The sequence below is a fragment of the Coenobita brevimanus genome, chromosome 17 (assembly GCF_032717465.1).
Source record: "Coenobita brevimanus isolate Jiangsu-jjx chromosome 17, ASM3271746v2, whole genome shotgun sequence".
NCBI classification, from domain to species: domain Eukaryota; kingdom Metazoa; phylum Arthropoda; class Malacostraca; order Decapoda; family Coenobitidae; genus Coenobita; species Coenobita brevimanus.
In genome coordinates, this window is record NC_136970.1 from 26,924,103 (window position 1) to 27,212,460 (window position 288,358).

Consider the following 288,358-nt stretch of genomic DNA (forward strand, 5'->3'; position numbering starts at 1 on the left):
CGAGATAAATGGCTTCCTATAACCATGGAAACGATTTACTGCGTTGTGTAGTAGCCATTAACAAAAAATTGCACCCCTAATGATCTAATGGGTTAGAGCACTCCAGCTGTATGTACCTTGTGTTTAAATACGAATTATGCGTGATATTTATTGCTATTTTGATACCACTGGTCACTTGCTTTAATTGCCTAGAGTAAAAGCCTAGCGCCGTGCCTGGACGGTCTTGATGGAGCATTAAAGGACTGGATGATGGATGGATGGACGTGAATGAGTGTGAGCGACGTGGTCTGGAAGCAGTGGTAAATTATGTAGTGGGTATTCAGAGAGAAAGTGCTTTAGTGTGATGCACTGGTGAATGGAGACACATTTAGCGATGGAGGAGTGAAGTACCTCAGTGCAGTGACATAAAAGATGTAAATGGGTATAAGAAGTGAGGAGTGGAGTGGTCAATGGACGGTAAGTGGCTGGTGCTATGAAGACCTTGATACAGAATAGAGGTCTGAGTACAGAGGCTACAAGAGAACTGCATGAAGTTGTGAGTGGTTCCTGGATATATCAATTCCGACATATACGTATGGATATGAAACTTTGGAACAGCATATATATAGTTTTTAGAAAAGGAAGAGTGAGAGCAGTTGAAATGGAACTGTTCAGTAATTTTTGTGGGGATGGATAGGTTGAAATGCAGAGATAGTAGTAAGATGTGGAGTATGTAAGTTTGTTGATGAGAGGGTAGAAGAGTTTGTGCTAAGTTTTCTGTGTATATATATGTATACAAAGAGAGAGAGAGTGAGAGAGAGAGAGAGAGAGAGAGAGAGAGAAATGATATTATTGGGACATTACTGGGAGGTATATTAACGTCCACCAACGAAGTTGGACGGAGGTTGTGTATTCACCGTGTTTGTTTTTGTACAAGGTGTCAAAAAGTTATTCTCAGAGTTCAGTGAAATCAGGTGGATTGGTGGGTGATGGGTCAAGGAAGAGGTGAGTTGGTGTTGAGGTGTATTCGAATCTGGATGCAGGAATAAATCATAGACACCGTCGGCGTTGGCGGATGTATGTGCTCTCTGATACTGTGAAACAGGGACGATTAAGACCGTAAAATTATCTATATGTGTTAGGCCGTAAAACTATTCGTCTGGTAGGACAGAGGAATTACATCCGTAAATCATAAACTTCATTGGGACTAATTAAGGTATATGCTTTCCCAGTGCTCTCTAGTTATTCAGTGCTATGATTATAAAACTTTCACATTAACTCCAAATTCACAATAATAATCTACATACAGTACTGAAAACATTTTGTGATATCTGATACATAAATTAATTGTGATTATACAATACGAGGCATCCACAAGCTTTCCACTAACAACTGATGGTACTTCAATTGATGATACATGTACGTAATAATTAGTCTCCATTTATTACATAGGTGGAGACTGTTGTTTTTGCTGGTAGTAATATTATTACAGCCTCAGAGTCTCGCGATAATTCCAGGAGAATCGGAGACTGCGCGAGCAATCTGAAGGGCCCAGGTTATGTGTCCTGGCATGGGACAATGCTGATAGGAAAAAAATCCAAATCCTTTATGAGCAATGGAAGAGCATGTCAGAAAGTGTTATATCAGTATTATGTTGTGAACGAAATGTTGGTCGTGTACTGGAGATTTCAATGAGGCCTGCGCAAGAAATCCGAATTGCCCAGGTTATGTGTCCTGGTATGGGTTATTGCTGGTAGAAAAAATCCAAATCTCGCCAATGGGGTCAAGGTCATTGTACGAAACAGTAGGTGGAGACTAAACAGAGTTCTTGTCATTATCATAAGAAGAGATAATTATATGACAAAAAAATATAACCACAGACACTGTTATACATTTGGTGAGAGAGAGAGAGAGAGAGACTACAATAGACAGCGACATATTACGGTACAGAGAGGGGGGGATGACAAGGGAAGAGGAATGGTGTGTGTGTGTGTGTGTGTGTGTGTCAGAGAAAGGGGTCGCTAAGGAAGTGACACCTGAAAGGGACTGTTGAATTTGTATGAAGAGACCTTATAAGCTTTCCACATTTTTTTTTTTTTCATCATTACTGAACGACAAGGTACAAACAATATTTCTTTATTTATTTAATGATAGATTGTTAAGTGTGAGGTGCTGCCCAGAATGTCGTGTGTGTGTGTGTGTGTGTGTGTGTGTGTGAATGGATTTTGTAGGCCTGTTTCAGTGGACGTTTTGTCACCCCTTCAACGCGATGACGTAAATTTTTGCTTGTTCTTGCTACCTCCAGACAATATGATTCAGCTTAGAAGGCTTTTTAAATTGGAAGGATTAGATGAAGCTTTAATTAACCACGACACTACTACCGACCCATCTAAAGGTGAATAACATTGTCTGCAGGTAGGGATAGTGGGAGAATACATCCTCCAATTTTATATATTCCTGCCCCTGTTTCTCGATGTCCCCTACCCCGTGTTTCAGTGGAGGATTGGATTAGGATGAGTTATTTATTTATTCATTATTAGTAGTAGCTGTATTTTTTTGTTTTAATTGTTGTTATTATTGTTACCGTTATTACTATTATTATCATTATTATTATTATTATTATTATTAGTAGTAGTAGTAGTAGTAGTAGTAAGCTTCGCCACATAAAATTACGAAGCTTCTTGTTTTCATTATTATTATTAATATTATTATTATTATTATTATTATTATTATTAGTATTATTATTTGCCCGTTATTATTGCTTTTCTTTGCACTTTTTTGTCTTCGATCTTGATATTATACATGAAGGTTCCATAGGGTAACCCAAGCCTTTGTGCCAAAAATAAATGACTTTGACTTATTTTTTAAAGTCATATACTCATTCAAAAAATTGCGTATTTGAAATTGATATATCTCAGAAAATGATTGAGATACAGGTATTTGTTGAAAATGTTCTGATAAAAATGTTTATTGAATAATTTAGACTGAATATTTTGCCGTTTAGTCTAGTGGAAAGTACCGACTCAAATCTACTCAGTTTTTTCTTTGTCGCACGTCTTGGAGAAAACCACAAAAGCTGTAAAGCTGTAACTTTACAGAAATATAGCTGTGGTGCCTATTATGATCTGGAAGGAATATAGTTACAGTGAAACCTACAGTTGGGCAGTTATTGAGGCAAATGCTAAATGTAACCATGCGTTCTTCCACTCCAGCTTAGTAATAATTGTTGGGGACCTTAATCTGCCAAGGATAGATTGGAGAAATCAGACAGGAGACGCAGAGTCAGAGGAATTTCTAGAGGTAGTACAGGATAATTTCCTTTATCAGTATATCAGGGAGCCCACCAGAGGTAATAATATACTAGATTTGGTTTTAGCTAATAAAGAAAATATCATTAGCGATATAGAGGTTGGTGGACGACTTGGTAATAGCGATCGTGAAGAAATTAAGTTCAAATTTATTTGGGATGTCTGTTCCACTGAAAATACCTCCACCGTTCCTAATTTTCGTCTAGGAGATTTCGATGGCTTAAGAGCTTATTTTCGAACGGTATTCCACAGGGAGATTAGCTATTTGAGGGAATGTCAGGTCAGTGGGGATCCCCAGGTCATAGGTCAGGCGCAGGAAGCACGTGGGGATGTCCGTCAGGTGTCTGTGAGGGGGGAGGTGGTAGATAGGAATGTAGTCCAGGTGACGGAAATTAACTCAGCTCCAGTACCAAACAGACGTTCGACCAGTGAGAAGTATAACGAGTTAATAAATATAATACACGGAGGCCAAGATAGAGATATTCCTTCAAAACCGTTTAGAACTAACAATTCAGAACCAAGATGGTTAAACAACAGATTAAAATCTCTCATAGGCCAAAGGAAAGGAATATATAGAAAAATAAAACGTGGAGAGGAACACTTACGTAACCGGTACACAATTTTAAATAGAGAAGTAAAGAGGGAGATAAGAAAAGCAAAGAGAAGTTATGAAATTAAGGTTGCAAGTGAATCAAAAGTAAACCCTAAGGGTTTTTATCAAATGTACCGAACGAAAAATAAAGATAGGATAGGACCACTCAGAACAGAATCAGGTGACATTACCAGTGAAGATAAAGAAATGTGCTCCATCCTAAATAATTATTTCATATCAGTATTCACCAAGGAAAATCTAAGCCTGGTCCCTCAAGCAGCAAATATTTACCATGAGAATACGGAAAATATTCTTAGTAAAATAACCATTAGTAAGGAGGACGTATTGAAAGAAATTAATAAGTTAAAACCTCAAAAATCGCCAGGTCCGGACGATATATATGCAAAAATTATAAAAGAAACCAAAGAAGAATTATGTCAGCCACTTTTAACGTTATTTAATGACTCTTTAAGTTCAGGAGAAGTTCCAGAGGCGTGGAAAACCGCAAACGTAGTGCCCATCTTTAAAAAGGGTGATAAATCAGCTGCGTCGAATTATCGTCCGATAAGTCTAACGTCAATAGTAGGAAAAATGTTAGTCAATTTTGGCAAATAGGATTAGAGAACACTTAAAAAGATTTAATCTTATAAACGAAAGTCAGCACGGATTCAGGCAAGGACGATCCTGCCTCACAAACTTGTTGTCATTCTACTCGGAGGTCTATGAGGCAGTAGATAGCGATAAAGCTTACGATGTTATTTATCTGGACTTTAGTAAAGCTTTTGATAGAGTCCCACACGAAAGGTTAGTTAGAAAGGTTCGAGCACACGGTATAGACGGCGATATCTTAAAATGGATAGAATCCTGGCTGAAAGGACGAAAGCAGAGAGTATTAATAAATGGAACTAAGTCGGACTGGGGATTGGTAATTAGCGGTGTACCACAGGGTTCAGTACTCGGTCCCTTATTATTTATCATATATATAAATGATCTAGACTTAGGAGTCAATAGCAGAATCAGCAAATTTGCCGACGATACAAAAATAGGGCGTATCATTAACTCGACTGACGATTGCCATTACTTACAAAAAGACCTCGATACATTGTCCAAATGGTCTAAAACTTGGCAAATGGAATTTAACGTTGAAAAATGTAAAGTACTTAACGTAGGCAAGACCATTGGAGATACTAAATACAGCTTAGATAACAAAGAAATTAGCAAATCGGAATGCGAGAGAGATCTAGGAGTTATGATTAGTAACGACCTTAAACCTAGACAACAGTGCATTAATGCGAGAAATAAAGCAAATAGGGTCCTAGGATTTATTTCGAGAAGCGTGAGCAATAGATCATCTAAAGTAATACTGAAACTTTATCTAGCATTAGTAAGGCCACATTTAGACTACGCAGTACAATTTTGGTGTCCTTACTATAGAATGGATATTAATTCGTTAGAAAATGTACAGAGAAGAATGACTAAAATGATACATGACGTCCGGAACCTGTCATATGAAGACAGACTGAAAAGACTAACTCTGCATTCGCTAGAGAGGCGTAGAGTAAGGGGAGACTTAATTGAGGTGTTTAAGTGGATGAATGGTATAAAAAGGGAGATATTAGCAAGGTACTTAAAGTGAGCATACAGGATAGAACTAGAAATAATGGTTTCAAACTAGAAAAATTCCGTTTCAGGAAGGAAATCGGTAGAAATTGGTTTGGTAATAGAGTAGTAGACGAATGGAATAAGCTACCTAGTAAAGTAGTTGCTGCCTCTTCCATTGAGAGTTTCAAGCATAGGCTAGATAAGCATATGACAAATAAGGGGTGGATATAGAAAAAAAGAAAATCTTATAACCAATACTAATTCAAAAAAAAAATTTCTTTTCAGGTTACACTATGATAGTCTCTATTCTCCTTTCACACTTTCCTGTAAAATGTCCACGCCAGTTTTTCTATACGGCGTGGTGTTCTTTCTGACTTTTTCCTGCCGGCTTCGGCTGGAGGGTTTGGAGGGCGGGGGAGAGCCTTCTTCTTTGCTATCCTTATCTCATTCTAGTAGTTCAGTTACTCCTCTAGGAGCTGCCTAGCATGGGCCAACCGGCCTACTGCAGTTATCCTCTCTATAATCTTATGTTCTTATGTTCTTTGTCTTCAGATCTTCTTGATAATACACAAGAAGCTACCTCAGGTAGGGGGAGGCGGTGGCTCTACTGGTAGAGAGGTGGCCTGCAGCCCTACCGGACCCAGTTTCAAATCCCTGTTGGGGCAGGGAACAGTTTAAGGATTTGAATTTCACTAAATCAGACTTTACTGATCTACCAGAGGGCCCGCCGACATGTCGTAAAAATATCCCCGTTAATACCACTACACCAGTCCTGTATGAGACAGCCCTAGCGTGTATTCAATATGGACGGCGGGTGTTAACACCGAAGTGGTGACATGAAGAGGTGAATGGCATGTAGGAGGACTACTGGGCCTTGATAGCAGGCTGTGAAGCCAATGCCCAGAGTCGGAAACATTAAAAAAAAGAAAAATCTAAAGACATGCTCCACATATGAATGACCTTAAACTACTTTTAAAGGTCACAGACGTGTTTATGATGCCAAAATTACATACCTTATATACCATAAGAAGTTATGGCGAATCTTCTTTATTATGACTACACAATAAGAATAAGTAACTAGTACTTATTATTTCTGTTGTATTCACGTTATTAATTATTTTATTTCTTTACTGCTACTATCTTATTCATAGTGCTAATATAGTTGTTGTTGCTATTATTCCTACTTCTGGTATTGTATTGACGGTAGCATTGTATTTGTTGCTCATACTGCCACTATTATTATTTTTCTTATTATTATTGCCAGTATTAGTTTTATTGTTATTGCTGGTATTATATCCACACTAACACTAGATTATTATATGCAGGTGATTACAAAACTAAGCACTAAAAAAAATTAAATGTGTGAACAACGTGTGTAGGACGGTTGGCTTCCGGGTTGGGGTCTGAAGGTGGTGAATTATGTGAGATGATCCGGCACACTGATGGGTGGGAGCTTGTTGCCAGAGAGAGAGACAGAGAGATTTAAATTACAGTGGACAGTGACATATTAGGGTACAGAAAAGTGGGAAGTGTGTGTGTGTGTGTGTGTGTGTGTGTGTGTGTGTGTGTGTGTGTGTGTGTGTGTGTGTGTGTGTACAGTGTATAAAAATACGGTTGATTTTTATACAAAGTACATCCAGCATTGAACTCAGCTATGAATTTCGTTCCTGAGTTCTGGTATTGGAGAGGACGCCTTCATGCAGTGGCACTGATATAGCTAGACAGTTGTGTTGCCCAGTTATACAAACGTCCCTCATTTCCCTCCCTATCCTCTGAAAGGTGGATGGTGGATTGGTAGAAATTAGCACCCTCAGCCTGCGGTCCCCCGATTCGCATTTTTATTGAACCTGAGGCTACAGCTTTGAAAATTCCTAAAGTTAACAGAGCCCTTACATGTCACCGTTTTGGTACTGCTTCCTTCATCTCTGCTCTGATGAAAGTATAATTTGGAACTTGTTATGGTATGCCAGTTTTTTTTATGACTTTCTTGTGGGGTGAGGGTGGGGGCTTTGGACTTTTGAAGAGCAGTAACTTAATTCCAGTAGCTCAGATTGTTCCCTACATCTGCTGAATTCTAACCAGTGTCTATTTCTTCACTGGCCGTAGAGGTCACGAAAGCCCATTACTTGTTGTGATGGAGACGGGAGTTCCTCTGGTGGGGTAACATTATTTTTTCCCTGAGTGATGATAGTACTCGTTGGATAGTTGTGAGGGAAGGTCACTAGCAGCTGCTACTAGAAGTATGTTGTTAGTGTTAGCCCCTGGAATCCAATGATGTATTGAGAAATGGGATGGAGAGCTGTATGAAACTTGGTGTTAGCTGAAGGGAGGGCAGTCTGATGACAAAAGACAGGGTGACATGAAGGTGATTCGTCTGCAACTTCCTCGTATGGGATTAAGGCGTCAGAACAAAAAATATATTTTTTATTTTATTCTTGCTGTCTCCAGGTAGTTATATTCTAATAATAAGAGACTTTTGGAACAGGAGAGTTTAGATAAAGCCCTCATCATCCCCTTTTACTATTGTGGGACTTATCTTAAGCTAAGATTATGGTTTTGTAGCAGTAAGAATGATATATATCTGACGTTCTCTGGTTTGAGGGATCAGCTCCTTCACTTCAACAGTGAATGGTCAGTGAAGGAGATTAATTAGTAGTCGTAGTAGTGGTAATGGCGGTGTTAGTAGTTGCAGTAGTAGTAGTAGCAGTAGCAATCTCATCTGAAATGTGATCCTGGTAAACTATAGGCTGATGTTACCCTCCTGTAGTTCTGACGTAGCACATTGCAGTAATCGTATTTTTCTTAAAGGTGTGGTTATTTCACCTGCAAACACGATTCCCTGATGGCTGCAGCTGGCCTTCCAAGAGTGATAAACAAAATTTGTTTAAGCCTCCTCTTCAGACTTCGGCCGAAAATAAGTGTGTGCTCCGCTTGTTATGAATGAAGCTACTGAAGGGTTCTACTGTTTTACCGCAGGACCTGGCAACTATCACTCGACCGCTGCCTACTTACAAATTGGAGCCAAGCACTGTCAGCCACATCCTTGACCTGTGCTTTTCACCATTACCCATCACTGCGGGACTTTCAGGTGATGATGAGATGACATGTTGATGTGGGGTAATGGCCTGTATAATGCGTGGCTTAAGGTGGAAGTCATGGTGCAGTCATAACGTCCACCATCTTATCGCTAATCACCACTTGCTGCTGGCATGAAGAACTTGCGACGCCCATCTGTTCAGCGGTGTCACTGGTGTCTGCCAGGTCAGTCTGTTGAGCTCTGCCTTATATGGGACCACTCAAAAATTAGTTTTCGGGGTTTATTCCTGTAGCCGTGACCCAGCTAAGGGTAACCTACAAAGCGATGGAGCAGATACTTGTAGGCCCCATGCATACCGTACCTCTGGGGCCTTTTCCTGCTCCAAAATGTCATGCTGCATAGCCTGGGTCCATATTCTCGTCGGTTAAGGAAGCAGCCCAGCATCTCTTCCTTAGTGATTTATTTTTGGATATGACTGGTTAATATCCAATTATATGTTATTTACGCTGAAAACTGTGGTATTCAAATGATTCAAATGACACAGAAGAGCACAGTTAGGAGTAATGAGCAAAATAAATTGCTTAGGGGGAGGTGTTAGGGAGCTTCCTTAACGGACGAGTATATGGGCCCTGGTGCCACAAAGCATACAGTTATCAGGGTTGCCACGGAAGGATAAGCACGGGTACTGATAGTGGAGAGGCTGTGTACTGGCAATGGAGACTGATGTTAAGCTGCTCATTTCACACAAGGCTAGCCAGCTGTAATAGCAAAAAGCGAGAAGCATACAAAGCACAACTGCATCTTAAAGTTAACTTACTGCTGCACACAGTGGTAGATGCTGCACACCATCCTGAGGGAACAGTTGGATCGTCTAACCTTCATACTACATTTACCCTTTACCCTACTAACACTTACTGCTCAGGCGTCCTCTCAGTATGCGCACATTATCTTTCATTTTGCTGTTAGTCTCACTTCACTTTTACTCAGATTTTTTTTTTCACTTGCCAGTTCTGGACCACATGTTCAGATCTTAACAATATATATAATTACAGGATATTGGTGTAGGACATCGAAATGAAGAAGAGCAGTGCTGAGAAAAATGAATGTAGGGCAGAATATGCAAACAGACTTCATTCTCGCTTCTTGTGTATTATGGGATTTTTCATGAGGATACGCAGTCAAGAACACAGTAGGCCCTATCTCCCCACTTCCAAATTATAAGATTCCGGTAATGCGTTCCACTTATTCTGTTTTCAGTTTTATTCATTTTTCTCTTTTTAATGGCCCTAGGTAAGCATGATATAAGGATAATCTAATTTTAGTCCCTGTGAATATCCTGTATCCCCTGGACCTATATTGCCCCACAATGCCTCATGGCCCTATTTTCCTCATACGAGGTGCACTTACCAAAACTCACATAAGTCTGTTTTCTCCGCATGGTGGGACTTACATAGGCTATCTTCTTGTACCTGTTTTCCTCGTATGAGGCATTTTCCTCATGGATCTATTTCCCCTTGTGAGGACTTGAACTGAGCACGCTGTGGAAACTCGCGGGCAAGCATGGTAAGCCTCGTGGTGTTGCCTTTTAGCAGGGAAAATGTAAGTAGCGTCCTGTCATGTGTGGCTGATTGTGGTGTAGCGGGGCGACTCTGCCTAATCAAAGTAGGTATGTGCCTCTGTTGGTGGTGTTATATAAAGGGGAGGATGTAGGGGGTGCTATGGAATTGGGTGTTGATATGTGGTGGTAGAACTGTCATGAGGCTGTCAGCATGAGTTGTGATAGTGGCGAAGCAGACATGGGACCGGTAGATGTGTGACTGCGAATTAAGGCGTCTCCTTGGCTATGGGGATTTTTACCACTGAAGGTTTGGAACAGGCTTCCAGGCATCTTGTGCCTCCAGGAGTGCTTGGGGTGGAGGCGAGTCCAGTGAGCCAGCGCAGACAGGCTCCCCGCTGGTGTAGTGGACAACAGGGATGCTGACGCTTAACCGGAGAGAGCAAGACGCCGCGTAACCATATCCCTCTGACATAAGTGGGTGGAGTCCTGACGACGGGGCCATGTTTGATGCTACAGTGTGTTCATAGTGGGGGGCTGTGAAAGTCGCTACGCGGAGGAGCAACCTGCAGGTATGGGAGACGGGTGTGACACTTGCAGTGCACGGAGGCCGACACTGCGGGCTGACTGGGTAGGGAACGGAAGCGTTTCTGTGTTTATATGTTTATGTTCAACTGAGTGTATGGATCAACATTAAATGGAGAATTATTGCTTGGCAGAATTTATGTTAACCTAAGCAGGAGGTTCAGTAAAAGTAAGGGAAATGTTCTTTGTTTTTCTTGTGTGTTTTCTCTGAGTGGGCTGTAAGGCGAGCCCTAAGCCGAGGTCAGCTGGGACCGGTTCATTACACCCTGAGGGATTTACCTATACCCACCATGGACTTATTTTCCCCATTGGGAGGACCTTCAGACCTTTTAATTAGCGATTTATTATGTGTATGACTCCATGATATTCTCTGTGTTATTTACAGGTTTCTGGTATCAGTATAGTTTGTGTCAGTAATGTTTCGTACACGGGTAGTAGTAGTTGTAGCCCTAAGTTCAGCTGAAACGTGAACCTGGTTGATTGCAGCCTGAAATTGCCCTCCTCCAGCAATCCGCCATCCTCCTTCCAGGAGATAAGGAATGGGTTGAGGGATGTTTGCATAGCTATGGAGTGGAGCAGCTCAGTTATATCGGTGTCAGTGTAAGAAGGAGTCCTTTACCAGCATCTACAAAAGGGTATAGAAGTATAATATGCAAAACACTTGCCTGGTGTTATCTTCTGTGTTGCGGGGCGGCTTAGTGTGCTAATGTACTGTAGTGTGAGTGTGGTAGTGGACGTGAAAAATAAATGATACAGGATAGACATACTAACAATGACTGAGCTGTCCCACACATGAAATCGCCCGGCACAGTATGAAAGAAGCATTATACAGTATATGGCCCATCCGATATATCACAGAGGAAGAGGTGCAGTGAAGCCTTCTATCCTTCATACTGTACAGTAGAATACCGCAGTACGGTTTGAGTCTAAGGGAAAACCAGTCAATCATCAGGTATGAAATTTCATGCAGCAGAACGTTACTCCCCACATCTATTCTTTGTGACTAAGGCCAAGGCCAAATATGCTACAGTAAATCCATGTTGTATGTTAGGGATGTACAGTACTGTTTGTTCCAAATGTTAACTTTTTCTTTTTCTAAAAACTGGTACTGTAAACTTGGGAAAACTGGCGAATCAGCTTCATAGGCACCAATGATTATATATATATATATATATATATATATATATATATATATATATATATATATATATATATATATACTGTATATACAGTATATATATATATATATATATATATATATATATATATATATATATATATATATATATATATATATATATATATATATATATATATATATATATATATATATATATATATATATATATATATATATATATATATATATATATATATATATATATATATATATACTGTATATATATATATATATATATATATATATATATATATATATATATATATTTATAGATATATATATATATTGTGGTAGGTGTGGGCGCTCACCATCCACTCACTCGATGTAGTGCTGCTCTCGGATGTCTGCCCTTTCCTCTCCATCCTTCTTTCATTCCATTCTCTTCTGTCTTTCATTCCTTCATCCTTTCCATGTCCTTCTGCCTACGGGTGACTTTACACTCCCTCTTCTGTCTTTCTTTCCTTCATTCTTTCCACTTCCTTCAGCCTGTGGGTGACTCTACACTGAGTGACAAGCCAAATGGTTTCCTATCCACCAGGAAACCATTTACTACGCTGGGTGGTAACCATATAACCAAATTTTGGCGCCTGGTGGTTTAGTGGGTAATTATTGCGCTCCAATCAGGTTGAGCCGGTGAAGGTTTATATCCAAGGGGTCGTTGGGGTTGATTGCTCATGTAACGCCACTCAGGGATGAGTGAAGCTGGTCACTCTCATCTTAAATGTCGGGACCAACTGCCTAGCCCCGGGCTCCTATGCTCCTCTTGGGGCAATGTAGGATTGGATGATGGATGGATGAGATATATATATATATATATATATATATATATATATATATATATATATATATATATATATATATATATATATATATATATATATATTGAGGAGGCTTAAGAGTATAGTTGAATTAAACAATGAATTCCTAGTGCCAGGTATCAAAGACCATATGGCACTAATTCAAAGCAAAGATATATGGCTAACAATGTAATGGGAACGGGAAAGGAGAAGTAAAAACAGCCTTGGTCTTGGCATAGAAGTGGCCTACGCACTGAAATGGTCTTGGTGTTGAAGTGACCTTGGCACTGAAATGGTCTTGGCGTTGAAATGGTCTTCCGATAGAAGTGACCCTGGCATTGATATTATCTTGGCACTGAAGTGGTATTTATGTTGAAATATTCTTTTGCATGGAAGTGGCCTTGGCACTGAAATGGTCTTAGCATAGACAAGGTCTTGGTGTTGAAATGGTCTTGACATAGAAGCGACCTTGACAGGGAAGTGGTCTTGGAGCATAAGTGGCCTTGACGTTGAAAAGGTCTTAATGTAGAAGTGACCTTGGTGTTGAAATGGTCTTGGCACTGAAGCAAAGTGACCATGACGCTGCAGCGGGCCAGCGGCCTGGCAGTGAAAGGCCTTCGCGATGAAGCGACTTGGCAATGAAGCGGCTTGGCAATGACGAGTTGGTTGAAACGTTTGACTCAGGAAGGGGAGGAAGGGTCAACTTCAGTGGGAGATTCTTAAACTATCCATGTAGGGAAATCAAATGTCTAGCCTGATAGGCTATCTATCTATCTATCTATTGCCAGACGCCTCAATCCCGTTTGGGGTGGCCACAAACAGATCGCCTCCAAGTCGCCCTGTCCCCCGCCATTTCACTGCCCTGCTCCCAACTCACACCCCCCTCTCTCATATACCTCTCCACCACATCCCTCCATCTCATCCTCGGCCTCCCCCTCCCTCTTCCCCCCTCCACCTCACTCACATACACTCTCTTCGTCAGTCTTTCACCCTCCATCCTCTCCACATGGCCAAACCACCTCAGTGTGTTCCTCATAACGCTTCCTATCACATCCACATCCACACCACAACGCTCCTTTATATCCTCATTCGTCACCCTGTCTCTCCACGTGACTCCACAGGCTCCTCTTAAATAACTCATTTCCACTACTCTCACTCTTGACTTGTGTCCTTCCAACAATGTCCAAGCTTCACTTCCGTACGTTAGAGTTGGTATCACACTACTGTCAGGTAGTAACTTTTTCACTTCCATGCTCACTTCCCTGTTTCTTATCACTGCTTTAAAGGAACCAGCAACCTTTCTTCCCTGCTGTATCCTTTCAAGCACTTCACTCTCCAAACCTCCATCCTTACTCATCACACTACCCAAATACTTAAACGTACTCACATTTTCCAATTCATCACCACCCAACCTCGCTGTACATTCATTAACTTCACCTCTCTCAAAGACCATCACTTTACTCTTCCCTACATTCACCTTTAGGTTCCGTTTCTTACACACTCTCCCAAACTCATCCACCAAACCTTGCAGCTCCCCTTCGTCTTCACTCAACAACACAGTATCATCTGCAAACAACAGTACAGGGAGTTTCCAAACACTATCCTCTCTCACCAGGGCCACTCCAACATCCACTACCCTACCTTGTACCTCTTTTATTACCCCATCCATGTACAGATTGAACAACCGTGGAGACATGACACATCCCTGTTTCAAACCAACTTTCAAAGAGAAAAATTCACTTAGTTCACCATCCACACGCACTGCAGCCTTCGCACCATCGTACATACTCTTCACAGCATTCAACAACTTCCCATCTACTCCATATATTCTTAACACTTTCCACAATCCTTGTCTATCCACCCTGTCATATGCTTTCTCCAAATCCATGAAAGCTGCATACAACTTCTTTCCCCTCTCTAGAAACTTTTCCACTAAAGATCTAAGAATGAATATCTGATCTACACAACCTCTTCCCTTCCTAAAACCTCCCTGTTCTTCTCCAACCAATTTCTCTGTTCTTTCTCTAACTCTGTCTATAAGTATCCTACCATACACTTTTCCTATTATACTAAGAAGACAAATGCCCCTATGATTACCACACACTTCTTTTTCCCCTTTTCCTTTGTACAAGGGAATAATTATACCTGACTTCTAATCCTCCGGGACTCTACCTTCCTCCCAGGCCAATCTGCACATCTTCCACATCCATTCTACTACTATCTCTCCCTCATGCTTCAGCATTTCACCACACACTCCATCAATTCCTGGGGCTTTCCCCGATTTAGCTTTCTTCATTGCTTCCACAACTTCTATCCTACTGATTTCTTCCTGTCTTCTCACCTCCCTCCTTCTCCCAGCCATTCCCCAGCCAGTTATACTCGCATTACTTCCATCCTCTACGTTCAACAATTCCTTAAGGTGTTCTCTCCATCTGCTCACTTTTTCTCCCTTCTCCACTAGTAATCTACCATTTTTATCTTTCACTCCCCTGCTAACTTCACTTCCACCCTGTCTTACTCTTTTCACTTCTCTCCAGAACATTTTCTTACAGTCCCTCCAGTCTACACTCAAATTCCTTCCAAATTCCTCATCCACTCTCTTCTTACTCTCTCTTACTAATCTTTTCACCTCTTTCTTTCTTTCCACATATAACTCTCTCTTCCGCCTCTCAACTTCTTCCACGCCCCTATTTCTCATCCATTCATTGTATGCTTTCTTCTTTTGTGCCACAGCCTGTTTCACCTCTTCAGTCCACCACGCTGTTCCTTGCACCCCCCTCCGTCTTCTCTTCCTTCCACACACCACATCACATGCTACACATATTTCTTCTGTAAATTTAACTTTGTCAGGAAAAAAAAAAAAAAAAAAAAAAAAGCCTAGAACAGATGAGAAGAGGTAGACAGTAGGCGAAAGATTGGAAACCAAAAGCCCCTTTTAGCCACCTCTTACAACAGGCAGGGATAATGGGGTAGTATTCTTTCCCCCCTCTCCCCACGGGGGGCCTTGATAGTATAAACTATAAACGAACATCAGTTAAGACAACTTAAAATGAGTGCTTACTGTAAATCTAATTATTACATATTCTTGTGCACTGACTAAATTTCCAAACCTTCTAATACCAATCCACGAGATTTATGAAAAATGCAGAATACTGTATCAACAATCAATCCTTTTTTTGCCCTGTAATGAGTGTGGGGCCCCCGTGGCCAGGTTACTGAGCCCTGACATTTCAGGCAAATGAGGCAAGGGTGGCCAACCTCACTCGTCCTCCACAAAACATTACCGTATGTGAGCAGCAAGCCCCAGCCCACTGGACTACCAACCATCATCTGGTTGTATCGTTACCATCCAACATAGTGAATAGTTTCCCCAGTTACAAGACACCATCTGACTTGTCACTCAGTGTAGTCACCAGATGGCAGCACTGCACTGAGTGGATGATGGGTGGCCCCACTAACAATATGCCCTAGAACAATAACCACAAAAATCGCTAAACACAGTTTTTCTTTATTTCTGTTCTGATTCCCTGGGTCTCAAGTTATACTGTACAAACTTTTAAAATTGTTCTGTTATTTCTTTCAGCAGTTACTGTGAAGCCTTACCACAGTCATCATTTCAGATACCTTCCTCCCTCCTTGAAACCTCTTGGGAGCAGACAGCCAAGACAGGACTGACTCCAGGATACTTTGTCCTCATTCACCTCTCTCACTGTCAGACACTTCTCTTCCTCTTCCATCACTCTCACAGGTACAGTACTGTATACTGTTCCATGCTCATCTTCCATGCCACACAATTATGGTCTGCCTCCTTAAACAATACCCTTATTCATAGTTTCAGCTAGAAAAATAAACAGCAGTCATGGGTTTTCTGTTTTATTCTGCAATGTACAAAGTTAAATACTGTGTACATACAACACTTCCTTACACTTCTTATCTACATAATGCATCTGAGTAATGTCAAACACCTTACAGCCATGTTCTTCACAAAAAATAACTATCAATCCTTTTTTTTTTTTTTTTTTAACTAAATAATGTCACTATTACACTATGGCTAAACAATTATTTACAGAGAAAATACTTATGAACATTCCATGCATGACTTTTTATGAATGAGAAAAAGGAGAGAATTAATCACAATATTGGTAAAACCTGGATAGAGGTGCATCTTTATCTCTACATTCCAATGGCTCCTTTTAATTATTTTTTATATTACTCAAACTACCACCAAACCATTTTTATTCAAGTTAGGACCTTCAACAATGAAGTTTGACAAGTCCCTCCAGAGCTAAATAATACCTGGAAGTAGCAAGAATAAAATAGTTATTAAACATGTCACAGGACTGAAGAGCCTAACCCTTCACATCAATGTATTATTTTATTCTTGTTATTTTCAGATGATTTTATTCCCCTTAGGAGAGACATTTTAAGATGGATGGGTTAGACAGAGCCTTCATAACCTTTCAGGGTCTCACCCATCCTAAACATAAGCATCTAGAGATAGCAAAAATAAACTTAAAACCATGTCAGTACTGACGAAGGTACTCTCTGGTATTCAATATTGCCAGCTCATGAGGAGGCACTTTCCCTAACGTGAGAATATTTATGAATTAAGCTAACAGTAGTGACAATAAGTGACATGGTGACATGATTCTGGTAACATTAACAATATGCTACATAGTGTGATTTACGTCTATCACCACCATCATCCTAAACCTAAATCCACTTCATTTTGTAATTTATTTAGAAGTACGATAAGACTGATAAAGATGATGATGATAAACACCTAGCTCATATAATTAACCTACACAGTATATAATTCCCCTAACCCAGCTGAGAATGTTGTTTTTATTTTATTCTGTCTAATACCACATGATTTTAACATAATCACTCTAAGAACATTTCTTTTTCTTACTACTGTATATCCAAAAAATTTTATTTTGTTTACTGGAGACTTTCTGAACTGGGGGGGTTAGATATAAGATTTTACAAGCCCTTCTCAACTACTATATCCTATTTGATAGACCTGTGCAGCTATGTATGGAGTGAGTAGGGTGTGTTTGAATCGCGGCTGCTGACTGGCCGCTAATGATTCAAATCAACACCTCTTTTTATTTTAACACATATACATTTACATTTTTAAATTGCCTTCAATACAAGAAGCCAGATTATCCATCCATCCATCCATCATCCAATCCTACAATGCCCCATAAGTAGCATAGGAGCCCGGGGCTAAGCAGTTGGTCCCGACATTTAAGATGAGAGTGACCAGCTTCACTCATCCCTGAGTGGCATTACATGAGCAATTAACCCCAACCACCCCTTGGATATAAACTTTCATGGGCTCAATCCGACTGGAGTGCAATAATTACCCACTAAACCACCAGGCACCAAAATTTGGTTATATGGTTACAACCCAGCGTAGTAAGTGGTTTCCTGGTGTTCAGGAAACCATTTGGCTTGTCACTCAGTGTAGAGTCACTCACAGGCAAAGGAAGAGGGAAGAATGAAGGAAAGAAAGACAGAAGAGGGAGTGTAAAGTCACCCATAGGCAGAAGGACAAGGAAAGAATGAAGGGAAGAAAGACAGAAGAGGATGGAAGGAAAGAAGGATGGAGAAGAGGAAAGGGCAGACACCCAACAGCAGCACTACATCGAGTGAGTGGATGGTGAGCGCCCCCACCAGATTAAATATGGAATAATATCCGAGGCTGAAGAGGTCAAAATTAGCTTTAAAAGTTTACTGTTATAAAAGAAAATTAATCTTGATTATAAAGTTTTATAAAACGATGAATGATGTTTGAAGCAAATTATCCACCCATGGCGTACATCCATGTCCACATGTTGCACTGTATCCACCCACGGTGTACAAGTACACCTATGTCCGCATGTTGCACTACAATACATGAATGCATTTACTTCAATTACATCATCGGCGGCCAATCAGCAGCCGCAAAAGAAACACACCCTACTTGCCCCAAACATCTCAGGTGCACAGGTCAATCAAACAGACTACAGCCCTATCAGTTCAAGGATATCCACTGATGGTAGACTGCTTATTAAAAATGTCACTGGAATGATCAGCTTGAGGAAGACCTCTCAAGCTGAAGGGGTTATGAATAAATTATATACACTAAGCTGCACTGCAAACTTCTCCTGAATGACACTTTATGAAAGCCATATATGAAGAAGCTTCATTATGGATGCTGTTACCTGTAGATGCCTGAATCTTCTAATTTTTAAATCATACTCATCTTAACATAAAAATAGTCAATGAGGTAATCATCACCACCACCACCACTGCTGGCAATGATTACCATTATATTTAATCATGTCCCCAAGCTCTGGCAGCATGGGCATCCTAATACTTACATTTTATCATGGGAATGGCCAATTTGCTAGTAATACTAAGATTAACATCATTCATAATGTATTCCGGGTTATGGGGATTAACCACCAAATGTTCCCAGTTTCACCCTCCTGTCATTTTCCATTTTTTCACTCCATCAAGCTTATAAAGTACAACTAAAACAAAAAAAGAAAAAAATATGAATACAAATGGTTTTTGCTTTTAAGGAAGAGCCATGATTTCTATGTCTGACTGATGTAAAGATTGTGTTGCCCATTTCACTGGGATCTCTGTTAATAGTTCTCTTATCTTTGTGCTTTCTCTTGCCTATGACTGAATCCTGCCCACCTTCATACATGCTTTTAGTGAAAATTATGAGGCTCATGATTAATGAACAATTAGATAAAACATAAAAAGTATTTTTTAATCATACAATAGTAGTTCAATTACCTTACAGTATACCATATTGTTTACTGTGCATATCTTTCAAAAAAATTATGAAGTTCCATATAACCCTCTGAGACGTGTAGTGTCCAAGGCTAGGCTGCTCATAATACAAAATGTTAATGGGAAAGCAATCAGCTCAGAATATGACAGGCATCAGAGAATGGTTATATGAGGTGCTACCCAAAAGTTCCAGAAATTTGAAAGCAGGGCGGAAACCACTTGTCATACAGTATGTGGATGCTAGGTGGCAGTGGATGTACCCTTTGTTTGTTAGTGTGTCAAGTGGTGTTGTGCAGGGTGGATGCATTCGCTGCATGTGTTTTTTTCTCATTGTGTTTGAGTTAATTTGCGAATTCTGTGTTCTCAAAAATGGAGGATGTGAAAGAGCAATGAGTGTGCATCAAGTTTTGTGTGAAACTCGGGAAGAACGTGGCAAAAACTCATGTTAAAACAAGCATTTGGCAACAATGCTTTGGGGGTTACACAAACCTATGACTGGTTTGAGTGTTTCAAAAACGGATGAACATCAACAGATGATGACGCATGTTCTTGTTGCCCTTCCACCAGTTCAGCTCCTGACAATGTGGCCAATGTTCGTGCAACCATCCTCGAAGATCACAGGAGGACACTTCATGATGTTTGTGACACTGTTAGCCTATCATATGGAACTTCCCAACGCATTTTGTCTAGTGACATGAGGCGAAAACATCAAGACAAGTGTCGCACAAACAATGGGTGCTTCACCATTACAGTGCACCTATGCACACAGCCCTTGTTGTTCAACAGTTATTGGCATCAAAAGACATGCCAGTTGTCCCCCACCTCCCATATTTACCAGATCTGGCCCCCTGTGATTTTTTCCTCTTTCCAAAAATGAAAAACCACCAGAAAGGGATAAGATCTGACACCACTGGGCAGATCCAGGAGGAATCACAGGTCCTGAACAAGCTGATGTTCAAGGACTTCCAGAACGCATTCAGATCGTGGGAGAAGCGCTGGGATCGATGTCTGCATGCCCAAGGAGACTACTTGAAGGGGATGGTGGTGGTTAGGATGCGTAAGTTTTTCATCATCATCATCATCATCCAATCCTACGTTGCCCCATGAGAAGCGTAGGAGCCCGGGGCCAAGTAAGTTGGTCCTGACATTTAAGATGAGAGTGACCAGCCTCACTCATCCCTGAGTGGCATTACATGAGCAATAACTCCAACTAACCCTTGGATATAAACCTTCACCAGCTCAATCCGATTGGAGTGCCACAATTACCCACTAAACCACCAGGCGCCATTTTTTGGTTATATGGTTAACATCCAGCATAGTAAATGGTTTCCCGGTGTACAGGGAACCTAAGTTTTTTCATTCTTTAATCAAATTTCTGGAAATTTTGGGTTGCACCTCATATATATCACTAGCAACACTTTAACAGGACTAACAAGTTACACAGTGTAACTAGCATTCAAATTCAAATCTTCTGCCACATTAATCAGAACACAAAGGTAGTTGATAAATCACTTATACAACAGTACATTCCCACACTTACTTCTGGATCCTAACCAGCCCATTTACTAGTAAGAAATATGGTTATGATGATGGCGATGACTGAAGGAGATAGATATGGATCACAGTACTGACTGACAATCATTAAACACCAATAGATCTTAAACTAAATTCATGAGTCACTGCTATCATGATACAAAGTACAGTATATCATTTCACTGACACAAACACTGCATCTCCCTCCCTCAACTGAAACTACTAAATCACATACCATGAAAAAGCAAGCTTAATCTTAATAAAGTGAGATGCAATGTACAATGACCATAAAGTGACCCACTGCTCATTACCACATCATCACCCTAATCCAACATCCTATCCAAAAACACAGAGGGTAGGATCATGAAAATGATATGGCAAAGCACAAAAATCAGGAGGAAACTGTCAACAAAGTTCCCAGTGAAAAGGGCAACACAAAATTTCACAAGGCTGCATCCACCTCATAGGCATCTGTCAGGCAAAAATCATCTGTTTTTATTTTTATAACATTTTTTCCATAAAATCTGAGACTGAGTTACTTAATCAACTGCCAGGTTCATCAACATACTGTGTTTAATATGAGTGTCTATTACCTTACCAATTTCATAACACAAAAATTACATATTACTGGATGAAACAACACTCCAGTAGTGCTTCTTACATACAATCCAATAAAAAAAAAAAAAAAAAAGTACAGAAACAGAAAGAATTAGGAGAGCAATGAGGTGGAGATGAAAGTGCTTCATGGAAGATGGCCTGAAACAGTCGAAGAATGTAAAGTGAAGACCAAGAACGATGGAAAATAAGAGTGGAGTAATGAGAAAGGCAGGCATGAACTGGTGTGCAAAAATTATCACGTGGCGGCGGCCTGGTTTGGAGTGGCTGTAGGGAGTTATGAATGGTGATGATATGATGGCAAAGCTACAGAGAAGGGGTTGCTGATGAAAAGGATGTAAAACTGATTCTAGTCTAGGGAATGGAGCCATCTGAGAATTTGTAATATATACAGTACCGGTAACTGATTTCATAAGACCCACTGACATGTCAAAAGAACACCCCTGCAAATAACATTGCACCTGTCCTAAACAAGACCACTTTCACATGTATTCAATATAACTGTGGGTATTAGCACCCAAATACCCTGTAGTGTTATGAGATGTGCTATGATAAGATTGACTGCTGCACCTCAGGAAATAGCCAATGTAGCATATGCCCTGTCAGAAGAAAACTGAAAAATAGAATTGAGTAACCAAGCCATGGGGCCAATGCTCCTTACCAGGTGACAAAGGATTAGATTATGTATATATGCATGTATTTTATGTATTTCTTTAAAAATGATAAGCAGGAAAAAAAAAAAAAAAATCAGTATGAAGTGCTTATCATTATTTGATAACTTTTTTTTTTTTTTGGTCAGAAAAAATATGGACAATCCAGTAGCATGTATGGCCACCCTGCAAATATATATATATATATATATATATATATATATATATGTAAATATACAGTACAGTAAACTCTCAATTACCCATCGTCGCAATAACCAGCCCAATGCAATACCTGGCGGTGAGGCATATCATCTGGTCCAGATGCGGGTCCCAACTGGCACCCAGGAAAACCTCGCAATGCCGCAATGCACCAGCAAATCAGAATGCACTGTGGAAGGCAGCCCACCCAGAGCACCAACCCTTCCATCACTCTCTTATTCTCTCCCCTGGATCACATACAGCGAAGACGTATCTATGCACTCTGCTCTTGTGACCATGCAGTGACAAAACCCCTGTGCTTTGACTTACTCTGTGGCCTCCCATGCCACACTCGTCACTGTGGTGCAGCTGCAAAGCTTGTTGCCTCTCAGTGCTTTGTGTCCTAGTGCTCTACTGTATTTTGATTTTGATATTACTGTGCTATGGTGGGGCTGGAGTAATCTTTGTGGGAGCCATTTGCAACTAGACCACACAGGATTCAGTGCACTGTACTGTCCTATATGATGTACAACTCTGCCCTCCATCGATGCCAACATTAGGTGAGTACATAGTACACTATGTACTGTATTACTGTACTGTATCTTATGCTTAATTTTCATCTTTTACCCATAGGCACCCTAGGGGGCCCTGAGCATGCCGAAAAAAACAAAATTCCATTAGATTAGGGATTACAACTATCGATACCCCAGGAACTGATGCTAACACATTTTAACACATTTTTAAGCATATAAACATGTGCAGACATATAAAATAAAATAAAAAATTTATATTTAGAACAAAAGAAAGCAGGTAGGTGTGGTGTTGTACTGTAGTAAAGTACTGTACAATAATCCAGGTAAGTTAAGGGGGTATCACACGGTACCTCATATCAGGAACGGCTGAGGAAGATTTAAGTGGAACAAAACTTGGATGCTATCACACACGTTCCTCAGTACTCAGCAAAGGACATGCTTCTCACACTGTTGCCAGAGCCCTGTCTCACGACTGTGGAAAGTGATCGCTGTCACTGACTCGGCAGAGAATAAGGAGAAACAACTTTGTTTACAAACAGATACACACACCGATGAGAAGTATACATCACATCACATTAACCAGGAGTTGTTGCTGTGATGTTTTCAGGTGGCGACTTGCAGCAGTACGTCTAGCTCCAGTGAAGTCCTCAATTGTACACACGTGATTATTTTATCGACATGACAGTTTCCTAGGTATAGGAAATATTAACTCTTTATAAGGGTTTCAAAATGATTGATATTTATTCTAAAATATTAATAAGTATTGTGTTAGGCTTAATGTTCAGTGCTGTAGTACAATATATTCTCTGTCGAGTCGCCTGGGTTTTGGTCACACTGTCTTGCCCATCGTATCCTCGGCAGGAATCCATTCAGATAAATTCCAAATGCCCGTGGTATCATCGGCAATTTTACCACGTTACCGTTCTGATTTACCATCGTATCCTCGGCAAACCTCGTATGAAGTGCTGTGTGATTTTTCACTTTGGGGTCAGGCTAGGCCGGAGGAAGACTGGGTGAATATAAACATACCCAGCTGGCGGGAAACTGCAAACAGACAATCGAGATGCACGCAGTGCCCGCCACATTTGAATTTCTTTCTAATTTTTACCCATTTGGGGGGAATTTTTTTAATTTTTTTACATAAATATTCCTCAGGAGATCTGTGCTGTTAGTTTGGGGATGCCAATAGAATGAATGCCGTTAAATCGAGGTTTTACTGTAGAAGGTAGAGATGGATAGTAACACATTATCTGGCTCGATGCCAAATGATGAGCCAATGGAAGGGTTCTAAGCAATATCGTGTGTGGGGGTTGGCTGAATTTCGTCAGATAACTATGAGTTTGCTGAATAGGCTAAATATTATTTTCATTAGATGGCCAAGACCGACACATACAAGCATTATGGAGCCTTTATAAACAATGTGACAAAATATGGAAGTCTAAGCAGTGAATATTTATCATTATCATGTTGACCATTTTCTTTTCTTCCACCAAGGGAAGGAGCGAGGTGTGGTCGAGAAAACAAGAAATATTACATAAGTTAAAAAAAGACAGTGTTAGTTTAATTAATATACGGCATATACCGCACCCTGAATAAATTGTGAGATTACACACAGCTAATAAGTAAATAAACTGATACAAGCATTATTATAGGAATATAAAAAAACCTTTTTGCACCATACATAAAAGACCTTAAACATTAAGTTATGATATAGTGTACACAGAAAGATATGATGTTTATTGGTTTCCCTGGTGGTAGCAAGATCATCCTTACTATATTCTGGCATCAGTCTGGAAAGTCACTCCTTACAGATTGCTGCATCAGGCATTAGACAGATATATGCATGGATAGTTAATCACAATAATCCCAAGGTTTTATCATTCCAATCTCAAAATAGTCCAGACTTCTATTCTTCTGGCATCCCAGTATTCTACTCTTCAATATGCCATTCACTACTCCAGCCTCTCAATATTCTAAATTTACAAAGGTTCACCATTATCCTTAACCTCATCATCACCATTATCCTTGCCTTTTACTTTCCCACCTATGGATGAGGTAAGTAGGATTCAGTTAAGAGAAAGAGAGAGAACTCTTGAAAGGCACAGCTATCAGCAATACACCTTGCAAAATGGATCAAACATTCACACAACATTGAAGCCCTACATTATTCCACTTTCATAATGCAAACCTCATTGCATTCCATTTTCTTACTTTAACCCCCCAATATTAGATTTACATTATTCTAGCCTTCTAATAACCCATTATTCCAGCCTTCACATACTCCAGAATTACATTATTCCAGATTTCAAGTTTAGGTGTCCCCAAATCCCAGATTTGCATTATTGGTCACCTGATATTACACTTCCCAAAATCTAACAACCTGATATTTCATCAACATCTTGGTACTCACTTACACAGGGTTTGAAGGATCCAAACAATGAAAAACACAGAAACAGAAGAACTATTTACAAAATGTCCAGTATTTATGTCCAATATTTAGATATTCATTATAGTCTCCAAATATTGTAGTATCCATTAACACAGCTTGAACCCTCCTAGATCAAATGTTAAATAGTCTATCTATCTATCTATCTATTGCCAGACGCCTCAATCCCGTTTGGGGTGGCCACAAACAAATCACCTCCAAGTCGCCCTGTCCCCCGCCATTTCACTCCCCTGCTCCCAACTCACACCCCCCTCTCTCATATACCTCTCCACCCCATCCTCGGCCTCCATCTCCATCTCATCAGAATATATAAATCTAAGTTATAATACAAGTGAGTTTATAATAACAATAATATAAGCTCAAACAGGGTCAGTCTTACCACTAGGCGAACTAAGTGACTGGCTAGGGTGACATCACCTAAGAGGTGCCAAATTCCACCAAATATAAAAACATTCAAGTATAATCATCATCATCATCACCCAGACCTCCTTTCCCACCCAAGGGCAGAGTGAGGAGTAGCAACATCCAGACAGGCAAAGTTTGCCCAATCCAATGAGCCTTGCTTCCATTCGCTTATCATTCAAGCCCTTGGAATCCTGGCTCTATCTGATACGCCAAAAACTTTCACATCTTGTAGCTTCACATAAACATATCCAATGGGATAAGAAATAATGTGATTTGTGAAAGATGCAGAGCGAGGAAGACTTTGGACACCAGAATCGAAGAGACTGTACTGAGATGGTATGGTCATATAGAAAGAATGGATAACAACTGAGTGGTGAAAAAGGTACATCTAAGTGAATTTGAAGAAGGAAGGAGGCGAGGTAGGCCAAGGAAAAGGTGGGGGGATATGGTGGATGTGCGTGAGGAAGAGAGGTCTGGAAGTCGGAGAGGCTAGGGGTTTGACAAGAGATCAAGCTAGCTAGATGACTGTTGTGAGAAGAAGTTCATAATCAGGGATTTGCCAACCCCTTTTAATATTCAAGTAAATTCCTGTAAATCAAATATCCATTACCTGGAACATGAACAGAAGTAACTTCCACAAAAGGTCTGCATATCCTCCATGCCTAAACTACATTAAAATTCAAGGGGAGGGGGAGACAACATCACCACATTTGCCTCTGGCAACAGATGTCTTAGGACCACCATTGAGCTTAAAGTTAAACATATTCCACTCGTGTAGATTGAAAAGGCCACAATGACTATGATCAACAATAACTCTCCTGTTATTTAATATGGAGAATGAGGCTTTAAAAAGATGATAATTTAAATGTAAACATGAAGGAAGAATGAGGAGAACACCAAGCATAATTCTGGGGCATGCAAGCCTGAATTAATGGGGTGCTCATACTGGAAAGCTGGAAAACGGAAGGTCCTACTGTATGCTATGATGTAAATATGCTCAAAAATGATACAGTAAAATGAAAATTTTTACGATCACTGAATTGAAACAAAACTGTGACATCTAATTCCCTAATTACTGAGCGATAACAGTAACAGTAAATAGCAACAGCCCACTGTGATGTGTGGGGATCAATGGCTGGTAAAAAATGAATGGTAGGTAAACCTCCCACGATCATGGCTACTCTAACGTTTTGGTTGGTCCAGTTAATGCAAAAGTAATTCATTCAACTAAGTAAGACATTGCAGCCCAAGAACTAATAGAGTCACCAGTAACTTTTCATAGTCAGGACAGTTCCAGTACTCTACTCCAGCTAATACCAAATGATTTTATTCAATGGAGAGCAAACTAAAGGAGCCTGAGAGTTAACCCTATTCTCAATGGCACAGATTTCATAGCACCTCTTCCTTGGCAAATTTTCATATTTCACCATAACATCCTTTGTATGTTAATTATTCCAATACTAATGCCTTTTTGCTGCAATGGGTAATATACAGCTACTGCAAACTGACTTAGGACCTCCCCCACAAGGTATTAAAAACACTGAAATCATAGTATATCACAACGTTTGTTCATGAAATGCCATTCATTAATAAGAAATCATGTTTCCCTTGTTTTTCAGGACCAGTTGGATGCATTCTGGCATGGAATCACTTAAATCTCTAAAGTAATCTAAGGACATTTCTTTGCACCAAACATTTGTCAGTTCAGTCTTGAGGTTGTCCAGATTGGGTGTCTTCTTCTCTGCTATGATTTTCCCCATCTTTGCCCAGCAGTTTTCTATCGGATTTAGATCCGGGCTGTTGCCAGGCCAGTCAAGGACCTCAATCCGATTATCCTGAAGCGTATTTTGTCACCTTTCTTGACTTGTGACATGAAGCTGAATTGTGCATGAAAAAGTTGCACCCATGAATAGCAAAAAAGTTTAACAAATGATCTTTCAGAACTTGAATGTACCAGCCACCATTCATCATCAAGTTCTTGGGAAGAAAATTAGAGGCTTCCCCTTCCCATTTCATGAGAAACACCCCCATACCATTACTGACTGTGGGTGCTAAACAGTCGGCACTGTGTAAGCAGGGTCATATCGACTACGGTAGGCAGGGCGACGAACCTTGGCAGAACGCACCTGAAACACTTGAAATGTGATTTCATCGGAAAACATAACTTCTCTCCACTCATCCGATGTCCAGTGTGCATACTTTTTGGCAAACTGAATGCACTGCTTCTTTGTGCGGTCAGTGAGAAGTGGTTTCTAAGCTGTGGTGCGGCTTGGCAAACCCAGCTCCTTCTGCAAATGGTGTTGGATAGTTCGAATTGAGACGTCTTGTAACAGGTGGGGACGCATTCTCTTCAATTCTGCTGCTGTCAGTCAAGGATTCTTGATTACTTCCCTCTTCATAAGTGTATCTGTACCTCTGGAAGTCATCCTATTCTTTCCACCGCCATGCTTGTGCATCAGGGGGCAGGCCGCGAGCTGCAGCAAGAATCTTCATGCCCGTCAACTTCGCGCGTCCAATACATTCACAAATCGTGTTGCTAGGGACATTATCCTGCCTCATGCAATGATACGGACCCTCTCATCCCTTGAGCAGTACTTTCCAGGCATAACAACTCAACTCTAGGAAAATGACAGGGCAGACAGTAATGTATACGAAAAAAGAGGGAGGTGCAAGCTCGGAGCAACAGGAACATATACTCCCACTCTCGCTTCTGGGCAAGCACTGACGTGCTGAGTGTTTCACCACCTCCCGCCAACACCAGAGGAGTTGCCAGTTACTTTTTGCCCCAAAATTCACTTGGTAGAGGTGGAAATACAAAGCAAAGACAGACAACTCTCCCATATTAGGAATACCAGTAAGTCAATCTTCTATTATCATTTCCATGGTGTAAAGGCCAAAGGCTAGGTTATCAGAGTCCACTACAGTTAAACTTTTTTTTTTTTTTTTTGTTTAACGATGAATCTTGCTATCACAAGTTGATTTCAGTCAGTTTAGGTGAACCCTCATATAGTGAAAGGGAAAATTGAAGCAAGAATCTAACCATTCCAGTTCAAAAAGTCTCTCCTAATTGCATAAAATAATCTAGTAGTCACATGAATATAAATAGTCAGTCATTACTCTGACAGGGTTAGACAGATGACCAGCCTACTGCGTCCTAGCCTCGAGCCCCAACATCACAAATGGGATAATACAGGACTGTTACCATTCTTCCCATTAATGTACATCCACTGTTTTTACTAGAACTCACACCAATCACTAACTGTCCTGGAGAATGCAAGCACTATATAGTATAAAACCTGTGGCTGTAAACATGGAAGTTTTCAGAAAGGACACTATTAACCCTATTCCGTAAAGGAGTGAGCGTAAATTCTGGCTGTGGCCCGTAACTCTTGCTCGAGAGCTTTCAGAACAGTCGCGTAGAGATATTTTACTTCTAACGCTCATAGGAAAGTTACTATTCATCATAGAAAGGCCACTTTGGTCTCACTTTGAAGATGAAGACTTTTGCTCTGTCGTACATTGTTCAAAAAGACAATATATACAAAATAAAATGCAAAAAAAGTGAGTAGAAGTTAGCTGACATGCTAAAGAGTTACTATCTATCTATCTATTGCCAGACGCCTCAATCCCGTTTGGGGTGGCCACAAACAAATCACCTCCAAGTTGCCCTGTCCCCTGCCATTTCACTGCCCTGCTCCCAACTCACACCCCCCTCTCTCATATACCTCTACACCCCATCCCTCCATCTCATCCTCGGCCTCCCCCTCCCTCTTCCCCCCTCCACCTCACTCACATACACTCTCTTCGTCAGTCTTTCACCCTCCATCCTCTCCACATGGCCAAACCACCTCAGTGTGTTCCTCATAACGCTGTCCTTTAAAAATATATTCACCCCAAAAAAACTATTCAAGAAGTAATAATATTTTTTGCTTCAATACGTAGCAGAATAAATTCCCTTTCCAATAATGCATCATTTGTTGTATTTTCTTAAATAATAACGCCACATATATACGTGAGAGAAAGGAGCATAAGTGTTTGGCGGGAAGTCAAGAGGTGTACATCCTACCTGTGAGGAACCTCACACCACACTGAGCCAAGCAAACCAAGTGAGCACGCACACACCAGCTGTGGCAGGCTTAGCTCCACCCACTTTTGCCCGTCATCCAACAAAAATGACGACTCCCTAAATATTTCTTTAGAGCTTACATCGGATGACAGGCAAAGTCGTCATACTGACGTCAGAGGTTGACAAATGCACGACGACCCAGGTCGTCATTGGTAAGTTTAAGGGTTAATTGCATTCATCTGTGTGCCTAGCAATGTACTCAGGAAGATAAACTTGGTAATGTTTATGTCATGGTCTCTATATATGTTCAGGTAATGGTAAGAGAGGTATCAATGGTTGTAGCAGTAGTCAGTATATGCAAGTAGTTTGCAGAATGAACATACCATAATCTATGCATAAACACAGGGTATCAATATATGTAGCAATGGTAATCCCTCAAAAGCTGCAATACTTTCAGTTCTTCCTGATAATGTCAAATAACTTACAAGTAACTGAAGGAAACTCCCCACTCTTGAAGGGGAGAGTATCAATATGTATAAATATATGTTGGTGGTAGGTGGGGGTGCTCACCATCCGCTCACTCGATGTAGTGCTGCTCTCAGGTGACTGCGCTTTCTTCTCTTCCTTCCTTCCTCTTCTGTCTTTCTTTCCTTCATTCTTTCCTCTTCCTTCTGTCTACGGGTGACTCTACATTAAGTGACAAACCTGTACACCAGGAAATCACTGACTACACTAGGTGGTAACCATATAACCAACTTATGGCACCTACTGGTTTAGTAAGTAATTAGGGTGCTCCAATCTGACTGAGCCTTTGTTGGATTATATGCAAGTGGTGATTGGGGTTTATTGCTCATGTAATGCCATTCAGGGATGAGTGAGGCTGGTCACTCTCAACTTAAATATCAGGACCGACCTGCCTAGCCCCGGGCTCCTACGCTCCACAGGGGGCAACACAGGATTAGATGAAGTACATACCCGTATTTTTAGGCATAAAAGGAGCGCTTTTGTTCCAAAAAACTGTCCCAGAAAATCACCCTGCGCTTTATATGCTCAAGGTCAGGCTTTGGGTAGGGTTACCGGTACCGTAAACGAACTTCAAACACCTTCCTTACAAGTGTTTCCCAAATTTCTTTAGAATGATTAGCATCAAAATATTATAAATTATAAATATAATTAGACACATGTAATTATAGTATTAAATTACAAATATAGTTACTAAGTACATAACAGGCAAACCTGTGTCCACAACAGGTGTACTGTTGTTTGTTTACATCAGAGGACAGTATTGCCAATTTAGCATTTCTCTTGCTAGATCTAGAGATTCACTTCTATTTAGTGGCAATATTCCACATCTAGCTACTAAAAATCTACCAGTATTCTTGAGATTTTATGCAGTTTTGGCAATATTATAGAAATTTTAGTACTTTTTCTAGCAATTTTCTGGAGTTTTTATGTACTAAGTGACTTTTAGTGGTTTTTGAATACCAATCTAGCAATGTTTGCTAAGACAGATTTGGCAACTCTGCACAACTTGCAAGGCAATGTTTGTTTACAAATGATCACAGTGATGCAGTGTGGAGATTGAAGAGAGAAACCTGTACTGTACACAGGAAAAATCATCTGATAAATTACCAATATGCTGGGAATCGAACCAGGGACTCTCAGGTGAGAGCCAGGCAGCATACCACTACACCACGACCAGGTAAAAGTTAACTCACGTTGTCACAATCTTGTAACCAACGTCCCTCCGCCCCCACTGTGGGCATCAAGAGGATGAGTTAACCCCCTGGCACTTGGGCAAGTAGATGCTTTTAATCTATCCCAAGCACTTACGGCAAGTCTCATCCTCTTGATGCCCACAGTGGGGGTGGAGGGACGTTGGTTACAAGATTGTGACAACATGAGTTAACTTTTACCTGGTCGTGGTGTAGTGGTATGCTGCCAGGCTCTCACCTGAGAGTCCCTGGTTCAATTCCCAGCATATTGGTAATTTATCAGAAGAAGTGTGGAGATTGATAATATTAATGGTGATAAGTGATAATTTTAGTGTTGTTGGTTGATAATGGTTAGAGTTATTAATGATGGCCAATACTGGTGATGGTGGAGGTCAGTGGTGATATTTGGTAGTGTTAAGTCCTGTAACTTAGCCTACGTGGTAGCTTACCAAAGGGTGTTGGTCTAAATTTTCATGATTCCTGTACATGAAAAGTTTAATAATCAGCACATGAATGGTTATGTAGTGATATGTAAATGGGCCAAGTGCCGAAAGTTTGAGACATTCAGCCAGGGGGTCTGGGGTTAGGTGTATTTTTTTTATTTTTCCCAGATTAGGCCTGCCAAAATTAGGGTGCGCCTTATATGCTCGTGCACCTAATATGCCCGAAAATACGGTATGTATTAATATACAGTAGGGCCTTGCAACTTAACGTTTTTTTGACTAGCAATTTCAAGTCAAGCGATAGGAGAGAAACTGTCTTCAGCTTCAAAACTAGCGACAAATACCTCGAAACTAGCAACTCCATGGCAAAATAGCGAGTGAGCCGCACCTAGCGGGCAAGTCATATTATGTGTTTTGATTCACTTTTGTTCTACCCATCGCTACGCTAGTGCGAACTTGCCCTATTTTTATACCTAGCTACCCCCATTTTTCACTGTTTTCGCTAGCCTCATGGCTTCTGTGGCTGGTTTTCACTATTTTCGCAGAGAAAATGAGGAACATGAAGCTGTGAGACAAGTTATCAACACAATCAATGAAGATGAAGGACCAGATGATGTTGCTCCACTCAGCCCCATTGAACCTAACAACTAAGAAGGGTTTGAAAGTGATGAGATACTACAGGAGGTACGGAGAAAGGCTGGTGCTCGAGAGGGTGGCAATGGTGGAGAGGAAGGTGGTGATGGTGGTGGTGGCGCTTACTCCCAGCTCCCAACTTTTTCTTTCAATAAACTACATTCTGAGCATTTAATGGTGACTTTTTGTTGCTTTGTCCTATTAATTATAGTAAGTATATAATAATGTGACTATTTAGTGGATAAAGGTAGACAAAAATGGAAAAATAGTGAAACTTTCTAAATGTTCCAGTCTGTTTTTATTTTTCGCTATATAAAGTTTGCCTCCAAACTAGTGGTTTCATGACTAACGAAGTTTCATCAGTCTCTTAAGATCGCTTGTTGCAAGGCCCTACTGTACGTAAAAATGATTATGCGAGGCCTCCTAATTACTATGTGTATGTACAGTATTGTGATGGCCAGCCAACACACATCTGACATGGGGAGAAAGCTCTTCAATATAAGCTCTGTGTTCTACTGATCCATGCATAACTACAGCATATAAATACCCTGTCCTCAGTAAAATAATGTCCATGGTACAGTACTCTATTCTGTAACATGCACTCTGGTATGATGGATCCACAATAGATAAAATGCAGAAAATACATGGCTGTTATGTCTAAATCACTTCACAATGATACAGTATATCCTTTTTCTGCTACCGCCAGATGACAGTATTCAGTTTAGGAGAAACTTTTCAAAACTGTCATTAACCCCTCAGATCTCCTGAAGCTGCATCAAACTGTCTGTTCAGTAGCCAGTTTATTAATAAAACATTTGTGCAAACAAAATTTTAAGTAACACCTGCACAATAATCTCAAGACTCTGAATGGGTGAATTGCTGAGCTCACTTCATCCACTAATGAAAAAAAAATAATGATAACAACCCTACATACATTTAGTATTATTATGTATATACTGTGCATTTTTAAAACCTCTCTCAAAATCACAGACTACCTAGAGCAACATAATTATGATACAGACCTTTTTTTTTTAAATTACTGAAAATGCTGTTATAATATACTATACTTGCAGACTAAATCAAATGAGTGTGGGTGTGTTTTTATCCCATATAATAAACTCCCATCTACGGTTAATGAAATGAAAATAATGACAGAGGAAAATAGGGGCCTATAAAACTCCATGCAAATATTATAAGTATTCATTTACAAGGTTATAATATAGGAGTGAAATTGCCATCCTCTCCACCTCACTACCAGGCTGAACTCTATCTGTATGAAGATATCTTTCTTTTCAGCTACTTTTGCTGTTTAATGATAATTCAGACTAAAATAGCCTATTGCTCTAAAAGGGCTAGAAACAGCTCCATTAACCTTCCCAGTATCTTTTTTCAGTATGTTCTTGCTACCAAAAATTACATTATTCAGCTTAGGGGAGACTTCTTGCAGTGAGTGGCCTATCTAACTTAAGAGGTGTTCTATACAATATAATATAAATGTGAGAGACAGACCTGGCAGGTACCAACATTAAAGTGCCATGTTTCTGCCCTCAATACTAATAGGAACAGCCCGCCGAGCCTTGGACAGCCGCTTCTTCTCCTGGAAAGCTCGCATCTGCTTCTCTAACCTTGACATTTCTTTCTTGGTAGACTGTAGGGTGGGTGGGTGGGGGGGGGGGGAAGAGAAAAAAAAGGCAATATTAAAAAATTATGAGCTGGTTTCAGTCAATTGCACAGCCAAACACAAAAGTCTGTCAGCTTCTGCCTTACTCCACTGGAGTGATATATGCTTAAATGAGATGTAGAGGACAAAGATGAACATTATCATCCTCATATCGATGAAAATATACACCTCTGGCCCCATGTTACATTCATACTTTATGACTCTAGCAATAATAAAGACAGGAGAAGTGGACAGACTTTTGTATTTTAATGTACAGTTAACCACACCTGAACACTGGATATCATCAGTGTGAAGCACAGATACAACTACAATTTCCAACACAATTTCATATATTAGTTACTTGGCCACTTCAGCTGATAACTGGTAATCCTGTTCATTTATGCAACTTCCACCAACAACACTGTACCGTGTACCCACTGCACAATGATGCATACCAATTGGGTAAATTTCAAATCAGTCAGCTTCCCAGTATAGTTCCAATACTAAAACAACTACCACCATCAGCTGTTAAGAAAATTAACATAAAAGTCAAACTTTAGACAAGAGTAGGCATTAGTACCCAATGGAGAAATCAGCAGAAACTATGAAATCAGCCCTAACTCTCTTTTACAATCATTGCCATCATTATGGTGCTCCTCTCATCTATGACATTGTGCTTATTCCCAGGAACCATCTGAAGAGAATGAAAATGATAGAATTGCTTCCAGGCTACACTGTCTTCACAGGATTGCTCACTCTATCACTTTTCTTCAGCATCACACAAAGTTTCTGATTTCACTACCAAATTACCCAAAATTCATAAACTCCAACTGTTCCCCACTTACAGATCCTACTTCTTCCATTACTTATTAGTTAACTTCAAATTCATCTGCCAATGGTCTGATTCTATGCCTTTCCACTTTATTCTTTTAATCTAATTAATCCTTTCACCCACATTCTTCCATTTCCCTCCATATTTCACCTTGCATACAAGAAGAAACTTCTGCACCAACCCCACTCAACTGTCATGTCATCAACACTCCAAGCATCCTCTCCACATGTTCAAACTCAATTATAATGCTTCTTTCAACATTTTGTCCTGTCTCTATACACCAAACATATCCTTACACTACTCATCCATGACTCTTTTCACACATACAATATGTCCTTTAATAGTCTCTGTCCATCACCATTTTCCTTAGTTCATCAAAACACATAACACCTTTCACAATACCTGTGCCAGCTATTCAATCATTTAAAAATAAATACTCCCTGACATTTGTTCTTTATCTTTACCTTGCTGAATCCAAGCAATACCTTCCTCTTCCATTCCTCTATCATTACAAAATGCATATGCAATAGTCATCAGTCAGACAAACCTGACAAAACTTTCAACACTACAAATTTAAACTTGACATACATGCATCTTGAAATGATAAATTCATATTCAATACTTCCCTGCTTCACATGAATAAATATCTACTTATCTAAATTACCAAAACGTCAATATTACATGAATATACAGTAATTAGACAGACGGATTTAATGGGGTACAATAAATTCATACCTACGTGTAGACACTTAAAATTATGACACTGAACACCCATGCAAATATATATGAGAGAACTGCTATCTGTACTCACTCTACTAAGGTCAACTTCTGACTTCCACTTTGGCCTGTTGACATAATCCTTGACAGATGGTCTGGGAACTCTCGCACGGTAGCACCAGCCAGGGTCACCAGGACGCAGTGGTTTACTGCAAGCATGTGTAGTAGTATAAGCCACAATCACAATAAAACCAGGGAAGGGGTAAAGGATCAAGTATATTGGAGAGCTATCACAGGAGTCAGTGTATATAAGGGGAAAGATGATGGGCATGAATACCTCCCTCCTCCAAAATAGGATGCAATAACAATTATAATTACTAATCAAGAACCCTCCTCCAACCCCTTAACCGCGAGGCATCACTTTCGTGACGCTTGGGAGCATGGGATCATACGCAGGGCATCACTTTTGTGATTCTGTGTTATTTTGAATTTGCCTGGGCTTTCAAGTGGTGGCTTGTATCATCTATCAGTACTGCCAATGTTCAACACTAGTCAGCACTCCTAATCTCATCTGTACTCCCATCCACTGTTGACAATTTAGCCATTTCTCCCCGTTCTTGACTCCCCTCCCTACCTCCCCTCCATTACCCTCTCCTCTTGCCTGCCCGGCCGTGCTATGCTAAGTAAATCATCCCTGGAATTTTCCACTGATTTCATCCATTGAAATAAGCCCTATGCCCTATTCTTATACCAAATAATATATACAAGAAAGAAATAAGGTAAGTGATAGTGCCATACACCTGGAATTGGCTAATTATCACCTGACAACACCTCACGTGCACTCGTTCGCTAATTTTCGCTGTTTATTTCCCCTTGAAATATGCCGTATAAACTATTCTCGTAATAAAAATATATATAAGAAAGGAAGGGAGAAGCCTAAGTGATATTTACATTCACCTCGAACTACCTAATTTATTATGTATTGTCTAGATTTCCTGCCAATCATTTCATAGCATATATATTAGAAGCTTTCACCCTGCTGACATTGGCAGCATTGCACTTCCTCGTAGGCAGGCCACCACACTGTATTCAGTTTACTGTCGTCTTTCAAGGTGAGAGAACGTCGGATTTGCGCCTGCCCAATTCCGCAGCTTTTTAGCCCCATGCAAAGGGCCCTGTGACCTCTACCCCCTACTAAACCTCGTGTGGAAAGAGGTAAAGAGCTAAGTGACTGCTGTAGAACGTGAACTGGCTAATTTGTCAATGAAAATGATAGACAGTGACTACAATCAATCTGGTGAGTAAAACAGTGCAAGTGGAAATGTAAATAATGTGTAAATAATGTGTAAACAGCAAGTGACAGCAATGAATGTAAATATAAGTGAACAATGGAAAATAGTTTTATAAGTTACTGCAAGTGACTGCATAACACAGTGTAAATAAAATAGAAATGTAAATAATGTAAATACAATAAAGAATGTAAATGTAAATGGAAATGAGTAGTAATATAAGAATACGAGTATATATACTAGGAGTAATGAAAGTGAAAGTTTCACTCTAGCATGTATGAATACTATGAGTTATGAAAGTGACAGATTCACTCTCAACGCTAGTATACAGGATGAGAAAGTGAACGCTACATCTATCTATCTATCTATCTATTGCCAGACGCCTCAATCCCGTTTGGGGTGGCCACAAACAAATCACCTCCAAGTAGCCCTCTCCCCCGCCATTTCACTGCCCTGCTCCCAACTCACACCCCCCTCTCTCATATACCTCTCCACCCCATCCCTCCATCTCATCCTCGGCCTCCCCCTCCCTCTTCCCCCTTCCACCTCACTAACATACACTCTCTTCGTCAGTCTTTCATCCTCCATCCTCTCCACATGGCCAAACCACCTCAGTGTGTTCCTCATAACGCTTCCTATCGCATCCACATCCACACCACAACGCTCCTTTATATCCTCATTCGTCAGCCTGCCTCTCCATGTGACTCCACAGGCTCCTCTAAAATAACTCATATCCACTGCTCTCACTCTTGACTTGTGTCCTTCCAACAACGTCCAAGCTTCACTTCCATACGTTAGAGTTGGTATCACAATACTGTCATGTAGCAACTTTTTCACTTCCATGCTCACTTCCCTGTTTCTTATCACTGCTTTCAAAGAACCAGCAACCTTTCTTCCCTGCTGTACCCTTTCAAGCACTTCACCCTCCAAACCTCCATCCTTACTCATCACACTACCCAAGTACTTAAACGTACGCACATTTCCCAATTCCTCACCATCCAACCTCGCTGTACATTCACTGACTTCACCTCTCTCAAAGACCATCACTTTACTCTTCCCTACATTCACCTTTAGATTCCGTTTCTTACATACTCTCCCAAACTCATCCACCAAGCCTTGCAGCTCCCCTTCGTCTTCACTCAACAACACAGTATCATCTGCAAACAACAGTACAGGGACTTTCCAAACACTATCCTCTCTCACCAGGGCCACTCCAACATCCACTACCCTACCTTGTACCTCTTTTATTTCCCCATCCATGTACAGATTGAGCAACCATGGAGACATGACACATCCCTGTTTCAACCCAACTTTCAAAGAGAAAAATTCACTTAGTTCACCATCCACACGCACTGCAGCCTTCGCACCATCGTACATTCTCTTCACAGCATTCAACAACTTCCCATCTACTCCATACATTCTTAACGCTTTCCACAATCCTTGTCTATCCACCCTGTCATATGCTTTCTCCAAATCCATAAAAGCCACATACAACTTCTTTCCCTTCTCTAGAAACTTTTCCACTAAAGATCTATGAATGAATATCTGATCTACACAACCTCTTCCCTTCCTAAAGCCACCCTGTTCTTCTCCAACTAATTTCTCTGTTCTTTCTCTAACTCTGTCAATAAGTATCCTACCATGCACTTTTCCTATTATACTAAGAAGACATATGCCCCTATGTTTACCACACACTTCTTTTACCCCTTTTCCTTTGTACAAGGGAATAATTATACCTGACTTCCAATCCTCCGGGACTCTACCTTCCTCCCAGGCCAATCTGCACATCTTCCACATCCATTCTACTACTATCTCTCCCCCATGCTTCAGCATTTCACCACACACTCCATCAATTCCTGGGGCTTTCCCCGATTTAACTTTCTTCATTGCTTCCACAACTTCTATCCTACTGATTTCTTCCTGTCTTCTCACCTCCCTCCTTCTTCCAGCCATTCCCCAGCCACTTATACTCGCATTACTTCCATCCTCTATGTTCAACAATTCCTTAAAGTGTTCTCTCCATCTGCTCACTTCTTCTCCCTTCTCCACTAGTAATTAACCATTTTTATCTTTCACTCCCCTACTAACTTCACTTCCACCCTGTCTTACTCTTTTCACCTCTTTCCAGAACATTTTCTTACAGTCCCTCCACTTTACACTCAAATTCCTTCCAAATTCCTCATCCACTCTCTTCTTACTCTCTCTTACTAATCTTTTCACCTCTCTCTTTCTTTCTACATATAACTCTCTCTTCCGCCTCTCAACTTCTTCCACGCCTCTATTTCTCATCCATTCATTGTATGCTTTCTTCTTTTGTGCCACAGCCTGTTTCACCTCTTCAGTCCACCACGCTGTTCCTTGCACCTCCCTCCGTCTTCTCTTCCTTCCACACACCACATCACATGCTGCACATATTTCTTCTGTAAATATCCTACACACACCTTCCACGTCTCCCATCTGCTCCAATTCATTTTTGCCCAATCGTTCCTCCACTTCACTCTTATACTCTGCCTTTTTCTCATCCTCTTGTAACCTTTCCACTCTCCTTGCAACTACTCCTTCCTCTCGTCTTTCCCTTCTTCTATTCCTCCATCTTACTTGAATTCTAATTCTGGCCACCACCAAGTAGTTGTCAGAAAGTCCACTCCCCCAACCTCTATAAACTCTTGCATCCATTACACATCTTCGCATCCTTTCATCCACACACACATAATCAATCATTGCCTTCCTTTCATTCAGTTCACCACCCACCCTTCTCATCACTCGCCATGTATACCTGTGGATCAATTTATGCCTGAAGAGGGTATTGGCTATCACCAACCACCTCCCAGCACAAATGTCCACTAACGCACTCCCATTCTCTTCTATCTCAGCAGGCACACCCCACTCACCAACTATTCCACCCACCTTCACATTCCCAACTTTACCATTCATATCACCAATCAAAAACACTCTCTCATTCCTTCCAAACTATTCCATGCACACTTCTACATTTGTCCAGAACTCTTCTCTCACTCTTCTAGCACAATCTTGCGTTGGCGCATACACACACACAAAATCGCCCACATTTGTATTCCAACTTTCAACTTTACCCACATAATCCTTGACCCAACTGATCCATACTGTCTTATGCTCCTCTTCCATCTTTTACTCACAACTATACATACTCCTTCCTTTGCCCTCTCATTCTCACCTACTCCTGCACATATACCCCATCCATACTCCCATTCTCTCACACTTTCTCCTCTCCATTTTGTTTCAGTTATTCCACATACATCCACTTTCGCACCCTCAAGCACCTGGACAATCTCTCTCTCTTTCACCTCATCATTCGCTCCCCTTACATTCCACGTTCCGATAACCATGTCCTTTGTCCGGTCCTTGGTCGTCAACGTTTGGTCAGTCCTTGTCCGAGGCTTATTGTTTACTTTTTTAGTTAGCTGTTTTCCGGGGAGGGGCACTAACCCTCCGCCAACCCTTTTAGTTGTCTTTTATGATAAGCAGGGATACTGGGGGAGTATTCTTGACAATAAAGTACTATTACTGAAGGAAACTTTGGATAAAGACTGTAGATATATATGTTATATAGTAATAGAAATATAAACTGTGAGTGTTTTTATGAATAATAAATGACAGAACACCAGCGGCAAATGATCACAAGTGGGAAGGTCATACGCGCTCGTAATTTTCGTTGATTTCACAGTGTCTTTTTTTTGGAGTATGGATTCCAAACTATTTGAGAATCATAGAATATTGTTTCTAGTGATAATATCGGGCTGTGGTAATCATATTACGGGTTGTTGGGAAGTGTAAAGTGGAAACTTTGTTACCCAACTTCAGAGGTTTCCACAAGTCCTGTGGTACTCGACGAAGGCTCAACAAACATCCCACGAGAAAGCTGAAGGTATGTGCCATATGCATATGTAATTATAATATTCTAGGACTAATAACTGATTTTTGACAAATATGCCCGCGAGACACGCAAGTCAGGCAAAAACAACCCCGGGGTTTAGGGGTTAAATGATTTTATAAAGCAAACCTAATTTTCTTGAGAAAGATTTAGTACCATATCAACCTTCACCCTCCCAATATCCTCCCTTGAACACAGATCCAAGATACAGCCTTGATCATAATGCCTCAGTGAAAAGAGTCAAACATCCACATGCTCATCACTCAGGTCTTACACACTACACAAACAAACTTATCTACAATAATATGCTTCAAATTATGACCTTGTTCCTGCAGCAGCTGGGGAACAGAACCAATCTATCAACAAAGTTAACCAATTCACTCAGATGTACTATATACTTCATTATTGCTTCCTTCAGACAATTAATTTATCATCAGAGAAACGTACTGAACTGGAAGGGTTTCTCATGACCTTCATTAGCCCTTTCACTGCAAGATTTCTCTTGTGATGAACAAAATCATCTAATGACAGCAAGAATAACAGGAAAAAGATGTCATATGAGTGAAGAGGTTGTCATGTACTTCATTGATCTGGTTTTGTTGTCAGTCAAATCTTTTGCTGCCACACAAATATAAGTTCTACATTCCACAACGTAGGTCAAACAATTTTTAAATACCATACCATTATGTTTATTTCAATCCGTAATGGCATATCACTGTATTTCCTATTTTTGCTCTCACTGGATACTTTTAATAAACAACACCTAATAATGAAGTGGTTTATGAAAGCTTAAATCTAACCCAAGTTTAAAAAGTACCTCCTAAACAGTAAAATTATTTGGCTGTAGCAGAATAAACAATATGTCCTCTGAATGAAAGGATTATGTAACTTTTTACAATGACCTCATGTGGCACGAATCTAAATTTACTCATCATCATCTAATCTCGTGTTGCCCCATGAGAAGTGTAGGAGCCTGGGGCTAGGTAAGTTGGTCCTGACATTTAAGATGAGAGTGACCAGTATCACTCATCCCTGAGTGGCATTACGTGAGCAATAAGCCCCAGCCACCCCTTGGATGTACATCTGTACCGGCCCAATGTGAGTGGAATGCCTTAATCCACTGAGAGCGACAGGCCTCATTTGGGACTTACCAGAGTCAAACGCGATAGGCCTCAAATGAGAGCGATCTTCAAAGGCATACCAAAACCGCGCCACTAGGAGTAGGTGGCTGAAATTTGTATGGGAAATAGGGGCAGGTGGCAACTCTCGATACCACCCATGCACTGCCCTATATACGCTCAGAATACAAGCGCGCACGGACACCTTGAAGCACGCACTAATTTTCCACCTGTGACGCCACCAACCCTGCACCAGGCGCTAGGGGATCTATACACACACACACACACACACACACACACACACACACACACACACACACGCAAGAGAGAAAGAGAGAGAGAGAAATGGGATCTGCACACACACACACATCCTGTAAAGATACAAGTAGGTAAGAACGAGAGAGAGAGAGAGAGGGAGAGAGAGAATAAATACGGGAATGGCAAAGGAGCGTCCCCTTGGGTCAGGAGATAAGGCATAAACTTCGTCACTCTTCTCTCTCTTATTTTCCATTCCCTCCCTCCTCTCTTATTCTTTATTCCCTCCCTCCTCTCTCTTATTCTCCATTCTCTCCCCCTTCTCTCTCTTATTCTCCATTCCCTCCCTCCTCTCTCTCTTATTCTCCATTCCCTCCCTCCTCTGTCTCTTATTCTCCATTCCCTCCCTTCTCTTTCTTATTCTCCATTCCCTCCCTCTTCTCTCTCCTATTCTCCATTCCCTCCCTCTTCTCTCTCCTATTCTCCATTCCCTCCTTCCTCTCTCTCTTATTCTCTATTCCCTCCCCCCTCTCTCTTATTCTCCATTCCCTCCCTCCTCTCTCTCTTATTCTCCATTCTCTCCCTCCTCTCTCTCTTATTCTCCATTCCCTCCCTCCGGAGAGAGAGAGAGAGAGAGAGAGAGAGAGAGAGAGAGAGTTTGTGATACAGTAATCACGTGATCTTTGCCAAGGCCATGGTAAATATAGGCTGTTTTTCCAGGACAATAACCTACCTCAATCACCGTAGGTGGTGGGTGGGTTGCTCGTGCCACCAGCTGTTCATCTTCTGGCCATTTTATCTCATCACCACGTGACTTTATGTGGTCATTAATATATATATATATATATATTGCTGGATGTGCACGAACATGTCCAAGACGATGATGTGTGTTTCATTCAATTCTGTAATACTCGAAATTTCAGCCAAATCGTCGCTTGGCGCCCGGTACCTACGGAAGCATGGTCGTTCTCCATGGGCTAATTACCCACTAAACCACCAGGTGCCATAATTTGGTTATATGGTTACCACCCACCACAGTAAATGGTTTCCTGATGTACAGGAAACCATTTGGCTTGTTACTCAGTGTAGGTCACCCAAAGAGAGAAGGAAGAGGAAATAATGAAGGAAAGACAGAAAAGGAAGGAAGGAATGACAGAAGAGGAAGGAAGGAAAGATGGAAGAGAGAGAAGGACAGTCACATGAGAGCAGCTCTACATCGAGTGAGTGGATGGTGAGCGCCCCACCTACCACTGCCTGAAACTCAAAATTACCAGAATGAACTAGTCATTTTTTTTTCTTATTCTTCATGCTATAACTCCACAGTACATTGCAGAAAAACTGCTAAAGTATCCCTGATACCAGTGAAACTTATTTGTCAGTTCTCCCCAGTTTACTAAAAAAAAATTAAATGCAAAAACTTACAGTGGTTTGGAACACATCCATGGAATATATTAAAGACCACCTGCTAAAGCTGAGTGATTCAGTATTACCAAATACATGTACTCTCAAACATATGGCAAATCATCACTTGAGGCTGTACAGTATTATTAAAACAGAGAATAAAGGTGTGAAGAACTCCTTAATTTTCAATTACTACTGTATTTCTGAATGGCTGCTTACAGTGGTTATGGCTATTTATGTGGGTGTTCACACCCAGGTGAGAGTGAATGGAGATTTGAGTAATGAGCTTTCCATGGATGCTGTTTGTCATGATGCTTGCAGGTGTCTCACATGACTTCAGAAATGGACTCCCGTGGGAGATACTATGCCGATGACTTCGTGTTGGCAGCAGGGAATGAAAGGGTGGTGATTGAAAGCTTTGGAAAGTGGAGAGATGGAATGGGCACATGCATCTGAGAGTATCATCAACGTCATCTGGACCTCCTTTCCCACCATAGGATAGGGTGAGAAGTAGCATTGTCCTGACAGCCAAAGTTTGCCCAATTCAACAGGCTACCCTTCCATTCACTCACCATTCAAGCCCTCGAAATCCTGGCTCCAACAGAGAGGGGGGGGGGGGAATCACCCCATTCAGTAGCTTTACATATACCAATCTGACAGAGCCAGTCCGAAAGCTGTCATGTTAAAAGGGGATGCCAAATCCCCGGTTATGCGCTTCTCCATACAAAATTCATCCACCCAGCTTGGACTCTTGTCAGTCCCTCAGACTCACCAACTTCCATACCTCTCTTCCTCACACATTCATCCACCATATCCCTCCACCTTCTTCTTGGCCTACCTCGCCTCCTCCTTCCTTCAAATTTGCTCCGATATACCTTTTTCGCACTCTATTGTCATCCATTCTCTCGACATGACCAAACCATCTCAGTACACTCTCTTCGATTCTGGTGTCCACATACTTCCTTACTCCTCATGTTTCATGAATTACATTATTCCGTATCCTATCCACTCTCTGTACCCCAAACACATTCCTCAGCAGTCTCATCTCCACTGCTCTTACTTCTGACTTTCTATTTTCGTGCCACACCATCGTCTCACATCCATATGTTAAAGTTGACACTAACACTCCTTCATGTAAGCCTCGCTCAGCTGCAACACTCATGCCTCTTTTTCTCATCAAGGCCCTCACAGCACCAGCACTTTCCTTCCGTGTATCACTCTACTCTCCACTTCTTTTGCACATTTTCCTCTCTTTTCTATCACTGTACCCAGGTATTTGAACTATCTCACCAATTCCAGTCTCTCTCCACTCACTGTAACATCACACTGAAAGTGACCTTCTTATTCAATAATCATCACATTATTCTTTTCTACATTTACTCTCGAGGCACAATGCTCACAGACATCAGTAAAACTCTGCACTAGTCTACCAAGCTTTTGTCTGGTATTTGCAGTAACACTGTATCATCAGTATTCAACAAATTTGAGATATTCCATCCATCACCATTCATTACCAATGCCACCCCACTCTCCATTACTTCTGCAACTGAATATATAAGGTATTCACCTTCTCATGGTTAAGATAACTAATATTTTGTTCCAGTAAACACCAGGTGATTTTATTCAGCCAGGTGAACTACAGGACCCTAAGTGTTAATACTGTCACCAATAGCCTTCTCACAGTCACAACTCTAGTACTTTTATTTCAGTTAATGCCAGTCATTGTTATTCAGGTGAGAGCAACTTATAAGGGCCTGATGGTGTTAATACTACTGATATTGACTACAGAACAAGTAACAAGGCACATACTCTGATTCATCAAACTGTTGTTCGTCTTTCTTCAAAACGCCAGAATTTTGATGCATCTCCAAGTCTCTCTCCAAGCGCTCCTCACGAGACAAGGCTGAAAAAAAAAAAAAAATATATATATATATATATATATAAACAAATCTATGTATCTAAGTCAGACACTTTAATTCCATATGGGGTGGACACAAGGAATCACCTCTATGTCACCCTGTCCTCTGCCATTAGGTTGCTCTTCCTCTTGTATATCTCTTTACTCCATCCTTCCATCTCACTGTCAGTCTGCCCCTCCCCAACTCCACCTCGCTCACACACAGTCTTCTAGTCAGCCTCTCAATCTCCGTCCCCTTCAGTCAACTGCACTTTAAGGAATTCATATTCATTATGGTACTTCTGTTCAGTCCCTCAAGGATCAGTTCTATTTACAATCTACGCAAGTAGTTTCTTGTCTTTACTTGATCCTCACGATGTATCCTGTCATTCTTATGCTGATGACACTCAGCCCTATGTTAAGATGTCAGATATTAATGATACCAAGACTGTGCTTGAATCTCTAATGGCTAGTATAAGATTTGGATGGCAAGGAGAAAACTTAAGCTGAATGACGGTAAAACTGAGATCATCACCATCTGAGGAACCAGAAGGGGTGACCATGCTGATAATGCCCTGACTTTGAACACTGGTGTGTCACAGCTTCATCCAGTCAGTCCTGTTCAAAATCTGCGTGTTTATTTTAATTCAAAGATAAATTACAAAGTACATATTAATCAAGCTGTCAGAGGGTGTAACTTGCATTTAAGAAATCTGTACTCTGTAAGAAAATTTCTGAACAGACGTTGCCTCTTAACACTGGTCCATGCAGTGGTCTTGTCTCATGTTGATTATTGTAACTCACTGTGGACTGGTCTTCCAAATAATATACTAACAAAAGTTCAGTCTGCGTTGAACAGGGCAGCAAGGCTTATTTATGGTCTCCCCCAAGAACCTCAACTACCCCGTTCCTAACTGAACTGCAATGGTTACCAGTAAAGGCTAGAACTGAGTTAAAACTGTGTCTTATTCCACTCAAGGCCTTTAAGTTTGATGAATTGAAGTATCTTGCTGAAGTTAAAATTCCCACTGACACACCCAAGTGTGACATTATGTACTGAAGATGATTCCTTGCATCTTGACGAGGCTGGAGCCATTCACCAGTCATCTTTCTCTGATCGTTCTTTTGTGTATACAGCCCCTACATTATATAGTAGATTGCTATTATCCATGAGACAACTCTCTTCTGCTGAATCCTTTAAGAGACAGCTAAAAGCCTTTCTCTTTTCAAAATGCTATGGCTTGGAGAGAGGTACTGTGATGGATGATTAAAGGGTTTAATTACTGCCACTTTCACTTTTTTTTTTTTTTTTTTTTTTTAACTGATGAAGACTGTCAGTATTCAGACTGCAGGACTGACCTAACTGGTTGATTTAACAGGCAAAAACACAGGAACTACAATCACGTGGGTAGGATTCAGAAACAACAGAAAGAGAGCACAGAGCAGGAAAACCATCAACATGGTGCATCTAAAGTGGGCAAATAATCTTTTCACAGAGATCAAGTCTTCTTTTATTCTTCCTAACCCTTAACAATTTTAGTCAACTGAAGAAAGGGTCAGAACCCTAATGGCAGGGGAAATGAAGAAATGGAAGCAGTTGGTCTGTAGCCATTCCCTCCTGGATCAAGGCATCTGGCTGTAGAATGATTGATGAAAGACAATTCATACTTGAGAAGCTGGTAAAGTCTATACCTATCACCACCCCCCCCTCCCAAATTAAAAAAAAATTCATTCTCTCCCAAGCTGATTGCAATCACCTGTGAATGGCAAGAATAAAGCATAAATGACACCCATGAGCTTTAATGATTAAGACAGCACCCAGCTAAAATAAGATAAAGCAAATCCTTACACTTGAAATCATCTGAGACATTGAATATTGGACGTGACCACATGGAGATGAGACGACCACACCGCTCCTTGTTAACCTTGAGTTCCTTAGGGTGTTTATAGAGGTACATGATTGCCTTCCCAATGCCTGATGTCTTCAGCATGTCTTGTGATAGTGGAGGCAGCTGTGGGGGTGGAAAGATATAAATGAGGGATGGGATAGTAATGTGATGAGCAGATTTTGATGGGATACGAGATGTTAAGGAGTGAGACTGATGAAGTGATGACCTCAAACAAAAACCCTTATGGGTCACATCTGATTACACCATCTTAGCTCACTAAACCACACAGCATTCATTTAGTTATATAGGTGATCCCTGGGTACCAGCAAACCATTTGGCCTGTCACACTGATTCTGTCAAATCTTAATAAAGTCCTCCTCTTGTTTATCACCATCATCCTATTTGCCATTAATCAATATTATCAGCAGGATTTAAAAAAAAAAACTCAAATGCAAAGAAATAGAATAACTACCAACTGATATAAAGACATAAATGTTAGATATACAGATTGAGACAGCTGGATGGATGAATTAACATATATAGTTGAGAGACAGACAGATAGATACCTGGCTGGACAAACAGACTGATGGATGCAAACAAAATTCAAAGGACAAAATTACCATCCCAGTTATTAATTGTCCTCATAATCATCATCATCATCATCCTATACCTCACTCTCAGTCATAAATAAGTTACAACCATCCTACCTGCAGTAACCACTTAATAACAGCCTCCCTAATCTTGGCAGCGGGGAGTGATCGGTCAGCCATGGGTGCGAGCCAGTCGGTGAGGGCAGAGAGAACATTGGCATCCAGGAAGCCCTCGATTAGATTGTGTTTGTTTATCTGGCTCATGGCCAGTTCCAGCATGGCAATCTTCTTGGTGGCTGGGAGTCGTCTAGCATTCAGCTGCCGGTCCTCCTCTGCTGCTTCACGCATCTGTGGCACAGGTGTGATTTAGCCATCATCACTGCACAGCTTCATTAGAAGTGTAAAGACTTGAGATTAGACTACTTACTCTAAACATTAGGATGACCAGTCACTTGTCCCTCAGCAGCATGAAATAAACAATAAACTCAAATACCCTTGGATGTGAACCCTTTTGGGCCATTTCCACTTGGGACACCCTAACTCACAGGCACTTAGTTGATTTTACATTACTGTATGCAATGCCATGAATGAAGTACACTTTTCACCAATCCTATACCATTTCGCTGCAAACTGTCTACTTTGTGTTATATTTCAGCTAACAACCGTTTTACTGTGCTGAAGAGAAACCCAGCACTCCCAAAGTAATAGCAGACAACTGGACTATGCTTGAGAGAAACCTTGCACCTCCAAAATGAAGTCTATTACATTAAACACTTTGGCTGTGACAAAAAATTCATACGTTATTTCAGCTTAGGGCTGATGCTTTTTCTCAGTTCAGAGATACTCACCACAGCCAAACGGTTATAGCTGTCAACTGTAACCCAGCCTTATGCTCCATCATTACACAAAGGTAATGAAGGACTGAATGTTAAAATAAGTAGTGATTGCAGACACCAATCATCACAATCCTCAAAAAATATATATATATATATATATATATTGTCATCATCACTGTCATCAGCCATTTGAGCGTCCACTGCAGGACCGGCCTATCCCTACCAAAGTAGGGACAATACAGCCAATGTAACTCTACCAAGTGGCTTAGGTTGTCTAGTTGAGATTGTATGTAGGGTGAGAAGTGCTTGTGAGTGTAATTGTTGTGCTGGAGTGGCTTTGGATGTGTGTGTAGTCTGTGAACCAAGTGTAATCGGCCTCACAAGCCAACTGGGTGCAAGCATACTTTATAGTATGCGACACTGGTTCAACCATAGCATCCCTGATGTCCGCCAAGCAGCACGTGGCCAGAAGAACGCTCCCAAAGTTTATTACCCTGGTGGGGCGCAAACCCTCGTTCTTCAGTGTACGAAAATGCACACTTTACCACTGTAACACAGAGGCTCCATATATATATATATATATATAAACAACATTGCTAAACTGTGTACATCTCTGTCCTACATCATACACCACTATCATAAAGAGAGTTTTCAATCTCTCATTTTAACTTTTTGCATCACCATTGATGACAATACAAAAAAAACACATGGTTATGACAAAAACCACCAACATTTTGTTTTACTTTTGTAAAACCTGTTTCACCACCCTATCTCCAGTCACTCCATATAATCTTACTAATGTAGCCAATTCTCATCAGCCCTATTATTAACAACCTTCCTTACTCCAAATCTTTCGTATATTATTTCTTTTCTTATGCACCTTACACAATCCAAATCCGACTGCCACTGTTCTCACTCCTGACTTTTCACTCTTCCGCCACACCAAAGTCTCACACCATTCATTAATGTATGCTCTAATTACCTTTACGAGGTCTCTCACAGGCTCCATAATCAAACCTTTACTTTGTATAAAAGGCCTTCATAGCACCAGCGACCTTCCTTCTCTGTGCTATCCTACTCTGCACTTCCTTTGCATATTTACCTCTCTTTTTCTTTGACAGTACGCCCTTAAAATTCATGGTTTTGACTACTTCTGACTTTACAATTGTTATTTTCATTTGCAAATTAATTTAAATGAATGGCAATTCATGCTGCAAGTTTCTGCTGCTGCTATACTGTGCTGCAGGTAGTAATGACGTTTACAATGGTGAGTACAACATTACTATTCACTCTGATATTACTGCATACAAGCAAGCCTGAGGACACTAAATCAGCCAGGGGGATCAGAGTGACGTGGTGGAATGTGGGAAGATTGAGAGGTAATGCAGACGAAGTGGCTGAGACCTGAGCAGGAGGTGGGTGGATGTGGGATGTATGCAGGAAGTCCAGTATTGGGGAGGATCTGCCAGAATGATTGCTGGGAGGGATTGTTATTATAAGTTGTTTTGGCAGGGTAGGAAAAATGGATATGGTGATGTGGGTGTGTTGGCTGGGGAGAAATGGATGGAATATGTCATGAATGTTATGAGAGTAAGAAACAGGATAATAGCATTGAGATTTTTGTTTGGTAGGATTATGTTTGCATTTATATCAGTGTATGCCCCACAAACAGGCTTGGATGAGGTTGAGAAGGACAGATTTGGGGATGATTTAAAATGTGTACAGTAGTATGCAGTATGGGGGATGATAAGATTGTAGTTTTGGGAGGGGATTTAAATGGTCATGTAGATGAAGCACTTCAAGGATATGAAGGAGTGCATGGGGGATGTGCATTTGGTACAAGAAATGAGGAAAGGGAAAGGATACTCGAGTTTGGGGAGGCAATGAAAATGATTGTGTGCAATACACATTTTAGGAAAAGTGAAAATAGGTTGATTACATATGAGTCTGGGGGAAACAGCAGCCAGATAGACTATTTCCTGGTCAGGAGGGCTGATAGGTTAGTGAAGGATGTTAAAGTTATAGGGAGTGAGGAGTGTGTGCAGCAACACCAGTTATTGATATGTGACATGGTGCTTAAGGAGCAGGTGATGAAAAAAAAGAGGATCTATGCACCTAGGCAGAAAATACGGAAGCTGAAAACCAAGCAGTAAAAGGGATGCCTTCTACAGCAAAATGAGGAGAGTGGTGACTGAACTAGGAGACCTCCTTTCCCACCTCAGGGCAGGGTGAGGAGTAGCAATGTCCAGACAGCCCAAATCTGCCCAATCCAATGGGCCACACTTCCATTCAAGCCCCCGCAGACCTGGCTATATCTGCTATGCCAAAAACATTCACCACATTCTGTAGCTTCACATAAACGTATCCAATAGAGTCAATCCAGATGCTGTCATGTTAAAAAAGGGTGCCAAATCCCTGATCAAGCACTTCTCCTCATTATATTCATCCAGCCAGCTTGATCTCTTGCCAGTCCCCTAGCCTCACAGACTTCCAAACCTCTCTTCCTCACAAACTCATCCACCATATCTCTCCACCTTCTCCTTGGCTTACCTCGCCTCCTTCCTCCTTCAAATTCGCAAAGATATACCTTTTTCACTACTCTATTGTTTTCCATTTTCTCCACATGACCATACCATCTCAGTACACTCTCTTCGATTCTGGTGTCCACCAACTTCCTCACTTCAAATCTTTGACAACTCACACTTTTTTGTATCCTATCCACTCTCTGTACTCCACATACATGCCTCAGCGTCCCATCTCCACTGCTCTTACTCTTGACTTTTCATATTCATGCCACACCATAGTCTCATCCATATGTTAAAGTTGGCACTAACACTCCTTCATGCAAGCCTCGTGCAGCTGCAACACTCAAGCCTCTGTTTCTTATCAAGGCCTTCACTGCACCAGCTACTTTTCTTCCTTGTGTCACTTCTTTTGCACATTTTCCTCTCTTTTCTATCACTGTACCCAGGTATTTGAACTCTCTCACCAATTCCAATCTCTCTCCATTCACTGTAACATCACACTGGGAGTCACCTTCTCTCTCAAAAATCATCAAGTTACTCTTTTCTACATTTACCCTCAAGGCACGACGCTCACAGACATCAGCAAAATTCTGCGCTGGCCTACCAAGTTTTTGTCAGGTATTTGCAAGTACAGGTAGTACTGCATCATCAGCATACACTCAACCCTTGGCTATCACTCCCAATTGGTCCCACTATGGCTGCGCTATAGCTGAAACCGTGATAGCCGAATTGAAGAACTTATGGTAATAATTCTAATTGGTGCCATGACAGTAATTCTAATTGGTGCCATGACCTCAATATTTACCCCTAAGATACCCTTTTTGTACCACATATTAATATATAATAGTCTAAAAATGAGCATGTTTTATGATGTGATCACAATTCTTATAAATACCCCTCACAGTTGATTCATTGATGTTATGTTTCTTCCCCACACTTCACTTGGTCTCACCATTCTCTATTAAGTTTCACATTTCCAGTTTATCTGCATAACTTAGGTTCTTCCTCTTCTTTATTTCCCTGCCAGGTGCCGCAGCATTATGTTGGGTGATGGTAGGGGGACGGGGAGGGGGTACGTTGGCCATGGTCCTATCATAAAAAAAGTTATTGTTCTCGCTATCACTGTTCACGGTCTGAGGGCACACACTTGAATGGTTTGGCGAGCAGGAGACTCGGTCGGACGGCCAATCAGCACTCGGCTGGCGCTGACATCACACGACCAATCACAGAGTGAAGCTTCTGTTGGCTGGGCGGAGCACTGGAGCCTGGCTTTTTTTAAATCTTAGAAAATTTGCGATGCATGATAGCGGGCATTTAGTGCATGATAAAGGTATTTGGGTAGTTTTTTATATAGGCGTGATAGCGAGATACGCTATAGCGGAACCCGTGATAGCCGAGGGTTGAGTGTACAACAAATTTAAGATATTCCATCCATCATCATTCATTACCAACGTCATCTCCCTCGCCGTTACTCATGTTATTACTTCTCGCATCACCCCATCAATATATATACTGAATTACCATTGGGACATCACACAACTTTGTCGCACGCCCACACTGATTGTGAACCATTCAATTGGATGCCCATTAACCCTTACACAAGCTTCACTACCATCACAAAAACTCTTGATGACACCTAGCAGCTTACCATCTACACCGTACGTGTGCAAAACTTTCCACAATCCTTCTCTGTCTACTTTGTCCTATGCTTTTTCCAGATCCATGAATGCCATAAACACCTTACTGTCCTTCTCACAAGCCTTCTCCACTATCTGTCTCACTGCAAATATTTGATTCACACATCCTCTGCCACTCCTAAAGACACCCTGTTCAACACTCACTTGGACTTCTGCTATCTCTCTTACTTTATAGTAAATCTTCAATATACCTTCCCTACCACACTCAATAAACTTATGCCACGATAATTCTTACACTCACTTCACTCACCTTTATTCTTGTACACGGGTACAATCACAGCCTTTTTCCACCCCCCTGGCAATGTTTCACTCATCCATGCCTTCTTAAATGTCTCCAACAAGCACTTCATTCTGCTCTCTCCACTACACTTAAGCATCTCTGCATACACCTCATCAACCCCAGCGGCTTTCCCATTTTTCAGCTGCTTCACAGTGCTCTTCACCTGCATGAGGGTAAATGTTTCCTGGCACTGCATTCCTTCTCTGTACACCCCCAAAACCAATCATGTTTACAGTGACTCTGGTCTCTCTATTCCCATTCATCAGGCTTTCAAAATATTCTTTCCATTCGGTCCTTACTTCATCACCATGGGTTAATAATCTACCATCTACAACCTTCACATCTTCACATTTCTTTCCACTTTCACTTCTACATTTCTGCACCACTTTCCAGAATAACTTCCTATTCAAAGTAGTTTGCATTCATTTTTCTTCCTAAATCATCATTTACCTCCTTCTTCCTCTTCACATGTCTCTTTACATGCTTCTTGCTCTCAGTATATTCAGTTCTTATTTCAACTGAATCCCTGTTTTGTAACTGCTCTAGGCACTTCTTCCTCTTTCCCTCCACCGTTCTCTTAACCTCTTCATCCCACCATGCCGTACCTTTCTTCTTTGTTGTTACTCTTGCCACACCATGCACCACTTTAGCATTTCTAAGCAATCCCTATATGCATTCCACAGGCTGTCCAGATCCATTTCATTCCGTTCACTGATTCTAACTCCTCCCCTACTTTGGTCCTGTATTCATCTGCCATTTCTTTGATACTCAGCTTCTCAACTTTCGTTCTTTCTTCCTGACTGCTTCTCTCACTCCTGATCCACCTCACTCCTCTCAGCTTGATCTTGCATACCACAATCATATGATCTGACAGACCTCCACATCGTTCTCTCACGGCCCTCGTATCAGCAACCATTCCCAGCATTGACCTCTCTATGAGCACGTAATCAATCAGGCTCCTTTCAACAAGATCCCCGTTCTCTCCATACCATGTATATTTATGTGCATCTTTGTGTTTGAAATACGAGTTACAAATGCACAACCTCCTATCCTGACACACATCCTTCAGTTGCTTCCCATTATCATTTTCTCCTGGTATTCCATTGCAACCCATGATGTTATGCTCAGGACCAGTGCCTACTACTTCATTCATATCACCCATTACGATCATTTCATAGCTCCTGGGTATTTCTCCCACTGGCTTCACCCAACTCATCCCAAAACCTGTCTTTCTCTCACTCCTGTCCTCACATGGTGCATACACTACGATCACCGCCACTTTCACCTTCTCAAACTTGAACTTGACATGCATACACCTCGATGACCTGACACATTTGTAATCTCTCATTCCATTCTGCCACACCTCATTCATCAACAAAGGAACTCCTTCCTTGCATCTTCCTCGTCCATTCATGCCCGATCTTACAGTGATGAAAATCTGCACCACTGCCATTACAGCACATTTTTCAGCTCAAAAACATTGTTATTGCGTGCCTGAGTTGGTTTCTGCTGACAATGATGGTGCAGTGTCAGTGGTTTCTGATGGCTTTGAGAGATTCAAAGATGAGGCCCTACTTGATGAGTTAATTCCAGATGGTGGAATTAACCCTCAGAACCCCTTACCTCAAGCTGATCTCAAATCTCTCTATGGTATACTAAACTCTCAATTACCCATTGTAATTCAGCCACACTGAGGTGGTTTGGACATGTGGAGAGGATGGATAGTGAGAGACTGATGAGGAATGTGTGAGTGAGGTTGAAGGGGGGAGAGGGAGGGGGAGGCGAGGGATGAGATGGAGGGATGGAGAGGAGAGGTATATGAGAGAAGAGTGTGAGCTGGGAGCAGGGCAATGAAATGGTGGGGGACAGGACGACATGGAGGCGATTTGTTTGTGGCCACCCCTTACGGGATTAAGGCATCTGGCGATAGATAGATAGAATTCAGCCAAGCCCTATGCCAAATAATGTAAAATGCCAAATATTGCATAGTATCCCCCCATCAGCTCAACATTCGGCATCAAACTGGATATTGTGTTACTATCCATCTCGACCCTCAATCCTAAAAACCCCATGAGCAAAAGATGAAAACTAGGCATAAAATACAGTTGCACTATACAGTACAATCCCAGTTAACCGTGAAGCTTGAGGAATTTACCTTACCAGTTACTAATTTTTTCCAGACATCTAATATATACTGATGAGGTTATGTTTCCAATTCAAACATAACCTCATCTTAAACACACCCCATAGACATAGCACACATGATTCCAGTGTCTTGCAGTAGTGCAAAATGCACATGGTAAGTTCATTTTGTTAAATATTATTATTGTATTCATAAAACATTGAAAAACAATAATAATAATCATCATCATCCAGACCTCCTTTCCCACCCAAGGGCAGGGTGAGGAGTAGCAATGTCCAGACAGCCAAAATTTGCCCAACCCAATGGGCCATGCTTCCATTCACTCATCATTCAAGACCCCGAAATCCTGGCTCTATCGGATACGCCAAAAACATTCACCACGTTCTGTGGCTTCACATAAACGTATCCAACTGAGTCAATCCGGATGCTGCCATGTTAAAATGGGGTGCCAAAATCCCTCATCATGCACTTCTCATTATATTCATCCAGCCAGCTTGATCTCGTCAGTTCCCTAGCCTCACCGACTTCCAAACCTCTCTTCCTCACACACTCATCCACCATATCTCTCCACCTTCTCCTTGGCTTACCTTGCCTCTTTCCTCCTTCAAATTCGCTCAGATATACCTTTTTCACTACTCTATTGTTATCCATTCTCTCGACATGACCACACCATCTCAGTACACTCTCTTCGATTCTGGTGTCCACCAACTTCCTCACTCCACACCTTTCACAAATCACATTATTTCGTATCCTATCCACCTTCTGTACTCCACATACATTCCTCAGCAGTCCCATCTCCACTGCTCTTACTCTTGACTCTTCATTTTCATGCCACACCATAGTCTCACATCCATATGTTAAAGCTGGCACTAACACTCCTTCATGTAAGCACGTGCAGCTGCAACACTCAAGCCTCTGTTTCTAATTAAGGCCTTCGTTACAAGGATTCTGGAAAGTGTTAAGAATATATGGAGTAGATGGGAAGTTGTTGAATGCTGTGAAGAGTAAGTATGATGGTGCGAAGGCTGCAATGCGTGTGGATGGTGAACTAAGTGAATTTTTCTCTTTGAAAGTTGGGTTGAAACAGGGATGTGTCATGTCTCCATGGTTGTTCAATCTGTACATGGATGGGGTAATAAAAGAGGTACAAGGTAGGGTAGTAGATGTTGGAGTGGCCCTGGTGAGAGAGGATAGTGTTTGGAAACTCCCTGTACTGTTGTTTGCAGATGATACTGTGTTGTTGAGTGAAGACGAAGGGGAGCTGCAAGGCTTGGTGGATGAGTTTGGGAGAGTGTGTAAGAAACGGAATCTAAAGGTGAATGTAGGGAAGAGTAAAGTGATGGTCTTTGAGAGAGGTGAAGTCAGTTAATGTACAGCGAGGTTGGATGGTGAGGAATTGGAAAATGTGTGTACGTTTAAGTACTTTGGTAGTGTGATGAGTAAGGATGGAGGTTTGGAGGGTGAAGTGCTTGAAAGGGTACAGCAGGGAAGAAAGGTTGCTGGTTCTTTAAAAGCAGTGATAAGAAACAGGCAAGTGAGCATGGAAGTGAAAAAGTTACTACATGACAGTATTGTGATACCAACTCTAACGTATGGAAGTGAAGCTTGGACATTGTTGGAAGGACACAAGTCAAGAGTGAAAGCAGTGGAAATGAGTTATTTACGAGGAGCCTGTGGAGTCACATGGAGAGACAGGCTGACGAATGAGGATATAAAGGAGCATTGTGGTGTGGATGTGGATGTGATAGGAAGCGTTATGAGGAACACACTGAGGTGGTTTGGCCATGTGGAGATGATGGAGGGTGAAAGACTGACGAAGAGAGTGTATGTGAGTGAGGTGGAGGGGGGAAGAGGGAGGGGGAGGCCGAGGATGATATGGAGGGATGGGGTGGAGAGGTATATGAGAGAGGGGTGTGTGAGCTGGGAGCAGGGCAGTGAAATGGCGGGGGACAGGGCGACTTGGAGGCGATTTGTTTGTGGCCACCCCAAACGGGATTGAGGCGTCTGGCAATAGATAGATAGATTGATAGATTACATCAGCTACTTTTCTTCCTTGTGTCACTCTGCTTTCCACTTCTTTTGCACATTTTCCTCTCTTTTCTATCACTGTATCCAGGTATTTGAACTCTCTCACCAATTCCAGTCTCTCTCCATTCATTGTAACATCGCACTGGGAGTCACCTTCTCTCTCAATAACCATCACTTTACTTAAACTCTTCTACATTTACTCTCACAGCACGACGCTCACAGACATCAGCAAAACTCTTCACTAGCCTACCAAGTTCTAGTCCAGTACTTGCAAGCAGTACTGCAACATCAGCATACAACAAATTGAGATATTTCATCCATCACCATTCATTACCAATGCCATCCCTCTCTCCATTACCCATGTTTTTACTTCTCTCATCACCCCATCCATATATACATTGAACAACCATGGGGACATCACACAACCTTGTCGCACGCCCACAATGATTGTGAACCATTCACTTAGATGCCCATTAACCTTGACACAAGCTTCACTACCATCATAAAAACTCTTGACGGCACCTAACAGCTTACCCTGTACACCGTACATGCGCAAAACCTTCCACAATCCTTCTCTGTCCACTCTGTCATATGCTTTTTCCAGATTCATGAATGCCATAAACACCTTATGGTCCTTCTCACAAGCCTTCTCTACTATCTGTCTCACTGCAAATATTTGGTCCACACATCCTCTGCCACTCCTAAAGCCACACTGTTCATCACTCATTAGGACTTCTGATATCTCTCTTACTTTCTCTATAATAATTCTTCCATATACCTTCCCTACCACACTCAGTAAGCTTATGTCACGATAATTCTTACACTCACTTCACTCACCTTCATTTTTGTACAGGGGTACAATCACAGCCTTTTTCCACTCTGCAGGCACAGTTTCACTCATCGAAGCCTTCTTACATATCTCCAACAAGCACTTCATTCCACTTTCTCCACTACAGTTAATGAATCATCTCTGCATACACCTCATCAACCCCAGCTGCTTTCCCATTTTTTAGCTGCTTCACAGCACTCTTCACCTGTGTGAGTGTCACGTCTCCTGTCACTGCATTCCTTCTCCGCACACCCCCAAAACCAATCATGTTTACAGTGGCTCTGGTCTCTCTATTCCCATTCATCAGGCTTTCAAAATATTATTTCCATCTGGTCCTTACTTCATCTCCATGGGTTAATAATCTACCACCTGCATGCTTCACACCATCACATTTCTTTCCGCTTTCACTTCTACATTTCCACACCTCTTTCCAGAATAACTTCCTATTTTCAGAGCAGTTCACATTCATTTTTCTTCCTAGATCATCATTTACCCCCTTCTTTTTCCTCTTCACTAGTCTCTTTCTGTGCTTCTTGCTCTCAATATACTCAGTTTTTATTTCAACTGAACCCCTAAAGAAATAAATCTTGAGCATATATTAGTGAACTGATGATTTGGAATGAAGTGTTCTATAGCGGAATTATCACAACTCCCTTGTTTACAGTTGTGTATACGGTCATGGTCCGCCAATGTATTCCTCACCTGACACCCCTCACTCACCACTCAGCTGTTTTGCAGATAATACACTCAAAACATATGAACTGCAAAAAAACAAAAACTAAATAAATAAATCTTGAGCATTTATTCATGAACTGATAATTAGGAAAGACGTACAGTATTGTACAGTAAAATTATCATGACTCCCTTGGTAGGTGGTGGTGACCATCATCCATATGTAGTGCTGCATGCTTCTTCGTTCACCTTTATCATTGTTTTTCTGTATCTTCCCTCTTTTCTTCCTATTTCTCCCATCTTTCCTGTCACTTTTTATTCTTCTTCTTTTCCTTTCAGGCAACTTTACATTGAGTAATATGCCTAATGGTTTCCTATGCCACAATACTACTTACAATGCCGGGTGGTAACCATATTACCAAACCACACATGTTCCCTATGTGTCAACAAGTGGTTGACAGAGGGTTTGTTCCCCTCCCCACAGAACAACAAACTCAAAGACAAACAGCCACCCCTTATGGGATTATAGTCTCTGACTATAGATGGTTAGACAGACACTTGGTCACAGTTCTGCATATGTCCACAGCCCACCAATTTATTCTTCATCTGACTGCTGTCACTCCATCCCTCACTCACCACTCAGCTGTTTTGCAGATAATACAGCAAATACATATGAACTGCACACACAGTAATTTTATCCAACAAAGCAAACCTTCATTTCTATCACCTAGATTTTATCTTTTCTGCCATAGCAAATGTGTTCTAAGGTGAATTTATACATCATCTTAGAATGCATTTGCACTGAAAGAGAAGATAAGATATAGCAGGTAGAAACGAAGGTTTGCTTTGTTGGATAAAATTACTGCACTTGCAGTTTGTACGTACTTACTGCATTAGCTGTAAACCAGCTGAATGGCGAGTGACGGGTGGAGTGACAGCAATCTGTTGTGGAATAAATGTGTGGGTTGCGGCCGTATACATGTCTGTGAACAGTCATGATATTTCTACTGTACAACACTACTGAACTTTCCAAATCATCAGTTCACCAACAAATGCTCAAGATTTATTTTTTTAGTTCATATTCTCATGTTTTTATGAGTAACATTTAACACAATGGTCCTGCCAAGATACTGTAATATATTGTACTCTCATTGGAAGCCAGAGTCAGATCATTAGGTACAAAACCGTACGTGGTACTACACATTTTTCACCAATGAAGAGCATGCATTTTTTCTGTGGATTTATTTGTCTTGCTTTTCTTGACCCTCTATCCTAAAAAACTTTCCCATGAGTACCCATCCATCCATCCATAATCCAATCCTATGTTGCCCCATGAGAAGCGTAGGAGCCTAAGGCTAGGCAAGTTGGTCCTGACAAAGATGAGAGCGACCAACCTCTCTCATCCCTGAGTGGGATTACATGAGCAATAAACCCCAACCATCCCTTGGATATAAACCTACACAGGCTCAATCCAATTGGAGCACCTTAATTACCCATTAAACCACCAGGCACCATAATTTGGTTATATGGTTACCACCCAGCATAGTAAATAGTTTCCTGGTGTACAGGAAACCATTTGGCTTGTCACTCAGTGTCGAGTCACCTGGAGACAGAAGGAAGGGGAAAGAATGAAGGAAAGAAAGACAGAAGAGGGAGTGTAAAGTCACCCACAGGCAGAAGGAGGAGGAAAGAATGAAGAAAGAAAGACAGAAGAGGAAGGAAGGAAGAAAGGAAAGGACAGATACCCAGAGCAGCACTACACTGTGCGAGTGAACTGTGAGTGTCCCCACCTACTACATTCCCATGAGTAAAAGATGAAAATCAAACATACAGTCAAATGCAATACGGTAGTGATACAGTACTTGGTGTACTATGTAATAAACCAGTGTTGGTATCAATGGAGGGTAGAGCTATACACCATGCAGTACAGTACAGTGCACTTAATTCTGTGTGGTCTGGTGGCAGTAATTACGTGTACAGTAATTTCAGAATCACAACAGAGCACTAAGACATGAAGCACTGAGGGGATATAAGCTTTGTAATAACAATATGCAAGGCATGGAGTCTTAGTGATAGAGTTTTGCTATCACATGGTCACAAAAGCAGCGTGCACCAATACATCTTCACTGAACGAGATCCATGAGAGAATGAGAGAGTGATGGTAGGCTCAGCACGCCAGGCTGGTCTCTCCCGCAAGGAACTGTGATTGGCTAGTGCACTGTGGGGTTTTCCCGGGTGCTGGTTGGCTACAGTGTAGGACTCAACTGATATGCTTCACCGCTGGATATTGCACAGAACTGCCAGTTACTTCCCATTTCAGCACTGGATATTGCATAATTTTGCCGGATGTTGTTTTAACACAGCCAAGCCAAAAACATCAGATATTGCATTGAAGCAGATATCGTGACGAGTGGTAAGCGAGAGTTTACTGTACGTGTCTCTTCCTTACTGTGCCCTTTACATCACTAACTGTTAACCTAAGCATGTCTTTGTGGATTTCTGGTACTTACCATAACCTTATGTATGTTTAGTGGGTCTACACTGTCAAACAAGAGAAAATTTTAGCTTGCACTTGGGATGCCTGGTATCAATTAGGACAAATCCCACTGATTTTGTTTTCATTACTGCAAAATTCCATTATCATGTGCCATGTTTGGTACTATAAGGCAAAATAACCAAGAGATCAGTGTACTGTATACTGTATTCATACATGTTCTAATGTCATGCTGTGGTATTTTAGGAACAGAAATGTTGGTAACTTAAATAAAAGGGAAAACAGACCACTGGAGTGTCCTTTTAAACTGTTTTTCAAGAGTATATGGTACAGCACTAATAAACTTCTTCAACAATTCAAGTTTTCAGCACCAGCACATCACACTGAGAGCTGAAGCTGGAGTAAGGGTTCAAAACAACCTAATAACAGTGCCCACCTTCTTAACAATAATGGCAATATGCTCCTCATTGTCATTGATGATGTCCACGTTGTTTTTCCGCTTCCTGTGCTTGGCTCCTTCCTCCTTCTTCCTGGCCATCATCATTTCAAAGTCATTAACAAAGTCGGAAGATTCTTGGCCCTGGCGCAGCTGTTCACGTGTTGCCTCATCCTCACTGTCTGATAATTGAGGCAGTGCCTGGGAGGGAATAGGATCAATTATAGTGCAGTTGTTGGGACATGACAAAAATGCTACTTGCAGCTCAATTGATGGCCATGTGTAGTCAGATCTTTCCCACAAACAATAACATGAATTGAAGTGACTAATGATAAACACCAGTACTATAATCAATGCTTATCTATAAATCAGATGATGGCTAAACTGTGGTATTTAAAATTTCCATGATTTATTTACTACACTGGGTGGTAACCATATGACCAAATTCTGGCGCCTGGTGTAGTGGGTAATTATTGCACTCCAGTCAGATTGAGACAGTGAAGGTTCATATCCAAGGGGTGGTTGGGGTTGATCGCTCACGTAATGCCACTCAGGGATGAGTGAGGCTGGTCGCTCTCATCTTAAATGTAGGGACCAACTGCCTAGCCCCGGGCTCCTACACTCCTCATGGGGCAATGCAGGATTGGATGATGATGATGATGATGATATAATAACAAAGGAGTGTGAAAGTATCCTACTACAAAAACGTCATTTCACCCAAAGATCTCTGTTTGTTGTAACTGGTAGTACCTCTTGAGATTTTATAAAAACAGAATTTACTTTACTGCTACACATACTACTGTTACTGCAGGGGAAAAAAGAATGAATGCTCCAATCACAGCCACCCCTGTACCATCCTAGTAACAACTAGGCCTAAATGTTACCTGTACATACATTTCTCATTTCTTAAACATTATAAAGTTTCCCATCCTCGTTTTTTATTTTTGGAAAGTATTAAGAATATATGGAGTAGATGGGAAGTTGTTGAATGCTGTGAAGAGTATGTATGATGGTGCGAAGGCTGCAGTGCGTGTGGATGGTGAACTAAATGAATTTTTCTCTTTGAAAGTTGGGTTGAAACAGGGATGTGTCATGTCTCCATGGTTGTTCAATCTGTACATGGATGGGGTAATAAAAGAGGTACAAGGTAGGGTAGTGGATGTTGGAGTGGCCCTGGTGAGAGAGGATAGTGTTTGGAAACTCCCTGTACTGTTGTTTGCAGATGATACTGTGTTGTTGAGTGAAGACGAAGAGGAGCTGCAAGGCTTGGTGGATGAGTTTGGGAGTGTGTGTAGGAAACGAAATCTAAAGGTGAATGTAGGGAAGAGTAAAGTGATGGTCTTTGAGAAAGGTGAAGTCAGTGAATGTACAGCGAGGTTGGACGGTGAGGAATTGGAAAATGTGTGTACGTTTAAGTACTTTGGTAGTGTGATGAGTAAGGATGGAGGTTTGGAGGGTGAAGTGCTTGAAAGGGTACAGCAGGGAAGAAAGGTTGCTGGTTCTTTAAAAGCAGTGATAAGAAACAGGCAAGTGAGCATGGAAGTGAAAAAGTTACTACATGACAGTATTGTGATACCAACTCTAACATATGGAAGTGAAGCTTGGACGTTGTTGGAAGGATACAAGTCAAGAGTGAGAGCAGTGGAAATGAGTTATTTAAGAGGAGCCTGTGGAGTCATATGGAGAGACAGGCTGATGAATGAGAATATAAAGGAGCATTGTGGTGTGGATGTGGATGTAATAGGAAGCGTTATGAGGAACACACTGAGGTGGTTTGGCCATGTGGAGAGGATGGAGGGTGAAAGAATGACGAAGAGAGTGTATGTGAGTGAGGTGGAGGGGGGAAGAGGGAGGGGGAGGCCGAGGATGAGATGGAGGGATGGGATGGAGAGGTATATAAGAGAGAGGGGTGTGAGTTGGGAGCAGGGCAGTGAAATGGCGGGGGACAGGGCGACATGGAGGCGATTTGTTTGTGGCCACCCCAAACGGGATTGAGGAGTCTGGCAATAGATAGATAGATAGAGTTTTTTATTCATACATCCATCCATCCATCCATCATCCAATTCTACATTGCACCATGAGAAGCGTATAAGCCCAGGGCTAGGCAATTTGGTCCTGACATGTAAGATGAGAGTGACCAGCCTCACTCATCCCTGTGTGGCATTATATGAGCAATAACCCCAACCATCCCTTGGATATAAACCTTCATCAGCTCAATCCAATTGGAGCACTGTAATTACCCGCTAAACCACCAGGCGCCATAATTTGGTTATATGGTTACCACCCAGCGTAGTAAATGGTTTCCTGGTGTACAGGAAACCATTAGCTTGTCACTCAGTGTAGAGTCACCCAAAGGCAGAAGGAAGAGGAAAGAATGAAGGAAAGAATGACAAAAGAGGGAGCGTAAAGTCACCCAAAGGCAGAAGGACGAGGAAACAATGAAGTAAAGAAGGACAGAAGAGGAAGGAAGGAACAGAGAGAGGAGAGGAAAGGGCAGACATCCAAGAGCAGCACTACATCGAGTGAGTGGATGGTAAGCACCCCCACCTACCACACATACATCAACTAATTCCCATGAGGAGCATAGACGCCCGGGGCTAGGTAAGTTGGTCTTGACATTTAAGATGAGAGTGACCAGCCTCACACATCCCTGAGTTGCATTTTGTGGGTAATAAACTATCGTCCAATTGCTTTAACATCCTGTATCTCAAAAGTTTTCGAGTCAATTCTTAACCCTCCCAGACACAGTCACGCGATTCGCGTGACGTCGCCCTGCACTCTGTCTTGCACAGTCACGCGAATCGCGTGGTTTAGGCACAAAAATATTCGTCAGAAAAAAACTCATAGGCCGATTTGCGTGATTTTTGGGCGCGTCATAGGGTAGCCAAGGCTTTCTCGAGGTAAGTCATTGGCAACGCTGTGTTGCTTCATCTCCCTCACCCCGCTCCCTCCAACCTCAGTTATTGTCAAGCAGCCAGGCGATGAGAGTGACAGCTCGCGTTTCCCTTTAAATCCTCCATTATTTTCCCCCTCTTGCCCGAAGCAAAGGCCCCTATTGACTCAGTGTGATAATACACTGTATGTGAACATATAGTGACATGATACTGTCGATGGAACATATATATGTGTTGAAAAGGAATAATGGCGGTTAGGAATCGTTGGGCCTTGGAGAGAGACGCATGGTCAGTGTAGCGGGGTTTTGCCACTCCGCCCCCCCGTAGGCCGTATGGCGTGAGTGGAAATACGTATATAAATGAAGCCAAGGCATAAATATATATTGTGTGAAACATACTGTGGATGGCTTGGTGAAATTATGAAGCCAGCAAGCGTTACGTATGGCATGAAACAGAGTGTTGTGAAGGGGCAAACCTGAAGTCGGGAGGGGAGAATTACCGGTGTTTTAGGGCTGGAATTTTATTGTGATTCTGATAGTGTAAATGCGTATGGAATTGTATGAAATATACGTCAAACAAGCTGCGAGTTTCCGTGAACGAGTGTGGTGTGTGCTAAAAATAGCGTTGCCTCATACTCTCAGGGAGAAGCTGACTCACACACACACACTACATAACTCCTCATCTTCAAATTCCTGGTCTAACTGGATCAACACCCCTGGAGGAAGTGAGTTCTGCAAGTTTTGTTGATATATGTAATAATCTATTACCATTACCTCTCACACTTTCAGACAAATAACCATTTTCTCCTACAGATTACACATATGAAAGAAAGTAAATCTCCACAGCAGTAACTATAGAAGAGTTATGTTTATGTGTAGTAGGTTATAACAATAGAAAAACAACCATGGAAGATGTAACAGTCTGTACAGATAGGGGGAAAAAAAAGTTGGTAGCATAGTCTTCAGGCAGGTGTGCAAGGAAAAAACAGTGTGTGTAAAAGTTGGTAGCGATCGGAAGAGTAACCTCACTTTGTCGGCCAATTACTCGAAAACTATTAGACTTATCGATTTCCTTTTACAACCATCATCAATACCACTAAATTCTACGTAAGATCAATACCAGAATGTAAGCCTTTGGTAGCGTTTTGGGGGGTAAAAGGCGAGAGAAATGTTTTTGTTCCTAGCGGTTGTTGTGTGACAAGCGCTCGGAGTAATAACATCATTTTGTCGGCCAGTTACTCGAAAACTAATAGACATCGATTTTCTGTTACAATCATCATCAATACCACTAAATTCTACGTATGATCAATACCAAAATGTAAGCCTTTGGTAGCGTTTTGGGGGATAAAAGTCGAGGGAAATGTTTTTTTCCCTCGTGTTTGTTATCAGTGACATTCGCTCAGAGTACTAACCTCACTTTGTCGGCCAATTACTCGAAAACTATTAGACTTATCGATTTTCTGTAACAACCATGATCTATACCACTAAATTCTACGTATGATCAATACCAAAATGTAAGCATTATGTTACGTGTTGTGCGAGAAAAGGCGGTGGAAATGAGTGTCTCTTCCCGGCTGTTACCATTGAAAAATGCTCGTAGTAATACTCTCTGTTTCTCTGCCAATTACTTGGAAACTATTGGACGTATCGATTTCACGTTTGAACCATGATGAAGAGCAGGAAATTCTACATATGTACAATACATAAATATGTAATATTTCTGATAAGAATTCGTTGTTACGTAGACGGGAACATCGCGTACGCCTTGTGCGCATCACGAAAGTCAATCACGCACGGAGTGCCTAGTACTTTTTTTCGATTTACTTGAGAACTATGAGGCGTATGGGGTTTTCCCGTCACAGTGGGAAAGCTGGATAATTGGGGCATATTACTATGTAATAAAAACATTAGGTGCCTGGGAAAACTTTGCTCTCAGAGGTCAGTGAAATTTTTCCAAAAATGGCTCTCAGTTTTTGGCCATTTTCTCGAAAAGTATACATCATATCTCAACCAGATTGGTTTCGTTAGAAAGCTGATGAAATTCTCTATAAAAACTTATTAGATCATTTTCCTGTATGATGGAAAACCTTCAAACGGCGATGTTGGGAAGTGAAAAAAGTTTACTCGACCATGCTTCCAGGGCTAATAACTTTTTTTGCTGGTGTTTTCCTGTGTTTTGGTCATGTTTATCAGATAGAACAAACATCGATGCATACGTGGAGATAGGTTTCATGAGAATACATGGATTTCTGGGTGGCAAAAATAAGGCAAGAATGTGTTTCATTCACTCAAATTTGTTCAAATTTGCCGAGCAAGCGCTCCCCGGCCGGGCGGCTTCGTAGTGAAAATTCCTGCACCAGAAAACTTACTGAAACTTACCGTGCGGGAAAGGGTTAATAGAAAAATTATAAAGCATCTTTCCTATCACAACCTTCTTTCTGATCATCAGTACGGGTTCTGTCAGGGACGCTCTACTGGCGATCTTCTCACCTACCTTTCAGACCCCTGGTCATCCTCCTTTCGGGACTTTGGCGAAAGCTTTGCCATTGCACTTGACATCTCAAAGGCTTTCGATCGAGTATGGCATAAATCTTTACTTTCCAAGTTGCCCTCTTACGGTTTCTATCCTTCTATCTGTGCCTTCATCTCTAGCTTCCTTTCTGGTCTCTATAGCCGCTGTTGTCGACGGCCATTGTTCTTCTCCTAGATCTATCAACACTGGTGTTTCTCAGGGCTCTGCCCTATCACAAACTCTCTTCCTTTTATTCATCAATGACCTTCTAGGCTGTACATCTAATTCTATCGACTCATACGCTGATGACTCCACCCTCCACCTTTCCATTCGGTTCCTGCAACGCCCATCTCAGCAGTTACTTCAACAAACAAGGGATGAGGCTATGGTGCACCTAATGTCTGACTTGGCTTGTACCTCAGACTGGGGTAAAAATAATCTGTTTTTTTTTAATGCATCAAAGACTCAGTTTTTACACTTATCAACCCGACAAAATCTTCAACAGGTATACCCACTAATGTTTAATAATATTCAGCTTAATCCTGCATCATCCTTGAACATGCTTGGGGTTTCATTTACTCGGGACTTATCTTGGAAAGATCATATTACATCTCTTGTAAAATCTGCTTCCCAGAATTAGGTGTGCTAAGCCGACTCCGTTCCTTCTTTACCTCAGCATAATTGCTGACTCTATACAGAGGTTTTATCCGCCCCTGTGTGGAGTACAACTCTCATGTGTGGGGAGGCTCCCCACATACAGCTCTTCTCAACAGGGTGGAGTCAAAGGCTTTTCATCTCATTAATTCTCCTCCTCTTACTGACTCCCTTCAACCTCAGTCTCTTCGTTGCACTGTTGCATCTTCATCTCTTTTCTATCGCTGCTTCAATGATCACTGCTCCTCTGAACTGTCAGCATGCATTCCTCCACCTCTAAGACGGGCGCATAACACCCATCTAGCAGTAAACCCACCTTCCGCCCCTCTTCCGGTGACAACTCGAGCTGCCTGGAACCACTACCTGATTCTCTTCTTCTTCACTTCTGCAACATCGCAGCCTTTACTCTAACTTTCGCTCTGTTGAGCACCACCTGTCCTTCTCTAAACGTCACCTTCTATTTCTAACTGAGACTCAGCTGTCGGAGGCAACTGACAGCAAACCCTTTTCTGTATCCTCCTACTCTCTCTATACTCATTTCAAAGCCAAAGGTGGATGTTGCGTATATGTACACAACGACCTATCTTGTTCTCATGTTCCTGATCTCGATTCTTCTGAATTCTCTACACTCTGGCTTCGGCTTTCCTGTCATTCTCTGACTAAATATATCTGCACTGTTTACTTATCTCCTAATTCTACTGACTTTAAAAAATTCTTTGACTATCTTACTTCTACGATGGAACACATTCTACCCATTTCTCCTTTCTCTGAAATCTTCATTCTAGGAGATTTCAATGATCACCACAACCTTTGGCTCTCCTCTCCTTTCACTGATCCACCTGGTGAACTAGCCTACTGGCAACAACTGAGGTCAGTAGTACAAAGGTAAAGTATGCTAGTTGTAGCTAGAGGGTGGTGGTACTGATAGACAATACCAGCTGGAGCCTGCTTGCCCGCGGTTATTCAAAATTTACTAAAAACGCAAACGCGACGACCCGCCGTCCTGCCCTTATGGCCGAGCGTCGCAAACGCGACGATCCGCGTTTTAGGGGTTAAAACAACTGGCGCGAGGAAAAAACCCGCGGTATTCAAAATATTCACAAAAATTCCAGAATGACACCCGCAGTTAAGGGGTTAATGACCTAGAGCAGCTTTTTTTTTTTTTTTTTTTTTTTTTTAAATCCAAGGAAGAAGGAACCAAAGGCCATGAGCCCGCAGTAACAGTTCCCTCCAAGAGAAAAACAAAATACAATAGAGAGCCAAATTCAAGATTCGATCATTTTGAGATGCCTGGACACACTGCGTTTGAAAGACTGGAGATCATAGGCAGCAGGAAATACAGATAGAGGGAGACACTTCCAGAGCTGACCTGTTGCATAAATGAAAGACTGGGAGTAACGGTTAACTCTTGCATTAGAGAGTTGGACAGAAAAGGGATGAGAGTTTGCTGCCAGACGGGTGCTACGCGCCCGTCGTAGAGGTGGAGGAATGCAAGCAGACAGTTCAGAGGAGCAGTGACCATTAAAGTAGCGATAGAAAAGAGATAAAGATGCAACAGTGTGGCTTAGAAGATCATTGATGAATAAAAGGAAGAGAGTTGGTGATAGGACAGAGCCCTGAGGAACACCACTGTTGATAGATCTAGGAGAACAACGATGGCCGTCTACAACAGTGGCTATACAACGACCAGAAAGGAAGCTAGCGATGAAGGCACAGATAGAAGGATAGAAACCGTAGGAGGGCAGTTTGGAAATTAAAGATTTATGCCAGACTCAATCGAAAGCCTTTGAGATGTCAAGTGCAATGGCAAAGCTTTCGCCAAAGTCCCGAAAGGAGGATGACCAGGAGTCTGAAAGGTAGGTGAGAATATCGCCAGTGGAGCGTCCCTGATGGAACCCATACTGACGATCGGAAAGAAGGTTGTGATAGGAAAGATGCCTTAAAATTTTTCTATTAAGAATTGACTCGAAAACTTTTGAAATACAGGACGTTAAAGCAATTGGACGATAGTTGGAGGGTTGGGAGTGGTCACCCTTCTTTGGGACTGGCTGAATGAGAGCAAACTTCCAGCAAGAAGGAAAGGTACAAGTTGACAGACAAGGGCGAAAGAGTTTGCCTAGGCAGTGCTTGTACAGCACCCTACCCGTATCCCTGACCACCTCGGACAGAGCTCCAACATACTTGACCTCTTCCTTACTACTAATCCTTCTGCTTACACTGTTAATCTTTTCTCTCCGTTGGGCTCCTCCAATCACAACCTTATCACCTTAACCTGTCCTATCGCTCCAGTATGGCCTGTGGACCCTCCAAAGAAACGACGTCTGTGGCACTTTGGAGCTGTGGATTGGGAGGCCCTCAGGCAGTACTTCTTTGACTTTCCATGGAATGATTATTGCTTCCATGGCCGGCAGCCATCTGGGTGTGCCTTGAGCATTACAGAGGTTATTCTCTCAGGCATGGAAGCATACATTCCTTTCTCATGTCCTCTGACTAATGCAAGAAAGCCTTAGTTTAATCACGCTTGTTCTAATGCTGTCTGCAACAAGGAAAGGGCCTATAAAAGGTACCAGAGCCAACCCAACCCTGAATCACATCTTATATACGTTTCTGCCCAGAATCGTGCTAAGTCTGTTCTTCACTCTGCTAAAAATAATTTCATCCATACTAAATGCTCTTAACTCTCCAACTCGAATTCTTCCCACTCCTTCTGGCACCTTGTCAAAAACATTTCAAACAACTTTACCTCATCATCCTTCCCTCCTCTTTTCTGCTCTGATGGCTCTGTAGCTATTTCTTCTAATGATAAAGCAGAGCTCTTCGCTCAGACTTTCTCCTCCAATTCCATCTTAGACAATTCTGGTGCTGTTCCTCCATCACTTCCCCCCTCTGACTTCCTCATGGCTGACATTAAAATTTCTTCAGCTGATGTAATTTCTGCCATCACTGGCCTCAATACTAACAAGGCATATGGGCCTGATGGAGTCCCTCCTGTTGTTCTCAAGAACTGTGCTTCTGTGCTTACACCATGCCTAAGCAAACTCTATTGCCTTTGTCTATCAACTTATACCTTTCCTTCTTGCTGGAAGTTTGCTCTCATTCAGCCAGTCCCAAAGAAGGGTGACCATTCCCAACCCTCTAACTATCGTCCAATTGCTTGAACATCCTGTATCTCAAAAGTTTTCGAGTCAATTCTTAATAGAAAAATTAAAGCATCTTTCCTATCACAACCTTCTTTCTGATCGTCAGTATGGGTTTCGTCATGGACGCTCCACTGGCGATCTTCTCACCTATCTTTCAGACTACTGGTCATCCTCCTTTCGGGACTTTGGCGATAGCTTTGCCATTGCACATGACATCTCAAAGGCTTTCGATCAAGTCTGGCATAAATCTTTAATTTCCAAACTGCCCTCTTACGGTTTCTATCCTTCTATCTGTGCCTTCATCTCTAACTTCCTCTCTGGTCGTTCTATAGCCGCTGTTGTCGACGGCCATCGTTGTTCTCCTAGATCTATCAACAGAGGTGTTCCTCAAGGCTCTGTCCTATCACCAACTCTCTTCCTTTTATTCATCAATGACCTTCTAAGATGTACATCTAACCCTATCCACTCATATGCTGATGACTCCACCCTTCACCCATCCATTCGGTTTCCGCAACGTCCATCTCAGCAGTTACTTCAACAAACAAGGGACGAGGCTACAGCACACCTAATGTCAGACTTGGCTCGTATCTCTGACTGGGGTAAAAATAATCTGGTTGTTTTTAATGCATCAAAGACTCAGTTTTTACACCTATCAATGCGACAAAATCTTCAACAGGTATACCCACTAATGTTTAATAATATTCAGCTTAATCCTGCATCATCCTTGAACATGCTTGGGGTTTCATTGACTTAGGACTTATCTTGGAAAGATCATATTACATCTCTTGTAAAATCTGCTTCCATGACATTAGGTATGCTAAGCCGCCTCCGTTCCTTCTTTACCCCCGCACAATTGTTGACTCTATACAGGGGTTTTATCTGCCCCTGTGTGGAGTACAACTCTCATGTGTGGGGAGGCTCCCCACATACAGCTCTTCTCAATAGGGTGGAGTCAAAGGCTTTTTATTAACTCTCCTCCTCTTACTGACTCCCTTCAACCTCCGTCTCTTCATCGCACTGTTACATCTTTATCTCTTTTCTATTGCTACTTCAATGGTCACTGCTCCTCTGAACTGTCTGCATGCATTCCTCCACCTCTACGACGAGTGCGTAACACCAGTCTAGCAGCAAACTCTCATCCCTTTTCTGTCCAACTCTCTAATGCAAGAGTTAACCGTTACTCCCAGTCTTTCATTTATGCAACAGGCCAACTCTGGAACTGTCTCTCTCTGTCTGTATTTCCTGCTTCCTATGATCTCCACTCTTTCAAAGCAGCGTAAGCAACGTTGGGTCTGGTTAGTACTTGGATGGGTGACCGCCTGGGAACACCAGATGCTGTTGGCATCCCTACGTGTCAAGTGGGGTTGGTGAAGGATTAGTGCCCCTCCCTGTAAAACAATTAACTCTAAGCCCTTGGCCACCCTGTTTGGGATACACGGCGTCTGGCAACGAATGAATAAATGAATGTGTTCAGGCATCTCGAAATGATCGGATCTTGAATCTGGCTCTCTCTTGTATTTTGTTTTTCTCTTGGAAGGAACAATAATTGCGAGCTGATGGCCTTTGGTTCCTTCTTCCTCGCATAAAAAAAAAACAAAAACAAACTCATCCTTTTTCTGTCCAACTCTCTAATGCAAGAGTTAACCATTACTCCCAGTCCTTTATTTATGCAACAGGTCAACTCTGGAACTGTCTCCCTCTGTCTGTATTTCCTGCTTCCTATGATCTCCAGTCTTTCAAATGCAGTGCGTCCAGGCATCTCGAAATGATTGGATCTTGAATTTGGCTCCCTCTTGTATTTTGTTTTTCTCTTGCATGGAACAATAATTGCGGGCTCCATGCGGCCTTCGGTTCCTTCTTCCCCGCATTAAAAAAAAATAAAAATCACCCCTTGCATATAAACCTACAAGGGCTCAGTCCAGTTGGAGCGCCTTAATTACCCAATAAACTACCAGCCATCATAGTCTGGTTACATGGTTACCACTCAGAGTAGTAAATGGTTTCCTGGTGTACAGGAAACCATTTGGCTTGTAATTCAGTGTAGAGTCACTCACAGACAAAAGGAAGAGGAAAGAAAGAAGGAAAGAAAGATGGAAGAGGAAGGAAGGAAAGAAGGAAGGAAAAAAGGAAAGGGCAGTCACTCAAGAGCAGCACTACGAGTGAGTAGATGGTGAGTGCCCCCACGTACTGTAAAATTTTATTTTCTATTTCAATACACAACTACAACCTACAACATTACTTCCAAATAAGGTGTGGACAACACTAACCTTGGCTGCACCCTCTTCTCCTGGCAGTGCTTCAGGTTTCTCACCACCCTCCTCCTCATCTGGCAACATGGGGGCTTCATCTGAGTCATCACCACTGACCCTGGACTTCCCTTTCTTGGTCTTTGGTTTCTGGAAGTAGATTAAAGATTAGGAGGTGAAGAGTACATTCTTATTATCTAACAATCTAAAGCCAGATGCCTTAATCACTAAGAAGGTAGCAAAGAATTTATCATCTCCCCTTACCCTGTCCTCCTCCATCAGGCTATCCTAACCCCAATATACAATATACTTATTCAAATTCTTCTCCACCCCATCCCTTCACCTCATCAATGGTCTCCCCCTCTCCCTCTCCCCACAAATACACACTCTTCAGATCAATCTCTCATTCTCCATTCTCTCCTCAGTATCAGTTTTGATCCTTTGTTTTTATCGTTATTATGATGAGAGAATGAGAAGATATGTGCTGGATGCGAGAATATCCAAAGGTTGGGGGGAAGTACAATCATTGACCACCACTTAGTGGTGGTAAAAATCAAGTTATATGTGCGATGGATAAATAAAAATGGAGATGTGCAGGAGGAAGCAATCCATACAAAGAGAGTAGAATGTCACAAAAGAATTTTTAAAAAGCAGAATAAAAGAGAGATGTGGAGGAGTGACTGGATAAAATATGATCTGGGGAAGATGGGGGAGGTGGAAGGTGTGTGCAAGACACTGTATTTACAGAAGAAATCTGCAGCTTGAGATGGTGTGGGGGGTGAAGAAAAGATGAATGAGAGTGCAAGGAACAGCATGGTGGAAGCTGTAGCACAAAAGAAGAAAGCATATAGTGTGTAGATGGGAAGCAAAGGAATGGAGGAAGCTGAGAGATGGAGCAGAGAGCTATATGTAGAGAAGAAGAGAGAGGTGAAAAGATTAGTAAGAGAGAGTAAGTAGAGCTGATGAGAAGTTTGGAAGGAACATGAGCGTAAAGTGGAGGGATATACGAAAATGTTCTGGATGGAGGTAAAGAGGGGTAGAAATGCTGAGTGATAGATAAAAATAGTTGGGTGCTAGTGGAGAAGGGAGAAAAACTGAGCAGATGGGAAAAACACTTTAAAGAACTGTTAAAAACAGAGAATGAAAATAATGTGGTTATAAGTGGCTGGGGTATGGCTGGGAGAAGGAGGGAGATGAGAAGGATGGAAGAAATCAGTAGGATGGATGCACAGAAAGCAATGAATAAAGACAAAATGAGGAAAGCTCCATGAACTGATGAAGTGTGTGGTGAAATGCTGAAGAATGAGGGAAAGATAGCAGTAGAGTGGATTTGAAGATGTGCAGATTGGCCTCAGAGGAAGGTAGAGCACCAGAGGATTGCAAGTCACATATAATTATTAACCTGTACAATGGAACAGGGGAAAATCAATGTAGTACTGCCTACTTCCTTAGCTTTTATCATTCTTTTTCTGTGCCTGCCCTCCTGTCTTCCTATTTCTTCTTTCTTTCCTGTCACTTCTTATTCCTTTTCTTTCCTTTACAGGTGGCTTTACATTGAGTGACAAGCCAAATGGTTCCCTGTAAGCCAAGACACCATTTACAACGCTGGGTGGTAAACATATAACCAAACCACACGTGCTCCCTACGTGTCAACAAGTGGGTTGGTGGAGGGTTGGTGCCCCTCCCTGTAAAACAACTAACTCAGTGTCAAATGGCCACCCTTTACGGGATTATGGTGTCTGGCAATAGACAGAGATAGACAGACAATGGAACAGGGGAAAATCAAGTGTGTGGCCACAGGGGCATTTGTCTTCTTAGTGTAATAGGAAAAGCATGTGGTACAATACTTACTGATTTAGGGAAATAAATTAATCAGAGAAGAACAGGGAGGCCTCTAGGGTGCAGCAATGGAGATACTTGGCCAGACGTCAGTGGAGAAGAGGAACAGTTATCAGTCCCTACAGGAAGTGCTGAAACGAAGATATGGGACCATGTACCACACTGAGGTTTACAGAGCAAGATTCCAGACCCATGTACGGGATCGTGGCAAATCCCTACAGCAGCATGCTTGTGACCTGGAGAGTATGGGACACAAGGCATACCCTGGACAGCACCCAACCTGCTGGTTATTCTTCTGAGGGACCAGTTCAATGATGCTCTTGATAGTGGCAGAGTTGAAGGTGCAAGTGATGCCGGCACAACCAAGAAGCATGCAAGATGCACTAGCCAGGGCTCTGGAATTTGAGTCCTACATCAGGTCCAGTACATTCAGTTTGCAGGCAGGTAATAGTGCAGAATTCAAGGCAAGAAAGAGACAAGTATGTGCAGTGGAGAAACTTGATGGAAGTTGCTGGTATTGTGAAAAGCCACGACATAGGCAAAAGGACTGCTACAAGTGGAAGAGGGAACAAGAGAAGATCGAAGGAGGTTGCTGGTTCTGCAGGATGCCAAGACACAAGAAGGAGAAATGTTACAAATGGAAGAAGGAACATGAACAGAACAGTGCTTGGAAATCTACAAATGCAACAAAAGGGTGCTGGACCTGTGGTGAGGTGGGACACGCCAGTTCTGACTGTACAAAGAAGAAAAAGAAAAGAAGGCTGCAGAAGACAAGGAAGAAGTGGAAAACTAGTAGGGGCTGGTGTTAAATGGCAAAAGCCAGCTGATTTTTCCCAAGCAGCCAAACCACCGAGAAAATGCAAGAAAACTGTGACTGACACTGTAATAGTAGATGAAAGAAGAGACAGCAAGAGGTTCCGTGGTGACTGATTCAGCCTCAGAGTAGACTTTAGTGAGGCTTGATGTGTTACATCATCGGTACAGTATCTGCCTGAGTCATTGTAACAATTGTGTGGCGTAACTAGGCACTGCGCAGAACTGAGGGGACCCTTGGATGTTCGGATGAAAGTGGCAGGGCAAGAGGCCATGCTTCCAGTCTATAAGGCCGAGATGTAGGGTCCTCGCTTTCTTGGTCTGTACTATCTGATGTCCATGAATTATGAGTTGGACTTTTGCTCCATGAGGCTCATGGTTTGAGGAGAGTCAGTTCCTGTCACAGTAGTGAGGCGTACCAGTTCTGGCGGTAAGGTGAAGGCGCTCCACACCACAGTGATATCCCCAAAATCAAAACTTTTGCTCCAGTGCACAGTGAGTGGCTCCATTGACAGCTGTCTAGGAGTCATGAAGCCTGATGGACTGATAGTGCAGAGGACTGTGGTGGAAACTGGCACAGGCGAAATGCCAGTTGTGATGGCCAGTTTCTCCTGTGAGACACAGCAAATCAAGGAGAGAGAAATGGTAGGACTGTGCCAGGCAGTGGACCCTGAGTGGCATCAGTGGAGGGTATGTTAGCGGAGTACAGGTATACCCTGATGAACGACACCCCTAGACGCGATACCCCAGCTTAGCGATGGGGGTAGAAATACCACCATACCCCGCCAAACAATGCCCAAACCCTGGATTAACAATACGTATAATTTTCTTTTTTGCCGATTCTGATGATATTTTCGACTTAAATTTTGTTTACGATGATTTATAAACTGCTTTTAGACTTATATCAATGTGTTTTAAATCATAGGTAGGGTGAAAACTGTCATTCTAGGGTATAGTTTACTAAGTTCGATTTTTTCCAAACTTATATTTGACGATTATCAGATTTTATTTTTGGGTTTAGGTGAGTTATGAATTGCTTTTAGGTTTAGTTTAGCATGTTTTAAAACTATTTTGGGGTTTAGGTGAGCTAGAAACTTGTTTTTGGACTCATCTGGGTGGGTTAGGACTTGGTTGGGGGGTGGAAACCCAAGGCTCAAAAACACATCCTTATACTTTACATGTTAAATCTACCCTGATTACGATACCCCTCCTAGCGATGGGTTTTTACTTAACCAATTGCATCGTTAAACCAGAGTATACCTGCATAGTCAAAGAAGATGGGAATCTGCCTGACCACTTACAAGACCTGTCTTTCAGGCACTGCCAGTGCTCGAATGACTCACAACTGCTTCAGTTAAGGCAACTGTGAGTGTGAAGTTGGTTGATGTCTTTTCCACTGGAGACCTAGACCTGGGATGCACAGATCTGGCAGAGCATTGTAAAGGCATACAGTAACCCCTCATTAGACGAAGGGGTTCCGTTCCTGAAAACCCCATCGTACAGCGATCCATCGTATAGCGAGCCCATTACAACATGGAGTCAATGGGGATACGTTCCCAGACCTGCCTAAACTCTCACATACACACACCTTAGCACTTACATACATGAAATATCCTTATGTTTAAACATGTAAATTAACACATTAATAATGAAAAAAGAGGAAAAAACATGAAAACTACAGTATATAGTAGTTCTTACCTTTACTGAAGCAAGTAGGGTTGTTGATGTGGTTCCGAATGAATTCGCAGTGAAGTCAATTCAACGTCAAAATATGGACGATTCCCCGTCAGGACAATTCCCCATCATTCTATAAATATCCTTATTTTTTAATTGATTGATACTTTAATAATTAATTTTCAGGGGGATCTATCACAGTCTATGATCATTCAATAGTGTAGGATTTGGATATCATTTATAAGCTGCACTTTTAGACAATAATTAACTTGTTTCTACCTCGCTGTAGTTGACTTTGAAATACAGTACTGTATATTCTAGCGTCACCCATAGCTGTTTTCATTAATTTCCATTGGTACTAAAACATCCTGGGTATATTTTAAAACTACTCTGAAGAGGTACAAGTATTCAAAAACTAGTGTACTTGCTAAATAAACTGATATGTAAATAAACGACGGGGAATCGTCCTGACAGCGAGAAGTCCTGATGGCAAATTGTCTTGTTATTATTGTAACGGCGAACTGACTTGAGGGCGAATTGTCCCAAAATGTTTATACAGACGTAGTATGAAGATTATTCGTATAATTCCAAAATATGTTGATCGTTCACTTAGGTCATTAGGCGTTTATATAAATGCTAATGTCTCGTAAGTAACTTTATGTTAAACGATGTAGGAAAGATCGTAAATCGCCTGATTCACCTTTCAATATGTATATATTTTTTTCAGTCAATACCCTTTATCTGATGCCATATTTTATATTAATTACAAAAACAATAAACCACCATCACATTTATAACTCACATAATTAAAAAACTTGTGTACTTGCTAAATAAACTGATACGTATATAAATGACAGGGAATTGTCCTGATGGCGAAGTGACTTGATGGAAAATTGTCCCGACCCCAAGGCTAAGGGACAGTAAGGGCCCCACAGCCCTCACTCATCATTGTCAGAACTGGCTGGCTGGGCAGGGCTGGCTGATGAGGCTGGACTGGTGCACGAGTGATGTTGTCCAGCACCAACCGCGTGAGGTCGTTTGCGTTGCGTTCATGAGTTCGCTGTTCACTAAGCCGCTGACAATCCATCGTTGTAGCAAATTGTTCCTATCATATAGCGAGCGTGGGGTACTAAAATGTCGACATCATATAAGAGAAATATCAAATAAAGAGGAATCGTATAACGAGGAGTTATTCTACCCCGATATCCGGCGCATCGCTAACCCTCGATTCGCTAGACCAAACAGAGAAATCGGGGAACATTCCCACAATCTGAACGGCCATCAATTCGCTAGTCTGAACACTCCTCTTCTCCCAAGGTTTGAAACAAGCAGGTCTGAAGGTGGACGTGGCAGATCTCCCTGTCCTCCCTCCATCCCCTCTCCTCTCCCCCTGTCCCTCCTCCAACTCCTACCACACTCACCACTGCCAGGCGCGTCTCCCTCCCCGTCCCCCCACCCCCGCTTGTCTCCCGTGTGTGTGTGTGTGTGTGTATTTTTTACCTACTTGTATTTTACCTAGTTCTGATATACAGGAAATGAGCTATACTCTTGGGGTCCCATCTCTGTTTCTCAGTAAGTCAAATTTTGCTTCAAACTTATTCAAGATTTTAGATTGGACGATCTCTTTGTCCAGGTTATTCCACAGGTCTATACATCTATAAGGAAAACTATATTTCTTGATATCCTTCAAACAACTTGGCTTTTTCAGTTTCATTCCATGTCCTCTTGTTACTCACCCATCCCATAAAAACAGATCTCTGTCAATTTTATCTACTCCCACCATGGTCCTGAACACTGCAATCATGTCACCCATCTCTCTCTTTTTCTCTAAGGAAGGCAAATCCAGCTTTTCCAGCCTCTCTCTGTACGACAGATCTGCCAGGCTAGGGACCATTTTGGTTGCTGTTCTTTGTATCCTCTCAATCTTGTTTATATCTTTCTTTTTGTATGGGGACCACAGTACTGCTGCATATTCTAACCTGGGGCGGATCATGGCCACTATCAATTTTTTCATCATCTCCTCATCCATGTAATGAAATGCTACTCTTATGTTTGTTAATGTGTTTTCCAGGAGACAAACTATCCTGGACCAGCACTCATAATCTTTCTCTTCTCTCGCTTTTGTAATAGGTTCAATACCCATCAAATAATTCAGTGATGGCCTCTTGGTACTTTTACCCATTTCCAATATTTTACATTTCTCTGCATTGAATTTCATTTCCCACTCCTGGCTACAATCATGTATCCCATCCAGATCCTCCTGCAGCATTTTACAGTCCTCCTCTGCCTCTACCTTCCTCAGGATCCTTGCATCATCAGCAAACAGACTTGCATAACTGTTCACTCCCTCTACCATATCATTAACGTAAATTGGGAACATTACTGGTGCCAACAATAGGATTATTTATGAGTGTGTTGTCCCAGATGATTGGCTGAAGAGTGTAATTGTAAATGTGTATAAAGGGAAGGGTGATGCCCTGGAAAGAGGAAATTATAGAGGTATAAAGCTTTTAGATCAGATAATGAAGGTAATGGAGAGAGTTTTAGAAGGTAAGATTAGAGAAAGAGTGAATATTGATGAGATGCAGTTCGGGTTCATGCCAGGTAGGGGGACCACTGATGCCATATTCATTGTTCGACAGCTTCAGGAAAAATATATTGGTAGGAGAAGGGATCTTTATTTTGTTTTTGTTGATTTGGAAAAGGCCTTTGACAGAGTCCCTAGAGAGGTGGTGAAGTGGGCAATGAGAAAGCTTGGCTTGGAGGAGTGGCTGGTTATAGTGGTTATGGCCATGTATGTGGGTGCTCACACCCAGGTGAGAGTGAATGGAGATTTGAGTGATGAGTTTTCCATGAATGCTGGTGTGCATCTGGGGTCAGTCTTGAGTCCCATGTTGTTTACCATGGTACTTGAAGCCCTTTCACGTGACTTTAGAAACGGACTCCCGTGGGAGTTGTTGTATGCTGATGATTTGGTGTTGATTTCAGAGAATGAAAGGGAAGCGGAGGAAAGGTTTAGGAAGTGGAGAGATGGTATGGGGCAAAAGGGTTTAAGGGTAAAAGCAGATAAAACAAAAGTGATGATATCTAGGGTTGGTGGCGGTACTGTCAAAGATGAGGGAGAGTGGCCATGTGCAGTTTGCCACAAGGGCGTGGGAAGTAATTCCATCTTGTGCGGTGTGTGTGATAAATGGGTGCATAAGAGATGTAGTGGTATCAGAGGTAGACTGCGAGATAATGCTGATTTTATGTGTACGGCATGCTGGGGTGAGCAGGTGGAGATTGTCAGACGTGAAAGGATTGAACTTGCTGGTGAATCTCTTGAGTGTGTGGAAGAGTTTTGTTATTTGGGAGACATGTTGTGTGCTGGAGGTGGGGCTGGAGCTAGCTCTGTGGCTAGGGTGAGAAATGGTTGGAAGAAGTTCAGGGAGCTCTTGCCTCTCCTGACATTGAGAGGGCTCTCCCTACGTGCTAAGGGGTCTTTGTATGCAGCATGTGTTAGGAGTGTAATGCTGTATGGCAGTGAGACCTGGGCAGTGAAGGAGGAAGATATTCGCCGGCTCAGACGTACAGAAATGACAATGATTAGGTGGATGTGCAGTGCGTCCCTGTGTCCAAGGCCTGGAGGGGCTGGGTTTACAATGGAAGAGTTGAGAGGTAGGATGGGACGAGTGTATTGGTGTTGTGATGAGGAGAGGTAGATTGAGGTGGTTTGGACATGTGGAGAGGATGGGGGATGATAATTGGGTGAGGAAGGTGAGAAGTGTTAATATTGGGGGTGGGGTTATGAGGGGTAGACCGAGAAAGACAAAGAACGAGATCATTAAGTGTGACCTTAGGGTTAAGGGACTGAACAGGGAGGCTGCAATGGATCGTGCAGCGTGGAGAGCCGCCATTAGGTGACCAAGGCCGACACATGCAAGCATGTTGGAGCCTTTAAAAACGAAACGAAACGAAACGAAACTTAGAGCCCTGGGGGACTCCACTTGTTACTTCTCTCCATCCAGACATCCTGTCCTTTATTACTGTCCTCATTTGTCTGTCTCTCAGAAAGTCTCTCATCCATTCCAGGAGGTTTCCTGTCAGTCCACCTATATGCTCTAGTTTCCACAATAGTCTCTTATGGGGTACCTTGTCGAAGGCCTTTTCCAAATCTAAATACATACAATCCACCCAACCATCTCTCTCCTGTAGCACATCAATTGCTCTTGAGTAAAAGCTCAACAAGTTGGAAACACATGACCTTCCACTTCTGAATCCCAACTGACTTTCCGCCAAAATATTCATCTCTTCCAGATATTTCATCCATTTATCTTTCAGGATTCTCTCGCACAATTTTGCAACCATGCTGGTTAGGGACACTGGTCTATAATTCAGGGGTTCTTCCTTGTTTCCTCCCTTATAAATTGGTACCACATTTGCCCTTTTCCATTCTTGAGGCACTTTCCCCTCTTCCAGAGAACACACAATTAAATCGTGAATCTTATCCACCAGTTGTTCTCTGCATTCCTTCAGTACCCAATTAGAGATTCCATCTGATCCTGGGGCTTTCCTTACATCCTGAGTTTCCAGTAATTTATACAATTCCTGTACTTCCATTTTTATATCTTTCGTCACTACATTTCTAGTCACTCCCTTCCCTTCCACAAACTCACTTTCATTAGTGAAAACTGACTGGAAACGTTTGTTCATTATTTCAGCTTGCATTGTCGCATCTTTATAGACCTCTCCATCTACTTTCAGTTAGGTGACTCCTTCCTTTTGTTTCAATTTACCATTGACAACTCTATAAAACAGTTTGGGTTCATCCTTACATTTGTCTATTATAACTTTTTCAAAGTTCCTTTCTTCCTCTCTACGTATTCTTGTATATTCATTTCTAGTTCTTTTATATTCTTCCTTTGTACTGTTATCACCTCTCTTCCTCCAGCTGTTCCACGCCATGTCCCTCTCTTTTTTTGCTATCATACACCTTCTATTAAACCACTCCTTTTTCCTGTTTTCTTTCCCCCTTACTCTTGGCACATATTTTTCCACTCCTGAATTACAGAGGTCTAGAAAGATTTCCCACTTCCTCTATATCTCTCCTGTTTCTCTGAATTTTCTCCAATCTGCATTTTCGAAGAATTTTCTCAATCCTGTAAAGTTTGCTCTCCCAAATTTGTATCTTCCCTGCCTATAAAACTCATCTCTTGGCACCACGTTCCCTATTATCATCTAGAACTTAGTGACCACATGATCACTTTTTCCTATAGGAAAAAGATATTTCAAAGATTCTATTACATCGGGTATTTTGGTTAGCAGTAAATCTAATCTTGCTGGTGTGTCCTCACCTCGGAATCTTGTCTCTTCTTTGATCCACTGCACCATCACATTGTTCGCTGTTATATTTAACAATATAGTGCCCCACGAATCTTCACCGCCTCCCGTGTCCCACTCCTCCCAGTTCACCTCTTTACAATTAAAGTCCCCCATTAAAATTATATTGTTGCTTTTCTCAATCACTTTCTGTAAATAATTAGCCATGTCTGACGACATCTCCTGGTATTCATCATCACTCCATGCTTTTGTCTTAGGGGGAACATATACTACTGCCATATCTCTCCCACCATTCTCTCCAGTTTCTAGTTTCATATTTATCACTTCAGCCCTACCCTCTCCCATTTCCACAGTATCTACAAGGGTGGATCAATAAGTCCTCGGCCTACTAGTTGCAACTATGGTACACCCATAGGATTTTGAAACGTTGTAGGGTCAACCTTTACATGTTCTAGGCCAAAATTTTAAGTTCCTAACCCATATATTTTTCCATTTGCAGGCCACTGAGTGACAAGTGGTATGGTCATTTCTGAAAATGGAACCTTCTGAATACCATGAAGTGATAAAGTATCTCATGAAAAAACAATTAAACACAAAAGAAGTCTATGATGATCTGGTGAGTACTTTAGGTGACTCTTCTCCTTCGTACTAGACAGTGAAGAAATGGTGTCATGAGTTTAAGCAGGGCAGGGAGTCGTGTGATGATGTCCCACATCCAGGTCGCCCCAGCACAGTGACTAATGATGAAAATGTTAACAGGGTGCACGATATGATTATGGCTGACATAAGGAGACTGACTATACGCAAAATAGCTGAGGATATAGGGGTGTCATATGGCACAGTACAATCAATTTTGGTTGGTGTTTTGGATATGAGAAAATTGTCGGCCCGATGGGTTCCTCGAATGTTGACAGCCGATCAGAAGAGACAGCGGGTGGTCGCTTCTCAAGAGCTCCTGCCCAAGATTCAGTGTAATGCAGATGACTTCTACAGGCAGTTTGTGACAATGGACGAGACCTGGATTCACCACTTTGATCCTGGGATGAAAAGGCAATGCATGGAGTGGAAACATCATGGTTCCCCTATCACTCGCAAATTCTGCCAACAACCCAGTGCAGGCAAGATTATGGCATCAGTCTTCTGGGATGCTGAGGGTATTCTCATGATTGACTACCTGCATCGTGGACAGACCATCAAAGGTGACTACTACGCCACCTTCATCAAAAACGTGAGAGAAGCAATCAAAGAGAAGAGGCGGGGGAGGTTGAGGTGCAAAGTCCTGTTCCACTAGGATAATGCACCTGCCCACAAGTCAGTTGTTGCGATGGCTGCCATAAATGAAGCTGGCTTCGAAATTGTGCATCACCCACCATATTCACCTGACCTGGCCCCCAAGTGATTTTTACCTATTCCCCAATTTGAAAGATCACTTACAAGGAAAGAGATGTGAAAGCGATAATGATGGTGTGTTGGCCGTTGAAGCATATCTGAACTGTCAAGAGAAAGATTTTTTTTTAAGGGCATTAAGATGTTAGGGCACAGGTTGTCTATGTGCACTGAGGTTAAGGGAGATTATGTTGAGAAATAAAAAATAAACCACAGCTCTATATGTTTTTCTCCCACCCTAGGCCGAGAACTTATTGATCCACCCTCGTACATTTATGTTGTTCTTCACTGCTATCATCGCTCCTCCTCCCGTTTTTTTTCTTTTCTGTCTCTTCTCCCATCTCCCATATGGACATCAACATCCTCCCTTAACGTAGTCCCTACAAAGCACATAACATCAGGTTCATGAACCCTCAAGAAGTCATTGATTTCCAACCTGGCCGATATTAAACCATCAACATTAGTATATGCCACTTTCAAATTTTTGTTGTTGCTTTTTATACCCTCTTCTCTCCATTGGTACCACTTCCTCAATTTCTGATCCATAACTCTCCAATAAAACACGGTCTTCTCTTCCTCTGTTCTATGTTCATTTTTTGCCTTTGCTTTCTTTACTAACTCCTTAATTTAGCTCTTTCTTCCTCATCTGCATCTCTCCTTATCCAAACATTTTTGAACCCCTCTTTGTCTGATAATTTCCAAGTTCTACTGATGATTTCATTTACCATTACCTGGGACTTAAACTTTACCTTCAATGGCCTCGCCCCTCCTTCCTCGTACTTTCCTAACCTAAACACTTCTTCAATCTCTTCTTGAGCTTCATTGTTACCCGCCATAACTACTGATATTATTTCTTTAACCTTACTCAGTTCTTCTTTTTCTCTTTCTGATCTTACTATCATACATTTTTCTTTTACTCCTGATCTGCTACATCCCTGACTAACGCTTCTCTACTTCTCAGTACTCTAACCACTTCCTTCTCCACCTTTTCCTTCCTTTGTTGTTCTATAATCTCTTTCAAATTTACGTTTCCTTCCTCCTGAATTTTCTTCCATCCCTTATGTTGTTCCTTGATTTCCTTAATGTGCTCATCTGTGTGTGTGTGTGTGTGTGTGTGTGTGTGTGTGTGTGTGTGTGTGCACAGGGTGGAGGGGTAGTAGGGCAGTTTGGCTGTCTTATCTCCCTCCCAGTCCCTCCGCCCTCCCCCACTCCTGCTTGTCTCCTTCCCCAACCCTCTGTCCTCCCCCATCCCAGACTGTCTCCCTCCCTGTCCCCCCACTCCCCCACCCATGCTTGTCTCCCTCCCCATCCCCCCACCCCTCCCTGACCACCGCCTACCTAGCTTGCTTGTCCACTCCCCCACTCTCGCTGCATCTGTTGGCCTGAATATCTTCCTGCATGTGGTGTTTGATGTCTCATTTTTTGGCAACAGTATTGTTTATGAGGATAACAGCATTACCTACAGTGTTTCTGTGTCAGTCTCTACTGACTAAGATATACCTGTATGAGGGTTTGAGTTTGGGCCTGGAATGCATCTCTGGCTTTTTTTAAGTATCTTGCAGGGAAAATTGCTTCTATATCCAACATACTAGCTGACCAAACATTCCCACTAATACACAACACCGCTGGATATCGGGCCCTGTATCGACTCTGGGGATCACCGCCTGAATAAACTGCCAGGTCGGAGGATGGCGCAAGCTCAACAGCAAGAAATGGAGAGAGTGATGGAGAATCTTCAAAGTCAGGGAGTGATAGAAAGGTCCAGCAGTCCTTGGGCATCAGCAGTTGTTCTGGTAGGGAAGAAGGATGGCTCAGAGAGGTGCTGTGTGGATTATAGAGTCATGAATGAAGTGACAGTAAAGGATGCATATCCCTTACCAAGAACTGATGACACCCTGGATGCTCTGTCAGGTGCCAAGTGGTTCTCTCCCCTACACATGAAGGCAGGATATCACCTAGTTAAGGTTGCAGAAAAGGACAATGAGAAAACAGCCTTTTTGCACAGGTGGGGTTTATGGCAGTTCAAAGTGATGCCATTTGGCCTGTGTAACGCCCCGACTACTTTTAAGCGCCTCATGGATAGAGTACTGGAGGGCGTGCACTAGCAGACAGCTCTCATTTACCTGGATGATGTGATTGGGTTTGGACGGACTTTCGACCACGAACTGGAGAGGCTGTCAGAGGTGTTCAACAGGATCAGAGCAGGGCACTTTAAGTTGAACCCAAAGAAGTGCTACTTGTTCCAGAAGGAAGTGAAGTACCTGGGACACAATGTAGGTGACGGCAGCGTCCGTAATTATCCAGAAACAATGAAAGCTGTGAAAAACTGTACAGTTCCAAATTGTGTGAAGGGCTACAGAGTTTCCAAACTTTGTGTACCTACTACCTACGTTTTGTCATGGACTTCGCAATGATAGCTGCACCTCTGCACAAGCTGTTAGGAAAAAGGCAGAAGTTTATGTGGACTGCAGTGACTCAGAAGGCCCTCAATGAACTCAAGCATGCGCTAGCAAGCTCTCCAGTGTTGCCATACCCAGACCAGAGTCAGCCATTCATCCTGGACTGTGATGTTAGTGACCATGTATTGGTGGAGTCCTGTCACAGAAGAAGGATGACAAAGAGTATGTGGTGGCATACTACAGTAAGAAGCTCATCCCACCAGAGTGGAACTACTGTGTGACCTGTACGGAGCTCTTGGCAGTGATGAAGAGCTTTGATTTCTTCCATCCCTACTCGTATGGGTCCTATTTCATCATCAACACTCAAGTGGCTGACAACATTAAAGAATCCGGAAGGACAACTGGCATGCTGGCCCAGGAAGTTGGACCAGCACAACTATGAGGTGCAGCACCGTCCTGGGAGGGTATATGGCCATGCTGACAGCCTGAGTTGTCAGCCTTGTGGCCCAGATTGCAAGCAGTGTAGTAGGAAAGAAGATCATTGCAAGAAATACAGCTGTACAGCAGTGACAGGGCCAGTGTTGGTTGAAGAAGACCTGAAGAGGATGCAGATGAAGGATACAGATTTACAACCATTGCTAGAGTGGCTGCAGCAGAGTACAGTGTGACCATCTTGGGAAGAGGTTTCCAGGCTCAGTCCTGCAACTAAGAGCTATTGGAGTCAGTGGGACCTTTTTCATTCGAAAAATGGACTACTGGAGCATCAGTGGGAGACACCTGATGGCCTCAGCAAATACTGGCAACTGGTAGTTCCTAAGAAAATGAGGTCTGTGGTCTTAGGAGAGTCTCATAACCAGATCACTAGTGGGCATCTGGGAGTGAAGAAAACTCATTGTCGGCTGCGCAGAGGTTCTACTGGACTAGTATGCGTCAGGATGTTCAAGAGTGGTGTTGGGCCTATGATGTATACAGTGCCAAGAAGGGACCCACGAAAAGTGCTCTGCCCCGCTTCAGCTGTACCAAGTGGGTGCACCAATGGAAAGAGTTGAAGTGAACATTGCTGGACCTCAGCCACTCACTGAAAGAGGAAACTGGTATATATGTGTTGCCATGGACTACATCACAAAGTGGCTAGAAGCCTATGCCATACCCGATCAAGGGCCACAACCGTTGCTGAGGAGTTGGTTGACTAGTGTTATGAACCAAGATTGTCTGCTGCGTGGTACTGGAAGGTTCCCAATAATTCTCGCATTTTCAGTTACAAGTCAGAGTTGCTTGATAGCCTGCTGTTGTGAACGGAGATATTTTGCATTACTTTGTATTGTCTTTTTCCCTATAATGTTTTATTTCGGTGATTGTTATGTAATCTAATTTCAGTTTGTAGGCTAAAGCATTTAGAGCGCTATGTAATATAAGAAAGCTCTGGCATAGAGAACTATTGTTGCTAGGTGTACGCACCAGAAAATTCTAGTATCGAGCAAGGATATAAATGGATGGGGAAGAAAACAGAGGAGTTTCAGTTTAGTTTTACTTGTGACCTTGTGAAGTTAGTGTAGCACCGGTACTTGTAAAATCAGTGACGTGAAGTTGTCAACCAGTGTAATTACTTGGTAAAAAAATAAATAAAAAGAAAGAAATGAGAAGCTTGCATTACTAGAACACCCAAGTTGATCTGCTGTACACTGAAATGCTGACCCTACGAAGAATGATTCACTGGGCGACATCCTGTCTATACTGAACTACTGCTGTTGGAGCCTGTGGCAATGTGGGATGAAGATTGTATCTGAATCAGCTTCCAGTATTTACACTGCATCATTATATCTTTTTATTCTGTAATGTCCATTGTTGTATTTGTCTGTGATTAGAAGCCTACCTACATCAATTTCCTATCACATCCTTGTTCTTTTACACAGTCATTTCTCTATCTTTGATATAACTACACTTATATCTGTGTATTTCCACACTGAATCAAGAGACACACTTTTGAATTAGCCAGGGAAAATTGTTACATAATGTCTTACAAACTAGACTGATATCTTGCAAACTAGACTTTACAAACTAAACATTATACAGTACTGTATATATAAACATTGGTGTATATAATAGTGTATACATAATGGTGTATAAGTGTAGCCTTGGGTAACTACAGTATGTATAACCATTAGTGGTCAACTTGAGAGAATGTTTCCTGACTATGTAGTATCATACTAGATTTTTGCTGCATTGTATCCATGAAGCTACAGGCAGAGAAACGCACCAGCTCCACCTGCAGTTCTACGTCCAACATCACCCAGGGAACATGTTATCATCTAGTCCAGAATGAAGTACAGTAGTGTAAAACCCACTGGACTTTTGCGCATAACCTTTTCACATTAATCTGGTCACAGTAGTGTGATGAGTAAGGATGGATGTTTAGAGGATGATGTGCTTGAAAGGGCACAACAAGGAAGAAAGCTTGCCAGTTCTTTGAAAGCTGTAATAAGATCCGGAAGTTAGCATGGAAGTAAAAAATTCGCTGCATGATTGTTTTGTGATACCAACTCTAACGTATGAAAGCAAAGCTTCGACTTGTTCGAAAGACACAGGTTAAGAGTAAGAGCAGTGGAAATGAATTATCTGAGAGGAGAATGTGGGGGCACCCATCATCCACCCACTTAGTGTAGTGGTACTCTATGTTCAGGGCAGCTCTACATCGAGTGGCAAGCCAATTGATTTCCTGTAAACCAGGAAATCATTTACAACACTGGGTGGTAACCTTATAACCAACCGACACGTGTTCCCTATATAACAGCAAATGGGTTGGCAGAGGGTTAGTGCCCCTCCCTGGAAAACAACTAACTAAAAATACAAACAAGAAGCCTCGGACAGGACTGACCAAAAGATGACAACTAAGGACCGTACAAAGGACAAGATACGGATGGTGACCTGGAATGTAAGGGGTACAAATGATGATGTGAAAGAGAGAGAGATTGTCCAGGTGCTTGAGGGTGCAAAAGTGGATGTATGTGGATTAACTGAAACTAAATGGGGAGGTGAGAGTGTGAGAGAATGGAGGTATGGATGGGGTATATGTGCAGGAGTAGAATGAGAGGGCAAAAGGAGTGTGTATTGTTGTACGTAACAGATGAAAGGAAAATATAAGAGAGTATGGATCAGTTGCTTCAAGGATTGTGTGGGTAAGACTAAAAGTTGGACTACAAATGTGGGCGACTGTGTGCATGTATGCGCCTACGCAAGATCATGCAAGCAGAGTGAGAGAAAAGTTCTGGACAAATATGGAAGTGTGCATGGAAAAGTTTGAAAGGAATGAGAGTGTTTTTGATTGGTGATATGAATGGTAAAGTAGGGAATGTGAAGGTGGATGGAGTAGTTGGTGAGTGGGGTATGCCTGCAGAGATAGATGAGAATGGCAGTGCTTTAGTGGACATTTGTGCCAGGAGGGGTTGGTGATAGCCAATACCCTCTTCAAGCACAAAATTATCCACAGGTATACATGGCGAGTGACGAGAAAGGTGGATGGTGAACTGAATGAAAGGAAGGCAATGATTGATTATGTGTGCATGGATGAAAGGATGTGAAGATGTGTAATGGATGCAAGAGCATATAGAGGTTGGGGGAGTGGACTTTCTGACCACCACAAAGGGTCCAAGTAAAATGAAGAAATAGAGGAAGGAAAGGACTGGAGGAAGGAGTAGATGTAAGATGAGTGGAAAGGTTACAAGAGGATGAGAAAAAGGCAGAATATAAGAGTGAAGTGGAGGAACGATTGGGTAAATATGAATTGGAGCAGTTGGGGAACGTGGAAGGTGTGTGCAAGATATTCACAGAGAAAATATGTGCAGCATGTGAGGTGGTGTGTGGGGTGAAGAGAAGACGAAAGGGGGTGCAAGGAACAGCACGGTGGAATGAAGAGGTGAGACAGGCTGTGGCACAAAAGAAGAAAGCATATAATGAATGGATGAAAAATTGGGGTGTGGAAGAAGCTGAGAGATGGAAGAGAGAGTTACATATAGAAAGGAAGAGAGAGGTGAAAAGATTAGTAGGAGAGAGTAAGAAGAGAGTGGATGAGGAATTTGGGAGGAATTTGAGTGTCAAGTGGAGGGAATGTAAGAAAATATTCTGGAAAGAGGTGAAGAGAATCAGACAGGGTGGCAATGAAGTTAGCAGGGGAGTGAAAGATAAAAATGGTAGATTACTACTGGAGAAGGGAGAAACAGTGAGCAGATGGAAAGAACACTTTAAGGAATTGTTCAACATTGAGAATGAAAGTAATGCAAGTATAAGTGGCTGGGGAATGGCTGGGAGAAGGAGGGAGGTGAGAAGACACGAAGAAATCAGTAGGATGGAAGTTGTGGAAGCAATGAAGAAAGTTAAAATGTGGAAAGCCCCAGAAATTGATGGAGTGTGTGGCGAAATGCTGAAGCATGTGGGAGAGATAGTACTAGAATGGATGTGGAAGATATGCAGATTGGCCTAGGGGGAAGGTAAAGTCCCGGATGATTGGAAATCAGGTATAATTATTCCCTTGTACAAAGGGAAAGGGGAAAAAGAAGTGTGTGGTAATCATGGGGGGATCTGCCTTCTTAGTGTAACATGCCAAGTATACGGTAGGATACTTATTGACAGAGTTTGGGAAATAACAGAGGAATTACTTGGAGAAGAACTGGGAGGCTTTTGGAAGGGAAGAGGTTGTGTAGATCAGATATTCATTCTTAGATCTTTACTGGAAAAGTCTCTAGAGAAGGGAAACAAGTTGTATGTGGCCTTCATGGATTTGGAGAAAGCATATGACAGGGTGGATAGACATGGATTGTGGAAAGTATTAAGAATATATGAAGTAGATGGGAAGTTGTTGAATGCTGTGAAGAGTATGTATGAGGGTGCTAAGGCTGCAGTGCATGTGGATAGTGAACTGAGTGAGTTTTTCTATTTGAAGGTTGGGTTGAAACAGGGATGTGTCATGTCCCCATGGTTGTTCAATCTGTATATGGATGGGGTTATAAAAGAGATACAAGGTAGGGCAGTGGATGTTGGAGTGGCCCTAATGAGAGAGGGAAATGTTTGGAAACTCCCTGTACTGTTGTTTGATGATGATACAGTGCTGTTTAGTGAAGATGAAGGGGAGCTGCAAGGCTTGGTGGATGAGTTTGGGAGAGTGTGTAAGAAACAGAATTTAAAGGTGAATGTAAGGAAGAGTAAAGTTATGGTCTTTGAGAGAGGTGAAGCCAGTGAATGTACAGTGAGGCTGGACGAAGAGGAAATGGATTATGTGAGTACATTTAAGCACCTGGGTAGTGTGATGAGTAAGGATGGAAGTTTGGAGGGTGAAGTGCTTGAACGGGTACAACAAGGAAGAAAGGTTGCTGGTTCCTTGAAGGCAATGATAAGAAACAGGGAAATGAAAAAGTTATTGTGATACCAACTCTGACGTATGGAAGTGAAGCTTGGGCGTTGTTGGAGGGACACAAGTCAAGAGTGCGAGCAGTGGAAATGAGTTATTTTAGAGGAGCCTGTGGAGTCACATGGAAAGGATGTGGATGTGATAGGAAGCATTAGAAGAAACACACTGAGGTGGTCTGGCCATGTGGAGAGGATGGAGAGTGAGAGACTGATGGGGAGAGTGTATGTGAGTGAGGTGAAGGGGGAGAGAGGGAGGGGAGGGCCAAGGATGAGGTGGAGGGATGGAGTGGAGAGGTATATGAGAGAAGGGGGTGTATATTGGGAGCGGGGCAGTGAAATGGCGGGGGACAGGATGACGTGGAGGCGACTTGTTTGTGACCACCCCGTATAAGAGATTAAGCCATCTGGCAATAGACAAACAGATAGAATGTGGAGTTACATGGAGAGATAGACTCAAAAATGAGGAAGTGAAGAATCATTGTGGTGTGGAAGTAGAGGTGACAGAAAGCATTAGGAGAAATAAGCTAAGGTGGTTCGGCTATGTGGAGAGGACGGAGAGTGAGACCCTAACTGGGAGAGTGTATGTGAGTGAGGTGGAGTGGGGGGGAAGAGGGAGGGGAAGAGTGAGGATGAAATGGAGGGATGTACATGAGAGAGAGAGGTGTAAGTTCGGGGGGCATAGGGGACAAGGCAACATGGAGGCAAGTTGTTTATGGCCACCCCTTACGGGATTAAGGCGTCTAGTCATAGACAGATAGATAGATTAACTCACAACAATGGCATCCAGTTTATTAACTCACTACAATGATGGCACCCACAATTTATTCTTGCTACCATCAGACAGTTCTACATTCACATTTGGTTATCTCTTTCTTCACCTTCAGTTTCTGTAAATGGGTTACAGATTGGTGAAGTTTATTGGATGTGTCAAGGAAACATCAACCGTAATAGCTAGTTTTGTATTTCCCCAGTAGATGGTGCTAGCGACCATCATCCACTCACTTGATGTTTTTTTTTTTTTTTTTTATGCGAGGAAGAAGGAACCAAAGGCCATGAGCCTGCAGTAACAGTTCCCCCCAAGAGAAAAACAAAATACAATAGAGAGCCAAATTCAAGATCCGATCATTTTGAGATGCCTGGACACACTGCGTTTGAAAGACTGGAGATCATAGGCAGCAGGAAATACAGACAGAGGGAGACAGTTCCAGAGCTGACCTGTTGCATAAATGAAAGACTGGGAGTAACGGTTAACTCTTGCATTAGAGAGTTGGACAGAAAAAGGATGAGAGTTTGCTGCCAGACGGGTGCTACGCGCCCGTCGTAGAGGTGGAGGAATGCAAGCAAACAGTTCAGAGGAGCAGTGACCATTAAAGTAGCGATAGAAAAGAAATAAAGATGCAACAGTGCGGCGAAGAGACAGAGGTTGAAGGGAGTCAGTAAGAGGAGGAGAGTTAATGAGACGAAAAGCCTTTGACTCCACCCTATTGAGAAGAGCTGTATGAGGGGAGCCTCCCCACACATGAGAGTTGTACTCCACACAGGGGCGGATAAAACCCCTGTATAGAGTCAACAATTGCGCAGGGGTAAAGAAAGAGCGGAGACGGCTTAGCACACCCAATCTCTTGGAAGCAGATTTTACAAGAGATGTAATATGATCTTTCCAAGATAAGTCCCGAGTAAATGAAACCCGAAGCATGTTCAAGGATGATGCAGGATTAAGCTGAATATTATTAAACATTAGTGGGTATACCTGTGGAAGATTTTGTCGGGTTGAAAGGTGTAAGAACTGAGTCTTAGATGCATTAAAGACAACCATATTATTTTTACCCCAGTCAGAGATACGAGCCAAGTCAGACATTAGGTGTGCCATAGCCTCATCCCTTGTTTGTTGAAGTAACTGTTGAGATGGGCGTTGCGGGAACCGAATGGAAAGGTGAAGGGTGGAGTCATCAGCGTATGAGTGGATAGGGTTAGATGTACATCTTAGAAGATCATTGATGAATAAAAGGAAGAGAGTTGGTGATAGGACAGAGCCCTGAGGAACACCACTATTGATAGATCTAGGAGAAGAACGATGGCCGTCTACAACAGTGGCTATAGAATGACCAGAAAGGAAGCTAGCGATGAAGGCACAGATAGAAGGATAGAAACCGTAGGAGGGCAGTTTGGAAATTAAAGATTTATGCCAGACTCGATGTACTGCCGCCTACTTCTTTCTTCACCTTTATCATTCCTCTTCTTTGTCTGCCCTCCTCTCTTCCTATTTCTCCCATCTTTCTTGTCACTTTTTATTACTCATCTTTCCTTTTCGGGTGACTTTACAATGAGTGACAAACCTAATGGTTTTCTGTAAGCCAAAAAACCATTAGCAACACTGGGTGGTAACCATATAACCAACCCATACATGTTCCCTCCTTGTCAACAACTGGGTTGGCAGAGAATTAGCGCTCCTCCCTGCAAAACAAACACAATGACAAATGGCCACCCTTACGGGATTGTGACACCTGGCTACAGATGGATAGACAGATAGATGGACAGATGTCTAGGACCTCTACCCAGGTTACCTTGGTCCACTGCATTTAAGGGTATATGACCAGCTTGCTCCGCTTAGTGGCGTTAATGGTATAGGTGAGGGCAGATACCACAAGGCATTTAGGCACTATGCTCATCTTCGTAATTTAGACCTTGGAGCCTGTGGTGGGTTATTCATCCCTGGATGGGCCACTGCATCATCCAAATTACCACAATTACTTCCCCTAGGTGTTACTGTATGTACTCATATTATTTACTAACCCACAAAGAGTGAATGAACAACTGATGAATGTTTCACCTGAAGTACCTTTTTCCCTGCACACATCCTAGACCTTACGGTAGGACTAAATTTACTGTAGTAAAAAAAAAAAATACTCACATCTGGCCCTGAGTCACTATCACTGCCACTGACCATGGCCTTCTTCCGCTTCATCACCTTCTTCTTGCTCTGCCTGTGGTCTTCATTGTCTGAGCCGCTGGCACTATCTGAAAGCATTCCGTGCGCCTTCTTCCGACCTTTAGTCTGTGAGTACGGTAATGGTGGTTATGGCTAGTACAACAGTTAATTTCATAGCCTTATCATCATCATTGCTAATTTTATGATAAACAAGACCCCAAAGCAATGGCTAAACTGTTCACTGCTGGATCTTTCACTCCTGAACACTTCACTACCAGGACAGCTTGCCACTAGGTCATTTTGCTACCTCAAACTTTTATCTAGCTTTAGGTTTGGTAAGGTTAAGCATTCATTCTGAAAGCTGGGAAAAACATCTTACAAAATACGAGGTTGTGAAATGACTTGGTAGCAAGATGCCCTGGTAACAAAAAGACCAGCAGCAAGCTGTTGGTAACGAACTGTCCTGGAGGAGAATGACAAGCAACAAATTCTCTTAAAACCCCTCAAAGAAGTTAATTATTTTCAGCATTTATGATAATTTGTCTTATTTTTCGCTTTAACATTCACTTTAGTTTGGTTGTGAAGTGTTTGGTTTTACGAGCGAACAAAATAAAACTTACACTCTAGAAAGTATATGAACACTGTCCCAAAACTAATTTCCACAAATGACATGGGGTAACAAAGAATCCATAAAGTAAGAAAAAGCACAAAACTAGAATAACTGTCAAACAGCTTGCTGAATAAAAGGAGCATCACACCTACTACATAATTTAAAACATAATGTATAACAGCCTACATGAAAACTTAGAGAAAAGCAGATGCAGTGGTCTGTTACATTAAAATAAATGTTAACCCCGGTATGATGATATATTGGTAATTTTAGTTCATTCTTGATACCCCCAGACCAAATAACTGACACCACTATTATCATTTACTCAGCTCTGAAAAAGACTCCTCATTCTGAAGGATTTAATGAAGGCAGTAACTTACCATTCCAGTTCAAAATTATCTCCAAAGCTGAATAAAACCATCCAGAAATAGTAAAAACACAGTATACAAGACATTTTCGGGCTCACTAAGCTAAGACTTGATTTTTCCTTAGATTCTTCCTTTCTTCTCAACTATGTCTCTATCTATAATTAACATCACTGTCACTATTATCCACATTCCCCACAGAAGATGGGATAAGGTGGGATCTAAACAGAAGTACAGTATTAAAGAGAAGATAAACTGGCAGACAGTTATGAACAGGATACAGCACCCACTCAAATGGGCTGCACAATCATTCAAGCTGCCTGTCTATCTATCTATTGCCAGACACCCCAATCCTGTAAGGGGTAGCCACAAACAAATTGCCTCCATGTCATCCTGTCCCCTAATGTTTTGACACCCTTCCCCCAGTTCACACAGCCATCTCACATATACCTCTCCACTCCATGATTCAAAGCATCTGGAATAATTTATCTAAAAAATTCAAAACACCTAATTAACAGATTAACAAAAATAGATTTTGGTCTTTGGTATACAAGGAACTGTATATTCATACTGTGGATGTTAACCCCTTCTCTGTAATGGCCTTCTAGTTTACTTTTGCTACTTCCAGATTATTTTGTATTCTTTCAAAAGATTTCCTCCCTATGAAGGGTTTAATGAAACTATATCCAACCCTATTAGTTAAAAAAAAATAAATAAATAAAAAAAAGTGGAACAATAAAACTGTCTGTAACTAGGACAAAAAAAATACAGGTATACCCCGGTTTAACGATGCAACTGGTTAAGTAAAAACCCATCGCTAAAGGACCTGGAGTGGTGGTGTCTTCGCCGTGGGTCTACCCCCCAGAGGCTGTCCAAGAGAAGAGGAGGACAGCATGGGGGCCAAACCACCGTAAACCCCCCCGGCCCCTCACGGGGCTCGAGTACCTAGGAGTGGCTTCGGTCACCCGGGCAAGTACCACGTCTCCCAACACAACACACACACAACAACACTGTTTTTTCTACACTGAGAAATTACTCCCCGGCTGTCATTTCTCGACAATTTCTTCTAGCCGGGGACATTGAGAGCAATCCAGGACCCACCAACAAATACATATGTCCAACATGTTCAAAACCTATCACGTCGAGCCGACAGACAAAGGGTTCAGTTCAATGCAACTCCTGCAAGAACTGGACCCATTACACCTGCACAACACTTGCATCCCGAAAACATTACACAAACACCTGGATCTGCTCCTTATGCTCCTTCCCCTCACCCATCAACCCCCCTTCCAATCCTACTCCGACTTCCTTCACACCTCCACAGCCAAACCCACTGACCCTTCCCACACCATCCAGTCCCCCAACTCCTCCCATTCCAACCCATCCTAATACACCTCAACCCTTACCTCCATCACAACCTCCTCCTACCCCTTCCCCTCCACCCACACCACCTCCCCCCCGTGCTGCAGCAGCCGACACACATCGCACACACAACATAAACATCCTTCAGTTAAACATAGATGGCATAAACACCAAAATACATGAACTCACACAATTCATCAAACAACAGAACATACACATTGCCATCTTACAATAAACAAAACTACACAGAGCACAGAAAACACCAACATTTCATAACTTCACCACCATTCGACAAGACCAGGCTGACGGCAGTGGCGGTGGACTCATCACCCTGGTACACAAATCCATCAACTTCCAGATACCAGTGCACACACAGTCACTTCTCCCCCCACATGACACCACAACAGAAATACAATCAATTAAAATACGCACTGGTAACAAATCACACATAACAATCGCTAACACATACATTCCCCCCCAATCGTCCCCCACAGTACCACACAATTACTCTCCACAGATACACCACATCACTAACATACCCAACATCATCCTGGGTGGTGATTTCAACGCCAAGTCGTCGGCCTGGCATGTCAACAACCCTGACACAGACAGAGGGCTGGTACTACAATCCCAGACAGATCATCTTTTCATACTAAACAGTCTAGACCAACATACCCATATCCCACACCAAGCCCTCTTCCTCCCATCATCTCCAGACATCACCTTCTGCTACCCAAACCTCGCTCCCACTACATCATGGAGAGTGGTCAAAATCCTAGGTTCTGGTCACCTCGCAATCATCATCACTACCATAACCAGAATCATCCCTGCTGGCCACAAACACACATACACTAATTACAAGAGAGCCAACTGGGAGGCCTTTGTAACTGAAACAGAACAACATTTCAAAACACTAAACAGTACACCCATCACAAACATCAACACCACTGTGCACACTTTCAATACAATCATACAAAATGCAGACAAAAGACACATCCCTACAGGCAACAGAAAGAGAGACAACCCCAACTTCACACCAGAAATTCAAGGCCTCATCAGACAACGGAACACACTGCGACACTCCCCAACACCCCATACACAAGACACCATACAACAAATACAAGAACTCAACACTCAGATAAACAGTAAAATATCAGAACAGCAAACAATAAACTGGAAAAATTACCTCCAAACACTTGACCACAGAACAAACATCAGCAAACTCTACAAAACACTAAACAGCATCACACTTTCCAACAGCAACACCACACAATCACATGCTGCCATCACAACAACAGACACCATACCCTCAAAGAAACAACACGCAAACACTCTCATCAATCACTTTTCACAAGTCAGCCATCTAACCCCCCATCCGGAAGACCGATGTATCATCAGACGTAAGAGACAGTTCCCCACAAACCCAGACTACGCACCTTTCACTTACAACCAGACGAAACACATCATTAACATCCTCAAGCACTCATCTGCCTGTGGACCAGACAACATAAGCAACATTCACCTTAAACACCTAGGACCACAAGGCATACAAGCACTCACCAACATATCAAACGACAGCTACTCACACATAATACCCAACATCTGGAAGCATGGCAATATCATCACTATCCTTAAACCCAACAAAGACCCCACGTTACCCTCCTCACATCACCCCATCACACTCCTCTGCACCCCCTCTAAAGTCACTGAACGACTGATACTACAACTAGTCACACCTCACATTCCCCTAGCCCAGTCACAACATGGATTTAGGCCACTACACTCCACAAACACCCCTCTCACAGACCTTACACAGAGAGTTTTCAATGGCATAAATTTAGCTAGGCCACCACACAGAACACTCCTAATCACACTAGACATTAGCAAAGCTTTTGATGCCATCCCCCGCCACAACCTCACAAACAAAATACTCAACACAAACACGCACAATAACACAAAAAGATGGCTGGCAAACTACTTAGCAGGCAGACGTGCACATGTAACATTTGCCGGTCAGTCTTCTAACATCAGAAACTTCACAAACGGTGTCCCTCAAGGATCTGTTTTGACCCCTACACTCATTAATCTATAAATGCACGACGTACCCACACCCCACACACCACAGATACATATAGCTTCCTATGCAGATGATATAACACTTACATGTACACACCAAAACGCAAACACAGCTGCACACATCATTCAACCTTACCTCAACACACTACACGAATGGTTCACCACAAACAGGTTCAAAATAGCCCCAGCCAAATCTACAGACTCTTCTCACAAATTGGACAGAAGAACACAGTCACATCCCACACCTCACCATAAACAATACTCCCATACCACACACACACACACACACACACACACACACAAAATCCTTGGTGTAACATACAATACATCAATGTCATTTAAAAAACACATCACAAACATTAAAAATAAAATAACACCAAGACTCAATGCTTTGAGGTCACTTGCCCATACAACATTCGGACACAACAAAGAAACCACCACCACAGTATACAAACAATACATATGTTCAGTGATGAATTATGCAAGCCCTGCCTGGGCTTCTAACCTGACCAAAACACACTACAACACTCTACAGACCATACAGAACAAGGCCCTAAAAATAATCACAGGCTGCACAGCTACTATACCCACAGACCACCTACATAAAGAAACCAAAGTCCTCAAAGTCAAGGATCACCTAGACATAAGAGGCACCCAGTTTCTTGCTGCAGCCTCCACAAACCCACAACATCCACTACAGTACATGGCAGCACATCCACCCACACCAAGGAACATCAAAACAACACCCAGCACACGATACCATACACAAATACTGTCATCTCTCCCTCCTCGCCCACCTCAGACCAGCTTCCAGAAGCATATCCACACTCAGATCACTCGCTGCTCCATTCAGTCACTTAAAGACAACACACAGCTGCATGCACAGCCTCCTGACATCCACCCTTCTGTATCCTATCTTCCTCGTAAGGACAGGGTCCACCTGGCTAGGCTGAGATGTGGGCACCATCCAGCCCTCTTAAGCTACCAGAAGAGGCTGGATGACTCCATCGCTGATGCCTGTCCAGGATGCAACACAGCACCCCATACTATGAAGCACATTATGGAAGACTGCATTGCACACAATCACCTACGCCAACAACACAACATACACTCTTTGAGAGCTCTGTGGGAAAGCCCGGTCTCGGCCATGGCCTTCCTAAGGGACTCGGGACTGTTTGGCCAGACTGCCTAGGGAACAACTACTACTACTACTACCTCAGGGTAGATTTAACATGTAAAGTATAGGGATGCATTTTTGAGCCTTGGGATTCCTCCCCCAACCAAATCCTAAACCCACCCAAATGAGTCCAAAGCAAGTTTCTAGCTAATTTAAACCCCCAAATAGCTTCAAAACAAGCTAAACTAAGCCTAAAAGCAGTTTATAACCCACCTAAACCCAAAAACAATATCTGAAAATCATCAAATATGGTTTAAAAGTGGCAAAAATCAAGCTCAGTATACTGTACCCGAAAATGACAATGTTCACCCCACCTACGACTAACAAATTAATCCAAGTCTAAAAATAGTTTATAAATCAAACTAAATTTAAGTCTAAAATATCATCAAAATTAGTTAAAATAAAAACAACACCCATAATTAGACCAGGGTCTGGCCACTGTTCAGCAGGGCAGGGTGGTCTTTCCACCCTGATCGTTATGTTGGGGTATCACATATACAGGTATCGTAGCTCAGGGTCTACCTGTATATGTTCCTGGGTAAACAACCAAGGCAAGGAGTTTTCCTTAGATTCCTATTTTTGAAATGAAGAGGTCAGATAAAGCATTTATTGTTCCCTTCAATACAAAAGATCTCCCTATATGTTTAATAAACCTGTCTGACAGTAGGAAGAATAAAACAAAAAAAGGTATCATCAGGCTTAATCATTTAAGCTTTGTTTCTGCCCTGAGTTCTTACTTTCTTCTTCCTGACAGTGTCTGGACCAGATCCATCAGAGTCGGACATAATCTTGTGGCGTTTGGGAGATCCACTACCAGCCAATCCACTCCTCGACCCTGACCTTGATCTTGACCGTGACCCAGACCTTGAACGGGATCGACTACTGCCACTTTTTGCACTGCAGGATCAGAAATGATTAAAACACAGAAACCTTTATTAAACAATTATAAATGAAGACAGAAATAATTAAAAATATCAAAGAAACTGACATGAGAGGTTGTGTGATGCCATCTCCTGGTGTCTACAACAGCTTACCTGCAGATAACAACTTAATTATTATAGCTTTGCCATTACCTTTTTTTAAAGCAGTTCTGGAGATACTAAAGCACCATATGAAATACAATACTGTATGTAATAAAACACTTCATGAGCTATTTACATAGGCTAAAACTGTGTGTCAATAATGGTACTTCTTGTAACTACTCATTCATATATATATATATATATATATATATATATACAGTATATATGTATACACTCAAACCTCAATTTAAGGGATTTCGGATTTAAGGGACTCCATACACTACCTCACAGATGGACAAGACCAATCAAAATGTCAACTGCTCGAAACATTAGTATGTTTCTTTATATAGTACCAATAAAATAATATTCATAATCATATAAATAAGTGAAACAATCATTGCATTTCATAATAAGACTGTCTTTATATGTGGTAAAACAATGGACATTTTCATGTACGAGACATTTTCATGTAAGGGACAAGTTGATTCCCCATTCAGTCCCTTAAATCGAGGTTTAAGTGTACGTACATTTGTACAGTGGTTCCTTGCATTTAAATTAGAGATTTTCGCATTAAGCAATAGGATAGAAAAGGTACCAATCCTGCGCATTTAGCGACTGTCTTATGCATTTAGCGATGTGAGGTGTGACGTAACGCCATGCCCATCCGCCACTAGACCGCCACTGTTATCATTGTTGTGAGCATCTGGCGACCTTGGGTGCTTTTTTTTTTCTCACAATGCCAAGCATTTGGCATTTTTCGCTAACCTGATGTCTTCTACCGGCAAGGGAAATGGTGGTGGTGGACATGGCAAGAAAGGGATGGCCAAGAAGAAGAGGGATTACCTTAAGGGCAAGAAACACAGAACTTACACGGTGGAAGAGAAACAGAAAATAATTGATATGATTGAAGCAACAGTCACACTCCTTCCACCATATTATTTACATAAACCAGGCACATGACTGGTGCCAAAAACTGAACCCTGAGGTGCAGCACTAATTTCCGTACTTTACACCACTCCAACTGCTGGTCCATTACGACTGTTCTCATCTCCCTATCCTCCAAAAAATCTTTCATCCACTTAAGTAAAGTTCCTTTAAGACCTCCTGTGTGTTCAAGTTTCCACAGCAATATCCTGTGTGGTACCTTGTCAGCTGTTTTCTTTAAGTCCAAAAAGACACAATCAATCCATTCATGCCTGTCTTGTGAACCGTCTACCACTGCTGAGTAAAAGCTTAGCAGGTTTGTAGTACATGCCCTACCTTTTCTGACGCCAAATTGATGATCTGTTATTGTATTAGTTCCTTCCAGGTATTTGATCTATTGGTCTTTCACTATGATCTCACAAATTTTTTAAACAACACTGGTTAGCAATACTGGCCTATGATTTAGTGGCTCTTCCTTGTTTCCTCCCTTGTACATGGGAACCACATTTGTTCTTTTCCAATCCCGAGGGACTTCACTGTGCCAGTTATGTCATGTATCCTTCCTGCTAGTTCTTTTCTACACTCATTTATTATCCAGTTAGACACTCCATCTGGTCCCGGTGCTTTCCTAATACAGCATCTTGTTTTTCCATTAATTTCATTATTTCTTGTATATCTACTTGTATTTCGTCCAGCACTAAGTCCTTAGATCTATCGTTATTTTCACAAAACTCATTCTCTTTCATGTATACACAGTTTGAAAACACTTGTACATCACTTCAGTCTGTGCACCTGGATACTCGTAAATGACTCCATCTACTTTCAATCTGTATATCCCTTCCTTGTTTTTTAACTCTTTGAGATCCAATGACACATTTTCGCGTCATTTCAGATCAAACCTCAGAGATTCCGATGATGCATTTATGCATCATTTTAAGATCCATCCATCCATCATCCAATCCTAAGTTGTCCCATGAGGAGTGTAGGAACCTAGGGCTAGGCAAGCTGGTCCTGACATTTAAGATAAGAGTGACCAGCCTCACTCATCTCTGAGTGACATTACATGAGCAATAAACCCAAACCACCCCTTGGATATAAACCAACAAAGGCCCAATCCAGTTGGAGCGCCATAATTACCCACTAAACCACCAGCTGCCATAATCTGGTTATATGGTTACCACCCAGTGTAGTAAATGGTTTCCTGGTGTACAGGAAACCATTTGTCTTGTCACTCAGTGTAAAGTCACCCATAGACAGAGGGAAGAGGAAAGAAAGAAGGAAAGATGGACATAAGAGGAAGGAAGGGCAGAAAGAAGGAAGGGAGGAAAGGGCAACCTCCTGAGAGCAGCACTACATTGACTGAGGCGATGGTGGGCGCCCCCACCTACCATTTCTGTAACTTCAAAAATGTCTTTGACTTTAGTCTGCTCTCTCACCCAGGTTGATCTTTTCATGTCTCTATTTCCAACAATGACCTTTCCATTGCTCTAAAAGAAAGGATTAGTTGATTTTTCCACGAATTTTGTCAGTTTCCAGGTCTCACAGCTGTACGTCATAGCTGGAACTATACATTCGTTATATACTTTTCATTTCATACATACTGGCAAGCTGCTTTTCATGATCTCTCTCTCTCTCTCTTTCTTTCTCTCTCTCTCTCCCTCTCTCTCTCAAAAAATGTGCAACTCTTTCGCCATGTGCATTTCCATACAAAATGTACAGTACTTCATCTATCAACTGCTATAATTCGTAAGTTCCTTAGCTTCATTTGCATCGATTTCCTGCTTAATCAAACATTCTCTTCACGAAAAAGAGTACAAATACTTGACGAGGTTAATGACATAAGTAAAACTACGTCCAAACTCACCTTGCTCGACTGGCTGCCCTGCTGCCTGATCTTGACCTGCTCCTTGACTTTGACCGACTTCTAGACTTGCTTCTTGACCTTGATCTGCTGCCAGATTTGCTTCTTGACCTTGATCTACTTCCTGATTTGCTCCGCGACCTTGATCTGCTTCTAGACTTGCTTCTTGACTTTGACCTGCTGCCAGATTTACTCCTTGATCTTGATCTACTTCCAGATTTGCTTCTTGACCTTGACCTACTACCAGACTTGCTCCTTGACCTTGAGCGACTTCCTGACTTACTCCTTGACCTTGACCTGCTCCCAGACTTGCTGCGTGACCTTGACCGGCTACTTCCTGACCTGGACCTTGATCGGCTACCAGACTTTGACCGGCTTCTGGACCGGCTACGTGATCCACTGGCCGCTCGACTGCCGGACTTGCTGCGTGACCTCGACCGGCTATGAGATCCGCTGGCAGCACGACTACCAGACTTACTCCTTGACCGGGACCGGCTACGGGATCCACTGGCAGCTCTACTGCCTGATTTACTCCTTGACCGGCTGTGAGACCCACTGGCTGCTCGACTGCCAGACTTGCTGCGTGACCCTGACCTGCTACGAGAACCACTACCGGCCCGACTCCCGGACTTACTCCTTGACCGGCTTCGGGATCCACTGGCCACTCTGCTTCCACTCTTACTTCGAGACCTGGATCTGCTTTTTGACTTAGCACTTCCAGCTCGACTGCCCGACCTGCTCCTCGACCGACTCCCATCCTTCTGCTCACCCTCGGAATCCGATGCCCCAAATACCTCATTAGACACCTTTTTCTTGGGGTCGTCCTCACTCATTGGGGAACTGTGGGGTGGGGACTTGGTGGGAGACTTTTGTGGTTCTTCATCCTCACTGTCCATTACTGAGCGTCTCTCCTCCACCTCACTGTCACTGCCTCCTCCAGATCTGAAATAATTCAAATGGTCTATGAGTGGAAATAACCTATGACTGACTGAACTTATAATTTTAACTGAAAAGCTTTACAATTTTGATGGTAATTAAGTATAACTTTAATGAAAATTATCTGTGACTTACACTAAAATCATATATAACTGATGGAAATGATCTACAACTCTCACAGATCACAATCTAAAGACAAATAAAGTTACTGCAAGTCCTTGTTATAAGCCACCTTTTTCATCACCATCATCACGATCATTATCATCATCATCTAATCCTGTGTTGCCCCACGAGGTGTGTTGAAGCCCAGGGCTAGGCAAGCTGGTCCTGGCATTTAAGATGAGAGTGACCAGCCTCACTCATTCATGAATGGCATTACATGAACAATAAAACCCAACCACCCCTTGGATATAAACCTGCAGACTCAATCTGATTGGAGCGCCTTAATTACCCACTAAACCACCCGGCACCATAATTTGGTTATATGATTACCACCCAGCATAGTAAATGGTTTCCTGGTGTACAGGAAACAATTTGGCTTGTCACCCAGTGTTGAGTCAACCAGAGGCAGAAGGAAGAGGAAAGAATGAAGGAAAAAAGGCAGAAGAGGACAAAAGGAAAGAAGGAATGAAGAGAGGAATGGGAAGTCACCTGAGAGCAGCAATACATCAAGTGAGTGGATGGTGAGTGCCCACATCTACCACTTAACCACCTTTTTAATGCTCTTTTTTTGTTTCAGGTCGACAATTAATATTACATAAACTATACAGGTTCCATTATTACCTATACAGTGGGGCACCAACTTTCGCTACAGCAGGATTCGCGGAATCCACTTTCGCGGCATGCACCAAATATTCCCTAACTTCCACTTTCGCTTGAAAAAAATCGATTTTCGCGCACAAATTTTGGGTTTGGGACAATATTTTGAACTTTGAATTTCCTGCACCGCCCGCCCGCAACCCACCGCCATCTTGAATGACGTCATGTCAACACTGTCCACCCATTCCTGCCATTGTGTACAAGCGTGCTAGCTTCATTGTGTTGGATTCTCAAGGTTCAATGGCCTCTACTATACCTGGTAGTGTGGGGAAATGGCCTGGTGGTGTGGGGGGAGAGCCTGGTGGTGTGGGGGGAGGGCCGGGAGGCAGTGGTGGTGATAAAAAGTGGCCGGGACATTCAAAGTCGGGAGGAAAGGCCAAGGCTAAAAGAGAGTATCGTGTTGGAGTAAAGAAACGGCAGTATAATAATGAAATGAAAAGGAAGATAGTTGAGTTTTTATTGTTTGTATCTCACAATGCAATGTACAATAGTGATTTGATGTACTGTATTGCAAGTGAAAATGAAAATCTGATGTTACTTTAGAATAACCGGGAACCAATTAGCCTTTTTGCCATAAAGACAATGCCCCAACTTTCGCTAATTCCACTTTCGCGCATTATTTTTGGACCCAATTTGGCGCGAAAATTGGTGCCCCACTGAATAGCTGATTTGCCTGTTTCCCTAAATTTATTGTACTACGTGTCTGGAAAAAGTTAGAATACGTTAGATGATATCTCAAACTTACAAAGAGAACTACTTGTATAGCTTTCATGAATCACTTTTATGAAGCAAATAAGGATAATGAGTGTCCTAGTTATGTGTCATTTTTCTGACATTCTATTCTGCAAGGATGTTCACAGTAAAAATTTTAAAAATTTACTCTTAAAGGCAGACTGTTACACTGTCCCTAAAATAAGTACGTGGCTGAGAAAGTCCATTGTGAAACTTTTATCGTCAACAGCTGCATGGGCGTGAATCCTAAGCAGTGAGTAACAAGGAACATTCTAGGTTGCAAGATGCAGAAATGGCCTTTCTCAGAACAGCTACAGGCATGGGGAGGATGAATGGTGTAAGTAACAGAAGTGAAACGTGAAATTAGCGAGTAGTTAAAAAAGAATATGTTGAGAAAGCATGAAAATATGAACGCAATATAAGCAGAGATGGTGCCAAAGAAAGCTAAAGAATGTGAGAGATCGTAATGTTGGTAGAAGCACACCTTGCATATGTGGAAGAAGAGAGTGGTGCAGTATGCTAGTGAAAGAATGACAAGTAGGGATGTGCTGACAGCATTGGCATCGGTATCAGCAGTATTGGCTTTTTTTTTGTAGTATCAGTATCAGTATCACCAAGGTAAAAATATGGCCGATACTCCGATACTTTTCTGGTTTATTATATGATTCAAGACACTCATGTTTCACGACACTGATAAACAGATGGTTATATTATATTACATTATAATTACATGTATGATGTAACATTATCATATACAGTACAGTATTAATATTATATATCAATTACTATAGTGCTCCTGCATTAACAACACTCACGTTACCGGCATCAAATAAATCAAAATAAAATCAAATAAATAACATCAAAATAAAAAGGTATCGGTATCGGCATCAGTAGCGGCCATTTGTTAGTATCGGAGTATCAGTATCGGTTGAAAAGTGGGTATCGGTATCGGTATCGGCCAACATCTTGGTATCGGCACACCTCTAATGACAAGGAAGTAATGTCTGACAGTAGAGAGATAAGTGATTAAACTAACCTCAAGGGAGTTCTTTCATGGCCACCCCTGCACAGGAGCTTCCAGCGGGGAACAACTTGTTGATAACTAATGACGATGGTAATGACAATGATGATGATAACACAACAACGCACCACTGTCCACTCACCTCCTCTCAGCCTCGTCATCACTCCGTCCTCCACCGCTGCTGACACTAGATCTGCGGGAGGGGCGGGAGGAGGCAGATGCTCGGGAGGCACGGGAAGCTCGAGATGCCCTGGAACCATGGGAGGTGCGGGAGGCTTGTGAGGCCCGGGAGGCAACAGATTTCATGGACTCATTGTCGGACTCCTGTGCTGCTGAGGGGCTTGACCGGCCATCGTCCTCTGAAGGAAAAAACTTAATTTAGTTTATTTGATATAAGAGGCTATCATGTCATTGCTACTGCAGCCTTTGGGACATCTAAATGTGAACCCTGTACACTGCAGACTGAAAATGCCCTTCCCAAGTTCAGCACTCTCTTTATGGGGTATAGGGAGGAAATTAAGAAACCTTTGCATAACCTGCAGTAGAACTGCCTGGATATATACCATATGTATATCAGTTACACCACATGAAGGCATTCCTCAAACTAGGCTTATTATAACTTTGATGAGTACAGTATTGCAGACAAAATGATGGGAAATAACAACATTGTATAAAAAGAGTAACTTTACATTAACTTTCATTCATTAGCTATCCAGCCCTATACAGTGCTGCCCCATTAGGAGCACAATGCCCAGGACAATGCTACAGTGCTGATTCACAACAATTCACAATTTGGATAAGATGGCTTTAATGGTGATGACAGTAACTAAGAACAACCCAATGTAATGTGCGGAGAGTAAACTAGAGTCACCAGTACCTATCAATTAATATAAAGGAAAACACATAATTGATGTATAAACAAATTCTACTTCCCCCCCCCCCAAAAAAAAAGGCACCACTGCATATTTAAAAGTACCAATAGCTTAACTGAAAAAAAAAAAAAAAAAAAAAAAAAAAAAAAAAAAAAAGTACAGTCATTACTCGTTTTAGGATGATTCAGTTTACGATAATTCACTACAACGATAACAGAAAAGTTCCACCCCAAAATTCGAATTACTGTATAATGAATTTCCTGCTATAATGATTTTGCCATCGAAAAGCACCAGGCACAGGCGTAGGTGGAGACACTTTAGCAGTCTGGTGCACTAGCCCTCGCTGCCTCCCATATGCTACATTCTGCCTTCTTTATTGTACGAACAGCTGACTCATTCACCCCAAACATACGGTTCCGAGACAATTCACAGGCGTAGGTGGAGACACTTTAGCACAGTCTGGTGCACAAGGCCTCACTGCCTCCCGTATGCCAGGTTCTGCCTTCTTTATTGTATGAACAGTTGACTCATTCACCCCAAACATATGGTTCCGAGACAATTCACCATCAAGGCAATTCACCATCAAAACATGGACGATTTCCCGTCAGGACAATTTGCACCCTGAACGATTCCTCGTCATTCTATAAACATACTTATTGTTGATTAATTAATACTTTAATAACTAATTTTCACGGAGATTTTATAACTCATATAAGTAAAAAACTAGTGTACTGTACTTGCTAAATAAACTGGTATGTAAATAAATGATGGGGAATCGTCCTGATGGCGAATTGTTGCCAACATTCCTTCCCTAAGTTTGCCCAACACTTCAACTTTCTCTGTCCGCGACATCACTTTACGAGTCCGTTTTGGTGTGTTACCACATGCTTCACTAGCACTACGCTTAGGCCCCATGTTGGCAAACAAGGCAAGCACTCACTGGAAGGCAGAAAAATATGCCACAAATAACAATTCACGAGTCACACACAGTTCGACAGTCGGAATCAAACTGACTGTGTGGCGCGTGGTAGACTGACCTCCCACACACACACACACACACACACACACATATGTATGTACACGGGCAGCAGGTAGGCATTTTTATATTTGATTTATTTCTCTCGTAAATTAAAATCATTTATTTGAATACTATAATTTTATGTTTTAATTACTGTACGAAAAATTTGTGGATTACCGAAATCATGTGAAAAAAGTTTGCATGAACTAAGGGATTACTTCTGTGGATTTGTGTGCCCAATGGTAAGGTCAGTGCCAGTGTAGGCCCCAGTGCTATGGTTGGTGCAGTATGGGCTGGATTCCTCTCCCCCTAACCTGTTCCTGTCTGACTCAGAGGCTGACCACTAGTGCCTGTAAGGACAAGCTGTCCCCAGCATGGGGGGGGGGGGACCATGACGACTTGGAGACGACTTCAACCAGTACAGGAAGGAATGAAGGTGGGTTGTTATTTATAGTTTAGTCTTGGTTAGGTGACTTTGGGAAGTTGAGTTGACGTAACCCCCCATTTATAATGGGCTTCAATCTCCCAATTTATGATAAAATCGGTATACGATAAGGTATGACCTGATGTAACCCCATCGTAAAACGAGTAATGACTGTATGGCATTACCCTTTACAATGTGTAAGAGTCCAAGACTACTGGTACATTAACACAGCCCGAAACCTTTAAGGGTAGATCAGCTTTTGGCAGAAAAAAGAAAAATAAACTCCCATTTCGCTTTGTTTCATTTACGGTATAAAGGCTCCAACATGCTTGTGTGTGTCGGCCTTGGTCACCTAATGGTGGCTCTTCATGCTGCTCGATATCTGGCAGCCTCCCTATTCAGTCCCTTATCCAAGAGGTCACACTCTATGACTTCATCCGAGGCCTTTTTCAGTCTGCCTCATGCAATCATATCCCCAGTGTTCACACTTCTCATTTTCTGCACCCAACTGTGTATGGCCCTTGGCCTTTGATTGACACTGCTTCTGTTAGTGGGGCAATAGACAGGATTCAGGTGGGGGAGGCTGCAAGTGCGTCTGGGCTGACTGCTGAAATGTTGAAAGCCTCATGCAGTTGCAAGAGCTGGTTCGAATCCTCGCAATATTTACCCCCTGGGGGTAGGGGGGTTTCAAGAATACTCCCCCAGTATCCCTGCTTGTTGTACGAGGCGACTAAAAGGGTTGGTGGTGGGTTAGTGCCCTACCCCGTAAAAAGAGCTAACTATAAAAGCGAACAAAGCGCCTCGGACCCGGACGGACCATACGTTGACGACTCTAAGAGGGTGTATGTAGGTGAGGTGGAGGGAGGGAGAGGGAGAAGTAGACCGAGTATGAGGTGGAGGGATGGAGTTGAGAGATATATGAGGGAAGGGGGGGTGAGTTGGGGGGAGGGTAGTCAAATGGTGGGTGACAGAGCGACTTGGAGGCATTTTGTCTGCGGCCACCCTTTGCGGGATTAGGGCGTCGGGCTATAGATAGATAGATAGTTAGTCACCACCAAGTAGTGGACTTTCTGACCACTACTTGGTGGTGGCCAGAATAAAGATCCAAATAAGATGGAGAAATAGAAGAAGGGAAGAACGGGAAGAAGGAGTATTTGTAAGGAGAGTGGAAAGGTTACAAGAGGATGAGAAAAAGGCAGAATATAAGAGAGAAGTGGAGGAACGATTGGGCAAATATGAATTTGAGCAGATGGGGGATGTGGAAGGTGTGTGCAGGATATTCACAGAAGAAATATGTGCAACATGTGATGTGCGTAGACGGAGGTGGGTGCAAGGAACAGCATGGTGGAATGAAGAGGTGAGACAGGCTGTGGCACAAAAGAAGAAAGCATACAATGAATGGATGAGAAACAGGGGTGTGGAAGAAGTTGAGAGGCAGAAGAGATATATGCAGAGAGAAAGAGAGAGGTGAAAGATTAGTAAGAGTAAGAAGAGAGTGGATGAGGACTTTGGAAGGAATTTGAGTGTAAAGTGGAGGAACAGTAAGAAAATTTTCTGGAAAGAGGTGAAGAGAGTAACACAGGGTGGAAGTGAAGTTAGCAAGGGAGTGAATGATAAAAATGGTAGATTATTAGTGGGGAGGGGAGAAAGAGTTAAGAGAGAACACTTTAAGGAATTGTTGAACATACAGGATGGAAGTAATGCAAGTATAAGTGGCTGGGGAATGGTTGGGAGAAGATGGGAGGTGAGAAGACAGGAAGAAATCAGTAGGATGGAAGTTGTGGAAGCAATGAAGAAAGTTACAATGGGGAAAGACCCAGGAATTGATGGAGTGTGTGGTGAAATGTTGAAGCATGGGGAAGAGATAGTAGTAGAATGGATGTGGAAGATGTGCAGATTGGCCTGGGAGGAAGGTAGAGTCCCGGAGGATTGGAAGTCAGGTATAATTATTCCCTTGTACAAAGGAAAAGGGGAAAAAGAAGTGTGTGGTAATCATAGGGGCATTTGTCTTCTTAGCATAATAGGAAAAGTGTATGGTAGGATATTTATTGACAGAGTTAGAGAAAGAACAGAAGAATTAGTTGGAGAAGAACAGGGAGGCTTTAGGAAGGGAAGAGGTTACGTAGATCAGATATTCATTCTTAGATCTTCAGTGGAAAAGTTTCTAGAGAAGGGAAAGAAGTTGCATGCAGCTTTCATGGATTTGGAGAAAGAATATGACAGGGTCGATAGACAAGGATTGTGGAAAGTATTAAGAATATATGAAGTAGATGGGAAGTTGGTGAATGATGTGAAGAGTATGTATGATGGTGCTAAGGCTGCAGTGCGTGTGGATGGTGAACTGAGTGAATTTTTCTCTTTGATGGTTGGGTTGAAGCAGGGATGTGTCATGTCTCCATGTTTGTTCAATCTGTACATGGATGGGGTAATAAAAGAGGTACAAGGTAGGGTAGTGGATGTTGGAGTGGCCCTGGAGAGGGTTGTATTTGGAAACTCCCTGTACTGTTGTTTGCAGATGATACTGTGTTGTTGAGTGAAGACGAAGGAGAGCTGCAAGGCCTGGTGGATGAGTTTGGGAGTGTGTGTAAGAAATGGAATCTAAAGGTGAATATAGGGAAGAGTAAAGTGATGGTCTTTGAGAGAGGTGAAGTCAGTGAATGTACAGCGAGGTTGGATGGTGAGGAATTGGAAAATGTGCGTACATTTAAGTACTTTGGTAGTGTGATGAGTAAGGATGGAGGTTCGGAGGGTGAAGTGCTTGAAGGGGTACAGCAGGGAAGAAAGGTTGCTGGTTCCCTGAAAGCAGTGATGAGAAACAGTGAAGTGAGCATGGAAGTTAAGAAGTTACTACATGACAGTATTGTGATACCAACTTTAACGTATGGAAGTGAAGCTTGGATGTTGTTGGAAGGACACAAGTCAAGAGTGAAAGCAGTGGAAATGAGTTAAGAGGAACCTGTGGAGTCACATGGAGAGATAGGCTGACAAATGAGGATATAAAGGAGGGTTGTGGTGTGGATGTAGATGTGATAGGAAGCGTTAGGAGGAATACACTGAGGTGGTTTGGCCATGTAGAGAGGATGGAGGGTGAAAGACTGACGAAGAGAGTGTATGTGAGTGAGGTGGAGGGGGGGAGAGGGAGGGGGAAGCCGAGGATGAGATGGAGGGATGGGGTGGAGAGGTATATGAAAGAGGGGTGTGTGAGATGGGAGCGGGGCAGTGAAATGGCGGGGTATAGGGCGAAGTGAAGGCGATTTTTTTGTGGCCACCCCGAACAGGATTGAGGCGTCTGGCAATAGATAGATAGATAGGTTAGTCATTGACCTGATAAATAGGATTATATACGAGTGAGTTGTCCCAGATGACTGGCTGAAGAGTGTAACTGTAAATGTGTACAAGGGGAAGGGTGATGTCCTGGAAAGAGGAAATCTTAGAGACAAAAAACTTTTAGACCAGATAATGAAGGTAATGGAGAGTTCTAGAAGGCACGATTAGAGACAAAGTGAATACTGATGAGATGTAGTTTTGGTTTATGCCAGGCAAAGGGACCACTGATGCAATATTCACTGTTCAACAGCTTCAGGAAAAATATATAGGAAAGAAAAGGGATCTGTGCTTTGTTTTTGTTGATTTGGAGAAGGCTTTTGACAGAGTCCCTGGAGAGATGGTGAGATGGGCAATGAGAAAGCTTGGGATCGAGGAGTGGCTGGTTAGGGTGGTTATAGCCATGTATGTGGGTGCTTGCACCCAGGTAAGGGTGAACAGAGATTTGAGTGATGAGTTTTCCGTGAATGTCAGTGTTCACCAGGGGTCAGTCTGAGAGCCCATTGTTGTTATCATGGTACTTAAAGCCCTCTCACATGACTTTAGAAATGGACTCCCATGGGAAATGTATACTGATGACTTAGTGCTGATTGCAGAGAATAAACAGGAGATCGAGGAAAGATTTAGGAAGTGGAGAGATGGTATGGGGCACAAGGGCTTATGAGTAAATGCAGATAAAACAATAGTGACTGTCTCTTGGGCTGGTGGTGGTACTGCCAAAGAAGAGGGAGAGTGGCCATGTGCAATTTGCCACAAGGGTGTGGGAAGTAATTCAATCCTGTGCAGTGTCTGTGATAAGTGGGTGAATAAGAGATGTAGTGGTATTAGAGGTAGACTAGAAGATAATGCTGATTTCATGTGTGCGGTGTGTCGGGGATAGCAGGTGGAGATGGTCAGGCATGAAAGGATTGAACTGGCAGGTATGTCTCATGAATGTGTGGACGAGTTTTGTTATATGTGCTGAAGGTGGGGCTGGAGCTTGCTCTGTGGCCAGAGTGAGAGTGGTTGGAAGAAGTTTAAGGAATTGTTGCCTCTCCTGACATTGAGAGGGCTCTCCCTCCGTGCTAAGAGATATTTGTATGCAGCATGTGTTATGAATGTAATGTTGTTTGACAGTAAGACCTGGGCAGAAAAGGAAGAGGATATTCACAGACTTAAACATTCAGAAATGGCAATGATTAGGTGGATGTGCAGTGCGTCCCTGAGTGTGAGGCCTGGAGGGACTAGGTTTATGATGGAAAACTTGAGGGGTAGGTTAGGACTGGAGTGTATTGGTGTTGTGATGAGGAGAGGTAAAGTGAAATGGTTTGGCATGTGGAGAGGATGGGGGATGATAACTGGGCACAGAAAGTAAGAAGTGTTAATGCTGGAGGTAGGGTTGTGAGAGGCAGACCAAAAAAAGACACTGAACAAGGTCACTGAGTGTGACCTCAGGGATAAGGGACTAAACAGGGAAGCTGCCAGGGATCGAGCAGCATGGACAGCTGTCATTAGGTGACCAATGCCGACGCATGCATGCATGTTGGAGCCTTCAGAACCAAAATGAAACGAAACGAAACTGTCATTCCCCATCCTCTCCACATGCCCAAACCATCTCAGTCTATCCCTCCTCATCACAACACCAATACACTCCAGTCCCATCCTTCCTCTCCACTCTTCCATCGTAAAACTAGTTCCCCATGGCCTTGCACTGACAGACGCACTGCACATCCAACTATTCTTGTCATTTTTGTACGTTCCAGTCTGCGAATGTCTTCTTCCTTTGCTGCCCAGATCTCACTACTATACAGCATTACACTCCTAACACATGCTGCATACAAAGATCCCTTAGCAGGCAGAGATAGCCCTCTCAATGTGAGGAGAGGCAACACCTCCCCAAACTTCTAACTGCTCCTCGCTCTAGCCACAGAGCTAGCTCCAGCCCCACCTCCAGCACATAACATGTCTCCCAGGTAATAAAACTCACTTCCACTGCTCTCACTCTTGACTTGTGACCTTCCAAAGGAGTCCTTGGGGGGGGGGGGACATAAATGCCCCCACCATCCACCCCTCTCCCAATGACAACAAAATGAGCTGCCTGGAACCACTGTCTAACTCACTTCTTCATTTCTGCAACATTTGTGACCTTTCCTCTAACTTTCCCTCTGTTATGCACCACCTCTCCTCCTCTGAACCTCACCTCTCTTCTTAACTGAGACTCAGCTGTCTGAGGCAACTGATAGCAAACCCTCTTCTGTATTCTCCTACTTTCTCTGCACTCATTTCAAAGCCAAAGGTAGCTGCTGTGTACAGTATATGTACGCAATGACATATCTTGCTCTCGTGTTCCTGAACTCGATTCTTCTGAATTCTCTACTCTCAGGCTTCAGCTTTCCAGTCATTCTCTGACTAAATATATATGTGCTGCTTCTTATCCCCTAATTCTACTGACTATGAAAAATTCTTTGACTACCTTGCTTCCACGATGGAACACATCCTATCCGTCTCTCCCTTCTCTGAAATCTCCATTGTAGGAAATTTCCATGTTCATCAGCACCTTTGGCTCTCCTCTCCTTTCACTGATCCACCCGGTGAACAAATTTACATCTTTTCTATCCTTATCCTGTGGATTTCACAATTACCCATTTTTATCTCACCCCGTGGTACACAAAAAATGAAAAACAAAAAAGTTTTTATTATAAACTTGAAGATAAACATTCAGGGCATCATTTGGTGGAAAAAATCTCTCTCTCTCTCTCTCTCTCCCTCTCCCCGTCTCTCTCCGTCTTTGCGTAGCACCATGCATAAGTTTGAGTAGGGGTGCAGTGGAGAAAAAAAAAAAAAAAAAAAAAAAAAAAAAAAAAAAAATTTGTTTTTGTTTAAACTTGAAGATAAACATCCAGGGCATCATCTGGTGAAAAAGAAAAAATATCTCTCTCTCTGTCTTTGCACTGCGCCATGGGTAACTCTCTGTAGGGGTGGAGTAGTTAGTGGTGATGCATGGCCACTGGAAGCTTAGCGCAGCCTGAGTTGTGGCTCACAACGTGGTGCTACCCAGCCTGAGCTGTAGCTCACAAAGCGACGCTATCCAGCCTGTACTGTGGCTCGCAATGCACAGGTTAATGACCTAGTGCAGTTTTTATAGCACCCTACCCATATCCCTGACTGCCTTGGAGAGAGTTCCAACATACTTGACCTCTTTCTTACAACTAATCCTTCAGCTTACATTGTTAATCTTTCCTCTCCTTTGGGCTCCTCTGATTGCAACCTTATCACTTTAATCTGTCCTATTGCTCCAGTAAAGTCTGTAGACCCTCAAAAGAAACGTCGGTTGTGGCACTTTCGAGCTGCTGATTGGGAGGCCCTCAGGCAGTATTTTTTTTATTTTCCATGGAATGATTGTTGCTTCCATGGACAGGAGCCATCTGAGTGTGCCATGCGCATTAAGGAGGTTATTCTCTTGGGCATGGATGCATACATTCCTTTCTAATATCCTCTGACTAATGCAAAAAAGCCTTGGTTTAATCACGCTTGTTCTAATGCTGTCCACAACAAGGAGGAGGCCTGTAAAAGGCACTAGAGCAAACCCACCCATGAATCACATCTTTTTTATGTTTCTGCCCTGAATCGTGCTAAGTCTGTTCTTTGCTCTGCTAAAAATAAATTCATGCTTACTACAGTACAGTAAATGTTCTCAACTCTCCAACTCAAAATCTTTCGGCTCCTTCTGGCACCTTGCAAAAAAACATTTCTAACAACTTTACCTCATCATCCTTCCCTACTCTTTTCTACTCTGATGGCTCTGTAGCAACTTATACTGATAAAGCAGATCTCCTCTCTCAGACTTTCTCCTTCAATTTCACCTTAGACGATTCCGGTGCTATTCCTCCATCACTTCCCCCCTATGACTTCCTCATGGTTGACATTTAAAATTTCTTGAGCTGATGTATTTTCTGCCATCATTGGCCTCAATACTAACAAGGCATATAGGCCTGATGGGATCACTTCTGTTGTCCTTAAAAACTGTGCTTCTGTACTCACACCCTGCCTAGGTAAACCATTTTGCCTTTGTCTATCAACTTGTACCTTTCCTTCTTGTTGGAAGTTTGCTCTCATTCAGTCAGTCCCAAAGAAGGGTGACCATTCCCAACCCACAAACTATCGCCCAACTGCTTTAACATCCTGTATCTCAAAAATTTTCATGTCTATTCTTAACAGAAAAATTTTAAAGCATCTTTCCTATCACAGCCGTCATTCTGATCATTAGTACCGGGTATGGGTTCTGTCAGGGATGGGCAATCTTTTCACCTACCTTTCAAACTCCTGGCCATCCTCCTTTCGGGACTTTGGTGAAAGCTTTGCCATTGCACTTGACATCTCTAAAGCTTTCGATCAAGTCTGGCATAAATCTTTAATTTCCAAACTGCCCTCTAATGGTTTCTATCCTTCTATCCGTACACGTGTAGCTGTATGGATGGAGGAGGACTACTGGGTCTTGGTAATGGGCTGTGAAGCCTATGCCCAGAATCAGATTTAAAAAAAAATAATAAAAAAATAAAAAAATCCATAGCTTCCTTTCTGGTCATTCTATAGCCGCTGTTGTACATGGCCACCGTTCTTCTCCTACACCTACCCGGTATCAATAGTGGTGTTCCTCAGGGCTCTGTGATCACCAGCTCTCTTCCTTTTATTCATCAATGACCGTCTAAACTGTAGATCTAATCCAATCCACTCATACGCTGATGATTCCACCCATCACCTTTCCATTCGCTTCCCACAGCGTCCATCTCAGCAGTTATTTCAACAAACAAGGGATGAGGCTATGGCACACCTAATGTCTGACTTGGCTCATATCTCTGACTGGGGTAAAAGTAATTTTGTTGATTCTAATGCATTAAAGACTCAGTTCTTACACCTATCAATGACAAAATCTTCCACAGGAGTACCTACTAATGTTTTATACTGTAAAATCCACCTCAATCCTGCATCATCCTTAAAAATACTTGGGGTTTCATTCTCTCGAGATTCACCTTGGAAAGATCACATTACATCGCTTGTAAAATCTCATTCCAAGAGATTAGGTGTGCTAAGCCTGCTCCGTACCTTCTTTACCCCTGCACAGCTGTTGACTTTATACATGGGTTTTATTCGTCCCTCTGCAGAGTACAAATCTCATGCGCAGGGTGTATCCCTACATACAGCTCTTCTCAATACAGTGGAGTCAAAGGCTTTTCATCTCATTAACTCTTCTCCCCTTACTGGCTTCCTTCAACCTCTGTCTCTTAGATGCACAGTTGCATCTTTATCTCTTTTCTATCGCTACTTCAATGGTCATGCTCCTCTTAACTGTCTGCATGCATTCCTCCACCTCTACGACAGGCGCGAAGCACCGGTCTAGCAAGAAACACTCATCCCTTTTCTGTCCAACTCTCTAATGCAAGAGTTAACTTTTTTTTTTTTTTTTTTTTACGTGAGGAACAAGGAACCAATGGCCATGAGCCTGCAACTGTTCCTTCCAAGAGAAAAACAAAATACAAGAGAGAGCCAAATCCAAGATCCGATCATTTTGAAATGCCTGGACACACTGCGTTTGAAAGACTGGAGATCACAGGAAGCAGGAAATAAAGACAGTGGGAGACAGTTCCAGAGTTTACCTGTTGAATAAATGAAGGACTGGGAGTAACGGTTAACTCTTGCATTAGAGAGTTGGACAGAAAAGGGATTAGAGTTTGCTGCTAGATGGGTGCTATGCACCCGTCGTAGAGGTGGAGGAATGCATGCAGACAGTTCATAGGAGCAGTGACCATTGAAGAAGCGATAGAAAAGAGATAAAGATGCAACAGTGCAGCGAAGAGACAGGTTGAAGGGAGTCAGTAAGAGGAGGAGAGTTAATGAGACGAAAAGCCTCTGACTCCACCCTATTGAGAAGAGCAGTATGTGGGGAGCCTCCCCACACATAAGAGTTGTACTCCACACAGGGGCAGATAAAACCCCTGTATAGAGTCAACAATTGTGCAGGGGTAAAGAAGGAATGGAGTCGGCTTAGCACACCTGATCTCTTGGAAGCAGATTTTACAAGAGATGTAATATGATCTATCCAAGATAGGTCCCGAGTAAATGAAACCCCAAGCATTTTCAGGGATGATGCAGGATTAAGCTGAATATTATTAAACATTAGTGGGTATACCTGTGGAAGATTTTGTTGGGTTGATAGGTGTAAAAACTGAGTCTTTGAGGCAATAAAAACAACAAGATTATTTTTACCCCAGTCAGAGATACAGGCCAAGTCAGACATTACGTGTGCCATAGCCTCATCCCTTGTTTGCTGAAGTAACTGCTGAGATGGACGCTGCAGGAATCAAATGGAAAGGTGAGGGGTGGAGTCATCAACGTATGAGTGGATAGGGTTAGATGTACAGCTTAGAAGGTCATTGATGAATAAAAGGAAGAGTTGATGATAGGACACAGCCCTGAGGAACACCACTGTTGATGCATCTAGGAGAAGAACGATGGCTGTATACAACAGTGGCTATAGAACGACCAGAAAGGAAGCTCGAGATGAAGGCACAGATACAAGGATAGAAACCGTAAGAGGGCAGTTTGGAAATTAAAGATTTATGCCAGACTCGATTGAAAGCCTTTGAGATGTCAAGTGCAATGGCAAAGCTTTCGCCAAAGTCCTGAAAGGAGGGTGACCAGGAGTCTGAAAGGTAGGTGAGAAGATCGCCAGTGGAGCGTCCCTGACGGAACGCATACTGACGATCAGAAAGAAGGTTGTGATAGGAAAGATGCTTTAAAACTTTTCTATTAAGAACTGACTTGAAAACTTTTGAGATACAGGATGTTAAAGCAATTGGACAATAGTTAGAGGGTTGGGAAAGGTCACCCTTCTTTGGGACTGGCTGAGTGAGAGCAAACTTCCAGCAAGAAGGAAAGGTACAAGTTGATAAACTATGGCGAAAGAGTTTGCCTTGGCAGGGTGTAAGCACGGAAGCACAGTTCTTGAGAAGAGGAGTGACTCCATCAGGCCCATATGCTTTATTAGTATTGAGGCCTGTGATGGCAGAAAATACATCAGCTCAAGAAACTTTAATGTCAGCCATGAGGAAGTCAGAGGGGGGAAGTGATGGAGGAACAGCACTGGAATCGTCTAAGGTAGAACTGGAGGAGAAAGTCTGAGGGAAGAGATCTGCTTTATCAGTAGAAGAAATAGCTACAAAGCAATCAGAGTAGAAAAGAGAGGGGAAGGATGATGAGGTAAAGTTGTTAGAAAAGTTTTTGGCATGGTGCCAGAAGAAGCGGGAAGAATTCGATTTGGAAAGTTGAGAGCATTTAGTACGGATGAAACTATTTTTAGCAGAGCAAAGAACAGACTTAGCAGGATTCAGGGCAGAAACGTATAAAAGATGTGATTCAGGGGTGGGTTGGCTCCGGTACCTTTTATAGGCCCTCTCCTTGTTGCGGACAGCAGTAGAACAAGCGTGATTAAACCAAGGCTTTCTTGCATTAGTCAAAGGATATGAGAAACGAATGTATGCTTCCATGCCCGAGATAATAACCTTCGTAATGCGCAAGGCACACTCAGATGGCTCCTGGCCATGGAAGCAATAATCATTCCAGGGAAAATCAAAGAAGTACTGCCTGAGGGCCTCCCAATCCGCAGCTCCAAAGTGTAACAGATGACATTTCTTTGGAGGGTCCACAGGCCGTACTGGAGCGGTAGGACAGGTTAAGGTGATAAGGTTGTGATCAGAGGAGCCGAATGGAAAGAAATGATTAACGGTGTAAGCAGGATTAGTTGTAAGGAAGAGGTCAAGGACGGTATGTTGGAGCTCTCTCCAAGTCGGTCAGGGATACGGGTAGGGTGCTGTATAAGCTGCTCTAGGTCATTAAAGATAGAAAAGGTGTAAGCTTGGTCACCAAGTGGATCAGTGAAAGGAGAGGAGAGCCAAAGGTGGTGGTGAACATTGAAATCTCCTAGAATGGAGATTTCAGAGAAAGGAGAAATGGATAGCATACGTTCCATCGTAAAAGTGAGATAGTCAAAGAATTTTTGATAGTCAGTAGAATTAGGAGATAAGTAAACAGCGCAGATATATTTTGTCAGAGAATGACAGGAAAGCCGAAGCCAGAGTGTAGAGAATTCAGAAGAATCTAGTTCAGGAACACGAGAGTAAGATAAGTCGTTGCGTATACATACACAACAGCCACCTCTGGCTATGAAATGAGTATAGAGAAAGTAGGAGGATACAGAAAAGGGTCTGCTGTCAGTTGCCTCAGACAGATGAGTCTCAGTTAGAAAAAGAAGGTGAGGTTTGGAGAGGACAGGTGGTGCTCAACAGAGTGAAAGTTAGAGGAAAGGCCAGGAATGTTGTAGAAATGAAGAAGAAGAGAGTCAGACAGTGGTTCCAGGCAGCTCGAGTCGTCACCGGAAGAGGGGCGGAAGGTAGAGACATTTATGGTCCCCCCTCCCGGGGACTCCGAGGCCACGTGTTGAGCAGCCATTTTATTTTTTTTTTTTCTTAAGGAAGTGTAGTGGGTCTGGTTAGTACTTGGATGGGTGACTGCCTGGGAGCACCAGATGCTGTTGGCATCCCTACGTGTCAAGTGGGGTTGGTGGAGGATTAGTGCCCCTCCCTGTAAACAATTAACTCTAAGCCCTTGGCCACCCCGTGTGGGATACATGGCGTCTGGCAATGAATGAATGAATGAATGTAGTGCGTACTGTGCATGTAGTCTAGTGCTGATAGAGAAACTTGTATTGGAGAGCATGCTGGCCTACTCTCTGTGTTACTGAGACACTGATAAAGTTCAGCAAAGGGGGATGGTCGGGACCTAGTCCCGAGGGCTGATGAAACAGGAGCTCCAGCTCTCCCTATCATCAGCTTTCCATCCACCTTGGGAGTACTGCCCTGCTCGACTGGTGCTAGTCTACTCCTGTTACTTCCAGGCCTTCATCTATGCAACAGGTCAACTCTAGAACTGTCTCCCCCTGTCTGTATTTCCTACTTCCAATGATCAGTCTTTTAAATGCAGTGTGTCCAAGCATCTCAAAATGAATGGAACTTGAATTTGGTTCTCTTTTGCTTTGTTTTTGTTTTTTTCTGGGAAGGAATGGTTTGCAGGCTCCTGGCCTTTGGTTTCTTCTTCCTTGCTTAAAAAAAAAAAAAAAAAAAAAAAAAAAAAAAAACTTCCATACATATACTATCATGCAGAGACTTTTTTACTTCCATGCTCTTTTTCCTATTTCTTATCACTACTTTCAAAGAACCAGCAACCTCTCTTCCCTGCTGTACCCTATCAAGCACTTCATCCTCCAAGCCTCCATTCTTACTCATCTCACAACTCATGTACTTAAATGCACTCACATTTTCCATTTCCTAATCATCCAACCTCACTGTACATTCAGTGACTCCATTTCTCTCGAAGACCATAACTTTACTCTTCCCTACAATCACCTACACTCATTTGCCAAGCCTTGCAGTTCCTCCTTGTCTTCACTTGACAGTATATTATCATCTGCAAACAACAGTACAGGAAGCTTCCAAACACCACCCTCTCTCATTAGGACCACTCCAACATCCACTACCCTACCTTGTACAGCGTCTCTTTTATAACCTCATCCATATACAGACTGAACAACTATGGAGACATGGCACATCCCTGTTTCAATCCAACATTAACATAGAAAAATTCATTCAGTTCACTATCTACAAGCACAGCAGCCTTAGCACCTTCATATGTACGATACAGTGGGGCCATTCTACTGAAATCTGTTAAAACTTCAATATAATTACTTCTCACTGAACTGAGGATGTGTACAGGTACTGTAATAATATACCTAATAGTGGTATAAATTATACTAATATTACATGCGGCAAGACGTGAGAGAGAAAGCAAAGCTTCAGATCTCTGATCCATCCGCCTAACAAACAGGAGGTTTTGTGGGAGTAAAGAGAGGGCGTCAGGGATGGACATGTGCAATTAACCTGCCCTCTGGCGGCAGACTACCCAGCCCCCTTATTAGTGTTCATGACTACTGGTTCATTATACAACCAAGAATTTCTCTATACATTATGAAATGCAGTCACTGAATCAGTGCCTGAAGAGGTCATGACCAAGTTAATTTCCTTGGAAAGAGGGGTGCATCAACAGAGTGGATCACATTCAGTTTCATTTCCCTGACAACCCAGACAGAGATGAGATAGCAGAGGACATGGTTGTGCAGGCTTTGTCAACTCCTCAAGTATCATGAATGGTAGCTACATATATTCTAGGGGGTGACTCTACCCACCTCGAGCAACTACTTTATGTTGATGTCACTTGAATATGCTGATAACACTTAAACAAGAACTGTATTCTCATTAGTTCACTCATTCATCATCTAATCCATTCTTTCCCCATGAGGAGCATAGTAGCCCGGAGCTAGGCAAGTTAGTCCTGACATTTATGATGAGAGTTACCAGTCTCACTCATCCCTGAGTAGCATCATGTGAGCAATAAACTCCAATCACTCCTTGGATATAAACCTGCACCTGTTCAATCCAATTGGAGTGCCTTAATTGCCCACTAAACCATCAGGCACCATAAGTTGGTTACGGTATATGGTTACCACCCAGTGTGGTAAATGGTTTCCTGGTGTACAGGAAACCATCTGGCTCGTCACTCAGTGTTGAGTCACCCAAAGACAGATGGAAGAGGAAAGAATGAAGAAAAGAAAGACAAGAGGAAGGATGGAAAGAAAGAAGAGAGGAAAGGGCAGGCACACAAGAGCAGCAGTACATCATGTGAGTGGATGATGTGTCCCCAATAACCACTTTCTAGTTAGTTTATTACTGTATGTATTTTTCACATCAGCAGATGTTTTATGTTTGTGAACCTACAATTATGGTACTGCAATCATAATAAGAGTTGATGGTACAATCATATTTCAACAAAAATTGCATGAGTACAATTTCTCACTTTTCCAGTAACGTGTCTGACGGTCATTTTTTCCTTAACAGCACAATTACAGTAGAACCTCTCTCATTCGGACTATATGGGGGAAGGGTTGTCCGTATTAGCAGATTGTACTCCAGACCATCAGGGTAATCTCCAGTTCATACCAAAAACTATCTACATATGGTATGTTTGTTAATTATCAACATATGTGGCATATGTCAACCCCACGTAACTGCAAAAGATGAAAGGATACTAAAATAACTAATCATAATTTACAGGTAAGGCCATGACAAGAAACTAGCCTACATTTTAAACTGTAGTAAGTGACTAAGGCCCGTGTAGGCAAAAAAATTAATTAATTAATTAACTGAGGATGAGGTGGAGGGATGGAGTTGAGAGGTATATGAGGGAGGGGGGGGTGAGTTGGGGGGAGGGTAGTCAAATGGTGGGTGACAGAGTGACTTAGAGGCGTTTTGTCTGCGGCCACCCTTTGCGGGATTAGGGCGTCGGGCTATAGATAGATAGATAGACAGAACTGTAATATTTGGAATAGAAATAAAACTTATGTAGGAAAAAAATACATTGTCATCTTTGGCATACTGATAATGCCCATATGGGCAAGAAGCTAATGTTTGATGTACAAGTAAAGCACATTTAAGTACAAAAAATAACCTACAGTAATCACTAAACACTGCAGAATATTCTGACCCATTTTTGTGTAAGCAAACTCCTCCTTTTAACACCTTTATTCATTGCAGAAGCTACACTTGCATTAAGGGGCATTGTAAGGAGGATTAACTTTTGAAATACAGCGTAAAAATATAAATGGTTGGTGAACTAGTTGATTGAATGAATGCTAGCTTGTGTTTAAACAGGCACCCATGTTGCGACCTAGCGTGATCCAAGACTAAACAAATGATGATCGCTTTCCACGCCGATACTGAAAATGCCTTTAGAATTACTTTCAACATATTTTTGGAGCTTATTATTTTTAAATTTTGTCTGAATTAATAGAAATCCGGATTACAGGGGTCCGGACCAAAGAGGTTCTACTGTATTAGGAATAATCAAACTTGCTGGGTATGGTTATGATCCTTATCTGTTGGCATTTTATTGATAAGAAGCACTCCTCAACTGAACCAGTATAATCACTGACTTACTGAAATTACTTACACAAACTACAAGACAGGGTTGCATCGCAGTAACATTCCTTAGGCAGCTTTTGAAAATCTATATAACATCCAAATTAAAACATATACCATAAAAAATCCAACTGTGGTATGAAGTGTTGGTAATATAGGCTAGCTTGCAAAAACTATTTGTTTATATTGCATCATTTCATTCATTCATACATTGCCAGACGCCATATATCCCAAACGGGGTGGCCAAGGGCTTAGAGTTAATTGTTTTACAGGGAGGGGCACTAATCCTCCACCAACCCCACTTGACACGTAGGGATGCCAACAGCATCTGGTGTTCCCAGGCGGTCACCCATCCAAGTACTAACCAACTTTTGCAAATACAGTCATCTCGCATAATGTTCATAAATATGGGCAACACAGCCCGTCGCACTTTATAAATTCGCACTTTGCAAAGCATAGCATCCCATGTTAAAATGGCTTTTACATATCCTGAATTTTCGTATACTCTTTCACCAATACCTATCCCTGACTAAAATGCAAAAGGAAAACTTAGTGTTTGGAAACTCCAAAAGGAAAACTTAGTGTTTGGAAACTCCCTGTACTGTTGTTTGCAGATGATACTGTGTTGTTGAGTGAAGACAAAGGGGAGCTGCAAGGCTTGGTGGATGAGTTTAAGAGAGTGTGTAAGAAACGGAATCTAAAGGTGAATATAGGGAAGAGTAAAGTGATGGTCTTTGAGAGAGGTGAAGTCAGTGAATGTACAGCGAGGTTGGATGGTGAGGAATTGGAAAATGTGAGTACATTTAAGTACTTGGGTAGTGTGATGAGTAAAGATGGAGGTTTGGAGGGTGAAGTGCTTGAAAGGTACAGCAGGGAAGAAAGGTTGCTGGTTCTTTAAAAGCAATGCTAAGGAACAGGGAAGTGAGCATGGAGGTGAAAAAGTTACTACATGACAGTATTGTGATACCAACTCTAACGTATGGAAGTGAAGCTTGGACGTTGTTGGAAGGACACAAGTCAAGAGTGAGAACAGTGGAAATGAGTTATTTAAGAGGAGCCTGTGGAGTCACATGGAGAGACAGGCTGATGAATGAGGATATAAAGGAGCATTGTGGTGTGGATGTGGATGTGATAGGAAGCGTTATGAGGAACACACTGAGGTGGTTTGGCCATGTGGAGAGGATGGAGGGTAAAAGACTGACAAAGAGAGTGTATGTGAGTGAGGTGGAGGGGGGAAGAGGGAGGGGGAGGCCGAGGATGAGATGGAGGGATGGGGTGGAGAGGTATATGAGAGAGAGGAGTGTGAGCTGGGAGCAGGGCAGTGAAGTGGTGGGGGACAGGGCGACTTGGAGGCGATTTGTTTGTGGCCACCCCAAACGGGATTGAGGCGTCTGGCAATAGATAGATAGATAGAAAACTTACAATTGAAACATGCAAGAGTAATACTGTATATTTATTAGGATAATTCAAGACCTTACCAGCACTGTACAGAGGGTAGATAATGCGAATTGTTGTTGTGGTAGCCGAGGCAGTACCACGGAAGCTGAATCAAAACACTCAACAGCTGTTCTCCAGTGGCCTCATCCCATGCCCCACTATCATGCTCTTCACTACTGGAGGGGTTCTGGCTCTCTTTTGTATTTTTTTTTTCTTCTTGGAAGGAATGGTTTGTGGGCTATTAGCCTTTGGTTCCTTCTTTCTTGCATTAAAAGGGGAAAAAAAAAAGATAATTCACCGTCTCCATCCTAGGTACATTCGTCTATCTATCTATCTATTGCCAGACGCCACAATCCCGCAAGGGGTGGCCATTTGACTTTGAGTTAGTTGTTTTACGGGGAGGGACACTAAATCTCCACCAACTCACTTGTTGACACGTAGGGAACACATATGGTTTGGTTATATGGTTACCACCCAGCGTTGTAAATGGTTTCCTAGCTTACATGAAACCATTTGGCTTGTCACTCAATGTAAAGCTACCTGTAAAGGAAAGAAAACCAATAAGAAGTGAAAGGAAAGATGGGAGAAATAGGAAGAGAGGAGGGCAGGCACAGAAAAAGAATGATAAAGGCTAAGGAAGGAGTAGGCAGCACTACATCAAGTGAGTGGATGATGGTCGCCACCACCTACCACAAAGGTACATTCATACATGTGAAAAATCCTTTTGGTAATGAATCATTACATGTGAAAAATCCTTTTGGTAATGAATCATTACCAATCGACTTTTCGGTAAGTAATCATTCTGAATCATTATTGATCAAATTTTTGGTAATTAATCAATCTGAATCATTACAGATCAAATTTCTCATTACCAAATTGCCTCACATTTGGTAATGAAAAGTACCAAATGGCAACCCTGGTGACAACTGCACCAGTGATTAACAAATGCTCTTAAAGCACAATATTGTGTGGCCAGTTTTATGGAATGCACATCTTAGTTTGCACTAGGTTAGGTGCTACCTGTTGCTGCTCCAGGAAACCCTCGAAGTCCAGGTCAGATACACAGACATTACGTCATCATCCTGCTGCTGTGGCCATTAACTCACACACCAGCCGCACCTCACCACACATAGTTGCGAGAGAATACCATATCTGCCTCAATTTTTCATGCCCGTCGCACATTGCAAGTAGCAAACGCACTTTCTAAATACTGATAATAAATTACTGTCAGACCCCCGTCAAACATTAGGCAAGACGCACTTTGTGAAGGAGCACTTTAGGCAAGATGACTGTGTAACTGAAAGTAGTTCAGTAACTTGTCTCCAAATGTGACATTCCTTACAATGGAATGGCCCTTTATATTATCTTCATTACAAACACAAGCAGTGGCAGATTCAGTCTTACACACATACTGGAAGGTCTATACTCACATACACATACAGTACCGGTATACTGTATACACAACTATACAAAACACCACAGCTATTTTCACAAGATAGCAGCTTTTCCCTGAAGAAGCAGTGTGAGAGAAAGAGCAGGGAAAGCCTCATATAAGGTACCGCGCGAGATTAGTTACCCTTGTGGCAAAGGAGCTAAAGAACCACAGGAAAAATGTATCGTTGGCTTCACTGGTAAAGACATATGTATTGAAACATGACACTTAGTTAAACAGGTACAGTAAAATACTACTGCCTAACAATATTACTGGCCACTGGGAAATCTACCAGTGCTATCATCAAAGTATTAACTATAACTGGTATTATACCAGAATTTGTGACACATGGTTAACCATCTGAGTAAATGAGCTTCCTTTACATCAACAAAACAGTTCAGTTCAGCTGTTTTTTTTTTTTTTTTTTAATGTGTCCAACTCTGGGCAAAGGCTTCAGGGCCTATATCTTAGGGGCGGGAGCCTATCCCAAGGCCCAGTAGTCCTCCTACACCTCCACATGTCACCACTTCGGCGCTAACACCCACCATCCATATTGAATACATGCTAGGGCTGCCTCATACAGGACTGGTGTATTGGTACTAGGTGAGGAGTATCGTCTTTGCATCGGCACTCCTCTTGTCAATTTATTTTTCCAATTAATTAATTATTTTTCTTGCGTTAAGCTCGTGTTATGCTCGTGTGCCTTTTTATTTTCCTTTTTTTTTCCAATTCTTCTTTGCTATTTGTTATGGTATTGTGGTATTAGCCTGTCTTAAGTACTTAATTACAACCACCACAGGAAAAAGTTACCTGGTAGTAAGATTTCTTTTACATACAAACAGGTTGTCCAAATAGCCTATATAAAAACAGACTGGATATAATACCACTTCAGTAAAGGTTTGGACAAAGCTATCTATCTATCTATTGCCAGACGCCTCAATCCCGTTTGGGGTGGTCACAAACAAATCGCCTCCACGATGCCCTGTCCACTGCCATTTCACTGCCCTGCTCCCAACTCACACACCCCCTCTCTCATATACCTCTCCACCCCATCCCTCCATCTCATCCTCGGCCTCCCCCTCCCTCTTCCCCCCTCCACCTCACTCACATACACTCTCTTCATCAGTCTCTCAACCTCCATCCTCTCCACACGGCCAAACCACCTCAGTGTGTTCCTCATAACGCTTCCTATCACATCCACATCCACACCACAACGCTCCTTTATATCCTCATTCGTCAGCCTGTCTCTCCATGTGACTCCACAGGCTCCTCTTAAATAACTCATTTCCACTGTTCTCACTCTTGATTTGTGTCCTTCTAACAACGTCCAAGCTTCACTTCCGTACGTTAGAGTTGGTATCACAATACTGTCATGTAGTAACTTTTTCACTTCCATGCTCACTTCCCTGTTTCTTATCACTGCTTTCAAAGAACCAGCAACCTTTCTTCCCTGCTGTACCCTATCAAGCACTTCATTCTCCAAACCTCCATCCTTACTCATCACACAACCCAAGTACAGTACAGTACTTAAACGTACCGGTACTCACATTTTCCATTTCCTCACCATCCAACCTCGCTGTACATTCACTGACTTCACCTCTCTCAAAGACCACCACTTTACTCTTCCCTACATTCACCTTTAGATTCCGTTTCTTACACACTTTCCCAAACTCATCCACCAAGCCTTGCAGCTCCCCTTCGTCTTCACTCAACAACACAGTATCATCTGCAAACAACAGTACAGGGAGTTTCCAAACACTATCCTCTCTCACCAGGGCCACTCCAACATCCACTACCCTACCTTGTACCTCTTTTATTACCCCATCCATGTACAGATTGAACAACCATGGAAACATGACACATCCTTGTTTCAACCCAACCTTCAAGGAGAAAAATTCACTCAGTTCACCATCCACACGCACTGCAGCCTTAGCATCATCATACATACTCTTCACAGCATTCAACAACTTCCCATCTACTCCATATATTCTTAATACTTTCCACAATCCTTGTCTATCCACCCTGTCATATGCTTTCTCCAAATCCATGAAAGCCGCATACAACTTCTTTCCCTTCCCTAGAAACTTTTCCACTAAAGATCTAAGAATGAATATCTGATCTACACAACCTCTTCCCTTCCTAAAGCCTCCCTGTTCTTCTCCAACTAATTCCTCTGTTCTTTCTCTAACTCTGTCAATAAGTATCCTACCATCCGCTTTTCCTATTATACTAAGAAGACAAATGCCCCTATGATTACCACACACTTCTTTTTCCCCTTTTCCTTTGTACAAGGGAATAATTATACCTGACTTCCAATCCTCTAGGACTCTGCCTTCCTCCCAGGCCAATCTGCACATCTTCCACATCCATTCTACTACTCTCTCTCCCCCATGCTTCAGCATTTCACCACACACTCCATCAATTCCTGGGGCTTTCCCCAATTTAACTTTCTTCATTGCTTCCACAACTTCTATCCTACTGATTTCTTCCTGTGTTCTCACCTCCCTCCTTCTCCCAGCCACTTATACTCGCATTACTTCCATCCTGTATGTTCAACAATTCCTTAAAGTGTTCTCTTCATCTGCTCACTTTTTCTCCCTTCTCCACTAGTAATCTACCATTTTTATCTTTCACTTCCCTGCTAACCTCACTTCCACCCTGTCTTACTCTCTTCACCTCTTTCCAGAACATTTTCTTACAGTCCCTCCACTTTACACTCAAATTCCTCATCCACTCTCTTCTTACTCTCTCTTACTAATCTTTTCACCTCTCTCTTTCTTTCTACATATAACTCTCTCTTCAAAGCTACAAGCATTTATACCCGGTACCAAGATTTTGGTATTATTTTACTTTAATCCCACCCGGTCGCTGGAAAATGTGACTTATCTCTATAGGTCGGGTGTATTGAGTACATCATTTTCTTCTCAGTAAACATCCGTCGCAAATAAATACTTTCCGAGATATATGTTATTTTTCTTAATTATTTGAAGGATCCAGGAGCCAACATGGTGGAGTAAACATATTTGCTGGTGCGGGCACGTTCACTTGGTCTAAGTCAGCTGGACTCGAGTGTACTCGGCTGGAAATTTTGTATATGTGAGCTTTAAAAACAGCCAATCAGGCGTCGCAAAGGAAGAGGGACTTTTGAAACCAGCCAATCACAACAGTCGTAAGTAAAACCAGCTAATCAGCTTGAAGTATTTGTGGGTGATGCAAGTACGCCCGAGATTTGAAAGTCAGTCAGTCATGGCCTCCGGTGCTGAAGAATGTGTTGTCGATTTCAAAGCTTGTATCGGGTGTAAGACGGACTACTGGCAGATTATCAAGGACTATCACAGTAATAACGAAACATCTATTAAACTACTAAGAAAAAAAAGGGTTTTGCCAAGTGCAGTGCAGTGTAAAGAGTGTGATTTGCCCTGCAAATATCGGGAAGACAGACATCAGTGGTACTGTGGCCGGTGGAAGAAAAAGTAGGAAGAGTAAGGGGAAGGTGCAATGCAAATTCACCGTTTCTGATCTCTAGGTAAGCATTCCCCTAGGATAGGTTAGGTTAGGTTAGGTTAATGTAATGGGGGGGTCTAGGGGGCGAAGCCCCCCAGTTAGGAAACACGGCCAGGGCTGGGGGGCAAAGCCCCCCAGTTAGGAAACACAAACTCAAGGGGCTGAAAATTATATTTTTCCGAAGGATTTTAGTGTTTTTCGTTTGATTAGGATACCAGTTCCAGTCGGAAATCACTCGATTTTCCGTGTTTCCCCCACCCAAAACCACACTTTCCCACAGGTCCCCCATTATTCTTTCTCAGGAGTTTCAGAATGCAATGTTTTAGTGTTATGTGATTCTGGTGGTCATTTTCAGTGAAAATTACTCGTTTTCGTCGTATTCCCCCAATAACCTTGGTACAGGGGGGGGGGGTTACGCAAAACGAGTGATTTGCGCCAGAAATGACTATCAGATTCACATGAGAAACACTATAAAACATTGCATTCTGAAGCTCTTGAGAAAATATGGCAGGGTGGGACTAAAGTAAAAATTTACCAACATTTTATATTATTTACCGATGCACTAATACAAACACTTAACAGAAGCTACTGCCTGTGTTGCATCATAGGTATCAGCTTTTGATCGTCAATTTCAAACAGTTATGAATTTTGTTTTTAAGCTTACAAACATATAATCATTTTAACTAATGACAGTTAAGCCTACAATGATGCAAGTTTGAAATTTTGGAGATTTAGCTTGAGTAAGACAATTCAATATCCTCAGACTTGGCAGCTTTACCAAATCAGTCTGGTGAAGGTAGATCCCCTGAGCTCGGACCAGTGGACCATACAGCTCTGCAGGGCGTGGAGAAATCCTTGGAGAGACCGCTACCGTACATCTCTCACCAGATTTAGGCTATGCTACCCTGGTGCAGGCTTCAACTGCCAACTCTGTGGTTGTGATGTGAAAGCACTACCACTGAGCTATTCTGGCCTCATTTGTCCAGTTATCTCCTAGCTTACAAATTTTATTTGGCTTACAAATAGCTATACAAATGGGCTAAAATATCCATTATTAGGGGTGAAAAGATCCACCTTGTCTTCCTGCTTTACATCTTTTATATTACTCAAATCCTACGCCCAGATCATGTACCTCTAAAAGCAGACTACACTATCCCATACACAAATTTAAATGTGAAAATCCATATGCTTTAAACAGTCACGTCTTATCACTTCGGCCTATGGATTCTTCCGCAATAAGCCAAGAAAACGTGATTTTATATTCCACTACACCTCCCTTCCATGTCTACTAATCAGCCTCAAATGCCATCATATTTTGGCTCCATGAAGTTCCTTTAAATCCACCTACCTGATTCCATTGTGTCCGGCGAGTGTGGGTCGCTGTAATGTGAAATACGTAAACTTCTGGCCTGTGTCAACCCACCGCCACTGTAAACACCAGCCACTAACAACGCTCGCTAATCACATTCGCTAAATATTTCCTTTATTAATGCATTACATAGTGATATTTTTACTTATAATATTCTAGAAAATTTTTCTGTATAATTTTATCTTTCTTATAACGTAAAATAAAATAGCAAAGGGGGCACGACGCCAAAACTTGTACCTATTCTCAACAATGTTGATCCACAATATAACAAATTATTCAGCAAAACGTAATGTAATTCAACGTATGTGACTAAATTAGAAAACAAAAAACTAAATTTACATTGACTGGATAAGAGCCTAATAATATTTACGTTTGCACAAAATTTTGTCAACAATGTTAACAATATTCTTCTTAATTAATTATTAATGGACAGTTAAAGGAAATGAGCAGACTTCCCTTTAAACTGATGCCATAGATGAAGTAGAGCCTAAAGCGACTCATCCAATGGTATTCAGAATTTTGAGATAAATACAGGTAACTATGGTGTACGGTAGTAATTCGATATGGGTCAGCATTATGTTCCGGTGTTAGTTTAGGCTTGCTATATAACTTTCGTGAAGTCTCACAGTCCACTGACAACTCGTGTATATATAGTAGAATATTTGGACTTTAACTTGTCATGCCAAAGTAATGCATTTACGTCGTTGCTAGCCCTTTGCTGGAGTAACTATGCTGAACATGCTGAAGAGAGTTACTGTGTGTTAGCTTGAATAAAATACCAAGCCCAAGCATGTCCAGCTAGCATTTTTTTTCCCTTGGACATCTAGTAGTTCACAGCAAACAGTTATTTGGTGTTAGCCTGAATTAGAAGGATAAGTAACTAACTTAGAGGTTTTTAGCTATTTACATTGCTACATCTACAGGCAGGCTACATTTAATTGCTTGGTAAAATGTGAAAATAGCATGCTGTACTTTGATAAGATATGGCTATTGGTAAATTTGCCTTTTTGGACAACGCCTCTTTGGAAGACGAAATCCTAACCAAACCAAAAATTAACTCTCCTAACCTTACCTACGACTCTTATGGTACCTTATTGTTCCTTCTAAAAATTTACCTTACCTTAATCTGAGCTGAGGTATGTAGTAGCCCCCAAGTAAAAAAGTACGGTAATTGGAGCTGTTCTTTGAAAGTGCAGCAATACTGATATATACAGTATATCCATAATCTTGTCATTACACAAGATGTTATGTTTTTGTTTTGTGAATATCTTTTTAAATCATGATTGGTAGAGCACCCAGGTTTGACCGCAGCATGGCACAGGCAATGCAATCAAGAGTCCAAAACGTGGCCAGAGGTTTTATTATCATGTAAACACTACCAGGGGCATAGATCGGTCTCTTATCCTTAAATGTTGTGGACAAACAGTAGCCTAGTCTCAGGCCCCTATGCTTGGAAACAGGCAAAATGGGATTTTGTGTGTGTGTGTGTGTGTGTGTGTGTGTATATTTACCTACCTAATTGTGATATACAGGAAATGAGCTATGCTCGTGGGGTCCCGTCTCTATTTCTCTTTAACCCCTAAAACGCTGATCGTCGCGTTTGCGACACTCGTCCATAAGGGCAGGACGGCGGGTCGTCGCATTTGCGATTTTAGTAAATTTTGAATAACCGCGGGCAAGCAGGCTCCAGCTGGTATTGTCTATCAGTACCACCACCCTCAAGCTACAACTAGCATACTTTACCTTTGTACTACCGACCTCAGTTGTTGCCAAATATCGCGTTTTCCCCCCCGTACCCCCCCCACCACGGCCCGGCCAGCCTGGCTGTAATACATGGCAGCGCTCTGAGCGCTCAGAACTGTAAATCTGCGATCTCCTCTCACAAGCAGTTTATGCTACTAGGAAACGCTTGTTTCCCCAGTTGTAACACTAGCTTTTTTTCTCACGGTTTGCCTCTGTTTAGCGTCAGTTTACTGCAGGCTTTCAAAGTGAGATTATGGCGAGTTCTAGCTCTTCCCAGTCAGTGCAAGCGGCCGACAGGAACGAGAATAAAGTGGCGGACGTAAGGCAGAATAAAAAGCGCGCTGTGGTGATCTTTTGGGAAGTAATATGATTGAAAATAATGTAGTATACATGTTTTTAGCTGTGAAAATGGAAATGTTTGTTGAGTGACGGGAAGACCGCCGCCACAGTGCATGTCGGCCGTACGCTTCGTTGATTTTAGCCTTATTTTCAGTGCTTATTGTACAAATACGGATTCCTAACTACCTTTACGTTGTAGTATAGTGTTTACTGTGACAGAATGAGGCTGTGGTAGAGGGGAAACCGGGTTGCTGGAGGTGTGAAAGTGAAGATTTGGTTATCCAACTTTGCAAGTCTCCACAAGTCCTTGGGTAGTCCACGAAGGCTCAACACCTGTCTCTGGAGAAAGCTGAATGTAAGTACTATCTGCCATACCAAGTATAATGTTCTAGGGTTAATCTCTGATTTTTGGTGAATATTTTCCTACAGGTACTCAGACCGCGATTCAACCCCGCCACTCGGGGGGGATCGACTGTAAACAACCGCGTTTTAGGGGTTAAGTCAAAGTTTGCTTTAAACTCATTTAAGTTTTTAGACTGGACAATCTCTATGTCCAATTTATTCCACAGGTCTATGCATCTATAAGGAAAACTATATTTCTTGATATTCTTCAAGCAGCTTAGCTTCTTCAATTACGTACAGTATGAGTCTGGGGGAAATAGCAGTCAGATAGATTATTTTCTGGTTAGGAGGGCTGTTAGGAGGTTAATATGGAAGTTGGAAAATATGGAAGCTGGAAAACCACGTACTAAAGGATGCATTCTATAGCGAGATGAGGAGAGTGGTGGCTGAACAGGTAGCCATAGACAGAGGCGTTAATGAACAGTACAGAACCCTCAAGAACAATCTCTTGAGAGTTACTGATGTATTATGCGGTTGGACAAGAGGACCACCAAGACATAAAATAACTTGGTGGTGGGATGAGGGTGTAGAAGCTGCAGTTGAGGAGAAAAGAAGGCTTTACCGGGATTGGAGGACGGATGGTAGCAAGGAGGAATACTTGGCTGCCAAGCATAGGGCTAGAAGAGAGGTATGCAGGGCGAAGCCTGAGTCACAGAGACTTTTAGCCTACTTGATAAACCTAATTCATGGGGAAAGGAAAAATATGATATTTAAGGTGACAGATCAGATGAAGAGGGATAATCAGGATATTATAGGTGAGCAGTAAGTGAAGAATGATGAAGGAAGGGTAGTGGTGAACAGTGAGGATATTAAAGATGCATGGAGAGACCATTATAACTAGTTGTTGAATGAGGAGTTTGACTGGGATGGGGAAGGTTTGGAGCAAGCAGATCCACTGTTTGGGCCTTGGCTTTTGATTGATGCTGCTGCTGTGAGTAAGGCAGTAGGCAGGATGAAAGTGGGGAAGGCAGCAGGTGTGTTTGGGTTGACTGCTGAAATGTTGAAGGCCTCAGGAGGTATAGGGGTGAGGTTAGTCACTGACCTGATAAATATGATTATTTATGAGTGTGTTGTCCCAGATGACTGGGTGAAGAGTGTAACTGTAAATGTGTATAAAGGGAAGGGTGATGCCCTGGAAAGAGGAAATTATAGAGGGATAAAGCTTTTAGATCAGATAATGAAGGTAACGGAGAGAGTTTTAGAAGGTATGATTAGAGAAAGAGTGAATATGGATGAGATGCAGTTTGGGTTTATGCCAGGTAGGGGGACCACTGATGCCATACTCATTGTTTGACAGCTTCAGGAAAAATATATTGGTAAGAAAAGGGATCTGTATTTTGTTTTCATTGATTTGGAAAAGGCTTTTGACAGAGTCCCTAGAGAGGTGGTGAAGTGGCCAATGAGAAAGCTTGGCTTGGAGGAGTGGCTGGTTAGGGTGGTTATGGCTATGTATGTGGGTGCTCGCACCCAGGTAAGAGTGAATGGAGATTTGAGTTATGAGTTTTCCACAAACATTGTTGTGCATCGGGGTCAGTTTTGAGTCCCATGTTGTTTATCATGGTACTTGAAGCCCTTTCATGTGACTTCAGAAACGGACTCCCGTGAGAGATGTTGTATGCTGATGATTTGGTGTTGATTGCAGAGAACAAATGGGAGGCGGAGGAAAGGTTTAGGAAGTGGAGAGATGGTATGGGGCACAAGGGCTTAAGGGTAAATGCAGATAAAACAAGAGATGATATCTAGGGTTGGTGGCGGTAGTCAAAGACGAGGGAGAGTGGCCATGTGCAGTTTACCACAAGGGTGTGGGAAGTAATTCCATTTTGTGTGGCATTTGTGATAAATGGGTGCACAAGAGATTTAGTGGTATCAGAGGTAGACTGCGAGATATATAATGCTGATTTTATGTGTACGGCGTGTCGGGGAGAGCGGGTGGAGATTGTCAGGCGTGAAAAGATTGAACTTGCTGGTGAATCTCTTGAGTGTGTGGAAGAGTTTTGTTATTTGGGAGACATGTTGTGTGCTGGAGATGGGGCTGGAGCTAGCTCTGTGACTAGGGTGAGAAATTGTTGGAAGAAGTTCAGGGAGCTCTTGCCTCTCCTGACATTGAGAGGACTCTCCCTACGTGCTAAGGGGTCTTTGTATGCAGTATGTGTTAGGAGTGTAATGCTGTATGGTAGTGAGACCTGGGCAGTAAAGGAAGAGGATATTCGCAGGCTCAGATGTACAGAAATGACAAGATTAGGTGGTTGTGTAGCGCGTCCCTGAGTGCAAGGTCTCGGAGGGTTGGGTTTACGATGGAAGAGTTGAGAGGTAGGATGGGACTGGAGTGTATTGGTGTGATGAGGAGAGGTAGACTGAGATGGTTTGGGCATGTGGAGAGGATGGGGGATGATAATTGGGTGAGGAAGGTGAGAAGTGTTAATATTGGGGGTGGGGTTATGAGGGGTAGACCGAGAAATATGTGGAATGAGATCATTAATTGTGACCTCAGGATTAAGGTATTGAACAGGGAGGCTGCAATAGATTGTGCAGCATGGAGAGCTGCCATTAGGTGACCAAGACTGACGCATGCAAGCATGTTGGAGCCTTTAAAAACGAAACGAAACAAAATGTCCTCTTGTTACTCTCTTATCCCATACAAACAGATCTTCTCTGTCAATTTTATCTACTCCCATCATGGTCCTGAACACTGCAGTCATGTCACCCCTCTATCTCCTTTCCTTTAAGGAAGGCAAATCCAGCTTTTCCAGCCTCTCTCTGTATGACAGATCTGCCAGGCTGGGGACCATCTTGGTAGCTGTTCTTTGTATTCTCTCAGTCTTGTTTATATCTGTGTGTGTGTGTGTGTGTGTGTGTGTGTGTGTGTGTGTGTGTGTGTGTGTGTGTGTGTATTTACCTAGTTGTAATTACCTAGCTGTGATATAAAGGAAATGAGCTACACTCGTGGGGTCCCGTCTCTGTGTCTCAACCAATCAAACTTTGCTTTAACCCCTACACCGCGGGCTTGTTTACCAATGACTTGCGTGTGCCGCGGGGTTATTTGGGCTCCGACAGACTCTCAAAAAATATTTGCCAAAAATCAGTTATTAGTCCTAGAATAATAAAATTACATATGCCCAGGTTCGAATCCCGGCTGGGGCAGGGAATGGTTTAAGGATTTGAATTTCTTTAAATCAGGCTTTACTGATCTACCAGAAGACCCGCCGACATGTCGTAAAAATACCCCCGCTAATACCAATACACCAGTCCTGTATGAGACAGCCCTAGCATGTATTCAATATGGACGGTGGGTGTTAGCGCCGAAGTGGTGACATGTAGAGGTGTATGGTATGTAGGAGGACTACTGGGCCTTGATAGCAGGCTGTGAAGCCTATGCCCAGAGTCGGACACATAAAAAAAAAAAAAAAAAAAAAAAAAAAAACATACCTTCAGCATTCTCCTGGAATGATTGTTGAGCCTTCGTCGGTTACCGTAGGACTTGTGGAGACCTCTGAAGTAGGGTAACAAAGTCTCCACTTTACACTTCCCGACAACCCGTAATATGATTACCACAGCCAGATACAAACACTATAAACACTATTCTACAATTTTCAAGTAGTTTGGGATCCATACTCAAAAAAAAACTGTGAAAGCAATGGAAATTACGAGCGCGTCTGATCGTCGCACTGGCACTAGTTCGCTCTTGGTAGTCTGTCATTTATTATTCATAAAACCCCTCACACTTTATATTTCTATTACTATATAACACTTATATATATCTACAGTCTTTATCCATAAGTTTCCTTCAGTAGTATTAGTTTATTGTCACTGTAGGGATTCAATTTCTTTCAGTAAAATATGTAGCATTCACTTTCTCGTCCTGTATACTGGCATTGAGAGTGAATGTCACTTTCATCTTCACTCTCATAACTCATAGCATTCAGACATGCCAGAGTGAAACTTTCACTTTCATTACTCCTAGGGTATATACTCGTATTCTTATAATACTACTCATTTACATTTCTATTTACGTTCTCTATTTTATTTACGTTATTTACATTTCTATTTTATTTACACTGTGTTGTGCACTGTCACTTGAAATAACTTATAAAACTATTTTCCATTGTTCACGTATATTTACATTCATTACTTTCACTTGCTGTTTACACATTATTTACACATTATTTACAATTCCACTTGCACTGTTTTACTCAATAGAAAGATCGTAGTCACTCTTTTATCAATTGTCAGCCCTTTACCTCTTTCCACACGAGGTTTAGTAGGGGGTAAAGGTCACAGGGCCATTTGCATGGGGGTGAAAAAAGGCCTTGAAGTCAGCAAGAAGAAACATACGTACTCTCACTTCGGAAGATGAGAGTGAACTGATAAAGGAGGACCAGCGTGGAGGCCTGCTAGGGGTTATTCAGAGTTACCAATATTACTTCTTGAAACAGCTAAGTCTAGCACTGATATGATTGGCAGGAAATCTAGACAATACATTATAAATTTGGTAGTTCCAGGTGAATGTAAATATCACTTAGGCTTCTCCCTTCCTTCCTTACATGTATATTTATTACGAAAATAGATTATACGGCATATTTCAAGGGGAAAAAAACAGCGAAAATTAGCGAACGAGTGCACGTGAGGTGTTGTCAGGTGATAATTAGCCAATTCCAGGTGTATGGCACTCTCACTTACCTTATTTCTTTCTTGTATATATTATTTGGTATAAGAATAGGACATACGGCTTATTTCAATGGATGAAATCAGTGAAAAATTCCAGGGAAGATTTACTTAGCATAGCACGGCCGGGCAGGCGAGAGGATAGGGTAATGGAGGGGGGGTAGGGAGGGGAGTCAAGAACGGGGAGAAATGGCTAAATTGTCAACAATGGATGGGAGTACAGATGAGATTAGGAGTGCTGACTTGTGTTGGACATTGGCAGTACTGATAGATGATACAAGCCCCCACTTGGAAGCCCGGGTGAATTCAAAATAACACAGAATCACAAAAGCGACGCCCCGCGGTATGATCCCTTGCTCCCAAGCGTCACGAAAGTGACGCCCCGCGGTTAAGGGGTTAAACTCAAATATTTAAGTTTTTGGACTGGATGATCTTTATATCCAGGCTATTCCACAGGTAATTGCATCTATATGGAAAACTGTATTTCGTGATATCCATCAGGCAACTTGTCTTTTTCAATTTCTTTCCATGTCCTCTTGTTGCTCCCCCATCGCATACAAACAGATCTTCTCTGTCAGTTTTGTCTACTCCTGTCATGTCCCTGAACACTGCAAACACGTCATCCCTCTCACTTCTTTCTTTTAAGGAAGGCAGACCCAGCTTTTCTAGTCATTCCTCGTATGATAGATCTGCCAGGCTAGGGACCATCTTGGTTGCCACTCTTTGTATTCTCTCGATCATGTTTATACTATATCTTGGGGCGGATCATAGCCACTATCAATTTTTTCATCATCTCATCCATGTATTGAAATGCCACTCTTATGCTTGTCAAGAGCTTATATGTCTTTTTGACAATCTTGTTAATATGTCTTTTGGGTGATAAATTATCTTGGACCAACACTCCCAGTTCCTTTTCTTATATCGCTTTTGTGATTGGTTCATTTCCCATCGAGTAATTTAGTAATGGACTCAGTACTTTTACCCATTTCCAATATTTTGCATTGAATTTCATTTCCCATACCTGGCTCCACTTGTAAATCCTGTCCAGATCTTCCTGCAGCATTTTACATTCCTCTTCAACTTTATTCCCCACATGATCTTTGCATCAGCTACAAACAGACTGGCATAACTGTTCATGCCATCCACCATATCGTTTATGTAAATCAGAAACATTACAGAACCAGCACCAAGCCGTGCAGCACTCCACTAGCTGCGGGACTCCACTTGTTACTTCCCTACTTCCCTCCACCCTAACATCTTGTCCTTTATTACTGTCCTCATCTGTTGGTCTCTCATGAAGTCTCTCATCCTCCACTCCAAGAGGTTCCCCATCAGTCCTTGTATGTGCTCCAATTTCCACAGTCACTTATGGAGTACTGTACCTTGTCAAAGGCTTTCTCCAGATCTAAGTACACACGGTTGACCCAACTATCTCTCTCCTGTAGTGTATCAATCACCCTTGAGTTGAAGCTCAAAAAATTAAAGACATACAACCTTCCATTTCTGAATCCAAACTGACTTTGTGCCAAAATGTCCTTCTCCTTCAGATATTTTATCCACTTATCTTTCAAGATTCTCACACAATTTTGCAACCATGCTGGTCAGGGAGACTGGTCCATAATTCGGGGGCTTTTCCTTATTCCTGCCTTTATAAATTGGTACCACATTTGCCTTCTTCCATTCCTAAGGCACTTTCCCTTCTTCCAGAAAACACACAATTAAACAGTGCATATTATCCACCAGTTGTTCTTTACATTCCTTTAGTTCCGTATTCAATTAGGGATCCTGTCCGGGCCTTGGTTCTTTCATTACATCTTGAGTTTCCAGGAATTTCTACACTTCCTGCACTACCACTTTTAACACATTTCTAGTCACTCCTGCCCCCTGCACAAAAACACTTTCCCTAGTGAAAACTGATTGGAAACTTTTGTTCATTATTTTAGCTTGCATTACTGTATCTGTATAGACCTTTCCTTCTGCTTTCAGCTTATTTTCTGCTTCCATTTGTTTCAGTTTGCCATTGACTAACCTATAAAACAATTTAGGTTCCTCCTTACATTTGTCAGGTATACCTCTTTCAAAGTGTTTTTTCTTCTCTACAGATTCTTGTCTATTCATTTCTAGTTCTTTTGTATTCTTCCTTTGTTCTGTTGTTTCGTTTCTTTTTCCATCTGTTCCTTGCAATATCCCTTTCTCTTTTCGCTATCATATACCTTCTGTTGAACCAATCCTTTTTCCAGTTCTCTCTTCCACTTGCTGTTGGGACATATTTTCCCACACCCATGTTATAAAGGCCTAGAAAGGTATCCCACTTCATCTGCATCTCACCTGCCTCTCTGAATTCTCTCCAATCTGCTTCTTCGAAAGTTTTCTTCAATCCTGTGAAGTTTTCTTTCCCAGAGTTATACCTTCCATGCCTGTATAGCTTATCTCTTGGTGCCACATTCCCTTCTACAGTATCATTTGGATCTCAGTCACTATATGAACACTTTCCTACAAGACACAGATATTTCAGAGATTCAGTTACGTCAGGTTCTTTGGTTAGCAGTAAATCTAGTCTTGCTGGTGTGTCATCACTTCTAAATCTTGTCTCTTTTTTTGAGCCACTAGGTCATTACATTATTCATTGCTATAGCTATTTAACATTATGCTGCCCCATGAATCTTCACTACCTCTTGAGTCCCATTCCTCTCAGTTCACCTAATTACAATTAAAGTTGCCCATCAGGATTATACTGTTGCTTTTCTCAGTCACTTTCTGTAGTTGTCTAACCATGTCTGACAACATGTCAGTATTCAGCCTCATTCCATGCCCTTGTCATAGGGAGGACATATGCTACTGCAGTCCTCTCCTGCCTTCCTTTCTGGTTTCTAATTTCATATTTATCATTTTTCCCCAGCTTGTGTGGGTGGGGGGGGTGGGGGAGTGTTCACAGCCACCGTACCATAGCCAAAGTAGTCAAATGAATTTGGTAATGAATACTTGCCTGTCTGTGGTGACTGTTAATGACTGCAGTAAAGTGTTCCTTGTTACTAATTATAATTACCAAACAGGGGAATCTGTTGCTTACAGTACTGAGTTTATAGTACAGTACAACAGACTAATAATGTGTAGCATAATATACTGCGTTAACTCTTAGATGACAAGATGTTACTCCTAAGTTCAAGACAGTTTATATATGTTAGTTTTGGTCATTAAGAATGTAGAAACTTTTTTTTTTTTTTCTCCCCTGGAGTTAACCCTCAGATCTTGTGATGTTTACCAGTGGTGAGGAAAGCTGTCTGACATAGCCAGAATGAAATAGAAAAGTTGCCCCTATGATTTAAGCTGTTCTGTTGCATGACATATCTTTATATTCATGATATCTCCTGACAGTTTTGTTCAGCTTTAGATATATTTTTCAAACTGGAGGTGTTAAATACAGCCTTTATAAACCCTTCCAGTACAAGAGACATCCCTCGTATTTCACCAGTATTGTGTGGTGGTGACCAGATAAAAATGAAAACTGTCACTGGAGCTTGGGTTAAGGGTTAAATATATACCGGTACTGTAATTCTCATTGCTATGGTACTGTTTCATAAGTGTTGGCAAGTACAGTACTGTATAGTATTGGACAGGTAGATTTTTTTGTACATGGTGTACAGTAAGATCTCATTATAAGCAACCCTTCTCTCTCTCTCTCTCTCTCTCTCTCTTTTTCTTTCCAGTATGTCCACAGAAAACCATGGATAAATTTCCCATTTAAGTTCTATTGAAACATATAAAGCTAATTTGTCAGTTTCCTCAGTGTACAGTAAGAATTATAAGGAAAAAGTATTATTTTGTAACAGCTTTTATTTATAGCAAGAATGGCCAGTAATCCACTGAACCGATATGCTGCTTTTTGTTACATTTTTTTTTATTTATGCTGTATATTATTTTCTTTCAGTTATAATATCATGGCATCAGGGAAGCAGTCAGCTGAGAGTGAGGAGGCAATTCTGCAAGGTCTGCTGGCTCACTTCTCAAAGTTCAGCTATGACAAGGCCAAGGAGCAGGCTGTAAGTGTTGGTTAAAGTGCTGCAGCACAGGCAGTGTGGCAGTATAGAGGGATGCCTTCACTTGGTGGCACTGATATAACCAGACAACACAGTTAAAAATGTCCTTCAGCACTCTCCCTATCCCCTGAAAGGTGGATGGTGAACTGCCAGAGAGGGGGAACGTCAACTTGCGGTCCACCAGTTTGACATCCAGAATAGCATGAGACCACAAAAGCAACAATACAGGCAGTCCTTGTTACAAGTAACTTTTTTCTTATTATGTCCACAGTAAATTGCAGAATAATTACCCATTAAAGTTCCATTGGTACCTAAAGAATTTGTTTTGCCAGTTAATCCCAAGTTTACAACACTTGTACCAACTACAGTGTATGGAGAAAGTTTTGATACATTGAAACAAGTCACTGACTTATAGCAAGAACTGCCTGTACTAGTACAGTACTTGTAATAGTATTTGTAGCTCTACAGTACACTAGTAATAATAGAGCATTGTACTGTGGATGTTGCAGGGAAAATGGGTAGTACAGTATCGCTTAACACATTTTTCATTTTTTATATACAGTAACTTACCACTGTTCACTACTGTACTAGGCTGACAAGATGGACAGTGGAGAGTGAGGGTTGAAGCACATGACACTAGCACATTGGCTTTTATACTGATAAATTGTTTCTTATTTATTTATTTATGAATTTGAACATATACTTCAGTACAGCATAGTAGAGTATATACAAATGAGGTACAGCTGGCCGTAGCATCAGTTATAAATTTATGCTTATCTGCAGCCTTAATATGATTTTTTAAATTGCCGAGAATAATTCAGCATTACACTTATGTTCACTCAACATAGAAGTTGTTAAGAACACACCAGTATTAAATGAAGAAATGCTGTTGTTGTGCTTGTGCTTATGTAATGTCTTGGGTGGTAGATAGCCAGATCAGAACTACTGTAACTACAATACTGTGCTTAACTAATACCTGACAGCTGTCTTTTTTTTTTTTTTTTTTTTTTTTTTTTAAAGGAAAAGGAGCGTGATGTGCGGGGATTCAGTGGGTCAGTGGTGTGGCAGTCACTACTTTCATGTGTGGCTCAGCTGGCCACTGTGGAAAAGCTTTACATGAACCTTTCCTTCCTCACTGCAAAGGGTTTCTTGAGGAAAGAGGTATGCTAAGTTAAAGTTGTATCAGATATTCCAAAAATTAATGGAAGTTGAGTTGAATGGATATATAATTTAGCCTTAAGTAAGGAAGTGGTAACTACCATTATTATTTACAGAAGTACCATACAGTATAATACTGAAGCAGTACTGTAGAGTATTATCCAGGTAAAAATCCCAAAATGGAACAAGGCATGAGAGATGATGATGATAAAACTTGGTTCCAGTTCCAGGAGTTTTATTATTAACAACTAATTTAGGAGGATAGTGTGTTGTGGGAGTTGTTATTGAGCAGGGATAGAAGCACCTGGGGGTTCAGTTGTCATGGGCTGAAGGCAATCCCTCACATGGTGCTGTGTAAACAGACTACCCAAACCCTCAGTTAAACAAAATAATCCTACTGAAGCTGTCCTGGATGATGAATATTCCAAATTTTCTCCCTAACAGTAGTAACCTAGCCTCAAATGGAGTATTATATTTATCATTACAGGCAGCTCCTGTAAAAAATCAAACATGTGTTCCAAATTATCAAAACTTATTCCATATAACTGAGATTATAGCATTTGGGAACTGATAAGTCAGCTGTATAGGTCTGTCTATCTATCTATTGCCAGACGCCTCAATCCCGTTTGGGGTGGCCACAAACAAATCGCCTCCAAGTCGCCCTGTCCCCCACAATTTCACTGCCCCGCTCCCAACTCACACACCCCTCTCTCATATACCTCTCCACCCCATCCCTCTATCTCATCCTCAGCCTCCCCCTCCCTCTTCCCCCCTCCACCTCACTCACATACACTCTCTTCGTCAGTCTTTCACCCTCCATCCTCTCCACATGGCCAAACCACCCCAGTGTGTTCCTCATAACGCTTCCTATCACATCCACATCCACACCACAACGCTTCTTTATATCCTCATTCGTCAGCCTGTCTCTCCATGTGGCTCCACAGGCTCCTCTTAACTCATTTCCACTGCTCTCACTCTTGACTTGTGTCCTTCTAACAACGTCCAAGCTTCACTTCCATACGTTAGAGTTGGTATCACAATACTGTCTTGCTGTATAGGTAGCAATAGAATTTTAACAGGCAGTTGTTGACTTATTGTGATTTTTTTTTTTCATCATCTAATCCTGTGTTGCCCCATGAGGAGCGTAGGAGCCCGGGGTTAGGCAAGTTGGTCCTGACACCTGAGATAAGAGTGTCCAGCCTCACTCATCCCTGAGTGGCATTATGTGAGCAGTAAACCCCAACCATCCCTTGGATATTAACCTATGTTGGCTCAATCTGACTGGAGCGCCTTAATTATCTGCTAAACCACCAGGTGCCATAATTTGGTTATATGGTTACCACCCAGCATAGTAAATGGTTTCCTGGTGTACAGGAAACCATTTGGCTTGTCATTCAGTGTAGAGTCACCCATAGGCAGAAGGAAGAGGAAAGAATGAAGGAAAGAAAGACAGAAGAAGGTGTGTAGAGTCACCCATAAGCTAAAGGAAGAGGAAAGAATGAAGAAAAGAAAGACAAAAGAGGAAGGAAGGAAGAGAGGAAAGAGCAGTCACCCAAGAGCAGCACCACATTGAGTGAGTGGATGGTGAGTTTCCCCACCTACCGCTAACCTGTTGTGAATTAATAACATAAAAGAAGGCAACTGGTAACAAGGACATTATTTTTCCCCCCAGAGTTCAGTCCGTGCCAGTTATGAGGCTTTGAATTCCGAGCTCACTGAGATGGGTACTGAGCGAAGGAGGCCCGGCAACAACAATAATAATAACAATAACAACAATAATGGCAGTAGCACCTCAGCGACCCCAGGCAGCGTGGCTAATGATGGTATCCTGCGCCACCTCTGTTCTCACCTTGTATTGTTTATCAAGGCTCGACTCCAGCTCATCACCTTGTATCCTTTTATTAGAATCATAGCTCAACATAAAGTGTTTTTGACTGAGGGCTTCAGTACCAACACAAAATATAACTTATAAATAATCCAGCTGTGCAGCTCCCTCATATCACATCATTTTCAACGCACCTCACACTCACAGTACAAAATTCAGTTCACAAATTACCCACTGTACCCTCCCTATAATTGAATCTTATACAAAAGACATTTATTACCTCATGCACTCAGCTTTCACAGCACGGACAGATCTGCAAAATATCTCAACTTGAGACCTCTGGAAGCACCTAGCTGGTGCCCAGATTTCTGTAGTTCATCAGATTCCCATTCATTTCAGACTGGGGTAACAACAACAACATCAACAGTAAGCTGACTGGAAAGCTACACAAATCTGAGCTGTTCCAGAAAGAAGATTATAACAGATATTCCTCTGTGAGCCTGTGAGCTGTAGAAAGCATGATGTGATGGGAGTTGGTGGGTTTCCAGCTTCATCCTTCTTATTCCATTTAGTCTCCTTTTATAATATGGAGTTTTTTCTTCTTCCTATCACCATGGATTTTGGAAGAGGATGATGATAATGTTTGAAGCACTTTATGTACCTTTAACTTTCTCATTTTTCATTTGTACTTGATCAGATGGTTTAGGGATTTAAGGCATGGCAGTATTTCCTTAACAAGTGCAGCTATGAGAAGCTGGTTGAGATGTCAACGAACCGGCTGATGAACTTTGAGGAGCTGGTGTGTCAGTTGACCGAGATTAGCACCACCAACAGTCGCAATTTCCACCACCCCATCCTCACACCCATAAAGACAAACTTCACGTGAGTAGCCCTCTCCATATCATGTTGCTATTCTCAATTTCATGTCCAGGTCTCAGATATGCTCAAGCAGGTTTCAACTATAGCACTGTTGTAAAGTTCTGAATATCCTATCTACTTAAATTTGGGGAGGCAATGAATATGATTGTGTGCAACATGCATTTCAGGAAATGAGAGAGTAGGTTGATTACCGTACATACAAGACTGGGGGAAATAGTGGCCAGATTGACTATATCCTGGTCAGGAGGGCTGATTGGAGGTTGGTGAGGGGTGTTAAAGTTATAGGAAGTGAAGGGTGTGTGCAGCAACACAGGTTATTGATATGTGACATGGTGCTTAAGGAGTGGCTGGTGAAGAGGACTTGTGCACCTCGGAGGAAAATATAGAAGTTGAAAAACCAAGTAGTAAGAGATTCCTGCTACAGTATAGCAAAATGAATAGAGTTGTGGCTGAACATGGAGCTGTTGACAGAGGTGTTAATGAACAGTACAATAGCACCCATCTAGCAACAAACTCTCATCCTTTTTCTGTCCAGCTCTCTAATGCAAGTGTTAACCGTTACTTCTGGTCCTTCATGCATGCAACAGGTCAACTCTGGAACTGTCTCCCTCTGTCTGTATTTCCTATTGCCTGTGATCTCCAGTCTTTCAGTTGCAGTGTATCCAGGCATCTTGAAATGAATGGATCTCAGATTTGGCTCTGTTATCTTGTTTTTGTTTTTCTTGGAGGGAACAATCTTTCAGGCTCCTGGCATTTGGTTCCTTCTTCTTGCTTATAAGAAAAAAAAAAAAAAAAAAACAGTCTCCTGAGAGTTACTGATTCAGTGTGTGGCCTGAGAGTTACTGATTCAGTGTGTGGATGGACAAGGGGCCCTCCAAGACATAAGGTAACATGGTGGTGGAGTGAGGGTGTAGGAGCTGCATGTAAGGAGAAAAGAAGGCTTTTCCAGGAATGGAAAAGAGGTGGTAGCAAAGAGGAATACTTGGCTACCAAGCTTAGGGCTAGAAAGGAGGTATACAGAGCAAAATCTGAGTCTCAGAGACATTTGCTGGATAACCTAAATAGTGTTGAAAGGAAGAATATGATATTTAAGGTGGCAGATCAGATGGAGAGGGATAATAGGGATACGGTATGATAGGTGAGCAGTGTGTGAAGAATGATGAAGGAAAGGTAGTGGTGAACAGTGAGGATATTAAAGATGCCTGGAGAGAGCATTATAACCGGTTGCTGAATGAGGAGTGCGACTGGAACAGGCAAGGTTTGGAGTCAGTGGATCCAGTGTTTGGTCCTTGTCCATCCATTGATGCTGCTACTGTGAGCAAGGCAACAGGCAGGATGCAGTTGGGGAAGGCAGCAGGTGTGTCTGGGTTGACTGCTGAAATATTTAAGGCCTCAGGAGACGTAAGAGTAGGTTTGGTTACTGAATTGGTAATTACAATTATATACAAGTGTTTTGGCCCACATGACTAGCTGAACATGATTGTAAATGTTTACAAGGGGAAGGGTGATGGCTTGGGGAGAGGAAATTATAAAGGAATAAAACTTTTGGACTAGATTGTGAAGGTAATGGAGAGTGTTCTAGAAGGTATGTTTAGGGAGAGAGTAAATACTGATGAGATACAGTTTGCCTTTATGTCAGGCATAGGGACAACTGATGCCATATTCATTGTCCGATAGCTTCAGGAAAACATATATACAGTATATAGGAAATAAAAGGGATCTGTACTTGTTGATTTGGAGAAGAATCTTGACACAGTCCCTAGGGAAGTGGTGAAGTGAGAAAATTTGGTATCAAGGAGTGGCTGGTTAGAGTAGTTATGGTTTGTGACTATGTATGTAGGTGCTTGCATCCAAGTGAGAGTGAATGGAGATTCAAGTGATGAGTTTTCCATGAATGTTGGTGTGCATCAGGGGGTCAGTCAGTCTTGACTTCCTTCTCGTTTATCATGGTGCTTGAAGCTCTCTTACATGACTTCAGAAATGGATTTCCATGGGAGATATTGTATGCTGATGACTAGATGTTGTGAAAGGGAGGTGGAGGAAAGATTTAGGAAGTGGAGAGATGGTACAGGGCAGAAGGGCTGAAAAGTAAATGCAGATAAAACAAAAGTGATGGTATCAAGGGCTGGTTGCAGTACTGTCAGAGCAGAGGGAGAGTGGCTATGCACATTTTTTCACAAGGGCATGGGAAGTAATTCCATTTTGTGCAGTGTTTGTGATAAGTGGGTGCATAAGAGATATAGTGGTATTAGAGGTAGACTGTGAGATAATGCAGATTTCATGTGTGTGGTTGTCCTGAGGAGACCATGTGGAGACTGTAAGGGATGAAAGGATTGATCTTGTTGGGGAGTCTCTTGAGTGTGTGGAAGAGTTTTGTTATTTGGGAGTCATGTTATGTGCTGGAGGTGGGACTGGAGCTAGCTCTGTGGCTAGAGTGAGGAGTGGTTGGAAAAGGTTCTGGGAACTGTTGCTTCCCCTGACATTGAAAGAGCTCTTCCTCCATTCTAAAGGATCTTTCTATGTGGCATGTTGAGAAGTGAAATGCGGTATGGGTGAGACCTGGGCAGTAGGGGAAGAGGATGTTTGTAGGCTCAGATATACAGAAATGACAGTGATTGGGTGGATGTGTGGTGCATCCTTGAATGCAAGGCCAGGGGGGACTAAGTTTACAACTGAAGATTTGAGAGGAAGGATGGGACTAGAGTGTACTGGTGTTGTGATGAGGAGGGATATATTGAGATGGTTTGGATATCTGGAGAGCATGGAGGATGACAGTTGGGAATGGAAAATGAGAAATGTGAAAGTCAGAGTTAGGGTTATGAGAACCAGATAAAAAAAAGACCTGGGATGAGGTCATAAAAGTGTGATCTCAGGGATGGGGAACTGAATAGGGAGGCTGCCAGAGATCGAGCAGCGTAGAGACCCACCATTAGGTGACCGAGGCCAGTGCATGCAAGCATATTGAAGCCTTTAATAATGATACAAAAATTCATTCTTAATTGCCTTCACCATCATCATCATCTTTCACACACCTTGCTTCCTCCAGGAAAACTCCCAAGAAGAGATAGATGGCTGTAGTAGGCACATCTCTAGGCTAAGTTATCAGTATTTTTTTTTTTTTTTTTTTCTGTGTCACTTCTCCTCCTTTTCTTGCACTTCCACTAAAACAGTATTCCACATGTCTCTCATGCCACATAAATTTCTTCCTTGTCCAGCATTTTCCTCAACCTCAGTTTCAAACAGTTTTTCAGCACCTTACAGTAAGCTTGATTCTTGTGCAGACAAATGAAAAGTAAAATGTTCTGTGAATTATAAAAAAATGGCTCTAAAATATTACCCTTCCGCCACCCAGCAGTACAATACACAAAAACATAACCATGTCAGCCATCCAGAATCTTTAACACGATAGCTGCTACGTACTTCATATGATGGAAAACGTGTAGCTGCTACGTACATCATATGAACATTTTTTTTTTTTTTTAACCCGAGGCGTCCTGTCGATGTATGGGCATGTCGCAACGTTTTGTCACAGCTAGTCCCATCGACGTAGCAGTACGTCGCGCAATTGCAAGGTTCATAATTTGCACAATTTTCAATTTTCGTGCGTGATTTTTGGTACGTATACACTGGACACCTTCCTCTACAAGATGCCAGGCAGGGACAATGCCTTACCCCTCATGACCTCCCCCTCCCCCTGCATGCCATTGTCTCGGCAATTCACCTGTTATCAGTGACCTGGCCAGTAAAGACAGGGCCAGAGTGATTCCCCAATTGATGACAATGTGGAGGACAAAGTTTACATAGCATTAGAGGAAGAAACAGTCAGAAATGATGATCAGGTAATGTCACCAAAAAAGGTCAGGTATATTGATGTGTTAGCGAGTGAAACAATGCTCGTATTGCCTGTATTACTGTGTGAAAACCAGTATACTCGTACCACATATAAATTCGTACCAAATAAATAAATAAATACCGTTTATGATTGGTGTGAAATAGTTACCCTCCCATAGAACTCGTTTTCTTTGGAGCCAGCCTGATAAAAAACCCAGTAAGGTAAGGAGTACTGCTAGCTGTATCGAGTATTTTAAACCTCAGGTGAGCGATTTATCTATGAATTTTTTATGTTTCTCACCAAAAGCAGAGGTTTGAGCCAAAAAAATTTTTTTCCAAAATTGGTCGGGATTGGGGGGAGTCAGTGGTGGAAAATCAGTTGGGACGTGACGGGTTAATGTGGGTGCATTTCTAATGCCTTTTGGCTTCTCAACTGGAGCTATTTCCATCACCACCCACATTTCCTGCCACCATCCACGCGTGCTCAATAACTCCCTATTACTGTACTAGTATGGAGATGTGCAACTTCATTACTTCACCACGGCTGACCTAAGGTAAATAATGAACACATATATGTTTTTCCTATATTTTTCCATGCACTCTTTCATATTCATATAAGCAAAAATTATTATTATTAATATTATTATTATTATTATTATTATTATTATTTATTTATTTATTTTTTTTTTTTGCATGGGGAGGTAGACCAGAAAGCCCAATGCAGCAGTTGTCAGGTTAACCAAACAGTTATCCTTCTTCATAAACTTTCTTCAGAACTACAGTACATTACACAGAAACTTTCCATCCCAGGAGAGAAAATAGTTCACAAAGCTAAACTGCAATGTGGCCATCTCCCTGCTGTGTTTGAGTACCAGCACATACTGTAACTCACATTTATTCCTTTCTGTCCTTTAAGGTGAAGTAAAATGTACACGGTGAATTACGAAGTTGTGGTAGGTGGGGGCGCCCACCATCCACTCACTCAGTGTAGTGCTGCTCTCGGGTGTCTGCCCTGTCCTCTCCTCCATCCTTGTTTCCTTCCATCTTCTTTTTTTTCCTTCATTCTTTTCTCTTCCTTCTGCCTACGAGTGACTTTACACTCCCTCTTCTGTCTTTCATTCCTTCATTCTTTCCTCTCCCTTCTGCCTGTGGGTGACTCTACACTGAGTGACAAGCCAAATGGTTTCCTGTACACCAGGAAACCATTTACTACGCTGGGTGGTAACCATATAACAAAATTTTGGCGCCTGGTGGTTTAGTGGGTAATTATTGTGCTCCAGTCAGATTGAACCGGTGAAGGTTTATATCCAAGGGATGATTGGGGTTTATTGCTCATATAATGCCACTCAGGGATGAGTGAGGCTGGTCACTCTCATCTTAAATGTCAGGACCAACTGCCTAGCCCCGGGCTTCTACGCTCCTCACGGGACAACGTAGGATTGGATGATGGATGGATGGATGGATGAATTACGAATTATGTATTATTCATAGTGATTGATATTACAGGTATGAGTGTGACATTTTGATCCACCTGTTGAGGAGCCAGATAGAGATGCAGAACTGGGGCTTCCTTCCCTCCCTTCTCCACCTTCATGATGCTCACTCCAAACTCAACAGCTGGCATGCCCTTGTTCAGTCAAAAGAGGTACTGGATCATTATTATTTCTGTCAGTATCATCATTGCCATCTTGTCATCACTGTCATCTGCCATCATTCAGTCATTGTTATGCTATCCTGTTAATCAGTCCTTATAAATAAATTTAGTATTAGAGCTTTGTTAACCCATCAGGAGCATAGGGGTCCATAGCTAGGCTACTCAACTGACACTGAAATCAAGAACAATTAGTCTGTTGTCCTTGAGTGGCAGTATGTGAGCAGTAAACCCAACCTTGCCTTAGACTTAAATTTTATAGGCCACATCTGGTTGCAATACCCATACGGTACCCCACTGGACACCAGGGATCCATTTATTAGTTATACAGGTGCCACATGAATCGGTAGAGAGGCGGCCTGCAGTCCTGATGGACTCAGGTTCGAATCCCGGCTGGGGCAGGGAACAGTTTAAGGATTTGAATTTCATAAAAGCAGACTTTCCTGATCTACCAGATAACCCGCCGACATGTCATAAAAGTACCCCTGCTAATACCAATACACCAGTCCTGTATGAGACAACCCTTGCATGTATTCAATATGGACGGTGGGTGTTAGCGCCGAAGTGGTGACATGTAGAAAGGTGTATGGTATGGAGGACTACTGGGCCTTGAGAGCAGGCTGTGAAGCCTATGCCCAGAAGTCGGACACAAAAAAACAAAACAAAAAAAAACATGTCTTAGTAAATAGTTTAGGATAGACCTCAAACTGTAGATGTAGGTCACTCTTCATGAACCCCATAGAGTAAAAGATGTCTTTCTAAGTGCATAAACTTGCCTTGTAGCAACAAGAGCAAATTAAATAATGCATCAACCAGATTCAAGAGACAAAAGACAAAAGTTCACTTACCAGTGCAGTTCTGTTCCACTGTGTCTGTTTCACACTTAAGACCTGTTCATGACTTTTCCTTCCAATGGATCATATAAAAAATGAAATCACCTGTTTACAGAGAAACATCTCAAGGCTTTCTCAGTTTAGCAGAATCAGCCAACAGAGGGAGGTGTGTAGAAGTGGTGAAATATGTGAAAAATGTCCCCATTTTACTGTTAGTCAAAAGTTCGCTGACATTCCTGCTGACTGTGGTGATGGAAGCCATTTTTATGGTATGGAAATATGAAGCACACAATTGCAGTATTGGAAGGAAGGATACTATCAGATATATGAGCAAAAGTGAGAAATATGGAAGGCAGGACACAGTGCAGGCAAAATTTTGGTTGTTAACTTTTGTTTGAGAGTGTACAGGTAGTATTCTATCTATCTATCTATATCTATCTATTTAGTGCCAGACGCCATAATCCCGCACGGGGTGGCCACAAACAATTCACCTCCACGTCGCCCTGTCGCCCGCCATTTCACTGCCCTGCTCCCAATTCACACACACCCTGTCTCATATACCTCTCCACTCCATCCCTCCATCTCATCCTTGGCCTCCCCCTCCCTCTCCCCCCCTCCACCTCACTCACATACACTCTTCTCGTCAGTCTCACCCTCCATCCTCTCCACATGGCCAAACCACCTCAGTGTGTTCCTCCTAACGCTTCCTATCACATCCACATCCACACCACAATGCTCCTTTATATCCTCATTTGTCAGCCTGTCTCTCCATGTGACTCCACAGGCTTCTCTTAAATAACTCATTTCCACTACTCTCACTCTTGAATGTGTCCCTCCAACTATCCAAGCTTCATTTCCATACGTTAGAGTTGGTATCACAATACTTTCATGTAGTAACTTTTTCACTTCCATGTTCACTTCCCTGTTTCTTATCACTGCCTTCAAGGAACCAGCAACCTTTCTTCCATGTTGTACCCTTTCAAGCACTTCATCCTCCAAACTTCCATCCCTACTCATCACACTCCCCAAGTACTTAAACATACTCACATTTTCCATTTCCTCACCATCCAGCCTCACATGTACATTCACTGACTTCACCTTTCTCAAAGACCATCACTTTACTCTTTCCTACATTCACCTTTTGATTCCATTTCTTACACACTCTCCCAAACTCATCCACCAAGCCTTGCAGCTCCCCTTTGTCTTCACATAACAACACAGTATCATCTGCAAACAACAGTACAGGGAGTTTCCAAACACTACCCTCTCTCACTAGGGCCGCTCCAACATCCACTGCCCTACCTCGTATCTCTTTTATTACCCCATCCATGCACAGATTGAACAACCATGGAGACATGACACATCCCTGTTTCAACCCAACCTTCAGAGAGAAAAATTCACTTAGTTCACCATCCACACGCACTGCAGCCTTAGCACCATCATACATACTCTTCACAGCATTCAGCAATTTCCCATCTACCCTGTATATTCTTAATACTTTCCACAATCCTTGTCTATCCACCCTGTCATAATCTTTCTCCAAATCCATGAAGGCCGCATACAGCTTCTTTCCTTTCTCTAGAAACTTTTCCACTAAAGATCTAAGAACGAATATCTGATCTACACAACCTCCTCCCTTCCTAAAACCTCCCTGTTCTTCTCCGACTAATTCCTCTGTTATTTCCCTAACTCTGTCAATAAGTATCCTACCATACACTTTTCTTGTTACACTAAGAAGACAAATGCTCCTATGATTACCACACACTTCTTTTTCCCCTTTCCCTTTGTACAAGGGAATAATTATACCTGACTTCCAATCCTCTGGGACTCTCCCTTCCTCCCAGGCCAATCTGCACATCATCCACATCCATTCTACTACTATCTCTCCCTCATGCTTCAGCATTTCACCTCACACTCCATCAATTCCTGGGGCTTTCCCCAATTTGACTTTCTTCATTGCTTAATTATAAGTAAAGGATACAGTCCAAAATACTGTATTACAACTGTTTTCATATAAGTTGTAGCGTATAATGGGGAAAACTTGCATATCAGCTTTGTATGTAGCAAAGAAAATTTAATTGGCAATTTTTTTTATTTACAATGGAGTTTTTTTTTTTTTTTTTATGCAAGGAAGAAGGAACCAAAGGCCATGAGCCCGCAATTAGAGTTCCCTCCAAGAGAAAAACAAAATACAAGAGAGAGCCAAATTCAAGATCATTCATTTCGAGATGCCTGGACACACTGCGTTTGAAAGACTGGAGATCATAGGCATCAGGAAATACAGACAGAGGGAGACAGTTCCAGAGTTGACCTGTTGCTTAAATGAAGGACTGGGAGTAACAGTTAACTCTTTGGGGGAGGCAGTGGCTGAATCTGTAGAGGGGTGGCCTGCAGTCCAAATGACCTCAGGATCTAATCCTGGCTGGGGCAGAGAAGAGTTTATCCCCTTAACCGCGGGATGTCACTTGCGTGATGCTCGGGCACAATGGATCATACAACGAGGCGTCACTTTTGTGCTTCTGTGTTATTTTGAATTCGCCTGGGCTTTCAAGTGGTGGCTTGTATCATCTATCAGTACTACCAGTGTCCAGGGCTTGTATCATCTATCAGTACTACCAGTGTCCAGCTATAGTCAGCACTGCTAATGTCATCTGTACTCCCATCCATTGTTGACAGTTTAGCCATTTTTCCCCCATCCTTGACTCCCCTCCTCACCTCTCCTCCATTACCTTCTCCTCCCACCTGCCCAGCCGCGCCGCGCTATGCAAATCCTGGACGGATTTTTCAACTCATTTTATCCATTGAAATGTGCCCTGTGCCCTATTCTTATACAAAATAATATATAAAAGAAAGAGAAAAGGTAATTAATACTGCCATACATCTGGAATGGGCTAATTATCACCTGGCAACACCCCACGTGCACTCGTTTGCTAATTTTCCCTGTTTATTTCCCCTTGATATATCCTGTATGACCTATTCTCGTAATAAAAATATATATAAGAAAGGAAGAGAAGCCTAAGTGATATTTACATTCACCTGGAACTACCTAATTTATTATGTATTGTCTAGATTTCCTGCCAATCATTTCATAGCATATAAATTAGCCGCTGTCACCACGCTGACATTGTCAACCCTTCCCTGCCCATATATGCCACATCATTCGGTTTACTGTCATCTTTCGAGGTGAAACCATATCTGATTCGCGCCCGTCCACTTCTGCCGCTTCTGAGCCCACTGCAAAGGGCCTTGTGACCTCTACCCCTACTAAACCTCGTGTGGGAAGGGGTATAGGGCTAAGTGACTGCCCTGGAACATGAACTGGCTAATTTATTAATGATTATGATGGACAGTGACTACGATCATTGACACGTGGGATGAAGCAGTGGAGGAAATGGTGACAGAAACCCCCAGTACGAGCGCTTCTGTGTCCCAAGTTCTAAAACATTGCAAGTGGAAATGTAAATAATATGTAAATAGCAAGTGAAAGCAATGAATGTAAGTATAATTATACTGTGGAAAATAGTTTCATAAGTTACTGCAAGTGACAGTGTATAACATAGTGTAAATAAAATAGAAATGTAAATAATGTAAATAAAATAGAAAATGTAAATAGAAATGTAAATAATCAGTAGTATAAGAATATGAGTACTGTATAAATACTTGGAGCAATGACAGTGAAAGCGAAAGCTTCGTTCTCTATGTTAGTTTACTGAACAAGAAAGTGAATGCGTGGAGTGAAAATAAACTGCTAGTACTGCAGGAAACTTATGGATAAATATTGTATATATAAATAAGTGTATAAGGTACTAGGAATATAAAGTGTGAGTGTGTTTATGAATAATAAATGACAGCTTCGCCTCAGAATACCAGCGGCGAATGAGTGTGAGTGGAAAGCTCGTATATGTTCGTAATTTACATTGCTTTCACAGTTTTTTTTTTTTTTAATATGGATTCCAAACTACTTGAAATTCATAGAATGGTGTTTGTAGTGATAATATTAGGCAGTGGTAGCCATATTACGGGGTATTGGGAAGTGTAAAGTAGAGACTTCATTACCCAGCTTCAGAAGTCTCCACAAGTCCTACGGTAGAGGACGAAAGCTCAACAAACATCCCAGGAGAAAGCTGAGAGTATGTACCATATGCATATATAATTATAATATTCTAGGACTAATAACTGATTTTTGGCAAATATTTTTAAAAAGTCACTCAGAGCACGATTATCCCCGCGAGACGGGCATGGCATGATCCCGACATCCTCGCGGTTAAGGGGTTAAGGATTTGAATTTCATAAAAACAGACTTTAATGATCTACCAGAAGACCCACCGACATATTGTAAAAATACCCCTGCGAATACCAGTGCACCAGTCCTGTATGAGACAGCCCTAGCATGTACAAGCAGCCCTCCATATTTGCGGATTCAACTTTTGCGGGTCTTGCAGATTCACGGATTGCCCCTCTTTGGAGCCAAGATTCCGTTTGCGGCCAGAAAGTGTAGCAGTGCGGATGCTCGTGGGTCATTTTGCACCAAACCACCACGCTCCCATGCTCCTCTGTCTCTCCCTCAGTCTGTGTCCTGCCATTGTCGTGATCATTTTGTTGCCTCTACACTGCCAAGCCAAACCTCCCATAATTTCATTATTGTGCCCAGTAATTGTGCTCTCACGTGTTCAAAGGTAACAAGTGCATTGCTGTGCTATAAGGTGAGTGAATTAGCGCCCAATTGTGTGATTTACTTGTGATAACTTTGTCCCACGTGTGTCATGTTCATCATTATCATCATCATCATCAAAATCATCGGTTCGTCAGTCAAAATTCCAGGGACAGTGGTGAGTTAACTCTGAACAGAATAGGTATGGTTGTAAGAATTTCGGGGTAAATATGTAGCTGATGACTTGCCCACACTCACCTGGATGTTCTCGAGACGTACTCAGTCGCGAGAGTCTGTGGAAGTCACTAGGTACATATTTACCCTAACTTAGTACAGCCATACCCAATCAAAACTTTTTTGTTATTAAACTTTTTTATACAGTTGGTCTTTTACTATTTGTGTTATTTTATGCTGCTTTCAGGTCCCAGATTTGGTCTGTTAGGTACAGTATGTGCACACATGCTCAAAGAACATAATTTATGGCTGTAGAGGCATTTGCGGGAGGGCACACCACCATTGTCCAGGAACTTATTGGGGTGTGAGTAATGTTAACTTACTCTTGTTATCAGCTAAGAATTTTATTCAGCTTATCAGTGACTTTGTATCCCCTCTCTGTCTGTCTGTCTGTCTGTCTCTCTCTCTCTCTCTCTCTCTCTCTGTTTTTTATGTAAATAATGTGTCCAAGTATGGGCAAACACATCAGGGCCTATCCCAAGGTCCAGTAGTCCTCCTACACACCTCCACATGTCATCACTTTGGCGCTAACACCCACCGTCTGTATTGATTACAGGCAGCCCTCCGCATTCATGGGGGTCTGTTTCCCCTAACCCCTGCCAATGGGGAGGGCCACCTGTATTCAGTATAGACAGTGGGTGTTAGTGCCAAAGTGGTGACATGTGGAGGTGTGTAGGAGGACTACTGGGCCTTGGGATAGGCCCTGAAGCCTTTGCCCATAGTTGGACACATTATACAGTATACACAAGAGAGAGAGAGAGAGAGAGAGAAGACACAAAGACACTGGCAAGCTGAATAAAATTGTTTGATGATAACAAGAATAAGTTAACATTACTCACACTCCAATAAGTTCCTGGACAATGGTTTTAATCATATGTGGTGGTAGGTGGGGGAGCTCACCATCCACTCACTCGATGCAGTGCTGCTGTCGGGTGTCTGCCCTCTCCTCTCCTCCATCCGTCTTTCCTTCCATCCTCTTCTGTCTTTCATTCCTAGACTCTTTCCTCATCCTTCTGCCTATGGGTGACTTTACACTCCCTCTTCTTTCTTTCTTTCCTTCATTCTTTCCTCTTCCTTCTGCCTGTGGATGACTCTACACTGAGTGACAAGCCAAATGGTTTCCAATGCACCAGGAAACCATTTGTTATGCTGGGTGGTAACCACATAACCAAATTTTGGCTTCTGGTGGTTTAGTGGGTAATTATGGCTCTCCAATCAGATTGAGCTGGTGAAGGTTTATATCCAAGGGATGGTTGGGGGTTACTGCTCACTTAATGCCACTCAGGGATGAGTGAGGCTGGTCACTTTCATCTTAAATGTTAGGACCAACTTGCCTAGCCGTGGGCTTCTACGCTGCTCATGGGGCAATGTAGGATTGGATGGTAGATGGATGGATGGAAAATAACTCAACCTCTTCAGTCGATGACATATTTTTCATTTTGCACTGACTGCAACCATGCATTTTTTTTTTAAGCTGAGAAGAAAATTTACTGTTGAAGAATTTACTGAAGCCTATATATAACCTCTCCAGTTTGCAATGTCTCTTCTAAGTTGAATAAAATAATCCAAAGCTCACAGGAATAAAATGCAAAACACTATGAGATTGAAGGGGCTAAGCAGATTAAAACTGTCTGGCAATAGCACAACTAAATTAATTAAGAATTGGCCCATATTTTAAGTTAAACTGAGTGTAAGAATAAGAGACTGCTAAAAGAGTGTGTGTGAGCGAAGTGGAGGGGGGCAAGGAGGGGAGACTGGGGATCTGATTGAGAGATATATTAGGGAGGGGTGTGTAGGTTGAGTGGAGAGCAGGCAAACAGCAGAGGACAGGGTTACATGGAAGCAGTTTATTTGTAACCACCCCTTCTGGGATTAAGGCAAGAACCAGTTCTAATGTCATGAATAACAAACCCTCACCTCACCCACAGCCCAAGAAGTACGGGTTTGGTTCAAGCTTCCTAAAGTCATGGCCTCTACCAGCTCTGTACCAGTGGTTGTGGCAGGCAAAGGCAGCATTGGTATCAAAGTTCTCACTCTACTTCCACGAGACATTGGCTGCACAGAGCTCACCTGCGGAAATGAAGGCACTGATTTCAAGACAGGGACAGGCCTGTGATTATGTCTCTAAGTAAGGCTGGCTGTTTATCTGTGTATCTGTTCAGAGAACTGTTAGCAGTACAGTACAGTTTATATACATGCATCCACCTGCTTGTCTATCCAGCCATCTAAATACAGGTACACCCCACTATATGAGACCCCATTATGCGGTACCCCATCTTAGCGATGTAAAAAAATTAACACCCTTCCCTGCCTAATGATAGGCAGTCCCCAGTTATGCAATAGGTTTTGGTATTTTAAACCAATTTTGATGATATTTTAGACTTAAATTTTGTATTTAGGTTGATTTATAAACTTTTTTTTTTTTTTTTTTTTTTTCCAGATTAATATGTCTCGTCATAGGTGAGATGAACGCTGTCATTTTTGGGTACAGTTTACTAAGTTTGATTTTTTCCAGACATTTTTGATGATTTTCAGAGTTTATTTTTGGGTTTAGGTGAGTTATAAACTGCTCTTAGACTTATTTTAGATTGTTTTAAAGCAGTTTAGGGTATATGTGAGCTAGAAACTTGTTTCTGGACTCATTTGGTACTGTAGATTTTGGACTTTGTTGGGGGGAGAAGTCCCAAGACTCCCAAAGGCATCCTTATACAGGACTGTACTGTACAGTGGAAGCTCGATTATCCAGGCTCGGATTATCCAGCTTTCGGTATATCCGGGCTGTGACCCAATGGTTCAGTGGTACAGTAATTCATAGAATTATCCGTACGATAGCTCCGGTTTAAACAGGAAGCATACAGTTTCTAGGGAGAGAGGCATGGATAAACCAGAGAGAGTCTTGCTCACCCTGCCCTCACCCACACCTCCTGCTCACAACTCGATCACAAGGGTGGTAGGATGGAGTTTGGTGAGGCAACTGATACTCCTGACGTAGCCTAACCTTGCTTAACTACTTAATAATTTAACCTAATCTAACCTAACCTGGGCTCCAGTTGGGAAATTGGGAAACTAAATCCACTTTTGTGTACGATGAGTTTCATCCATTATGCCCGAAGCAATCGTAGGTACGGCTTAAAGAACGTGATAAAAGAGAAAATCTTTCAGCAAGAGAAGGTAATTTACTACCCTCAAAATAGAAAAACACAGAAAACAAACTGGAGGAATATGAAGTGAATTGGTGAGGTCTTTAGGCTGTATGCTTAGACGAAAAGTAATGGGTTTCCTAGTTTTAGGGAACGAAATGAAACAAGAATGTCTGCTAATCAGAAAAAAAAAAAAAATACTCATCTCATGTGTTCTCGTAAGTTAGCATTCAGTTCTGCATTCTTCGTTAGGTATCGCGCCTCCCAACACATTTCGGACCAACAGAGCATTGTTATTTCTTCCTCTTACATTTACTGTTCACTCTTTTGTTCGTTCTTAAGTGTACTGTATGTGTGAAAGAGAGTATTAATACAAACAATAATGCATTCCATTAACCCCATCATAGCTGTCAGCCTCGAACAATGCTTTACTGTACCGGTGTCAGGGATGTTGGGTTAGGGCTATAAAAAACTGTGAACAATTATGGGAAGGGAACGAAGGTCACTGGTATGTTTTCACGACCCTCCTCTACCATCTCAAGCAGTCAGGCGGCCTGCCACTTCATCTCAGATGTTTTCGCCGATATGTTTAAATGCTAATGTAACATGCACCCTAATTAGGAGCAAGTTTCTTCCATTATGCCGGAAACAAACGTAGGTAAAGCTTAAGGAACGTTATGATAATAAGAAAACAAACTAGAAAAATACAAAAACAAACTAGAGAATATGAATTGAATTGGTAAGGTTATTAGGCTGTATGCTTGGACGAAAATTTACGAGTTAAAGGGGACGAAATGGAACAATTGTTTACTAATAAGAAAAAATACTTTCATCTCACGTGTTCTCGTAAGGTGGCATTCAGTTCCACATTCTTTGTTCGATGTCGCTTCCCAACACATTTCGGACCGACAGAGCATACAGTTATTTCTGCTCCTTACAGTTAAGTGTACATTTATTGCACATTCTTTTGTTCGTTCGTGTGTGTGTGAAAGAGAGAGTATTGATACAAACAATAATGTATTCCATTAACCCCTTATGGCTGTTAGCCTTGAACAATGCTTTACTGTACCGGTGTCAGTAACGTTAAGTTAGGGAGAGCCATAAAAACTGCCAACTCTACCATCCCAAACAGCTCGGCAGTCCTTTCATCCCAGATGTTTTCGCCGATATGTTTAAATGCTAAAGTAACATGCACCCTAACTTTATGTTTAAATTCTAATGTAACATGCCCCCTAATTTTCTTTCACGAATCATAACAAATCACAAGATGGGTTTAGGGAGGAGGGAAAAAAGCCAGGTGTACCAGACGAGTCTTTTCACATCTGTAAGAAAAAGAAACTGACTTTATAACTTTGAAAAAATGGTTTCAAGGTCTGCCACGGGAGCACACAAATTTCTGAACTCACGAACATTGAGTATTTGAGGGGGGTAAACATACGCTTTGCTATAAGCAGTAAAAGCACCTTACCAAATCAGTTCATCCTGATAGTCTGTTATATTTTTCTGATTATTTCTGGGTTGGTAAATAAACATTTCTTGTTAAATCTTTCCCCGCTGTTTTTCTCTGTTCTGGTGTGACGACTCTTTGATTCGTTAACGTAATGGCAGAAGACACTGTTCTAATCTAAGTGTTTAAACCTGGCCTAACCTAGCTTAACAGCACCTGATAATGTAACCTAACCTAATCTTCAGTTGGGAAGTTGGGAAACGAAGTCCACATTTGAGTATGATGAGTTTCGTCCATTGTGCTGGAAACAATCGTAGGTACAGCTTTAGAACGTGACGATACTAACAGGGAGGAAATCTTTCAGTAAGAAAACGTGATTTACTGAACTGAATATAGTATGAAAAATACTGAAACAAGCTGGAGGAATATACATTGAACTGGAAAGGTCTTTCTGGTACTTAAGTGTACATTTACCGGTAAATAAATCAGTCTAACAGTACAGTACTTGTGTTTCCGCCGGATTAATCGTGCTTTCGGATTAATCAGGCACCCCTTAACACCATATAGCCCGGATAATCGGGCTATCTCTGTACTATGTTATGACATCCCCATTTAACAATACCCCAGCTCAACGATGGGTTTTCCCAAACGCATCTCATTGTTATAGCAGGAACGCCCTGTATATCTGTCTGGATCTGGCCAAACAAGTCACTGTGTCTAGTTTTGTCTAGTTTTCTTCCTAACCTCCCAGAAGCTGATCAGCGTAAACGTTCATCCAACAGTCTGTTCATCCAGTCAGTTGTGTCTGGTTGTCTTTCCTTCTCTTATTTCTGTGTGCCTGTCTAATACTCATGTATCTGTATGTTGATGCCTGACCACTCACCTGTTCATTCATCCATATGTTAGTTGTTCATGTAATTGCCCATCTGTCTTGTCTATCATTAAGATGCAGTATATCACTAATTCCATCATATGCTATACCAGTGTTCCATTAATAGGCCAGAACAAGGAAAGTACCAACAAAATATAAATACTGTAAATGAATCAATAAAAACTGTCATTCCCTCCCTACCAGAATTCAGAGTTTCCAACGCAAGACAGATGCAGCGAATGTGTGCCTGGTGCTGGAGGCAGGGGAGGGGTACCAGGGTCCTGGTTACCACCACCCCAACCAGCCCACACCCACACCTACTGGAATCAACACCTACCCACCCATCTTTACTTACCCACCTGTGAGTTTGTTGTTGTTTGCTTTGTCTATCTATCTGTCTATAACCAGACACCATCACCTTATAAGGGGTCACACTAGACATTAGCAAAGCTTTTGATGCCATCCCCCACCACAACGTCACAAACAAAATATGCAACACACACATGCACAATAACACAAAAAGATGGCTGGCAAACTATTTAGCAGGCAGATATGCATATGTAATATTTGCCAGTCAGTCATTGAACATCAGAAACTTCACAAACAGCATCCCTCAAGGATCTGTTTTGTACCCTACATTCTTTAACCTATACGTGCACAACATACCCACACCCCACAAAAACATGTAGCTTCCTATGCAGACGACATAACACTTTATACATGTACACACCAAAACACAAACTGCCACACACATCCTCCAACCTTACCTGAACACACCACGCAAATGATTCACCACAAACAGACCCAATATAGCCCCAGCCAAATATGCAGTGACCCTTCTCACAAACTGGACAGCAGAATATAGTCGCATTCCACACCTCACCATAAACAGCACTCCCCCCCCCCACACACACACACACACTTAGGAAGTGCATAAATTACGGGAAACTCAAGATGTAAGGAAAGCCCCAGGACCAGATGGAATCTCCAAATGGGTACTGAAGGAATGCAGAAATCAACTGGCAGATAAGATTCACAGTTTAAGTGCGTGTTCTCTGGAAGACGGGAAAGTGCCACAAGAATGGAAGAGGGCAAATGTGGTACCAATTTACAAGGGAGGAAACAGGGAAGAACCCCTGCATTACAAACCAGTGTCCCTAACCAGCGGTGGTGTCTTCGTTGTGGGTCTACCCCCCAGAGGCTGTCGAAGAGAAGAGGAGGACAGCATGGGGGCCAAACCACCGCAAACACTCCCAGCCCCTCAACGGGGCCTGAGTACCTGGGAGTGGCTTCAGTCACCCGGGCAAGTACCACATCTCCCAACACAAAACACACAACAACACCGTTTTTTCTACACTGAGAAATGACTCCCTGGCAGTCATTTCTCGACAACTTCTTCTAGCTGGGGACATTGAGAGCAATCCACGACCCACTGACAAATACATATCTCCAACATGCTCAAAACCTGTCACTTTGAGCCGACAGACAAAGGGTTCAGTTCAGTGCAATTCCTGGAAGAACTGGACCCATTACACCTGCACAACACTTGCATCCAGAAAACATTACACAAACACCTGGACCTGCCCCTTATGCTCCTTCACCCCACCCACAAACCCCCTCACCAACCCTACTCCTACTTCCTTCACATCTCCGCAGCGAAACCCACCGATCCTTCCCACACCATCCAATCCCCCAACTCCTCCCATTCCAACCCATCCTAATCCACCCCAACCCTTACCTCCATCACAACCTCCTACCCCTTCCTCTCCTCTCACACCACCTCTCCCCCATGCTGCGGTAGCCAACACACATTGCACATACAACATAAACATCCTTCAGTTAAACATAGATGGCATAAACACCAAAAAACTAGAACTCACACAATTCATCAAACAACAGAACATACATCAAACAACAGAACATACACTTTGCCATCTTACAAGAAACAAAACTACACAGAGCACAGAAAACACCAAAATTTCATAACTTCACCACCATTCAACAAGACCAGGCCGACGGCGGTGGCAGTGGACTCAACACCCTAGTACACAAATCCATCAACTTTGCAGATACCAGTGCACACACAAAGTCACTTCTCCCCCCACAATACCACAACAGAAATACAATCAATTAAAGTACACAGTGGTAACAAATCACACGTAACAGTCACTAACACATACATTCCCCCCCAGTCGTCCCCCACAGTACCACACAGATACTCTCCACAGATACACCACATCACTAACATACCCAACATCATCCTGGGTGGTGATTTCAGCGCCAAGTCGTCAGCCTGGCATGTCAACAGACCTGACACAGACAGAGGGCTGGTACTACAATCCTAGACAGATCATCTTTTCATACTGAGCAGTCTAGATCAACATACCCATATCCCACACCAAGCCGTCTTCCTCCCATCAACCCCAAACATCACCTTCTGCTCCCCAAACCTTGCCCCCACTCCATCCTGGAGAGTGGTCAAAACCCTATGTTCTGATCACTTCCCAGTCATCATCACTACCAAAACCAGAATCACCCCAGGTGGCCGCAGACACACATACACGAATTATAAAAGAGCCAACTGGGAGGCCTTTGCAACTGAAACAGAACAACATTTCGAAACACTAAACAGTACAGCTATCACAAACATCAACACTGGTGTGCACACATTCAATACTATCTATCTATCTATCTATAGCCCGACGCCCTAATCCCGCAAAGGGTGGCCGTAGACAAAATGCAGACAAAAGACACATAACTAGAGGCAACAGAAAGATACACAATGCCATCATCACACCAGAAATTCAAGGCCTCATTAGACAGCGGGACAGACTGCGACACTCCCCAGCACCCCATACACAAGACACCATACAACAAATACAAGAACTCAACACTCAGATAAACAGTAAAATATCAGAACAGCAAACACTAAACTGGAATAATTATCTCCAAGCACTTGACCACAAAACAAACACCAGTAAACTCTACAAAACACTAAACAGCATCACACTCTCCGACAGCAACACTACATACTCACATGCTGCCATCACGACAACAGACACCATACCTTCAAACAGACAACAAGCAAATACTTTCATCAATCACTTTTCACAAGTCACCCATCTAAACCCCCCTCCCGAAGACCGACGTATCATCCGACATAAGAGACAGTTCCCCACAGACCCAGACTACGCACCTTTCAGTTACTAGCAGACAAAGCACATCATTAGCAACCTTAAGCACTCATCTGCCTGTGGAGCAGACTACATAAGCAACATTGACCTTAAACACCTTGGACCACAAGGCATACAAGCACTCACCAATATATCAAACTACAGCTACTCACACAACATAATACCCAGCATCTGAAAGCATGGCATTATCATCACTATCCCTAAACCCAACAAAGACCCCACATTACCTTCCTAACACTACCCCATCACACTCCTCTGCACCCCCTCTAAAGTCACTGAACGACTGGTACTACAACTAGTCACACCCCACATTCCCCTAGCCCAGTCACACCATGGCTTTAGGCCACTACACTCCACAAACACCCTTCTTACAGACCTTACACAGAGAGTTTTTGATGGCATGAATTCAGCTAGGCCACCACACGGAACACTCCTAGTCACACTAGACATCAGGAAAGCTTTTGATGCCATCCTCCGCCACAACCTCACAAACAAAATACTCAACACAAACATGCACAATAACACAAAAAGATGGTTGGCAAACTACTTAGCAGGCAGATGTGCACATGTAACATTTGCTGGTCAGCCTTCTAACATCAGAAACTTCACAAATGATGTCCCTCAAGGGTCTGTTTTGTCCCCTACACTCTTTAACCTATACATGCACGACATACCCACACCCCACACACCACAGATACACTTAGCTTCCTTTGCAGATGATATAACACTTACATGTACACATCAAAATGCAAACACAGCTGCACACATCCTCCAACCTTACCTCAACACACTACATGAATGGTTCACCACAAACTGGCTCAAAATAGTCCCAGCCAAATCTACAGTGACCCTTCTCACAAACTGGACAGCAGAACACAGTCACATCCCACACCTCACCATAAACAACACTCCCCTACCACACACACACACACACACACACACACACACACACACACACACACACACACACACACACACACACACACACACACACACACACACACACACACACACACACACACACACACACACACACACACACACACACACACACACACACACACACACACACACACACACACACACACACACAAAATCCTTGGTGTATCATACAATACATCAACATCATTTAAACAACACATCACAAACATTAAAAATAAAATAACACCAAGACTCAACGCCTTGAGGTCACTTTCCCATACAACATTCGGACACAACAAAGAAACCACCACAGCAGTATATAATCAATACATATGTTCATTGATGAATTACGCAAGCCCTGCCTGGGTTCCTAACCTCACGAAAACACACTACAACACTCTACAGACCATACAGAACAAGGCCTTAAAAATAATCACAGACTGCACAGCTCCTACACCCACAAACCACCTACATCAAGAAACCAAAGTCCTCAAAGTCGAAGATCACCTAGACATGAGAGGAACCCAGATTCATGCTCCAGCCTCCACAAACCCACAACATCCACTACATTACATGGCAGCACATCCATGCACACCAAGGAACATCAGAACACCCAGCACATGATATCATACACAAATACTGTCATCTCTGCCCCCTTGCCCACCTCAGACCAGATTCCAGAAGCATATCCACACTCAAACCACTCGCCACTCCATTCAGTCACTTAAAGACAACACACAGCTGCACGCATGGCCTTCTGACATCCACCCTTCTGAATCCTATCTCCCTCGTGTGGACAGGGTCCACCTGGCCTGGCTGAAATGTGGGCACCATCCAGCCCTCTTAAGCTACCAGAAGAGGCTGGATGACTCCGTCACTGATGCCTGTCCAGGATGTAACACAGCACCCCATACTATTAAGCACATGATGGAAGACTGCATTGCACACAATCACCTACGCCAACAACACAACATACACTCTTTGAGAGCTCTGTGGGAAAGCCCGGTCTCGGTCATGGTCTTCCTGAGGGGCTCAGGGCTGTTCGGCCAGACTGCCTAGGGAACTACTACTACTACCAGCATGGTCGCAAAATTGTGCGAGAGAATCCTGAAAGATAGATGGATAAAATATAAAGGAGCGTTGTGGTGTGGATGTGGATGTGATAGGAAGCGTTATGAGGAATTGATGGAGTGTGTGGTGAAATGCTGAAGCATGGGGGAGAGATAGTAGTAGAATGGATGTGGAAGATGTGCAGATTGGCCTGGGAGGAAGGTAGTGTCCCGGAGGATTGGAAGTCAGGTATAATTATTCCCTTGTGCAAAGGAAAAAGGGAAAAAGAAGTGTGTGGTAATCATAGGGGCATTTGTCTTCTTAGTATAATAGGAAAAGTGTATGGTAGGATACTTATAGACAGAGTTAGAGAAAGAACAGAGAAATTAGTTGGAGAAGAACAGGGAGGCTTTAGGAAGGGAAGAGGTTGTGTAGATCAGATATTCATTCTTAGATCTTTAGTGGAAAAGTTTCTAGAGAAGGGAAAGAAGTTGTATGCGGCTTTCATGGATTTGGAGAAAGCATATGACAGGGTGGATAGACAAGGATTGTGGAAAGTGTTAAGAATATATGGAGTAGATGGGAAGTTGTTGAATGCTGTGAAGAGTATGTACGATGGTGCGAAGGCTGCAGTGCGTGTGGATGGTGAACTAAGTGAATTTTTCTCTTTGAAAGTTGGTTTGAAACAGGGATGTGTCATGTCTCCATGGTTGTTCAATTTGTACATGGATGGGGTAATAAAAGAGGTACAAGGTAGGGTAGTGGATGTTGGAGTGGCCCTGGTGAGAGAGGATAGTGTTTGGAAACTCCCTGTACTGTTGTTTGCAGATGATACTGTGTTGTTGAGTGAAGACGAAGGGGAGCTGCAAGGCTTGGTGGATGAGTTTGAGAGAGTGTGTAAGAAACGGAACCTAAAGGTGAATGTAGGGAAGAGTAAAGTGATGGTCTTTGAGAGAGGTGAAGTTAGTGAATGTGCAGCGAGGTTAGATGGTGAGGAATTGGAAAATGTGAGTACGTTTAAGTATTTGGGTAGTGTGATGAGTAAGGATGGAGGTTTGGAGGGTGAAGTGCTTGAAAGGGTACAGCAGGGAAGAAAGGTTGCTGGTTCCTTGAAAGCAGTGATAAGAAACAGGAAGTGAGCATGGAAGTGAAAAAGTTACTACATGACAGTATTGTGATACCAACTCTAACGTACGGAAGTGAAGCTTGGACATTGTTGGAAGGACACAAGTCAAGAGTGAGAGCAGTGGAAATGAGTTATTTAAGAGGAGCCTGTGGAGTCACGTGGAGAGACAGGCTGACGAATGAGGATATAAAGGAGCGTTGTGGTGTGGATGTGGATGTGATAGGAAGCGTTATGAGGAACACACTGAGGTGGTTTGGCCATGTGGAGAGGATGGAGGGCGAAAGACTGACGAAGAGAGTGTATGTGAGTGAGGTGGAGGGGGGAAGAGGGAGGGGGAGGCCGAGGATGAGATGGAGGGATGGGATGGAGAGGTATATGGGAGAGGGGGGTGTGAGTTGGGAGCAGGGCAGTGAAATGGTGGGGGACAGGGCGACTTGGAGGCGATTTGTTTGTGGCCACCCCAAACGGGATTGAGGCGTCTGGCAATAGATAGATAGATAGATAGATAGATAGATGAATATTTTGGCTGAAAGTCAGTTTGGATTCAGAAGTGGAAGGTCATGTGTTTCCAACTTGTTGAGCCTTTACTCAAGAGCGATTGACGTGCTACAGGAGAGAAACAGTTGAGTGGATTATGTGTATTTAGATTTGGAGAAGGCCTCTGACAAGGTACCCCATAACAGACTAATATGGAAACTAAGGCAAGTAGGAGGACTGAAGGGAAACCTTCTGGAATGGATGAGAGACTTTTTGAGAGACAGACAAATGAGGACAGTAATAAAGGACAGGATGTCTGAATGGAGGGAAGTAACAAGTGGAGTCTCACAGGGCTCGGTGTTGGCGCCAGTAATGTTCCTGATTTACGTAAATGGTATGGTAGATGGAGTGAACTGTTATGTAAGTCTTTTTGCTGATGATGCAAAGGTCTTGAGGAAGGTAGAGGTTGAGGAGGACTGTAAAATGCTGCAGGAAGATCTGGATAGGATACATGAGTTATTTGATGGGGAGGGACACTAACCCTCCACCAACCACTTGCTGACATGTAGGGAACACATATGGGTTGGTTATATGGCTCTCACCCAGCATTGTAAATGGTTTCCTGGCTTACAGGAAACAGTAGGCTTGTCACTCAGTGTAACGCCACCTGAAAAAGAAAGAATAGTAATGAAAAGTAACAGGAAAAATGGGAGAGTTAAGAAGAGAGGAGGATAGACACTGAAAAAGAATGATAAAGTGAAGGAAGAAGTAGGCAGCACCACATCAAGTGAGTGGATGATGGTTGCCACCACCTGCCACATGTTTTCTGTGTCTGCCGTTTAGACAGTCTGTATGTATCTGTTCTTTGGTATTCTGCCTCCTTTCTTTGCATTTCCTTTTTCTCTTCCCTTCTCTTAATTCATTCATTCATTCCTTTTTTTCTTTCCTTCCTTCCTTCCTACCATCCATTTATGGTTATGTATGGTTGGTTTGCCTTATGATATTTTAGGAGAGACCTCATTTGTTCAAGAGGGCAATGTGCACAGCAAGTAGGAATTGAGATCAGCAAAGAATGGGAGCTTATACAATGAAGGTGACAATATGGAGCAGAAAATTGGGTATTTACAGAGGCTGAAAGAGGGCTACATGAATGCATGTTAGTATCTTCATTACCTTACCAGTGTGAAGACCTGGTATGGCATGGGAATGAAAAATCAAAAGTGAGAGCATTAAAAAAAAAAAGAAAAAAAAAAAGGGGGGGGGGGACCATTAAGAAATATATGTGAGCTATGTAGATGGGACAGGCCGAAAAAGAGAGATTAAGGAATGATGTTGAGTATTGAGAACATCAGTTAACCTACAAGTAAAGGACTGTATACTTGATACTATGGTTATGTAGAAAGAACAGATATGACTGGGCTGTATAAAAATACTGTTGAAAGAAGGAGGAAGCATGCATTAATAAGGTGTGGATGGATATACAGTAGTAACTGAATATGAAAAAATGTGGTAAAAGGGAGAAAATATTTAAAATGTAAGCACATATCATCATCATCATCATCATCGTCCAGACCTCCTTTTCCACCCTAGGGCAGGGTGAGGAGCAGCAGCGTTTAAACAGTCTAAGTTTGCCCAGTTCAATGGGCCATCCTTCCGCTCACTCATCATTCAAGCCCATGGAATCCTGGCTTCATCAGATAGGCCAGCGACTAAAAGGGTTGGTGGTGGGTTAGTGCCCCACCCCGTAAAAAGAACTAACTAAAAAAGCAAATAAAGCACCTCGGACCCGGACGGATCATACGTTGACGACTAAGGAACGGACAAAGGACATTCTGAGAGTAGGAACGTGGAATGTGAGAGGAGTGAATGATGAAGTGAAAGAGAGAGAGATTGTCCAGGTGCTTGAGGATGCAAAAGTGGATATATGTGGATTGACTGAAACTAAATGGCAAGGTGAAAGGGTGAGAGAATGGGAATACGGTGTAGGTATATGTGCGGGGAGTCAGTGAGAATGAGAGGGCAAGAGAGGGAGTATGTCTGATGATAAGCAAGAAGTGGAAGGAGAATATAAGAGAGTATGGAACAGTGGGTGCAAGGATTGTATGGGTGAGGATGAAAGTAGGTATACAAGCATGGGCGATTGTATGTGTGTATGCTCCAACAGAGGATCGAGTGGCAAGAGTGAAAGATGAGTTTTGGGCGAGAGTAGAAGCATGTATGGACAAGTTTGAGAGGAGCGAGAGAGTGCTGTTGATTGGAGACATGAATGGCAGAGTCAGGAATGTACGAGTGGATGGAGTGGTTGGTCAGTGGGGTGTGCCAGTGGAAGTAGATGGGAATGGTAGTGCTTTGGTGGACATCTGTGCTGGTAAGGGGTTGGCAATAGCCAACACCTACTTTCGTCATAAGATGATCCACCGGTATACATGGAGAGTAATGAGGAGGATGGATGGTGAACTTGTTGAACGAAAGGCAATGATAGACTACGTGTGTGTGGATGAGCGAATGAGAAGACAAGTGTTGGATGCAAGGGTGTGGAGAGGGTGGGGGAATGGAGTCTCGGACCATCACTTAGTGATGGCCAAGGTAGAGCTGCAAAGAAAGTGGTTGAGGAGGCGAAGGGGAAGACAGGAGGAAGCAGCTCCTGTGAGAAGAGTGGAGAAATTGCAAGATAGTGAGAAGAGGACAGAGTATAAGAGCATAGTGGAAGAAAGATTGGGAAGGTATGAGCTAGAGCAGATGGAAGGGGTGGAAGACGTATGTAAGATATTCACGGAAGAGATAAGCGCAGAGTGTGAGGCGGTTTGTGGAGTGAGGAGGAGATGCAAGGGTGTGCAAGGGACAGCATGGTGGAATGATGAGGTGAAACGAGCTGTGGAACAAAAGAAGAAGGCATATGGTGAATAGTTGGCGAGTAGAGGTAGGGGAGAAGATGAGAGAGAGAGAGAGGTATATGTGAGCAGGAGAAGGGAGGTTAAGAGACTGGTGAAGGAGAGTAAGAAGAAAGTGGATGAAGAGTTTGGGAGGAATCTGAGTGTGAAATGGAGGGAGAGTAAGAAATTGTTTTGGAAGGAGGTAAAGAAAGTAAGGCAGTGTGAAAGGGGAAATAGTAGGGAGTGAAAGATAGGAATAATAGATTGTTGGTGGAGAAGAGAGAGAAATTGAGGAGATGGAAGGAGCACTTTGAGGATTTGTTGAATGTAGAGAGTGAGAGCAGTGTGAGTATAAGTGGTTGGGGAATGGCTGGGAGAAGAAGAGATGAGAGGAGGAGGAAGAGATCAGTAGGTTGGAAGTAGTGGAAGCGATGAAGAAGATTAAGCTGGGAAAGGCCCCAGGAATTGATGGAGTGTGTGGTGAAATGCTTAGGTATGGGGGTGAGATTGTTGTGGAGTGGATATGGAAGTTGTGTAGATTGGCTTGGGAAGAGGGAAGGGTTCCAGAGGACTGGAAATCAGGTATAATTGTTCCTCTGTACAAAGGAAAAGGGGAGAGAGAAGTATGTGGTAACCATAGGGGTATTTGCCTTCTTAGTGTGACTGGTAAAATATATGGTAGAATACTCATTGATAGGGTTAGGCATATGACAGAGGAGCTAGTTGGAGAAGAACAAGGGGGATTTAGGAAGGGAAAAGGGTGTGTAGATCAGATATTTGTTCTAAGATGTTTAGTGGAGAAGTATCTAGAGAAGGGAAGGAAAGTGTACGCTGCCTTCATGGACTTGGAGAAAGCTTATGACAGAATAGATAGGAAAGGTATGTGGAAGGTATTAAGAATATATGGAGTGGAGGGGAAATTGTTGAGTGCTGTGAAGAGTATGTGAGGGAGCTAGGGCTACGGTGCGAGTGGATGGTGAGCTGAGTGAGTTCTTTGATCTCAATGTGGGACTGAAACAGGGGTGTGTAATGTCTCCATGGCTGTTTAATATATATATGGATGGGGTCGTAAAGGAGGTACAAGGTAGGGCAGTGGATGTGGGGGTGGCCCTAATGAATGAGGGTGAGATTTGGAAGCTTCCGGTGTTGCTGTTTGCTGATGATACAGTATTGTTGAGTGAAGATGAATGGGAGTTGCAAGGTTTGGTGAATGAATCTGGGACAGTGTGTAGGAGGAGGAAGCTGAAAGTTAATGTAAACAAAAGTAAAGTTATGGTGTTTGAGAGGAATGAAGTCACAGATTGTGCAGTGAGGTTGGATGGTGAGGATATGGAGAATGTGAGTGCATTCAAGTACTTGGGTAGTGTGATGAGTAAGGATGGAACTTTGGGGGATGAAGTACGTGAAAGGATACAGCAGGGAAGGAAGGTTGTTGGCACACTGAAAGCAGTGATGAGAAATAGGGAGGTGAGTATGGAAGTTAAGAAGTCACTGCATGATGGTATTGTGATCCCTACCCTGACGTATGGAAGCGAGGCGTGGACTTTGCAAGAGGGGAACAAGTCAAGAGTGAGAGCAGTGGAAATGAGTTACTTGAGAGGAGCATGTGGAGTGACATGGAGGGACAGGTTGACGAATGAAGAAGTGAAGGAACGTTGTGGGGTAGATGTGGATGTGGTTGAAAAGATTAGGAGAAATACATTGAGGTGGTTTGGACATGTGGAGAGGATGGAGAATGAAAGACTGACTAAGAGGGTGTATGTAGGTGAGGTGGAGGGAGGGAGAGGGAGGGGTAGACCGAGGATGAGGTGGAGGGATGGAGTTGAGAGGTATATGAGGGAGGGGGGGGTGAGTTGGGGGGAGGGGAGTCAAATGGTGGGTGACAGAGTGACTTGGAGGCGTTTTGTCTGCGGCCACCCTTTGCGGGATTAGGGCGTCGGGCTATAGATAGATAGATAGATAGATAGAATCAATCCGAATGATGTCACGTTAAAAAGGGGTGCCAAATCCCTAGTTATGCGCTTCTTCGCACAAAATTCATCCAGACAGCTCGGTCTCGTCAGTCCCTTAGCCTCACTGACTTCCATACCTCTCTTCCTCACACACTCATCAACCATATCTCTCCACCTTCTTCTTGGCATACCTTGCCTCTTTCCTCCTTCAAATTCACTCAGGTATACCTTTTTTGCCACTCTTGTCATCCATTCTCTTCATGTGACCAAAACCATCTCAGGGGGGGGGATACACCCATTCAGTTTGCATCACTGGAATGGCTATTGCTACAGTATCATACAGATGACATGGCACTGACATGATGGTTATGTTTGAATAGTATACAGTGCGTGGAATGGAACCAAGACTTTTAAGTGCTTGATTAAAAGTGAGCACCCCTTTGGTACATTAGTTGGTAGTTCTCCTGCTATCTTCATTTTTTTTTTTTTTTTTTTAATTGATCCCCTTGCAATACTGGATGTTGGAACAGCATGATGATGCTGTTGATATTTTATTAGAAGTAGCTGGTAAGAATCAGGATACCTGGGGTCAGGTGTTTGAAAATACAAGTGAGCTAGAATCCATGCAATGTAGTTAAGAATTGAGGATCCAGATAACCACTTTGTCATGTACAGTACTGTACAGTTGTGGAAGAATATTCTGCCCCACATTTTGTATGGCTTGTGGAGATATCTGGCAACTCACTCTGAGTAGTAAACAGCTCATACGAACCTCCATGAATGAACAGGCCAAACTCACTCAAGTGGCGTGTGGATCACACAGTTGCCTAAAATTACTTCCTTTATCATTCATCACTAGCTATTTTTATTATATTATATTGTATTCATAACGTATCAAGTAATCCATTATTCATGATACCGGTAACTCATGCTGCTATTGCTGTTGTCTGTATAGCTTAACATATGTGACATTTCTGAAGAACATTACACCAAGTCGCAAGAATGTTTATGCATCCAAGTGGTGTTGATGTTGATCTCCAAGTTACCATTGTTTTGATTTAATCATCATATCATAGAAGTGTAGCTTAATAGGGGTATCAGTGATTAACGTGAGATTTGATGTCACTCGAACGGAATATGCGGTGAAAACTTCGGTTCATATATAGGGTTCATATGCCATTCAGCTTACACCGTATTTCCTGATCTATGTTGATATTGTCATATAAGTGTAATATTATGAGTCATGCCTATTCATTGCATTTTTGCCGCTGATAAGCTACAGAAATATTAGTCACGGAAACACGCCCTAACATGAAGATAACATCCTAATTACTTTATTGATAGTGGCCATGAGTGACATCAATTTGCTGATATTTTGGAGGAGTGATAATATATTGTCAGACAGCCTGATAGTGGCACTGTTTTCCTTATATAGTCTGTCCTCGTCTAACGGTTACCAGGTAATTGCTTCCACACCTGTACCGTGTTAGAGAAATTTCATGTTACAGGGACTCTTGAAGGCTCCTATTTCCTTCTGCACCCCTGCCCGAAGTCCACTTTTTTCCCCCCTTATGCTGCAGAATTTTTTTATACCCTCCAATTTTAACCTCCTAGAAAGCATTAATATGATTCAAAAAATTATAAAAGAGTAATATTACAGTTAAAAGCCACATTTTATTTACCTTATGAGAGGATAAGAGGGGAGACACTATCCCGGAGAGGAGGTAGAGGGTAGTTCAAAAGTGAGAATGCTGAAGTGTGATTGGCTGGGAGGTAGACGATGCCCGTTGGCAAGGCCACACTCCTATGATTCACCTCATCACCACCCACCCGGTTCAAATAACCGTGTTAGCTTCATCAATGGCCGTGTTAGAAGCGATGTTGCATCTGGAAAGTTGTACCTTGTTAGACCATTTTCGTGTCAGTGAAAACCGTGTTAGACGAAGATAGATTATACTCTTTCACATCATAAGAATACAAACATCCTTGTTATAGACACATTTTACTATATAATATACTGTACATAGCTAGTGGTGAATGGTAAAGGAAATAATTTTAGGCAACTGTGTGATCCACATGCCACTTGAGTGAGTTTGGCCTGCTCATTCATGGAAGTTCGTATGAGCTGTTTGCTACTCAGAGTGTTGCCAGATATCTCCACAAGCCATACAAAATGTGGAGCAGAAAGTTCTTCCACAACTGTACATCTAATGCCTCTTAACTGTTACAGACTAAACCCTTGGAGCGTTGGCCCAGCATCATCATGAGGGTGAATGACCGTAACACTGAAAGTGCACTGTTGGACAGAGTTGTCCACTTCTTCGATCAGCAGGTTTGTTATCGATCTGACCTGTATAAGAGTTATACTGTAAGCTTCAAATATAATGAAGAAGACATAGATTTTAATACTAAAGTTTGCTTGTGATATATAACTTTCATTTGTTTGTTCTCTTTTGTGCTATCTGTTTCTGTGTTGCCTGGACCTTACCTCACCCCTTCCTGAGGTGAGAAAAAAGTTCAGGATGATTATAATGAGGAGGAGGGACATGCTGATGATATTTTTTTTCTTCATTCCAGATTGGGTCAACATACTTCCTGATTAAAGTTGACCCAAAAATAACCCTGGTTGTACTGTTTGATTCCAAGAAGTCAGAAAAGGACAGCTACATTAAGGACTTCATATATGACCTGGCACTGCAGCTGAGGTGTAATAAGGTTTTTGCAAATCTCAAACCAAAGTGATTAAATTATATCTACGTGGTATGACGATTCATCTGTTTCCAGACACAGTCTTAGAGTTCACCTAGTCTGACTGTTGCAAAAAATTTACTGTTGTACAAATCATTCATACCACTCAGGTCTTCTTCCATATCATTCTTCTCAGTGTTCTCCTCATTCTTTAGTGAACCATGGAACAAACTTGTAAATTTCATCAAGCTGTTGCTGAGGAATGTATTATTATTATTATTATTATTTTTTATCATCCGGACCTCCTTTCCCACCCTAGGGCAAGGTGAGAAGTAGCAATATCCAGACAGCCTAAGTTTACCCAATCCAATGGGCCACGCTTTCATTCACTCATCATTCAAGCCCCCGGACTCCTGGCTCTATCTGATAGGCCAAAAACTTTCACCACATTTTGTAGCGTCACATAAGCGTATTGGATAGTCAGTCCGGATGCTGTCACGTTAAAAAGGGGTACCAAATCCCTGATTATGCACTTCTTCTTACAACACTTATCCAGCCAGCTTGATCTCTTGTCAGTTCCCTAGCCTCACCAACTTCCATACCTCTCTTCCTCACACACTTATCCACCATATCCCTCCACCTTCTCCTTGGCCTCCCTCTTTTTTTTCTTCTCTTTTTTATGCAAGAAAGAAGGAACCAAAGGCCAGGGCCTCGCATCCTCCCTCCTTAAAATTTGCTCATATATACCTTTTTCACAACTCAGTTGTTATTCATTCTCTCCACATGACCTTACCATCTTCGTACACTCTCTCCGATTCTGGTGTCCACAGACTTCCTCACTCCACATGTTTCACGAATCACATTATTTCCTATCCTATCCATTCTCTGTACTCCACATACGGTCCTCAGCAGTCCCGTCTCCACTGCTATCACTCCTGACTTTTCATTTTCATGTCACACCATAGTCTCACACCCATTTGGCACTAACACTCCTTCATGTATGCATCATGCAGCTGCAACACTCAAGCCTTTGTCTCTTGTCAAGGCCTTCATAGCACCAGCTACTTTCCTTCCTCGTGTCACTCTACTTTCCACTTCTTTTGCACATTTTCCTTTCTTTTCTATCACTGGACACAAGTATTTGAACTCTCTCACCATTTCCAGTCTCTCCATTCACTGTAACATCACACTGGGAGCACCTTTCTCGATTACCATCACTTTACACATTTCAACATTTACTGTCAAGGCATGATGCTCACAAACATCCATCAGCAAAAATCTGCACCAGTCTCCCAAGTTCATGTCCGGTATTTGCAAATAGCACTGCATCATCGGCATACAACAAATCTGAGAAATTCCATCCATCACCCTTCATTACCAATGCCATCCCTCTCGCCATTACTGGTGTTTTTACTTCTCGTATCATCCCATCCATATTTATATACTGAACAACCATGGGGGGACATCACACACCCTTGTTGCATGCCCACATTGTTTGTGAGCCATTCACTTAGATGCCTATTTACCCTTACACATGCCCCACTACCATCACAAAAACTCTTGACAGTACCTAGCAGATTACCATCTACACCATACATGCGCAGAACTTTCCACAATCCTTCTGTGTCTGCTTTGTCAAATTCTTTTTCCTAAATGCCATAAACACTGTATGGTCCTTCTCACAAGCTTTGTCCACTATCTGTCTCTCTGCAAATATGTGATCCAGACATCCTTTGCCACTCCTAAAGCCACCCTGTTCATCACTCTCTAGGACTTATGATGTCTCTCTTACTTTCTCTACAATATTCTTCCATATACCTTCTCTACAATGCTCAATAAACTTATGTCACAAGAATTCTTGCACTCACTTGGCTCACCTTTATTTTTGTACATGGGTACAATCACAGCCTTTTTCCACTCTGCTGGCAGTTTCACTCATCCATGCCTTCTTACATATCTCCAACAAGCACTTCATTCCGCTTTCTCCACTACACTTAATCATCTCTGCATATACTTCATCAACTCCAGGTGCCGGAGCATGTAAAAATATTTTAACATTAGCAAAGCAGTGTTACACCATCATTTTCTCCAACAATTTGATCCCTGCAGGAAATCCTTTGAGAGAGGATGGCCATAACAGTGCCATTTTCAGCCCACCATATTATATTCATGGTTCTTTTGCTGTCACTTTTTATTCTGCCATGCATCTACACCACAGACAGTCTTCCATTCCAGCACTCTCTCCAGCCTCTTTAAAGGGCAATTCCAGGCATTCATGAAAAGATACAGATGTATCAAAACTATCACTCGTATCACTATTCTAGTCTTGACTGACATGTCCCTATCATATCTTACTATAGCCTGTAGGTACAGTATTTGTGAATGGTAAAGATTTGATACATGCTTTGGGTATGCAGGCCAGATCTGAGACTCACAGATTTGGACAACAGTATTTTCTGGAAAAAATAAGTATATAGATAGATAGATAGATGGATGGATGGATGGATAGATAGGTAGATGGATGGATGGATAGATAGATAGATACAGTAAAATCTCAAATTTCGACAGTTTAGAATTCGATGATTCGAATTTAGATGCATTTTGGAGTGATCTGCCTACCTCACTTTTTGATGCAAAATCGCGAATTTCGATGCTGTCACGGGCTTCATAAGCAGAAACAGTCAGAGATCATCACTTTCTTCAGGCCAGTTACTAGGGTGTTGAAAGATATAACCATCCAAGATGGTGAGGAGGAAGACTCAGGGATGATTTTCATTTTGAGGAATTTGGGTTGGATACCTCCACAGAAGAAGCTACTTCAACTAAGTGGTCCACCCCTGCCACACACCACCAACACCAGCCAGCCAAGTGATAATATTCCATAACCTAAGGTTAGTACTGTACTGTACAGTGTGCTGTAACTACTGTAATAAAACCTATGACAGGATACTGACAAACCATAACAAATTTTGCTGTATTCTACACTACAGTACAGTAGGCAATACAGTGCAGAACTACAGTTACTTAACCACATTTATAGTTACTAAAGTTTACAGGGAGTGTGGGCAAAAAATCATGATTTTATGTAGTGAAGTTGGGAAGCCCTGGACCCAAACTGATTTTTCCCATAAATTCAGTTTAAATTTCGATGTTTTGAATTTAGATGCGGTTTTTTGGTATATATGTCCATCGAAATTATACTATATATATATATATATATATATGTACTCTCAGACCTCCTAAATCGCGTGTTCATAAATCATGGATTTGTAAATCACGGCTAAGTGGCCGTCAGACTGCCGCCAACCTTAAATCACTGTTAAGTCACGAAAATCACGGACCTAGGCACCGAAGTGGGCCTTTTCCGAGGAGAACTGTAAACCGTGACATTCAAACAAAATCGCAACCCAACAACCAATCACTGTGCATCCCTGGTGGCAAGTGTGCATACTAATCCCGCCACGTTGTTGTTGTTCTTGTCCTGTCAGTCCGCACACTACAGACCATCGCCGTGGAGTACGAGAGCTACCTGCCTTTTTTGTGCAACTTCCCCCCACCTCCTACCTGCCATGGCCCCTCCTGACCCCCCGATTAAGCGCTCTAAGCAGTATGGCGTCAAGAAGCTGCCGCCATTGTCATACAGTCAATGTTTGGAGCTCATTCGTCGTGTTGAGAAGGGAGAGAAGTTTTCAAAGCTGGCGAAAGAGTTTGGGAAGAAGGAGTTCTGAGAGGTTCTAAGTTCTTCCCAACACCACCCCACTCCATTCACTTAAGCAACTTCATCATAGGATTAAGGTGAGATCCCTTAACATTTCTTATTTCTATTTAATACATGCACTGAATATTCCTAAATTTGTATATTTGTGTTTGATGGTGCCTAGATGGGCGTAGGTAGAATGCAGTGGGGGCGGGTTGGCCGAAGTCCAGACCCAAATTAATTTTTCACATAAGAGTTATTATTCATAAATCACTGAATACGTAAATCACGGCAGTGGTCCAGACCCAAATCGCCACGATTTACGAGGATTGAGTGTATATATATATATATATATATATATATATATATATATACTGTAAATATATATATATATATATATATATATATATATATATATATATATATATATATATATATATATCTATATATATATATACTGTATATATATATATATATTGTATGTATATATATATATATATATATATATATATATATATGTATATATAATATATATATATATATATATATATATATATATATATATATATATATATGTATATATATATATATATATATATATATATATATATATATATATATAAATAAAATCAGCAGCAGCAGCAGCAGCATCCAGACCTCCTTTCCCACTCAAGGGCAGGGTGAGGAGTGGCAGTGTCCAGACAGCACTGACTTACCCAATCCAAGTAGGCCACACCTCCATTCACACATCATTCAAGCCCCCGGAATCCTGGCTCTACCAGATACGCCAAAAACATTCACCACATTCTGCAGCTTTACACAAACATATCCGATTGAGTCAGTTTGGACATATATAGTATATACAGTAAAATCTCAAATTTCGATGGACATATGTACCAAAAAACTGCATCTAAATTCAAAACATTGAAATTTAAACTGAACTTCTGATGGGGAAAATCTATTTGGGTCCAGGGCTTCCCAACTTCACTATGTAAAATCATGATTTTTTGCCCACACTCCCTGTAAACTTTATGAACTATAAATGTGGTTAAGTAACTGTAGTTCTGCACTGTATTGCCTACTGTACTGTAGTGTAGAATACAGCAAAATTTGTTACGGTTTGTCAGTATCCTGTCATAGGTTTTATTACAGTAGTTACAGCACACTGTACAGTACAGTACTAACCTTAGGTTATGGAATATTATCACTTGGCTGGCTGGTGTTGGTGGTGTGTGGCAGGGGTGGACCACTTAGTTGAAGTAGCCTCCTCTGTGGAGGTATCCAACCCAAATTCCTCAAAATGAAAATCATCCTTGAGTATCTGGACATCTGGAGTGTCAACATCTTCCTCCTCACCCTCTGGGATGGTTATATCTTGCGGCACCCTAGTAATTGGCCTGAAGAAGGTGATGACTGCTTCTGCTTAAGAAGCCCGTGACAGCATCAAAATTCGCGATTTTGCATCGAAAAGTGAGGTAGGCAGACCACTCCAAAATGCATCTAAATTCGAATCATCGAATTCTAAACTGTCGAAATTTGAAATTTTACTGTTATATATATATATATATATATATATATATATAGTTATTGTGCCATATTTTTCTCCACTGCATTGCACAGTTTATAATGACACAGTGGCTTGTGGTGTACTAGTTAGAATGCTCTAGTGAGACCCTTGTTATGCACGTAGGTTGAACTCCCAAGAAATGATTGAAATTTTAATAATGCCAGCAAGGGCTGGCCATTTACTTCATATCTAAGCAGGCTGTGGTAAGCAAACAGAAGACCCTCAGATCTTGAAGAGGGTAATATGGGATTGGGTGTTACTGGTACCAAAATGACTATTAAATATATTTTTATATTAATTGGAGAAATAATTGTAGTTTACACTTTCACCTTAGGGATCCTTCCCCCCCCCCACACACACACTCATCCAGGCCACTTTATTCAGCTAAAGAAAGACTTTTATTATTAACCCCTCTTACTCCCAGACATATCTCAAATGAAAAAGGTCACCTGTACATGAAATAAAATATAAAAATACATCTTCAGACTGGAGGGCTTCAATACATACTCAGACTGGAGGGCTTAAACCAATATTCCTCCTTTAACTTCTCAGCTACATACACGTCTGACATGTATAATGGGTTATTGAGCACACACAAAAATAATTTCTAATAAGTAATATTGTAAGGAATCATTAATTGTTTCTACAGTTAAGTGTTTATATTCAGCACCTTAATGAGACAGTTATAAGTGAGGAACACCAGTTCTTCGGTATTATAAAGTTGTATTTTATGTTCTTACAGGCAGTTATATTTTCATCCCAGTGTCAGGTTGTTAGCTCCATACTCTGTAATACTATACAGTAATCTTGTCATAACACTGTTGCACAACCTCTTTTTTCTTTTCCTTTTTTTGATGCGCTTCAGGCTGAATTAGTCTTGAAAGATGATTAACTCCTATCGAACTACATTATCTAACAACATGCAGGAAGTTCTGGTTGTATGCAACCCATTTTTTACATCCCCCCATTTTTAAAATGCACATTAAGCACATAAAAAATCTCTCTTGAAGTTATTTTGCTGTCTGTAAAGGTGACTTGTTATTTTCCCCCCATTTTACAGCATCAGTTGTTTAGAAATTCTTGTGATAGCTCGGAACATATCAGTAAATTATAATGAGGACTGCTTGTATGTAATTTACCCTGGTTAATTCTGTATAATTTTACTTGCCACTATGGAACCTCCAGTTTTAAAAAAGTAAATACAGCAACTGATGACTTGTGTTTTACTCTGAATTTATAGTGGTAGGTGGTGGCGACCATCATCCAATCATCTGATGTAGTCCTGCCTACTTCATCCTTCACCTTGCCATTCTGTCTCTCTCTCTCCCCTCCTCTCGTCCTATTTCTCCCTGTCCTTCATGTCGCATTTTATTACTATTCTTTCTATTTCAGGTGGCTCTACACTGAGTGACAAGCCTAATGGTTTCCTGTAACCCGGGAAACCATTTGCAGTGCTGGGCGGAAACAATATTACCAAACTATGGGGTGAAGTAGAGTCTGCTGTGGGGAACCTGTTAACTGGGTGGAGACACAAATGTGGCAAACCTCCACACTTTTCCCCACACCACACTGTGCAGAGGTGCTGTTAGTCACAAGGACATACATGCATGCATGCATGCACACACACACAAAGATTAGTATATCTGTCTATCTGTAGCCAGACACCATAATTCCATAAGGGATGGTTGTATGTCCTTGAGCTAGTTGCCTTAAAGGAAGGGGCACTAACCCTCCACCAACCCATTTGCTGACATTTAAGGAACACGTGTGGCTTGATTACGTAGTTACCACCCAACGCTGTAAATAGTGTCCTGGCTTGCAGGAAACCACTTGGTTTGTCACTCAGTGCAAAGCCATCTGGGGAAAAAAAAGAGAGAGAGAAAGTGACAAGAAAGATGGCAGAATAGGAAAAGAGAGGGCAGATACAGAAAATGCGATGAAGGTGAAGGAAGACATTAACTTTTTCGTATCTTTTTCTAGATATCCCCCCCTATGGCGGGAGGGACAATCTGACCACACTGTGAGGTGGTGTTACCAATGTGCGGCCAGGTTGTGCTAGGAAGAATTCTGCAATTGTATTCCCTGCGTGTCGTAAAAGGTGACTAAATGGGAAGGGGTGAAGGGACAAGGAACCCCCCTCCTCTGTATTTTTAGTTCCTACAGTGAAACAGGATATAGAAAGGGAAGGGGGATTAAATAATCCCCGAACCCTGAAGATTGGGCCTATGAATGTGCGCAGATGGAGTACGTTTGAGGTTGAAAGGGAGGATATTGGGAGAAAGTTTGTGAGAAGAAAGTTGGCTGTGTTAGCACTGAGTGAAACAATGATGAAAGGGAAAGGTGAAGCTAAGTTTGGAAGTGTGACTTGATGTCAGGTGTTGATAGAGGAAAAGCGAGTGAAGCGGCCTTGTTAGTGAGCCCGGCAGTGCAGCAGTGTGTGATTGAATGGAAGGAGTGTCATCCAGGCTGATTTGGGTGAAAGTAAAATTGGACATGAGTTGTGGGTATTTGTGAGTGCGTATGGGCCTGGTAGTGAAAGGGATGAAGAAGAGAAGGAGTCTTTCTGGAATGATGATGAGTGTCTGCAGTTTCGGGGCAAATGTGAATGTGGTAATGATGGGAGATCTGAATGGCAGAGTGGGAAATGTAGCAGTTGAAGGTGTAGATGGTATGCATGATGTGTCTGGAAGAAATGATACTGGAGAAAGAATGATAGGGATGTGTGTTGAATATGAGATGGTGATTGGCAATACCTTGTTTGAGAAGAAAGAGGTGGTGACTGGTGAGGACCAATGTGGTTTTAGGAGAGGGAGAGGATGTATGGATCAGGTGTCTGCTGTGAGACAGGTGTGGGAAAAGTATTTGGCGAAAGGTAAGGATGTGTTTTGAGCGTTCATGGATGTAGAGAAACCATATGATAGAATTTATAGGGAGGCTTTGTGGACAGTTTAGAGACTGTACGGACTAAGTGGTACGTTTTTATGAGGAGTGAAAACTTTTTATGCAAATTGTAGAACGTGTGTAAGAATGGGAAAAGCTGTGAATGATTGGTTTCACGTGAGAGTGGGGCTGCGTCAGCGGTGTGATGTCACCTTGGCTGTTTAATATTTATGTGGATGGTGTTGTAAGGGAGGTGAATCCAAGAGTGTTAGGTAGAGGTTTGAGTCTGGTGAATGCTGGTGGTAGAGAGTGAAATCTAAGTCAGCTGCTGTTTGCAGACAATACTGCACTGGTGGCTGATTTGGAGAGACTGAGAGAGATGGTAGAGGAGTTTGGTTGGGTGTGTGAAAAAAGGAAACTGAGAGCGACTGTGAATAAGAGTACGGAGATGAAGTGTACGAGTTTAGTAGATGGTAGGAGGACGAATGTAGTTTTGAATGGCAAGTTGTTTGTGGAGGTAGAGCATTTTAAGCATTTTGGGTCACATGTTGCTGTGGATGGAAGAATAGATGTAGAGGTGAAGTTTAGAATGATGTAGGAAAGGTGCTTGGAGGAATTAAAAAAGCATTTAGATATTGTTCGTGTAGAATGAATGTAAAAAGAAGGCTGTATGGGGGTGTAGTGGTACCGACTGCATTATTATATGGGGCTGAAACATGGAATATGGTAGTATAGGGGGGAAAAGATTGAATGCAACGTAAATGGGGTGTCTGAGGAGTATGTGTGGAGTGACGCATATGGATTAAGAAATGAAGAAGTGCAAAGGAGAACTGGAGATATGCAAGAGATGGCTGATTGAGTTGAGCTGCGACTGTTGCAGTCATTTGAGCGTATCGAGAGAATGGATGAAGAACAATTGGTGAAAAAGATAACTGGATCTGATGTGAGAGGTGTAAGGCAGGGAGGAAGACCACAGATAGGAAGGATGGACAGTGTGAAGAGAGTGTTAGATGCAAGATGGGTGTCTGTTGAGCAAGGAAGAATGGCTGCACATAACAGGGATGACTGGAGAAATTGTGAATGCATAAATGGTGACGCGGCCCCACCGGAATAGTCAGGTGTGGGGAAGGGGATGGGTCCATTATGATGCGCCAGGAGTAACCCAGCTCTTCCGTTGGGTCCTGCTGTGGATTTTGCTGGATTGCACTGCGCAGTTGACCCTCGTGCGGTGTGGTGTGGTGAGGAACGGTCCCTTCTTCCCTTAGAGGCTAGACTCCGTTCCTTCTTTACCCCTGCACAATTGTTGACTCTATACAGGGGTTTTATCCTCACCTGTGTGGAGTACAACTCTCATGTGTGGGAAGGCTCCCCTCATACAGCTCTTCTTAATAGGGTGGAGTCAAAGGCTTTTCGTCTCATTAACTCTCCTCCTCTTACTGACTCCCTTCAACCTGTCTCTTCGCCACACTCTTGCATCTTTATCTCTTTTCTATTGCTAGTTCAATGGTTACTGCTCCTCTGAACTGTCTGCAAGCATTCCTCCACCTTTACGACAGGCGCGTAGCACCCGTCTAGCAGCAGACTCTCATCCCTTTTCTGTCCAACTCTCTAATGCAAGAGTTAACCATTACTCCCAGTCCTTCATTCATGCAACAGGTCAACTCTGGAACTGTCTCCCTTTGTCTGTATTTCCTGCTTCCTGTGATCTCCAGTCTTTCAAACGCAGTGTGTCCAGGCATCTCGAAATGATCGGATCTTTAAATTGGCTCTCTTGTATTTTGTTTTTCTCTTGGAGGGAACTGTTACTGCGGGCTCATGGCCTTTGGTTCCTTCTTCACATTTAAAAAAAAAAAAAAAATTGTGTGGATGAGTAATCTGGTGAGTGTGTCGTCCTGTTTGGCTATCTCCCTAGAGGGAAAAAGCCCTGGTATATATACTGTATGTATGTTCGTGGCACAACACGAGAATGCTACTCATATATTCCCTGCAGGATGCTGCAAGGAACTGTACAAGGTGGGAGAGGGATGAGTTTCTCTACCCCCCTGTACAGCTGTAAAGGTGAGGCAATCCCATTACCCACCACATGATCTGCAAACAGCCATGTACAAGACATTGTACTGCATAACTACTGATATAATTGCAAACTGGTGGATGGAAGACCATAAACACTTGATATATTTTATGTTGGTGAGACAATAAACATTTGATATTTTGTCTTTTATATCACTGTGCAGTTGAGTTCATCCATATTCAAGCTACAGATGGTATGCGTAGGTGACATTATTGTCTGACCACCATGAAGTTGTTTCAGGCTATTTAGCGAGAAGTACTGACTCGTGCATACATGGCTATTATCTCATTATACTAAACGTACCATGCTGTACCACTGACATGTGAAATGAACCTTACCTGTACAAGGATATACAGTACAAGCAAGGCAATACCTACACATCAGATTGGGACAAGCTCAGCTTTTTCAGTATCATGACTCAGCTGCTTGATGATTACATTCAGACTTGGAGAGAAATCTTGTAGTGAAGGGGTTAATCTGAAGCATAAGCAAAGAGAGGGATGTGTTTTCAGGAAGGGGAAGGTGAAATGGCAAGAAATTTGTGGCTAACAAAAACCTGATACAATATAAAATGCTTAGTACACAGAAAGGGAGTATTACAGGACATAACAAATGCTTAAATGTCATACTGTACAGTACAGGTGTCCCTCATTTAAGGTTTAGGATATGTAAAGAAAAACTGGAACTACAAGTAAAATAACTTCCAGTGATGCATATGCTTCTGGTTCATGGTTGATGGATTATAAGCATAAACACACTCATTTATGACTGCAAAGTTACTTACTGTATCATTCCGTTACTGGTAACTATCCCTGGACCTAAGCGATGGCATCTTTGTCATGGATCCACCCCCCAGAGGCTGTCAAAGCGGAGGAGGAGGACAGCATGGGAGCCAAACCACAGCAAACCCCCTCCAGCCCCTCAGAGGTCCCAAGAACCTGGGAGTGGCTTTGGTTGCCCAGGCAAGTACTACATCTCCCAGCACAAAACACACAACAACACTGTTTTTTCTACACCGAGAAATGACTCTCTGGCAGTCATTTTTCAAAGACTGGACTTCTAGCCGGTGACACTGAGAGCAATCCAGGACTCATCAACAAATACATATGTCCAACATGCTCAAAACACATCCCTTCAAGTCGACAGACAAAAGGTTCAGTTCAATGCAGTTCCTGCAAGAACTGGACCCACTCCACCTGCACAACACTCACACCCAGAAAACATTACACAAACACCTGGACCTGCTCCTTATCCTCCTTCCTCCCACCCTCTAACCCCCCCAACCAGCCCCTCTTTTACTCCCTCCACACCTCCTCACCCTAACCCATCGATCCTTCCCACACCATCCAATCCCCCAACCCCTCCCATTCCACCCCAATCTAATCCACCCCAACCTTTACCTCTATCACAACCTTCTCCTACTCTTTCTCCTCCACCCACACCCACACCTCCCCCCTGTACTGCAGCACCCAACACACATTGTACGCACTACATTAACATTCTTCAAATAAACATAATGGCATAAACACCAAAAAACAAGAATTCACATGATTCATCAAACAACAAAACATACACATTGCCATCTTACAAGAAACAAAACTACACAGAACACAAACAACACCAACATTTCATAACTTCACCACCATCAGACAAGACCGGGCCGATGGCGGTGTCAGTGGACTCATCACCCTAGTAAGTCAATCCAAAAACGTTTCAGAAACTAGAGCACACAAAAAATCACTTCTCCACATGCCACCACAACAGAAATACAATCAATTAAAATAAGCATTGGCAACAAATAACACATATCAATTGCCAATACATTCAATTCCCCCCCAGTCATCCCCCACTGTACCACAATTATTCTCTTCAAATACGCCACATCATTAACATACCCATCATCATCCTGGGTGGTGATTTCAATGCCATGGCATCAGCCTAGCATGTCAACAACCCTGACACATACAAAGGGCTGGTGCTACAATCCTAGACAGATAATCTTTTCATCCTCAACAATCACCATCAACATACCAACATCCCACACCAAGTCCTATTCCTCCCATCATCCCCAGACATCACCTTTTGCTCCCCAAACCTCGCCCCCACAACATCCTGGAGTGTGGTCAAAACCTTAGGTTCTGATCACCTCCCAATCATCATCACTACCAAAACCAGAGTCACCCCAGCTGGCCATAGACACAACATGCACTAATTAGCCAACTGGGAGGCCTTCACAACTGAAAAAGGAAAACACTTTGAAACATTAAACAGTACACCTGCCACAAACATCAAAACTGCTGTGCACACTTTCAATACAATTATTCAAAATGCAGACAAAAGACACATCCCTAGAGGCAACAAAAAGAAAGACAACCCCAACTTCACACCAGAAATTGAAGGCCTCATCAGCCAACGGGACACACTGCAACACTCACCAACACCCCATACACAAGACACCGTACAATAAATACAAGCACTCAACACTCAGATATACAATAAAATATCAGAACAGCAAACACTAAACTGGAAAAATTACCTCCAAACACTTGACCACAAAACAAACATCAGCAAACTCTACAAAACACTAAACAGTATCACATTCTCCAACAGCAACACTACACAACCACACGCTGCCATCACAACAGACACCATACCCTCAAACAAACAACAAACAAACACTCTCATCAATCACTTTTCACACATCAGTCATCTAAACCCCCACCGCGACGACCAACATGTCCTCCGATGCAAAAGACAGTTCCCCACAGACCCAGACTTCAAACCCTTCACTTACAGCCAGACGAAGCACATCATTAGCAACCTTAAGCACTCATCTGCCTGTGGCCCAGACAACATAGGCAACATTCACCTTAAACATCTTGGACTGCAAGGCATACAAGTACTCATCAACATATCAAACTACAGCTACTCACACAACATAATACCCAACATCTGGAAGAATGGTAATATCATAACTATCCCCAAACCCAATAAAGACCCCACACTACCTTTCTCACACCGCCCAATCACACTCCTTTGTACCCTGTCCAAAATCACTGCACGACTAGTATTATAATTAGTAACACCTCACATCCCCCTAGCCTCATCACATCATGGTTTTAGGCCGCTACACTCCACAAACACTCTTCTTACACACCTTACGCAAACAGTTTTCGATGGGATCAATTCAGCCATGCCACCACACAGAACACTCCTAGTCACTCTAGACATTAGCAAACCTTTGATGCCATCCCCTGCCATAACTTCACAAACAGAATATTCAACACAAACATGCACAATAACACAAAATGATGGCTGGCAAACTATTTAGCAGGCAGATGTGCACATGTAACATTTGCTGGTCAGTCATTTCAGAAACTTCACAAATGGCATCCCTCAAGGATCTGTTTTGTCCCCCGCACTCTTCAACCTATACATGCAAGACATAACCACACCCCACATACCACAGATACACATAACTTCCTATGCAGACGACATAACACATGTACACACCAAAATGCAAACACATCCGCCAACCTAACCTAAACATACCACATGAATGGTTCACTACAAACAGACCCAATATAGCCCCAGCCAAATCTACAGTGACCCTTCTCAAAAACAGGACAGCAGAACAGTGGCATTCCACAATTCACCATAAACAACACTCTCCTACCCCCCCCCCCCACACACAAAATCCTTGGTGTAACCTACAATACATCAGTGTTATTTAAACAACACATCAAAGTTTTAGAGGGTATGATTAGAGAAAGAGTGAATATTGATGAGATGCAGTTTGGGTTTATGCCAGGTAGGGGGACCACTGATGCCATATTCATTGTTCGACAGCTTCAGGAAAAATATATTGGTAGGAGAAGGGATATATATTTTGTTTTTCTTGATTTGGAAAAGGCCTTGGACAGAGTCCCTTGAGAGGTGGTGAATGGGCAATGAGAAAGCCTGGCTTGGAGTGGCTGGTTAGGGTGATTATGGCTATGTATGTGGGTGCTCACAGCCAGGGAAGAGTGAATGGAAATTTGAGTGATGAGTTTTCTGTGAATGTTGGTGTGCATCAGGGGTCAGTTTTGAGTCCCATGTTGTTTATCATGGTACTTGAAGCCCTCTCACGTTACTTTAGAAATGGACTCCCGTGGGAGATGTTGTATGCTGATGATTTGGTGTGGATTGCAGAAAACGAAAGGGAGGCAGAGGAAAGGTTTAGGAAGTGGAGAGATGATATGATGCACAAGGACTTAAGGGTAAATGCAGATAAAACAAGAGTGATGATATCTAGGGTTGGCGTGGGAAGTAATTCCATCTTGTGCGGTGTTTGTGATAAATGGGTGCACGAGAGATGTGGTATCAGAGGTAGACTGTGAGATAATGCTGACTTTATGTGTACGGCATGTCGGGGAGAGCAGGTGGAGATTGTCAGGCGTGAAAGGACTGAACTTCCTGGTGAATCTCTGGAGTGTGTGGAAGAGTTTTGTTATTTGGGAGACATGTTATGTGCTGGAGGTGGGGCTGGAGCTAGCTCTGTGGCTAGGGTGAGAAGTGGTTGGAAGAAGTTCATGGAGCTGTTGCCTCTCCTGACACTGAGAGGACTCTCCCTACGTGCTAAGGGGTCTTTGTACGCAGCATGTGTTAGGAGTGTAATGCTGTATGGCAGTGAGACCTGAGCAGTAAAGGAGGAGGATATTCGCCGGCTCAGATGTACAGAAATGACAATGATTAGGTGGATGTGTAGTGCGTCCCTGTCTGCAGGGTCTGTGGGGGGGGGGGGGTGCTGGGTTTACAATGGAAGAGTTGAGGTAGGATGGGACTGGAGTGTATTGGTGTTGTGATGAGGAGAGGTAGATTGAGATGGTCTGGACATGTGGCGAGGATGGGGGATGATAACTGGGTAACGAAGGTGAGAAGTGTTAATATTGGGGGTGGGGTTATGAGGGGTAGACCGAAAAAGACATGGGACAAGGTCATTAAGTGTGACCTCAGGGTTAAGGGACTGAACAGGGAGGCTGCAATGGATCGTGCAGCATGGAGAGCCACCATTAGGTGACCAGGGCTGACGCATGCAAGCATGTTGGAGCCTTTAAAACCAAACGATCACGAATATTAAAAATAACTTAACACCAAGACTCAACGCTCTAAGGTTACTTGCCAATACAACATTCGGACACAAAGAAATTATCACCACAGTATACATACAATATATACATTCAGTGATGAATTATGCAAGCCCTGCTTTGGCTTCTAACCTTACTAAAGCACATTACAACACCCTACAGACCATACAGAACAAGGCCCTAAAAATAATCACAGCCTGCACAGCTACTACACCTACACCAAAAAACCAAAGTCCTCAAAATTAAGGATCATCTAGACATGAGAGGCACACAAATTCTTGCCACAACCTCGACAAACCCACACCATCCACTACATTGCATGGCAGCACATCCACACGCACCAAGGAACATCAAAACAACACCCAGCTCATGATATCATATACAAATAGTCACCTCTCCCCCTGTGCCTGCCTCAAACCAGCTTCCAGAAGCATATCCATGATCAAATTACTCATCACTCCATTCAGCCACTCAAAAACAACATACAGCTGCATGCACAGCCTCCTGATATCCATCCTTCTGAATCCTACCTCTTGAGGACAGGGTCCACCTGGCCAGGCTGAGATGTGGGCATCATCCAGCCCTCTTGAGTTATCAGAAGAGGCCGGATGACTCAGTCGCTGATGCCTATCCAGGATGCAACACAGCACCCCATACTATATTAAGCACATTATGAAAGACAGCATTGCACACAATCACTTGCACCAACAAGACAACATACACTCCTTGAGAGCTCTGTGGGAAAGCCCGGTCTTGGCCATGGCCTTCCTTAGGGACTTGGGGCTGTTCAGCCATACTGCCTGTGAAACAACTACTATCCCACTTTTATATCTTCTCAGCACCTGTTTCAAGATCCTACCTTACCCCACATTTACATGAAACTAAGGATGATGATCATGTTGATGATTCAAGAACCTAATGATGACAACTTTGAATGGGAACAAACTGCATGTAATTTCTCTCCTTTTCCCAGTCACATATAAATGAACCTCATATGAACACATTATTCTCTATAGAAAGCTTTATTTTTGTACAACTACATACATATCATAACATTAAACCAATATATCACAACTTCAAACACCACGTGTCAATGAACACAGCATCAAGGAAACCATAATTACAGTAGTGGTGTCATATGTATCACTGCACAACAACACCCAACACCAGTACAGTGCTGACCACTTGGCGTAATTACTGTTAGGATATTTCTACTCTTCACCAATTCTTCTGTGGTAAGGAGCTGAGAATTTTTGAAGGCTTAAATAACAATGAATGCACTAGTTTTCCATTTCACTGAGCATTACATTGATAGATTCTACACCTGTTTTCCTCTCATTACGTCTGTATTTAACACAGCCCTTTGATACAATGGGAAATTTGGTTGATGATGATGATTATAATGATGAGTCTCCAGTTTAAACAGAAATGGTAGGACTGAAATCATCACTGCTCCTGTACTGACTACACACTAAAATTATTTCAGCCAAATTTCCCATTCCATATCTCAAAAGGGATGTTTAAGATTCAGACAGTTCAATATACTGTATTATATATATATATATATCATCGTCATCATCAGCCGTCGAGGTCCACTGCAGGACCAGCCTATCCCTACCAAAGCAAGGACGAGACAGCCACTGTATCTCTACCCAGTGGGTTAGGCTGTCTGGTGGAGACTGTATGTAAGGTGAGAAGTGCTTGTGAGTGTGATAGTAGTGTTGTAGTGGCTTTGGATGTGTATGTAGTCTGTGAACCAAGTGTAATCGGCCCACCTTAAGCCGACTGGGTGCAAGCATACTAGTATGTGATACTGGTTCAACCACAACACCCCTTATGTCCGCCAAAGTAGCAAGTGGCTTGGTGAACGCTTCCCAAAGTTTTTACAACTCTGGCAGGAAACAAACCCGCGCTCACCAGCGGGCGAAAAGCACACTCTACCACTGTACCACAGAGGTGTATATATGTATGTATGTATATATATATATGTATATATATATATGTATATATATATACCAATATATATATATAGTACTGAATATACTGTATAGGTGTATTATATAGTCAACTCGCATAGATCCACGGGTTTGTTGGTTAGGGCTTTCTAATTCATGGTACTTTTCCATCCAAACCATGATCACTTCATACGTCGCGGTAACCAATTTGATAGCTGCGGTCACTGTCCCAAGTGACTAAAGTGAGTTATCCAGGTCGTGGCGTCGTTTACATTTGTCACGGCTGGAAGCCAATCATATTCAAGCATGACATTCCAATCATAGCAAGTGGGCGCACTAGTCCACTCTGCTGTCCCCACTACTACCCCACTCGCCTCATGCTGACAGGCCCTAGTGTGCCTCAAGCCTCAGAATCCCTCCCTCTATCTCATCCACTTAAGCACTGTCATCAGTTGGAGTCAGGTATGAACTTTACAATATTGGTCATTCCCATTAAATACATGCATTATATACTGTTTTGAAAGATTATTAGTGTTCGCTGGTGACTAGTCAGGTTATGTATGGTGGTAGGGGGCAATTCTGCTGAGAGGTGAGACTCAGGTAATTTTCTCCATAAGTTATGTTATTTATAATTCACGGGATTTCTAAGTCACAGTAAGTATTAAGACTAAAATAACCGTGAATTATCCGAGTTGGCTGTGTATATACTGTACATACATACATACATATATATATATATATATATATATATATATATATATATATACACTAATACTGCATATAAATAGATAGATAGATACAGATAAATATAGATATATATACAGTAAACCCTCAATATAATGAACCCCGGTATTGTGAATTTCAGATACTGTATAATGAACGGCCAAATCGCGATCGAACTTCTCCCAGATTTTGCGAACAAAGGTCGCTAAATGAGGGGCAAGTTCGGGAATCAGCCCACGGTGACAACAGCATCCCTTCTTGGGATGTACTGTAATAGTACTACTTTATACTGTATTCTTATTATAGGTATTGTATTTATATGTACAACTTCATACAGTATTGTATTGACAACTTCATAAACAATTGAATTCTCCATGTAAAACTTCATAGCGTTAGTTTAGTTATGTTTGAGCATGTAGGACCGAAAGACTCCCTCTATATAACAAACTGAGTTCAGTAATCCCTCAGAAATACCGACCCCTCGTATATAGCGAACTTTCGGATATAGCGACCCATCCCTCCCCCCAATTAGTTTGTTATATCGAGGGTTTACTGTAATATATACAGTAATCCCTTTATTATCCAGACACCCACTAACTGGACACCCCACTACCCGATCATTTTGGGCCTGGGCCTTTGGAACCCAAAAATGGCCAAAAAATGAAAAAAATATAAAAGAAACTGAATTTTTTCTCACCTGTAATTTGAACTTGGTGCGCGGCAACGAACAGCTGTGTCTACGCATGGCCGCCAGCCCCCCTGCTGTCCGTCCCCTCCCCAGTTACCACCTAACTACTGTACTATCGTGAGTTGATGCTCATCACAATGGATGCAGCACATGTTCGTTTTTGTGAATAAACAGTGAATAAACTGCAATACCTCATCACTAGAACGCATGGGAATTTACAATGTTGTGCAGTGTTAAGAAATTAGAATTTAGAGCGCAAAGGATCAAGTGTGGAGTGCAAACTGGCGGCTGAAACTGGTGTGGCGCAATTAAGAACAGAATGTGCAGTGTTAAGCAATTATAATTCACAGTGCAAAGAATTAAGTGCAGCACAACACTGGATTACTGTACGTGCTTCAAGACCATTTTCACCACTGCCAGAGCCTTTGAGGAGGCAGCCACAGACATTCTGTAAGTACCCTGTACGCTGCTAAATATTTTCCATACTACTATTTCCTCATTCTCTGGTTCCTTTTCATTTATTTCAAGCTTTATGTCCCTTATCTGTGTGAATAGAATAGGGTCTTAAATAGGTGCTATGCATGTCCAGTAGGGAGTTATTTAGGTGGCTTTCAAAGTTAGGCTGGGCTAGGGTCCATAAGTACCGTACCAGTCCAGGAGGCAGGGGCCAAGCATCCGGACAAAATCACTTCCCGGACATGCCTTTGGCTGTATTACATCGGATATTGGGAAGATTACTGTATATATTATTTCTGTAGCAAAGAAATAAAACAATTCACAAAACACAGTACAAAAATCTGATTCACGAGTTATCATAGCTCGACACTGGAGCTCTTATCAAGGAAAAGTGGACAATTTAAAACTAAGTGTGACAATGTTTATTTTGCAACAATTAAAGAAACCTCGTTTGCTTAAACTTTGGGAAAAAATATCATTGCTTATAGGTTCCTGGAAGAGAGAGCATGTATCTGAAAGACACTATTCACTTTTCAGCAGCATGGGATAAAATATCATATTCATTCCAGAAAAAGAAAGGAACTTGCCAAGAAGACATACTCTGTGAGGGCAGAGAACTAATCTTAAGTTGTGAAAAGAAGCAAGATTCTGGGATGCTTAAGAGGATAACTGCTTTTCAGTGCAAAAGTAAAAACATAGATGTTCTTCTCTGATAAGTGAACTCCTCTGACTCACCCTAAAGCAGGAAGGACAGATCAGATACGACAAAAACTTTATAAATGGAATGCTCTCACCAACATAATTTTTCAATAAGCCACACACTCAACTCAACAGCATCACAATACTGGTGAAAAGGAATCATTGTTTTATTTATGCCTTCACTATGAGGGAGTCTTTATGTTGCCTGTGCCACCTTCATATTATTTCATTCAGCTTAGGGGAGACTTTCCCAGACAATTTAAATGCAATAAGCCCTTGTTATAAGTCAATTTTTACATTCTCTTATGCTATTATCAACAGTGAACCAGGGAAAAAGTGATTATTAACATTCCACTGCTACATAGAAGGCTGGACTGCAAGTTCCCTCATTTTACATTACCAACTGGAGAGAGAATGAGAAGGAAAAAAATTGACTTATAAAAGGACTGCCTGTACAGCTAATGTTTTTTTCTTACACTGGGTACTATCATCTGATGGTGGCCTGATTAAAATGGAAAAGACATCATCATAGTGAAGGGGTTAACCCTTCAAATGCTGTGATGTCTTTTACATATTATTCTTCCTGCTTGCAGACAATTTTATTCAACTCGTGAAGAAATCCCTCACAGCAAAAGTAAGGCTATACCTAACCCCTCAAGTTAAAAACTTTCATCCCAAGCAGAATAAAATTAGTCAAAGATAGTCCAGAATAAAATATAAAAGACACCATCATACTGAAGGGATAATTTAAGCCTACAATCATTACTGGGCTACTATACTGCTGGCACAACAGCCTTCTTTTATATATACATTAATAAGAAATAGGGTTATATTTACACACTCTATGCCCACTTGCTACTTACCATGGTGAATTCTTCCCCTATGAAGGATTTCAACATCACATGGCATCAGTATCTATATCTATTATACAAAGGATCACATACAATATACACTTCAACTCTCACCATCGTTCCTTAAGCCACGTACAAATATTCAGGTTGTTCATAAATTATCCAACTTATATGTGAAAATAACTTTGTGTTATGATATTTGTTAGGACGGTACTTAACTCAAACACTACTTTGCAAATTTCTAGTCTCAATTTAGTTAAGCCCTTCTCTATAAACATATTTCATTACTTCTTGGTATGATTAGACAAATTTATTCAGCTGAAGGAAGACCCCTTGAAGTAAAAGAGTTCTTAAAGGCTATTTCTAACTATATTTCAAAGTCTACTGAAATGATCAAATTTTCTGGTGGTTGCAAGTCCCTGTACGTGGGTTCCCTATTTGCAGCTTTCATTACTCCCGGTTTAATGCACATCTCAAAATACATCAGTTTAAGGTATAGTTTGGGATGCTTTAATACCCTTTGTTAAATATCTAAAAATACACTTAAAACAAGTAGCTTTTAACACCCAGTGATGTTTTGGGACAGTTCAAGGAGTTTGCAGGTAATCACAAACAGTAGTTACCTGTAACATATAAGTGAAACGGCCTTTTTTTGAGGGGTGAAAATATCTCACTTCACAAGGGTTTGTGTTCCCTAAGCCGGGAAACACGAAGGGACAACTGTATGTTTGATGCCCTCAAACTTAGGGAAATGAGGAAAGACACAGTGAAGTACTGTACAGCATCTATAACCTTTTCGAAGCTATACTGTGTAAAAGGCCAGACAATTAATGAACAACCTGTATTCTGATCTCTTAAATTACATTATTCTCTAAGATGTTTTGTGCATTTTTTAGGTTTAAAGGTGATCGACAAAATTAAGAACTAAAGCAAGATGAGCAAGACACATTATCAAATCTCCCCTAGTATGCTACACAATTAAGGGTATCATTACAAAATATGAAAAGCCTTCAAAAATTTCTTGCAGCCTCAATTCGTCACAAATTTACAAAACCATCAGGGGTGCTATAAATTTATAAAAACTTCTAAATTTTTCACCTTCCATTTCTTCTATGAATTTAAACTTTGGTGTATTTCTCAGCTCATTAAAAACTTACCATACAAAATCCATCAAAATTAAGCCAGCTGAACATTTGTGTACTTTTTAAGTTATAAATTTACAAAAGTCCACCAAAATCAAACCAGTCAAACTTTCATCTATTTCTTACGTAAGTCCACTTCACTCTCACCACTGACTTCAGTATAACCCTCAAAGTTGGTAAATCTATCACACACAACTTGATTGGCTCAATATCTTCAACCTACACTTGACCACTACACTATTTGGCTGGGCGAGAGAGTGAGTTGAGGTATGTGAGGTAATTGTGGCCCAGGTAGAAGGTGGTGGCGGCCCCACCGACCCCCATAGCAGTGCGCAAGAAGGGGCTCTCCGGTGCCAGGGTGCGACCCAGTGCCCACAGCAACATGGATCCCAGGTTGAACATCACCGTACCAAATGCCCTGGTGTAGACACAAGCAGGATCAATCTCTGCATAACTTACCTGTACCAACAGTACAAATATCCCTTGACATACACAACGGTAACATTTCATAAAAATCCTTTTGCTCTGTGAGTTTATATAGGAATATGGTTTCCCTAAAAAACCAAATCTGTAAACAGTATTTAAGAGAGGAGAAAGGAGAGACCAAGGAAACGTGGAAGGAGAGGGCTGGCTGATGGTGGAGGTAGAGGATAGGACAATGTGGGTGCAATTAGTTTGTGGCTACACCCTCCATGATTCAAGCATCTGGGTATTAACAGGCAAATATTGCAGTTTTCCAAGAACTGGGACAGTCTAAAATTAACAAGGCTAATGCAGCAACTATTCCAAGATTACACTAAAACGGGTGAAGAAAGTTGTTGTTGTCAACCCCAGTCTGTCTGGCTGAGCAGATCCATCAACCACAGGCAAGCAACTGCCCCTGCAGGGCCATCATGTGTAATGAATCAATGCTCTCTTGAAGTATACAGCACCCTGCCACAGCAAGGCATGGGAAGGTGTAAAGCTTTGGCTCCTGGATAGACACCGCATTTGCGTCTCTCCATCCAGTTAACAGGAGCACCATGGTAGGCTCCACATCACCCCATCACTTGGCTATATGGTTACCATCCAGCAATGTAAATGGTTTCCTACATTACAGGAAACCATTAGCCTTATTAGTCAATGTGGCAACCTGAAATGGAAAGAAGAGTTGTTGTTGTTGGGTTGCCCATGATGTCACTGAGGTGGAACACTGAAGCAATGGAGGAAACTGATCACCCTCACTGGAGATTGGCACCCTGACAGCTGCACTCCCACTGGGGGAGATACCTTGCGACAGCAGCAGTGCTGGGGCACCACACTGCACTGGGACTGGATAGTTGGGACGGTGTGGCTCCCAGGAGATCCCCCGGGAGGTGGTGCCACCACAATGAGATGTCCCATTGGAACTAGAGCAATAAAAACTGACAGCAAGGTTAAGAGAAACAGGAAGAGAAGAGGGCAGACAGAAAAATGAATGAAATGGAGAAATGGAAGAAAGGAAGGACAGGAGGAAGTAGCTCATACAAGGTGGGTGGAAGGGTTACAGGAGGATGGAAAGAGAACAGAATATAAGAGGAGAGTGGAGGAGCGACTGGATAAATATGGACTGGAGCAGATGGGGGACGTGAAAGGTGTGTGCAAGATATTCACAGAAGAAATCTGTGCAGCACGTGGGGTGGTGTGTAGGGTAAAGAGAAGACAAAAGGGGGTGCAAGGAACAGCATGGTGGAAAGAAGAGGTGAGAAAAGCTGTGGCACAAAAGAAGAAAGCATATAGTGAGTGGATGAGAAACAGGGGTGTGGAAGAAGTTGAGATACGGAAGAGAGAATTATATGTCAACAGGATGAGAGAGAGATGAAAAGATTAGTAAGAGAAAGCAAGACAGTGGATGAGGAATTTGGAAGGAATCTGAGTGTACAGTTGAGGGAATGTAAGAAAACGTTCTGGAAAGAGGTAAAGAGAGTAAGACAGGGTGCCAAAGAAGTTAGTTGGGCAATGAGAGATAAAACTGGTAGATTACAAGTGGAGAATAGAGAAAAAGTAAGCAGATGGAGAGAACACTTTAAGGAATTGCTGAACAGAAAATGAAAGTAATGAGAGTATAAGCAGCTGGGGAATGGCTGGGAGACAGAGGGATGTGAAAAGAGAGGAAGAAATCAGTAGGATGGAAGTTGTGGAAGCAATGAGGAAAGTTAAAATAGGGAAAGCCCCAGGAATTGATGGAGTGTGTGCTGAAATGCTGAAGCATGGGGGAGAGATAGTAACAGAATGGATGTGGACGATATGCAGATTGGCCTGGGAGGAAGGCAGAGTCCTGGAGGATTGGAAGTCAAGTGTAATTATTCCCTTGTGCAAGGGAAAAGGGGAAAAAGAAGTGTGTGGTAATCACTGAGGCATTTGTCTTCTTAGCGTAATAGGAAGAGTATATGGTAAGATACTGTACTTATTTACAGAGTTAGGGAAATAATAGAGGAATTAGTTGGAGAAGAACAGGGAGGTTTTAGGAAGGGAAGAGGTTGTGTAGATCAGATATTCAATCCCAGATCTTTAGTGGAAAAGTTTCTAGAGGTAGAAATGAAGGTGTATGCAGCCTTCATGGATTTGGAAAAAGCATATGACAGGGTTGATAGACAAGGATTGTGGAAAGTATTAAGAATATATGAGGTGCTCCGAGCCAGAGGGGCGACCGTGCATTTTACTTATTTGCTTTGACATCTAATTATCAAACTGTAATATACTTTAAACATGTCATGTTTACAACTAATTTAATCGTCTTGGCTAGCACTTTCATGATAAACAATAAAATGCATAAAAGTATAGTTTTACCATTGTATAATTAGCCATGTCAAAGTTTAACAAATAATTGTTGAAAATAAGCAAAATGCACGGTCGCCCCTCTGGCTCAGAGCACCTCATATAGAGTAGATGGGAAGTTACTGAATGCCGTGAAGAGTATGTTTGAGGGTGCTAAGGCTGCAGTGTGTGGCTAGTGAACTGAGTGAATTTTTCCATCTGAAGGCTGGATCGAAACAGGGATGTGTCATGTCTCCATGGTTGTTCAATCTGTACTTGAATGGGGTTATAAAAGAGATACAAGGCAGGGCAGTGGATGTTGGAGTGGCCCTAGTGAGAGTGGGCAGTGTTTGAAAACTCTGAACTGTTGTTTGCAGATGATACTATGTTGTTAAGTGAAGACGAAGGGGAGCTGCAAGGCTTGATGGATGAGTTTGGGAATGTGTGTAAGAAACAAAATCTAAATGTGAATGTAGGGAACAGTAAAGTTATGGTCTTGGAGAGAAGTGAAGTCAGTGAATGTACAGTGAGGTTGGATGAGGAGGAAATGGAAAATGTGAGTGCATTTAAGTAACTGGGTAGTGTGATGAATAAGGATGGAAGTTTAGAGGATGAAGTGCTTGGAAGGGTACAACAAGGAAAAAGGTTGCTGGTTCCTTGAAAGTAGTGATAAGAAACTGGGAAGTAAGCATGGAAGTGAAAAAGTTACTACATGACAGTACTGTGACACCAACTCTAACGTATGGAAATGAAGCTTGGACCTTATTGGAGGGACACAAGTCAAGAGTGAGAGCAGTGGAAATGAGTTATCTGAGAGGAACCTGTGGAGTCACATGGAGAGACAGACTGACAAATGAGGAAGTGAATGTGCATTGTGGTGTGGATATGGATGTGATAGGAAGCGTTAGGAGAAACACACTGAGGTGGTTTGACCATGCGGAGAGGATGGAGAGTGAGAGACTGATGAGGAGAGTGTATGTGAATGAGGTGGAGGGGGAGAGAGGGAGGAGAAGGCCACAGATGATATGAAGGGATAGAGTGGGGAGGTATATGAGAGATGGGGGTGTGAGCTTAGAGCAGGGCAATGAAATGGCGGGGGACAGGGCGACATGGAGGCAATTGGTTTGTGGCCACCCCTTATGGGATTAAGGAATCTGGCAACAGATAGATAGAAGAAATAGGTAGCATTAAATCTGGTGAAAGTACGACAGTGGCCACAACCTACCACCAGGTGATGCATGTATTTGCCAAAATGAAAAACAATAAACCTGTGGGAGGTAAGGATAAAGTTCCATTGATGCTGATGGCATCCTTGGATATAAGGTTAACCCTATGCATCCTGGGCAAATCTGTGATTATGACTCATCTTCAACTAACTTCTACCTTTACAGGAAGGTGTACATGTACTGTGAAATAAAACAAAGAACATAACAGAAAATCACACTCAGTGTGCAAAAAGACACCAAGATGACCTCTATAGATTTCATCAGCTTGCTGTGTCAACAAGTTAAGCATAGTGAATCTGGATCCTTTGCTGCAAAAACATCCTAATAAAGGATGTACAAACCACCTTTCCTGTTTATTGACCCAGCCAGCCATCAGCAGAATGACAGAAGAGCCACAGTACACAATGGAGTTGAATAAACAAGAAAAAAAAAAAAAGGGGGGGGGGGGGTGCACATCTGAGGAAGTTCCACAGGGTGCATGGGTTAACCATAACAAATATGGTATATGTAATAATTTAAGAAAAATCCATCCTACAGGACTGGTTCAAGTGATTCATCATAAAGTTCTCGACAGGGATGGGAGATGGCTTCAGAACATGGAAATTACAGATACATACTTACTGGGCTATGGGATAATAGTGGTTGTAGTAAAGACATTCTTGATAAAAATATAAGGGAGAGTTAATGTACCATATCTGAAACAGTGTTTGAATTCAAGCCTGACATGTAGATCGGGGGAAATCTTTTAAACAGCTGCAAGGAAAATATAATGATAAAAACAATTCACCTATAACAGACTCAACATCTGTAGACCTGGTGAATGCATTCGATGGGATGCCACTAAGAAATCTGCTCTTCAAAAAATAAAATAATAATGATAATAAATTTTTAAAAAATCATTCACCATCTAATCTTGTGTTGCCCCATGAGGAGCACAGAAGCCCAGGGCTAGGCAAATTGGTCCTGACATTTAAGATGAGAGTGACCCGCCTCACTCATCCCTGAGTGGCATTACAAGAGCAATAAACCCCAACCACCCCTTGGAGATAAACCTACACAGGTTCAATCCAATTGGAGCACCTTAATTACCCACTAAACCACCATGCACCATAATTTGGTTATATGGTTACCACCCAGCACAGTAAATGGTTTCCTGGTGTACAGGACACCATCTGGCTTGTCACACAGTGTAGAGTCACCTGTAGACAGACAGAAGACGAAAGAATAATGGAAAGAAAGAAGAGAGGAAAGGGCAGTCACCCACAAGCAGCACTACATCGAGTGAGTAGATGGTGAGCATCCCCATCTACCACTAAAAAAGAGCAAGAGAGAGAGAGAGAGAGAGAGAGAGAGAGACTCCCTCCCCCACCCCTCCAGCTCATTCACATACACTCTCCTCGTTAGTCTCTCGCACTCCATCCTCTCCACGTGGCCAAACCACCTCAATTCTAACGTTATCACATCGACATCCACGCCACAATGCTCTCTCACTTCTTCATTTGTCAGTCTGTCTCTCCATGTAATTCCACATGCTCCTCTCAAATAACTCATTTCCACTGCTCTCACTCTTGGCTTGTGTCGTTACAACTGAGTCCAAGCTTCACTTCCACTGGTTACAGATGGTATCACAATACATTCATGCAGTTACTTTTTTACTTCCATGCTCACTTCCCTGTTCCTTATCACTGCTTTCAAAGAACCAGCAACCTTTCTTCCTTCTTGTACCCTTTCAAGCACTTCACCCTCCAAACTTCCATCCTTACTCATCACACTACCCAAGTACTTAAACATACTCACATTTTCCATTTCCTCATCATCCAACTTCACTGTACATTCTCTGACTTCATCTCTCTCGAAGACCATAACTTTACTCTTCCCTACATTCACCTTTAGATTCTGTTTCTCACACACTCTCCCAAACTCATTCACCAAGCCTTGCAGCTCCCCTTTTTCTTCACTTAACAACACATTATCGTCTGCAAACAACAGTAAAGGAAGTTTCCAAATGCCATCCTCTCTCACTAGGGCCACTCCAACATCCACTGCCCTACCTTGTATCTCATTTATAACCCCATCTGTATACATACTAAAGAACCACAGGGACATGACATATCCCTGTTTCAATCCATTCAGATAGAAAAATTCACTCAGTTCACTATCTACATGCACAGCAGCCTTTGCACCCTCATACATCATGGAATTCAACAATTTCCCATTTACTCCAAATATTCTTAATATTTTCCACATTCCTTGTCAATCCACCCTGCCATATGCTTTCTCCAAAACCATGAATGCCACATACAACTTCTTTCCCTTCTCTAGAAACTTTTCCACTAACGACCTATGAACAAACATCACACAACCTCTTCTCTTCCTAAAACCTCTATGTTCTTCTCCAATTAATGCCTCTGTTATTTTCCTGACTCTGTCAATAAGCATCCTACCACATACTTTTCCTACTATACTAAAAAGATAAATGCCCCTATGATTACCACACACTTCATTTTCCCTTTTTCCTTTGTACAGGGTACTGATTATATATGACTTCCAATCCTCCGGAACTCTACCCTTCTCCCAAGCCAATCTACACATCTTCCAAATCCAGTCTACTATTATCTCTCCCCCATGCTTCAGCATTTCACCACACACTCCATCAATTCCTGGGGCTTTCCCCATTTTGACTTTCTTCACTGCTTCCACTACTTCCATTCTACTGATTTCTTCCTCTCTTCTATCCTCCCTCCTTCTCCCAGCCATTCTCCAGCCACTTATACTCGCATTACTTTCATTCTCTATGTTTAACAGTTCCTTAAAACATTCTCTCCATCTGCTCACTTTTTCTCCCTTCTCCACAAGCAATCTACCATTTTTATCTTTCACTCCTCAACTAACTCCTTTATCACCCTTGTCAGGAATCAATTCGCGACATTTCCCTTTTGTGAGAAGCCACGAACTATTAGTGGAAAACTCATTGTGTATCGTTCAGTTAACCGTTTCTCTCTCCATTTCGGAGTATACTTTTCAAAACATTCGTCACTTTCAAAAGTGACCGATTTAATGCACGTCACTAAGTGCTCTACTGAGCGATACAATTGTTTCTTTATTGTTCGCCCCTGCTTGCCTCAACCGTTAGCCACGCCTTCTTCCGGTGGCTTGTGCGTCCCGCCTATACATCATTTGAATTCAGTCTAGTTGCTGCTTTGATGGAGAGAGGTCCTGTGCTCCAGAAGTGCGAGAGAAGAGGTCGCTAGCACCCAGACTCCACTGAGACAGTTATCCAGTACTTCCATCCTTAGTTCAGCTTCGGGTGATACAAAGCATTCATCGACTATAGTATTTCCTTTTTGTATTTTGTAGTCTTAAGAGTTTAGTTAAGGTGTTTTTTTTTCCCTAGGCGTAAGTATTTAGCTTTTGTGTGAGTGAGTGAGTGCGGTCTCATTGATTTGATTTGAAATGTAACGTTAAATTTATTTTTTGTAATCAATAAATTTAACTTCTTTTTCTTGAGCTTAATGTAAAGTAAAATCTTGTTTCATTTCTCCAAATTAAGCTTATTTTCCATATAGCTCCTAGCTTGCATAAACGTTTGCTTTCATAACTGGTACTTAGACCAGTCTTGTTGTATTAACTTAATTTCCATTGTGCCACCTAGGAGTTTAAGCATCGGCAAGAACCTGATGTTAGTATTAGTTATTTATTGTCAGGGGTGAAGTAACTTTCTCCAGAGGCTAACAGTACTAATTCAGCATTTGTGAGTAATTAGTCTCTGCTGTGTACTGTTGAGAAAGTTTTTAAATTCTCGTTCTCAGAGAATTGTGCACAAGCCAGCGTAAAGTAATCGTTGCTTGATGTAGCAAGACAATCATTGTCTCTGCTCTTCAATATTATTGAATATTAATATCAATTAAATAATATTTAACCATTTATTTTAAAAACATTGTGATATTATAAAAACCCCGTGACAATTGGCGACCTCGCCAGGATATTAACTCCTAGCTATAAAGCTATTCACAAGATAGTGCTCACTCGTTCATATTTAGGTATTTATCGTTAAAGTTTACAGGCACAAGCTTACTGGTGTTTACCCTTAATTTAGCAAGTGAATTTTGCTTTATCAATCCATAGAGTACTTAACTCTAGTTTATTCTTGGTAACGCCAGACGATTTTATTCGCTCCTGGGTAGTCGCTACCCATTGTGTCTATTATTGAGTCTTCCCAGTCATTTACATTTTTGATTTATTCTTTGCCGGTTAACTAGATAAGACTGGTCACCACTAGCTTGTGTCTGTATTCTTTACTTGTGTTTATTAATAAGTATTTGTCGCTAAGCAGTCAGTACTCAATTTCGGTTTGGTTAATAAATTAGCGCCATGGCTACTACTGTATTTTTACAGGAAGCCAAAGAAATGGGTCTTTCGGACCCAACCGAAATTAAAGAGTATATACTCTCGCGGCATAATCAGGAGCAGCAGCGCGAGAATGATCCCCGTGAAGAGCGTAAGATTCAGCGCGAATATGAGCGAGAACAACGCGAACACAAGCGAGAACAGTGTGAGGAACGCGAAAAGGAGCGCGAACTCGACTTAGAACACGTGCGGGAACAACGTGAATATGAACGTGCCGAACGTGAGGCACGAGAAAAACATGAACTTGAAGTGCTGAAGCTCAAGCGAGATTCCTTGGCTTCAGACACGTCTGGTGCAGTTGGTCCAAGCTCCACGAGCGTTCTCCCTGCACATGTCCTGGCGACCCCACGCATCAAGCTTCCTTCATACAAGGAAAGCGAGCGAATCGAGCCGTACATAGCTCGTTTTGAGGACATGGCAGACATGTATCAACTGGATGAGGCAGCTAAGCGGCTTCAGTTTCTTAGCCTATTTGAGGGCCCTGCCCTCGATATTCTCCACAGAATTCGTGGAGACAATCTCACATATGAGATGATGAAAGCTGCACTCATTAAGGCGTATGGTCTCACAGTAGACGACGCCAAAGTTCAGTTCATGCGAGCTCGTCTCCAAGACAAGGAGACAGCTGTTCAGTTCCTTGATCGTCTCACAGCTTTCTTAAATGAGTGGATGGAGAAAGATGAAACTCCTTCCACGCGTGAGGGGATAATTGACCTTATGCTGCGTACACAGCTAGAGAGGTCGTGGCCTGCTGAGCTCATAGCACAGCTTAAGATCTGCCAGGTGAAAGATGCCAGCCAAATGGCAGAAAAGGCTGATGCATTCTTTACTGCATACAGGTATCAAGCTCGTAAGCAAAACACCTGGAGCAGAAAAGCTACTGCCAAGTCTGGGAAGCCGTCTCAGACTGAATCCCAGCACCAAGGCCGTTCTCAGAGTAATGGCCAAGGTCCAAAACCACAGAAGGACCAGGGGCAAAATACACAGCAGCCTGCTTGGAAGCGGTACAACAAGCACCCCAACCAGCAGCAGTTCCCCAAGCAGCAGCAGCAGCAATACAAGGACAAGCCACGTAACCCTCAGTCAGGTCAATTAGTGTATCGGAGGCAGGAGGCAAATGCAGCCTTCATTCCACAAGTACCCGGTGGTGCCATCTCTACCAGTACAGGTACTTCCCAACAGTTCACAAGTCCCCCTCCGACCATGAACTCTCCTCAGACACCTAGTTCCCAGGGCGTCACGTTTGCTGCATCGGTTGTTCCGCAGTCTCATGAATGACTGGCTGCTACCTCCTCAGACCCTTCCACCAACAACACTGCCTTTCTTGTTCAGCCAGGGTTTGTAGGAGATGTTTCTGTAAATGTCCTGAGGGACAATGGTTCCTCAGGCTGCTCTGTTAAGCAGAGTTTAGTTCGGCCCGATGAGTATACAGGTCGACAGATCCAAGTTAGACTTATTGATGGATCAGTGAGATTGTTCCCTGAGGCACGTATCCAGGTGGCATCTCCATTTTATACTGGTATGACACTTGCAGTTGTCATGCCAGAACCTTTATTTGACCTCATCATTGGAAATGTTAATGGAGTCAAGGATAGTTGCTCCGATGACGCTACTCAGACTTTGGCTGCTGCGGTAACACGAGCCATGGCTGAGGCTCCAGATTGTGTCACCCCAGTGATCATTGAATCGCCGCAAGATCTGATGTGTAGTCAACTTGTTGTGCAAGAACAACATTCTGACCCGACACTTGCTACCGTGCGTAACAAACAAAAGGGTCGAGTGATAAAGTATTCACAGGGAGGTCGAGCCAAGTTCCTTCGTAAACAAGGACGGCTCTACCGTGAGTCACGAACACCCGAGGGCGAGGTTCGACTGCAGTTTGTCGTTCCCGCCAAGTACCGCCTAGCAGTGTTACAATGGGGTCATTGTTCAGCCTCAGGAGGTCACATGGGCAAAAGGAAGACCCAGGGCCGTATCCGAGCTGACTTTTTCTGGCCAGGGATGGGACGGGACATAGATAGTTTTGTCCGTTCCTGCAGTGTGTGTCAAAGTAACACCACTAATCAGGGACATGTCCTTCCTGTGCTGTTCGTAACCACACCTGTAATCTCTGAGTCAGTTGAGAGACAGGGTAGTGGTGAAGTGGGTGCAGACCTGACGTCTCGCCCATTGGCCCCACAGGACACATTATGTCCAGGGCCTGTACATACAAATTATGTACTGTAAGTTAAGGGGGAAGTTGAGAGGCAACTCGAGGCTATGGAAGACCCGAGTTTGCACAAGGATTCTCAGCTCCCCGATACTAATATAAGTACTGTAGGTTAAGGGGGAAGTGAGAATTCCGCAGAGGTGACTTGAGGCTATGGAAGACCCAAGTTTGCACAAGGATTCTCAGCTCCCCGATACTAATATAAGGACTGTAGGTTAAGGGGGAAGTGAGAATTCCGCAGAGGCGACTTGAGGCTATGGAAGACCCGAGTTTGCACAAGGATTCTCAGCTTCCCGATATTAATATAAGAACTGTAGGTTAAGGCACAGGTTGAGGACCCGTGTGCAGTTCGAGGCTATGGAAGACCCGAGTTTGCACAAGGATTCTCAACTTGCCGACACTAATCGTGTGCTAAAATTAATGGCGACCTTGAGTGTACTTTTCGTAGCATGTACTGATTGCTAGGCAGAGAGAGTAATTGTAACGTAATAAGAATTTTGTCTCATTGACACTTTTGATGCTCCACCTTAATTGGTTTTGCAGGTTCAGCAATGGGTGTAGCAGTTTTGCTGTGCGGACCAGCTGATCGTCTGCCGCACGCTGCCGCCTCTTCTCCTCTGCCTTCGTCGTCGCCATATTATTTACTGTGTCATTTTACACGTAGGTACAGTTACACTACAACTGTCACACCTACACCGTGTATTACATACACCACGCTACACAACAATTAGTTGTCAGTGTAAATGTAGCGAATTTTCGCTCAGTTTGACCTGAGTACAGGATTTTCACCGTCGTCACGGAGTTTTTCCCTCAAACTTGCTTCTATTAACGTAAATACGAGTTTTTTTCGCTCACTGGCGACTGTGACTTTCTCCTGTAGCAGGATAGCACACACACCACAGTGTGAATCTTGTGTGAATGACTTAGGATGTGTACATATATATATATATATATATATATATATATATATATATATATATCCACAAATTTTTTCCCATAGGGAAAAAATTTAATTTTGTAGGGGCGTAATGTCACGAATCAATTCGCGACATTTCCCTTTTGTGAGAAGCCACGAATTATTAGTGGTAAACTCATTGTGTATCGCTCAGTTAACCGTTTCTCTCTCCATTTCGGAGTATACTTTTCAAAACATTCGTCACTTTCAAAAGTGACCGATTTAATGCACGTCACTAAGTGCTCTACTGAGCGATACAATTGTTTCTTTATTGTTCGCCCCTGCTTGCCTCAACCGTTAGCCACGCCTTCTTCCGGTGGCTTGTGCGTCCTGCCTATACATCATTTGAATTCAGTCTAGTTGCTGCTTTGACGGAGAGAGGTCCTGTGCTCCAGAAGTGCGAGAGAAGAGGTCGCTAGCACCCAGACTCCACTGAGACAGTTATCCAGTACTTCCATCCTTAGTTCAGCTTCGGGTGATACAAAGCATTCATCGACTATAGTATTTCCTTTTTGTATTTTGTAGTCTTAAGAGTTTAGTTAAGGTGTTTTTTTTTCCCTAGGCGTAAGTATTTAGCTTTTGTGTGAGTGAGTGAGTGCGGTCTCATTGATTTGATTTGAAATGTAACGTTAAATTTATTTTTGTAATCAATAAATTTAACTTCTTTTTCTTGAGCTTAATGTAAAGTAAAATCTTGTTTCATTTCTCCAAATTAAGCTTATTTTCCATATAGCTCCTAGCTTGCATAAACGTTTGCTTTCATAACTGGTACTTAGACCAGTCTTGTTGTATTAACTTAATATCCGTTGTGCCACCTAGGAGTTTAAGCATCGGCAAGAACCTGATGTTAGTATTAGTTATTTATTGTCAGGGGAGAAGTAACTTTCTCCAGAGGCTAACAGTACTAATTCAGCATTTGTTAGTAATTAGTCTCTGCTGTGTACTGTTGAGAAAGTTTTTAAATTCTCGTTCTCAGAGAATTGTGCACAAGCCAGCGTAAAGTAATCATTGCTTGATGTAGCAAGACAATCATTGTCTCTGCTCTTCAATATTATTGAATATTAATATCAATTAAATAATATTTAAGCATTTATTTTAAAAACATTGTGATATTATAAAAACCCCGTGACAACCCTGTCTAACTCTCTTTATCTTGTTCCAGAACACTTTCTTACATTCCCTCCACTTTACAGTTAAGTTCCTTCCAAAGTCTTCATCCAATCTCTTCTTACTCTCTCTCACTAATCTTTTCATCTCTCTTCTTCTTCTCCATATATAACTCTCTCTTCCGCATCTCAACTTCCCCCATGCCCCTGCTTCCTATTCAATCAATATATGCTTTCTTCTTTTGCAACACAGCAGTGAGTAGGGCCTGTGGAATATGACAAAACACAAGAATAAGTTTCAAAACAAGCCTGAGGACAGTAAATCACCCAGGGGGATGAGGGTGGGTTAATGGAACGTGGGAAGTTTGAGGGGAAGAGCGGGGGAAGTCGTTGAGGCATTCAGTAGGAGATGGGTGGATGTGGTGTGTTTGCAGGAAGTCCGGTACAGGGGTGGATCAGCCAGAAAGATTGTTGGGAAGGACTGTTGCTATAAGTTGTTTTGGCAGGGGGGGACAGATGGATATGGAGGTGTTGGTGTGATGGTTGCGGAGAAATGGATGGAATATGTTATGAATGTTATGAGAGTAAGAGATAAGATATTAGTAGTGAAAATTCTGTTCGGTAGAAAGATAGCTGTCATTATATTGGCATATGCTCCACAGGCAGGATTGGATGAAGCAAAGAAAGATAGATTTTGGGATAATTTAATACGTGTAGTGGGTGGTATAAGGGATGATGAGATAGTGGTTTTGGGAGGGGACTTAAATGGTCATGTAGGTGAAGCAGCACAAGGTTATGAAGGAGTGCATGAGGGATGTGCATATGGCATAAAGGATACTCGAGTCTGGGGAGGCAACGGACATGATTGTGTGCAACATATACTTTAGGAAAAGAGACAGTAGGTTAATTACGTATGAGTCTGGGGGAAATAGCAGTCAGATAGATTATTTTCTGGTTAGGAGGGCTGATAGGAGGTTAGTGAGGGATGTTAAAGTTACAGAAAGTGAGGAGTGTGTGCAGCAGCACAAACTATTAATTTGTGATATGGTGCTTAAAGAACGAGTGATAAAAAAAGAGGACTTATGTACCTAGGAGGAAAATATGGAAGCTGAAAAACCAGGTAGTAAGGGATGCCTTCTATAGCGAGTTGAGGAGAGTGGTGGCTGAGCAGGGAGCTGTAGACAGAGGCGTTAATGAACAGTACGGAGACCTCAAGAACAATCTCTTGAGAGTTACTGATGTAACATGCAGTTGGACAAGAGGACCACCAAGACATAAAGTAACTTGGTGGTGGGATGAGGGTGTAGAAGCTGCAGTTAAGGAGAAAAGAAGGCTTTTCCGGGAATGGAAGAAGGGTGGTAGCAAAGAGGAATATTTGGCTGCCAAGCGTAGGGCTAGAAGAGAGGTATACAGGGCAAAGTCTGAGTCACAGAGACCCTTACTTGATAACCTAAATCATGGGGAAAGGAAAAATATGATATTTAGGGTGGCAGGTCAGGTGAAGAGAGATAATTGGGATACTATAGGTGGGCAGTGTGTGAAGAATGATGAAGGAAGGGTAGTGGTGAACAGCGAGGATATTAAAGATGCTCTGAGAGAGCATTATAACCGGTTGTTGAATGAGGAGTTTGACTGGGACAGGGAAGGTTTGGAGCCAGCAGATCCAGTGTCTGGCCCTTGGCCTTTGATTGATACTGCTACTGTGAGTGAGGCAATAGGCAGGATGAGGGTGGGGAAGGCAGCAGGTGTGTCTGGGTTGACTGCCGAAATGCTGAAGGCCTCAGGCGATATAGGAGTGAGGTTAGTCACTGACCTGATAAATAGGATTATTTATGAGTGTGTTGTCCCAGATGATTGGCTGAAGAGTGTAAATGTGTATAAAGGGAAGGGTGATGCCCTGGAAAGAGGAAATTATAGAGGTATAAAGCTTTTAGATCAGATAATGAAGGTAATGGAGAGAATTTTAGAAGGTATGATTAGAGAGAGTGAATATTGATGAGATGCAGTTTGGGTTTATGCCAGGTAGGGGGACCACTGATGCCATATTCATTGTTCGACAGCTTCAGGAAAAATATATGGGTAAGAAAAGGGATCTGTATTTTGTTTTATGTTGATTTGGAAAAGGCCTTTGACAGAGTCCCTAGAGAGGTGGTGAAGTGGGCAATGAGAAAGCTTGGCTTGGAGGAGTGGCTGGTTAGGGTGGTTGTGGCTATGTATGTGGGTGCTCACATCCAGGTAAGAGTGAATGGAGATTTGAGTGACGAGTTTTCCATGGATGTTAGTGAGCATCAGGGGTCAGTTTTGAGTCCCATGTTGTTTATCATGGTACTTGAAGCCCTGTCACATGACTTTAGAAACGGACTCCCATGGGAGTTGTTGTATGCTGATGATTTGGTGTTGATTGCAGAGAGCGAAAAGGAGGAGGAGGAAAGGTTTAGGAAGTGGAGAGATGGTATGGGGCACAAGGGCTTAAGGGTAAAATGCAGATAAAACAAAAGTGATGATATCTAGGGTTGGTGGTGGTACTGTTAAAGACGGGGGAGAGTGGCCATGTACAGTTTGCCACAAGGGCTTGGGAAATAATTCCATCTTGTGCAGTGTTTGTGATAAATGGGTGCATAGGAGATGTAGTGGTATCAGAGGTAGACTGCAAGATAATGCTGATTTTATGTGTACAGCATGTCGGGGAGAGCAGGTGGAGAATGTCCGACATGAAAGGATTGAACTTCCTGGTAAATCTCTTGAGTGTGTGGAAGAGTTTTGTTATTTGGAAGACATGTTGTGTGCTGGAGGTGGGGCTGGAGCTAGCTCTGTGGCTAGGGTGAGAAGTGGTTGAAAGAAGTTCAGGGAGCTCATGCCTCTACTGATATTGAGAGGACTCTCCCTACGTGCTAAGGGGTCTTTGTATGCAGCATGTGTTAGGAGTGTAATGCTGTATGGTAGTGAGACCTGGGCAGTGAAGGAGGAGGATATTTGTCGGCTCAGACGTACAGAAATGACAATGATTAGGTGGATGTGTAGTGCGTCCCTGCGTCCAAGGTCTGGGAGGGCTGGGTTTACGATGGAAGAGTTGAGAGGTAGGATGGGACTGAAGTGTATTGGTGTTGTGATGAGGAGAGGTAGATTGAGATGGTTTGGACATGCGGTGAGGATGGGGGATGATAATTGGGTGAGGAAGGTGAGGTGGTAATATTAGGGGTGGGGTTATGAGGGGTAGACCGAGAAAGACACGGGATGAGGTCATTAAGTGTGACCTCTGGGTTAAGGGACTGAACAGGGGGGCTGCAATGGATCGTGCAGCATGAAGAGCCGCCATTAGGTGACCAAGGCCGATGCATGCAAGCATGTTGGAGCCTTTAAAAATGAAACGATGAAACAAAACTTGTCTCATCTCTTCATTCCACCATGCTTCTTAGTCACTGAGGCTATATTCTGGAAATTCAGAGCTATTTTACACTGGATACTCCTGTATTTTCACACTCTAAGCACACATACATACACAGACATGAATATATATATATATATATATGTAGAGAGAGAGAGAGAGAGAGAGATCTATATATATATATATATGTTTCCTGTACACCAGGAAACCATTTACCACGCCAGGTGGTAACCATATAACCAAATTATGGCGCCTGGTGGTTTAGCGGGCAATTAAGGGACTCCAATCAGACTGAGTCTGTGTAGGTTTATATCCAAGGGGTGGCTGGGGTTTATTGCTCATGTAATGCCACTCAGGATGAGTGAAGCTGGTCACTCACTTTAAATGTCACGACCAACTTGCCTAGCCCCAGGCTCCTATGATCCTCATGGGGCAACACTGGATTAGATGATGGAAGATTGGAAAAAGCTTTTGGTACTTCTCTTCAAATTGTTGTTAATGAAATGAATTAATGTCATCATCCAAAGCCAAATTCCCCTGCTCAAAAAGACTGGGCAATCAACCACACAGCACTCTGATCAAAGTAAGGACATGAATCACAGGAGAAAGAAAGCACCCTCCAAAGCCAAATTCCCCTGCTCACACAGACTGGGTAATCAACCACACAGCACTCTGACCACTGTAAGGACATGAATCACAGGAGAAAGCCCCTTGGTGCAATCTTTGCCAACCTGTATTGTCGGAGTACAAAGTGCCTTGCAACCTAAGCGCTGGGTCACAGTGTAATCATACATTATCCTTTTGCTACTACAACAAGGGAAGTTCCACTACTCATTGTTGAACTTTTGACTGCCTTTCACAAAACAGAATACATAGAAGTAAGGAGCACATTATTATTTCTCCATCCTCAGGGATACATCAGTTTATATTCTTTACATATCAATGTATCTCTCTCTCCTTATAGCAAGATGCCTTAATCCCAGAAAGGGTGGCCACAAACAAATCGCCTCCATGCATATCAACACATTGGTGTTTATTATAATGAATCTTTTTGCTTGTACATTCTTATATCTAATACTGTAAATACTGTACACACACACACACACAAAATGCATGCAAAAGAGCAAAGAAAGATCAAAGAAAAATGAATGCTTACGAGAACAATACTTTCTCCTTTGGTGTGGCGCGTGCGAGGTGCTGGCTGGAGTATAGGTAGAGGCCTGTGCCTGTCAAGGCGTTGAGCAGGCACGCATTGGTCAGTGAGATGTACTGTGGCACAACCCTGCACACAAATAATGATGTTATATGGAACAGTAACGTACACTTAATACTTCTGCTAAAAAGAGAAATGTCATGTTACATTGTGTTGTACAGTGAAACCCTATTAGTGACTCAATGTGAGAAGTAACAAATGCCTGTATTACCAGTAAACATTACAAAAGCTGTTTAGTGTAACCAATCCTGATGGATAAGCTATGTACAGGACATAAGTATTGTATTAGTCTCAGCCCTGACTTTGGCTATTGTACAGCACTTGGTAAATGTAAGTGAATTCTCCAGCTAGGAGTGCTGTGCAAGGACTGCTTCACCTTATGCCACTCCCATGGTAGTACTTCCTGGGTTGATGGTAACCATCCACCTACTACCATTTAGGTGGGCTAACAGGTGCTACACCTTGTCCAAAGGTGACCTAAGACTATGTGGGGCACGGGCATTCATCATCCCTGAGCCAGACACTTGTTCTGTTTTCAAACCACAATTCCTTACACAGGCTATATCACCTTTTCTTAGTAATATTTACACCATAAATTAATTATTAAAATACATTAACTTAATCTACACAGCACCTTTACAAAAGAACTGTAAAACAGCTTCTGTGCAGAATGCCATAAAAAAGAAAAGAAAAAAAGAAAAGAGAGGAAATTGATGATTTTGGAAAAAACATGAATGCAAATTACAGCAGGATCTCGCCAATAACGACTTCGACAATAATGTTTTCGGCAATAACGGTAAGTTAGAACAATTACCCAGTTTCTATAACAACATTTGGATTCACCTGAATAACAGTTATTTGACAGATGCCAAGTTGTACTAGAAATATGTCCATAATAAGATGAGGAATAAAACAGACAAACAAGAAGAGATGAAGGAAATTGCTGAAAATGTGAGCAGTAGCGCGGAGGAGATGGAGGATCCTCCCCTCACCACATCCCCTGACTCACCTGCCGCTGTCCCCTCCACCTCCACTGCCCCACCTGACTCACCAGCTGCCTCCCCCTCCACCTCCATAGCCCCACCTGACTCACCTACTCCACCTGGTATACCTGCAACCCCCAGCATAATTACTGTTGCCGTATTCTGGAAGAAATATAACATTCAACAGGCCATAAATTTCTTCGTCAAAGCCTGGAATAATACAACATTGGCAACCACTAAACAACCGTGGTCGGCATTCCTGACACAACTCAAGTCTGCTGAGACGGAGATAAAGCAGCCATCAGAATAAATGACTAATGACTGGACTTGTAAATCAAATTTCAAGAAAATGCCAGAAACAGTATCACAACTGAGTGAATGCCCACCATCAGTCACTCATCACTCGCTTTCTTTCACAACGCCGGCCAGTCGAGGAAGAACAACAGAGAGGGGTTGATTAGACACTGACACAGGGGACTTTCCTGAAGATTTTGACTCTGTGGGGTTTGATAAAGTGTTGACGGAAGTTGGTGACCTTGGCACGAAAAGCAGGAGTGGGGACGAGGCCAGTGAGGGATCACGGGGTACACCACAGTAGCCTTCACGCACAGGCCTCAAAACAATCGTCACATCAAACACATTAACTTGTTTAAGGAGAGTTTTATATTACTCATGACAGTTTAACAACATCTTATTATTTCAGCTAAAAAATAGTGATAGGAGGGTCCAAATGGGAAAAATGGGTAAAAATCGTGGCGTGAAGGCACCAAGAAACACATTATACATGTATTTTAATGTCACGCAAATAATGTTTTCGCTAATAACAGCGTTTTTCTGTCACCGGTTAGACATTATTGACGAGATCCTACTGTACTATGAAAACAGGAAACTATTCTGGAAAGAGGTGCAAAAATTTAGAAGAGAAAGTGCCAAAATGTAGAGGAGAAAGCAAGTGTGAAAGTGTGACAGATGAAAGTGGAAGAATACAATACAGTATTAAACAATGTAACTGAAATATGAAGCATATGAAAAAATTATTTTCAACAACTGATAAATGGGAAATGTGCAAACACAGCAGCTATAAAAAAGATTGGATTTGGCAGTGTGCTGAGAAGGAACGTAGTACAGTGCCAGGAAACATGACACTGGCAGAAGCGAAGAATGCTGTGAAGCAGCAGAAAAATGGGAAAGCAGCAGGCATTGATGAGGTGTATGCAGAGATGACAAAGTTTAATGAAGAGAGTGCAAAGAAGTGTTTGTCGGAGATATGTAAGAAAGCTTGAATGAGTGAAACCGTACTAGCAGAATGGAAAAAAGCCGTGACTGTATCCCTGTACAAGAAAAAAGGTGAGTGGAGTGAGTGCAAAAATTATCATGGCAAAAATCTCTTGTATGCTGTAGGAGAGGTATATGGAAGAATTATTATACTGGGGGTAGGGGGGTTTTCAAGAATACTCCCCCAGTATCCCTGCTTGTCGTAAAAGGCAACTAAAAGGGTTGGTGGAGGGTTAGTGCCCCTCCCCGGAAAACAACTAACTAAAAAAACAAACAAGAAGCCTCGGACAATGACTGACCAAACGATGACGACCCAGGACCGGACAAAGGACTTGGTAATGAGTACATGGAATGTAAGAGGAGCGAATGATGAGGTGAAAGAGAGAGAGATTGTCCAGGTGCTTGAGGGTGCGAAAGTGGATGTATGTGGAATAACTGAAACAAAATGGAGAGGAGAAAGTGTGAGAGAATGGGAGTATGGATGGGGTATATGTGCAGGAGTAGATGAGAATGAGAGGGCAAAGGAAGGAGTGTGTATAGTTGTGAGTAAAAGATGGAAGAAGAGCATAAGACAGTATGGATCAGTTGGGTCAAGGATTGTGTGGGTAAAGTTGAAAGTTGGAATACAAATGTGGGCAATTGTGTGTGTATATGCGCCAACGCAAGATCATGCTAGAAGAGAGAGAGAAGAGTTCTGGACAAATGTGGAAGTGTGCATGGAAAAGTTTGGAAGGAATGAGAGAGTGTTTTTGATTGGTGATATGAATGGTAAAGTTGGTAATGTGAAGGTGGATGGAATAGTTGGTGAGTGGGGTGTGCCTGCTGAGATAGATGAGAATGGGAGTGCGTTAGTGGACATTTGTGCTGGGAGGGGGTTGGTGATAGCCAATACCCTCTTCAGGCATAAAATGATCCACAGGTATACATGGCGAGTGATGAGAAGGGTGGGTGGTGAACTGAATGAAAGGAAGGCAATGATTGATTATGTGTGTGTGGATGAAAGGATGCGAAGATGTGTAAAGGATGCAAGAGTGTATAGAGGTTGGGGGAGTGGACTTTCTGACCACTACTTGGTGGTGGCCAGAATTAGGATCCAAGTAAGATGGAAGAATAGAAGAAGGGAAAGAAGAGAGGAAGGAGTAGTTGCAAGGACAGTGGAAAGGTTACAAGAGGATGAGAAAAAGGCAGAGTATAAGAGAGAAGTGGAGGAACGATTGGGCAAATATGAATTGGAGCAGATGGGAGACGTGGAAGGTGTGTGTAAGATATTTACAGAAGAAATATGTGCAGCATGTGATGTGGTGTGTGGAAGGAAGAGAAGACGGAGGGGGTGCAAGGAACAGCGTGGTGGACTGAAGAGGTGAAACAGGCAGTGGCACAAAAGAAGAAAGCATACAATGAATGGATGAGAAATAGGGGCGTGGAAGAAGTTGAGAGGCGGATGAGAGAGTTATATGTGGAAAGGAAGAGAGAGGTGAAAAGATTAGTAAGAGAGAGTAAGAAGAGAGTGGATGAGGAATTTGGAAGGAATTTGAGTGTAAAGTGGAGGGACTGTAAGAAAATGTTCTGGAGAGAAGTGAAAAGAGTAAGACAGGGTGGAAGTGAAGTTAGCAGGGGAGTGAAAGATAAAAATGGTAGATTACTAGTGGAGAAGGGAGAAAAAGTGAGCAGATGGAGAGAACACTTTAAGGAATTGTTGAACGTAGAGGATGGAAGTAATGCGAGTATAAGTGGCTGGGGAATGGCTGGGAGAAGGAGGGAGGTGAGAAGACAGGAAGAAATCAGTAGGATAGAAGTTGTGGAAGCAATGAAGAATGTTAAATCGGGGAAAGCCCCAGGAATTGAGGGAGTGTGTGGCGAAATGCTGAAGCATGGGGGAGAGATAGTAGTAGAATGGATATGGAAGATGTGCAGATTGGCCTGGGAGGAAGGTAGAGTCCCGGAGGATTGGAAGTCAGGTATAATTATTCCCTTGTACAAAGGAAAGGGGGAAAAAGAAATGTGTGGTAATCATAGGGGCATTTGTCTTCTTAGTATAATAGGAAAAGTGTATGGTAGGATACTTATAGACAGAGTTAGAGAAAGAACAGAAAAATTAGTTGGAGAAGAACAGGGAGGCTTTAGGAAGGGAAGAGGTTGTGTAGATCAGATATTCATTCTTAGATCTTTAGTGGAAAAGTTTCTAGAGAAGGGAAAGAAGTTGTATGCGGCTTTCATGGATTTGGAGAAAGCATATGACAGGGTGGATAGACAAGGATTGTGGAAAGTGTTAAGAATATATGGAGTAGATGGGAAGTTGTTGAATGCTGTGAAGAGTATGTACAATGGTGCGAAGGCTGCAGTGCGTGTGGATGGTGAACTAAGTGAATTTTTCTCTTTGAGAGTTGGTTTGAAACAGGGATGTGTCATGTCTCCATGGTTGTTCAATCTGTACATGGATGGGGTAATAAAAGAGGTACAAGGTAGGGTAGTGGATGTTGGAGTGGCCCTGGTGAGAGAGGATAGTGTTTGGAAACTCCCTGTACTGTTGTTTGCAGATGATACTGTGTTGTTGAGTGAAGACGAAGGGGAGCTGCAAGGTTTGGTGGATGAGTTTGAGAGAGTGTGTAAGAAACGGAACCTAAAGGTGAATGTAGGGAAGAGTAAAGTAATGGTCTTTGAGAGAGGTGAAGTTAGTGAATGTACAGTGAGGTTGGATGGTGAGGAATTGGAAAATGTGAGTACGTTTAAGTATTTGGGTAGTGTGATGAGTAAGGATGGAGGTTTGGAGGGTGAAGTGCTTGAAAGGGTACAGCAGGGAAGAAAGGTTGCTGGTTCCTTGAAAGCAGTGATAAGAAACAGGGAAGTGAGCATGGAAGTGAAAAAGTTACTACATGACAGTATTGTGATACCAACTCTAACGTACGGAAGTGAAGCTTGGACATTGTTGGAAGGACACAAGTCAAGAGTGAGAGCAGTGGAAATGAGTTATTTAAGAGGAGCCTGTGGAGTCACGTGGAGAGACAGGCTGACGAATGAGGATATAAAGGAGCGTTGTGGTGTGGATGTGGATGTGATAGGAAGCGTTATGAGGAACACACTGAGGTGGTTTGGCCATGTGGAGAGGATGGAGGGTGAAAGACTGACGAAGAGAGTGTATGTGAGTGAGGTGGAGGGGGGAAGAGGGAGGGGGAGGCTGAGGATGACATGGAGGGATGGGGTGGAGAGGTATATGAGAGAGGGGGGTGTGAGTTGGGAGTAGGGCAGTGAAATGGTGGGGGACAGGGCGACTTGGAGGCGATTTGTTTGTGGCCACCCCAAACGGGATTGAGGCGTCTGGCAATAGATAGATAGATAGATTATGCAGAGAGTGAGGGACATATCAGAATGCCTGGTGAATGACAAACTTTGCTACTTTGGCAGTACACTGTACAGTTCTGGTTGAGCAGCAGCCAGAGCTACATCTCCTCCCCAGTTTGCCATGCCTACCACAGAGACCCAGACATCCTCCAGGACCCCACTAATCCTTCCCCACCCACCATCACCTCGGAGAAGGTGAAGTGGTACAACTTCAAGGTGGGTTATGGCTGCATCATGAGGATGGACAACCAGCAGGACATATTTGTCCATCACAATGCCATCAAAAAGCCAAACTCCAGGAAGACTGGAAAATCCTTGGCAGTGGGGGAGAGAGTGGAATTTACACTCAGTAGGAGTAAGGGGCCAGAGGTTGCCACTGTCACTGGCCCTTCAGGCAGCCAAGTGGAGGGATCTAGCCAAACCCCCGATCAATGCAAACACCTACATCGATGCACAACTGATGAGGATAATACCATCTAGGCCTGGATATTTGCATGCATGCAATCTGCAATTACAATTGCACAAGAAGACCGGGCAGCCCCTATCAAATTAATCCCTGTGCTGCTCCACCACAACCACTCTATCTCCATCCCTGAAGAGGCAGTCAGTGTTGTTAACCTTGCTCCTCAGCCTCCTCTGCCCTATCCTGCTCCACTTCCACTGCAGGATGACCAGCCTCTTCCTTGCCCTAACACCACAGAGGTCACTGAAAGGGAATAATGTCCTGCCTCTCCTCCAGCTTCACAGATGCTGCTCTACCACCATGAAAGAAGAGAAAGAAGCAGAAACCAATACCTGCCACCACCTCTTCATTGCCACCAACACCAGAACAGTGCCAACAAGACCCTGCCGATGCCTTGCACCACATCTCATCATGATACCACCTACGGACACCATGACCAGTGCTTACATCTCTTCCCTCACGGACCACGAGCTGGAAGCCCCAAGACCACTGCCTCTACAACAACGAGCTTCATTCCTTCATAGACACAACCATCCGTGCCTACAGGAAGAACAAGATGACACCCGACAACGAATGCTACATCTAATGGGCAGCAAGCTCCTTCCACATGAAGCCACAATGCTACTGTATATTACAATAAGATTTCTCCCTCCTTTAACTCCAATATCCCACCACTAACTGGGCTATTTACAGGGCCTGGTTCCCTCACAGAAGGGGAAACTAAAAAACAACAATTTAACAGCAGCAGAGAATGTGCAGATCAAATATTGGCAATGAGACAGACAGTGGTGGCCTATGAGAGGGACAATTTTTGGCTTTTATGGATCTGGAAAATGCATAAGACAGTAAACAGAGGGATCAGGAAAAGTCTTATAAGCGGCTAAGTGCCGCTAAGGCCTTTTGTGTTGGTGGTCAAGCATGCGTAAAGATAGGTGGGCATCTAAGTGAATGGTTTAAGATCAGTGTTGGTGTCAGATAAGGGCATGTGATGCTCCCATGGTTGTTATTAATCATATGGATGGAGATATGAAAGAGATAAAAACATGGACCATGGAAAGAGGGATGGCATTGGTAATGAAAAGTAAAGGATGGAGTATCTCAAATCTGATGTATGAAGTTGATGCAGTCCTGCTTGCAGATAGTCTGGTAGACTGGTGCAGTTTTGGAAATGTCTGTATGCATTGTGGCTTGAAAGTACATGCAGAATGGAGAGACTTAAATTTGGTGAGTTTAGGTACTTGGATGGAGTGATTGAAAAGACAGGTGAATGTGCAAAGGATGTTGAAAGTAGAGAGACACAGGGGAGGAAAGTGGCTGGTGCTATGTGAGTGATGTGAGAAGACAGGATAGGATAAGGAATATCTTGATTCATGGAATATGCAGAATAAGGAATTCTGTGAACACCAGAGTTAAAGACAGTGTGCTTAGACAGTATGGGCATGTGGAAAGAATGGATGTGAATAGAGTGGAGCAATGGGTAGCTACTGTATATCTGAATGAATCTGAAGGTCAGAGAAGGCATGGTAGGCCTAGAAGAAGGTGGATATATTGTGTCTGGTAAATGGGTATGTGACGACCAAGGACTGGCCAAAGGACTTGGTTCGGATAATGACATAGAATGTAAGGGTTGCAAATGAGGGGGTTAAAGAGAGAGAGAGATTGTCAAGGTACTTGAGGGTGCAAAAGTGGACATATGTGGATTGACAAAGACAAAATGGAATGGTGAGAGTGTGAGAGAGTAGAAGCATGGATGGGGTATACTGTATGTGCGAGAGTAGATGACAATGAGAGGGAAAAAGAGGGTGTATGTATTATTCTCTGCAGAGAAGGAAGGAGAATATAAGAGAGTATGGATCAGTTGGTTCAGGGATTGTGTGGGCAAGACTGAAAGCAGGATTACAAACGTGGATGACTGTGTGTGTGTATGCGCCAACACGAGACCGTGCAAGTAAAGTGAAACAGGAGTTCTGGACAAATGTGGAGGCATGCATGGAAAAGTTTGAAAGGAATGAGTGTTTTGATTGGAGATATGAATGGAAAATTAGGGTATGTGAAGGTGGATGGAGTCGTTGGTGAGCGGGGCGTGCCTGCAGAAGTGCATGAGAATGGCAGTGCTCTAGTGGAAGGGGTTGGTGATAGAGCCAATACCCTCTTTAAGCACAAAATGATCCACAGGTAAAGGTGACAAGTGACGAAGTAATGAGAAGGGTGGGTGGTGAACTGAATGAATGGAAGGCAACGACTGATTATGTGTGTGTGGATGACAGAATGAGAAGGTTTGCAATGAATGCAAGAGCATACACAGGCTGAGGGAGTGGACTTTCAGACCACCACTTGGTGGTGGCGAAAGTCAAGGTAAAAGTGCAATAAAGGAACAGAAGGAGGGATCGACAGGAGCAAGCAGTCCATACAACAAGAGTAGAATGGTTGCAAGAGGATGAAAAAAATAAATAAATAAATAAAATATAAGACAGAAGTGGAGCGACTGGGCAAATATGATTTGGAGCAGATGGGGGAGGTGGAAAGTGTGTGCAAGATACTCACAGAAGAAATCTATGCAGCATGTGAGGTGGTGTGCAGGATGAAGAGAAGTTGTAAGGGAGTGCAAGGAACAGCAAGGTGGAATGAAGTGGTGAGACAAGCTGTGGCACAAAAGAGCATATAGTGAGTGGATGGGAAACTGAGGCTTGGAGGAAGTCATGAGAGAGAGAGAGAGAGAGAGAGAGAGGTCAAGAAGAAGGGGTGAAAAGATTAGTAAAGAGAGTAAGAAGAGTGTGGATGAGGAATTTGGAAGGATTTTAGTGTAAAGTGAAGGAAATGTAAGAAAATGTTCTCGAAGGAGGTAAAGAGTGTTAGTCAATGCGATAGAGAAGATGGTAGGGAAGTGTAAGATAAAAATAACAGACTGATAGCGGAGATGGCAGAAAAAAAGAGCAGATAGAGAGAACACTTAAAGGAACTGTTCAACATAGAGAATGAATGTAATGCGAGTATAAGTGGCTGGGGAATGGCTGGGAGAAGGAGGGAGGTGAGAAGGGAGGAAGAGATCAGTAGCATGAAAATAGTGGAAGCAATGAAGAAAGTCAAAATGGGGAAAGCCCCAGGAATTGATGGAGTATGTGGTGAAATGCAGAAGCATGGAGGAGAAAGCAGTCAAATGAATATGGAAGATGTGCAGATTGGCCTGGAAGGAAAATAGAGTCCAGGAGGATTGGAAGCTAGGTATAATTATTCTCTGTACAAAGGAAGGGAAAAAGAAGTGTGTGGTAATCACAGGGGCATTTCTCTTCTTAGTGTAATAGGAAAAGTATAACGTAGGATAGTTACTGACAGAGCAAGGGAAAGAAAGGAGGAACTAGAATGGCAATCAGCCAAGGCCCAACATGCAGTTCCTTTTAATTCAATCAAGTTCAATCCAATACCAAACTCATAATCCTATAGGTTGTAACACCATCAGCATCTTTACTCGGATCCGCACCAAATGTAAAGGAGTCTATTCTGGGCCAAGGCCCATTCTTCTACCAAGTTTTGTGGAAATCCATGCAGTAGCATTTGTGTAATCTTGCTCACAAACCAACCAATCAACCAACAAACAAATGGACAGGGGTGAAAGCATAAATTGGAGAACAGAGAGGTTTTAGGAAGGGAAGAAGTTGTGTAGATCAGATATTCATCCTTAGGTCTTTAGTGGAAAAGTCTCTAGAGAAGGGAAACAAGTTGTATGTGGCCTTCATGGATTTGGAGGAAGCATATGACAGGGTGGACAGACAAGGAATGTGGAAAATATTGAGAATATGTGGAGTAAATGGAAAGTTGTTGAAAGCCATGAAGAGTATGTATGAGGGTGCTAAGGTTGCAGTGTGTGTGGATAGTGAACTCAGTGAATTTTTTTTATCTGAATGTTGGACTGAAACAATGATGTATTATGGCTTCATGGTTGTTCAATCTGTAAATGGATGGGGTTATAAAAGAGATACAAGGTGCGGCTGTGGATGTTGGAGCAGCCTTAACGAGAGAGAGCAGTGTTTGGAAACTCCCTGTCCTGTTGTCTGCAGATGATACGGTGTTGTTAAGTGAAGACAAAGGGGAACTGCAAGGCTTAGTGAATGAATTTGGGAGGGTATGTAAGAAATGAAATCTGAAGATGAATGTAGCGAAGAGTAAAGTTAACATCTTTGAGAGAAATGAAGCCACTGAATGTACAGCAGGGATGCCAAGGTTGCGGTTTTCCCGGCATTTTGGGCTGGTTTTCAAGCTCTTCCATGAGCAAATTTTACCGGTCGCGGGTTGCATTTTTTTGAGCTGGTTTGAAAACTGTCGCGGTTTGGGGGGCTAGTTTGGAGTTAAATCACATCACGACAAAATACTGAGACAGAGAGAAAGAGTTGTTTAAACATACAGCGCAGAGAGAGAGAGAGAGAGAGAGAGAGAGAGAGAGAGACCCTCTAATACAAGGCCCATAAATGGGCCTTGCTCTAATACTCCCATAGGGAACAGTGGGTGCAGCCCAGAAATTCCTATGGTATACTGACTATCATTGCCAGCAAGCAATGCTGCAGTAGAGAGGGTTTTCTCTCAATATAATTTAGTGAAAAGTAAATTAAGAAACAGACAGCAGCATGAAACGATTGAAAACACTCCTCATGTTTGGGCATATAGGCATAAAATGTAATGATTTCACACCAAACAAAATGATGTTGGCAAATTTCACATATGACGTAATGTACACAGCAAAGAAACACAGTGATGATGATCATATAGATTTTTGAATAACATAATTGTGATGGAAAGTATATTTCTGCAGAATCATTGATGTTTTATGGGCAATATTGTATTTAGGGAAATAAAGAAAGTTGATGTGAATCAAGTGATTATTTCAAGCCTTAATAGGGTTAGTGCCCCACCCCGTAAAAAGAACTAACTAAAAAAGCGAACAAAGCGCCTCGGACCCGGACGGACCATACGTTGACGACTAAGGAACGGAAAGAGGACATTCTTAGGGTGGGAACATGGAATGTGAGAGGAGTGAATGATGAAGTGAAAGAGAGAGAGATTGTTCAGGTGCTTGAGGATGCAAAAGTGGATATATGTGGATTGACTGAAACTAAATGGAGAGGTGAATGGGTGAGAGAATGGGAATATGGTGTAGGTATATGTGCGGGAGTCAGTGAGAATGAGAGGGCAAGAGAGGGAGTATGTCTGATGATAAGCAAGAAGTGGAAGGAAAATATAAGAGAGTATGGAACAGTGGGTGCAAGGATTGTATGGGTGAGGATGAAAGTAGGTATACAAGCATGGGCGATTGTATGTGTGTATGCTCCAACAGAGGATCGAGTGGCAAGAGTGAAAGATGAGTTTTGGGCGAGAGTAGAAGCATGTATGGACAAGTTTGAGAAGAGCGAGAGAGTGCTGTTGATTGGAGACATGAATGGCAAAGTTGGGAATGTACGAGTGGATGGAGTGGTTGGTCAGTGGGGTGTGCCAGCTGAAGTAGATGGGAATGGTAGTGCTTTGGTGGACATCTGTGCTTGTAAGGGGTTGGCAATAGCCAACACCTACTTTCGTCATAAGATGATCCACCGGTATACATGGAGAGTGAGGAGGAGGATGGATGGTGAACTTGTTGAATGAAAGGCAATGATAGACTACGTGTGTGTGGATGAGCGAATGAGAAGACAAGTGTTGGATGCAAGAGTGTGGAGAGGGTGGGGGAATGGAGTCTCAGACCATCACTTAGTGATGGCCAAGGTAAAGATGCAAAGAAAGTGGTTGAGGAGACGAAGGGGAAGACAGGAGGAAGCAGCTCCTGTGAGAAGAGTGGAGAAATTGCAAGATAGTGAGAAAATGACAGAGTATAAGAGCATAGTGGAAGAAAGATTGGGAAGGTATGAGCTAGAGCAGATGGAAGGGCTGGAAGACATATGTAAGATATTCACGGAAGAGATAGGCGCAGCATGTGAGGCGGTTTGTGGAGTGAGGAGGAGATGCAAGGGTGTGCAAGGGACAGCATGGTGGAATGATGAGGCGAAACGAGCTGTGGAACAAAAGAAGAAGGCATATAGTGAATGGTTGGCGAGTAGAGGTAGAGGAGAAGATGAGAGAGAGAAGAGAGAGGTATATGTGAGCAGGAGAAGGGAGGTTAAGAGACTGGTGAAGGAGAGTAAGAAGAAAGTGGATGAAGAGTTTGGGAGGAATCTGAGTGTGAAATGGAGGGAGAGTAAGAAATTGTTTTGGAAGGAGGTAAAGAAAGTAAGGCAGTGTGAAAGGGGAAATAATAGGGGAGTGAAAGATAGGAATAATAGATTGCTGGTGGAGAAGAGAGAGAAATTGAGGAGATGGAAGGAGCACTTTGAGGATTTGTTGAATGTAGAGAGTGAGAGCAGTGTGAGTATAAGTGGTTGGGGAATGGCTGGGAGAAGAAGAGATGAGAGGAGGGAGGAAGAGATCAGTAGGGCGGAAGTAGTGGAAGCAATGAAGAAGATTAAGCTGGGAAAGGCCCCAGGAATTGATGGGGTGTGTGGTGAAATGCTTAGGTATGGGGGTGAGATTGTTGTGGAGTGGATATGGAAGTTGTGTAGATTGGCTTGGGAAGGGGGAAGGGTTCCAGAGGACTGGAAATCAGGCATAATTGTTCCTCTGTACAAAGGAAAAGGGGAGAGAGAAGTATGTGGTAACCATAGGGGTATTTGCCTTCTTAGTGTGACTGGTAAAATATATGGTAGAATACTCATTGATAGGGTTAGGCATATGACAGAGGAGCTAGTTGGAGAAGAACAAGGGGGATTTAGGAAGGGAAAAGGGTGTGTAGATAAGATATTTGTTCTAAGATGTTTAGTGGAGAAGTATCTAGAGAAGGGAAGGAAAGTGTATGCTGCCTTCATGGACTTGGAGAAAGCTTATGACAGAATAGATAGGCAAGGTATGTGGAAGGTATTAAGAATATATGGAGTGGAGGGGAAATTGTTGAGTGCTGTAAAGAGTATGTACAAGGGAGCTAGGGCTACGGTGCGAGTGGATGGTGAGCTGAGTGAGTTCTTTGATCTCAATGTGGGACTGAAACAGGGTTGTGTGATGTCTCCATGGCTGTTTAATATATATATGGATGGGGTTGTAAAGGAGGTGCAAGGTAAGGCAGTGGATGTGGGGATGGCCCTAATGAATGAGGGTGAGATTTCGAAGCTTCCAGTGTTGCTGTTTGCTGATGATACAGTATTGTTGAGTGAAGATGAATGGGAGTTGCAAGGTTTGGTGAATGAATTTGGGACAGTGTGTAGGAGGAGGAAGCTGAAAGTTAATGTAAACAAAAGTAAAGTTTTGGTGTTTGAGAGGAATGAAGTCACAGAATGTGCAGTGAGGTTGGATGGTGAGGATATGGAGAATGTGAGTGCATTTAAGTACTTGGGTAGTGTGATGAGTAAGGATGGAACTTTGGGGGATGAAGTACGTGAAAGGGTACAGCAGGGAAGGAAGGTTGTTGGTACACTGAAAGCAGTGATGAGAAATAGGGAGGTGAGTATGGAAGTTAAGAAGTCACTGCATGATAGTATTGTGATCCCTACCCTGACGTATGGAAGCGAGGCGTGGACCTTGCAAGAGGGGAACAAGTCAAGAGTGAAAGCAGTGGAAATGAGTTACTTGAGAGGAGCATGTGGAGTGACATGGAGGGACAGGTTGACGAATGAAGAAGTGAAGGAACGTTGTGGGGTAGATGTGGATGTGGTTGAGAAGATTAGGAGAAATACACTGAGGTGGTTTGGACATGTGGAGAGAATGGAGAATGAAAGACTGACTAAGAGGGTGTATGTAGGTGAGGTGGAGGGAGGGAGAGGGAGGGGTAGACCGAGGATGAGGTGGAGGGATGGAGTTGAGAGGTGTATGAGGGAGGGGGGGGGGTGAGTTGGCGGGAGGGTAGTCAAATGGTGGGTGACAGAGTGAATTGGAGGCGTTTTGTCTGCGGCCACCCTTTGCGGGATTAGGGCGTCGGGCTATAGATAGATAGATAGATAGATTAATATAAAACACTAATTTTGCACAATGAGGATTTTAAAAATAATTATTGGTGTTGGGCTACTTTTGGGTTGGTTTTCAGCTGGGTTTCCATGGGTAGAGCTGGGCATGACTTGGCAACCATGATGTACAATGAGGCTGGATGATGAGGAAATGGAAAATGTGAGTGCAATTACGTACCTGGGTAGTGTGATGAGTAAGGATGGAAGTCTGGAGGATGAAGTGCTTGAAAGGGTGCAACAAGGAAGAAAGGTTGCTGGTTCTTTGAAAGCAGTGATAAGAAATAGGGTGGTGAGCATGGAAGCAAAAAGGTCACTGCATGACAGTATTGCAATACCAACTCCAACCTAAGGAAGTGAACCTTGGATGATGTTGTAAGGACACAAGTCAAGAGTGAGAGCAGTGGAAATGAGTTATCTGAGAGAAGCATGTGGAGTTACAAGAAGAGACAGACTGACAAATAAGGAAGTGAAGGACCATTGTGGCATGGATGTGGATGTGATAGAAAGTGTTTGGAGAAATACACCGAGGTGGTTTGGCCATGTGGAAAGGATAGTGAGCAAGAGATTAACAAGGAGAGTTTATGTGAGTAAGGTGGAGGGGGGGAAGGGAGGGGGAGGCCGAGGATGAGATGGAAGGATGGAGTGGAAAGGTATATGAGAGAGGGGAGTGTGAGCTGAGGGAAGGGCGGTGAAATGGTGGGGGACAAGGCAAAATCGAGGCGATTTGTTTGTGGTCACCCCTTACGGGATTGAGGCGTCTGGTAAAGGATAGATAGGGTATGTGAGAAAGACAGGTATGGAGGCTGATGAGACAGGAACTGATAAGATAATAAGCTGGCTGATGAATTTTATGCACAGGAGTGTATGACCAAGGTTTGGCACCCCTTTTTAACTTGACAGTCATCACGCTGACTCTGATGGATAGGTAAATGTGATGCTACATGTGGAATAAGTGTATATGGTACCAATCTGGTGAAGCCAGGATTCCGTGGGACTGAACGGAACTGTAAATGAACGTGTGTGATGCCCATTTCACTAAGCATACTGTGAATTAGTTCTCCCACTATCATTTTTTTCCTTTTCTTAGCTTCCTGTACCCTATCTCGCCCAACCAGCAGGTGAGAAAAAGAAGCATGGTGATGACGAGGATGATTCTAAGGGAATTAAAAGTTATCTGTAACAGAAGTGATAATGAAAAAAAATGTGTTTAATGAAAACAGATCTAGTGCATACCAAAACTGATAAGATGACAATGAAATGGAAATAATGCCAACAGCTGTTGTATCAGGGTGAATGAAAAATATACATTACACAGACACACACACACAGTAGAAAAGCTGATAAGAAAAGTTTGGGTAAACCATCTAGAAGAACACAATATGATAACACAAAGGCTGTTCAGTTTTAGAAAGGAAAAATCATGTTACTAATCTATTAGGCTACTATGGTAGAGTTGCAGAAACACTGCAGAAAAGAGAAGAATGCATGGACAGTAGCTATCTAGATTTCAAGAATGCATTTGACAGAGTACCATGCCAAAGACTTTTATGGAAACTGTACCATCAAGGAGGAATCCAAGGCAACCTGTAATGTTGGATACAAGATTTTCTCAGAAAAAGGCAAATGAGAACAGTACTGAGGGGTAATCTTCACGGCATATCAGACGCTGCTGCATGAAAGACGCACCCTAATTCTGGAAGGGCAGTTCTGAGAAAATAAGTATGTCTCGACCAAGACTACAGAAAGATTGCTTGATATGAGTATTTTTCACTCAAATACACACTCAACCTTTCAGAATCTCTATTCAGTTTTGTTAATCTGTTTTTAGTTTATTTTTATGTAAAGAAGGGTACAAGACAAGAAACAAACAACCCCTTCCTTTCAAGTGTTACTTCGTTCCATGATACCATCTTAACACTTTATGAAGTCCACCTTTCAAAACCTCTATTCAGTACAGTACTATATATGTCTTTGGTTTCTCTATTTTTCTGTAAAAGGGAGTGATACAAGACAACAAAACAAACAAACAACCCCTTCCTTACAAAATGTTACTTCGTGACCAGACGCCATCTTAACACAATGATTATGAAGTCCAAACTGTCCGATTCCTTTTGTACAATAATTTGAGACAATGTTTATCTCCATTAAAGTACAATATATATGTATCAGTATATAGAAATAAGTATTATTTTTCGTGAAATGAGCTTAAAACAACAAAACTCAATCAAACCCGTTCTTTCGTTCATTTAGGAAAATATATAGGCCATTAAATGCAGGCATACACATTATCTCCGAATCAAATGCCTGCATGCACTGTATATTACAATCACAGACAACACGAACATATTTTCAAAAATCAATTACATGGAACGTTTACAGCATTTTATTTACCCTAAAAATACGCGGTACTACTCAGATTCGTCCCCACACCTCTGGTGTTATGGTATTTTCCCACACTCGATCTCGACTCAGTCTGATGTGAGACTACTGTAACTTGCTCCTGATGTATCAATACCTACAGAAAACACAGTCAGTTCCTAAACTGAAAAAATATCCTTCAACAAACAAAATGAAATACGACACAAGTCTTTTCTGCTCAGCAAACATGCTCCAGAACACGACTTTATTGCCATCACTAATAATGCACTCTCCCTAACCTCTGAATACCTCCACAATAATAATAATAATAATAATAATAATAACAATAAATGCAGCACTTTTATATACACACTAAACAAAAGCAATTTACCGGTAAAATGTTTTACAACTGAAGGTCAATATGGTAAGATTTTTGGGAATAATGTGTACAGCTGTCTCTACCCTCTTCCTAATAATACTCCCTCACTGACAGCATCGTTTGCCTTGCAACATCATAAATTAACAAAGCATTCTTAACTGTTCACAATTTACTAAAAACAGTCATTCACCTCAAAACATACTGAATTTAGTGAAAACATTTGGAAGGAATTTGAGTGTCAAGTGGAGGGAAAGTAAGAAAATGTTCTGGAAAGAGGTGAAGTGAGTCAGACAGGGTGGCAATGAAGTTAGCAGGGGAGTGAAAGATAAAAGTGGTAGATTACTAGTTGAGAAGGGAGAAGAAGTGAGCAGATGGAGAGAACACTTTAATGAATTGCTGAACACAGTGAATGAAAGTAATGCGACTATAAGTAGCTGAGGAATGGCTGGGAGGAGGGAGGTGAGAAGACAGGAAGAAATCAGTAGGATGGAAGTTGTAGAAACAATGAAGAAAGTCAAAATGGGGAAAGTCCCAGGAATTGATGGAGCGTGTGGTGAAATGCTGAAGCATGGGGGAGAGATAGTAGTAGAATGGAGGTGGAAGATGTGCAGATTGGTCTGGGAGGAAGATAGAGTCCTGGATGACTGGAAATCAGGTATAATTATTCCCTTGTACAAAGGGAAAGGGGAAAAAGAAGTGTGGTAATCATAGGGGCATTTGTCTTCTTAGTGTAATAAGAAAAGTATGCGGTAGCATACTTAGTGACAGAGTTAGGGAAATAACAAAGGAATTAGTTGGAGAAAAACAGGGAGGTTTTAGGAAGGCAAGAGGTTGTCTAGATCAGATATTCATTCTTAGATCTTTAATGTAAAAGTCTCTAGAGAAGGGAAACAAGTTGTATGCTGTCTTCATGGATTTGGAGAAAGCATATGACAGGGTGGATAGACAAGGATTGTGGAAAGTATTAAGAATACAGTATATGGAGTAGATGAGAAGTTGTTGAATGCTGTGAAGAGTATGTTTGAGGGTGCTAAGGCTGCAGTGCGTGTGGATAGTGAAATGAGTGAGTTTTTCTATTTGAAGGTTGGGTTGAAACAGGGATGTGTCATGTCTCCATGGTTGTTCAATCTGTATATGGATGGGGTTATAAATGAGATACAAGGTAGGGCAGTGGATGTTGGAGTGGCCCAAATGAGAGAGGCCAGTGTTTGGAAACTCCCTGTACTGTTGTTTGCAGATGATACTGTATTTTTATGTGCAGACGAATGGGAGCTGCAAGGCTTGGTGGATGAGTTTGGGAGAGAGTGTAAGAAACGGAATTTAAAGGTGAATGTAGGGAAGAGTAAAGTTATGGTCTTTGAGAGTGGTGAAGTCAGTGAATGTACAGTGAGGTTGGATGATGAGGAAATGGAAAATGTGAGTATGTTTAAGTACTTGGGTAATGTGATGAGTATGGATGGAAGTTTGGAGGGTGAAGTGCTTAAAAGAGTACAACAAGGAAGAAAGATTGCTGGTTCCTTGAAGGCAGTGATAAGAAACAGGGAAGTAAGCATGGAAGTGAAAAAGTTATTACATGACAGTATTGTGTTACCAACTCTGACATATGGAAGTGAAGCTTGGACGTTGTTGGAGGGACACAAGTCATGAGTGAGAGCTGTGGAAATGAGTTATTAGACAGGATGCCTGTGGAGTCACATGGAGAGACAGACTGACAAATGAGGATGTGAAGGAGCATTGTGGTGTGGATGTGGATGTGATAGGAAATGTTAGGAGAAACACATTGAGGTGGTTTAGCCATGTGGAGAGAATGAAGAGTTAGAGACTGATGAGGAGAGTGTATGTGAGTGAGGTGGAGGGGTAGAGAGGGAGGGGAAGGCCAAGGATGAGACGGAGGGATGGAGTGGAGAGGTATATGAGAGAGGGGGGTGTGAATTGGAAGCAGGGCAGCGAAATGGCAGGGGACAGGGTGGCGTGGAGGCGATTTGTTTGCGGCCACCCTGTATAAGGGATTAAGGCGTCTGGCAATAGACAGATAGATAGATAGAAAACATTTAAACATCCATTGTTATGCCTTTGTAACACTGGTTTCTCCCAGCTGCTATACCGCTGTATGTTACGTGACAGTTCTAAAGGACAGTGCAAGAGAAATGCAGGCCCATTTTTAAATATCAGAACATAATTCTGCACTAGAAATCCCAAGGTGAATACCAGATAGAGAAGGGGATAAACAAAATTATAGAGAGATAGGTAACGAGACATTCATTCTACTATCCAACTCCCCTACACACAATACTACCTCCACTTTCTACCAGATGCAGCCGAAAGGCTAGGTATGCAAGGGAGAGCCTTTTTTCTTATCCCGTTTTATTCTAACAGTTTAGTCAAAGAGGCTGCCAAACATGAGCTAACCAGCCTACAGTGTATTGTAAGTGTCAGATCCCTGATTCAACACTGCTAAATTACATCAGTCATGGCTGAAAAACACAGTGTATTTCCCTAATTGTATTTACCTAATTGTGATATACAGGAAATGAGCTACGCTCGTGGGGTCCCATCTCTGTTTCTCAGTAAGTCAAATTTAGTTTTAAACTCGTTTAAGTTTTTAGCTTGGACGATCTCTTTGTCCAGGCTATTCCACAGGTCTATACATCTGTAAGGAAAACTATATTTCTTGATATCCTTCATGCAGCTTGGTTTCTTCAGTTTCATTCCGTGTCCTCTTGTTACTCTCTTATCCCATAAAAACAGATCTTCTTTGTCAATTTTATCAACTCCCACCATGGTCCTGAACACTGCAATCATGTCGCCTCTCTTTCTCCTTTCTTTTATGGAAGGCAAATCCAGCTTTTCCAGCCTCTCTCTGTATGACAGATCTGCCAGACTGGGGACCATTTTGGTTGCTGTTCTTTGTATTCTCTCAATCTTGTTTATATCTTTATTTTTGTGTGGGGACCACACTACTGTTGCATATTCTAACCTGGGGCGAATCATGGCCACCATCAATTTTTTCATCATCTCCCTAATCCATATAATGAAATGCTACTCTTATATTAGTCAGGAGTTTATACGTCTCTCTAACTGTCTTGTTAATGTTTTTCAGGTGACACTCTGTCCTGGACCAGCACTCCCAAATCTTTCTCTTCTCTCGCTTTTGTGATTGGTTCATTACCCATCAAATAATTCAATGATGGCCTCTTGGTACTTTTACTCATTTCCAATATTTAACATTTCTTTGCATTGAATTTCATTTCCCACATCCGGATCCAATCGTGTATCCTATCCAGATCCTCCTGCAGCATTTTACAATCCTCCTCAACCACTACCTTCCTCAAGATCTTTGCATCATCAGCAAACAGGCTTGCATAACTGTTCACTCCATCTACCATATCATTTACGTAAATCAGGAACATTACTGGCGCCAACACAGAGCCTTGTGGGACTCCATTTGTTACTTCCCTTCATCCAGACATCCTATCCTTTATTACTGTCCTCATTTGTCTATCTCTCAAAAAGTCTCTCATCCATTCCAGGAGGTTCCCCTTCAGTCCTCCTATATGCTCTAGTTTCCACATTAGTCTCTTATGGGGTACCTTGTCAAAGGCCTTCTCCAAATCCAAATACACACAATCCACCCAACCATCTCTCTCCTGCAGCATGTCAATCGCTCTTGAGTAAAAACTCAACAAGTTGGAAACACATGACCTTCCACTTCTAAATCCAAACTGACTATCAGCCACAATATTCATCTCTTCCAGATATTTTATTCATCTATCTTTCAGAATTCTTTCGCACAATTTTGTGACTATGCTGGTTAGGGACACTGGTCTACAATTCAGGGGTTCTTCCCTGTTTCCTCCCTTATAAATTGGTACCACATTTGCCCTCTTCCATTCTTGAGGCACTTTCCCCTCTTCCAGAGAACACACACTTGAACTATGAATCTTATACGTCAGTTGTTTTCTGCATTCCTTCAGTACCCAATTATAGATTCCATCTGGTCCTGGGGCTTTCCTTACATCTTGAGTTTCCAGTAATTTATATACTTCCTGTACTTCCACTTTTGTATCTTTTATCACTACATTTCTAGTCACTCCCTCCCCTTTCACAAACTCCTTTTCATTAGTGAAAACTGACTGGAAACATTTGTTCATTATTTCTGTTTGCATTGCTGCATCTTTATAGACCTCTCCTTCTACTTTCAGTATGATGATTCCTTCCTTTTGTTTCAGTTTGCCATTGACAACTCTATAAAACAGTTTGGGTTCTTCCTTACATTTGTCTATCATCTATCTATATCTATATACCTAGGCTGCTTCCCCCAAGGAAAGGGAGGTAGCCGAGACAGGACGACACACACTCCATTTACTCATCCATTTAAACACATTCATTCACATCTTAGCCCCAAAGGGGAGAACGGACAGATCCTCACTGCACCACACCGCACAAGGGTCAACTGCGCAATGCAATCAGTGACATCCGCAGCAGGGCCCGACAGCAGAGCTGGTTTACCCCTGCCACATCATAACATACCCATCCCCTTACCCGCACCTGACCTGACTAGCTGATCAGACCAAATGCGGGAGAATATCCCCTCAGGGCTGCGTCATCACTTATTTATTCACAATTTCTCTCCATTTATTTCTGTCACGCACAGCCACTCTTCCTTGCTCGACAGACATCCCTCTCGCATCCAGCGCTCTCTTCACACTATCCATCCATCCTATTCGTGGTCTTCCTCTCAGCCTTACACCTCTCACATCAGATCTAGTTATCTTTTTCACCAATCGCTCATTATCCATTCTCTCCATATGCCCAAACCATCGCAACACCCTCTGCTCAACTCTACCAGCCATCTCCTGAACAACTCCAGTTCTCCTTCGCACTTCATCATTTCGCACCCGATCCATACGCGTCACTCCACACATACTCCTCAGACACCTCATCTCCATTACATTCAAACTTTTCCTCTCTGCTACACCCATATTCCATGTTTCAGCCCCATATTACGCAGTCGGTACCACAACACCCTCATACAGCCTTCTCTTTACATCCATTCTAAGCGAACGACATTTAAACACTTTTTTCATTCCTCCCAGCACCTTTCCTACTTCATTTATTCTAAACTTCACTTCTGCATCTATTCTTCCATCCACAGCAACATGTGACCCTAGATATTTAAAACAATCTACCTCCTCAAGCAACTCACCATTCAAAACTATATTCATCCCCCTACCATCTATCAACCTCGTACACTTCATCACTTTACTCTTATTCTCATTTACTTTCAAATTCCTCCTTTCACACACCCTTCCAAACTCCTCTGCCAACTGTCTCAATCTCTCCTCTGAATCAGTCACCAGTGCAGTATCATCTGCAAACAGCAGCTGCTTCAGATTCCAATCTCCACCATCAACATTTACCAGACTCAGACCACCTAAAACTCTTGCATTCACCTCCCTTACAACACCATCCATGTAAATATTAAACAACCAAGGTGACATCACACATCCCTGTCGCAGCCCCACTCTCACGGGGAAACCAATCACTCACAGCATTTCCCACTCTTACACATGCTCTACTATTTACATAAAAACTTTTCACCCCTTTTAGTAACCTACCATCAAGTCCATACAATCTTAAAACAGTCCACAAAGCCTCCCTATCAATTCTATCATACGCTTTCTCTAAATCCATAAATGCCCAAAACACATCCTTGCCTTTCGCTAAATACTTTTCACACACTTGTCTCACAGCAAACACCTGATCAACGCATCCCCTCCCTCTCCCTAAAGCCACACTGCTCATCACTAATCACTCCCTCTGTACCCTCTCTAACTCTCATAATTAACACTCTACCATACACCTTACCTACAACACTCAACAGACTTATACCCCTAAAGCTAGTACATTCATACTTATCACCCTTGCCTTTATACAACGGGACCACACAAGCACTTGCCCAGTCAATTGGCACCATACCTTTCTCAAAGCACACATTCAACAATCTTACTAACCAGTCAACAATAGTCACTCCACCACCCTTCAGGCATTCCACAGCACACCCATCCATACCTGCAGCTTTCCCTGTTTTCATCTCCTTTACTGCCTTCTCCACTTCCTCCTTCGTGATCAAAGAATCATTCAACTCTCCCAACACATTTATTCCTTGCACCCTTCCATCCGCCACAATCTCAGCCACCCTTTCCTCCTCTACATTTAATAATCTTTCAAAATACTCTGCCCATCTCTTCCTTACTGCATCCATCTCAATTAACACCCTTACATCCTCTGCTTTTACTCGTTCTTCCTTCCCAGACTCTCCCTTTCGCACCCTTTTCACCTCCTTCCAAAACATTTTCTTATTCTGTTGAAAATTCTCTGTCAGCCGCCTACCCCACCTCTCATCTGCTGTCACTTTAGCATCACGCACAGCCTTTTTCAAAATTCCTTTCTTCCTCTCTACGTATTCTTGTGTATTCATTTCTAGTTCTTTTATATTCTTCCTTTGTTCTGTTGTTACCTCTCTTTCTCCAACTGTTCCACGCCGTGTCTCTCTCTTTTTTTGCTGCCATACACCTTCTATTAAACCACTCCTTTTTCTTGTTTTCTTTCCCCCTTACTCTTGCCACAAATTCATCCACTCCCGAATTATAGAGGCCTAGAAAAATATCCCACTTCCTCTGTATCTTTCTTGTTTCTCTGAATTTTCTCCAATCTGCATTTTCGAAAAATTTTCTCAATCCCGTAAAGTTTGCTTTCCCAAAGTTATATCTTCCCTGCCTATAAAGCTCGTCTCTTGGCTCCACAATCCCTGTCATCATTTGGAACTCAATGACCACATGATCACTTTTTCCAATAGGACACAGATATTTCAAGGATTCTATTACATCGGGTTCTTTGGTAAATAGTAAGTCTAGTCTTGCTGGTGTGTCCTAACCTTGGAACCGTGTCTCTTCTTTGACCCATTGCGTCAGCACATTGTTCACCGTTATATTTAATAATATACTGCTCCACGAATCTTTGCTGCCTCCTGAGTCCCATTCCTCCCTGTTCAACTCTTTATAATTGAAGTCACCCATTAAAATTATATTGTTGCTTTTCTCAATCATTTTCGGTAAATAACTAACCTTGTCTGACATTTCCTGGTATTCATCATGACTCCATGCTCCTGTCTTAGGGGGAACATACACTACTGCCATATCTCTCTTACTATTCTCTCCAGTTTCTAATTTCATATTTATCACTTTGGCCTTGCCTTCTCTCATTTCCACGGTATCTACATTTGTGTTGCTCTTCACTGCTATCATCACTCCTCCTCCCGTTTTTTCTTTTCTGTCTCTTCTCCACAGTTTGTAATTACCATCTCCCATATGGACATCAACATCCTCCCTAAGTGTAGCTGTATTCTCAGGGAGTCTCGCAAACCAACCTCTCTCCAATATTACTGCTTTGCTAGTTAGTGAGTGGATGGCAAATAAAGTGATCATGATTGCCTTGCAGAAGGTCAGCAGACAGTCTGCTAGTGGTCAGGTTTTTTTTTTTTTTTTTATGTGTCCGACTCTGGGCAAAGGCTCAGGGCCTATTTCTTGGGGGCAGTTGCCTATCCCAAGGCCCAGTACTCCTCCTACACCTCCACTACCAACTGGGTGAATGCTAGGCACTAAACAGCTAAAATGCTGTAATTTCAGGCAGTACTGTTTAACACTGCAACTGTTTTTTCCATTTATCAGTAAGAGCAATATTAGACTGTTTCTTTCTATGATATTCCTGTCTCAAATTAACCTGTACCATACCAGACATTTTTGCAATTTTATACCCATTCAATCCCAGACCAAAAACAGAAAAAAATTTTATTGCATAAAACAATCCAAAAGGACATATAAATCAAGGAAAAACAAAAAAAAGTACTCCTTATAGGAGAAATAAGTGCAGGATGGCCGCCCATCGTGTTTCTAGCTCAGTTTCCCAAGCCAAGAGCTATGTTTTCCCAGATGCGAGAGAACGGGGGAGGAGAATGGGGGAATCCCCATTCTCAATATCCTTCTCCACTGGGTCATACTCCTCCCCAGAAGAGTCATCCAGGTCTTCCTCTTCTATAGAATCACTAAATGAAGGGACAGAGGGTCCGTGTGACAGTTTCAACCGCCTCCTCCAGCCCAATGAGGTGGAAAAATGGCGTGACTTCTGCAACATTCTAACACTGTGACGGACAGTGGCACACTGATGTTACCCAGCCATGCAGAACCAAACTCAGTGCTACAAGTGCTTGTGCACAATGTTGCCAATACATTAAGCTACTCTTTAGCAAAAAATAGCTAGATTGAAGCAGTTAGAGACGCACTACAGCACTCGAATTTTGCTGTCGGCACCATCACGTCACTGGGATTACTCGAGACGTTTTGTACTGTCAGCACCATGCCGACGGCAGGATTGTACGGGTTAAACAATATCAGTAAGAGAGGCCAGCCTAACAAGGGTTATTGAATTTCCTTAAGGGACAGATGTTTGTTATAATGACTTAGCAGTCATCCTAGCCAACATCTCCAATATGATTTCCCAGCGAGTTAGTGAGTGGATGGCAAGTGAAGTGCTCATGATTCCCTTTCTGATGATTACCAGAGAGGTCACAAGTGGTCATGCTAACTTCCGACTGGGTGAACGCTAAGCACTAAACAGCTAAAATGCTGTAATTTCAGGCAGTATTGTTTAATGTTGCAACTTTTTCACGTTTTTCACTAACAGCAAGATAAGACTGTTTCCTTCTATGATATTCTTGTCTCGAATGAAACAAAACATCAGCAAGAGAAGCTAGCCTAACTAGGGTTACTGAATTTCCATGTGGGACAGACGTTTGTTACGTCTCAGCAGTCATGCCAGCCAACTTCTCTAATGTGATTCCTTTACTGAGTGGATGACAATCAAAGTGATCATGACTGCATCTCAGAAGGTTAGCAAGGAGTTCACCAGTGATCATGTTAGCCTACTGGAGCAGAGTGTCTACTGTACATGATGCTAAATTGCTAAACTGCTATACCGCTAAACCCCTAGACCGTCACATGGTCAGTTGTAAACAGACACTTGAGTGTTTCTAATCATAAAATCTGAGTATATACAGAAGTGAATGTAACTTTTTACAATAAATCAAAGGTCTTTATACTCTAGAAAATACTTATGACTGCCAAGCAGTCAGATGATCATCTGTGTAAGGGATTCTTCTAAATGAAGCCAAGCGAACCTGTCTATACTGGCCTCCAGGATGCATGGGGATATTTGAAAGTAATTTTGAAACAAAAAAGTGCATCTTATACCCCACGAAGTACAGTACTCATCATGGAGGGATGTGACTAGCGGAGTTCCACAGGGCTCAGTGCTGGAATCAATTACGTTTTTAGTATATATAAATGATACAGATAGGAATATTGGAAATGGAAGCTATCTAAATATGTTTGCTGATGATGCAACAATGCAAAAAAGAATTACTAACACAGACTCTTGATGAGCTACAAGAAGAATTAAATAAACTTCAAGAATGGAGCAATAAACGGCATATGGAATTCAATGTGGACAAGTGTCATGTGATTAAGTTTGGTAAAAGTGGAAAAAGACCAGACTGGGATTATAAATCAGGAAGTTCAACCCTACACATATCAGAGAGAGAGAGAAGGACCTAGGAGTGATTATCAATAACAGACTATCTCCAGCTGACCACATCAGTGTGAAGGTACGGAACATGTATACACTGCTTGCTAACATAACAATACCATTCACATACATACATGAAGACATGCTGAGAAAGATAATAACATCATTCATCAGACCAACCCTGGAGTATGCATCTGTAGTCTGAAATCCTCATCTCAAAAAACACATCAATAAGATTGAAAAAGTACAAAGGGCTGCGACAAGATGAGTACCAAGCTTAGGGGATCCAAGCTATGAAGAAAGACTAGAAAAATTGAGTCTACCAACACTACAGGAGAGAAGGAAAAGATTAGACATGATTATGCTATATAAACGTGCCTCAGGGAAAGAGAAATAGACATAAATGAGTATATAACCTATGGGGAAGCATCACCAAGAAGACACTGCAAAAAACTACATAAAAAGAGAGGGGATAAAGATGTAAGGAAATTCAGTTTCCCAAATAGGGCAACTGATCAGTGGAATGCACTACTGAATGAAATAGTGTGTGCCAAAACAATTCATATATTTAAGGATATGTATGGTAAAAGTGATTTAATACACGGAACAGAACGAGCTTGACTCATTCCTGTTAAGATACAATTACGTAAGAACACACACACACACACACAATCATTAGAGATAAAGACTATACTGTTGAGAAGTGGGATTTGCTAGTTAGGTAGTCTGGACGTTTTTAGATGTTCCTGGTATTTTATCGTCATGAGTCAGAGTTGTCAGTTAGCCTGCTGTTGTGAGTGTAGTTATTTCATAAATTGTACATTGCTTGTTAAATTATGTAATTTATAGTGGTAGGTGGTGGCGACCATCATCCACTCACTTGATGTTGTGCTGCCTACTTCTTCCTTAGCCTTTATCATTCTTTTTCTCTGCCTGCCCTCCTTTCTTCCTATTTCTCCCATCTTTCTTGTCACTTCTTATTGCTTTTCTTTCCTTTACAGGTGGCTTTACATTGAGTGACAAGCCAAATGGTTTCCTGTAAGCCAAGAAACCATTTACAACGCTGGGTGGTAACCATATAACCAAACCATACGTGCTCCCTACGTGTCAACAACTGGGTTGGTGGAGGGTTAGTGCCCCTCCCTGTAAAACAAATAACTCCGAGTCAAATGGCCACCCCTTACGGGATTATGGCATCTGGCAATAGATGGATAGATAGAATTTAAGCTTGTATGCAAAATAATTTACAGTGTTATGTAATGTAAGAAAACTCTGGCATGTTTTGGTTGTCTCTGAGTTGGTAACTGTTGTAACAATGCTCCCTCGGGAATACACCAGAACTGTGGAGAAATGTAGATCATTCTAGAACAAAGCAGGCTTATATAATGTGGAAGAGACTAGAGCAGGTGTGGTTAGTTTTCAGTTCGGTATGAGTGCAGTGCTGTGTCTGTGCAGTGAAGTTTGTATATCATCAGTACTTGTGAAAACAGTGAAGTGTTGTTGGCAAACAGTGAAGTGTAACTGCAGTTAGTAAGTTTGTATATTGTCGGTATTTGTGAAAATGGTGAAGTGATGTTGGCAAGCATTAAGTGTAATTTTTTGGAAATTAAGACAGTAAAGTTAAGAAGATAGTGTTTACTTTCACCTCAGCTGATCTTGTGTGCTGCACACCGAAAGGTTGACCATAGGAAGAACAACTCACTGGGCAACGTCCTTCCTATACTGATGTCACTAAACTACTGCTGTTGGAGCCTAGGGCAGTGTGGGACGGGGACATAACAATACCAACGAAAAGGAACCTCATATTAACTGCCTAACATTAACAAAATTAAACCCTAGGATATCCAATGACTTCTTAAATTTTGATGAATATAACATATGGAGATGACAGAAATTTGAAAAAAGGAGAAAGAGTTATGATATTAACAAAGAAAAAACTCCAAGCCACAGACACAACTAGATATAGCCTACCCTCACAAGTAGAATTAATTGCAGCAGAGACTAACACATCTAAAGGGAAAATAATTGTAAAAAATTTATGTATGCACCCAAGACAAACAAATGGGATAGAGGTGAATATGAAGACCTGGCACAAAGTATAATACAGAGTTTAAGAACCCAACTACATAAAATGGCAGAAAAATCTTAAAGAATTACACTAACAGGAGATATCAACACAAATTGGAATACTCTAGATGTAAGAAGCTATGAATGCTGTTGGGATCAAAAGCTCCTGGATCATATACAGGAGCTTTTCTTAACACAACATGTAAAACACTAGAAAAAGAGGACCAGAAGAACCATCATTATTAGATCTTATAGGCTATTTACTATGCATGAAAATGAAACTGACAAAATAATTTATCACCCTCCTTTTGGCAAAAGCAACCATGCAGTATTAACTTGCAATTTCAGGACAGCATATGATATAGTTAGTGATAATGAAAGTTACAAAACAACCCTACACTACAAAAAGGGCAACTATCATGACCTAAAGAAGTACACAGGGATACCCCATTATACAACAACCAAGATTAATGATGGGAATAAAAATACCACCCCACACCCACCTATCATAGGCCTACCCCCAGTTTTGCAATGGGCACCGCACTCCATCACCACTCTGTGAATCATCGCATCAGACTCCATTGCCACCCCAAGCCATTGTATGTCTCCCACGACCACTACCCCAACTTGCCAGCCTTCCCCCCCCCCCCAACCATTCCCCAGAGATGGAGTTTAAGGGCTTTGAGAAGGATGAGTAAGTGCTAGAGAACACCACATGTCCCCTAACCTTGGGGGGGATGGCAAGGATGACAACCAGGACCGGATATGGGCTTAAAAGAAGTGAGGTATGAGAGGTGTTTAATATTTTCTGACCTATTTTTTATGATTTTCATATTTTATTTGTTGGTTTTGGCAAGTTATTATCAGATTTTAGGCTTAGGTTTGCTTATTTTAAAGCTGTTCGGCCATTTAGAGTGCCTAAAAACTTGGTCTTGGACTCATTTGGGTGGGTTTAGGACTAGGTTGGGGCAGAATCTCAAGGCTCAAAAACTATCTATCTATCTATCTATTGCCAGACGCCTAATCCCGGAAGGGATGGCCATTTGACTTTGAGTTATTTGTTTTACGGGGAGGGGCACTAACCCTCCATCAACCCATTTGTTGACATGTAGGGAGCACGTATGGTTTGGTTATATGGTTACCACCCAGTGCTGTAAATGGTTTCTTGGCTTACAGGAAACCATTTGGCTTGTCACCCAATGTAAAGCCACTTTAAAGGAAAGAAAAGCAAAAAGAAGTGACAGGAATGATGAGAGAAATAGGAAGAGAGGAGGGCAGGAACAGAAAGAGAATGATAAAGGCTAAGGAAAAAGTACCGGTAGGCAGCACTACATCAAGTGAGTGGATGATGGTCGCCACCACCCACCACTACACATCCCTATACAGTAATCACTCCAATATCCGACGTAATAGAGCCATAGGCAGGGTCCTGTCTGGATATTGGGCCCTAGCTTATGGACTTGTACTTATGGACCCTAACTCAGAGAAACACCTATACAACTCCCTCTGGACATGCATAGCACCTATTTAAGACCCAAATCACACCAATAAGGCACATAAATGACTGAAATAAATGCAAAAGAAGCATAAAATGAAGGTTTAGAAGTAGGTTCATACAACATTAAACATTCTGGTGACTGGCTCCTGGACTGGTACTTATGGACCCTAACCTAGCCTAACTCAGAAAAACACCTTCCTACTGCACATGCATAGCTCCTAACACCCTATTCACACCAATAAAGGACATTAAAGAGTGAAATGAGGTGAGTATAGTATGGAAAAAAGTACAGTATGAAACATTCTGCCTACTTACAGCAAGCCCATGGCCACCTTGATGAATAACTGCCTCCTCTCGGACTCTGACATTAAGAAGGATTTCCTGAAGCACTTCCAGTACACTGTTCCTGAAGTCTTGCACTGAACTTAGTCAATCGCACACAGAAGTCCATTCTCTTCACAGTGCACACTCTTGTCTAACTAATGCTCCATTGTAATTTACTAAGTGTTGCACTCTGCACTTTAACTTTTCCCATTCTTCTAATAATTTTCCAAAGCCAAAACAAACAAGTCTATTTACGTTAAATTTTGTTCCAATTGAGTCTTTTCTCTCACAACTCTAAATCCTTAACACAACACACTGTTTTTTTCACTGCACAACACTCTAAATTCCCGTGTGGTCTAGTGGAGAAGTTCTTGCTGTTTATTCACTGTCAGAGTCCGAGAGTATCACTGGCAGGTGACCTAGGGGTGCGTCACTGGGTCGTGGTGATGGCGTACCCACTGCAGACGACTCTGAAGACAACCGCAAACTCACGTCGAGCGGTGACTCCACCGTGGCTGATGTGCTGGGCTGTGGCTTGGAGCATGAGGGCCTGTCTTGGGGAGGCAACGGAGTGGAGCCAGGGCTGGGCACAGCGGGGGTCACGGGCCTGAAAAAACTGTCAATGGTTGATTGACACAATGACCAACGATTCTGACGATTGATGATGCGCTGCCTGAAAGCACGCACTTCCTCCACGAGTCCCAAGGGCCCCATCTCCCTGTCGCAGTCCGGGTGTTCCAGGTAGTCTAGGACGAACTCTAGATGTTCCCGGAGTGCGCTCAGCTTGGGGATGGCTGGAGTAGTGTCCTGCTGAGAGGAGTCCACCTCATCGTCGGAATCTTCAAGTTCGGTACTGAAACCTGCAACTGCAGACGCGATCTCGATATCTGATAATGTCTGATACCCAGGATCACCCTCGTCGTCATCCAACCACTCACGAACGTCATCCACATCAACATCGTCGCCGTGCGTATGTATTGGAAGTCATCCACGTCAAAGCCTAGAAAATCGTACTCCACATCCATTCCGAGAAGCAGACGAGACCAACCATTTTCCAGAGTCTTCACAGGGACTTCCTTCCATGCACTAGCCCAGTTGTACAGCGCAGACTTGATGTTGTAGCGGCGAAGGTTTTCCAAAGTCCGCTTGCCTTGTGTGTCCCATCCCTCCCTGTGCTCGTCCTCGTCCTCGAGAACAACCATCACCTCGTCCAGGAACTTCCAACGGTATAGGCGCTTTGTTGCCACGATCACTCCTTGGTCCATTGGTTGGATGAGAGCAGTCATATTAGGTGGCAGAAACATGCACCTAATACGGCCATTCTCAGCAACCATGTCCTTGTCGCACGGGTGGGCAGGTGCATTGTCGAGGAGAAGGAGGGCCTTTACCTAGTCGCGCGGGATTCCCAGTGTCTTCGTCTGGTAATTGATGACCTCCTTGACGAAGTGGCGGTGGAACCAGTCTTTGAAGATCACAGCTGTAAACCATGCCTTCAAAGAATGGTACCAGACGACAGGAAGGACATCCATCACCCCACGAAGACACCGAGGCTGCTTTGCGTGGCCAACAACGACGGGCTTAAGCCAGTGCATGCCATTAGCATTGGCACAACACAAAGCAGATATCCGTTCCTTGGAGAGCATGCGGCCAGGTACACGCTTCTCCGTCTCCTCGGCTAGAGTGTTCGTTGGCAGCGAGCGATAGAATAGACCAGTTTCATCTGCATTGTAGACCTGACCGAGAGTGAGGCCCTCCCTGTCGATCAAGCCCTTCACCTTGTGCCGAAACTCGTCAACTCCATCCTTGTTAGCGTCCAAAGCTTCGCCATGAGCTTTATGGTTGGTAAGGCAATGCCGTAACTTGAACGCAAAGAGACAACCCTTGGATGCCTTGAGGTCTAGGGCGTCGTGAAGCCTAGCGAACTTCTCAGCAGCAGCCTTCAGCTCCGTTCCACGTACCATCACACCAGCAGCAAGTTGTTGTCGATACCAAATCAACGTGGATCGGTCGATTTCTGCAAACTTGGGGGTAAACATCACCTTCCTCTCCACGTTGCATTTGCTTCTCGACGAGAAGTCAGCCGTGTACTGCATGAGTTTGTCTCGAGATCTCTTAATATCGAACAAAGTAGATCGGGCCAGGTTAAACTTGCGGAGAATGTGGGAAGAAGACCACCCCGCATCTACTTTCTCCAATATCTCCCATTTCTTCTCCAGAGTCAACACCACTCTCTTCCTTTTCTCAGGTGGCGGGACCATCATCACATCACATGCACTAAGAGGAGGCCCGAGAGCAGCAGGAGTGCCTGCAGCAGGTAAGGCACCACCACAAAAGCGATCACGTGGGCAGCCATAACGACGAGCGTGCACTCGCGGCGAGAGACAGGCGGAAAGTGGGGAGGATGCAGCAGTGCTCTATCGGACGTCGGAGGAATGACGCGCACAACAATGCTCTCGGCAAGTTCAAATTACGGGATGGAAAAATTAGTTTTTTTTTTTTTTTTTTTTTGGGGGGGGGGGGTGGGGTCCAGACCATTTTGGGAATATTGGATCCCGGGACAATTATGTCTGGTTGGTGGGGATGTTCGGATATTGGGCATCCGGATATTAGAGTGATTACTGTATTTACACGTTAACCCGCCACTTCCCGTTGACATATATATACGTCCGAACGTTTTGTCACTGTGAGTCCTGCTGACGTATATAAACGGGCCGCAATTGCAAGGTCTGTCATTTGCACATTTTTCAAATTTTGCGCGTGATTTTTGGTATGTATACACGGGACACCTTCCTCTACAAGATGCCAGGCAGGGACAATGCCTTAACCCGCATGACCTCGCCCCCCTCCACACGCCATTGTCTCGGCAATTCACCTTTTTTTTTTTTTTTATGTGTCCGACTCTGGGCATAGGCTTCATAGCCTGCTATCAAGGCCCAGCAGTCCTCCTACATACCATACACCTCTACATGTCACCACTTCGGCGCTAGCACCCACCGTCCATATTGAATACATGCTATGGCTGTCTCATGCAGGACTGGTTGTTACCAGTGACCTGGCCAGTAAAGACATGTTGTGCCACGGTACGAAATTCAAGGCCTGAATGATTCCCCAATCGATGACAATGTGGAGGACAAAGTTTGCGTAGCATCAGAGGAAGAAACAGTCAGAAATGATGATCAGGTAATGTCGCCAAAAAGGGTCAGGTATCTTGATGTGTTTGGTGAGTGAAACAATGCTTATATTGCCTACATTACTGTGTGAAAACCAATATACTCTCGTACTACATATAATTCGTACCAAATAAATAAATAAATACCGTTTATGAGTGGTGTGGAATAGTTACCCTCCCATAGAACTTTTTTTTGGAGCCAGCCTAATAGAAAACCCAGTAAGGTAAGGGGTACTGCTACCTGTATTCAGTATTTTAAACCTCAGGTGAGCGATTTTTCTATGAATTTTCGATGTTTTTCACCAAAAGTGGAGGTCTGAGCCAAAAAAAATTTTTTCCAAAGTTGGTCGGGATTGGGTGGGAGTCAGTGGTGGAAAATCAGTCGGGACAGGGCGGGTTAAATCTATCCTGCAATATGATACCCCGCCTAGCAATGGATTTTTCTTAAAACAACCAATCGTAAAACCGGGGTACACCTGTACTTTATAGCAAAAGATTAGAAAAAGCAGCTTAGAGGACAAGATACAGCATAAATGTTATACAGTACCGGGTATAAAGAAAATTCTGTGAATTTTACGAAACAGGAGCCCAAAATTATATCCCACAACACAAAGAAACAGAAATAAGGATAGAGAAATGGTTTAATACCGAATGTAAAAGGGCAAAAGAGAAGAGCTTTGCTGTGGATTAGATACAGACGACATACCGTAATAGTTAGAGGGCATATAACACCTACAAACAAGCAAGAAATGATTATACTGTACAATACAAGGATATGAAGCCCAATGGCAATTTGAGGAAAACATTATAAATAAAAGTTCATGTACTGATCAACCAAAGTTGTTTTACAGCTACATATGAAGCAAAACTAAAGTTAAAGATAAAATACTGTACAGTCCATCATGGATGTGGGGAAAATCTATATAAATGAGGATGAGGGGAAAATCTACTTAACAAAAAATTCCCACCAGTTTTTACAGAAGAAAGTAGAGTTGAGAGAGGTGAAAAGGAACAAGCATGCCCACAAATATCAACAAATGCAAATGTATATATCGGAACAAGAGGTCCAGGAGGAGATGAGTAAAAAAAAAAACAAAGGATTAACAGATGGTCCTGACGAGATTTCAGGTTAGGTATTACATGAATGTGCAGAAGAGTTAAGCAGACCAGTACATTTAATATTCAGGGAATCCTTAAGAGAAGGTAAACTACATGACATTTGGAAGAAAGCAAACATTGTTCCCCTCTTCAAGAAAGGAAATAGACAAAATCCACTTAACTAACAATCAGTATCGCTGACCAGTGTCGTAAGTAAGATATTAGAAAAGCTGAAAAGAAAAATCTGGGTAAATCATCTGCAAAAAGCACAATATGATAACAGAAAGTTTGGTATTAGAAATGGAAAACCATGAGTTACTATTCTATTACGCTACTATGATAGAGTCACAGAAACACTACAGAAAAGAGAAGGATGGGTAGACAGCATCTACTGCATTTGGATTTCAAGAAGGCATTTGACAGTACCACACCAGACTTTTATGGAAACTGTACCATCAAGGAGGAATCCAAGGTAATCTGTACTAATGGATGCAAGATTTTCTCAGAAAAGATAACAGTACTAAGGGAAAATTACTAATCATAGAGAGACGTGACTGGTTGAGTCCCACAGGGATCAGTGCTGGCACCGATTACAGAAGCTACGTTTTTAGTATCGATACATACATACATCCAAACATACATATATACTGAATATATATATATACAGTATCTCTATCTATCTATCTATTGCCAGACGCATCAATCCCGTTTGGGGTGGCCACAAACAAATCGCCTCCAAGTCACCCTGTCCCCCGCCATTTCACTGCCCTGCTCCCAACTCACACCCCCATCTCTCATATACCACTCCACCCCATCCCTCCATCTCATCCTCGGCCTCCCCCTCCCTCTTCCCCCCTCCACCTCACTCACATACACTCTCTTTACCCTCCATCCTCTCCACATGGCCAAACCACCTCAGTGTGTTCCTCATAACACTTCTTATCACATCCACATCCACACCACAACGCTCCTTTATATCCTCATTTGTCAGCCTGTCTCTCCATGTGACTCCACAGGCTCCTCTTAAATAACTCATTTCCACTGCTCTCACTCTTGACTTGTGTCCTTCCAACAACGTCCAAGCTTCACTTCCATATGTTAGAGTTGGTATCACAATACTGTCATGTAGTAACTTTTTCACTTCCATGCTCACTTCCCTGTTTCTTATCACTGCTTTCAAAGAACCAGCAACCTTTCTTCCCTGCTGTACCCTTTCAAGCACTTCACCCTCCAAACCTCCATCCTTACTCATCACATTACCCAAGTACTTAAACATATTCCCATTTTCCAATTCCTCACCATCCAACCTCGCTGTACATTCACTGACTTCACCTCTCTCAAAGACCATCACTTTACTCTTCCCTACATTCACCTTTAGATTCCGTTTCTTACACACTCTCACAAACTCATCCACCAAGCCTCGCAGCTCCCTTTCATCTTCACTCAACAACACAGTATCATCTGCAAACAACAGTACAGGGAGTTTCTAAACACTATCTTCTCTCACCAGGGCCACTCCAACATCCACTACCCTACCTTGTACCTCTTTTATTACCCCATCCATGTACAGATTGAACAACCATGGAGACATGACACATCCCTGTTTCAACCCAACTTTCAAAGAGAAAAATTCACTTAGTTCACCATCTAAACGCACTGCATCCTTCGCACCACTGTACATACTCTTCACAGCATTCAACAACTTCCCATGTACTCCATATATTCTTAACACTTTCCACAATCCTTGTCTATCCACCCTGTCATATGCTTTCTCCAAATCCATGAAAGCCGCATACAACTTCTTTCCCTTCTCTAAAAACTTTTCCACTAAAGATCTAAGAATGAATATCTGATCTACACAACCTCTTCCCTTTCTAAAGCCTCCCTGTTCTTCTCCAACTAATTTCTCTGTTCTTTCTCTAACTCTATCAATAAGTATCCTACCATACACTTTTCCTATTATACTAAGAAGACAAATGCCCCTATGATTACAACATACTTCTTTTTCCCCTTTTCCTTTGTACAAGGGAATAATTATACCTGACTTCCAATCCTCCGGGACTCTACCTTCCTCCCAGGCCAATCTGCACATCTTCCACATCCATTCTACTACTATCTCTCCCCCATGCTTCAGCATTTCACCACACACGCCATCAATTCCTGGGGCTTTCCCCAATTTAACTTTCTTCATTGCTTCCACAACTTCTATCCTACTGATTTCTTCCTGTCTTCTCACCTCCCTCCTTCTCCCAGCCATTCCCCAGCCACTTATACTCGCATTACTTCCATCAACTATGTTCAACAATTCCTTAAAGTGTTCTCTCCATCTGCTCACTTTTTCTCCCTTCTCCACTAGTAATCTACCATTTTTATCTTTCACTCCCCTGCTAACTTCACTTCCACTCTGTCTTACTCTTTTCACCTCTTTCCAGAACATTTTCTTACAGTCCCTCCACTTTACACTCAAATTCCTTTCAAATTCTTCATCCACTCTCTTCTTACTCTCTCTTACTAATCTTTTCACCGCTCTCTTTCTTTCTACATATAACTCTCTCTTCCGCCTCTCAACTTCTTCCACGCCCCTATTTCTCATCCATTCATTGTATATTTTCTTCTTTTGTGCCACAGCCTGTCTCACCTCTTCAGTCCACCACGCTGTTCCTTGCAACCCCCTCCGTCTTCTCTTCCTTCCACACACCACCTCACATGCTGCACATGTTTCTTCTGTAAATATCCTACACACACCTTCCACATCTCCCATCTGCTCCAATTCATATTTGCCCAATCGTTCCTCCATTTCTCTCTTATACTCTGCCTTTTTCTCATCCTCTTGTAACCTTTCCACTCTCCTTGCAACTACTCCTTCCTCTCGTCTTTCCCTTCTTCTATTCCTCCATCTTACTTGAATCCTAATTCTGGCCACCACCAAGTAATGGTCAGAAAGTCCACTCCCGCAACCTCTATAAGTTCTTGCATCCATTACACATCTTCGCATCCTTTCATCCACACACACATAATCAATCATTGCCTTCCTTTCATTCAGTTCACCACCCACCCTTCTCATCACTCGCCATGTATATCTGTGGATCATTTTATGCCTGAAGAGGGTATTGGCTATCACCAACCCCCTCCCAGCACAAATGTCCACTAACGCACTCCCATTCTCGTCTATCTCAGCAGGCACACCCCACTCACTAACTATTCCATCCACCTTCACATTCCCAACTTTACCATTCATATCACCGATCAAAAACACTCTCTCATTCCTTCCAAACTTTTCCATGCACACTTCTACATTTGTCCAGAACTCTTCTCACTCTTCTAGCACGATCTTGCGTTGGCGCATACACACACACAATCATCCACATTTGTATTCCAACTTTCAACTTTACCCACACAATCCTTGACCCAACTGATCCATACTGTCTTATACTCTTCTTCGGTAGAGGCGGCATGCAGTCCTAATGGACCCAGGATCGAATCCCGGCTGGGGCAGGGAACAGTTTAAGGATTTGAATTTCCCAAAAGCAGACTTTCCTGATCTACCAGATGACCCGCCGACATGTCGCAAAAATCTATCTATCTATCTATATACCTAGGCTGCTTCCCCCAAGGAAAGGGAGGTAGCCGAGACAGGACGACTCACTCTCCATTTACTCATCCATTCAAACACATTCATTCGCATCTTAGCCCCAAAGGGGAGAATGGACAGATCCTCACCGCACCACACCGCACAAGGGTCAACTAATACCAATACACCAGTCCTGTATGAGACAGCCCTAGCGTGTATTCAATATGGATGGTGGGAGTTGGTGCCGAAGTGGTGACATGTGGAGATGTATGAGGACTACTGGGCCTTGGAATAGGTCACTGCCCCCAAGAAACAGGCCCTGAAGCCTTTGCCCAGAGTCGGACAAAAAAAAAAAATACATACAGTGCTCATCAGAAGTATGGAGCGCCCTGCGTCCCTCCTAAGAAACAAACCTTTCAACATTGAAAAAACATAAATAATGCATTTTATTTACCTTTAGTGGTTCGTAGGGTAGCCTTTACTCTTCTTCACGGACCTGAGACGTCTTGGAAGTGAAAGGGCGAGGCTCCTGAGGTGCTGGAGGGGTATTTTGTCCCAGGAGTCACAAATGGCGGCTTCCAGCTTAGGCAGAGAGCTCACGTCCTTCCCTTGGAGACTCTTCTTAACGAGGTACCAGAGGTTTTCAATCGGGTTGAGGTCCGGGCTATTTCCAGGCCAGTCTTTCATGAATGATACCTCGCAGTCATGAAGCCAATTGGTGACCGATTTGGCCTTGTGAGCAGGTGCACCATCCTGCTGAAACACTCGTGCACCTGTTAGCTCGAAGGAGTCTGGTAAATGATCACACAGAAGCTCCAGATAAACATCCTGATTCACTCTGAGGTTCTTGGGAAGTACAACAAGCTTCCCCAAACCCTTCCCTGAGAAACAACCCCATACCATGAGTGAATCAGGATGTTTTACTGTGCTTTCCACATACCGTGGGTCAAGTGGGTCACTACCTTTGCGTCGATACACACGTGCTTCTCTGTTACAGGTAACACTAAACGTTGCCTCATCAGACCACAACACTGACAACCATTGCTCCTCACCCCAGTTTAGATATTTATTAGCAAAGGCAAGCCTACGAATTCTCTGGCTCTTGGTGAGAAGAGGCTTTTTCACAAGCCTATGACTTGTGTAACCAAGCTCATGCACCCTACAAGACACTGTTCTCACTGACACCTCATCAAACACTTCCGGGTTGCTCTCCTTAATTTTCCTTCCACTCACACGAGGATTAAACTCCACTGCACGTTTTAAAACATTAATAGACCTTGGGGAAGTTTTCCTAGGCCTACCAGACATCGGTTTCTTTGTGGGAACTTCACCACTGCTTTCCAACCGAAACCACACACACCAACGACGCACTGTCGATCATGCCACACCAACCAATTCACTAATTTCCTTTGTCTGGTGGCCTGCCTCCTTTAGAGCAATGATCTGGGATATGATTTCACTCGATAGTTCATGGGTAGGTGCCATAACAAAGTGGTAAACCCCAAAACACTGCAGGACACTCAGTAAAAAATGGTGCAATTTGAGAGGGACACGCGGCGGAGTTCCTCTCTCTCAGGCAGCCCGTCGGCAACTGAGGCGGCAACCAACCAGCACGTCGGAAGGCCTCAGGCTACCGTGACGTCATGCTCACGGCGCAAACTTGTGGCTCAATTTTTACCCCCAAAAATGGGTGATTCTTTTTGGGCCATAAGTGTTGCGCACCCGGCGGACAACGCTGAATAATTTTGACGAGTACTGTACTCCTTCCTTTGCCCTCTCATTCTCACCTACTCCTGCACATATACCCCATCCATACTCCCATTCTCTCACACTTTCTCCTCACCATTTTGTTTCAGTTATTCCACATACATCCACTTTCGCACCCTCAAACACCTGGACAATCTCTCTCTCTTTCACCTCATCATTTGCTCCTCTTACATTCCATGTACCCATTACCAAGTCCTTTGTCCGGTCCTGGGTCGTCATCATTTGGTCAGTCCTTGTCCAAGGCTTCTTGTTTGTTTTTTTAGTTAGTTGTTTTCCGGGGAGGGGCACTAACCCTCCGCCAACCCTTTTAGTTGCCTTTTACGACAAGCAGGGATACTGGGGGAGTATTCTTGAAAAACCCCCCTACCCCTAGGGGTGATGCCGAGATACTGGATTTGCCGAATAATCAAAAACCTACCCATTCAGTACCTTAAATATATTGGTAAACACTGTCATCACCACTTATGGTATTACAACTGTGTTTGGAGAGAGTACTGCATACTGTACAATAATGCAATCAATACAGTACTATACCTGAATATGAAATATATATATAAATTAGTGAACATATACAAATGTAATGACACAGTAGACATACAAGTCAGATAACACTTCCTGGATGACTGAAATGATACGGAATATTACCTACCAGCTCAGTACATCACTTGTATTGGTGAACTCATCACTACTTATATTATTACAAGTATGTTTGGAGTGAGTGCTGTATACAGTACTTTTTCCAAACACAAAATAAAATAGTCGGAAAATTGCATAAAATAAAGTGAAGGAATATGAATTCTGGCAATGAATGAATGAATGAATATGAATTGGTAAGGTCTTTCTGATGAAAGTTAAACATACATTCAGCACTCCTTCTTCTGTTCGTTTTTTTTTTTTTTTTACATGTGAAAGGCAGAGTATTGATGGATACAGTAATGTATTCCATTAACCAATAACCTCCGGCATTGAATAACCCTTTACAGTACCGATGTCAGTGATGTCGAGTTAATGAGCTATGAAAAAACTGTGAACAATTATTGGAAGGGAACGAAGGTCACTGGTATGTTTACATGACTCTATGATACGATTCCAAGCAGTCAGAGGGTCGGTTAATCTCAGATGTTTTTGGCCATTTGGTAAATGCACCATAACTTTGTAACTTCTCCCGTGAATCATAGCATGGGTTTAGGAAGCTAAATAACACATTGTTAGGTGCGCCAGACGATTATCTTCACATCTTTAAGAAAATGGAAGAAATTTAATCCCTCTCTGAGTACGCAGAGTACCGTAAGTTTCTTCCATTCTTCTGAAATCAATTTGTTTTTCTTAAAGATGTGAAGATAATTGTCTGGCTCACCTAGCAATGTGTTATTTAGCGTCTTAAACCCACGCTATGATTCGCTATGAGTCACGAAAATATTGATAAAGTTACGGGGCATTTATTGAAACATCTGAGATTAACCGACCGCCTGACTGCTTGGAATCGTAGCGTAGAGTCGTGTAAACATACCAGTGACCTTCGTTCCCTCCCCATAATTGTTCAGTTTTCTGTATTGCTCACACTAACTTGATATCACTGACATCAGTACTGTAAAGGGTAGTTCAGTGCCGGAGGTTATTAAGGGGTTAATGGGATATATTACTGTTTGCATCAATACTCTCTCTTTCACATTAAACACAAAAACGAACAAAAGAATGAGCGCTAAATGTAAGTTTAACTTTCATCAGAGAGACCTTAGCAATTCATATTCCTCCAGTTTATTTTTAAGTATTTTTCTGACTTTAGGTTAGGTTAGGTTTGGTTAAATTATTAGGTACAGTTAAACTCGGTTAGGTTAGGTTTAGTTAAACAGGATGGTCTCTTCCACCATTATGCTGAGGAATAAAAATACTAGAGCTGTCACAGCCGTACAGCAAAAACAACGGGGAAACTAATTAAACAAGCACCATTTATTTATGGGTAATGCATTACAGTATCAGTGGTTCATGGGCTACGCAATTACAGGTAAATGTCACTTTCAGGAAGGCGTAAAGAATGAACGAACTTCAAGAATTAGCGTGGGGGCTTGCAACGTTACCCTCGCTAATTTGGAGGGAGTGGTTACTCTACTGTATGATATTGTGCAATATTGTAATCAATACAGTACTATACCCTGAATCTGAAAAAAATATAGAAATTAGTAAACATACAGAAGTGTAATGAAACATTAGGCCTACAAGTCAGAGATAACACTTTCCTGGACTGCTGAGATGATTCCGGACATCTACCGAACAATCAAAGATTTTCGTAAATGGGACTATTTCTCAAAACTGCCGAAATGTCGGATCTACCTAATAATCAACTGCCGAATAATAGGACTTTTACTGTATGTGTATATATATATATATATATATATATATATATATATGTAAATATATATAAATGTGTATATATATAAATATATATATATATATATATATATATATATATATATATATATGTTTTCATTTTCATTTCGTTTTTAAAGGCTCCAATTCGGCCTTGGTCACCTAATGGCGGCTTTCCACGTTGCAAGATCCATTGCAGCCTCCCTGTTCAGTCCCTTAACCCTGAGGTCACACTTAACGACCTCGTCCCATGTCTTTCTCGGTCTACCCCACATAACCCCACCCCCAATATTAACACTTCTCACCTTCCTCACCCAATTATCATCCCCCATCCTCTCCACATGTCCAAACCACCTCAATCTACCTCTCCTCATCACAACACCAATACACTCCAATCGCATCCTACCTCTCAACTCTTCCATCGTAAACCCAGCCCCTCCAGGCCTTGGACGCAGGGACGCACTGCACATCCACCTAATCATTGTCATTTCTGTACGTCTGAGCAGGCGAATATCTTCCTCCTTCACTGTCCAGGTCTCACTACCATACACCATTACACTCCTAACACATGCTACAAAGACCCCTTAGCACATAGGGAGAGTCCTCTCAATGTCAGGAGAGGCAAGAGCTCCCTGAACTTCTTCCAACCACTTCTCACCCTAGCCACAGAGCTAGCTCCAGCCCCACCTCCAGCACACAACATGTCTCCCAAATAACAAAACTCTTCCCCACACTCAAGAGATTCACCAGCAAGTTCAATCCTTTCACGTCTGACAATCTCCACCTGCTCACCCCGACACACCGTACACATAAAATCAGCATTATCTAGCAGTCTACCTCTGATACCACTACATCACTTATGCACCCATTTATCACACACGCCGCACAAGATGGAATCACTTCCCACACCCTTGTGGCAAACTGCACATGGCCACTCTCCCTCGTCTTTGACAGTACCGCCACCAACCCTAGATATCATCACTTTTGTTTTATCTGCATTTACCCTTAAACCCTTTTGCCCCATACCATCTCTCCACTTCCTAAACCTTTCCTCCGCCTCCCTTTCATTCTCTGCAATCAACACCAAATCACCAGCATACAACTCCCACGGGAGTCCGTTTCTAAAGTCACGTGAAAGGGTTTCAAGTACCATGATAAAACAACATGGGACTCAAGACTGAACCCTGATGCACACCATTCACGGAAAACTCATCACTCATATCTCCATTCACTCTTACCTGGGTGTGAGCACCCACATACATAGCCATAACCACCCTAACCAGCCACTCCTCCAAGCCACGCTTTCTCATTGCCCACTTCGCCACCTCTCTAGGGACTCTGTCAAAGGCCTTTTCCAAATAAAAAAAAACAAAATACAGATCCCTTTTCTTACCCATATATTTTTCCTGAAGCTGTCGAACAATGAATATAGCATTAGTGGTCCCCCTACCTGGCATAAACCCAAACTGCATCTCACCAATATTCACTCTTTCTCTAATCATACCTTCTAAAACTCTCTCCATTACCTTCATTATCTGATCTAAAAGCTTTATACCTCTATAATTTCCTCTTTCCAGGGCATCACCCTTCCCTTTATACACATTTACAATTACACTCTTCAGCCAATCATCTGGGACAACACACTCATAAATAATCATATTTATCAAGTCAGTGACTAAACTCACCCCTATATCGCCTGAGGCCTTCAACATTTTGGCAGTCAACCCAGACACACCTGCTGCCTTCCCCACCCTCATCCTGCCTATTGCCTCACTCACAGTAGCAGTATCAATCAAAGGCAAAGGGCCAGACACTGGATCTGCTGGCTCCAAACCTTCCCTGTCCCAGTCAAACTCCTCGTTCAACAACCAGTTATAATGCCCTCTCCATGCATCTTTAATATCCTCACTGTTCACCACTACCCTTCCTTCATCATTCTTCACACACTGCTCACCTATAATATCCTGATTATCCCTCTTCACTTGACCTGCCACCCTAAATATCATATTTTTCCTTTCCCCATGATTTAGGTTATCAAGTAATAGTCTCTGTGACTCAGACTTTGCTCTGTATACCTCTCTTCTAGCCCTACACTTGGCAGCCAAATATTCCTCTTTGCTACCACCCTTCTTCCATTCCCGGAAAAGCCTTCTTTTCTCCTTAACTGCAGTTTCTACACCCTCATCCCACCACCAAGTTACTTTATGTCTTGGTGGTCCTCTTGTCCAACTGCATGTTACATCAGTAACTCTCAAGAAATTGTTCTTGAGGGCTCTGTACTGTTCATTAACGCCTCTGTCTACAGCTCCCTGTTCAGCCACCACTCTCCTCAACTCGCTATAGAAGGCATCCCTTACTACTTGGTTTTTCAGCTTCCATATTTTCCTCCTAGGTACATAAGTCCTCTTTTTCATCATTTGTTCTTTAAGCATCATATCACAAATCAATAGTTTGTGCTACTGCACACACTCCTCACTTCCTATAACTTTAACATCCCTCACTCACCTCCTATCGGCCCTCCTAACCAGAAAATAATCTATCTGACTGCTATTTCCCCCAGACTCATACGTAATTAACCTACTGTCTCTTTTCCTAAAATATGTAGTGCACACAATCATGTCCGTTGCCTCCCCAAACTCAAGTATCCTTTCCCCTTCTGCATTCCTTAGACTATATGCACATCCCCCATGCACTCCTTATAACCTTGTGCTGCTTCACCTACATGACCATTCAAGTCCCCTCCCAAAATCACTATCTCATCATCCCGCATACCACCCACTACACGTATATATATACTGTATATATATACATATATATATATATATATATATATATACATATATATATATATATATATATATATACATATATATATATATATATATATATATATATACATATATATATATATATATATATATATATATATATATATATATATTAAAAATATATATATATATATATTAAAAATATATATATATATATATTAAAAATATATATATATATATATATATATATATATATATATATATATATATATACATGTATATATATATATATATATATATATATATATATATATATATTAAAGATATATATATATATATATATATATATATATATATATATATATAGGCTATACACAATCAAGTCGCCTATGGCACGGACTTCTATGATGCAGTTTTCTATGACATGGCAAGGTGCCAGAACCAAAAAAAAATGAATGACACACATAAAATACCTATGGCACAGGGGCGCAGGAAGGTTTGAAACACGCCTCTTGCCTCGGAACCCCCAAAAATACCCCTTCCACTTTAGCACTATCGCTGTCGGAGATAGGTACGTTCAGTATTTTATGCTCTTAAAGCCCTTAATTATTTATTGGTTAGTGTTTAATTTGTGTGTAATACGTGCACCGACTGATTGCTTGATTGTGTGCCTGTGTAAAGTGGGAGAAAATGGGGAAAAGTGGAGTGAAGACGGGAACTTTGGACGAAGGTCCCGAACCAAATTCCATTTTTCCCATAGATTTAGTTAGTTGTATGGCACGGTTTTCTATGGCGCGGGCTTGGCCCAGAACCAATTTGCCATGCCTTAGGAGACGACTGTACAGTCTGTATATATATATATATATATATATATATATATATACACAGTAATCACTCCAATATCCGACGTAATAGGGCCATAGGTAGGTCTGGATATTGGTTCTGTCCGCATATTGGGCCCCAGCTTATGGACTTGTACTTATGGACCCTAACTCAGAGAAACACCTATACAACTCCCTCTGGACATGCATAGCACCTATTTAAGACCCAAATCACACCAATAAGGCACATAAATGACTGAAATAAAATGCAAAAGAAACAAAATGAGGGTTTAGAAGTACGGTATGTTCATACATTAATAAAGATTCTGGTACTTATGGACCCTAACCTAGCCTAACTCAGAAAAACACATTCCTACTGCACATGCATAGCTACTAACACCCTATTCACACCAATAAAGGACATTAAAGAGTGAAATGAGGTAAGTAAAGTATGGAAAAAAGTACAGTATGAAACATTCTGCCTACTTACAGCAAGTCCCTGGCCACCTCGATGAATAACCGCCTCCTCTCGGACTCTGACAGTAAGAACGATTTCCTGAAGCACTTCCAGTACACTGTTCCTGAAGTCTTGCACTGAACTTAGTCAATCACACACAGAAGTCCATTCTCTTCACAGTGTGCACTCTTGTCTAAATAATGCTCCATTGTAACTTACTAAGTGTTGCACTTTAACTTTTCCCATTTATATAATTTTCCAAAGCCAAAACAAACAAGTCTATTTACGTTAAATTTTTTTTCTATTGAGTCTTTTCTCTCACAACTTTAAATCCTTAACACAACACACTGTTTTTATCACTGCACAACACTCCAAATTCCCGTGTGGTCTAGTGGAGAAGTTCTTGCTGTTTATTCACTGTCAGAGTCCGAGAGTATCACTGGCAGGTGACCTAGGGGTGCATCGCTGGGTCGTGGTTGATGGCGTACCCACTGCAGACGACTCTGAAGACAGCCACAAACTCATGTCAAGCGGTGACTCCACAGTGGCTGATGTGCTAGGCTGTGGCTCGGAGCATGAGGGCCTGTCTTGGGGAGGCAACGGAATGGAGCCAGGGCTGGGCACAGCGGGGGTCACGGGCCTGAAAATACTGTCAATGGTTGATTGACGCAATGACCGACGATTCTGACAATTGATGATGCGCTGCCTGAAAGCACGCACTTCCTCCACGAGTCCCAAGGGCCCCATCTCCCTGTCGCAGTCCGGGTGTTCCAGGTAGTCTAGGACGAACTCTAGATGTTCCCGGAGTGTGCTCAGCTTGGGGATAGCTGGAGTAGTGTGGAGTAGTGTCCTGCTGAGAGGAGTCCGCATCATCGTCACCTTCAGCGTCGGAATCTTCAAGTTCGGTACTGACACCTGCAACCGAAGACACGATCTCGATATCAGACAACGTCTGATACCCATGATCGCCCTCGTCGTCATCCAACCACTCACGAACATCGTCCACATCTACATCGTCGCCGTGTCTACGTAGCCATGCATGGAAGTCATCCACATCAAAGCCTAGAAAATCGTACTCCACATCCGTTCCGAGAAGCAGATGAGACCAACCTTTTTCCAAAGTCTTCACAGGGACTTCCTTCCATGCACTAGCCCAGTTGTACAGCACAGACTTGATGTTGTAGCGGCGAAGGTTTTCCAAAGTCCGCTTGCCTCGCGTGTCCCGTCCCTCCCTGCGCTCGTCCTCGTCCTCGAGAACAACCATCACCTCGTCCAGGAACTTCCAACGGTATAGGCGCTTTGTTGCCACAATCACTCCTTGGTCCATTGGTTGGATGAGAGCAGTCGTATTAGGTGGCAGAAACATGCACCTAATACAGCCATTTTCAGCAACCAAGTCCTTGTCGCATGGGTGGGCAGGTGTATTGTCGAGGACAAGGAGGGCCTTTACCTAGTTGCGCGGGATTCCCAGTGTCTTCGTCTGGTAATGGATGACCTCCTTGACGGAATGACGATGAAACCAGTCTTTGAAGATCACAGCTGTGAACCATGCCTTCAAAGAATGGTACCAGACGACAGGAAGGACATCCATCACCCCACGAAGGCACAGAGGCTGCTTTGCGCGGCCAACAACAACGGGCTTAAGCCGGTGCATGCCGTTAGCACTGGCACAACACAAAGCAGATATCCGTTCCTTGGAAAGCTTGCGGCCAGGTACACGCTTCTCCGTCTCCTCGGCTAGAGTGTTCGTTGGCAGCGAGCGATAGAATAGGCCAGTTTCGTCAGCGTTGTAGACTTGACCGAGAGTTAGGCCCTCTCTGTCGATCAAGCCCTTCACCTTGTGCCGAAACTCGTCAACTCCATCCTCGTTAGCGTCCAATGCTTCGCCATGTGCTTTACGGTTGGTAAGGCCATGCTACAACTTGAACGCGAAGAGCCAACCCTCGGATGTCTTGAAGTCTAGGGCGTCGTGAAGCCTGGCAAACTTCTCAGCAGCAGCCTTCAGCTTCGTTCCACGTACCATCACACCAGCAGCATGTTGTTGTCGATACCAAATCAACGTGGATCGGTCGATTTCTGCAAACTTGGGGGTAAACATCACCTTCCTCTAAACGTTGCGTTTGCTTCTCGACGAGAAGTCAGCCGTGTACTGCATGAGTTTGTCTCGGGATCTCTTGATATCAAACAAAGTAGACCGGGCCAGGTTAAACTCGCGGAGAATGCAGGAAGAAGACCACCCCGCATCTACTTTCTCCAATATCTCCCATTTCTTCTTCAGAGTAAACACCACTCTCTTCCTTTTCTCAGGTGGCAGGGCCATCAACACACACACTAAGAGGAGGCCCGAGAGCAGCAGGTAGGGCACCACCACAAAAGCGATCACGTGGGCAGCCATTACGACGAGTGTGCACTCGCGGCGAGAGACAGGCGGAAAGTGGGGAAGATGCAGCGGCGCTCTATCAGACGTCGGAGGAATGACGCGCCACAACAATGCTCTCCCGTGCCGTGCGCGGCAAGTTCAAATTACGGACAGGAAAAAAAAAAATCTTTTTTTTTTTTTTTGGGGGGGGGGTTCCCCGGACCATTTTGGGAATATTGGATCCCAGGACGATTATGTCCGGGTAGTTTTTTTTTTTTTTTTTTATGCGAGGAAGAAGGAACCAAAGGCCATGAGCCCGCAGTAACAGTTCCCTCCAAGAGAAAAACAAAATACAATAGAGAGCCAAATTCAAGATCCGATCATTTTGAGATGCCTGGACACACTACGTTTGAAAGACTGGAGATCATAGGCAGAAGGAAATACAGACAGAGGGAGACAGTTCCAGAGCTGACCTGTTGCATAAATGAAAGACTGGGAGTAACGGTTAACTCTTGCATTAGAGAGTTGGACAGAAAAGGGATGAGAGTTTGCTGCCAGACGGGTGCTACGCGCCCGTCGTAGAGGTGGAGGAATGCAAGCAGACAGTTCAGAGGAGCAGTGACCATTAAAGTAGCGATAGAAAAGAGATAAAGATGCAACAGTGCGACGAAGAGACAGAGGTAGAAGGGAGTCAGTAAGAGGAGGAGAGTTAATGAGACGAAAAGCCTTTGACTCCACCCTATTGAGAAGAGCTGTATGTGGGGAGCCTCCCCACACATGAGAGTTGTACTCCACACAGGGGCGGATAAAACCCCTGTATAGAGTCAACAATTGTGCAGGGGTAAAGAAAGAGCGGAGTCGGCTTAGCACACCCAATCTCTTGGAAGCAGATTTTACAAGAGATGTAATATGATCTTTCCAAGATAAGTCCCGAGTAAATGAAACCCCAAGCATGTTCAAGGATGATGCAGGATTAATCGGAATATTATTAAACATTAGTGGGTATACCTGTGGAAGATTTTGTCGGGTTGATAGGTGTAAGAACTGAGTCTTAGATGCATTAAAGACAACCATATTATTTTTACCCCAGTCAGAGATATGAGCCAAGTCAGACAATAGGTGTGCCATAGCCTCATCCCTTGTTTCTTGAAGTAACTGTTGAGATGGGCGTTGCGGGAACCGAATGGAAAGGTGAAGGGTGGAGTCATCAGCGTATGAGTGGATAGGGTTAGATGTACAGCTTAGAAGATCATTGATGAATAAAAGGAAGAGAGTTGGTGATAGGACAGAGCCCTGAGGAACACCACTGTTGATAGATCTAGGAGAAGAACGATGGCCGTCTACGACAGCAGCTATAGAACGACCAGAAAGGAAGCTAGCGATGAAGGCACAGATAGAAGGATAGAAACCGTAGGAGGGCAGTTTGGAAATTAAAGATTTATGCCAGACTCGATCGAAAGCCTTTGAGATGTCAAGTGCAATGGCAAAGCTTTCGCCAAAGTCCCGAAAGGAGGATGACCAGGAGTCTGAAAGGTAGGTGAGAAGATCGCCAGTGGAGCGTCCCTGACGGAACCCATACTGACGATCGGAAAGAAGGTTGTGATAGGAAAGATGCCTTAAAATTTTTCTATTAAGAATTGACTCGAAAACTTTTGAAATACAGGACGTTAAAGCAATTGGACGATAGTTGGAGGGTTGGGAGTGGTCACCCTTCTTTGGGACTGGCTGAATGAGAGCAAACTTCCAGCAAGAAGGGAAGGTACAAGTTGACAGACAAAGGCGAAATAGTTTGCCTAGGCAGGGTGTAAGCACAGAAGCACAGTTTTTGAGAACAACAGGAGGGACCCCATCAGGCCCATATGCCTTGTTAGTACTGAGGCCAGTAATGGCAGAAAATACATCAACTGAAGAAATTTTAATGTCAGCCATGAGGAAGTCAGAGGGGGAAGTGATGGAGGAACAGCACCGGAATCGTCTAAGGTGGAATTGGAGGAGAAAGTCTGTGCGAAGAGATCTGCTTTATCAGTAGAAGAAATAGCTACAGAACCATCAGAGTAGAAAAGAGGAGGGAAGGATGATGAGGTAAAGTTGTTAGAAAGATTTTGGCAAGGTGCCAGAAGGAGCGGGAAGAATTCGAGTTGGAGAGTTGAGAGCATTTAGTATGGATGAAATTATTTTTAGTAGAGCGAAGAACAGACTTAGCACGATTCCGGGCAGAAACGTAAAGATTATGTGATTCAGGGGTGGGTTGGCTCCGGTACCTTTTGTAGGCCTTCTCCTTGTTGCGGACTGCATTAGAACAAGCGTGATTAAACCAAGGCTTTCTTGCGTTAGTCAAAGGATATGAGAAAGGAATGTATGCTTCCATGCCCGAGAGAATAACCTCCGTAATGCGCAAGGCACACTCAGATGGCTCACGGCCATTGAAGCAATAATCATTCCAGGGAAAATCAAAGAAGTACTGCCTGAGGGCCTCCCAGTCCGCGGCTCCAAAATGCCAGAGACGACGTTTCCCTGGAGGGTCCGCAGGCCGTACTGGAGCGATAGGACAGGTTAAGGTAATAAGGTTGTGATCGGAGGAGCCCAACGGAGAGAAAAGATTAACAGAGTAAGCAGAAGGATTAGTTGTGAGGAAGAGGTCAAGTATGTTGGAGCTCTCTCCAAGGCGGTCAGGGATACGGGTAGGGTGCTGTACAAGCTGCTCTAGGTCATTAAGGATAGAAAAGATGTAGGCTTGTTCACCAGGTGGATCCGTGAAAGGAGAGGAGAGCCAAAGGTGGTGGTGAACATTGAAATCTCCAAGAATGGAGATTTCAGAGAAAGGAGAAATGGACAGAATGTGTTCCATCGTAGAAGTAAGACAGTCGAAGAATTTTTGATAGTCAGTAGAATTAGGGGATAAGTAAATAGCACAGATATATTTAGTCTGAGAATGACAGGAAAGCCGAAGCCAGAGAGTGGAGAATTCAGAAGAATCAAGTTCAGGAACACGAGAGCAAGATAAGTTGTTGCGTATGTATACACAACAGCCACCTTTGGCTTTGAAATGAGTATAGAGAAAGAAGGAGGATACAGAAAAGGGTTTGCTGTCAGTTGCCTCAGACAGCTGAGTCTCCGTTAGAAAAAGAAGGTGAGGTTTAGAGGAGGAGAGGTGGTGCTCAACAGAGCGAAAGTTAGATGAAAGGCCGCGAATGTTGCAGAAATGAAGAAGAAGAGAGTCAGACAGTGGTTCCAGGCACCTCGAGTCGTCACCGGGAGAGGGGCAGATGGCGGGGGCATTTATGGTCCCCCCCCCTGGGGACTCCGAGGCTGGGTGAATTGACGCCATTTTGGTGAATTTTGAATAGGAAGTGTAGTGTGTACTGTGCATGTAGTTTGGTGAAGATAGATAGAGAAATTTGTACTGGAGAGCATGCTGGCCTACTCTCTGTGTAACTGAGACACTGAAAAAGTTCAGCAAAGGGGGATGGTCAGGAACTAGTCCTGAGGGCTGATGAAACGGGAGCTCCAGCACTCCCTGTCATCAGCTTTCCATCCACCTCGGGAGTACTGCCCTGCTCGACTGGTGCTACAGTCTACTTATTGGGTGTCCAGATATTAGAGTGATTACTGTAGGGGGATCCTATAGATGAGCGATTGTTATACGCACGGTTTAAATCAAATCATGGCAACATCAGTCTGTTTGTGTGTTATGCACCTACTAATGATGCACTCGATGAAAGGAAAGACACATTTTATGAAAAGTTGCAAGAAGGAGTAGGAAGGGTACCTAGACATGATGTTTTGATCTGCGTTGGAGACTTTAATGCAGTAATGGGCTGTTCAAATGAGGGATTTGAGGCATGTATGGGTAAGATGGGAGTTGGTAGTAGGATGAGTGAAAACGGAGTGAGGTTTGGAAGCTTCTGTCTAGCAAATGACTTAGTCATCGGGGGCACACTCTTTCAGCATTGCAATATACACAAGACAACTTGGGTGTCGCCGTGTGGAAAATATAAAAATCAGATTGATCACATCGCTATCAGTAGGAGACATAGAAGTTCTCTGCTAGATGTTCATGTTAAACGGGGAGCGGATATTGGTAGTGACCATCAACTCAGCATTGCAAAAATAAGGTTTAAACTTAAAAATCAGAAGAAGGAAAAATCTGGTGTTGGTAGATACGATATTGTTAAGCTTAGAAGGGAAGGAGAAGAAAAGGAGGAATTCAGATTAGAATGCAGAAATAGGTTTTTGGTGTTGGAAACGTTGGAAGAGGGGGAGAGAAGTGTAGATGAGATGTGGGAGGATGTGAACAAAGTTTTGCATGAGACTGCTGAATGTACGATTGGAAGGAGACATAGATTCAGGAGAAAGAAATGGATGTCAGAGGAAACGTGGGATATGATAAAAAAGAGAGGTGAGGCTAAATTGAGGAGTGAGATGCAATGCGTTGATGAACGAGAGATTGAATTAGCAAGAGCTGCGTACTGGAGTTTGAATTCAGAAGTAAGAAGGTTAGCTAGGAGAGATAAAAGAAGATGTGTGGATGAAAAGGTTGCAGAGACTGAAATCTTAATAAACAAAAGTGTTGGACAGAGTCAAAGAATAGCATATGAATCGATTAGAGAACTGAGTGGTAATGCAGGTAAACGCAAGGAAATACCAGTTAGAGACAGGGAAGGAAATTTATTGACCAAAGATGGAGATATTAAAAACAGATGGAAAGAGCATTTTGAGACAGTTCTTAATAGACCAATACCACCAGAAGAGGATATACCGTCTGCTCAGGAAGATTTAAATATAGAAACAGGAGAGTTGAGGCTTGCAGAAGTGGAGAAAGCAGTAAAACAGTTAAAGAATAATAAGGCACCAGGGGAGGATGGTTTATTTCCGGAAATGTTTAAAGTGGAGGGGGATAGATTAATAATGATCTTGACCGAGCTATTCAATAAGATATGGGTGACGGGGTTACTACCATCAGTTTGGAAGAATGGTGTAATTGTTAAAGTTCCGAAGAAGGGAAACCTTAGTGAATGTGGTAATTGGAGGGGAATCTCTTTGTCACCGATAGTTTTGAAAGTTTTCAGTAGAGTGTTGTTAAATAGGTTGGAGCCGGTGGTTGAGGGTATTCTGAGGGATGAACAGGCTGGTTTTAGAAACGGACGTGGTTGCAATGATCAGATCTTTATAGTTAGGCGTTTGATGCAGCAAGTTAATGAAATGAGAGTACCGTTAAGTCTTTGTTTTGTTGATTTTGAAAAGGCTTTTGATAGTGTTTCGAGAGAGACTATGGGGAAGATCATGAGACATTATGGAATACCAGAGGAGTTTGTGAGGGTCATTATGAACATGCATGAGGACACATTTTGTAAAGTGATGGTTGATGGTTGTCTGAGTGATTCGTTTGAAGTCAAGTCCGGAGTAATTCAAGGTGGTGTTCTATCGCCTTTACTATTTATATTGGTCATTGATTACATTATGAAACGTGTTGGAACAGAAACCGGTGCAGGTATACTTTGGGGAGAGAACAGGAAACTTTTGGATTTAGATTATGCAGATGATATAGTTTTGATTTGTGATGGGCCAGAAGAGATGCAGAGAGTGTTGGACTGTTTGGTGAGTGAAGGTCGCAAGGTGGGTTTGGTTATTAATTGTGGAAAAACTGAAATAATCAATATGAATATGGAAAATGCGCAGGAATGTGTAATTGGAGGTATGGTTGTAAAGCAAGTTGATAGGTTTAAATATTTAGGTACTTATTTAGCCAAGGATGGTTCTTTGAACTTTGAATTTGAGGAAAGGTTAAAAAAGGCTAATCAGGCAATGGGAATGCTTAAAAATATTTGGAATAATAACAATTTTTCTGTGCATACAAAAATCAAACTTTATAAGGTAATGGTTAGGAGTATCTTAATTTATGGACACGAGTCTTGGTACAGCACAGTGACTATGGAAAATAAATTCTTGGTGTTTGAAAATAAAGCACTTAGAAGAATATTAGGAGTTAAGTGGTGGGAAAGGATACCAAATAGTAGAATTAGAGAAATAACGGGAGTGCAGCCGATCGATGAGCATGTTAGATTCTCACGATAGAAGTGGCTAGGACATGTGTATAGGAGACAGGGAATAGTACGAGGTACACCAGGGTGGGTGGCACTTGGTAGGAGAGGTAGAGGAAGGCCAAAAGAGACGTGGGTGAGGACAATGAGACGGGAAGCTGGAGATGAGTGTTGGGGAGATCTTGAGGAGTTAGCACAAGATAGGATGTGGTGGTGTGAGTTCATCGAGGCCCTATGCATCCCCGAGGGTGCCACAGGAAATGATTGATTGATTGATTGACTGTATATATATATATATATATAGTAATCCCTGTACTTTCCAGACTCCCCACTTACCGGACGTTACGGGCCTGGACCTTCGGAACCCAAAAATGGCCAAAAAAAGAAAAAATCCCCCCAAAATCCAAATTTTTTCCCACCCATAATTTGAAATTGCCGTGCATTGCACGGCGCCAAGCAGCTTTTGACACCATGGCCTCTTTACCCCTTCCTTCCTCCCCCCTCCCCCCTCTCCAGTCACGGTTGCCATTTGGTATTTTTCATTACCAACTGTGGGCCAATTTGGTACTGAAAAGTTCATCTGGTAGTGAATCAGCATGATCCATTACCAAACAGATTTTTCACATGTATGAAGATATAGAGAATGGAGATGGTGGTCTGTCTGCTGTCTTTGATTACTCTGCTGGCATACATAGTGCAAAAATAAACATGCTGCTGATTATAAGGAGAGTGATTATTTCCATTTGTACATATAATTAGTGAGGAATAAATGCTTCCTTTAAGAATCTGGTAATGAAAAGTTAAATTTGGTAATGAAAATTGAGGAGTTTGGTAATGTGGCTGAGTTCAGATCTGGCAACCCTGTTCCCAGTTACTGACTAACCTTCGTTCAGGGAAGACGCAATGGATGCCACACGTGCTCGTATTTTATGAATAAACAGTGAATAAACTGCAATACCTCGCCAATGGACCACACGGGAATTTGCAGTGTTGTGCAGTGTTAAGAAATTAGAATTTAGAGTACAAAGGGACTCTAAATGGTCATGTAGGTGAAGCAGCCCAAGGTTATGAAGGAGTGCATGGGGGATGTGCATATGGTCCAAGGAATGCAGAAGGGGAAAGGATACTCGAGTTTGGGGAGGCAACGGACATGATTGTGTGCACTACATATTTTAGGAAAAGAGACAGTAGGTTAATTACGTATGAGTCTGGGGGAAATAGCAGTCAGATAGATTATTTTCTGGTTAGGAGGGCCGATAGGAGGTTAGTGAGGGATGTTAAAGTTATAGGAAGTAAGGAGTGTGTGCAGCAGCACAAACTACTGATTTGTGATATGGTGCTTAATGAACAAGTGATGAAAAAGAGGACTTACATACCTAGGAGGAAAATATGGAAGCTGGAAAACCAAGTAGTAAGGGATGCCTTCTATAGCGAGTTGAGGAGAGTGGTGGTTGAACAGGGAGCTGTAGACAGAGGCGTTAATGAACAGTACAGAGCCCTCAAGAACAATTTCTTGAGAGTTACTGATGTAACATGCGGCTGGACAAGAGGACCACCAAGACATAAAGTAACTTGGTGGTGGGATGAGGGTGTAGAAGCTGCAATTAAGGAGAAAAGAAGGCTTTTCCGGGAATGGAAGAAGGGTGGTAGCAAAGAGGAATATTTGGCTGCCAAGCGTAGGGCTAGGAGAGAGGTATACAGGGCAAAGTCTGAGTCACAGAGACAATTACTTGATAACCTAAATCATGGGGAAAGGAAAAATATATTTAGGGTGGCAGGTCAGGTGAAGAGGGATAATCGGGATATCATAGGTGAGCAGTGTGTGAAGAATGATGAAGGAAGGGTAGTGGTGAACAGTGAGGATATTAAAGATGCATGGAGACAGCATTATAATCGGTTGTTGAATGAGGAGTCTGACTGGGACAGGGAAGGTTTGGAGCCAGCAGATCCAGTGTCTGGCCCTTGGCCTTTGATTGATACTGCTACTGTGAGTGAGGCAACAGGCAGGATGAGGGTGGGGAAGGCAGCAGGTGTGTCTGGGTTGACTGCCGAAATGTTGAAGGCCTCAGGCGATATAGGGGTGAGTTTAGTCACTGACCTGATAAATAGGATTATTTATGAGTGTGTTGTCCCAGATGATTGGCTGAAGAGTGTAATTGTAAATGTGTATAAAGGGAAGGGTGATGCCCTGGAAAGAGGAAATTATAGAGGTATAAAGCTTTTAGATCAGATAATGAAGGTAATGGAGAGAGTTTTAGAAGGTATGATTAGAGAAAGAGTGAATATTGATGAGATGCAGTTTGGGTTTATGCCAGGTAGGGGGACCACTGATGCCATATTCATTGTTCGACAGCTTCAGGAAAAATATAATGGTAGGAGAAGGGATCTTTATTTTGTTTTTGTTGATTTGGAAAAGGCCTTTGACAGAGTCCCTAGAGAGGTGGTGAAGTGGGCAATGAGAAAGCTTGGCTTGGAGGAGTGGCTGGTTAGGGTGGTTATGGCCATGTATGTGGGTGCTCACACCCAGGTGAGAGTGAATGGAGATTTGAGTGATGAGTTTTCCGTGAATGTTGGTGTGCATCTGGGGTCAGTCTTGAGTCCAATGTTGTTTATCATGGTACTTGAAGCCCTTTCACGTGACTTTAGAAACGGACTCCCGTGGGAGTTGTTGTATGCTGATGATTTGGTGTTGATTGCAGAGAATGAAAGGGAGGCGGAGGAAAGGTTTTGGAAGTGGAGAGATGGTATGGGGCAAAAGGGTTTAAGGGTAAATGCAGATAAAACAAAAGTGATGATATCTAGGGTTGGTGGCGGTACTGTCAAACACGAGGGAGAGTGGCCATGTGCAGTTTGCCACAAGGGCGTGGGAAGTAATTCCATCTTGTGCGGTGTGTGTGATAAATGGGTGCATAAGAGATGTAGTGGTATCAGAGGTAGACTGCGAGATAATGCTGATTTTATGTGTACGGCGTGCCGGGGTGAGCAGGTGGAGATCGTCAGACGTGAAAGAATTGAACTTGCTGGTGAATCTCTTGAGTGTGTGGAAGAGTTTTGTTATTTAGGAGACATGTTGTGTGCTGGAGGTGGGGCCCGAGCTAGCTCTGTGGCTAGGGTGAGAAGTGGTTGGAAGAAGTTCAGGGAGCTCTTGCCTCTCCTGACATTGAGGGGGCTCTCCCTACGTGCTAAGGGGTCTTTGTATGCAGCGTGTGTTAGGAGTGTAATGCTGTATGGCAGTGAGACCTGGGCAGTGAAGGAGGAAGACATTCGCCGGCTCAGACGTACAGAAATGACAATGATTAGGTGGATGTGCAGTGCGTCCCTGCGTCCAAGGCCTGGAGGGGCTGGGTTTACAATGGAAGAGTTGAGAGGTAGGATGGGACTGGAGTGTATTGGTGTTGTGATGAGGAGAGGTAGATTGAGGTGGTTTGGACATGTGGAGAGGATGGGGGATGATAGTTGGGTGAGGAAGGTGAGAAGTGTTAATATTGGGGGTGGGGTTATGAGGGGTAGACCGAGAAAGACCTGGGACGAGGTCATTAAGTGTGACCTTAGGGTTAAGGGACTGAACAGGGAGGCTGCAATGGATCGTGCAGCATGGAGAGCCGCCATTAGGTGACCAAGGCCGACACATGCAAGCATGTTGGAGCCTTTAAAAACGAAAACGAAAGGATAAAGTGAGGAGTGAGTGTGGAGTGCAAAGTGGCAGCTGAAACTGGCATGGTGCAATTAAGAAGAATATGCAGTGTTAAACAATTATAACTCAGTGCAAAGAATTAAGTGTAGTACAACACTGGACTACTATACGTGTTTCAAGAGCATTTTCAAAACTACCAGAGCCTTAGAGAGTTAGAGGAGGCAGCCACAGACGTGCTCTAAGTACAGTCCACTGTACACTGCTACGCCTAAGTATTTTCCATACTTCTAATTCCTCATTCTCTGGTTCCTTTTCATTTATTTCATGATTTATGTCGATTATTGGCGTGAACAGAGTCTTAAATATGTTTAAATAAGTGCTATGTATGTACAGTAGGGAGTTATTTATGTGGCTTTCAAAGTTAGGCTGGGTTAGGGTCCTTAAGTACCAGTCCAGGAGCCAGGGGCCCACTTTCCAGACAGGCCCACTTTCCAGACATGCCTTTGGCTCTATTACATCGGACAGTGGAGGGCTTACTGTATATATATCCATCCATCCATCCAATCCTACATTGCCCCATGAGAAGCGTAGGAGCCCGGGGCTAGGCAGTTGGTCCCGACATTTAAGATGAGAGTGACCAGCCTCACTCATCCCTGAGTGGCATTACATGAGCAATCAACCCCAACCATCCCCTGGATATAAACCTTCACCGGCTCAATCCGATTGGAGCGCAATAATTACCCACTAAACCACCAGGAGCCAAAATTTGGTTATATGGTTACCACCCAGCATAGTAAATGGTTTCCTGGTGCACAGGAAACCATTGGGCTTGTCACTCAGTGTAGAGTCACCCACAGGCTGAAGGAAGTGGAAAGAATGAAGGAAAGAAAGAAAGAAGAGGGAATGTAAAGTCACCCATAGGCAGAAGGACAAGGAAAGAATGAAGGAAAGAAAGACAGAAGAGAATGGAAGGAAAGAAGGATGCAGAGGAAAGGGCAGTCACCCGAGAGCAGCACTACATCAAGTGAGTGGAAATATATATATATATATATATATATAGCTATGCTGTATACAGATAGATAGAAATACAGATAGTCAGATACAGTATATGACACTGACAGCAATATTGGAAATGGAAGCTATCAAAATATGCTCGTTGATGATACAAAACTACAAAGGAAAATTACAAATACAGACTCCTGCAGAGAGGCAGCTACAAGAAGAATTAAATAAGGTTCATGAATGGAGCAGTACTTGGCAAATGAAATTCAATGTAGACAAATGCATGTAATCTATCTATTTATCAATCTCAAGTTTGGTAAAAGTCAAAAAAGACCAGACTGGAATTATAAACTAAAGAAGTTCAACTCTACCACAATAGGAGAAGGACTCTGGGGCAATTATTAATAACAGACTATCTCCAGCTGACCACATCAGTGAGAAAATACAAAACATGTACACACTGCTTGCTAATATGAGAGTAGCATTCACATAAATGAAGACATGCCGAGGAAGATAATCACATCATTCATTAGACCTACTTTGGAGTATGCATCTGTAGTCTGGAATCCACATCTCAAAAAACACATAGATAAGACTGAAAAAGTACAAAGGGCCACTACAAGATAGGTACCAAACTTAATGGACCTAAGCCACGAAGAAAGACTAGAAAAACTGATTCTAACAACACTAAAGGAGAGAAGGAAAAGATTAGACATGATTATGCTACATAAAAGCATCTCAAGGAAAGAGAAAACAGACATAAATGAGTATATAACCTATGAGGAAGCATCAGCAAGAGGACACTGCAAAAAACTACATTAACCCGCGGCGTCCCGTTGACATTCTTTAACGTCCACACATTTTGTCACTGCCAATCCCATCGACGTACATAAACGCGAATCAATTGCAAGGTCCCTAATTTCCACAATTTTCAATTTTTGAGTGATTTTTGGTACGTATACACGTGACACCTTCCTCTACAAGATGCCAGGCAGGGACAATGCCTTTCCCAGCATGACCTCCTCACCCCCCCCTGCACGCCATTGTCTCAGCAATTCACGTTATCAGTGACCTGGCCAGTAAAGCCATGTCATGCCATGGTACGAAATTCAGGGCCAGAGTGATTCCCCAATCAATGACAATGTGGAGGACAAACTTTACATAGCATTAGAGGAAGAAACAGTCAGAAATGATGATCAGGTAATGTGGCAAAAAAAGGTCAGGTATGGTGATGAGTTAGTGAGTGAAACAATGCTTATAATGCCTATATTACTGCTTGAAAACCAATATACTCTTGTACTACATATAAATTTGTACCAAGTAAATAAATAAATACCGTTTATGAGTGGTGTGAAATAGTTATCCTCCCATAGAACTCGTTTTCTTTGGTGCCAGCCTGTTAGAAAACCCAGTAAGGTAAGGAGGTACTTCTACCTGTATCGAGTATTTTAAACCTCAGGTGAGCGATTTCTCTATGAATTTTCGATGTTTCTCACCAAAAGCGGAGGTTTGAGCCCAAAAAAATTTTTTCCAAAAATGGTCGGGATTGGGGGGAGTCAGTGGTGGAAAAGTGGTCGGGATGGGGCGGCTTAACCCCTAAAACGCGGCTGTGTACAGTCGATCCTCCCCGAGTGGCGGGGTTGTATCGCGGTCTGAGTACCTGTAGGAAAATATTCGCCAAAAATCAGAGATTAACCCTAGAACATTATACTTGGTATGGCAGATAGTACTTACATTCAGCTTTCTCCAGAGACAGGTGTTGAGCCTTCATGGACTACCCAAGGACTTGTGGAGACTTGCAAAGTTGGGTAACCAAATCTTCACTTTCACACCTCCAGCAACCCGGTTTCCCCTCTACCACAGCCTCATTCTGTCACAGTAAACTTTATACTACAACGTAAAGGTAGTTAGGAATCCGTATTTGTACAATAAGCACTGAAAATAAGGCTAAAATCAACGAAGTGTACGGCCGACATGCACTGTGGCGGCGGTCTTCCCGTCACTCAACAAACATTTCCATTTTCACAGCTAAAAACATGTATACTACATTATTTTCAATCATATTACTTCCCAAAAGATCACCACGGCGCGCTTTTTATTCTGCCTTACGTCCGCCACTTTATTCTCGTTCCTGTCAGCCGCTTGCACTGACTGGGAAGAGCTAGAACTCGCCATAATCTCACTTTGAAAGCCTGCAGTAAACTGACGCTAAACAGAGGCAAACCGTGAGAAAAAAAGCTAGTGTTACAACTGGGGAAACAAGCGTTTCCTAGTAGCATAAACTGCTTGTGAGAGGAGATCGCAGATTTACAGTTCTGAGCGCTCAGAGCGCTGCCATGTATCACAGCCAGGCTGGCCGGGCCGTGGTGGGGGGGGGGGACGGGGGGAAAACGCGATATTTGGCAACAACTGAGGTCTTTAGTACAAAGGTAAAGTATGCTAGTTGTAGCTAGAGGGTGGTGGTACTGATAGACAATACCAGCTGGAGCCTGCTTGCCCGCGGTTATTCAAAATTTACTAAAATCGCAAACGCGACGACCCGCCATCCTGTCCTTTTGGCCGAGCGTCGCAAACGCGACGATCCGTGTTTTAGGGGTTAAAAGAGAGGTGATAAACACAATGAAATTTAGTTTCCCAAATAGGGCAATTGATCAGTGGAATGCACTAACGAATGAAACAGTGTGTGCCAAAACAATTCATAAATTTAAGGATATGTACGATAAAGATGATTTAATACGAGACAGTATGGGCTTGACTCATTCCTGATACCATAGGACATAACTGGGTAAGAACACCTACCCACACACAAAAGACCAGTTTAAAAGCTCCTTCCAGTTCATTTTCTTTTGTTTTTAAAAGCTCCAACCTGCTTGCATGTGTTGGCATTGATCACCTGATGGCAGTTGTCCATGTTGCTCAATCTCTGGCAGCTTCCCTATTTGGTCCCTTATCCCTGAGGTCACACTCAATGACCTCGTCCCAGGTCTTTGTCATTCTACCTCTCACTATCCTACCCCCAACAATAATGCCTCTCACTTTCTGTACCCAATTATCATTCCCCAACCTCTCCACATCCCCAAACCATCTCAGTCTACCTCTCCCCATCACAACACCAATACACTCCACTCCCATCCTACCTCTCGACTCTTTCATCGTAAACCTAGCCTGCCCAGGCCTTGCACTCAGGGACGCACTGCACATCCATCTAATCATTGTCATTTCTCTATGTCTGAGCCTGCAAATATCCTCTTCCTTTACTGCCCAGGTTTCACTACCATATAGCTTTACACTCTTAACACATGCTGCATACAAATATCCCTTAGCACAGAGGGAAAGCCCTCTCAATGTCAGGAGAGGCAACAGTTCACTGAACTTCTTCCAACCACTCCTCACTCTAGCCACAGAGCTGGCTCCATCCCCACCTCCAGCACAGAACATCTCTCCCACATAACAAAACTCTTTCATACACTCAAGAGACGCACCGGCAAATTCAATCCTTTCGCACCTGGCAAGCTCCACATGCTCTCCCCGATACACCACACGCATGAAATCAGCATTACCGGTACTGTATCTCGTAGACTACGGTACCTCTAATACCACTACATCTCTTATGCACCCATTTATCACAAACACTGCACAGGATGGAATTACTTCCCATACCCTTGTGGCAGATCACACATGGCTATTCCCCCTCTTCTCTGACAATACGTCCCCAGCCCTAGATATCACAACTTCAGTTTTATCTGCATTTACTCCTAAGCCATTGTGCCTCATACCAACTCTCCACTTCCTAAATCCTTCCTCTGCCTCCCTTTCACTCTCTGCAGTCAACACTAAATCATCAGCATACAGCACCTCCTAAACGAGTCCAAATCTGAAGTCACTTGAGAGGGCTTCAAGTACAGTACCGTGATAAACAACGAGGGAATCAAGACTGACCCCTGATGCACACCAACATTCAGAGATAACTCCTCACTCAAAACTCCATTCACCTTTACCTGGGTGCAAGCACCCACATACATGGCCATAATCATCCTAACCAGCCACTCCTTGATCCCAGTGATACCCTCAAATTATAATCCAGTATTACCCAAATTACATAAATTATATGCAAACATATGCTTTATGCAGCAGAAGCATCTTACTAAATCAGTTCCTCTTCCTGATAACTAGTCTTTTATATTTTTCTGATTTTTTTGGGGTGGTAAATAAACATTTGCCATTAAATTTCTTTCACTATTATCTTTTAGCCATGTTCCTTCCACTGTATCAACTCTTTCTCGAGTGTAATGACAGACATTTCCAACTTACATCCCAGTTATGGCTCTGCAGGGCATCACATGTTGGTGGAGTGGAGCCTGATAAACAAAATAAAGATAAACATAATACTTCTTCCTAACCATACATTTTAACCTAACCTTACCAACCAATTTATCCTAACCAGACCTAATTTAACCAAGATTCAAGTAAGTTTTTTCAAGGCTGCCATTACAAACATTGGTGACATAAGGAACAAAATGCTATCAACACGGGAAAAAAAAAAGGTCAACAGAAAACAACTGTTTTCATTCATTCATTCATTGCCAGACGCCATGTATCCCAAACGGGGTGGCCAAGGGCTTAGAGTTAATTGTTTTACAGGGAGGGGCACTAATCCTCCACCAACCCCACACACGTAGGGAGAACGTTATGCCAACAGCATCTGGTGTTCCCAGGTGGTCACCCATCCAAGTACTAACCAGACCCAACGTTGCTTAACTTCGCTGATCGGATGGGAAGCGGTGTACTCAACGTGGTATGGCCGTTGTTTACCACCATGAAAATATATAAATAAAGAAAACAAACTACAGTAGTAACTGAATTGGTAAGGTTCTTCTGGTACATAAAGCATACATTTCCCAAATTAAAAAAAAAAAAAAAAAACTGCCTACTCACAGCTGAACCGATGGTATAGCCTAGACTTGCATTTCTTGTAACCTTCTCTCCCAACCATTATAATAAACCAGACGGCACAATAACTATTTAACATTAAAATAACAGGATAATCGCACCTCATATGACTGAATTAAGCTCTGACAAGAATGATTAACATCAAAATACAGTATTACAAGTCAAATGCAAACAAATTTTACAAGACCAACTCACAAGAAATGAAAGTTCTCGAACAATTCTGGGGTGAACATCTGTACACTGAGCACGCCATAGGAAGCAAAGCCCTTGATGGGGGTGTAGTAGTACAGGATATTATTCGTGGTCAATGGCCGTAGCCCTGCCTTGGCCAGGCCGGAATTTACTTTACCAACAATTGACGCCATGTCTTCTGCTAGGGAACACAGGCGAGGTTGTACCGTCTTGGTTTCTAGTTTTGTAAGTATTACCTTTAACAGCTTATAGTTTTCCTACTACAAACAATCCTTTATATCTCTCTTAAAACCTAATAAAAATCTCTACCCTTAAGAGAATGGTGAGCTTAAATATCACGTCACTTTTCGTTACACATAGGTTAAGATTATATGTTGCGTCATAATTCCTTGTATGGAGCTCACGGCTATAATACTGATATTTATCAGACAAAACGTACAAATCGTACGTTATGCGAATAACATCCCCATTAAGAGAACTATACTGCAGAATAGAAGTAAAAGCTGAAGAAAGCCACGTAAAGAAAGAGAACAAGAGAGGAGCAAGAAAATGTACATGCACCAGCTGATGAATATGGCGGGAAATCCAAATACTCTATCGTTTGACGTTGCTACAGATACAACTGTAATACAATTCTAGTGAACTATGTTCTGAATACAATAATTACTTCAGTCAAAGACATTCATATGTAAATCGAATTCTCTAAAAAATTCTTATTTGTGGATCCGACCACTAGTTGGCCTATACAAAACTATTTTTGAGTTTCCATTCTGTTTCTGTTAAGTCTCATCGAGGATTAGGTGGCTATATGAATGGCTAAGTAACATTTCTCCACCCTTCCTTTCTCTCTCTCTCTCTCTCTCCACCACCATCAACAATTTAAAGGCTATATCTAGGCTAATCCCTCCAGCTCATAAGCTCCCCTAGCAATAATAACATCTGATGGTAGCAAGAATGAAATGTATTGTTATGAAGGGAGATGTGCCAGTTAGGAAGTCTCGTGCCTTCGTAAGTTCCGGTACGAGTCAGGGGTGGGATGTTCGAAAGCTCGTAACGGCTGCTAAGATCATCTTAGCGGGTACGATAATCATAGCGCGCTCGTAAACCGCTAAGGTGTATGTTCAAACAAATTTTACGATGCTCCATCCGCCATATTTGCTCATAGCGCTACGATTTCTGACACGCACCCTTAAGCTGATCGTAGAGTAGCACAGTGGATGTTTCTCTAACAAACTCTATCAAGTGATGCTGAGTTTGTTTATTTACCCTTTTCTGTGAACGAAGATGGAGTTACAAGTGGTTTTACAGGTAGAGCTGGCAGTACGAAGAGAGATGAGACGTGAAAGGAACTACAGAGACAGACTGGATCCACTTGCTTACTGTGCCGAACATTTGTTGAGATAGTATAGGTTTCCCAGACAAAAACTCCATCATTGATGTGCAAGAGTTGAACCACTAGTTGGACCAGCGACAAGAAGCTCCCGTGTTGTGCCATGTCATTTGCAGGTGTTAATGACATTCAGGTTTTATGCAAGGGGCTCATTTCAGAGTGTGTTGGCAGACACATTCGGCTTAACACAGGGATGTGTGAACAGAATAATTAACAGTGACACATGTGTTGTACAAAATATATCTTAGGGAAGTTAAGATGCCAAGAGGTAAGCAAAGAAGGGGAATCTACTGCTTACACCTGTAAAAATGCAGACCGATGCACTGTTCATTAAAACATGGGTTAACTCTGTGGGAGTTAATACAGTCTGAAGCCAATGATATATTGTTTATTCAAGTAAAAGGGTCTCAGTGTGTATCTCGATATTTTCAAAATTATCAATATGTTTTTCTCCCTACGTCTCAAGTGGGGTTGGTGGAGGATTAGTGCCCCTCCCTGTAAAAAAATTAACTCTAAGCCCTTGGCCACCCCGTTTGGGATACATGGCGTCTGGTAATGAATGAATGAATGATCAATATGTTTCGTTAATATCTCATCCCATGCCGCTTGTCTTATGTCAGCAGTCACTTTGACGCTAGACCTTTCCCTCAGTGTTATGCTGAGTGTTTTTAGGTCCTAAAAGCACTAGCGACTGAGCGGGGTCGTCTTTCCGGACCGGAAGTAAAGCACCCACAAAGGAACAGGACAAAAAAAAAGAAAAAACAGGCAGTATACCTTAACACATCTATTGCCTTAATTCTACACCGTTACAATACAACACAGAGTGATATTTGATATACAGGAGACGGACACAGTTAGCCTTTGACACCACAATGCACAGTCACACTTAACACACTGTATAATGCATGTACACTAATGCCATGAACTATATGTATTGATACCCGTATTTCATCTTTAGGCAGAATATATATTTAGTTGGAAGTAAGGGGAATAAACAAGATTAAGAGTCCGTGGGGGAAATGCTACTATAAATAAGACAGGGTGCGGATCGCGACACTTGATGCAGTCACTTAGTCGCGGCGGCACTTACACGTAAACTTTTGACTCGCCCGCGCACCCTAGTCTCCGTTCACAGTTACTGAAAGTTCTTTTACTTGGGGACTCACACAGTTACTATAAGTTCTCTTACTGAGGGTTTAAATTATTTCTGTTCTGCCGGGTATCAAGTTCTTATAGACTAATAGTAACTGTCACTGGCTTTACACTGGTCTTCACTCGGTCACTGTTCACTGTTATTTCCACTGGTTTGTTCTCGGTACAAGGGGCGTCACTATGTTACCCATGTTTCCTGGGTGGAGTTCACTCTGTCGTATGGGTGTGAGGAGAGGGCCCTAGGGGGACCCTGCCTGCAAGGGGCAATACACTACCCGCAGGGGAGTCACTGCCCGGGTCCTGGTCGTCGGTGAGATGCAGGGAGGCCCTCGTATTGGAGCCTCGTTGGTGGGGTGCAGGGAGGCCCTCCTGTCTGGGAGCCTCGACCTGAGAGGTGGCCCTCGGGACTGGGGCCAAACAGCTGGAGGAGGCGGGCCTGTCGTTTCTGGCTCCGTGGGGTGAGGGAGCCTGGGTTGCCCTCGTCTGGAGTCTGCTGGTCGGGCCTGGGGGTCCTGGGACTGCGGTCGCCTATTGGGAGAGGCGCCACAGGGTTAGGCTGCGGCACCGTCTCCGTCTGGTGTCTGGCAGGAACAGAGATTTCCCAGGCATGGGAGGTAGGTCCGGTTTCGGGCCTTGCCACCACTCTGGCGACGCCTCCGGGGCAACACTCCCGGATGGTGACGAAGGGCTCCCACAGGGGGGAAGAGGCAGCAGAAGGATTCACGGAGTCCGTGTCCTCTCTGGTACGTACTGGAGCCGGAGCCTCGGGTCGCATTACCCTGGTACGTACTTTGGCCATAGCCGGGAGCTGATCTTCCCATAGAGAAGCAACTGAAGGGCGTACAGTGGCCGCTCCTTCCCCGCCACGTACAGTGGCCGTCGGTGCGGTGTTGCTCCCATAGGATAGAACAGCGGGAGAGGGATGCACAGAGGCAATGCTTTCTCCGGTGTATACTAAGGCCGTGGCTAAGGGTCCCCTTACCCTGGTGCACACTTCTGGCCATAGCCTTGGGCCTCCTGCCCTTGAAGTGGCTAAGGGTCCCCTGACCCTGGTGCACACTTCTGGCCGTAGCCTTGGGCCTCCTGCCCTTGGAGTGGCTAAGGGTCCCCTTACCCTGGTGCACACTTCTGGCTGTAGCCTTGGGCCTCCTGCCCTTGAGGTGGTAACAATAGTCGTCGACACGGTGTTACCTGGAACTGAAGCTTGTTCAGTCCCACCCCAATTCTGGCGATGGTTGTTCCGCCTGCAAGGTAGTTGGCTTTTTCCGGTCACCTGGTGTTGGGTAGTTGCGGGGAAAAGGGACTCAGGACAGTAGAGTCCTGGTGACCCTCTTGACCTGGGTCACTAGCCCCACCGTTGTGTCCTCCTGGGGTGGTGGTGTGGTAGCGGCCCAGTGGTGGGGTGTGGGGTGGCGGGGTGGGTGGTCCGGCGGCGGGCATTTTACTCAGCACTGTCTGTCTGTTGAGCCAACCCTCTATTAGTGCCATCATCTTCTCATCTGTAAAATTTGCTCGACAAATTCGTTTGGTGGGAGGCTTGTCACTTGCCATTTCTCAAATGTCTTGGGATGAATACCGTAGTTGCTTGAGTGATGTAATTGCATGCTTGGAGGAGTGTATTTGTTTACATTTTGAAAATGCATTATGATTGGCTTACAATCTTTCAAGTTTATGAGATCTCTCTTCTAATTGGCCCAGCAACAATCAGCTGGGTTGCATTATGAACAATAGGAACGGAACGGAACAGGTTTTACGATCGCATCATCGTGAGCTATGAGGGTTGTCCTGAGCATTAGAAGATACACCTTAGCGGTTGTCGTAGCTCATGATCAAAGATGGCCGCTACGAGCGCGTTACGATGATCATAGCGGCGTCTGGCAACGATCTTTTGAACATCCCAGCCCAGGTTGGGGATATTTAGTACTGATATTACAGTACCCAAATAATACACTTTGGCAGAGATGGCGTTTAATTCACTGAGTATGTTTCACTAGGGGAGGACGGGACCAGGAGTAGGGGAAACAAATAGTACCATAAGTGGGTAGAATGAGGGTCGCATCACTCGCGGGAGTTACTTAGTCCCAGTAGCACTGGATCACAGGTTTCTAATGAAGGGCGTACGGTGGCCGCTCCTTCCCCGTCACATACGGTGGCCGTGAATGCGGTGTTGCCCCCACAGGAGGAAAAGGCAGGAGAGGGGTTCACAGGGGCAGCACCCTCTCCGGTACGTGCTGAGGCTGTAGCCGAGGGTCTGCTTACCCTTGCACACACTAAGGCCGTAGCCGTGGGCCTGCCTGCCCTTCGGGAAGTAACCGAGGTGTTACTCCCGTAGGAGGTAATAGTGGATGAGGGGCGTACGGTGGCCGCTCCCTCCCCGTCACGTACGGTGGCCATGAACGTGGTTCCACTATTCCTCTCTTTGCCAGTCGGGGTGCGTTCAATAACTAACGCCCCG

The 288,358-nt window shown here is 42.5% G+C and overlaps 3 protein-coding genes and 1 non-coding gene across 4 annotated transcripts; 1 reads left to right on the plus strand and 3 right to left on the minus strand.

The window, feature by feature from the left end:
• Nucleotides 1-33,782: 33,782 nt before the first annotated feature.
• On the minus strand, nucleotides 33,783-133,702 carry LOC145391138 (uncharacterized). The gene is made up of 13 exons (XM_080265819.1): nucleotides 133,693-133,702; nucleotides 108,529-108,630; nucleotides 108,414-108,492; nucleotides 104,767-105,705; nucleotides 101,694-101,853; nucleotides 95,349-95,492; nucleotides 73,629-73,757; nucleotides 62,163-62,363; nucleotides 48,340-48,570; nucleotides 47,593-47,755; nucleotides 45,656-45,749; nucleotides 35,968-36,082; nucleotides 33,783-34,312 (listed from the first exon to the last, which is right to left on the minus strand). Exons 1-13 carry the CDS (start codon nucleotides 133,700-133,702, stop codon nucleotides 34,190-34,192), a joined length of 2,490 nt encoding a protein of 829 aa, XP_080121945.1. The 3' UTR covers nucleotides 33,783-34,189.
• A 535-nt stretch (nucleotides 133,703-134,237) lies between these two features.
• On the plus strand, nucleotides 134,238-179,816 carry LOC145391198 (KICSTOR subunit 2-like). The gene is made up of 10 exons (XM_080265876.1): nucleotides 134,238-134,247; nucleotides 144,788-144,899; nucleotides 145,917-146,057; nucleotides 147,727-147,944; nucleotides 148,624-148,761; nucleotides 154,096-154,234; nucleotides 161,887-162,086; nucleotides 165,621-165,777; nucleotides 179,240-179,341; nucleotides 179,587-179,816. Exons 2-10 carry the CDS (start codon nucleotides 144,798-144,800, stop codon nucleotides 179,749-179,751), a joined length of 1,362 nt encoding a protein of 453 aa, XP_080122002.1. The 5' UTR covers nucleotides 134,238-134,247; nucleotides 144,788-144,797; the 3' UTR covers nucleotides 179,752-179,816.
• Nucleotides 179,817-196,051: 16,235 nt separating this feature from the next.
• Nucleotides 196,052-283,539, minus strand: LOC145391260 (uncharacterized). Its single transcript, XM_080265935.1, has 3 exons — nucleotides 283,365-283,539; nucleotides 218,772-218,897; nucleotides 196,052-201,970 (listed from the first exon to the last, which is right to left on the minus strand). Exons 1-3 carry the CDS (start codon nucleotides 283,532-283,534, stop codon nucleotides 201,790-201,792), a joined length of 477 nt encoding a protein of 158 aa, XP_080122061.1. The 5' UTR covers nucleotides 283,535-283,539; the 3' UTR covers nucleotides 196,052-201,789.
• On the minus strand, nucleotides 282,910-283,028 carry LOC145391285 (5S ribosomal RNA). Its single transcript, XR_013895800.1, has one exon. It is a non-coding gene; the product is annotated as a 5S ribosomal RNA (ribosomal RNA).
• Nucleotides 283,540-288,358: the final 4,819 nt, after the last annotated feature.

Bases quoted from the DNA above. Each gene is read 5' to 3' on its own strand.
- LOC145391138 (XM_080265819.1), bottom strand. The intron at 108,493-108,528 runs GTTCCAGGGCAT...GTGCCTCCCGAG, and splicing joins AGCCTCCCGCACCTCCCATG to CATCTGCCTCCTCCCGCCCC. The intron at 47,756-48,339 runs GTAGGATGGTTG...CCACCCCCACAG, and splicing joins TTATTAAGTGGTTACTGCAG to CTGCCTCCACTATCACAAGA.
- LOC145391198 (XM_080265876.1), top strand. From the start codon at position 144,798: ATGGCATCAGGGAAGCAGTCAGCTGAGAGTGAGGAGGCAATTCTGCAA. The intron at 162,087-165,620 runs GTAAGGCTGGCT...CCTCCCTACCAG, and splicing joins GCCTGTGATTATGTCTCTAA to AATTCAGAGTTTCCAACGCA. The intron at 165,778-179,239 runs GTGAGTTTGTTG...TAACTGTTACAG, and splicing joins CCATCTTTACTTACCCACCT to ACTAAACCCTTGGAGCGTTG.
- LOC145391260 (XM_080265935.1), bottom strand. From the start codon at position 283,534: ATGGCGTCAATTGTTGGTAAAGTAAATTCCGGCCTGGCCAAGGCAGGG. The intron at 218,898-283,364 runs GTGAGTTGGTCT...ATTTGTGTGCAG, and splicing joins TTCGAGAACTTTCATTTCTT to GGTTGTGCCACAGTACATCT. The intron at 201,971-218,771 runs GTAAGCATTCAT...TGTCTACACCAG, and splicing joins AAGGAGAAAGTATTGTTCTC to GGCATTTGGTACGGTGATGT.